Source organism: Balaenoptera physalus (assembly GCF_965194825.1).
Source record: "Balaenoptera physalus genome assembly, chromosome: 20".
Lineage (NCBI taxonomy): Eukaryota > Metazoa > Chordata > Mammalia > Artiodactyla > Balaenopteridae > Balaenoptera > Balaenoptera physalus.
The window spans coordinates 11983831-12194818 of NC_138901.1; the positions used below are offsets into that span (position 1 = coordinate 11983831).

Consider the following 210988-nt stretch of genomic DNA (forward strand, 5'->3'; position numbering starts at 1 on the left):
TGAAATGCTGAAGCAAGATAAGTGATGGCATTGGGTGAGTGAGATCAATAAAAGTGATGTTTTATCAGGTAGAAATGACAATCTGGCTGATCACAATTTGTTTTTAATACCGCAAACCAACTGGGGACAGGGGTTTAAATGTTCGTGCCCGGCTGGGGCGAGGTGGCTGGGGGCTGGGTGGGGAGCTCAGACCCAGGCCAGGGATGGGGGAGCTCGGCTCTGCAGCCTAGCCATTGAGAGGTCACCTGGGCACTCAGCCAGCCAAAGGCCGATGACCAGCCAGGCCCTTGGCGGCCTCCTGAGTCTGTGCAGAGGCCCTACCAGGTTAGGAGGGACCCACCTCTGGGGCCCCTGAGTGAGGAAGTGGACCAGGGCAGCACCAAATAGGGTGACCCTAAGGGCTCCCTGGCTCCCAGAGAGAAGCTGGGTTCCGGACCTCCAACCTCCATGCCCCCCGCCCTCTGCTGCCACCCACCCCATTCCCCAGGGCTCCCGGTGGCAAGCCAGCACCCCTCCCAAACCATTTCTGCTCTAAAAGTCAGGCCACCAGCTGAGATCCAGGACCGTGACAAGAGCAAGGCTGCTCAGAGCACAAGGTCCAGGCAGACAGACAGGCTAGGGATCACCAAGGTGAGGCCCCACTCAGTGCGCCCCCCGGGGCTAGAGTGCCACTGGCAGGGGCGAGAAGAGGCCCGAGTGACTCGGGCCTCTGGAGGGAAGGACGGGAGGAAGCGGGCTGTGCGAGGTGGCCGGTGGGAGCGCAGCCCGGGACCGCAGAGTCCTAGTCTGTGAACCGGGTCCCTGGCGCTTGCCCACTTATGGGAACGGGGTGAGGTTCATGGGAGGTAGCAAGGGATTTCTGGACCCACATGTGGGCAGAGCCCTTTCTATGGGCCACACGCCACTGCCCAGGTAGGACGAAAGTGACCGTCAGAGCCCTGGTCCGGGCGCCTCACAATGTCCGCCACGCCACCCCCTCTATGCCCTCCTGCCTGGCAGTGACAAGGCTCAGAGTGTGGGGACATGCGCAGGCCCCGGGCTGGACATAGTGGAGCTGGATTCCACCCCACTGTCTGCCTCAGGGGCCCGGCTCTCCCCCACTTGGGGATGCCTCAGCACCCAGGAAGCTGCCCCAGCAACTCCACCAAGGAGCCCCCTGGCCTCCCCAGGGACTTGGCCGGGGATTGATGGGGCTTCCCTCTGGGTGCACTGGGGGCACTGCCTACCCTCCCCAACAAATATTCACGGAGCCATCTAGATGTCACATATGCATCCACTTGCTGCCCCTATGTGAGAGGGGATGCCTGGCGGGTCCCCAAAGCCACACCTCCCTCCCTCCACGCTATCCTGGGACCCCAGGGCCCCCATGCAGCCCCCGGCCCAGCCCTGAAGATGGCAGGAGCGTGGAGGCTGCTGGGGACAGCGCTCTGGGACAAAGAGGACCCGAGGGAGAGAAACGGGGTGAGCAGAGGGACGGAGGGTGGGAGCGCTCTGAGCGGCAAACTGGGCTGGGGGCCAATGTTCCTCCTTCCTGCCTGCCCCCCTTCCGCCTACCGGCTGCCCCTTCGCCAGGCTCCAGCTCCCAGAACTCGGCCTGACAGGTGCGCTGCTCATTTGTCAAGCTCTGTGTCCTTCTGAGGCCAGCCCAGGCCCCAGGGACAGTCTCCACCAGACCTGCCAGGGACGAGCCCCCCGGGAGCTGTGGTGCTGGATGGGGTGGTGTGGGCCCCGACGGACAGCACTGGGGCCCCTTCCTTCACCCCCCTCTCCAGGAGCCCAGACCAGCTCTGGTGAGAACAAAAAGCAGGTCAGTTACTCAAGGCATGGCAGATTCGGTCACACCTAGATAGCCTGGCCAGCACAGCGCGAGGCCGCTGCAGGACATGGGAACCAAGGCCATAAACCGAACAGTCTGGGAGGGGCAGGCCCCCTGAGTTGTTCCGCTCCCTGACTCCACATTCTGCTGTCTTAACACCCCCTCCTCAGAGGTTCCTGTCCCCGCCCCACACCCTCACAAGACGTGGGAGGGCCCAGTTCAGGCAGAAAGAGGACAGGCTGGCCTCCAAACTACTCCTCTGTGTTTGGTGCCATATTGAAGGGATCGAGTCTGGAGCCAGAGCTCTCCGGGCATTTACATCAGTTCTGAAGTTCAGACACGTTTCAACTTCTCTTCAGCCTACTTGAATCTCGACGGCTGAGGAGAAGGCCCTCCCCAAGAGGAAGAAGCAGCGTCTAGAAGCAGCCATCTCGGAAGAGCAGCCAAAGAATTGTCCTGTTACTTTGCTGACCGAGAGTGAGCCGCTCAGAACCAAGAGAAGGGCTTGGAACAAGCTTGCCACACAGCTGTGGGCACCTAATGCCACTGCAGAGCTTGGCAAAGCTTTTATTTTCTTAGGTTCCAAGTTCCCCTGACCGCATCCTTTGCCCCCGTCCTCTCCTTAAACTGAGCTTTCAGACGCTCTCCATCGCAAGCCACCCCAGCCTCAGGGTCAGCAGGACCTACTCGAATGAGTGTTTCCCGCCTGACTGTGGGGCTCCGGAGGCAGACTGCATCCATCTTCACAAAGAAAAGGCAAGAGACTGACCCAGCACCCTACGCTTGCTGGGCCAATGCCTATTGTTCTGGGAAAAACTTCACCAGTCCTGTCTCCCTCGATGGAGAAGGACAGGGGCCCCTGGTGATACCCAGGGCTAGCGGGAAAGCAGCCAACGCCTCCCGCCCTTTCCAAACATCCTAGAATCAGCCATCCTGCCCATCAGAGAAGGACATGGCCTACATCTTTTCTCAACTCCCGCAGATGTGATCTGTTCCTGGCAAGAGCACAACTTGTTTCCATCTGTCTACTCATCCATCCATCCGTCTATTATTTCAACAAGTATGTGCTGAAGACCTACTGTGTGCTGGGCCCTGTGCCAGGCACCAGAATGAAGCGTCGAGGGCATTACCCAAAGTCCCCACCCTCCAAGAGCTTGAGCTCAACAGGGAAGAAGGCTGGCACAGAAATCATGGCATCCAGTGAACCCAGAAGCTGTGCAGGGCCCTCCTTAGCACAGAGCAGCTGCAGGCCGAGAAATCCAGGTCAAGGACCCGGTGTGGGGGAGGGGAGCTCCTCTCCCAGGAAACTCAGCCCCTGACAGAAGCACTTCTAGGGGCATCCACAGCTGCTTCCTTTAACCGGTTTAATCTGAAGAAAAAAATTACAGCTGAAGCAGCTTTCAGAGGACGGCAGGACTAGGGGTTTGCTGGATAGGAACCGTCTTCCACTGGCATCACCTCAGAAAACAGTGACACGGAGAAAAACTCTAGGCCTGAGTTCTCAGCTCTGGGGCAGGCTGGCCCTGAGGCCAGCAGGAACTCTGCTCTCCCTGAGCCTGGGAGTGGAGACTGGGGCTCCACTGAGAAAAAGCGCTCCAGATGGCAGTGGGGTGGGCTAAACCCGAGGCCTCCCACAGCCCCTCTGCCCCAAGGTTCCCAGCAGTCAGCAGCCTCAGGCTCCCCCAATCCTACCCGCAGTGATGGAATGGTCCAGAGGCCTCCCCACAATTTGGTTTGCTAAGAGGGGAAAGTTAAAACCACCCTTTTTTTTTTTAAATGGGCAGAGTACTTTTTATTTATTTATTTTATTATTTTTTTTTTTTTGGCTGCGTTGGGTCTTCGTTGTTGAGTGTGGGCTTTCTCTAGTTGTGGCGAGCGGGGGCTACTCTTCGTTGCGGTGCGCGGGCTTCTCACTGCGGTGGCTTCTCTTGTTGCGGAGCACGGGCTCTAGGCGCGCAGGCTTCAGTAGTTGTGGTGCATGGGCTTAGTTGCTCCGCGGCATGTGGGATCTTCCTGGACCAGGCTCATACCCGTGTCCCCTGCATTGGCAGGCGGATTCTTAACCACTGCACCACCAGGGAAGCCCAAAACCGCCCTTTTTATTTGGGAGCTTTTTTTTTTTAATAAATTTACTTATTCATTTATTTATTTTTGGCTGTGCTGGGTCTTGCTTGCTGCGCACGGGCTTTCTCTAGTCGCAGGGTGAGTGGGGGCTACTCTTCGTTGCGGTGGGCAGGTTTCTCATTGTGGTGGCTTCTCTTGTTGCGGAGCTCGGGCTTTAGGCATGCGGGCTTCAGTAGTTGTGGCTCGTGGGCTCTAGGCGCGTGGGCTTCAGTAGTTGTGGCGCGTGGGCTTAGTTGCTCCGCAGCATGTGGGATCATCCTGGACCAGGGCTCGAACCCGTGTCCCCTGCATTGGCAGGCGGATTCTTAACCACTGAGCCACCAAGGAAGTCCGTATTTGGGAGCTTTTGAACAAGTTTAAGATCTTGCCCCTTGTCAGGAAATCTGTTTTCACTTATAAAAAACAGACTCGGGGGGCCGCCGGTGAGCAGGGGGAGTGTCAGGAGACTCCGCACTGACAGGGTAATTATATTTTTCTCCACCAGGTCCTTCAGCCGACCCCTCTGCTCCTGGGCAAAGCATCCCAGGCCTGGGGCTCCCCAAGGTTCCTGCAATGGCTCCCTTCTTGGGGTGCACATTGGACACAGGCTGGAAGTGGGTGTGGAGGGACCCAGTAAGAAGGGGACACTAGCCCACTGCCAAGGACAGGACGGCGCCGGAGCAGCCTCTGCTCAAGCCACCAAAAATTCCGTGGGATCAGCAGGGAAACCACGCCGCCCCAGCCCCACGGAACTCCCTCCTGAGGCCACCCATGCATGCGGAAAGCCAAAGCACTTGAAGGCTGCCCAAGGCCACTGTCCCAGTGGCCCAGAAGCCCCTGGCCCAGCAGGAACAGCCTCCTCTGCAGTCCACACCCAGATGACCAGGGAGAACTGCATCACACAGCACATATGAGGCCATGCGGGCAGCCAGGCCACACTCTAGTCATATAACCTCAGCCTAGCCAATCAGGGTGCCTCTGCCACTGTGGTTGGTTTTGAAGTGTGTATGTGACCCAAGCTGAGCCAATCAGGGTCTAATCCTGGGACTCTCAGGTGAGCTGGAGATGTAAGCACAGCCCTGCTTCGAAAGCCAGGTAGGGTGCATGAGCCCACGGTAACGCAGGTGAAGCCTCTATCTCCTGGCTTGGTACCGGCCTCCTGCAGAACCAACCCCTGACCCGATCAGGTCACTAGATAAGATACAGGACGCCCAGTTTAATTCAACTTTCAGATAAACAAATAACTTCTAGTAGAAGTATGGTCCATGCAGTAATAAGGATATACTTATATTAAAAATTATTCAGTGTTTGAGATTTAAATTTAACCCAACATCCTGGGACTTCCCTGGCGGTCCAGTGGTTAAGACTCCGTGCTTCCACTGCAGGGGGCACAAGTTGGATCCCCGGTCAGGGAACTAAGGTCCCGCATACCGCGTGTCACCATCAAAAAAAAAAAATTTTTTTTTAATAAATAAATAATAAATTTAACCCGACATCATATATTTATTTGCTACTGCGGGACAATGGGTTGAACTTGAAATCCAACTGTTCAATATAAACTGGGTGCTCCCCAGCCCACCTGGCCATAAGCAGGTGTACCCAGCAGCTGCCCCTCATGGGGCAGGAAGGGTGCACACAGAGGAGGCCGAGAAAGCCCTGAAGGAACAGGAGGCCACTGGAGCCTGCTTCTGCCTAAAACCCATGGCCTCCGTGGAGCCCTATGATCTGCTGACTAAGGAAGAAGCAGTCCAGTTCTGGCAGGGGGAGGACACTGCCCTCCAGCCCAAATGAGGGGCTAATGCCAGGGTTGGGGGGTGTGCTGGGACTAAGAGGGGTAGCTCCCAGGTCCTCCCCTCTCTGCCTGTGCTCCTCTCCAGCACCAAGGGCTCATCAGTCATCCAGAGCTTGGCCACCTGCCTCCAGTCCCTGCCTTGCCTCCTATGCTCTGGGAAGATGGGGGCAAGGGGTGTGGTTATGGCCACTCCTGTGTCCTGCTTAAAGAGTAGGGGGACATCCTTGGGCATCTCAGGGAAGGGAGTGATGGGAGCTTTATGGTCTTGAGGCCCCTTCACCAGATGGGTGGAAGTTTGCAAAGTTCTTAGCAGGGTCTGTTTCTCTTGGCCTGTGTCCCAGCTATGGGCCCTTGGACAAGCCACTTGCCTGCCTGAGACCTACTTTCTCTGTGAAAATGAGATGAAATGTGAGGCCAACAGGACAGCTCATTGGTGGAGACTCCTGCATGCTCTGTGTACCCCATGGTCTCTGAGCTGCTGGGCCTAAACAATGACACTATCTGCAGGGAAGGACAGAGGTACAGTCCACTGGTCATTTCTTGTCTTCGGCATCATCTCCTCATTTCAAGTTACCAGGAGAGGCAGAGACTGTGTTGCTCCAATATTTGTCTTCCCCTTTTTCCTCAGTAATAGAACCACAACTTGTAACTGGGCACCTGGCTGTCCAGAGTCAAGATCACATTTCCCAGCTTCCCTTGCAGCTATTCTGAGTTCTGGGCAATGAGGGTGAACAGCAACATCATATGCAATGGGATGTGTCCTTAACATAGGGGCTGTGCTCTTCTTTGTCCTTTCTCCTTTCCTGCTGGTTAGAATGTACATGTGATGGCTGGAGCTTGAGCAGCCATCTTGGATCATGAGGAGGAAGCCACATTTGAGAACAGTAGAGCAACAAGACAGAAGGAGAAGGACCCTGGGTTCCTGATGACTGTGGAGCCTCCAAAGCTGCCCTGGAGGCTTTATGTGAAAGAGAAAGAAATCTCTCTCTTGTTTAAGTCACTGTTATTTTGGAGTTTCTGTGGAAACGAAATCTAATCCTCACTCAGTGTTGGATCTGGTTCACTCCACCACCCATCTCTCAGGCTCTCCTTTTCTTGCTGCTTGTCTGTCGGCGCTGAGGACTTCCACTTCCACCTCCTGCCATTCCCTCCGAGACCCCCCACCCCCATTCTGCTGGGACACCTCTTTTAAGAGTCCCTGGGGCAATGTGATCTCTGATGTGGTTCATTCTCAGTCCTGATGTCACTACCAGGTCGGGCCCTCTCACAGCACAGAGCGCTCATCACAGCCTGTAATTATGTATTTATTGTGGATTTCCTTGACTGCCTGCTTCCCAGGACTGTCATTAATGTGAGGGCAGGGCCCCTGCCTGTGTGGATTCACCATTATGTCCCTGTGCCCAGCTCAGGACCTCGGCACAAGTGTGCACCAGGTGGGTGCTGGCCCTGATGACACCACTGTCCTCCCCACCCCCGCTCCTCAGCTCCCACAGCCCCTACTGCTTCCCACCCTCCTCCCTTGCCCTCCCTCCGCCAGTGCCCAGAGTTCCCTCCACAGCTCTCCTTGCTCTGCACCAGTCCTGATCTTGCACTGGATCTCCAAGCCCCAGGGCCTTCCAGCTATCCACATCAGCCACATTTCAGTTTCTGAGTTCTGGTTTCAGAGGTGAGGAAAGAATTGACACTGGAACTCCAGAAGCAGCTCCAGTGCTTACTGGCGGTGTGGCTTCACTTCTCAGGCCCTCCCCCTCTTCCTGTCCTATCAATGGGGATAATACCACCCCCATCTAGGTAAGCATCCTATTTACAGGGGCATTAGGAAGATCAGGAGGTGGAACATGTTCCCCCAACCCCCAATGGCTAACAGTAAAAGACAGACAATCTCAAGTGCTGACATAGGCATGGGGCCACCAGAAATCACCCACACCACTGGTAAGAGAGGCGGTCAGGACTGACATTTAGAGAACTGGTGACATCTACTAAAGCTAAATATTGCCTCCTCAGCAACCCCGCTGCCAGGCACAAACTCAGAAGACATGCACTAGAATGTTTATAGCAGCACTGTTTGTAAACTTTGGAGATTACTTGCATGTCCATTAACAGGAGACTGGGCGAATAAACTGGCATGCCCATACAACAGGATACAACCCGGCAATGCAAAAGAACACAGCACGGACACACACAGCATGGGAGAAATCACATAGCTCACGTTAAGGAACGAGGCCAGCCTCAGGACAGGCGGTGTGGCTCCATTAACAGGAATATAAAGATCAGGCAAAACTAATCTCTAGGGAGCACTTCTGGGGTTTGGGATGAGAGGGGGCACCAGGGAGCCTCTGGTGGGCAGTTATCTGGGTGGGATGGTGGTTGCATGGTGAACACAAATGGAAAGTCCATCCACCTGTAAATCTGAGATTGGTGTGTTGGGTCTTCGTCCCTGCTCGTGGGCTTTCTCTAGTTGTGGCGAGCTGGGGCTACTCTTCATTGTGGTGTGCTGGCTTCTCACTGCGGTGGCTTCTCTTGTTGCAGAGCATGGGCTCTAGGCGTGAGGGCTTCAGTAGTTGTGGCGTGTGGGCTCAGTAGTTGTGGCGCACGGGCTTAGTTGCTCCGCAGCATGTGGGATCCTCCCGGACCAGGGCTCGAACCTGTGTCCCCTGCATTGGCAGGAGGATTCTTAACCACTGCACCACCAGGGAAGTCCCTGATGGATTTTTTTTTTTTTTTTTTTTTTTTTTTTTGGCTGTGTTGGGTCTTCGTTTCTGTGCAAGGGCTTCCTCTAGTTGCGGCAAGTGGGGGCCAGTCTTCATCGCAGTGCGCGGGCCTCTCACTATCGCGGCCTCTCTTGTTGCGGAGCACAGGCTCCAGACACGCAGGCTCAGTAGTTGTGGCTCACGGGCTTAGTTGCTCCGCGGCATGTGGGACCTTCCCAGACCAGGGCTCGAACCCGTGTCCCCTGCATTGGCAGGCAGACTCTCAACCACTGCGCCACCAGGGAAGCCCCCCTGATTGAGTTTTAATTTTCTTTTTTTGGCCACACCACGCGGCATGCAGAAATTCCCAGACCAGGGATCGAACCCGTGCCCCTGCAGTGGAAGTGCGGAGTCTTAACCACTGGACCACCAGGGAAGTGCATAGATGAATTTTTAAAAAGAGGAGGCATGGTCTGGGGACACAGAACATGGGTCCACAGGACAGTCTTGCCACTGTAACCCCCCAGACCAGCCCTCATTCCTCCTCCTCTATCCCCTCTTCAGTTCAGGACTCGCTGGTCTCCCGCCCTGAGGCTCCGGGCTCTGCACAGCCCGCCAGCCAAACCCCACACTCCCAGCAGCCATGTGCTTCTGTGCTCTCATGCTCCTTCTGATCCGTTCTCTCTTTGACCTTGACAGTCACCACCACACTGGCCTCCCTGGCCTTGGGTCGGGGCTGTTCTGACAGCGCCAAGGGCACCTGCACATCCTGACCCTGTACGCCAGAAGGTGCTCGTGCTCTTAAGGACACGCCCTCCCCACTCCTGAGCAGCATGCCGTCCACCTGCCCTGGCTTCCTTCCACACAGCGGGAGAACTCAGGTCTGAAATTGGCACTCCTGATTCCAGGCCATCAAATCCCAACTTCTGATCTTGGCCAAGTCAGGGATGGCAAATTGGTCATCTTATGGGCCAGCTGCAATTGATTAGAGGGCTGCCTGGAGAATGTGCTGAGAAGGATTCTTGAGGCCACCTCTGGGCTCCTCAGAAAAGAGTGGCTGATGGATTAGTGACATCTGCCATATGTGATGGAGGAATGCAAGGCAACCTTACTGTCCCTGAGGCCCATCTTCACTCTAAAACTCCCACTGCCCCCATACAGGCTCCTCGAATCCCACCTAACCCACCACCTCCCTGACTACAACGAATGCTTATAATGACAGCTCACGTGTATTTATTGAGCCCATAATTACCAAGTACAAGACTGCTAAGCACATCACGTAGATTCTCTTTCAACCTGCCTGATAATCCTGTTATTATCACCACATGATGGGTGGGAAACCAAGGTGGGGTACCTGGTCCAGGTCCCCTGACTCCCACGTAGTGGGGTGTGCACACAGCCAGACTCCCCAGAGCCACATCCTTGGACCTCGAGGTTTCACCTCTGTGCCCTGTGCCTTTCTTCACCTTCTCCAGTGCTCCAACTCCTACCTGCCCTTCAAAGCCACCTCAAGTGCCACCTCCTTCCCTCATCTCCATTCTGCAAGGAGTCCCCTCCCTCCCGAACCTCCCAGGGGTCCTTGGCTCAGGGTGCCTCATCCTGAACTTGTTCTGGCTGTACTTGTTGGACCATGAACTTCACACCTGGAACACATCCTTTCCTCCTTGGAGCCTCCTGGGGCTGAGACATGGCCTGGCAGAGAAAGGCCCCCTGAAAAGATGTGTTGAGTGAATAAACGCTCCCTGCCTCAGAGGGAAGGCTGTCAGACCTCTCCAAGGCGAAACGCATGCTCCATCCATCTCCAGTGTGTGCTGAGCACCTGTGGATGGGTGCAGGCACCAGGAGGAGACAACAGTGAGCAAGACCAGTCCCTGCCCCTGGGACTTATGGTCCCAACAGTGCCCTGTGACAGCTGCTTATGAAAACGAAGCATCAGGGAGAGCTCCTGGAGGAGGAGGAGGCGCTTGAACTGCACGGCCCACGTGCGCTGACAGGCATGCTCCACATCCACTGCTCTGCCTCTGTGTTCAACTCACCACTTGCACGTTGTCTTCCCACTCCTGGAGAGGCTTGGAATGGTTCTGCACCAGGGAGGGAGGGGCTCAGCCCAACCCTGCCCCCATCATTTCTCAACTACCTCTGCACAGGATTGCACAGGGGTTTCACTTACATCCTATGTCACTGCCTACAAAACAGCAATGTTTCTAAGATGCTTTTATTCACACTTCAGAACAGGTGCTGGACACCTCCTCATTTCTCTGCCCCAGTTGCCCTACCTTGTGGCTTGAGGCTGACCTGTGGGCACAGTGTTAATAGGAATTCAGCCAAAAAGGAGCCTGCAGGTGAGAGGAGCAGGCAGGAGGAAAGTGAGGTCGGTATATGTATCACCAGGCTCCTCCCAACCAGGTTGCTGTGTCCCTCCTTCCGAGGTCAGAACTCATGCTGGATGGGCCCCTCCTATGGCTACAGCTGCCCTTCAGGTCAAAGTGGTAATAGCTCCCCTTTGTTGCTGGCCCTGGGCTACACCATCTCTCCTTTAATTCATTCATTTTCCATTTATTCAACTCTCCTCAAATACCCTGTCTGAGGGTGCCATAAAAATGTAAGACCACGTCAATTGCCCATAAAGAACACTTCTGTATGTTCCACTTGGAGTAGCTTGGAGGGGAGACTAATGGAAACTAGGGGGAGGTTAGCCTCCAAGCCTCCCCTGGGGCCACCGCTGTTTGTATCCCCAGGATAACAGTAGGAGGTGTCAATAACTGACTCAATGAATGAATGAATTGATTCCACCTGGCCCCTCCACCACCAACAGCAGATTGCCTCTTCCTTCCTTCCACCCGACCTGCTTCAGCCTCCACGGCCAAGCCCAGATGGAACGCCCCTTCCTTCCTCATCTCCTGAGGGCAGGGGGCAGGATACAGCGGTGGGTGAGTGTAGAGAAGCCCTGTGCCCAAGCCCCCAGGGAAGACGAGGGCCCGCGGCCGAGCAGCGGAATCGGGAACCGGGTCTCCAGGGGCCTTCACCCTAACAAGCTGGGTGGCTTTGAGGCTGTCACTTCACGTGTGCAAAGGGAGCAGCCACGACCCCGGCCCCGCACAGCAGATGACCCAGAAGATGGCACAGCTCTTTGCGCACAAAGGGCACTCGGGGACCCTCGGGGATGGCCGGGGGTCCTCGGGGCGGGGGGTCCCCAGCGCGGCGCGGCGCGGGGGGCGAGTCGCTCTCCTATCTCCCCGGCGCACCAAAGTGTACGCGCCCCTCCCATCTCGGTCAGAGAACCGCCGGGCGCGGCGCCCCACGTGGGGCCGTACGGGCTCGTGGCCCCGGCGCCCGATTGGCCGAGGCGCAGCCAATCAGAGGGCGTTGTCAGCAGCTGCCTCGCCAATTGGCTGAGGGGAGCCGGCCAGGGAGGGGTGGGGCTTCCTTTTGTTCTTTTCTCCGCGGCACCACGGGCCCCGCCTCGGGGTCCCCTGCCGCCTGGGCTGCACGCCGCGGGTGCCCCCACCCCAGAGCCGGGGTTGGGGCCGCCGGGAGCCGCTGCGGGGCTGCAGGCCGCAGCCGAGGCCCCTCCTAGGTGACCGCTCCGGGGGCCGGCCCCGCTTCAGCCCCCACCCCACCCCCAACTTGCTCATACACAGGAGAAAGAACCAGCCGCCTGAAACGCGCGGCCTGCCCAGGGGCTGACCTTGGACAAGCCCTTTCAGTTCTGTCCCTCGATTCCCTTACCCTTGCTTTCTGCCTGTCTCCTAGGACTTGTGGACAAGGAGAACCCATAAAAAATGATCTCAGGCTCTCGCTAAAATGTACCCAGCGAGTGATAGAAAGTCTCCGATTTTTTCTGAGGGGAAGATGGTCGAAGAGAGGAGACTAAGTGTCCGGATGTTGCTAACTTGAGACCGTATTCAGAGTGACAGTCCTTTCCTAATCAGAGGGGCTGGGTGGGGGATGGGGCAGAAGCCCCTGCCCCAGCCTGGCCAGCTGTGCAAACTCTCCCTAAATCATCCTCCCTCTTCCATCACTTCACAGTGGCCTCCCTCTGGGGTGGAAAGTGGTGGCCCCAGGAGCCAGGGGCCCTTGCAGGGAGAGAGGGCCCTGGGCTGGGCTAGGGGGTCAGGGGTTCAGGTCTGGTCCCTTTCACCCAGCCCACCACCTTCCCCCAGAAAGTGCCTGGAGGCAATTCCCAGTGAGATGGTGGCCACATACAAATCTCTGGAGGCAGCCAGGCTGCAATGCTGCCCAGGCTGTGGACACAGGGCCCCGATCTCTAGACTGGGGCCTGAGGGCCCCTCCTGCTCCGAGTCCCCCACCCACCCCTGGGAGCCCAGAGTCTCAGGCCCTTTCCTTCCATGAGGTGGTAACCAAGGAGACCACTGAGACGACAGGAGGAACAGGGCCCCTGCAAGGGAGGAGGTCAGGCCCCAGGGATTCCTCAGCACCCTTCCCAACCCCCATTGACCTGGAAAAGCCCCCAAACCAGTGTTGATGGAGAAGATGGAGCCCTGATGGTGGCTCAGGGACAGCAGCTTGACCAAAATGAGAGTCACCTCCAAGATCACCCCGGACCTAAGAGTCTGTAAAAATGTAATTCCCTGAGGAAGACAGATTCGAATCTGATCAGGGTCAGAATGCCTCTTCATGCCATCAATGGAGCAGTCCCTCAGCCATTGTGACTCCTCTTCTCTGGTGTGCTGGGCCACCCACTCCAGCTCCTAGCAAGCAGCGTGGGGGTCAGAGGCCTCCCCTGCAGCCTGGCTATAGTGGCCCCTGGAAGGACTCCCAGCCTCAGGGCCTTGGCAGGTGTCTGCTGGCTCCCTGGGGGTGGGGTGCTGGGAGCCTGACATCTGCGGACTGTTTTTTACTGTTGGACAAATTGAGTCAATTAAACAGGCCCCATAGGGGTGGCCGGGAGCCCAGTGAATGGGAAGGAGGGAGGAGCAGAGGCAAGGGGGCAACACGGCCTGTCTCAGGGGCATCTCGCCAGTGAGGGTTCAGGGTGAAGAGGCAAGTGGAACACACCCCCTTTCTGGCTGTTTGGGGGCAGGGACCCTCTATGCAGACCACAGGGAGGGAGGGTCATGGGGCAAAAGCAAAAGCCAGCCAGGGGTGCTGGGGCAAGTTACGGGGGGGTGACAGGGAGGAAACTCAGCAGGGACTGGCCCATTTCTCCATCCAGGATGCAGGCCCTCTGGGCTTCTCAGCCATCTGCCCTACAGATCCTTGGGGCACCAGAGCTCCCCAACACCATAGGCTCCTTTCAATGGCATTTTGTTGCTCTCACATGGAGGCCTCCGGAAGCTGGAGGCTCTACCCAAGAGAGAGGAGGCTGCCCAGGGAGGTTGGAGGAGCCAGCAGAGGGAAGAGGAAACAGACTTTGGAGGTGATAGCAAGGGCGGCTGGTCACCCACCTGGAGCGGAAGCCTCCCCTCGGGCAGGCCCAGAATGATTTAGGAGCCGGCTGCTCTGTGACCCAGCTGACCCAGGGCTGGCCACTGCTTGGGAGGCCAAGCAGCTGCTGGAGCGTCCCCCTGCCAGTGCTGCACCGTTCGCTGACTCTAGCAAGGGCAGCAGAGCCATCTCCTCAGATGCCCTTCCCCAGAGTCCTGGGGCGGGTGCTATCTCCTCTGGCTGCTGTTGCAGGGGCAGGGTTTCTGTGAGTTGGGACAGGACCCACCCACCCCCAGCTGCCACCCTGGCACAGGCACTCTCCAAAGTACGTTTGCCCTGCTCTTCAGATGCCACGGTGGTGATGATCTCACTGTCACTCTGGACAGCCAGACCACATCTGTCCCTTGATGTCAAATGACCATTACTGGGCCACCTGAGGCAGACGGTGTCTCATCAGCAAACTTCCACGGAGGACAGAGTGGTTGGTCATTGGGAGACCTTCACGGGGCAGAGGCTGAGAAAGGGCACTGACCAGTGTCTGGGCCGGGCACTGGCTGAGAGTCCCACTTCCATAAATTAGCCTGGGACCAGGGTTAATTCACTGGGAGATGAAGAGGAGACCCTTGCAGCTGCCACAGCCCCTAGCCAGGGCTGTCAGTGTGGATGCTGCCCTTTTGCGGTGAGGCCACAGGGACACAGCCTGAATCCTGGGCCCAAATGCTATAGCCAAGGGTCCTGCCAGGGGAGGAGAGGTGGGGAGAAGGTGGCATCGATTTCCTGGGTTTTGCTTGCATGTCACCTGCTGAGGACCCCCAAACTCAGACCCCCGTCACCTCCCCCATGGGTAGAGTTCTGAGGCATGGAGGTGTTGAGGATGGGCCACAGGGACCCGAGAGGGATATCAGATCTTGGCCATCTAGTGCCTTGTCTTAAGGGAAGTGAGTGTTCAGCCCTCCTGGCAGGCACCCCCTCAGGAGGGTGGGATTAGTGCAGGTTTGCTTGCAGAGGAGCAGTTAACAGGGAGGCACGGGGCCCTGGAAGGAAGGAACTGCGGTTGCTTACTCCACTGAGCCTTTTCTGCATTTTAGGCCCCGACCTCGCCAGCTGCGGTGCAGCCTCGGGGCGGGAAGTCGCAGCCCGCCCGCTCCCACCCTCGGTCTACCATCCTCGTGTGAACCAAGAGATCAATCTCCGGCGCCCCCAAGGGCTCTCCCCGGGGGAGCAGGCGGCCGGAAGGGGCGGTGCGGGGGCGCCCTCCAGCGGCTGCGGCCGGGACGGCGGCCGACCTAAGGACCCGAAGAGCGGGCGGCTCAGGGAGCGGTGCCGGTTGCGGGGGAAGCTGGCGGCCCTCGCGGATCCAGCCTGAGGAGCCCCTCCGCACCCCAGCGCCCCCGCCCCTCTCGGCGCCCAGTATTCTTGACTGGATCGCAGGTAACTTGGTAACCAAAAAGGGAGCTGCCCCATGAGGCACTCTGCCCTTCGCAGCTCACCAGGTGGAGTGGAGAAGAGTAGCACGCACACCTAGTAGAGCAGCGGGTCCTAGCCCAGCCAGGAGTAATCAACACCTCCGAACTCAAATCCTGCCACACCCAGGCCCAGAGCACTTTCGGAGCAAAGAGACGGTGAACACTGTTTCCAATATAACTCACACACCCCATACAATTCGCCCGTTTAAAGTGTACAGTTCCATGGTTTTGGTATATTACATTAATTTTTTAAATTGTGGTAAATGTGTATAACAAAATATGTCATTTAAAAACCATTATCGGGACTTCCCCTGGTGGCGCAGAGGTTAAGAATCCTCCTGCCAGTTCAGGGAACACGGGTTCGAGCCCTGGTCGGGGAAGATCCCACATGCCGTGGAGCAACTAAGCCCCTGCACCACAACTACTGAGCCTGCGCTCTAGAGTTCCTCGCATCACAACTACTGAAGCCCGCCCAGCTAGAGCCCGAGCTCAGCAGCAAGAGAAGCCACCACAATGAGAAGCCTGCGCACCCCAACGAAGAGTAGCCCCCACTCGCTGCCACTAAAGAAAGCCCGTGCGCAGCAACAAAGACCCAACACAGCCAAAAATAAATAATAAATTAATTTTTTAAAATAATAATTAAAAAAATAAAACCATTATCAAGTGTACAGGTCAGTGGCATTAAATACATTCAGTGTTCAGCAACCACCACCGCTATCCATTTCCAGAGCTTTCTCATCATCCCAAAGAGAAACTCTGTACCAATTAAGCAATAACTTCCCATTCCTCCCTCCCCCCGTACCTCATAACCTCTAATTTGTCTGTCTCTATGAATTTGCCTATTTTAGAGGTCATATAAGTGAAATGATACAATATTTGTGCTTTTATGTCTGGCTTATGTCACTCAGCATAATGTCTTCAAGGTCCATCCATGTTGCAGCGTATGTCAGAACTTCATTCCTTGTCATGGCTGAATAGTATTCCTTAGTCTGGATAGACCACATTTTGTTTATCCATTCATCTGTTTATGGACATTTTCCCCATTGTGAATAATGTTACAAGGAACACTGGCCTACAAGTATCTGTTCCAGCCCCTGCTCAGGAGTGTGTACTTAGGAGTGAAAGGAAATCTATCTTTAGTTCTTTGAGGGTGAGCAAATTGTTTTCCGTAAGGCTGCACCAGCATTGTATGAGGGTTCGAATTTCTCTACAATCTCACCAACACTTGTTACTTTCATCATTAAACAAATGAATTTTTTTTAAAAATAAATTTATTTATTTATGGCTGTGTTGGGTCTTCGTTTCTGTGCGAGGGCTTTCTCCAGTTGCGGCGAGCGGGGGCCACTCTTCATCGCGGTGCGCGGGCATCTCACTATCGCGGCCTCTCGTTGTGAGGCACAGGCTCCAGACGCGCAGGCTCAGTAGTTGTGGCTCACGGGCCCAGTTGCTCCGCGGCATGTGGCATCTTCCCAGACCGGGGCTCGAACCCGTGTCCCCTGCATTGGCAGGCAGATTCTCAACCACTGCGCCACCAGGGAAGTCCCTAAACAAATGAATTTTTAAAGTAATGTTTTCATTACAAAATATCTATTTGTTGAAAATAACTTATAAAATACAGAGAAGAAAAACACTTTGTATTCATCTCCAACCCCACCACCTAGAGAAGACCACGGCTAACTTTGGGTGATACTGTCGGTTTTTACAAGTGTAGGCTCGTTTGCTAATTTTCTAAGGCCGAGGGCAACCCGCGGCCAGCGTGGGATGGGACGGGGGCTTCACATCCGGCAGACTGCAGTTCTGTGCAAAGGTCCATTATTTGGGAGGCGACCAGGATCGAGAGCTCGCTCGCAGCCTCATTTCCCTTACTGAAGGGCGGCGGAGAAAGGTTAAGGAGAGACCCGAGAACCCGGGCAGGTGGCCCCTAGCTAAACCGCCAGCCCGACCCCGCCGCCATCTCTTCTGCGGCCGATTTCCGGGAGCCGCGCGCCCATTGGCGGAGAGTGCGGCCACCCGAGCCAATCACGGGGACGGCGGCCCGGCTCGCCCAGTGCGGGAGAGGCTGGCGGGCGGCAGCGGGCGCGTGCGCACTGGGCCCTGAGCGCGGCCCCGCCCCCGCCTCTCGGGGGTCGCCCCCTTAGGGTCCTCGCGCCGCGTGTTAACCAGTTCTTCCTCCCGGCTTTAGACCGGGGGGGGCGCGGGCAGGGAGTCTTGCAGATGCGCCGCCCCTCCCTGGCCGTATGGAGGCCCCCGCCCTGACCGAGAGTCGGTGCTCCCTTCCCCTTCCGGGGGCCCCGCATCCCACGCATCCCCCGGACCCTCTAACCAGGACCAGGAGGTGGAAGCCTCTTTTGCTGCAGAACTGTCGTTATTGTAAAAGAATAAACGCTTCAGTACAAAAGGGAGACGCAGAATTTATGAGATGGCCCCCTCAGAGCCCGTGGGCGACATCTGGCTGCGAGAGGTGTCCCTTTATCCAGAGACAAAGGAGCCCCCGGGCCCGCGAGGCCGCAGCGGCGGGGGTCCCCTGTCAGCCCTGCGGGTGGGCGCGGGGAGGCGGCACCTGGGGGCGGCGGGGGCTCTTGGTGGCGGATCGCGTCCCACCCCTCCCCCACCCCGACTTCAGGGCGGGCTTGCCCCCACCCCCGCGTTTTGCTTCCCCTCCTTCCTCCCCCCTTCCCCTCCCCCTCCCATTCCTTCCAGGTCCTTTCCGCCTCTCCCGCCCTTTCCCCCCTTCTCCCCTCCCTCTTTTCCTCCCCTCCCTCCGCTCGCCTCCCTTCCCTCCCCCAGCCCCGCAGCCGAGCGGTAAGGTTAAGAGAAAAAGCTTCAGGAGAATTTTCGTTAAGTCAGCTCTGATTCGGGGAATAACTAGTAGAATCAAGGGCGGCCGCGACCCCCCCGCCCCTTTTGTGAAGATAACTTATCAGGGGTTCTGAAGGGCCCTCGGGAAACAGGGCACTTCCTGGACAGGATCTTCTCCCTTCCCTTGGGAGCCTGGCCCCTCGCGGGCCCCCGCCCCCTCTCCACCCGTCCGGCTGGCTCGGTCTTGGGGCGGAGGGCACCACTGCTTCCGCCTCAGGCCAGCCCAGGTGGCCGGGGCGGGGCTCTGCACAAAGGCCGCTGGGACCGGCTGCCTCAGGCCCTCGCGTGTGACCTGGCCCCAGATGATTGAGAGTGAGGCCCCAGGGCAGCCCACAGGGGGCCCTCCAGGCCAGTGGCGCCTCCAGAAAGGAGAATGGGCTGAGTGAGAGGGCTGGCGAGCAGGTGCCCTCCCCCACTCCTTCCAGGGAGCTCAGCTTGGTTGGGGAGCCCTGTGGAGAAGGACATGGGTGGCAGGGCCGGCAGCCCCTCGCCCCTGTGCACAATGCCCCCTCCCCCAGCTGTAGGGACATGTGACTAGGGAAATCCATCACCCCCATCTCCCTACCCTTCCTGTCACCAGGCCTGGGCCTTTGCTCCCCAAGAGCTGCCTGGGTACGGATCAGAAACCCCAACTCCCAGAGAGGAGGAGGACAGAGCAGACCAGGAGGTCCTCAGAGGGGCCTGTGGACTCAGGGCTGGGCGGGGCTTTGCCTCTGTCTCTGTAAACCTCTGTAAGTCACTCTGCTCCCAGCCTCAGTGGCCTCACCCAAACTGGGAATCCTATTTTGCTGCCTGTAGTGCCCTGCTAGAGGATTGACAGCCTGCCCACCCACCAGAGAGAACCCACAGGCCCTGCCTAATCTGAACTCCCTGCTTTGTCCACCAGCATCTCATGACCCCAGACTCTTAGGCCTCCAGATGCACTGACCTCCCTGTAGTTCCTGGAATACACCCAGGCCTGCGCTTATCCCAGGGCATTTGCACTGTCCATCTCTCTGGAGACTGCTCTTTTGCCCCCCCCATCTCCTCCTTTGTTCAAATGCTGTCTTCTCAGAGGGGCCTCCTCTAACCCCCACTTAAAGTTTTCACCCCCTCCCCAGTCCCCCAGCTTTGCTTCCCTGCAGCTAGCATCCCCTCCAATGCACTGCAGTTTCCTTGTTTTAAGAGTCTGTTTCCCCCCCACCCCCACCCCACTAGGATGTGAGTTTTTTCTGCCGGTTGCGTTTCCGGCTGTATCCTGCCTGGCTCCCAGGAGGCCCTCTCTAAGTATTTGTTGACAATAAAGTAGTGAATATAAACCCAGAAAGTCTGCAGACCACCTTTCAGATCAAGGTCGACCCTCCTCCCAGCTACACACCAGAGCCAGTGCTGTGGCAATAGGCCAGGCCACTGTGTATAACATACACAGAGTAACATTAACATTCTCCACACAGCAGAGGGTCTTTATTAACCATCGAGGAACAACAGCAGTACTTCAATAGAAAATAGGCAACAGTTATGATAAGACATTCCACGACAGCCCCAAACAAATGAAAAGATGCTGTAGCCCTCCAAAAATCAGTCATGCACAAGGAGGTGTCATTTGTCACCTACCAGACTGGCAAACATTTTCTGGGTGGTTGTAGCTGGTGTTGGTGTGATGCGAGGTAAAGGTGCCCATGGTGGGAGAGAGGAGAAGGGAGGGCAGAAGCTCTCGAAGGGCCCTTGCAGGTTCACTGAGGACCCCAGAGAGCACGGCCAGCGGGGGCCCGCTCTGCTCCAGCTCCGACAGGCGCTCAGCTGTGCCAAGGCCCCCAAAGTGTAACCACACAGGAGAGCCTGGCCTGGCCCCAAGGTAGCTGGTGAGACCTTCCCCAGCCAGTATGGCTCCCCGCCTGCCCACCCCTTGCTCCTTCTCATCTCTTCCCCAATGCAGTTTGTATTCGATGTTCCCAGACACCAGCTGAGAGAACACACACCTCTCTGGCCTGGCCAGTGGGTGCCAAGACCAGGGGTTGGCTCTGTTCACAACTTCAGTGAAGGGGCCCTCGGGCACTGTGTGGTTGGTGGGAGGCTGCCAGAGCAGCCCCAGAAATGCTTATTAAAGGGCCGATAAATCACGCAGCTCCATCCACCTCCCTACCCTCTCCCTTCCATGTTGCTGCCTGACGTGTTTTATATTGATGCATTTAATTTATCTTTAAAAATGGGCAAGACTGCTTGTTTGATTTCCACAGGGGCCATGCGGGGCAGAAAGCTGACACATCATCTCCTGACCCTGGATGGATGATGTAATGGGTCCCCTGTGCTGAAGGCCCCGTCCCCTTCCCCTGGACGCTTCTCAGTTTGGCTCTGGGCCACTCCCCGTGCAGTGACATCAGAGCTGGTGCTGTCCTTGGCAACTGGCTCATTTCCGCATAGCTGTGGACACCCATAAAGTCCAGGAGACCCCTGTCAGGCGGCAGTCCTGGACCGGGCCTCTCCCATCCATGCCTCCCAGGGAGATAGGCGGTCTTGGGGCTGGGGTAGGGATGGGAGTGTGGACCCCTCCTTGGGCCTGACAAAGCTGCAGGGACAGTTTGGATTACTTCTTTGCCTAAATCACCAAGACAGGCAAGATCTGTGAGCATCACAAAAAGGGATTTATTTGCAGCAAATGAGTGTTTTCAGCAAAAAGAAACTGGAGAAGGAATCCAAGGTAATTCTTTGTCTACACTGGACAGGCTGAGGCCATCTGAGCCCATAGGACCTCCCAAGAAAGGATTCTGGAATAATGCCAGCAGGAGAGCATCAACCTGCTTCAGATGGACTTGAGGTGTCTTAAGAATAAAACTGGCGGGCTTCCCTGGTGGCGCAGTGGTTGAGAGTCTGCCTGCCAATGCGAGGGACACGGGATCGAGCCCTGGTCTGGGAAGGTCCCACATGCCGCAGAGCAACTAGGCCCGTGAGCCACAATTACTGAGCCTGCGTGTCTGGAGCCTGTGCTCCGCAACAAGAGAGCCTGCGATAATGAGAGGCCCGCGCACCACGATGAAGAGTGGCCCCCGCTTGCCGCAACTAGAGAAAGCCCTCGCACAGAAACGAAGACCCAACACAGCCATAACTAAATAAATAAGTAAATTAAAAAATTAAAAAAAAAAAAAAAAAAAGAATAAAACTGGCTAATTAGCTTTTAAAACAAACACATAGGGGATTCCCTGGCGGTCCAGTGGTTAGGACTCCCTGCTTCCACTGCCAGGGGGGCCTGGGTTCGATCCCTGGTCAGGGAACTAAGATCCCACAAGCCACGAGGTGCAGCCAAAAGAAAAAAAAAAAAAACCAAACACATAGATAGGCAGACACACAGACACGCAACAGCAGCCAACTGTGGTGACCGCCTCCAAGGTGGCCTAGTGGCCCTGCCTCCTGGTCCTCAAGCCCCCAAACCCTCCCACACTGGACCAGGGCAGGTCTGGTGGCCAGCAGAGGAGGGCGGAGCGATGGCACTTCTGAGAGCAGGTTGTGAGACCGCGGCTCTCTCCATCACCTCCTCCTCTGGGCGTGGAACACAGGTCTCCTGCCAATAGTCACGTGAGCCGGTCCCCGTTGAGTTTTCAGATACCATGGGCCCAGCCCACAGCCTGACCACAACCTTGTGGGAGACCCTGAGCCAGGACCACCCAGGGAGGCCGCTTCCTGACCCTCGGGTATGGTTGTTTTAAGACTCTGAGTTTTGGGGCAGTTGGTTACACAAAGAGAAGACCCACCCACCACCAAAAGCAGCAGACAGCATAGACAGAGCCCGGCATCCTCGATGAGCGGGTTATGAAAACGGAAGAGGACAGAAGGGAAGGGACCCCGTGGCTACATGGTTTTCTTTTCCTGACAAGGGACAGCGGGTGGAGCCTGGATTTGGGGTCAGAGCCCTGGGGTGGAGTCCTGGCCCAGGCCCTGCAGGTCCCCATTCCCTCGGGGCTGCTGGCCAACTCTGTGGTCAGCTATCCACCCTGGCATTCTTTTTTGGCCATGCCTCCAGGTTTGTGGGATCTTAGTTCCCTGACCAGGGATCGAACCCGTGCCCCCTACAGTGGAAGCGCAGAGCCCTAACCACTGGACCACCAGGGAATTCCCCATCCTGGCATTCTTGCACATAGAGTTCCTTCTGCCCAGAAAGTTCTCGGCCCTCCTGTGCACTGGAAGGCCCTCTCCTGCCCACCTTCCAGGGAGGTTCTGCCTGCACAGGCATTCCCTCCGCCATGAAGTCATCCCCCTGCCCCCCCACCCCGCCCACAGCAGGCATTACCCAAGTTCAAGGATCTGCTTGAACCGCACCTGGCATACAGTGGGTGCTTAATAAATGTTGCTGACTCGGGGCAGGCAGCATCAACTTGCAGTCTATTTTTCATCAGAAGGCGGAGGTGGTGAGGAGGATAATAGCACTTACACAGGTTCACGCGATAGTCCCTGCAACCCCCAGAAGGTAGGTGCTCCAATGTTACTACTGAGACTGAGGCTCAGAGAGGCCAAGGAACTCATCTAAGATCACACAGCTGTCACGTGGCAGAGCCAGGATTCAGGCCCTCAGGCTGGCTTTGAAGCCGTGCCCCTAACCCCTGCCTTCGCTGCTTCCTGCCTGTTGGGGTGGCTTCCCCCCATCCACGGCCCCCCCATTAGCCACTATGCGTTGGGGTTAGGGTTAGGCCCAGTGCTTTCACGCTAGGTAATCTCTCTCCAGGATGGTGGTAGGAACGGTGGGGAAGCGCTAACACTTGTGTCATCACAGCAGGGTGGATTAGAACCGCAAAGCCACCTTGTCCAATGAGGAGAGTAGGTGAATCCCGGCCCAGCCCTCCCTACAAAGAATATTTAATAATCTGGGTAGATGCTTGGCTTAAAATGGCAAATAAAAGGAGCAGGATGGGCCTGTGGTTGTCTTGGCAAAGTCTGATGAAGTATTATTTACTGAAAGCAAGAAACCAGTTGCACGGGCCTGCCTGATTTGAGCTTAGTCGGCAGAAAGATTTGGAAGAGTCTCCACATTTAAACAGAAATTTCCCCGTGAAAATTAGGAAAAGTCTTAAAAAGCAAATGCCCTTGAAGAAAGCTCAAGGTTGGTTGGCTGAGAGGTTTGCAAAGGTGAGCATTTCCAGACAAGTTCAGAAAGATGCATAAATAAGAAAGCCTGTCACTGTGTTATGTGAATTAGTAAGAAATTTAAAGCCACCTCAGTAACCATCAGTAGAGAGGTAGTTAACTGATGGTAAATTTCCACAGCAGAATACTACGTAGCTGTGAGGAAGGTACATTTAAATGTATTGACATGGAAAGATGTCACTAACATGTCAGGAAAAGAAAAATCAGGGAATTCCCTGGTGGTCCAGTGGTTAAGACTCCATGCTTCCACTGCAGGGGGCATGGGTTTGATCCCTGGTTGGGAACTAACATCCCACATGCCACACAGCATGGCCAAAAAAAAGAAAAGAAAAATCAGCTCATGGAAAAATATAACTCTATGCATAAAAGTATGTCAATATATACATTACAAAGTATAGGAGGGACTTCTACTTCTGTCCATCATGGGATAAATGGTATGGAATTAGCCCTCCTGACATTAACAACTAGAAAACTGGAAAGAAAAAACATGAGGCAACTGTTTTTAGACATTGGACAAGAGGCAGCCCAGGACTGTGATTCCTAAGAGAAGGGAAACATCAGACGTGAGCCCTACAATTACCTTGGCTTTCTGTCTGGAGGTAGTTTCTGGGCTGAGGTACAGAACACAGAGGTCTTGTGAGCTGAGACAGAGACTGGAGTTTAGAGCTGCTGAAACGGTTGGGATTTGCAAAGCAGGGTGCCTAAGGAGGTAGCTGTGCAGACAGTGGGCTCTGGAAATCTATATAGAGGTCTCCTTAATTATGAATGTTAAACTGTGCACATGTACAGGAAACCCCATGAGACTCAGCAAAGAACAACTCCTGGAGAGGTGTGAAGCTGAACAATTCCCAGAGCTCAGAGACATTTGGGTTCCCCACAGACCTCATTAAGCACCCAGGGCATTTCATGGAGATTCCATAAGAGTCATACTAGTAGCAGTGCTAAACCAGAATCAAAGGCTAATCTAGACTCAGTCTAACAAAGCTTTAAAATTGCCTCAAAAAGATCAAACTTCTCTGCAAGTAAGTTGACTTCCTGTGAGAACAAACTTCAACACTCTACAAAAAGGACAATAAAATTCAGAGACTCAACAATATAACACTTACAATGTCCAACATTTGATGAAAAACTACTGGACATGTAGAGGCAGGCAAATGTGACCCCTACCAGAGAAAAATCAGTCAATAGAAACAGGCCCAGATATGAGAGAGATGGTGGAATTAGCAGACAAGGATTTTAAAAGAGATATTACATATTTGTTCACAAATGTAAAACAAAACACAAACCTAATAAAGAGAAAGAGATGATCTAAAAGAAGCCAAATGGAACTTCTAAAGCTGAAAAATACAATACCTGAAATTAAGAATGAACCACATGGACTTAACAGCAGTTAGATAGACAAGCAAAACAAAATACCAAAGAGCTGGAGGACACAACAATAGAAACTATCCAAACTAAATCACAGAGAAGAAAAAACACAATATATCAACATTTGGGGGATGCAGCTAAAACAGTGATTAGAAGGTATACATAGTTTTAAATGTTTATATTAAAAAAAGAAGGCCCCAAATCAATGATCTATGCTTCTGTGGTTAAGACCTAGAAAAGAGAATATTAAACCCAAAGTAGAAGGAAGGACAAAGAAAATAGGAAAAACCAATGGAAATGATATAGAAAATGAATATGCAGGAGAGAAAAATCAATGAAAGCAAAAGCTAGTTCTTTGAGAACTTGAATAACTTTGAGAAAACTTTAGCTACACTGGGTGTTATGGGCTGAATTGTGTCCCCCCCAAAATTCGTGTGTTGAAGTCCTAACCCCCAGTACCTCAGAATGTGATTGTATTTGGAAATGGGGGTCTTTAAAGAGGTAATTAAGTTAAAATGAGGTCATGTGAATGGGCCCTAATCCCACATGACTGGTGTCCTTATGAGAAGAGATGAAGACACAGACACACACACAAAGGACACCCTTGTGAGGACCCAGGGAGGAAACGGCCTAGGAGAGAGGCCTCAGGAGAAACAACCCTGCCGGCACCTTGATCTCAGACTATTAGCCTCCAGAACTGTGAGAAAATAAATGTTTATTGGTTCAGCCCCCCTGGTCTGTGGTAATCTGCTATGGCAGCTCTAGCAAACTAATAAAACTGGTCAAAAAAAAAAAAAAAAAGAGAAAAATCACAAACCCTGACACCAAAAGTTGGCAAAGATACTACAAGAAAAGAATACTGTATACAAATGAATGTCACTCAAAAACACAGATTCAGAAACACTTAACATACTAGCAGACCAAATCAGCAATACATGAAAGAATCATGACAAACTGGGATTTAACCCAGGAATATAAGATTGGTTTAACACTCAACAATCAGGACCTGCCTGGTGGCACAGTGGTTAAGAATCTGCCTGCCAATGCAGGGGACACGGGTTCGAGCCCTGGCCCGGGAAGATCCCACTTGCCACAGAGCAACTAAGCCCGTGTGCCACAACTACTGAGCCTGTGAGCCACAACTACTGAGCCCACGTGCCACAACTACTGAAGGCCGTGCTCTGCAACAAGAGAAGCCTGCGCACCGCAACAAAGAGTAGCCCCTGCTCACCACAACTAGAGAAAGCCCGCGTGCATAAACGAAGACCCAACGCAGCCATAAATAAATAAATAAATTTATTTTAAAAAAAAATACTCAACAATCAATCGCTGTAATTCACCATGATAACAGAATAAAGGGGAAGAACACAAGGTCTTCTCAATGAGGCAGAAAAATTATTTGACAAAATTCAATACCCATTTATGATTTTTAAAAAAACTTCATATCAAAATAAAAATAGAAAGGAAATTCCTGAACCTGATAAAAAGTATCTATGAAAAACCCACAGCTGACCACATTGAATGATGAAAGACAGAGATAATGTACTGTTCTCATCACTCCTGTCCAGTCTGTTGAATTATCACACAGGAGATGCTAGCAAGTACAATAAGACAAAAATAATAATTAAATTAAAGGCAAATACATCTGAAAGAATAAAAGTAAAACATTCCTTATTCACAGGATCTGGTCATGCATGTAGAACACCTGCTTCTGGAATTAACAGGTGAATTAGCAAGATCGCAGGATGCCAGGGCAGATGCAAAAATCAGTTGTTACTATTTCTCGAACTAGCAATGAGCGACTGGAAAGTGAAAAGAACAAGACCATTTACCAGGATAGCCCCAAACATCAAATACCTAAGAATAAATTGAATAAAATCTATGTACCACCCCTCAACTGAAAACTCTAAAATCTCACTGAGAGAAGTGAAAGAACTAAATAGATGGAGGGATAGAAAATGTTCATAATTTGGAAGACAGTGTTGTTAAGATGTCAGTTCCTCTCAAATTGAACTGTAGATTTAATGCAGTCCTAATCAAAATCACAGGAGGCTTTTGTTTGTAGAAAATGACAACCTGATTCTAAAATGGATATGGAATGAAAAGGACTTAGACTGGCCAAATCAATTTTAAGAATAAAAGAACAAGGTGGAGGACGCACACCACTTGATTTCAAGACTTAATATAAAGCTGAAGTAATCAAGAGTGTGGTAAGAGCACGAGGACGTATATATAGGTCAGTGGGTCAGGAGAAAGAGGTCAGAAATAGACCCACACATATAGTCAGTTGATTTCTGACACAAGTTTCAAGACAATTCAATAAAGAAAGTCTTTTTGGGCTTCCCTGGTGGCGCAGTGGTTGAGAATCTGCCTGCCAATTCAGGCGGCACGGGTTCGAGCCCTGGTCTGGGAAGATCCCACATGCCGCGGAGCTACTAGGCCCGTGAGCCACAACTACTGAACCTGCGCATCTGGAGCCTGTGCTCTGAAAGAAGAGAGGCCGCGATAGTGAGAGGCCTGCGCACCGCGATGAAAAGTGGCCCCAGCTCACCGCAACTAGAGAAAGCCCTCGCACAGAAACGAAGACCCAACACAGCCAAAAAATTAATTAATTAATTAATTAATTAAAAAAAAAAAATCATGCTGACAAGCAGGCGCGGACCTTAAGAAAGTCTTTTCAACAAATGGTGCTGAAACAGCTGAGGGAAAAAATGAACTCTTACCTCACACCATTCACAAAAATCAGCTTTAAATTAATCATAGATCTGAATGTAAAAGTTAGAACCATAGAACTTCTGAAAAAAAACATAGGAGAAAATCTTGATGACCTTACAATAGGACGCAAAAAACACTAATGAGGGACATCCCTGGTGGCACAGTGGTTGAGAATCCGCCTGCCAATGCAGGGGACACGGGTCCGGGAAGATCCCACATGCCGCGGAGCAACTAAGCCCGTGCGCCACAACTGCTGAGCCCGTGTGCCACAACTACCGAAGCCCGCACGCCTAGAGCCGGTGCTCCGCAACAAGAGAAGCCACTGCAATCAGAAGCCCGCGCACCGCAATGAAGAGTAGCCCCCACTGGCCACAACTAGAGAAAGCCCATGCGCAGCAATGAAGACCCAACACAGCCAAAAATAAATTAATTAATTAATTTAAAAAAAATACACTAATGATAAACGGAAAAATGGGGGAATTCCCTGGCAGTCAAGTGGTTAAGACTCAGGGTTTCCACTGCAGGGGGCGCAGGTTAGATTCCCTGCTAGGGGAATTAAGATCCTGCATGCCATGCAGCACTGCCAAAAAAGAAAAAAGAAAAGAAAAGAAAAAGAAAAGGCAAGTTATAGAGTGAAAGTATTTGCAATATATGCATCTGATAAATTATTAGTATCCAGGATAAAGAACTCTTACCACCCAATAATAATAAAAAGACCAACTCAATAAAAATGGGCAAAAGATTAGAATATATGCTTCACAAAAGAAGATATAAAATAGGCCAATAAACACATAAAGAGATGCTCAACATCATTATTCATCAGGAAAATGCAAATTAAGACCACATTGAGAGACCACTAACATCTAACAAATGACTAAAATTTTAAAACACTGACAACACCAAATTCTGGCGAGGATGTGGAGCAACAGGAACTCTCTTTCATTGCTGGCAGGAATGCAGAACGGTACAGCCGCTTTGGAAAACAATTTGGCCGTTTCTTACAAAGATAAACACAATCTTACCATACAATCCAGCGGTTATGCTCCTAGGATTTTTGCCCGATGGATCTGAAACCTTTACGTTCACACAAAAATCTCCACAAAAATGTTTATAGCACCTTTATTCATAATTACCAAAATCTTGAAACAACCAAGATGTCCTTCAATAGGGGAATGGATAAACAAGCTGTGGAATATCCAGACGATTGACTACTATTCAGTGATAAAAAGGCAGGCGCTATTGATCCAGGACAAAAATATGGAAGAATCTTAGTGCATGTTTACCAAGAGAAAGAAGCCAGTGTGAAAAGCTCCATATATTTATACGACATTTTGGGAAAAGCAAAACTTTGGAAACAGTAAAAAAAAAATCCATGGTTGCCAGGGTTTGGGGTGGAGAAGAGGATATAACAGATGAGGGCACAGGGCATTTTTTGGGGTGGGGAGGCTATTCCTGATGGTCCTGTGATAGTAGATACCTGACATTGTGTAATGTCAAAACCCGTAGAACTTTACAGCAGAAAAAATGAGCCACGATGTATGCAAGCTATAAAAACAAAACCATTTAGAAGATCAAGGGATCCCAGGAAGGAATGCAGACTGTTACAAATGGATGAAACCGCCTCACTAAATGGGGTGGGGGAAAGGTGCTGACCTAAGTAACTTTAGGAATGAGTGGATCCCTAAGACTAAAGGCAAAAGAACAGTACACAGACCCTTACTGTAGTTGGTAAAATTGTTTCCCGCTGGTACTGGTTAATTCTGAAACCGCTGTACAGGCAGACCTCATTTTATTGCGCTTCACTTTATTGCGATTTTTACAAATCAAAGGTTTGTTGACAATTCTGCGTTGAGCAAGTCTGTCGGCCCCACTTTTCCAACAGCATTTGCTCACTCCGTGTCTCTGTGTCACATTTTGGTAATTCTCACAATATTTCAAACTTTTTCATTATTATCATATGTGTTACAGTGACCTGTGATCTTTGATGTTACCACTAGGACTCACTAAAGGCTCAGATGATGGTTAGCCTTTTTTAGCAATAAAGTATTTTTTAATTAAGGTACATACATTTCTTTTAGACGATGCTGCTGCACACTTAATAACTACAGTATAGTGTACACATAACTTTTTTTTTTTTTTTTTTTTTTTTTAAAAGGTGCAACCCATTCTTTTTTTTTAATTTTATTATTTATTTATTTATTTATTTTTGGCTGTGTTGAGTCTTCGTTTCTGTGCGAGGGCTTTCTTTAGTTGTGGCGAGTGGGGGCCACTCTTCATCGCAGTGCGTGGGCCTCTCACTATCTCGGCCTCTCTTGTTGCGGAGCACAGGCTCCAGACGCACAGGCTCAGTAATTGTGGCTCACGGACCTAGTTGCTCCGCGGCATGTGGGATCCTCCCAGACCAGGGCTCGAACCTGTGTCCCCTGCATTGGCAGGCAGATTCTCAACCACTGCGCCACCAGGGAAGCCCACACATAACTTTTATATGCACCAGAAACCAAAACATTCATGTGACTCGCTTTATTGCGATATTTGCTTTATTCTGGTGGTCTGGACCCAAACCTGCCACATCTCAGTTCTGCCTGTACATATACACTGGAACTGAAAGATTAAGTGAACGCATGGTGGATGCTGGGAGCTAGGTTTCTCACTGTCAGAGTGAGAGTTTACAGATAAACAAAGGGGAAAGTGTAGACTGATCTAATGGTAATGATTAGAGTTGGGGACATGAGTAGGAACTCAGGTTTAGCTTAATATAGATACAGATGGTTGTATATAGAAATATATATGTATGTGTGCACACCAAATCCAATGTCATGAAGCTTTTGTCCTGTTTTCTTCTAAGAGTTTTATAGTTTTAGGTTTTACATTTAGGTCCTTAATCCATTTTTTTAAATAAATTCATTTATTTATTATTTATTTATTTATTTATTTATTTTTGGCTGCACTGGGTCTTTGTTGCTGCACACGGGCTTTCTCTAGTTGCGGCGAGCAGGGGCTACTCTTTGTTGTGGTGCGTGGGATTCTCACTGCGGTGGCTTCTCTTGTTGCGGAGCACAGGCTCTAGGCGCCCGGGCTTCAGTAGTTGTGGCACACGGGCTTAGTTGCTCTGCGGCATGCGGGATCTTCCCGGACCAGGCTCGAACCTGTGTCCCCTGCATTGGCAGGCAGATTTTGATTTTTAACCACTGCACCACCAGAGAAGTCTCTTAATCCATTTTGAGTTAATTTTTGTATATGGTGTTAGGTAAGGGTCCAACTTCATTCTTTTGCGTGTGGAGATCCAGTTTTCCCAGCACCATTTGTTGGCAGGACTATCCTTTCTCCATTGAAAGGTTTTAGTTGGGAATTCCCTGGCAGTCCAGTTGATGGGACTCCACGTTCTCACTGCCAAGGGCCTGGGTTCAATCCCTGCTTGTGGAACTATGATCCCACAAGCCATGTGGCATGGCCAAAAAAAGTTAAAAAAAGAAAGGTCTTAGCAACCTTGTTGAAAATCATTTGACCATATATGGGTGTATTTCTGGGTTCTCTGTTCTTTTTTTTTTAATATATAAATTTATTTATTTATTTATTTATTTTTTGGCTGCATTGGGTCTTTGTTGCTGTGCGCGGGCTTTCTCTAGTTGCGGCGAGCGGGGGCTACTCTTTGTTGCAGTGTGTGGTCTTCTCATTGCGGTGGCTTCTCTTGTTGCAGAGCACGGGCTCTAGGAGTGCAGGCTTCAGTAGTTGTGGTGCATGGGCTCGGTAGTTGTGGCACATGGGCTTAGTTGTTCTGCAGCATGTGGGATCTTCCCGGACCAGGGATTGAACCCGTGTCCCCTGCATTGGCAGGCAGATTCTTAACCACTGCGCCACCACGGAAGTCCCAGGACCACACTGTTTTGATTACTTGTGCTTTGTAATAAGTTTTGAAATCAGGAACTGTTTGCCCTCCAGCATTGTGCTTTTTCCAAATTGTTTTGGCTATGCAGGGTGCCTGAGATTGTATATGAAATTTAGGATGGATTTTTCTATTTCTGCAAAAAAAAAAAAAAATATGTCATTGGAATGTTGATAGGAATTGCATTGAATCTGTAGATTGTTTCGGGTAATACTGACATTTTAACAATATTGTGTTCCAATCCATGAACATGGGATGTGTTTGTGGCTTCTTATTTCTTTTAGCAATGTTTTGTAGTTTTCATTGTACAAGTCTTTCATCTCCTTGGTGAAATTCATTCCTAAGTATTTTATTCTTTTTGATGCTATTGTAAAAAGGATAAATTTTATGTTATGTATATATTTACAATTAAAAAAAAAGAAAACTAAAAAAATTTACAGACCAGGGAGGGAGACAAATAACACAGGCATTGAAGTGGTGGGATAGGTGCACCAGGGAGCAAGGCTGGGCTGTGCAGGGATACCATGGACAGCTGCACAGGTGGTGCACTGCACAACTCTAGGGGTTGCCACTCATATATATGATGATGCTGTATCAAGCAGGTGAGGCTTGATTATGCTGCATAACAAGTGACTCTACAATCTCATCAACTTACAGCAGTAAGGATTTCTTTCTTGCTCAGGCTGTATGTCTGACCATGTTGGCTCTGATGGCGTCTCTCAGGCCTCCAGGCTGATGGAGAAGCCCTTCTCTGGAACACTGTGGTCCCAGAGCAGAGGGAAAAGAGAGCAGGCTGGCTCCCACACTGGCTCCTACAGCCCCTTCACTCCTATTTCATTGTCTACGTGAGACGCCTGAGAACCATGCACTGAGGCAGGCCCCCCTGGAGGGCACCCTCATGGCCCTAGCAGGGAGCTGAAAGGGGAGGGGGAGCTTCCTGCAGGAGAGAACATCTGGATGGCCACTGGTCATTGGGGGTTGACGGTGCAGGCCGGCACGGCTGTGGGGGACCATGTGGGGCTCTGTGTGCAGCACACAGGCCCAGCAGTGGCGGCTCATGTACTTCTCAGGGGGAACACCCCATGGGGAGCTCTCCAGGTCTGATGTTTGGGACCTCTAACCAGGAAAGGGTCCTGGGAAGCCACAATCTCTCGGTCACCAGAGACCAGCCTTTCTAATGTGAATCCTTGAACTCCCTCCTTGAAACGGTTTCTGGCCTCTACTCAAACACTGACCATTTGGGATGAAAGGGCCTTGAACCTGAAATTGCATCCAATAAACACAACGTCCACCTCTTGCCAGGGTATGGTAACTTCGAGTTGGAGTGGTTGCTGACCGTCCGCTGGACATGCGGACAGGCTCCTTGCACTGCAGGAAGGAGGCACCCACGAGCTTCCTGTTCCACTCAGAGGGCATCCTCCACTTGTCTCAGCATCAGGACACCTGGGGGCCCTGGGGAAGGGGGCCTCTCGAGGGTTCACATCATGGAGTCCCCCAGGATATGAGACATTTCTCTGAGGCAGCCCTTCCAGAAGCTTCCATTCATTAAGCTGATTAACATTAAGACAATCAGCCTTTGAGGTTTCATCTTCCCTAAGTGGCCCATTTGAATGCTTTTCTCTCATTTGCCTACACGTCCTCCCAACTTTTCCTTGCAGATCTCCAGTCCTTCCATGGTCTGGAGATTAACCCCGTTTTCCACTTTGAGGCTGTTACATCCCAAGTGCCTGTTGATGATGTCCTCCCATGAAGAGCTCCTTTCTCTTTCTGTAGAAGTAGGCAGAGCTGGCCACATCTTGCTTTGGTTTGAGTAGATTCCGTGTCGAAAGTCATGGTGGCTACAGTCAATCTTTTCCTCAAGCTCCCTCTCCTTTGCAAAGCCTAGCATTTTCGTGCATTCAGTACACAGAGCTACCCAGAGAAACGATGCTGACAAAAGGTGAGATTTTCCACAGGGGCCGGAGGAGGGGCCCGAGGGGAGAGGTCACCGTGAGGGCCTCCCTTTGGCAGTGAAGTGTCTTTTTTTTTTTTTTTGAAGTGTCTTTTGATGGATGGCAGCGTGCCAAGCTCTCCAATAGGCTCGACCAGGCAATGGCTGTCATCCAGTGGGTACACTGATTGGGTTTGACATCCGGTTACTGTCCCCAGAGCACCACAAAGAATGGCCAGTGTCTTCTGTGCTGCCGAAATTCTGCTATACCCCCCAGGAGCAGGAGGGTGGGCTGACATGCCCCTTCCACGCACAGGGAGGGTGTCCTGGCCTCCGTGTGGAGCAGGCACCGCCCTCCAGTTTGCAGAGGGGACGGAGGGGACGGAGGCCCGGAGTAGAGGGCCTTGCCCACCGGGCCCAATGCAAGAGTGGATGGAGCTGGGATCGTGGCCACCCAGGCAGCCACCTTTTTCCTCCCAGTTCCTAAAGGTGTTGTCCTCCCCGGCTCTCCTCAGTCCAGTCTATCCTGTTCCCTGAATCTGCTCATGCTTCAGATCAGATTTTCTAGTCCTGACTGAAAGCGGAATGCTGCCCAGGGCAAAATAGTAATTTCTGACCTGTCACTCTTGTGCATTCCACAGGTGGTCACAGGGAGGCTATGAGCAAGGGAACAGCAGCAAAGCAGATGGAGGTGTGAGATTGGCAGGGTCCACCTTCTGCCCCCAAAGGAGAGACTCCACATCTCCCTCAGTTGTATGTTCTTGGGGCCCCTTACTCCCAATCCAGCCCAGCCTAACATGGCCTCCCTCCCCTGGACCCTGAAGCCCTCTCCCCAACCATCTGGAGGTTAAGCTAGAAAGCACCACCAGCCCCCACTGGTGAAACCTGCTTCCCAACAGCAAAGGCATGAAATCTCCAGATTTCAAAAACATGCTCTTCCAAACCCTTAAGCTTTTTCAATCTAGCGAAGAAAGCTTACCTTTCTGACCCAAACTGCAAAGAATTGTTTGAAAATCTGAAATACCTGTGGAAGACTCTGCCTGCCATTACAGAAAGTTTTGGGGCAGAAGCCGTCAAGGAGCTCAGAGCCTGCGAGTCATGTTCATGTCACCAGGTGACACTTCTTTCATCAGATCGCAGGTTCCATGGCTCAACAGTCAGGCTCTATTTTATTAACCCCCCATTGTTCCACTTTGATATGCTGACCAAAGAACAAGTCCCACCCCACCACGACCTGTGTGTGGAGAAAGCTATGCCCTTCGTGGCCCCAAGTGCTTCTATGGCAGCACAGCCTTACGCCAAATTGAGGACACCAAGTATAAAAAGACCCCTCCTTCCACCAGCTTGGGGGCCAATCCCGGACAGGTTCTCCTTTCCCTAGAAGCCCACAAGGTGAGGCAGATTCCAGCTGTGAAGAGATGCTCATTAGGACCAATTGTTCACCTCTGGTTTGGGAGAAACCAAACTGTTGCCTAATCTGAGCCGAGGTTGTTCCACCCTCACCCAACCTTCCATTCCCCAAAACAGGAAACACTGATCAGTTTACTGCAGCACTTTTATTTCCTCACAATGACGCATTGCTGGGGCCTAATGTTCTCACATGACAGTAGAAAACCAAAATCTGTTGTCATCTCTTAGAGAATTGAGAATTGCGTACAAAAACCTTACATAAATTAAAAGAATGAATAAATTTACAGATGTGAATGCAAACTGTTTTCCAACTCAAGGTAAGTGACAACCCACGGTGTTCTGGCGGGAAAACTTCGGTAAGAAAGGAAAGCAAGTCCTAAGGCTCAGACCTTCCCAACCCCGTAAGACCGGCAAAACAGAAATGACAACTGGTTCAGGACTCCTGCCAGCCTCTAGAGAAATCCTGGAATAGGCAGCTCTGACACATTAATACCCTGCACAGATCGAGAGACTCGTGGTCTCCCAGATTCTCATCAAGCCATTGGATTTCTCTTCCATAAACGTGTTCTCACCTCAGCCACAAAGTGACGGAGCCGCGTGTAACTAGGGGTTTAAATCAAAGATATGCACAGGGTATTAAACATATACCAAGGGAAGAGTTAACTTGAATACAAGGTCAAAATCAGCAACAAGTTCTACAATCCAGTGCTGATATCAGATACAAGCTTCTAGGACAATTTTCAAAGGCTTATTCCAGTTTCATGAGGCTAGCATGAGGTGTATACATTTGCCAAGGCAAATTTATACTTCTGAATTAACTCATGCAGCAAATGCTACGCATCTGCTCGCAGTCCGTTTAGAAGCATTTGCGGTGGACGATGGAGGGGCCCGACTCGTCGTACTCCTGCTTGCTGATCCACATCTGCTGGAAGGTGGACAGCGAGGCCAGGATGGAGCCCCCGATCCACACCGAGTACTTGCGCTCAGGAGGAGCGATAATCTGGAAAAACAAGAACGTGGTTTTAGTCAGCGGCACTGTCTTCCCAGCAAGGCCTCCAGGCCCAAGCCCACAACCACCTCTGACTCACCTTGATCTTCATTGTGCTGGGGGCCAGAGCCGTGATCTCCTTCTGCATCCTGTCAGCAATGCCGGGATACATGGTGGTCCCACCAGACAGCACTGTGTTGGCATAGAGGTCCTTCCGGATGTCGACATCACACTTCATGATAGAGTTGAAGGTAGTCTCGTGGATGCCACAGGACTCCATACCTAAGAGACAAAGCTCACTCTCAGCGGTCACGTTCAAGGTGAAAGGCACCTCGGCTCTCAACAGCCTCAGACGGAGGTCATGCTGCCTGCCTGACACCTACCCAAGAAGGAGGGCTGGAAGAGCGCCTCTGGACACCGGAACCGCTCGTTGCCGATGGTGATCACCTGACCATCAGGCAGCTCATAGCTCTTCTCCAAGGAGGAGGAGGACGCGGCGGTGGCCATCTCCTGCTCGAAGTCCAGGGCAACGTAGCAGAGCTTCTCCTTGATATCACGCACGATTTCCCGCTCGGCTGTGGTGGTGAAGCTGTAACCACGCTCCGTGAGGATCTTCATGAGGTAGTCTGTCAGGTCCCGGCCAGCCAGGTCCAGACGCAAGATGGCGTGGGGGAGGGCATACCCCTCGTAGATGGGCACCGTGTGGGTGACCCCATCCCCAGAGTCCATGACTATACCAGTGGTGCGGCCAGAAGCGTACAGGGACAGCACAGCCTGGATGGCCACGTACATGGCCGGAGTGTTGAAAGTCTCGAACATGATCTGCAAGAGGCAACACCTTCTTAGTCAAAGGAAGGGGCCCAGGGCCACCCCATGCTCACACACCATGCCAGCATGCCACAAATGTGATGTGTGAAGAAAAGAAAAAGAAACAAGCAGAAACACAAACAAGAAACCTTGAGACTTCAGGGAGGAAATGCCAGGAGAAGAACAGAACCCTGAAAATAGTGAAAGAAAAACTTGAATTTCAAAAAACAAAACTGAGCATGAAATGACTCGTGAAACAAATGGAACAGCCCAATCGACCCAGCCGCGCTTACCTGGGTCATCTTCTCACGGTTGGCCTTGGGGTTCAGGGGGGCCTCCGTCAGCAGCACAGGGTGCTCCTCGGGGGCCACACGCAGCTCGTTATAGAAAGTGTGGTGCCAGATCTTCTCCATGTCGTCCCAATTGGTGACGATGCCATGCTCAATGGGATACTTGAGAGTCAGGATGCCACGCTTGCTCTGGGCCTCGTCGCCCACGTAGCTGTCCTTCTGCCCCATGCCCACCATGACGCCCTGGTGTCGGGGACGCCCAACGATGGACGGGAAGACGGCCCGGGGAGCGTCATCCCCAGCAAAGCCCGCTTTGCACATGCCAGAGCCATTGTCGATGACGAGCGCGGCGATTTCTTCTTCCATTGCGATCTACTCAAAAATGCAACCAACTCAGACGCGCCCTGGAGCCCAGGAACGGCCCCTGCACAAAGGCCCTCGCCGCGAGACGTTCCGCCTCCCCCCCGACCCGCCGCCCCGGCAGCAGAGTAACCGTCTACAACCGGGTCCGCCTTTTATGTAACGTCCCCAGCAGCGTCGTTCCGCGGAGACACGGCCGGGGGCTCTCAGTACTGCGGCCCGGGCCCGGCCCCGCCCTGCCCCCTCCGCCGGCAGCACCCCCACTGAACCCTCCATGGACCCGCCGGGGCGCGTCCCAGCTCACCCACCCCACCCCGCCCGGCCACCCTTTGTTCCCGGCGTCGGCGCGGCCGGGCCTCTGGAGCCAGGAGCGAGAAGCGGGCCTGCGGAAGGGCGCGGGGTCCCGGATACCGGGCCAGGCCACGCAGGCCTGGTCACTTACCGGCGGAGGAAGCGGCCGTAGGACGCGGATGAACGAGCAGACGAGCGACGAGAAGACACGGAGCGCGAGCCGGCTGCAGCGAGTGAGATCGACCACGGCCTCCCCCGCCCGTATTTAAGCGGAGCTGGGCGCGCGCGCGGGCCGGCGGCGCGCGCGGCCCCAGAACATGTCCATATATGGCGATCTTTCCGAACGCCGGGCGCCCATTGGCCCGCCCGGCAGGGGCACGTGGGGCCCCGCGCCCGGTCCCGCCCCCCACCCGCACCGCCCCCAACCGCCCCGCCCGCGCCGCCCCCGCGCGCCCGAGAACCAGCGAGCGAGACTATGAGCGGGCCGGCGCGGGGGCGGGGTGGGTGGGCGTCCCCGGGGATCGCAGGGCGGGGTGCAGAGGATGCCGCGGAGCTGACCCGCCGGCCCCGCCCCGGGACTGCTGCGCGCTGTTGGGGAGGGCCCGGCTGCACCCCGAAACTGCCTGGCCCGGGGCTGGGAGGCATTCGGAGCTGGGTGTGCGCCCGCGGCCGGCCCCGCAGGGGGCTTTGCTCCCCGGGCGCCCCCTTCGAGCTTTCTCCCCGAGGATCTGCAGGCCGCGAAGGCGGGTTCCCGGCGCCGGGCTGGGGGAGGGGAGGGTGGTGGTCCCCGCCGGCTGCCCATGCGGCAGTGCGGGCCCCATGGTCCGGGGGAGTCCCGGGGAGCCGTGACCTCGCCCCTGTCACGATGGAAAGGAGCCGCCCGTCCCCTAGCGCAGCCATGACCGCGTAGTCCCCTCCGCCGGAGTTGGGGCGCTCGGGGTCCCTGACGGTGCAGAGACTGGCCCCGTTATACCACACCCAACACATCCTGCCCCTCAAACCGCAAGCCCGATTGTCCCCAGGCGGGGGCTCCACTCCGGGTTTGGGGCCACCCCCTCCCTGTCCGTTGGGGAGAGGGTGGAGCTTTGTTTCACTTTAATCATCTTTGGGCATCGTAGGGAAACTGAGGCAGGGAAGAGTAGTTTTGACTGCCTGAACGGTCAACTCACCCCTAAACTTGAGGAGGGGAACCCTCTCTTCTGTTTATGACACTAGGAGTAAACCCAATGGACCCCGGCAGCCCTGGGGCTGTGGTTTTCCTGGGTCCAGGGCGCGCCCTTTTCCCCAGGAGCCTGCTCTTGAAGACCTGTCATCTCTGGCAGGGTCCTGGTCACACCTGCTGCTTCCAGTGCTTTCGTTATGCCCGGAGGGAACCAGGTACTACGGTTTCCTTGGACTTACTTGTAAGCTTTCGGGATTGCTCAGTACAGAATTAAACATCAGAGGAGGCATGTGTAAGAGCACACTGGCCATGAGGGGTGGCAGTGGTGCCGGACCGAGTGAGTCTGGGGACTCGTCCAAGGTCCGGGTGCGCTGGGCTCTACCCGGGCTGGTGTCTGATGGGGGGCGAGGCCGGGCGCCCCAAGAGCCCTGAAAGGTCAGCTGGTGTCCACATCTACCTTGGGCTAGGCAGGTAAAGCAGCCGCCCAGCCCACCTGCGGACTGCAGTCACCCAGATGCCAAGGCCATGCCTATGGCCACCCATGCCACCAGGCCTAGCTGGGTCCCAGACTCGCCAGACTTTCCAAGAGTGTAGGGCAAGGCTGCTGTCCATCAGGTGTGTGCTCCACCCATGGAAGAACCTGGGGCTGGGCCTCCGGAAAACCCACCCTTACAGGCGCTCCTGGGCACAACCACCGGCCTTCAACCCCCAGGTGGGGGCGTCAGTGTGCGAAGAAGACTGCAACACTTGGGGGTCCCAAGATGTCACACACGGGAAGTGGGAAGTATCCAGTATCCAAGGAGTCGCGTCCTGTGTCTGCCCACCCCGCATTCCACTCAGGCTACCTCTACTGCGGGGGCCTCCCCTCCTCGGGCTCCAGTTCCCTCTGGCACTCCTTTGTCTGGTGTGCCCAGGCTGCTTCGTGGGACAGATGGGGAGGGGGCAGAGGCCGTTGGACCTCTGTCCCCGTCCCCCCTTCCTTCTTTCCCACCTTGCAGCCCGCAGGGCGCTGGGGGCACGGCCGAAGTGTTGTGGGGGGAAGTGAGGCGGGGCCTGGGAGCCCCGAGATTTCCAGGGCTTGCCCCCTCAGGGCCGGGCTGCGGGGGAGGGGAAGGGGCGCTCTCAGCCGGCCTGGCGCGGGCTGGGGTGGGGGAGCAGCTTCCAGTTCCGCGGCTGTGTCAACCGGCGCGGTGGGGCGGGGGTCAAGGTGCGGCCGCAGGTGTCCGGGTGCGGGGCGGTGGCGCGCGGCGCGGCCATATTTGGCCATTTCGGCGCCGACGGAGCCCCGCCCGCCGCCCGGGAAGCCGCAGCCTGGGCAGCCCCGTCCCCGCCCGCCGCCGGCCCTGAGTCACCAGCCGGGCGGGGGGCGGAAGTAATGGACTGGGGGCGCCGGGCGCGCTCCTAGCCTTATTTAGTCAAGGAGGCCGCGGATTGGCCGGCCGAACAAAGGGGCGGTGGCGGGGGGGCGGGGCGGCCCCGGCGCCTTCGAGGAGGCGGGGCGGGGAGGGGACCGGCAGCCGCTCCCACCCTCACCGCGGGCCTCCGCGGGTCCGGGAGACCCCGCTGCATCGCGTGACGCCCGGTCGCGAGAGTGCAGGGTGGGGATGCGCGCGGGCCCACAGGTCATGTGGCCCGGGCGGGGGGACGCGGAGCTGGAGGCTTGGCGGTGGCGGGGCGGGCAGGGGGCGACGACCCTCCTGGGAAGCACCATCTGGAACCAGGAGTAAGTGGACGCCGTGGGTCCAGGGAACGGGCCCCAGATAGAGCAAGACCTCCAAGCCCCGCACAGGGGGTTGGGGAACGCCGCATTCTGCGCTGAGATTTTTCTGTTTTGCAACCGGGCAGTGCGAAGCCTTGCCCAAGGTCATTTCAGGGCTGTGCTCATGGAAGCGCACGGCCGCCCCCACCCCTCCTGAAGCTGGAGAGGCCCTGGAGCCCCTTGGGAGGGGACCACACGGATGTGGCAGCCCCTGGCTTGGGTGAGCAGGGAGGCCCTGGGAGGAGGGAGAGAGTCAGCAGCTGCACTTCTGCCCAAAAGTGGGTGTGTCCTTCCCATCTTGAGGATGGAGACTTGGGGCTCAGAGAAATTACGTGAGTTTTTTAGCCCAGTGCTGGTTTGGTGCATTTATTGTGACTTTGCTGCATCTCGTTTCATCTTCCATCCATTTAAGGGCTGAGAAGACAGTGGTGCAGGGAGGTGGCATCACCTTGCAAGGAAGTCTGGCGTAGCTGAGACTTAGCCCCAGGCCTCCCCAGCCCTGGACACTGCCAGGCAACCCCAGCTCAGGGTCCTTCCCTTGTCCCTCCCTCTGACACCCACACCAGCCTGTCGTCTCCTTGCTCCAGCCTCCGGGGATGCTTCCCGGGATCCAGGTCACCTCTGCACCTGGTAGCCTGACCCCCAGCCCATCACCCCACCCCTGCCTCCTGCCTCTCTCCACCTCCCAACTAGCCAGTTACTTGCCAGGCAGACAGGGTAGGGAACTTGGTAAATGAGTACCCCTTCGGGCCTTTGCCTCTGCCAGGAATGTCTTTCCTTCCCCTCCCTCCAAATACAACGTGGGATCCTGGGTTGGATCCTGGAACACAAAAGAAGACAGTAGTGGAAGAACTGGTGAAATCCGAATAAAGTCTGGAGTTTAATTAATTAAGTACCAAAGTCAATCTCTCAGTACAATTGTACCATGACTGTGTAAGATGTTAACATTAGGGGAAACCGGGTAGAGAGTCTGCAGAAATGCTAATACTGTCTTTGCGACATTTGTGTAAATCTAAAATTATCTCCTAATAAAAACTTCATTTTTTAAATGCCAAGGAGGACTTCCCTGGTGGTGCAGTGGTTAAGACTCCGCGCTTCCACTGCTGGGGGTGTGGGTTCAATCCCTGGTCAGGGAAGTTCCACGTGCCGAGCGGTGCAGCCAAAAAAAAAAAAAGCCAAGGAAAACCAAAGTTTCCCTACCCTCAGCTCACTGTCCTATTCTCTCAGGCTTGTGGATCAAATGCAAGATGAGTGTTCTGCCACCTAAAGCCTTCTCCAGGGCACTGGGCAGGCTCCCACTGGGGCAGGGGCAGCCTCTGGAGTGGCTCTGTCTGCTTGGAACAAGGGTCCCCAGGCTGCCCTGGTAGGCAAGGTCAGCTTACTGCTGGCTTGGCCAGCCTGCCTCTGAGTTTCAGGTCAATGAACAGAGTCAGGGCCACACATTTCTGTCTCTGGTCTAAGTGTCCAGTGGGGCTTGTTCTCCTGCCAGCACTTTACAGACAGTCATGGAAGGTCCATATATCCCAAGGCACCCTGGAGGCCAGGGCTCCAGCCCCACGCCCTGCGGAGCCTCCCTGGCGGCCAGCTGCTCGGGCACTTAGGCATTGGTGAGTTTTCAGGTGCTCTGTGCTCAACCCTGCCATTTGTTCTGTGCCAGGATGCACTGGGCCAGGCCTCTTCGTGTGTCATCCAGTCCTCACTGCATAAGGCAGGGAAACTGAGGCTCGCAGTGTGCACCCCCCACATGAAGTTGGGGTGTCAGGTACACAGAGACACCCAGGCCAAGGCTTCACTGCTCCGGCAGTGGAGGGCTCTAGGCATTTTGAAGACAAGCCCCACTGGAGTTTATTGGAGGTTCCCATCTCCCCACTGTGGTGCAGCAGGAACCAAGGAGGCCTTTGGAAGAACACTGGGTTGGGAGTCAGGACCTGAGTTCTGAGCCTCAACTTCTGTAAAGAAGATGGGCCAATGATGTGAGGGGTGTGTGGCCCACCAGAGGCTCTGAGGCTGGTGCCCCTCCTGCACTGGATGATAGGTCTGGGGACAGGAGACCATTGGGTGGCCCAGTGAACTTTCCCCACGCCTCACCACTGAGGTTTTCCAGACCTCTGGCCTCAACGTCCCCAGGCATTCAGGTTTCGATGATGATTAAGCTGTACTCACTCAGCGCCTCTGTGTGTCAGACCTGAGATTACCAGGAGCAGCAGCCTCCTTACTCTGCTTCCATGGGCACACCCCCAGGCCTTGTTCCACTGGGCCTTGGGGGACAGTGACAGCGCTGCCTACACCACGGAGCAGGCTGCCGGACCTGGCACAGTGGTCCAGAAATGGGCACAGTCTGCTCTTCATCTTTGCTGCACACGCTGCCAAGAGCACACATTGCCCACCTGTGTGGGCCCTGCCCCCGGAGGTCACCACTTTTCACCTCTCTCTGCATAGTTCTTACTCTTGGTGAGCTGTGTCCACAGATTGCAAAGGGAAACTAAGGATTAAACCCAGGAGTCCAGGCCTCCAGCTGCTTCATGACAGTTCTACCTCAGCATGTGGCTAAAGCCAGAAACCAGGGACTCCCCTGGCGGCCCAGTGGTTAAGGCTTCATACTCCCAATGCAAGGGGCATGGGTTTCATCCCTGGTTGGGGAACTAAGATCCCGCATGGCCCACGGTGTGGCCAAAAAAAAAAAGTCAGAAACCAGGGTGCCCACCAGACCATGGCACACTCTGCACATCCCTGACCTGTGTCCAGTCCAGCTGCCAGCCTCCTGCTTCCCCACAATTAATATTACAAATCACATCACCCTGCTCCCCATGCCACCCACTGCCTCAAGATAGAACCTGAGCCCCTTACTCTGTTGCTGGAGGCTTTCATGGCAAGCTCTGCCTGACCCTCCACCCTTTCACCTACTATACCTCTCACTCACTGCCCTCCAGCCCAGGACCAGCACCTGCCCAGAAAGTTTTTCCCGTTGGCCACCTCCTCCCTGCAGGCCTCCAGATCATCCCCTGGCCTTGGGGCAAGTCCCCACCTCCCACCTGAATGTTGGTTATTCAGTTTGTCCCTGCCCTCTGCCCCAGAGTGTAGGTTCTCTGGACACAAGGTGAAGCTGGTGTCCCCTGGTACCTATACAGGGGAAGGAAGCAAGAATGTAGGCAGAAGGAATGGAGAGAGTAGGGCTCCAGCCCTGAAAGAGGGAAGGGCCTTCCCTGAGAGTCAGAAGGGGGACAGGGGAGCTGCTGAGCTGTTCCCCCAACCCTGACTCCAATATTCAAAGAGAGGATATGGCTCTAGAGCTGAGAGGGAAGGGAGCAGAGGCCTGACTGCCCTCAGGGACCCTCTCCCAGCCCCCAAGCTGGTAGGCTCACGGGGGCTGCAGGGGACAAGGGTGGGGCACCCCTCCTGCACTTCCCGCTCTGGCACGGTGCTGCGGGGAGCTCGCCCGACCAGCCAAACTCTCTTGAGCTGGACAAGGTCAGGGCTGCCACGACAGGTGTCCCCACCCCCGGGACACCTGGCGCCACACGGAAAACCGGGAGGTGGATCAGGGTAAGACACGGACAGGAAGCCGCCGCTCTGGGTGCTCTGTCCTCCCTGCCACTGCTCCAAAGGCTGCAGCTGGAGTGGGCAGAGTGGAAGGAGGTGAGGTCAGGGCTGAGGTCAAGCCCCGGCTCCGCACCGGTCACCCAGGCCTTCCCGGCGCTCTCCTTCCGGGTTTCGGACTTCCCAGGGAAGCGGCGCCCAGGGGGCGGGCCCTGCTGCTCTCAGCCCCGCCCACTCCAGCCGGTTTGGGACGCACAGCCCTAGCGGGCTGGGGGTAGGACTTCGGGTACTCACACCCGGCCTGGGCCCAGGGCCGCATGTCCTAATTTGGTCCCGGGGCGGTTCCCGGGCCACGAGTCCTAGCGTGCACCTTCCCGCGCCCCGGCCCGCCTCCACCTCCGGGAGCCTGACCCCAGCACCAGCTTTCTCTGAGCCCTTTGGTGTCAGCGCGGGAGTCCCAGGGAGACTAGGTCCAGCGGGCGGCCGAGGGAGTGCGGAACAGGCTGCCACCGAAGCAGTGCCAACCAGGGCCGGAGGCCTGGGGCGCCCTGCCACCCGCGGCCATTCTGCGCCCCCTCTGTTAGCTGGTTTCAGACCTGGGGTCAGAGCCCCCTCCCCTGCACCGCACAAGCCGCATCTCCTCTGCCCCGGGGGTTTGCCGGCAGCGCACGGCACCCGGGGCCCTGCGACGCGGGGAGAGCTCGGCGGCCTGGGCCAGGAGATGGCGCTCTGGCCGGCCGCGGCGGCCCCGAGCGCCCAGCTCTGAAGCAGGCTGCTGTCATTCCCAGGTGGGCCGCCAGGTGGGTCCCGCTATCGCGGCTAAGCGCCCCGGGCCGGGAGAGGAGTCGGGGCCGCACCTGCCGCCCCATCCCAACTACCCCGGTCCTCCCCAGCGCCCGGACGACCCCCGCAGCCATTGACTCGGGCTGGGGAAGATGCTGCCAGTGGCCCCTGAGTCACTGCCGCCCGAGGGTGACAGGGAGCGGCTTGGGAGTGGCCGGTGACCTCAGCCGGTGCTGACACAGGGTGACAAGGTGGGATTGGGGTCAGCCAGCACCCAGGGCAACGGAAGAGGGGAGGGCCAGGGCCTCCACTCAGCCAGGGAGGGCCAGCCCACACCTATGTCCCTGTACCTTCCGTTCAGGGAGCAGACAGCACCCACAGAGGGACCCCAAAGCTAGGGCAGACCCTGGACCTGACTGTGTCTGTTGAATACACAGCTGGTTCCCTGGGAGTGTTTAGATGCCAGCTGCCATGCTGTCTGCTCATTGGACACACTGGGTTATTTCAGCAGCTAGACCACCTGGGCAGATGGCCATAGATAACCAATTCAGAGAGGAGAGGGAGGCTCAGAGAGGCTGAGGTTCGTTCCAGGTCACACAGCAGGATTGGAGGGGGTGGGACTGTGAGCCCCCTCCCCCAACTATACACACCCTGCTGGCTGTGGGGAGGCGGAGGTTGGGGGACAAAGGGGTGTGAGTTCATTCCACTTCTCCAGGGGCTGCCCAAGGGCTGTGAGCTGTGGGGCTAGGTCATTTGGGACTGGGCTAGCCCCAGGAAGGTGGGAGAGGGGGCCGGCAGGGATGCAGCCTCCAGGGGACCTGGATTGCCACACCAGGGCAGCAGAGAGACACGGAACACCCTGAAGGTGGATGGGTGGGGGGCAGAGAGAGCCAGGTTGGGGTTAGGTCATTCTTGGGGAAGGACAGAGGATGCCCATGGGCTGGTGGCCAGAGCTGTACCTCTACCTCCCTGGGTGACAGGTGGGTCGGCCCTACCTGTGTGTCTACCAGGGCCTGTGTGAGTGAATTGTCTCAGGGAACCAGCCCCCAGGAGCAGCCCTGACCCACAGGAGCCAGCCAAGGTCAGCAGTGCTGAGCAGACTCACAGACCCACTCCTGCTCACAACACTCTCTTCCCCAGTTTGCCCGGGCACAGACTAAGCATGGGAGGTGGGGCGGGGAGCCACCCAGCTGGGAAGGGACAGGCCTGGGGCCTGTAAGTAGGAGTTGAGTTTGCATATCTGCAGGTGCCTGTGTTTTACCTACCTGGGAACAAGGGGGGGAGTTTAGAGATGATAATATTCCCTCAGATTTTTTTGTGTGTGTGGCCGCACCGTGCAGCATGCAGGATCTTAGTTCCCTGACCGGGGAACAAACCTGTGCCCCCCTGCAGTGGAAACAATGAGTCTTAACCACAGGACCACCAGGGAAGTCCCATGTTCCCTCAGACTTTGAAGGCTTGACTCCCTGACTCTTCCTACAGTTGCTCTTGGGAAATGGTTGTCATTTAAGTCCCGATCCAGCGTCCATGGATTTTTTGTGATTCTCCACAAGCGTTTGGGCTTTTCCCTTTTTTCCAGCCTATCTGAGATTTCTGGGGTACCCTGCTGAAGACCTCATTCTTGTCTTGGTCACTTCTAGGCCCTAGGCCCTCAATGTCCTTCAGTTCTTGGGAATTTTCTTGTGTTATTTTTTTCATAATTTCCCTCTTTCCTGTTTTATTTTTTTTCTGTTCTTTTGTTTGGGGATTTCTATTAATTGGCTGGTCATATCTCCTAGTTGAATCCTTTAATAGTCTTATTTTTCTTCTCTTTATCTTTTTTAACTTACTGGACTATCTGACTTCTTCTGACCCTGCAGTGGGATTTTAAATTCTAGTTATTATGGTTTTTAAATTTTTTTGAGAACTTAATAAAAACTTAATAAATTTTTACCATTTGTCACACTTGCCTTATTTTCTTTTTATCTTTCCCTTTTCATTTCTAAACCATTTGGGAGTCAGTCTCAGACGTCCTGCCCTTTACTCCTTGATATTTCAGTGTCTTTTTCCTAAGAACAGGGACATTGTCTTATATAACCACAGTACAGCAACCAAAATCAGGCAATTTCACATCAATATGGCACAGTTCATCTAATCTGCAATCTAAATTTCAGTGATGACAGTTGTCCCAATAATGTCCTACATAGCATTTTTCCCTGACCTAATCCAGGATCTGTATTGCATTTAGTTGTCCTAACCTATGACATACTTAATCCCCAGGGCCCCTCTCCTGTTCTCTGCACCATTTATAGCATCACCTATAGGTGAGAAGATTTTTATTAGAAGCAGACCATCACTAATGCCTCGAGCTAAGTGGCATGACACTGTCCCCATGGGAGCCATTTGACAAAGGAAGGTGACCATGTGCAGAGCCTGTTTGACTGTAGAAGGCAATGGTCCATTTCTGTTTTGGCCCAGAAGTCAGAGATGGAGTTTATTCCTTTTTGGATCCCCAGCAAGATTTCTGGCACACAGTAGGTACTTAATAAGTGCCTGTGATGATTTGACATGAGGAATCTGGTTCTTTCACGATGAGCTGAGCCTCTGCAGATAGATTTGGCATTGTGCATGGGTGTCTCTGTGTGTGTGTCTGTGTGCCTGCATGTCTGGGCATGTGTGTGAAGGTGCACATAGACAGGGGCTGGGCAGAGGCTGCCATGGTCACCTGCGGAGTTGTGAGCTCCTGATTGTCCATGCCAGGTATTGACACATCTTGGGCACCTGTGTGTCTGCAAGCCCAGGTGGGCGGTAAATATCCATATTTTGATGAAGTTGACCTGGTCCTCACTCAGCCCCATGCAGCCGGGGTTCACTCTCAGATATTGCAAGTGGTCCTCTCTTGTCCCAGGAATGTGCAAAGGTCCTAAGGTTTGGGTGCTGGAAGATTGCCCAGTGGTCATGGGACATCTGAGCTTGCTGAGATGCCCTCAATCCTGTCCTTGTGGTCCCTTCGGGAACTTTCGGCCTTGCTGGGTTCCAGAGGCTTCTGGTCTCTCCCTCCCCTCTCCTGCCAGATATAGCCCTCATCTCCCCCTTCTCCCGGCTCCCTGACCTTATGGTTTTACATGAGACAGAAGTCAGGAGACTGCACCAGCTTTGTACCCTGAAAGCCCTAAGTGGGGGCCTCCCCAGCCCAGCCAGCAGCTCTCTGCTTGAAGCGGGAGGGGGACCAGGCAGGAGAGGTTTTCAAGGAGCTGCTTTGCCAAGACAGTGTGTATCTGGGTGCGTGTGTGTGAAGACGAGGGTCTTGAGAGGGGTATAGGGTAGGGGAAGGGAGGGGTCTTGAGAGATGGTGGTGGGTGTGGATTTTCACATGGAGCAAGTGGGAGGCACAGGCTGGGCACCCCCAGTGTTTGCACACACAGTGCAGTCTGAGATGTGCGAGCCCCCTCCCTTCTGCCCTGCTGAGGGGAACTGTCACCCTAAACCGCCTGCAGGCCTCTAGTAAACCAACCTAGGCCCCCGCCCGCCCATGTAAGTGGAACTGTGGGGCAGCGGAGAGCTCTGCCATGAAAAAATCATGAGGACACCAAGCTGTGGGCCCGTTTCAGGCACAATGCAGGAGGCTGGGCCCTGGGTGCCTGCCAAGCTGGACCCCAGGAGAAGGTGATGGGCCCAGGAGTGAAGAAATCAGGGCCTCAGGCTGTGCCCAGCAGCACCTGGACCAGCAGAGTGGCCCTCACCTCCTTGCGGGGCCAAGAAGTCCGGGGGCAGAGGGCCAAAGGGGGATGGCAGAGGCCTGGCCATGGGAGGGGCAGAGTACCCGGGATGGGGTGGGACAGGAACGCCAACCAGAGCAGCAGCTGGTCAGGGCCTGGGGCTGAGGCGCAGGCTCTGGAAAGTGGGGTGGGGCGCCGGGGTTTTCCTCTGTGAGGAGTAATTCCCAGAGACTCACTGCCCTGCGGGAAGGGTCTGTCTGGCATTGCTCAGCACAGGGGGCCAAGACTTCAGTCTGGGAAAGGTGTGACTGTGGAGGTCCCTCAGCCGGTAGGGCTGTCCTGGCCTCCATCCTGGGCCATTTCCCAGTTTCCAGGCTCCAGGCCAGCTGAGGCGGGGAGGGCCCCTTCACCCAGCCTGCACACACACAGCACCTGTGCCAGCTCACACCACCAGCATCAGTGTTGCCCGGGCACTGAGCCTGGTGCACGCGCTGGTCACCATGGCAGCAGGTAGTGTGCTGGCAGGAGCCCAGGCTGGGCTCTAGCATCTAGGGCTGGCTGTCTAGACATGCGGAGGTGGGCGTGCTTTCCCTGGTAGCGCCAGAGGGGCCTGGCTGGGTGGAGTGGGAGGTGGACCCTCCAAATGGCCAAGCCTGCCCATCCCCCAGCACCCCAGGAAAGGAACAGTTTCCTGAGAGCTCCAGGGTGGATGCCAGGGGCCTGGGGGGCTTTAAGGCCCTCTCTGCTCTTGGCCCTAGCTGGACACTAAGAGGGCAAGAGGCTGAGGATCGGCCCCAGCCTTTTCTGCTGGAGCCTCTGACAGCTGAGGCCACCCCTGCCTTCTGGGCCCAGCTGTGGCCACAAGGGTCCATCTGGCTGTGTCCATCTGCAGACGACCACTCCCTGAAGTAGGGAGCCGGAGGCGCTGCTCACCTTAGGAAAAGGCGCCCTCCTCAAGTCAAACATATTAAAGTTGGTGTGTCAGGTGGCCTGAGGTCTATGCCCAGGCCTGGTCCAGGTTGCAGATGCCAGCCCAGGGTGGTGGGGACACACTGGGTTTGTGCCCCCACCCCTGGGAAGGGACTGTGTCAGGTTCAGAAGTGAGCAGGGGCAGGTGAATGGGGGTCCCAGAGTGGCAGGGACTTTGGATGCCCCAGAGCGTAGGCTGGACAGGGCAGTGGTGGGCACGTTTGTGTGCCCCAAGTGGGTGGCTGTGTGGACAAGTTCTGGCAGGGGACTTGCCTGAGGACGCTGCCACGGGGCTGCAACACCCAGCCCACCACAGGATCTCATAAGGAGTGTACATCTGGGGTGTGAGGGGCGCCCCTGAAACAGATTCCCTTATGCTGTGCACAGCCTGGTCGCCCTGCTGGCCAGACACGAGTGGGCTCTGAGGCTGGGATCCAGAGCACCATCTCCAGACTGGGGCTGACTCAGCAGGTGGCCATGGCTCACTCTGCCCAGTTCCTGTCTGTGTGTACTTAAACACACACACACACGCGTGTGCGCGCACACACACACGGGGCCCAGACTCCCATGCACACCGCCCCATCTATCAGCAGAGGCTCAGCCCATCACATAAGAACCCCACATCAAACATTCACAGGCACTTATTAAGTACCTACTGTATGCCAGAATCTTTCGGGGGAGCCAGAAAGGAGCCATGACCCTAGCAGGCAGCTGGATGAGGGCCTGAGATCCTGAGGGGGAAGGAGGGAGGGGGGACCATCTGTGCAAACTACCTCCCTCCAAGGAAGCCTGGGCTGGAAGGCCCGCCTCTCAGAGTCCCCCTGGGGCCTGAAAGGCCACCCCATGGCTCACGCCCCTGGGTTAGTGCCAGGGAGCCCCACCCCACCCCCACCTGGGGCTGTGGGGCCCTAGAATTGAGAGGCCACAGGCACTTCTTTCTGGCTCTGCTGCTGAGAAGCTGCCTGGAGCCAGGCCCACTTAGCGCCTGGCGGCTGGGCTTCCTCCCGTGGGGCATGTGATGCCCAGGAGCGCCCTGCCAGCACCAGTCAGCGCTAATGAGGCCGTCATGCTAATCGGAACAGGCCAGCTCCTTTGCAGCCTGACTGGGAGTTGGGGGTGCAGAGGAGAGACCAGTGCCCATGCCTGGAGGTGGCCATGGGCACAGCTGCCCCTCAGCCCACCCCCGCCCCTGTACACATGTGACCTGAAGTGTGGACAGCATCATGGCTTGTACCTCCAAACCAGGACATTTCCCTGGCATCAAGGCCTGGGCAACCCAGTCCCATAGGAACTTGGGGGGATTTTTTGTGGGCATCATCTCTGGGGAGGGGGGGGTGCAACCCCAGATTGCATCTCCCTACCATGGGGTACCTGGTACGCAGCCTAGCCAGGCACGCAGTCAATGCCCCATAAACATGTGTGGGTCACAGAGGTGGACAACGCTAGCCCCCAGGGAGAGCCAAGACCAACCCCTCGCTCAGCTGACCTGTGGCGTGCACTATGCTGTCATGGGGATTTGTGTGCAGGCCTATCTCCCTTAACCCCAATCTGAACCCCCGAAGCAAGGGGTCGGGTCTCCTGGTCTCCTCCTCAGTGTCTGCACGTACCTGGGGAGGTCATTGCCCAGGACCTGGAAAATGGAGGAACGACTCCTGACCCATGTGCCCATCTGCCCCACCCACTCCCTGGGGCCTATGCATGCCCGGCCCAGGGCCCCTTCATTCTGTTGGACCCCCATATGGCCTCGAAAGGGATGGAGGGGTGATGCCTAGAACATCAAGGGCAAGACTCTGGGGGCCGTGGCTGGAAGGGCCCTGTGGCTCCCAGTCCTGGTCCCCAGAGAAGGGAGGCCTGAGGGTCACACGCTGTGATGAGGAAGAGGACACCAAGGCTGGCCCGGGCCCAGGACAGGCAGCTCTGGTTTCACTACTTGGCTCCTGGCCCCTGAGGCAGGTGCAAGAGACAGACAGGCAGGGCAAAGCTGAGCAGGCCCGCTGCAGCTCCCAAAGACAAACCCCTCAGGCTTAGCATCGGGGGTGCGGGGAGGTGCAATGGGGCGGCCCCAGAGGCTGGGCTGGGAGATGCCGGGTCAGAGGTAGCCAGCTCTGGCTTCTCCTAGCCTGCTGGCCTCAGCCCTCTGCTGGGAAAGCTTCGCCCTATGTGATCCCCGGACCCAGCCCATAAAGACCCTGCAGTCAGGCCAGTCGCTCTGGCAATGTGAACAGCAGTTCAGGGTTCTCCAAGGCCACCCATCAAGGCTGGCTTCACCAGAGCTTGCCCGTAGAAGACAGAGCAACCTTATGGGCCTGAGAGTTGATCAGGGTACAGGGGTCAGGTCAGAGCCTGGCCCCGTGACCCCGAGTCTGACAGCCTGCCGCCTCCTTGTGCTGCCTGGAGTAATGTCTGCTCTACGTTCATGCTCCCATGTCACCCTCTCGCTGTGCAACCTGCAAGGTGGGTGTAACTCTCCATCACACAGCTGCCACCTCAGCCCAAACCAAGGGCCCTTTTCCCGGGGCCCAACACAACCAGGCTCCCTGGCCAGTGTGAATTCGGCCAAGCCACTGCCTCTCCACGCCTGGTTTGGATCTGGGTGCCATGGCTGCCAGGATGGGGGGGGGGCGCCTGGCCCCACTCACTGGCACCAACAGCCCTGCCTGCCACTTTCCCAGCCACAGGCCACCGTCGGGAAGCATCAGACTCAGGGCTGCAGGCTGTGACCCAGGGGCCACTGAGGGGGATGGCACGCGACTCGGCTGCAGCCGCCCGGGTTGGGGGCCTTGCCGCACTCCTGGCAGCAGGAATCAGAGAAGCAGTAACTGGATCTGGTGGCTGAGGGTGGAGGGCTGCGATCGGGTTGCGGCCACATGCAAGTTTTCCACCAGGCGGCTTTCTCTACCTCGGGAAACAGCTGGACTGGGCTGGGGAGTCTGTGCAGTGGGTCTGGGGGCCCGGAGGTGGGGGGCAAGGAGAGAGGCCAAGACGTGCAGGGGCCAGAGAGCGGGGCACAGGGCCCGAGTTGGGGCCCGGGCAGCTGCCAGCGAGGACAAGGAGGTGGTCGGCCCTGCGGCGGGTGGCGCTCTCCAGCCCTGCCGGCCCTGGGCTCTGGCCCCTGGGCAGTCCGGGAGTGGCTGAAATCCAAGCTGGGGTAACGAAAGGCTGCTGCTGTTCCTAAGCCGGCACAGCTCTGATCCGCCCTCCCACCCGCCCTCTGCTGCCCGCTGGCCATGTAAGAGCTGCCTGGGCCCGTGACCACTGGTCAGAGGCAGCATCCGATCGGGCAGCAGGTCCATGACGCCGGCTGGGCCTGGGGGCCACGGGCCGACCCCGTCGAGCCAGGCCTCTGGGGGACCTCGGGGGCCGTGAGCACACAGAGAGAGCTTCCCAGGCCCCTCTTGGGGACCTCAGCCAGGCCCGAAGATGCCCACCAATGGCCTGCATCAGGTGCTGAAGATCCAGTTTGGCCTCGTCAATGATACTGACCGTTACCTGACGGCTGAGAGCTTTGGCTTCAAGGTCAACGCCTCGGCACCCAGCCTCAAGAGGAAGCAGATGTGGGTGCTGGAGCCAGACCCGGGCCAGGGCACAGCTGTGCTGTTTCGCAGCAGCCACCTGGGCCGCTACCTGTCAGCCGAGGAGGACGGGCGCGTGGCCTGCGAAGCGGAGCGGCCGGGCCGCGACTGCCGCTTCCTGGTCCTGCCACAGCCTGACGGGCGCTGGGTGCTGCAGTCGGAGCCGCACGGCCGCTTCTTCGGCGGCACTGAGGACCAGCTGTCCTGCTTCGCCACAGCCATCACCCCGGCTGAGCTGTGGACCGTGCACCTGGCCATCCACCCGCAGGCCCACCTGCTGAGTGTGAGCCGGCGGCGCTACGCGCACCTGTGCCCGCAGGAGGACGAGATCGCGGCGGACAGCAACACACCGTGGGGCGTGGACGCGCTCGTCACGCTCATCTTCCAGAACCGGCAGTACTGCCTCAAGTCCTGCGACAGCCGCTACCTGCGCAGCGATGGCCGCCTTGTCTGGGAGCCCGAGGCTCGCGCCCGCTACACACTTGAGTTCAAGGTGGGCAAGCTGGCCTTCAAGGACTGTGACGGCCGCTACCTGGCGCCCGTGGGACCCGCAGGCACGCTCAGGGCTGGCCGCAACACACGGCCCGGCAAGGACGAGCTCTTCGACCTGGAGGAGAGTCACCCGCAGGTGGTGCTGGTGGCCGCCAACCACCGCTACGTGTCCGTGCGGCAAGGTAATGAGGGTGCGGGACCGGCCGTGCTCTCAGTGTGGGGTTCATGTGTCTGATGGGTGGGGACGTGTGTGTGGCAGCACACAGCGTAGGTGGGCGGGCCGTGGGCCACGTATGGGGTCCCTGCTGAGCCTTGGGCCCGCTGGACAGCTGCTGGATGCAGGCTGGGCAGCGCCCAGCGGGAGGTGGTGGAGGCCCAGGCCAGCTGCTATGAGGTGTAGGAGGGCAGGCCCCGCCCACACTGGGCTGGCCCCCTGCCCGCCCCTCCCCTTCCCTTCCATCACCCCACTTCTGAAATTTAAAGGGTTTGGGAGGCGACTAAGGGCAGGGCAAGGAGACAGCAGGAGTGGAGTGGGGAGGGGCCTTGGGGTTCCTCCAGGCCAGGGGGATGCAAGCGGCCCCTCCAGGGCCTGGACTCCTTGGTGGGGAGACACTGTCTCTACCCAACAGGTGTGGCGTGGCTCCCCCCAAGTCCTGGATCATCGGTCACCTGCTTCATGTGACCGGTGGGCCCTTCCACATGTGATCACATGCCTGTGGGGTGAACGTGGGCAGTTCCTACTTCCCCTCGAAGAAGGTGAGGTCCCAGAGTGGCCCCAAGCTGCTTGGGTTCCTGGCTCTGTGCACCCAGGAGTGGCTGGGCACACCCTGACCCAGCTCACTGTTACCACCTGGTCCAGAAGGCAGAGCCCCGGCCCTGAGCACCTGGAGGGGTGGCCCAGCTGTGGCTCTAGGGGCCCCTGCCTGTAGTCCGGGTCTTCAAGGCCAGTGCAGAGCAGGGACCGGCATTCAGCAAACACCCCCAAGCACTTGCGGCATGTGGTCGGGTCCTGGGGCGTGAGGGAAGACAGACAGCCCTGGTCCTTCCCATGTCAGGTCCTACTGTCTGGCCACACCACTTTCTGGCCTGGGCCAAGGCCCATATGCTTGGCTTGTCAGTAAAAGGTGGGCAGCAGTGTGAAAAAGCTTTCTCTGTGAGTCAAAGGAGATGCTGGATACAAAGTATTTGTCCCTGTTCAGCTTGTGAGTGAGTCTTGTGGTGGTGGTAGTGGGGATGGTAGCTGGTGGTGATGGAGGTGATGGTAAGACCGGCTGTGGTAATAGAGACGGTGCTAGTATTCTGCTAGTGATGGTGGTGGTGTTGATAGTGATGGAGATGGTGATGATGGTGGTGATGATGGTGGTGGTGAGGGATGGTAGCTGTATTAAACCATTTTTCATTCTCTGGACTACCCTGCATCTGACCCCATCCCTTTAATGGGGGATGTCGCCCACAAAGGACCAGATTTGCCTCCCACTATAGAGGCCAGAGGTACCGCACATTCGCCTCCCTGCTTTCCTTACAATAAGCCTGAGGGCACAGGACCTGGCCCCGAGATATTCAGATGTTGACTTAGCTACCAGTCATTCGAGGAAGTGGAGTGTGGCATCTCAGTGCTGCGGGAGGGGAGCGGTGCCACTAGATTCCAAGGTAGCTGTAGTGGTGGCTTCTGTGGAGTGGTGGTGCCTCGGTCTCTGTCATTTTGCTGGTCAGGCAGCCCCCAAACCCGTCTCCTTCCCCCTGGAGTGTTTGTAAGCACCCTGGCTTCTCCTGCCAATATTTTTCTTTTGCGGCCTCTATCAGCCAGGCTCTGCTTGTTTCTGCTGTGCCCGCTGCCGGCCCTCACTGATGTGGCATTGCTGCAGGGCCGCCCAGCAGGCAGTGTTCGTTGCTGCAAGTAACAATGGCCGTAAATTGGCTTAAGCCACAAGGACACTGATTATCTCACCTAAATGAAGTCTGGAGGCACGGGGGTGCTGGGATCCCCGGCAGGCACCATTGCCAGCTCAGTGGCATCACCAAAGTCCTCCACTCTTTCCTCTTTGAGGAACCTCTCTCCCAGGACAGCTCTGACCTCAGGCTGGTGCCCTTGTGGTCACAAGACGGCTGCTGCTGTTCCAGGCTCACATCCAGACAGGACAAAGTCCAAAGGAAAGAGGGGCACTGGCTCTTCTGTGTCTTCGCAGGAGTAAGGAAAGTTCTCCTGTAAATGCTCTCAGACACCCCTTCTTGCTCAGACACCCACCACTTGACCAATCCCTCCTGGAACAGTGGGGTCCACACTCTTTGCAGGCAACCAGGACTCCGTGGAGCCTCTCATGCCTCAAGGTCGGGGCCCCAGGAGCAGCCGGCTGTGTGAGATGGAGCCCCTAGGCTGCATCCTGTCTGGAAGGGGTGTGTGGGGGGCAATGCTGGGGACACCAATGGCTTGGCCTCAGAGATGGGGGTGGAGGTGCAGCCACAGCCTTAGACCCCTGGCCTCGCTCCCCCCTTAGTCCCTGCACGGATGGCTCCCTCACCTCCTCAGGTCTGCTTCAGTGAGACTGTCCCTGGCCAAAACCCACAGCATTCATGGGCACTGGATGTACCACCATTCTTGTTGTCCGCCGCTCCCCATGGACCAGTGCTAGAAGGGCAAGGGCCGCCGTCTGTTTTGTTACTGCTGATCGCGGGCCCAGGGGCAGCTGGCGCTCACTTTGTTCAGTATTGCTGATGGGACGGTGGGATTGGCATTGAGAATGCTGGGCCACCTTCTTTGGCTCTGAGCAATGATCTGTGTAAGAAGGGAGACAGACCCCAGCCTGGGGGGCTTTGGAGGGCACAGCCATGAAGGGTGACAGGTCCTGACCTCCACAGTCTGGGCTCTACCTACTCGGGGCAGGGCAGGACAGGATGTGGCCCTGACCCTCAGGCTCTGATGGGGGTCTGCCACACTCCCTCCTGCTCCCTCAGCTGGAGCCGCTGGACCCCAGCCTCAGGGGACCTCTGTGATCTGCCATATCTCTTGGAGTGGCCAGTTGCGATGGAACAGGGGTGTGGTTTAAGGGAAGATACTGGGGAGGCTCCACCGCCTGCCTGCTGCACCCCACCCTGGTCATGGATGACCCCTTCGTCTCCCTCCCAGGAATCCCAGGCAGAGCCCCAAGTAGCCTTGCCCTCCCTCAGGGCTCTTGGGAGACCACGCACATGTGAGTGAGGGGCTGGGGGGTCCAATCCCTGCTCAGCGCCCAGGAGCAAACCCCAGGCCCCTGCTGTGTCCTGAGCCACAGCTGGGGAAGGACAGGGACCCCACTGTGTCCATCCAGTGGCTTAGGGGAGAGTTATAAATAGAGGCTGGTGTAAGTCCTGGGTCGAGAGAGCAGGAGCAAGCAGATTACCTGATGATTAGCAGAGGCAGGGGATTTGCTGGCACGGAAGGGCCTGGTTCCTGGAGCTGTGGTGGGAGCTGGGCAAGTACCTTTAGGGAGCAGTGTGTATGGGTCCATGACGTGCCCACACGGCCCTGGGGCAGAGCTCCAAATCTTCTAGAGTCCAGAGGGCTCTAGATGAGACCCCCGCTGACTTCAGGGTTGCCCCAAGAGCATGCCTCCCCATCCCTCTGCTCCCCACCCCACCCAGGGTGAGGCGTGAGGGGCTTCCCATCTCCTCCCTCCAGGGGTCAATGTCTCAGCCAACCAAGACGAAGAACTGGATCATGAGACTTTCCTGATGCAAATTGACCGGGAGACAAAGAAGTGCACCTTCTATTCCAGCACTGGGGGCTACTGGACCCTGGTCACCCACGGGGGGATCCAGGCCACAGCCACACAAGTGTGAGTGCACCATCCCCACCTCTATGACCATCTTCACCTCCACCTCCACCATCACCATCACCACCTCCACCATCACCATCTCTACCATCACCATCACCACCTCCACCATCACCATCACCACCACCTCCAGAATCACCACCATCACCACCACCTCCTCCACCAGCACCAGCACCAGCACCACCATCATCTCTTTTACCACTACCACCTGCATCACCACCTCCACCTCAACCACGGGGACCACACAGCAGCCCAGCCAGGGAAGAATGCCCACTGGGGTGAGGGACAGCTCTTAATGGTGGTGGGGGTATCAATGGAAGGCAGGTGCCTGTCCCAACCCCTGAGGGGGTGGTATTGGACTTGAGGGGGATGGGGAGGCCTGACCCTGAGCCCCCACATCCTGCTCCTCTGAGGGGACCTTGACCTGTCCCTTCCAGTTCTGCGAACACCATGTTTGAGATGGAGTGGCGGGGCCGGCGGGTGGCCCTCAAGGCCAGCAATGGGCGCTATGTGTGCATGAAGAAGAATGGGCAGCTGGCGGCCATCAGCGATTTTGTGGGTGAGCACTTCCCTCATTCCCTGGGGAGACTGGGGCGGGGCCCTCTGCCTGGGAACACGGCCAGTTTGGAGACCCTGTCTCCACAAGGGCTGGCCCCTCTCCCTCCCTGTGAAGCTGCTGCTGTCCACGACAGTAGTCATACTTGCTGGTCCAGATCATTGCTCTTGACGTGGGGGAGCAGATCCAGAACACCCTGATCACTGCCGCACATTTGGGGAACCGGGGGCTCAACGGCCGCAGGCCCCTGGCTAAGGCCACATAAGGCAATGGCAGTGGCAGATCGAGGCACACAAGCTGAGCAGTGAGTCCAGGCCTGGAGCTCTTCCAGGGGAGCCCCGTTAAGGCCCCTCAACCCCTTTCTCGCCACCAGGTGAGGACGAGGAGTTTATCCTCAAGCTCATCAACCGGCCCATCCTTGTGCTGCGGGGCCTGGACGGCTTCGTCTGCCACCGCCGAGGCTCCAACCAGCTGGACACCAACCGCTCCGTCTACGACGTGTTCCACCTGAGCTTCAGCGACGGCGCCTACCAGATCCGAGGTGCGGGCGTGCGGGATGGCGGGGTGGAGCGCGAGGAGCTGGGGCCCAGAGAGAGTGGGGGGCGCCTGGGGGATGGGGGGAGCGCGGGGCCAGGAGCGAGCCGCCTGCCGACCCCGCTCCTCTTAATCCCCAGGCCGCGGCGGCGGGTTCTGGCACACAGGCAGCCACGGCAGCGTGTGCAGCGACGGCGAGCGCGCCGAGGACTTCCTGTTTGAGTTCCGTGAGTGCGGCCGCCTGGCCATCCGCGCCCGGAGCGGAAAGTACCTGCGCGGCGGCGCCTCGGGGCTGCTGCGCGCAGACGCAGACGCGCCGGCCGGGGTTGCGCTCTGGGAGTACTGAGTGCCGCCCTCCTGCCCCCCATTAAACCGTGTCTGTGACCAGCGGCTCGCGGGTCAGTGGCGCCGCTCGGGGTGGGGAAGGGTGTGCGCGGAAGGTCTGCAGGCTCGCTGGTCTCAGAGTGCTGCGCAAGAGCGGTCCCTGGCCCCTCCGCCCTGGGGCTCCTGCGATGGCCGCTGGACAACTACTCCCCTCCCCCTCAAATCCCTCATGCCCAGAAAATCCAAGGTCGGGGCTTGTCCAGGAGGGTCCAGCCGATTGAACGTCCCACAGCCCCATCCTGGCCAGCCAGTCCCGGGCCTCCTCTTGTCGGCCCCCCCCACACCCGGGATTGTCTCTTCTTGGTGCACGTCTCCTCCCTAAGCCCGGGAGAGGGGACCCCCCACTCCACTCAGCAGGACCGGGGTGGGGGTGGGGGAGCTGGAAGGAGCCTGATCCCAGGCCCCAGCAGGTCAGGTAGGTCAGAGGGTCTTCGGAGTCTCCATAGCGCACATCACTGCTCCCTTCCCCAAGGGCAGGGTCTTAGGGAATCCTGGAAGCACCTGACGGAGAAGTGACACCCACCCGTCCCAAACAGGGCTGTGTGTGGTCAGCCATGGGGGAGAGGGCCCTTCTCAGCCTCTGCACCAGCCTGCTGCCACCCAGCCCCGCCTAGCCTAGGAAGGGTGGATGACCGGGACAAGGCCCGTGGTTCACCCATGTGCCTCCCCAAACCAGCTGGCACCCAAAACCCCTGGGTCCCCAAGGACCCCCACCCAGGGCAGTGTCTCTTATGGGCTGGGTAACCTTGGACCATTGGAGGTGGGAGTGGGGTGGGAGGCATGCCCCCTGGGATTGGCCTGGACCTTGGGGACTGGGGTGATGGAGGGCTGGGGGTACAGTCTAGAGCCTGGAGTAGGGGGAGACCACAGACACAGGTGACCTCACTGACCCTTCCCCTCAACCCACACCCCTCTCCCCACCCTTGCCTGGGGCCTGAAGCCCCACCTCCAGTGAGTCTGGCCAGTGTGAGGCACTTTGGGAAAGGAGGGCAGCAAGGAAGGGGTGCAGAGCTGGTTCCAGAGGAGAGTGGACACATACGGCCAGGGAGGACAGGAAGGGGTGAGGCATCCTGGGGCTGGGGAAGACCAGCAAGGACCCCTCCCCAGTCTCTCCCCAGGGCCCCCCTTGGCTGGCTCCCCGCCTCGCTGGGCTCCCCTCACCTTAGGGATGAAGAAGGGCTGGAAGCCAAATGGGCCAACACACTTCAAGGTGGGCTCCAACTGACCCTGCAAGTACCAGACGCAGGAGCCTGGCCCCGGAAGGAATGAGTGATTGTCCTGAGCTGTGGTCTGCACTGCCCCCTGGTGGCATATGGGACAGGAGGGTTGGGGGCCCATCTGCGGGGCACTCTTGACCTGAAAGAAGCTGGCACCAGTGTTCAGGTGCTCCACAGGGTGCCAAGGAGGGGTCTCCTATTTGCTGACCTTGGCCAGTGTACTTGGCTTGAGACAATCGCTGAGTGGAGCCCGCACAGCCTGGGGCAGCAGCTGGAGAGGGCAGGCAGGGAAGAGTGCTTGGGGGTCCCTTTGGGCTGGACTGGCCACTCCATCCTCCCCCGTGGCACTCAGGGAGGTGACAGAAAGACGACCCTCAGAAACAGCCGGGGAGAGGACTAAGGGGGTGCAGGCCCTTCGCTGGCTGGGCCACAGCTCCCCTCCAGGCTGCGTTAGGACCAGCAGAAGCTGGAGGTGGACTGCTTGCTCATCCTTGGAGAAGGCAGCTGTCACACTGCTCCCAGCAAACTCAGGGACAGAAGGAACAGGACAGTACTGAGTGGGCTGGCCCCCCCCCATCCTCCCTCCCACCCTGAAGAACCCTTCAGTGCTGGGTCCATGTGGCGATCAGCCACTCTCCCAGACCCCAACTCGGAGCACCCCACCAGCCCTCTCCCTCCATGGAGGGCGACGAGGAGGTGGCCTTGGTCCTCCTGGGCAGGGACCCTCATGGCCTGAACGGCCCTGCAGAGACCACTTCACCCCAGCGTTGAAGCTTCCTGCTGGCCTGAGGGCCCCCTAGAGGTCAGTTCAAGGCTCATCTGGGCCGTGCAGTGGCCACCAGACTTGTTGGGGGCTTGGAGCTGGGGGTGTGTCCAGGAATCCAGGTCAAAGCTGCCACCAGACTGAAGGGGGAGGGCTAAAAAACAGCCAAGGCCAAGGCAGAGCACCAGAAAGGGTCACTTTTTGAGGCAGGGTGCCTCGCAGGCCCTGCACGCACAGCAGGAAAGCACCGTGTGAAGTCTGGGGGAGAGACACCCTCCCCAAAAGCACCGGAGCCACGCCGGGGCTGCTGTCTGCCCCCAGGGACCCTTGGAAACAATGCACAGTGCTGGGCGCTGGGTGTGGCCCCGGCCGGAGGCACCAAGTTGTTGTTTTGGCCACAGGGCACCTGCAGGAATGCCCCCTCCCCCACAGTCGTTGTGCTTTGGCCACAGGGAGCATCCTCCCACCCGGTAACCCCAGCGGCTGCAGAGAAGCGGGGCCGAGGCACCCAGAGCGAGGCAGTTGGACAGGTGTGGACAGTGCTGGACAACAGGTCTGTGGGTGGGCGGGTGGTGCTGCCAAGAGGGGCAGCCCTGGGCTCTGGGCACCACGGTGGGAATGTGACAACCACCAAAACACACCCGCCCGAGGCTCAACCCAGAAGCCCTGTCTCTGCGGCCTCTGCAGGCCGCTAGGGCAACGGTGCTCCTGCTCTGGAGTCTGGACCCCATGGCCGGGGCCCAGCTTCTGAGTGGAGGGATGTCCGTGATCCAGCCCCGACGTTCTGGGTGGGAGGCGGCCCAGCGGTGTCGAGGTTGAGCGCGGAGGCCGTGGCAGCTGCTGGAGGAAAGGAAGCAGTGATGCAGGAGGACGAGCAGGCCCCTGCCCAGCGGGGTCACGGACCGCCTCGCTACCCTGACACACCTGCTAAACGAGCTGCCTCTTCTGAGCACACCCACCCGGGGGGCGCCAGGTGGCCATCTGGGGGGCCGGCTGCACTCACCCCAGACCTTCCCCAGCTGTAACCAGGCCCACAGTGCCGCCCAGGTCAGGAGACAGGTTTTCTCCATAAAACCACGAAGGTACTGTGAGTTGTTAGAGGGGCCGGAAGCAGGGACAGAGCCGGGGCGGGGTGGGGCCTACCTGGCATCACAGCAGGAGGAGGCTGGGGCTGCGGAGCTGCCTGTACACCTGCAGGAGCCTCTGGGCGGTGGTGCAGGAGCTGGCTTCGTCCTCCGTGCACAGCCGGTCCCGCAGGGTCTGCACCTCCCGCAGCAGCGTCTACAGGAAGGAATGGGCGGCAGCAGCTAGGGCCCCACCTTCCCACTGGGCATGTCAGCGGGTCCCTCTGGCGGACACCCCCCACGTGCAGATCCTACTCGGACTGTAGTAGGTGGCCCAGGAAAAACACTCATCTGTGGCCTTAACGTGATGACCCCTCGGGACAGGAGGCGTGGCTGGGCTGAGGGAAGACCATGTCCCCAGGGGACAGGCGTGTCCTAGCCAATGTGGGACAGGTTGGAGGAGTGGCCGTGCCCACTCTGTCCCCACCTCACCCCTGCAACAGGAGCCCAGACCCGACTCGGCTGTGAGGACTGGGAGGCCCTGCCAAGCTGGGCAATACCCCAGTGCCTGTGTGTGTCCCCAGAGGAGCCCAGGCTGGTGGAAGGTTCAGGGCACGGATCCCTGAAGGACCTCACCTCATGGTTGGCCTGGATCTGGTGGAGATACTGCAGGCGGAGGTCAGGCGGGCTGGAGCCCCGGGCAGCCTGCTCCATGACCAGCCTCTGGGGGGACACAAGGGGCACACGGCTGGAGAGGGTGCTTCTCCCGTGTGTCCCAAGGTAGCGCCCAGGGCTCCTGGCACCTGTCCTCCAGCCCGCAGAGCCAGGTGGCCCTTCCCCCTCCCCGAACCATCCATCAGGCCTCCCTGCCTCGCCCCCAGTTAACCTTCACCTCAGGCGGCAGGGCACACGAACCCCAGCCTGACGATCATTTACTTGGAAGTAACTTTCTTCTCGGCCCTTTCCCCTTACTACCCACCTCCTACCGCCACCCCTTCCCCATCCGTGGCCTCAGGCCTTGGCACCGCTGTTCCTATCTTGGCCCACGAGAGGGCTGCTTCATGTCCTGCTTTCTGGAGGCAGCCTGGCCAGCTCTCAGGGCTGGACCCAAGCTTGCAGACGGATCCAGGAAGCAAGGCTCCCGCTGGCCTCTGCGGCAGAGCACTGAGAAGAGACCCCGACACCCCAAGGGGCAGCTCCCAGTGGCAGAAGCTGCACACCTGACAAGGCCGCTCAGATTCCAAGCGGCCAGGTGAATGAACGCCGGTTGTCATGAGAACACTCCCGTTACACAGCATAGTGTCAGCAGACGGAGGACAGAGGTCTGCAGCCCACAAGAAGATTCCCATCAAGGGCGTGTCCCCAGCGTTCCATTGGGGGCTGAATCATGCCTCCCAAATTCACACTTGGAAGCCCCAGCTCCCAGCACCCCCGATGATTGTGTTTGGAGAGAGGGTCTTCACAGATAATCAAGTTAAAATGAGGTCACATGGGTTGGCTTTAATCCCACAGGACTGGTGTCCTTCTAAGAAGAGATCAGGACACGGATATGCAGAGGGATGACCATGTGAGGACATAGGGAGGAGTCGGCCATCCATGCGCCCAGAAGAGAGGCCTCAGAAGGAACCACCCTGTGGACACCTGGATCCCTGTCTCCGAAGTGAACGCAGTGTGTCCCGTCTGCGGCACTTTGTTCCGGCAGCCCCAGGACACTAACTCCCCTTCTTGCTGGAAGTCTGGTCGGTACGCTCCTCCCCCAGCTTCTCACTATGTCCACCTCTCAACTCCCATGCTCAGCAGGTCTGGAGACAGCCCTGCTTGTTTCAGGCCCGGCAAGAGCAACACGGGGCGCCCTCTGAGGGAGAGAAATGCAGGGGTGGGAGCTCTGCTCTGGGGACGGGGGACTCCTGAGCCCGGGCGTGAAGCCATGGATGTGCCACAGCGGGGCCGTCACAGCAGTGCCTGAGGGGGACCTCTGGTCATGGCTTGGCTGCCAGGCTCGCCTGGGTGCACTGGTAGGTCTAGAACAGCAGCCTTGGATCCCTGGCGGAGCTTGGACTGCAGGTTCTCCGACTCTTGGGGTCTGGGGTGGGGCCTAGGGACGTGCACCAAGTTCCCAGGTGAGGCTGACGCAGAGTCCACGTTTAAGGAAAAGCGTGGGAATCAGTTGACAGGTGCCACCTCGGACCCCTCTGCGCAGCCGAGGCTGCACACACTCAGAACAGGCAGGAGATGGGCCACCTGACCCTGCACCCAGCCTGCCAAGGGCACCAGCTGACAGGCTTCCCTCCGGAACACAAAGACCTCCCCTCAGGTCCTGGGGTTGCAGCCCCAGTAGCCACACACGGCAGTGAAGCAGCAGGAAGGGCCCCTGGGGCTGTGTGTATAGGAGGGGCTGACTACCAACTCCCGCTTTCTTGGCAAAGACGTGGAGGCCCAGACTAGCAGACACCTGGTCCCGGGGCCCGAGCCTGGCTTTTCCATGCAAGTGTAGAAGAAATCTCACGCTGGTCGCCAGTGGACTGTCTCCCTTTAACCACGTGTGCTCACAGGCCACTGGGAGCTACTGCCAAGAGGGTGAGCAGCAAGTCCCCAACCCACCTCCCAACCGCCCACAGCTTACCTGCAACCCCGGGCAGTAAGCCACAGACCACCAGGGTCCTGTGTCCCCACCACCCCACAGAGACTTCCCAAGCAAGCCCATGATGACCGACAGACCTGCAAACGCCCGACGATGGCGTGGTGTGCCCTGCACATGTTGGCCAGAGAGGAGCTCTCCACCTGGATCTCCATGGCCTGGATGGGCCCTGCTGGGCACAGGTCGGTCACGGCCACCTGCAACACACAAGGAGCCTCACTGGCCATCCACAGCCCTGCCCTGCCCGAGGGCAGCGTGGCCAGCAGGAGTGTCCAAGCTGGCAGGGGCATGTGAAGCCTGGGCTGCCCCTCTACATCCCACTGTGGGCAAAGCTCAGGGGGCTCCCGGGGCTGGATCTCCACACTCAACATGAGTTTTCACCTGAAGAACCAGCTAGTCAAGCAAAAGCAAAGCTGCTCCTTTGGAATATCTGTCCAGGAAGACCCCTCTTCCCTCAGCATCCAGATCTGTGGCACTCACTCCAGAAAAAGTGCCTGCTGTGGCTGCACCACCACGGACAGCCCACACCCAGACCCGCCCATGGCCCACACTGTGCATCTTGAGGCACTGGACAGCAGGGTCAGGGTTGCAGGTGTGAAAACAGGGAGGGGGCTGGGCAAGTGAGGTCAGCCCAGTGCCCTCCGGCCAAAGATGAAATCTGGCAAAGATGGGCGAGAGCCAGGACACAAGGCAAGACCCCAGGGGCCTAGAGACCTTAGGAAGGACACTGTCCCTGGCAGCTCTTCCTTCTGGAATCGTGGGATGCACTGGGGCACCCACCCCTCTCTGCCACCTGCAGAACCACCACCAGGCCCCAGGGACACCCGACCTTGACACTGACTAGTCGTGGCCTGACCTGAAAGGGCTGTCCAGTGGGCAGCCTCCACCCACCACCCTCAGCAAGGTGTGCCCGGCCACACGGGATGCTCCGCCAGAGCCTCCAATGCTGTAGCACGAGGGTCTGCTGGACATGACCCCGAGGCTGCCAGGAGAGTCTCGGGAAGGAAGGTTTGTGCGAGGAACGGGGCTAGAGGACTGAGCTCCACCTTGGTGTCTCAGCGGCCCCTGCACATGGGGCGCCTGTGATGGGGCCTGGCACCCTGGTGGTCTAGGGGTTTAGTGGCCTGGAGCCTGGAGTCGCTCGTGCTGCCCCTGGGAGTACAAGTGAGCGACCCACTCGGGCTGGCTGTGAACTCCAGCAGTACACAGGGCAGGGGCCACGCGTTGAGAGCGCTGGACAGGGTGGTACTCATGGAGACCTGGCTGGGAGCCGACGCTGCCCCCGGCCCCACGAAGGCCACCCCATCACAGCCCGCCTCTCGAACTCGGATGCGTCGGAATCCTCTGGAGGGTGGGCCCCAGAATCTGATTCCTCTTGAGCAACCCAGGGACCCTACTCAGAACTGCTGCTGTCGAGGCCGATTTCCCCACAGGCAGGACAGCTGACCCCTGCTTGCCTCGCGGATGATGAGGTGGACATCAGTGCCATCTGGGGCCACTCCCTGGACAGAGGACAGTGCTTGGGCCCTCACGATGTCTGCGGCGGCATTCTCGGCAAGGAGCCACTGCAGGGTGGCACAACACAGGGACACGCCTGGAGGAGAGAGGTGCGGCTGTGAGGCTGAGCAGATCCTGGGAGAGAGAGGAAGGGCTCCAGGCCTCAGCGAAGCCAGCTGGTGCCACCAACCTGCGTGACTGTCCCCTAAGGTGGCCCTGAGCAGCTCTGCCGACACCTTGATGGTGGCCACTGACGGGGGCAGGTACTTGGCCCGCAGGGACGCTGGTCCTGCCGGCTGGCTGACTGGCCCGCAGCAAGTTCCCAGGAAGGTGTGGACGGGGTCTCTGGCAGGGCTGAGTGGGCCCAGGGCCTGCGTGTGCGGTGCAGCCAGGCCGGGGAAGCGCAGGCCCTGCAGCATGTCCACTGTGTGCTCACTCAGGGGCAGGCACACGCCCTCCTGCTCAGGCAGGACGTCAGGGGTGCATTCATTCGAAGGGGGGTCCTTGAAAGGGTCCGTGAGGGCAAGGGCCCCACCCACGACCTCCCTGAGGCTGTAGAAGAGCGCGCAGGACACGGTTACGGGCAGGTCAAGTGCACCGTCCTCTCCCGGGCCCAGAGGCAGCGTCACCTCACGCTGACCGCCAGGGCCGAGCTGGTCCACGGGGATGGTGTAGGTGATGGCCGAGACAGCCGAGTCCAGGTCTAAGGCCCGGGAGCTGCGGAGCACCTGGATGCACAGGGCCCAGCCCCGGTCCAGGCTGAAGCCACTGCTGTTCTCCAGCAGGCACGTAGCTGTCAGCATGTCCTGCAGCTGCAGGCGGCTCCAGGAGGTGCTGATGGTGCAGGAGATGGGCCTAGGACCCTCCCGGCTCGACAGCAGGGCGCAGCTCACGTTCATGGCTTCGTTGAGGCAGGTCAAGGCCTTGTCCCGCTGGTCAACCGCCTTCTTCAGAGAAGACACTCTGGAAACAGACATGGCTGCTGAGGGAGGGCCCAGACCTCGTTCTTCCTCCAGCATCAGGTGAAGAGCCCCCACCTCAGGGGCTCCTGTCCTGCCCATGCAATCATCTGACCCAACCTCCTTCTCCAGCAGCAGAGGATGGAGCTGGGGCAGCCTGTACTTGGCAGCCTGGCCTCGCCCACCGGGCTCACGGAGACTTCACCCCCTTCAGGGCCACTGAGCCAGGGGTGCCCACGGTGGCGCTGGCCACCCCCAACGTGCTCCCCAACGTGTTCCAGGTCGGCTCCTTTGCTCCTCTGTGGTGCCACCGTGACATCCCAGAGGATGGCAGGCACGCTAGAAATGACCCTAAACCACAGGGGCTTGGCGCCCACAGCTGGCATTTAGTGCCATCTTTGGCCAGGCAACACAACGTCTGGGGCTATCGCGGGGGCCAGAGGCAAAGTAACAGGCCTGTCCCGGACCAGCGCCACCACCCAGGACACCGCCTTCCGTGGACACCGTGCCAGCCTCTGCCCGAGCCTCAGCCCACTGGTCACCTCTCAGAGACAGTGCCAATTCCAGACAGCAACTCCTTAATTTTGTGGCCAGCATTCGCCGAGGTCACTCTGGTGGGGTGAGGCGTCTCAGAGTGCGGGTCCAGGCTGCAGGTCATCAGCCGGCCTTTGGCAGACAGGGCCAGGAGCTCAGCACCCCCTGCAGGTGGACACACGTGGGGCCTGCTCAACAGGCAGGGAGGGGCATGCTGCTGGGAACATGCAGCAGTTCCCGGGACTCAGATAACTGTTGGCAAAACACCTGTGCCCAGGTGAGGAAAAGAGCGTTCTGGAGACATCCCCGAAGAGCCTGGGGCGTGTCCTGGGCTGGACACATGCTGTGAAGGACCCTCCCTGGGACAGGGTGTCAGCACAGCAGAGGCGTCACCATATACATGGACAGGACTAAAAGGGACCAGACAAGGGCCATCAAATCAGCTGGGTGCATCCCCCCCTCAACAGCCCCCCAACCCCCAGCAAAGCTGCTCTGAGATTTCCTAAGAGAAGCAGGTGCTACACAGGTCCCAGGCCTCCTCCACTGGCCAGTCGGCTCTCACTGGGGCCTTTCTGGAAGCCTGCCGCCTCTCCTCGACATCTTTCTGTCTCCTTTCCCACTCCTGGCCTACCAGGGAGCTCCCCGGGAAACAGGCTCCATCTCCTGTGACCTGCTGGTTCTCCAAGTCCAGTACCACTAGGCCCTGAGACCCGCCCAGAGGTGTGGCTCCCCCATTCCCTGCCACATGTGTCTCTCTTTCCCTGTGGGAGAGACAGCAGTCTTTTCACTTCAAAAGCATTTCTTTCATATCGAGTATGGTCCACGGTAGGCCTTACAGTGCATTCTTGGGCTATCTTAAGGGGAATATGCGCTAGGGGGAGGGGGGCTCTTATCCCTCTCCCCTAACATTGGGCAAACACGGCTGAAACTCCCTCCGGTTCTGTCTGGGGAGAACACAAACATCAGAGCTTGGCGATGCCCCCTGCCTTTGGTGCAGGGTGGACTCGTTGGAGGCCACATGGTAAGTAAGTTTCCAAAAAAACATAAAGGTTTGACCTGAACTGATTTGAATTTCCATTGCACTACTGGCCATGGGAAGATGCTCTTGCCCGGGGTCACTCAGGTGCAGACCCTACCCAGGCAGAGTGGCACAGCCCCGCCCCTAAACCCACCCAGGACCCCAAGACAAGGAGCATCAACCACGAGGCTATGCCAGAGGAGGGTGGGCCTGCCCGGGCAGTTTTACGGAGAACAGGAATGAGGCAGGGAGAGGAGGATGGCCAGTTCACAGGGAGGAGACATCAGAGCGGAGACTCCACCCACCCCATGGCTTTGGTTTTTAGCTTTCAGCCGTGGTTCGTACCTTCAGGCGCCCTAGATGACACAGAGAGGGTGACGACGCTGCAGGCACTCAAGCTGGCTGGACACAGCAAAGAGGGCAGGCCTCCTGGGGCCCTGTCACGCTGCGTGAGGTCCCAGGGGGAGCTCTCCTGAGCCAGGTCCACTACACAGAGGTCCGAGGGGGTGCTGTGGTACACATGGCCGCCCCTGCCGCGGGCCGCACAGAGCACAGGCCCTGGGAGGCTGTACTCCCGCAGCTCTGGCACCAGATGCCCTGCCTCGTCCCAGCTGGCCTTGATGGCCAGTGTCCGGCCATGGTGACCGAGTGCCACCAGGCAGTCACAGTACGCGTCCTCCACGTCCTCGGACGGCAGCTCTGTCCTCAAGGCTCCAATGAAGATGACAGGCTCCTCCAGGTGATGGAGGATCTTGACAAGGGCCTTCGGATCACCAGGGGCAGACCTGGAGGTGACCAGGGTCTTGAGGACCACACAGCAGAGCTGGCCATCGGGGAGACCGCAAAGGATCACGGGCGACTCCAGGAGGGAGGCATCGGATCCAAAGAGTAGCCCAAAGAGGGGCCCCTCCAGCGTGACGCCCCCAGAGCCCCACGGGTGGCCATGTGGGGCCCTGGAGCCTGGTGGTGACGCACAGCACAGCACTGGGAGGAAGCGGGGGGCTGTGGGCTCCCCCAGGCTCCCAGCTGGGGGGGTGCAGGTGGACAACTCCACCTCTCCAATCTGGCCTCCGGGCCTAGGGTCCTCCCCTGGACATGGACGCTCAAACACCTGCACCTTCCACTGGGTGGGGCCCTGTGCCAGGGTGATGAGCACATCATCGAGCACGGTGAAGGCATGCAGTGTGGCACTGGGGAGCACACAGGTGTCTGGGTGCACGGGGATCACAGGGGCAGGGAGCTCATCGACCTGCCCATCCTCACTGTCCTGGTCGTCCCTGTCATCCTCGTCATCCCGGCTCACAGACCTTTGAGAACACAGGCAAATGTCAGTTACAATGCTCACAAGCTCCCTTCATGATAGCCTGCCACTGACATGATAGGCCTGGGGTCTGTACAAGGAGCGATCTCAGTGACTGTTATAGCCACCAGGGAGCAGCTGACATGCCACAGTGCCTCACACCTGCTCCACGGACTGCTTTGCTCCCCACCAATCACCCAGGGACACGTGCATAATAGGATCTACCAAGCCTTCCAGAAATGGGGTTTGGACAGAAAATTCTCATCAGTGCAGAACTGTCAGACCCCCAAGGCCTCGGCTGTGAATCACACCTGCTATCTTTTTATCTTCTAAACCAGTAGTGAATAGGTGCCCGAGTCTAGGCTCTAGGCTCTGCACTGGTTAGGCTCTGCACTGGTACTGGGGGGCGGCGGGGGAGGGATGGTGAAACTCCTTTAACCACTGACTCAGGGTTCACAGAGACCCACCTCATAGGTGTGTCATGCCTGACCCACCAAGGCCCATCAAAGCCAAAGGGGCAGCATCCTGCTCCCGGCTGCAGACTCAGCCGCTTGAACCCCGTTTACTAAGAATTCTCTGTGAGCAGGAGCCTGTTAGAGAAGGCAGGTGCTGAGGACAGGGGCCCCCAAGACTTCAGAGCTGGCCCTGAGCCCACCATCCCCACCCTGGAGGCCTGGTGAGTGCTCATTCTGAACCCAGTCCAGGGGTAAGCGGACCGTATAGGTCACAGGGGCAGTGTTTGAGGAGGGCAGGGAAGTACCTACCAGTCAGGGACAGCGAGAAGCCCATCTGAGGCCATGTCCGCCTCAACCCCGGAGAGGCAAGTGTGGACCCGCCCAAAGCAGTGCCGTCCAGCGACCATGCCTCACCTGCTCGCCTGGTCCAAAGACAAGCAATAGATGCCGCTCCGAGCGCACAGGACGTAGAGCGCCCTGCGAAGGGCCAGGAGCTCCAGGTGCCACACCTGACCGGGAAACTTGTACACGGCCTGGACGTCCGGGGAGAAGGCAGAGTGAGACCGGGCGCGTGGGGCCCAGGAGAGGTGGAGTACAAACTCCTCAAATACGCCGGGCCTTCGGTGGATTCCCGCCCGGCCCCGCCCCCTCCAGGGCCCAGGACCCCCGCTCCGCCCTCTCCCCCGGTCCCTGGCCCCTCCCCGGCCTGCCGGGTGCTCACGATCAGCAGCCGCCCCTCCCGGTCGTAGACATAGACCAGCTCGCTCCCGGTGGACAGGAAGACCTCCGCCCCGTGGCACAGCACGCGAGGCTTGCCCGCCGCCAGGCCCCCGAGCGGGCAGCAGAAGCCCGCCAGGTATTCGACCCGCGGCGCGAGGCCAGCCATCGTGCGGTCGCCAGGGAGCCCAGCCACCGGAGGGGTCTCGGCCTCGCAGCGCCGGTGCCGGGGGCGGGGCGGGGCGCGGCGCTTTACGGCCGCCCAGGTCGCAGCGCGGTCTCCGCCGTACAGCGGCGTGGCGGGGGCGGGGGCGGGGCTGGAGCCGGGGGTGGGGCGGGGCCGGAGCCGGGGGTGGGGCGGCTGCGCGTCAGGTCTTAGAGGCTCCGCGGGAGCCCGGGCCCCTGGGCTGAAGGGGACGCCATTGAGGTAAAGCTAGTGGACATAGAACGGTTTGGCAAAGGGCCAACGTGTTTAAAGCCAAACACGGGAAGCCCAAGGGCCTTGGTCTCTCCACTCGTCCGTCCTCCCCCGGAGCTCCATTGGACCCGCCCGAAGTCGCGCTTCCCTCGTGCGCCCGAGGGCCGGGCCGGCTCCCGGACCCGGGCCAGTACACTGGCTTCCCCAGGGTGGCGGCCCGTCAGAACGCGTCTCCTCCGAGCGGACGGTGCACTCCTAAGTCGACCTTCTAGCGTTTTGCGGGGCGGTTGGATCTGTGAATTCCAGGAGGGGGCGGGCAGCGTCAGGTCTTGCCACTTCCACAGGCGGGGGGTGGGGGTGGGTGGGGGTGGGTGGGGGGGGTGGGGCTCTCGGTCTAGGGATGAGTCTCCTACCTCTGAGCTGCGGAGCCACACCCACGCCTACCCCGTCCCCGGGACACTGCCGCGTCTGAGCTTAACATGGACAGAAGTGTCCCTTCTTTCATGCCTGAACGAACTGTCTGTGGGTGTGTTGGTCTGAACGGACAGTGGGGAAAAAGGGTAAGCCAGAGGAATTCTGGGTTGAGGGCAGAAAACCATGAAGAAAATGACTGGCTGGGCCTTGGTAAGGGGGCCAGCTCACCAGCAATCAGCCTGGAGGGTCAGGGTGAAGACAGGGCAAGACACCTCTCCTTCCCAACACTGTCCTCCAAGGCTTTGGGGAGAGGGGCCAAGAGTTCTCCGAATGAGACTGAGACCCAGAGCGACCCTGAAAGGTGCCTGCAGACAGGTCAATCACACCCCTCTCCTTTAAGAAGCCAGTGGGAGAGTCTCCAAGGTCAGACACCCATGAATGAAAGAGGCATCTGGAGGGGTGTGGCCAGACAGGGCAAGTTGAAGGAGCCCAGCTGCCAAGTGTTTTCTGGGCTTGAGTTAAGCTGACCTCACCAAGGCTGGTGTACCTGCCAAAACAAAGAACCAGTAGCAAAAGTTCTAATTCCCCTTGTTGAGGTTGGTGCTCAACCCCCAGGGCAGTGGACAGCTACTGTTCCAGTGTTTCTGGGTTGGACCCAGCATCAGTATGGCATTTGCAGTCTGTCCTTTGCCCTCTCTTTTTTTTTTTTTTTAGAGAATTTTTTAAATTACACGTTTATTATGGGGCTTAGCCTTTTTTTTTTTTTTTTTTTTTTTTTTAGCTGTGTTGGGTCTTCGTTTCTGTGTGAGGGCTTTCTCTAGTTGCGGCAAGTGGGGGCCACTCTTCATCGCGGTGCGCGGGCCTCTCACTATCACGGCCTCTCGTTGCGGAGCACAGGCTCCAGACACGCAGACTCAGCAGTTGTGGCACATGGGCTTAGTTGCTCTGCAGCATGTGGGATCTTCCCAGACCAGGGCTCGAACCCGTGTCCCCTGCATTGGCAGGCAGACTCTCAACCACTGCGCCACCAGGGAAGCCCTGCCCTCTCTTGAGACCAGCTCCCATGTGGCCTTTGGAACTAGAAGTGAGGACATGCTCCTTTCAAGAGACACACCACTCTGAATCCCACCTCCACCCCCCACCCCCCCAACCTGAGTGCACAAATGTTCTTGGCTGGTCTTCTGACCACCAATCCTTGTGGGCCACATGCTCACACCAATTCCCAACCTGGCCCTCTCAGACTATTTTCCAACACCAAGGGAACTACACTGGGATTGTCCTAGAGAAAATGACCGCATGGGGAAGTGCACCTGGGAGGTGGGCTAAGCTGGCCAGGCCTCACCTCCCAGGTTCAGCCCTGACTGGCCAGGCACTGTAAAGTTGGTCCCTCTTCTGTCCCACTCCCTTCTGCTCAGGGAGGCTAGCAGGCTCCTGGCCCCAAGTCCAGGCAAGACCCACACTCTGTGATACAAGGATTTATGACCATCAACAGTCTATCTAAACAGCGAGGGGGCCCTGAACGCTGATCCCCCTGGAGGTTACAGAGCAAAGGGCTTAGCCAGCTCAGGGGTGATGTGGAGTGAGGGGCCCCTCATGTGGGTGTACATGGAAGGCCTGTGGCAGGAGGCCTGTGAGACAGCAGAGCCTGCTGTGGACAGTCAGTGGTCTCTATGCCACACGTGGGGGCTACATCTTCCCAAGGACAAACTACCACCAGACAGCATTAGGGGTGGGGAGGGACAGGACACAGCACGTGCAGGGAAGCTGCAGGCTGTGCCAGGCACTTATAGCAGCACAGCCTGCCAGCATGTTGAACATGCCAAGAAAGGGGGTGGCAGGACCCCGAGTTATTTCCAAGCAGTACACTCCACTTGCTTGATTTCAGGGGCAGGGATGACGTTCCAGAACCTCATCACTTCACAGAACCAACAAGGTCAGCAGCCTGAGCCACAGAGAGGGCAGGACACTGCTGGTAAAAGTAGGCAAGCTCAGAGACAGGACTGGAGCCAGGTGCTGAGGGCCCACCCGCCCCAGTCTAGAAGCTAGGCTGGGCCTGCCTCTCCCCAGGGCCCCTTGGATATCAGTGGGCGGTGTTTCTTATATACTTGTTCAGAAAGCGATAAGCCAGTGGCCAAAGGACAGAGTGGGTTGTAAGGTGCGTGTGAAGGCTGGTAACTGAACATCAGGGGGAGCACCCCCTGGCTGTCACTCGACAAGTGTCCCCTCCAGGCCTTGCTCCCCTTGCATCTGTGCAAGTCTAGGGGCTTCTGGGCATTATCCTTCACCTGCTGCCTGGTGCAGTGCACCTCACCCCCCACGCAGAGGCCAGGAGCAGCCACATGGCTGACGGAAAAGGTGCAGAAAAGGCATGGAGGGAGGCCAGGCTCTGCTCCTCCAGTGGACGTTACACTGGGAGCACACGGCCGAGGAGCCTGGGCAGGAGGAGTGGGTCTCTACCCTTCAATACCCTAAACATGTCAGCAGAGAACAGTGATGTGTGGAGGGGAAAGTCATCAAGTCACCTGACAAGGTAGGCAAGTCAAGGCTCAGGGCAGGGAGAGGCCTTGGGGCCCAGGAAGGACAAACAGGGCGCTGGCGGTCGCTTCAGGTGCTTTTATTGGTTCAACTGCAGGGCTGGAGTCCAGGCAACGCTACTGCAAACCCAACCGACACACACCTGCAAGCCCCAAGTGGGAGCACTGGGAGCAGACTGGTTGGTGGAGGCCGGGCACCTAGTCCCCCTTCGCTGAGCTACGGTGCCTGGTGCCTGGTGCCGTGAGAGGGTGTGTCCACACAAGGGCAGGTAGGGTGAAGGTGGAGACAGGGGCCTCTCCCCTATGCAAGAGGAGATGGCTAAGCTGCCTGGGCCCGAGCCTGCTGGCAGGGTACCCCCACTCCTTATGTTGACCCCCGACTCTCTTTGGACAAAATAAAGTGCATTACTGAACAAAGAGTGACTCAAAACCAGAAGCAGAGAAATCACAACACTTTTTCTTTAGCTAAAAGACAAAAGGAAACGAACTATGCAGATGCCAGAACTTCAGGGTGAGTAGGACACTGGTCAAAGAGAAAAGGAAATTAGCTCGGTAGATAAAGACCAGAGCAAGTACAGGAGGAACGGCGGGGGCCGCGAGGTCTGAGGTCAGCACCCTCCTGCTCCCCCTGCAGACTCACATCTGATCAAAGGAGCAGATGACTTGGGCCAGATGGTCCTCCCAGCTTGCTGGCAGGTGGCCACAGATGAACTGGGGAAACAGGGCGCTCTGCACCTCCTGCCCCCCAGAACAGATCCGCTGTAGCCAGACCCAACCCCACTGGCCACTTGGTGTCCCACGCCAGGTGGACCTGGAGTGCCAGGCACAGCCCTTGCCACAGGTGAACACATGCCCAAGTGCTCTCTGTTCACAGGCCAAAGGCGAGGGAGGGTCACACAGGCTTGCCTCCTGCCCTAGGACAGAGACATGAAGTCCCCAAGCAGCCTGTGTCTGGGTCAGCCTCTCCCATGGGTGGGTGCAGTGCAGCTCAGAGATACGGCTCTTGTTAAGGCAAAGAGGCATCAGGATGTCCATGGCTCCCGGAGAAAGGCCAGACCGGAGCCCAGCCACAGAGGAAACGCAGGGACCCCAGAGCACATGCAAAGTCTGACCACAACCTTTGTCCTGGGATAGCCTGGACCCATACCTCAGCACAGTACGTACTTTCCAACGTCCCCGCAGCAGCCCCACAGCTGCTGTACTGTGGCCTGGCCTGTACCGGGGCCACATCACCGTGCCAGAGGCCAGGGCCCGGGCAGGGCAACAGGAAGGAATGGTGTGTGGGGTGAAGGGGACCAGAGCTTCCAGCCCTGCCTGGGCCATCCAGCTCACCCCATGCAGGCCTGGTCAGCAGTGCTGGCCCCCCAGAGAGGCTGCCTGCTCAGTGGGAGCCAGCACTAGGTTCCTGCTTGGACTACCTGGGTCTGCACCTGTCCCAGCCGTGTGGCTTGGCAGGAAAGTCTCAGGCACTGAGGTTCATTTGTGAGAAGACCTGACTGTGGGTCCCCCGTCCACCCATCCAGCCTGCACACACCTCCAGGGACTCATTAAAGGAGGGACGAAGGTGGAAACTAGTCTCTCACTCTCCTTTTATGAAGTTTTTATCTTAAAAAAAATAAATAAAAGTCTTCTTTGCAGGAATTACTGATAACTGTTATTACAACCAAAGCAGACTTTAAAATCCCCCCCTGGACGCTGGGTGAGAGCAGGAAAGGGCGGGCAGCAGATTCACCTGCAGACCAAGCGGACAGGAGACCAGCGAGCCCGTGGCCACGCATTTCCACCGCACGATGGCTACTGGAAGGGGAAGAGGTGGCCCTCACAGGCAGGGTCTGCCCCAGAGCAACGGGGTACAGAGGTCACCAAGAGCTCCCAACCAAAAACATGGGAGGGGCAGGAACCAAAGCATCCAAAAGGAAGGAAAAAAGAAAGCTGGATGGTGCCAGCAAGCCCTCCCACCCCCTCAATTCCAGGTGATGATTTAGAGGCACCTAGTCCTTCTACCACAGTGGGAGCTGCTGCAGGGCATCCGGATGGGGCCATATGGTGCCTCCAGCAAGAGACTGGCTTCAGCCCACAGAGCACCAGCCTGGCTCCCTCCCTCCAGGGAAGCCTGGTGCTGAGAAGCTTCATGGGTCAGAGACCCCCAGGGCAGCCGCCCCCGCCTCGCCTTCAGGGCTGCCTGCGGTGGGGCATGGCTGCAACAACCCTGGCTTCAGAGAGGGCTAGGGTGGGCCCAGTCTGGGCAGCAGGGCCCAGGAGCCCTAGGTCCTGGGGAGGCTGCACATCTCGCAGTGGCCGGTGCCTGGCTGGTTCATGAAGGTGCAGTGCTGACAGGCCCACATGGCGGCCGAGGTGGTGTGTGCAGAGCCCCCGACGGCTCCGTACTCGTGGAGGCCTGGAAGCTGCACACCGACTGTGCCTGTGGAGCAGGAAGAGAAGCCGTGTTCATCATTTCTGTACTAGGAAGCTGTCCCACCCCATCTGAGAGCTCTGCACAGCAGCTTATCAGGGTAGGAGTGGACTCTAAAAGCAATTGCTGCGGGCGTGGACAGATGCGGCTTGAGAGCCCTACTGTGGGTCCCCTGCTCAAACACAGAACCCCGACAAGTAAAGCTGCTGTCTGCAGAGCGGAAAGCTGTCAGCTGTGGCCACTCATGCACCTGCCCACCCTCCTTGCTTGCTGTGTCAGTAGTTCCTTCCTTCTCACTGCTGAGCAGTAGAGCTCGGTGTGAACACCATCCCTGGTTATCTATCCCCCTCCTGATGGACAGATGGGTCATTGCCAGGTTTGAGCCATTGTGAACAAAGCTGCCATGAATATTCTTAAACAAATCTTGGTGTGGATCTGTGTTTGCATGTCTTTTGGGTAGCAGTGGGCTTGCTGGGTCATCCTCACTGGGGCGTGCGAGAGCTCCAGCTGCTCTGGGAGCTCGTGAGCACGCGATGCGGCCGGTGTTTGCATCTCAGCCACCCTCAAGACGTGTAGTGGTACCTCGTTTAGTTTTCATTCTTCTGATGACTGATGGTGAGCATCACTGTAATTCTTTTTATGGAACATCTTCTGTGGAATATCTTCTCCCAGTCTGTTCCTTGCCTTTTCAAGTTTTTGACAGCATCTCTTGATGAGCCCAAGTGTTTCATTCTGATAAAGTCCAACTGACCAATCTTTTTTTTTTTTTTTTAATAAATTTATTTATTTATGGCTGCACTGGGTCTTTGTTGCTGCGCACAAGCTTTCTCTAGTTGCGGCGAGTGGGGGCTACTCTTCGTTGCGGTGTGTGGGCTTCTCACAGCAGCGGCTTCTCTTGTTGCAGAGCGTGGGCTCTAGGCCTGTGGGCTGCAGTAGTTGTGGCACTTGGGCTCAGTAGTTGTGGCTCGTGGGCTCTAGAGCGCAGGCTCAGTAGTTGTGGCGCATAGGCTTAGTTGCTCTGCAGCATGTGGGATCTTCCCGGACCAGGGCTCAAACCTGTGTCCCCTGCATTGGCAGGCGGATTCTTAACCACTGTACCACCAAGGAAGTCCTGAACAATTTTTGTTTGTTTGTTTTAATATTTATTATTTATTTGGTTGCACTGGGTCTTAGTTGAGGCTTGTGGGCTCCTTAGTTGCAGCACGTGGGCTCCTTAGTTGCGGCAAGTGGATTCCTTACTTGTGGCATGCAAACTCTTAGTTGCGTCATGCATGTGGGATCTAGTTCCCCAACCAGAGATCGAACCCAGGCCCCCTGCACTGGGAGCGCGGAGTCTTATCCACTGCACCACCAGGGAAGTCCCCAAATGACCAATCTTTTATGGTCAGTGTTTTTCTCTGTCCTACCTCAAGGTTCTGAATATATTCAACTTGTTTTTTTGTGTTTGTTTTTTTACAGAAATCTTGCTTTATAGTTGTAGCTCTTACCGTTACAGAGTCTACGACCCAGCCTGTAATGATTTTATATGTGGGGTGTACTGTAGAAGTCAAGGTTCATTATGCCCACACAGATATCCAGTTGTTTTGTCACGTTTTCCTGAAAAGGGCATCTCCTCATTTAATTGCTCAGGTGCCCTTGTTATCACCCAGTTCTCTCCGTCTGGACCATCAGTCTATTTATTCTCATGCCAACAGCATCCAGCCTTAAACACAGCAACCTTTTACTACTGAAAGCAGGCAGTGCACGTCCTCCAGCTTCATTCTTCTTTTTCCACGATTGTCTTCTAGGCCCTCTGCATCCCCAGATAAATTTTAAAACTTCTTCCCCATCCTCCCCCTGCTAGCTAGCTAGCTAGCTAGCCAGCCAGCTAAATAAACAAACAAACAAATAAATGAATGACTCTATGTATGTATGTATGTATATAAAACTGACATGTTAAAAATATCTTGTCTTCCAGTCCAGACAATGGGATTTCTTTCCCATTTGCTTAGCTCTTCTTCTGGCAAAGTGTTAAGTTTTCAGCAAAGAGCTCTTACGTAGCTTCCACTGACTATGTCCCGAGATCTCTCATGGTCTGTGACTCTGCATTTGTAAAGGGTACTCTATTGCTAATTTGTGTTACCAACCCTATGCAGTGACTGGAATTCCACGAGTAGTGTTATCTGTTGACAGCATTTGACAATCATGTAGCACTTTTTTAGCAAAGTGAGTGTCGGTGAACACCAGGTGCTCTCCCAACAGAGGCTGCAGGCAGAGCAGGTCCAGACAGTGTCACCCTGCTGCCGGAGGACTGACGCCTGACTCGGGCTTGGGTTTCCTCCCACCCTGTCTAAGTATGAGGCATGAAGCCAATGGGACCCAGCTCCTATGGGGTCGCTAGCTTTTCATTAGTGTCTAATGGGGATGGCAAAAGCAAGCCAAATGCTCAGACTGAAACCTTTCCTGATCTAGTTTTCCTTTCGCCCAACTGGGCCAATGTTTGTCCAGGATAACCTCTTAGCCAACCCGCCCCCTGTCCCGGCTTCCCTGTGTGCACTTTCTGGGCTGTGAGAGAGGGCTCCAAACTACTAAAGCTGCTGCAGTCAATGTTTGTGTGTGAAGCATCTGAAGAATAACACCAGGGGCTTGGAGAGCCCAGTACGTGGGAGAGTTGGACCAGGTGCTGAGATCCTGGCCGGCACCTCACCACTGTCCACCCAAGGACACAAGGCCGTGGGCTTCGCTGTAGGGAATTTGGTGGGAACAATGGGTCCTCTGTTTCAGAACGTGAGGGCAAGAAGAGTACGTGGCACATCCTGCCCTTTTACTGTTTGGTTGTCAGAATCGTATAAAAAGAAAACTTAAGAAGAAGAACGACACAATGAATACCAAAGCTCCTCAACCCCTGAGCTTCTAGGTACTTAGTGTCGAGAGAAAATAAGAACCCTGCTGGACTCCCTGTGGCTTGGGTTCCACTGAGGGTTTCCTGGCTAATTTTGGCTCAAGTATCAGCCCACTAGATTGAGAAAGTGTTTAAACACTTTTTTATATGTACTTTCATTGTTGTCTTCAGGGGGCGTTACAGTACTTCTCAAAGCCGCAGGGAAAAGGGCCGCCATGGTCACCCTCTCGAGCTCTCAGCTGGGGGGCTTGGTGGCCACGGCGCTGGCAGCGTGGGGGCAGCTCCCAAGGCTGATTGACAGAGGCACTCACCCGGGAGACACAAGATCCCCGAACTCTATTCTCTAACTCTTTTCCTCTTTATCCACCAAGAATGCTCTGAGAACTGATGGGAAAGGGGAAAAGAAAAGCCTGAGGAGTCCAGAAGGTCTCTGCACTCAGCACTTAGGTGAGTCTGAAGTTTCTGTTCATCTAAAACAATGACTTTCAAACTGCTCCTAAAATGCTTGAAGAATAGCATATCTGGTATGTACGTGTACAAAAATCCATGGAACTGTATACCCAAGATCTGTGGCCTTTACACGTATGTTATAGTGATGAAAACATCTGTGGGCCCCAGCAGAGGTCTGCTTGTTCCTTTGCCCACGACGCTGTCAGAAGGCATCTGGGGTCAGGTGTCCAGGGCCCGGGAAGAAGTACTGGAGCCCTGAAGGGCAGGAGTTTGGGCCCTGGCAATGGGGACCGCAGGAGGGTAAGACACTTACTGCAGAGCTGCTCGATGGTGGCCCACTGCTCAGACTTCTTCCACGTCTGGGCGAGCTCCTCATTTCTGGTCCTCACGGCCTCCAGCAGCAAGCTGATGCTGTCCTGCAAGAAGCCAAAAAAGAAGGTTCCAACTCGCTTCACTGACGGTAGATAGACTTGTTCACAAGTTTCTTTTTCCCCAACATCGAGACACACTTCAGAGGGAATTTCAAAAATCTCACAGGCTGTCACTATGAAATGCAAAACACCACACACTTAGGTTTATAAATACAAGTGCTAAATTCTTCCCAGAGATCCCCAGGTTGGCTGCTGTGCTACTCTGTGTCCCAGGCTGGCTGTGCTCCACCCCCCTAGGTAATCACAGCTCACAGCCCTTCTCCTGAGGGCCTGGGTGGATGGGCAGGAGCCTCATGGCCGTGAGGCCCACCCTCATCCCTCACACCCTCCTTGGCCCTCTGTTTTCTCCATCACGTCTGTATCTCAATACACTCTGCATCCTAGGCCTCCAGGGTCAAAGTGAAGAGAACTAAATAGTTTTTATAATGAGAGACTTCGAAAGCCTTCCAGGGGCTCTCAGGCAGTATCTACAGAAAATGCTTCCTAACAAGTGACTGCAAAACAGTACACGTTTTCCAGGGAGAAGGCCCTAAGCTTTCACCACCTCCCCAACCGGAGGGGCAGCAGCTGAGCCGGGGGCTGGAGGTGCAACTCTCTGTGCTTAACAGGGAAGGCAAAGCCTGTGAAAAGTTTTGGGGTGCCTGGTGTCAAGTATCACAAGTGGGTAGTTTGGACAAAACACAGACACAAGATATAAGAACAGCTACAGGCCACCTGACATAGAAAAGCAGTGGGAGGAAGGAGCCTCTCCTTTCTACTCTGTCACCACGCAGAAATGCATTTCCTTGGGTCCCAGGCAGGAAAAGGGCCAAAGTAAAAGGACAGCCACGACACAACCCATGCAAGGGGCTTCCCGGCTGGACCTGCTGGCCCTGTGCTGCTCAGAGAGCAGCCGCCATCTGTAACACTCGCCCTCATCTCCCCCAGCAGCATGTCTTAAAAACGCCAACTGTGCAGCTGTGTGCCTGGGGCCTGGACGCTGGCCAACCTTCTGGGCCAAGGTGATAAACTGGAGCTGATTCGGGAAGAGGGGAGAGAGATCGGGAAGAAGCAGAGGCTGGGATTCTCAAACTGTTCCAACAGGAATTTTTAAATTGTTGGATCCCTCATGTTCCCGCTAGAAGGACACAGAGCTAAGTGGCCTCTGCGTCCCACGTGTTTCTAACAAACGGAAGAACTGTCCTCCATCACAGAGGGCAGACACTTTTTAACAAGCTGTTCCAGTGCAAACGCTAAAAGTGAAAAATTCACCTTTCTATCAAGGCCTTTGTGCAAAGCTGCTGCCCACAGGACAGGTTAAGGGGGACTTAGCTGCTCTGGTGCTGCCCAGCGTGCTGTGGTCTGAGGAGTGGAAGCCCACTTGGCCCGTACCTGCAGAGGCATGACGTCATTGGTGACCAGGAATAGCAGGAGGTGGAAATCCGAGATAGTGTCCAGGAACACGGATGAGGTGTTCTGGGACAGGTAGGTGGCCAGGCTGTGGAAGTCCTGGAGCGCCAGGTATGGGGGGAGACAGACACGAGCACCCGTTAGTCCCAAGCCAGAGTTGCAGGAGAGCCACTGTCCTACAAAGATGGAACTGAACACGTTCGGCGCTGATAGATGGGCCTTCCTGTCTCCTTCCAGAACCACATACTGGGAGCCATGGACAGAGGAATGCACAGTTGCAGAATAAGCTGTGGCCTCATCTCCCAGGAGAACACTCTCAGTACATTTGACTTATGGAAGAGTGTAAGCAACATGTCTGCGAAGCTGACCCAGCTGTGAGACATGTTCAAACTCACCTCTGGGGGCCAGTGGGAGTGGGAAGGGCCACTGCGGGGCTGGGAGAAGCCCCGTCTGTCTAGGTACATTGTTGATCCAGGGCAGCACGGTAGTGAGGAGTAGGAATTGGGGGGCGGTGGAGAGGATTACGTGACACTAACACTTTCAACAGGAGTGAAAGCGGGAGACTCATGAGTGCCACCCCAGTCAGTGGCTCTGCACCTCCACAAGCATCTGGGCAGATGGGCAGTGAGGAAACCAAAGCATCAGAGAGGCCTTGTACACTAATCACAGCTTCAGAAGACAATCTCACTGTACACATTCTTTAACCAGGCCCCTTTCTGTAGTGCCTGTTATCAACCTGGGATGTGTGTTCACAGACCATTGATGTGGCAGGACAAGGCAGTCACAGCAGTTCTGATCGGGCCTGATGTGCAGGTGAGAGCCAAGGTGGCCAGGCCACATGAGGCCCCACGGCTTGGATGGTGCCTGAGAAACATGGCAGGGTGATGAGGTAGGGGGCAGAGCACACAGCAAAGTGAGACACTGTCACAAAAGACAACGCTTACCAACAATCAATAACGTTGCTGGGAGAGGACAAAAACTGACCAATAAAACAGGCCCCCTGAGAATGGTCCTTCCGGCAAATCCATAGGCCTGAGGACTTACAGGGATTTGCCTCTGTGCTCATCCACTGCCCCTGCCCTGGAGAGGGCTCATGTGATCAGCACTGTCTTAGAAAAAGGCCTAGCCAGGTTTTGTCACAAAAACAAATCAGGAGAGTCAGAAAGCTTGGTACTTTCGAGAAAAACAATAGTGACACTAGATAAACAAACAGTAGTGACTCTAAATTATGTTTCTAAAGACAAAGAGCTTACCTGTGTCTCACCCAATACATCCCGGTTTTCAATAGGAAATGGATTTTGTGAAATAGAAAAAGTATAAACTGGATCCTTGGGGAAAGTTGTTGTGATCTAATGAACGAAAACACAAATCTGTGATAAATTAATTGTGCTATAAAGAAGGGTGTGGGCCCTGAGCACACCCCTCCCTGGAGCCCTGAGCTGCTCACAGCAGCAAGAGTCCTAACTGTTCTACACTGAAGGGAATGCTTAACTATTAGGACAGCCCCTAAATGAAAACTCTGAAACTGTGACTCTGGAAGGCAAACGGAAGAATCATTTTTCATGACTGGTAAGATCATGGTGCCTGTGGGCAGGTTCCTAACTCCAGCCCCACTAGGACGGCCTCTCACACAGCTGCTCTCCTGCTGCCGCGGGTGAACTAGACAGTGGGCCACGGGAAAGAGCACAGGTGTGAGCACCATCTCAGGAGCTGACTCTGTTCCTGTCATCGGGTCTGGAGGGCATGTGCAGAACCAGCCCCTGATGGTTTTGAGAGCCACAGTGCCCTCCAGCAAGCTGGCTGAAGCCTTCTGAATTCCCAGGCACCACTCCATGGAGCCAGGGCATATCCAGGCAGGAAGAGAAGCAAGGCTGCTGAGATGCAGGCATGGCTCTCGCCTGAAGATGGCTGGAGTCAGAAGCTTGTGTCCAAAGGGGAGCCTAAGCCCTTCATTTGGCTCAGACATGCTTTAGTAACGACAGAGGGGATTTTAAATCCAACAATCAATAGAAGCTACAGGGACAGTGGCAAATGTGCAAGAATCAATACAAATACAGTTTCTCATTCCTCCTGGCAGATGCCCCTCCCCAAAAACGCACCCAAGTGTAAGCCATCATCAACCATCTTTTGGCTGACACAGCTTTTCCTCTGCAATATGACACTAGCAGCAGCAGATTATACCTCGTCCAGATTTAGCGTAGCTATTCTGGTTCCTTCGGGACTATTTCTAAAGAATGAAAATGTTGCTCTGGCCTGTTTTCTGCATCAGTGAAGGCAGCGAGCTGTTCCAGGCCTGCTGGCCCAGGACCTGCTGTGACCGTGCCAGCGCTGTGAACAGTAAGCTGAGCCATCAGCATCTCCCTAAATCGAGCCCCGCTGGCCTTTTATGGACGAGACCCTGTGGCCTCAGGGCACAAGGTGTGGCCTCGAGCACAGTGCCAGGTCCTACTGTGAGGCCTCGCTCTGTTCATCAGAGAGATGCGGACGACCAGAGAGCCCATACCTCCTAAGGCCACCGTGAGGATCAAATGCACCCAGAACGTGGAGCCCGCAGAATGGGTGGCACATGTGGGGCTCAGTCTCAGCTGTTGTCATGATTCTAGAGATGGCAGAGGGGCCACTCTGCTGCAGAGGCAAGGCCTGTGGCCTGCTCTCGCCCCTCCCTTTGGAAAGCAGATAAAAGGAGTGGACCAGCAACAATAGTAGACCCACTAGTTAAGTAAATGTGGAATTAAGGGAAGTATCTGTTAGACCTGTAATTGCAACAGACCTTGGAGAGCAACAGAACCAAGGTTCACACGGCAGTCTGTGCACATCCCAGATGCCGGGGGAGAGGATGCAGGGTGGTGAGCACTTTGTTTTGTGCTCAAACCCTCTCCCTACCCAGCCTGCCTCGTCACCTAGCTGACGCCTGGCCACCTGCAGAGCACCTCTGCAGAAGCCTGGAAGAGCCGCCTGGTCATGAGGTTTAGTCATCAGATGCCCTGGTCAGGTGGGGGTCTGGGGCCGGGCGAGGAGCTGAGCACACCTGTCTGGGCACCTGCTCCAACCTCCTTCCACAGTAAGAGAGCGCTTGGGTATCACAGGGTGGAATGCTCTCCCATCAACCAAACACTACGGTGACAACCACTAAGGCAAGAACTTAGCTCCTTCGTGAAAGGAAAGGGATGGGGAGGCCACTGGGAGAGAAGACCTCAGGAAGCTGGCTTTAAATCACGCAGACTCCTCCTAAGTGTATGCTCCATCAATCTGTTTTCATCTTAATTACACCCTAGGTAGTCTAAAAAGCAGACGCCTTTATGGCCTAGGTAATAAATATGTTCTCGGGAGCTGTCAGCTGGAATGGAGCGTTGGCGGGCTCAGCTCACAGGGACCCACTGCTCCAAATGCAATGATACTTTATAGCGTGAATCATATGCCCATCCTAGTCCAAATGCAGCCCGAATTCATCCTGGCAGGCAGCAATTAGGAGATGAGCCGCCTCCCGTACCCTTTGGACAGAGCGCTGACTACTGCAAATGCATCAGGCTCTAGTCCTGCAGCACGCACTCCCCTCTGCACTGTGGCCACATCTCCGTGAGCAGAGCACACCCCCAGAAAGGAGCCGAGACTTGGGGAAGGCGTGTCGGTACCAGGTACCTTCTTGGCTCCTGGAGTGCCCCCCAGGAGACCATGCTGCCCCCACGAGTGGGCCTCGGAGCTGTGGCAGCTGAGCTGTGGCCAGGGCAGCACCTGTGCACAGAGCCAGGGAGAGGCTCGCTGACCTCCAGAGGCTGCTTGGCCTTGTTGGTGGTCCTTTGCTACACTTTAGGTTGGGAGAAGTTAACCCTTTAAATTGTTTTTAAGGAAATAAAAAACTAAAAGCCCTTAAGGTTTCTAGCTTTTCAGGGATGCCAGGAGCTCAGTGACTCAAAACACCTCTGGATGCCTGTCCTGTGCAGGCAGAGGAGCAGGTATTCAAGCCGCCGCCCTTGCGAGGCCACCCCCCGCCGTCCTGACCTCCAGTGGGGAGATGACACACACTTACGTCTATGATCAGATACTCCACGGGCAGGGGGCGAGCCAGCTGGGTAATCTCGTTGCCAAACTTGTCTATGTCCTGAAACACAAGACAAAGGTCCAGGGCATGAGTGCAGGTGTGCCGACCTGTGACAGGTTTTCCATTCACATGCTTGTCTCACCCCTTAAATTACTACAATTCTTGTTGAAGTGTATGAAAAGCAGAGAGGAAAATGTGCACATTTTTGCAGTGAGTCCACCTTCCATCACTTCGTGGAGCTCTCGATGACGGCCACGACTCAAGAAAGAAGCCTTGGGGGCTTCCCTGGTGGCGCAGTGGTTAAGAATCTGCCTGCCAATGCAGGGTACACGGGTTTGAGGCCTGGTCCGGGAAGATCCCATATGCTGCGGAGCAACTAAGCCCATGAGCCACAACTACTAAGCCTGTGCTCTAGAGTCCGTGAGCCGAAACTACTAAGCCCACGCACCACAACTACTGAAGCCCGTGCGCCTAGAGCCCATGCTCCGCAGCAAGAGAAGCCACTGCAATGAGAGTCCCGCGCACTGCAATGAAGACCCAACGTAGCAACAAACAAACAAGCAAATACATATATATATATATATATATATATATATATATATATATATACATACACACACACACACACACACATATATATATATATACACACACACACACATATATGTGTATATATATATATATATATATAAAAAAGCAGCCTTGCTCTTGACCATGGGGGTCTCCACCCACCAGCCTGGTGCTAAAGCAGTGGAGACACAGACCCTGGGCTCCCACCCTGTCAGGCCACATCTGTGCCCCTCCTCCTCCATAAGCTCTCCTAGTCTCACACCTGAATGCTAACTCTTAACAACCTTACACACACCTCTGAAAACCCAACTTCATGGAAACTTAATCCTTATACATTAATAAAATAAACACACACACAAATCAGTACACATACACATAAATACGCAGACATGGAAAACCTCCACCACCAATCTGTCAGAGTCTAAACTTGTTTTTGCTTTATCAGATGCATGGAACATAAAGTTTAATTATGGGGAAAAATGGCCAGCATATGTTCATTAATCATAAAATGACAATTAGATCTGATTTATGTCAAACTTGCTGAGTTCAAACACAGCTCTAGAAATAAATTCATAAGAACCAACACTTTTCATTAAAGATTCTGCAAGAGGGGGTCATATTTTCTATCTAAATCATCACTTAACATTATATAAATCATTCATTGAGTCATATATAAATTATACATCCATAATTTCCAATTATGGGGCCTTACATAAAAGTTTATGTTTATTAAAGCTCTCAGACCCTAATGGATGTCAAGCAGATCTCCCTGAGGCGTGCAGGTGACACAAAGCCACCCCTAGCACATCACACTTTCCGGGGATGTCAGAGGCCCATGCCATCCTTTGAGACAACCTTCTCAGGCTGTCCTACATTAAACCGAGTCCATTATCCTAACAGGAATTCCAGAGGCTCCATGTGGCCCTGCTCCTTTTTTTTTCCCCCCAGAAATTAAACTCTCTGGTCCGCAGCACATCTCAGATTATCCACACCTTCCCTACCTTTTCTCTGTTCACAACCCAGAGAGCTGCTAGCAAGAACCTGCCCCTCTGCCCTTCCAGAAAACGGTCCAAATACATCTAACCAAACACATCTAAGCCAGCTACATAGGGAGCAGGAGCACCATCAAAGGACAGGTTCCTAGAAACAATGTCCGTTCTGTCTGTCTGCCTTCCTTTGAGGTTGGAATACTGTCCCTTCCACCTGGGCAAGAGTCCCTGGTCCTTCCGCATGCTCGTTGCTGCAGCAGGTAGGCTGGGCCTGGCTTTCCGTGGCTCTACCAGCTTTGACAGTGGCAGCCCAAGGTATGAGGCCTGCTGAGTGGGTCCTGGGGCCCCAGAAGCGGTAGTTTCTCACTGGAAGAAATACGGTAGGAGGCAGGAATCAAACCCAATCAAACTAAATCACCATTTCCAAAAATAAACGCTTGCCCCTACAAGAAACAACCTGCAACAATTCACACATAATTAGCCCGTCTGGAATTCATCTTCAAATCTAATTAAGCTCTAATATGCAGAGACATTTTCCCAGCACCTGTTCGCTTTAATCTTCCCCTCTAGGGATGATTCTTGTTAAATGCCCCCCTCTCTTTTCTGTGTGTCATGCTATTCTCTTTCAAATTTAACTACCCCACTGCATCCTTCTGCTCCCCAAGAAAATAAAGGTGCTGCATCCCCTTCTCTTTCCTGGAGGAAAAGCAGGTACCTTCTATCTCTCCCCCATGCCTTCACTCAAATGTTTTTGCCAACCAAGCCCTAGCCCCATACACCATTTTAAAAGGCAATTACTTTTTATGGGCGTTAGCAAATGTCAGGCAGAATACACTAGAAGGAAGACATCTTAATTCTTAGTTTGGCAGCCGCCAAAGTGTCAGCAGTTTTATCTCCACCTGGAGCAAGACATTGGGAGAGTCAGAAATTGAGGTCCCTGGTGCCTCGCTACCTGCTATTGGCCATGTCTGGAAACATCAACAAGAAATCCAGGGATCTCTGTCTTTGTTAGCTCAAAGGCAGGCAGGCTTTGTGCCAGGACAACAGCAAACTCCACTTACTGGGTGGCACCATCTTACTTTGGAAAAGGAAAATGAAATCCTTAATGTATTGCTTTTCTTCTTACAAAACTGGCAAGAAGGTAACAAGTGAAACTAGCAGTTTGAGACTTCACAGAATAAAGCAAGAAAAAAAGTTCTCAGGACAAAGTCTCCTAAAGAATCCCATTTAGGACTCCCCTGGTGGCGCAGTGGTTAAGAAGCCACCTGCCAATGCTGGGGACACGGGTTCGAGCCCTGGTCCGAGAACATCCCACATGCCACGGAGTAACTAAGCCCACAACTACGGAGCCTGCGCTCTAGAGCCTGCATGCTGCAACTACTGAGCCCGCGTGCTGCAACTACTGAAGCCCACGTGCCTAGAGCCCGTGCTCCGCAACAAGAGAAGCCACCGCAATGAGGAGCCCGCGCACCGCAACAAAGACCCAATGCAGCCAAATAAAAAAAAAATAAAAAATTTAAAAATTAAAAAAAATAAAAGCACTAAAAGAAAATGTAGGTAAATATACAGCTTTGAGGTAAAGAATTACTTCCTAAGTATGATGACAAAGGCAGGAATTACAATGAAAAAGGATTAAGGTACCTTTGAAATCACAAAATGTTACACCTTACTTTGTATGAAAAGTATAAAGAAAATGATATCCTGGCATGTGTCTGCAACATATGACAAAGGGTTAATGTATAAAACTTCACAAACGAATGCGAAAGTGATGAACCACCTTACAAATACCTCAGGGCACACAGAGGCGATTCATAAAGAAAACACCCACACACACAGGAGACTTGGGACAGAGTGAGTGCAGAGCGTGGGGTCCTGAGAGCAGGGCTCAGGCAGGCGAGCAGACAAGCGCAGGGCTGGCCTGCGGCACAGTCTGAGCATATAACTGCAGCCTTCTCGGAGGAACTTTGGGAGACCACACGAAACCCTTGAAATATATGCTATCCTTTGACAAAACAACGCTTGGAATGGTTTGCTTGGAATGTCTCAAGTAACTCAGCACACACATGGAGTGAGCTTCTGGATGAGCCACAAAGCACTTCTGGTAAGTGCCAGATGCCGGGACAAACCCGTGTCGGGCTGAGGACAGGTCAGTAAATGATGGCTAGGACAGAGAAGACTCCACAGTCCCCCCCAGAGAGCGCCAGTCCCCTCCACAGCCGCGACGCCGCAGCTGCCTGCACGCTCTCTCCTCCCCGCTGCAGCCATCTGTCAACTCTTCCAGCTCCTCAGCACTGAGCCCACAACCACCCTTCATGCCAGGAACCACCCTGCTGCCCCTCCGCCTGGGCAGCTGCCTAAGAGCAGTGTTCCCTGGGGGTCTCCAAGACCCTCTTTGTCCACTGAACAGTCTCGGCTTCTCTCCTCTACTTCCAAGGCTTTAATTTGGGGTTTCTGGGCAGATAACTGTGAAAAGGCACCCTCGGTCCGTACCTCTTGACCTCCTTCCAGTCCCACCGCATCAAACTTCAAACACGGGCGCCTGAACTCACCCCACCCACCCCCTGCTCTCACCACTACTCATCTAGGTTTACAACTCCAGCACCCACCACTCACCCAAACCAGAGACCCAGTTCCATCCTGGCCTCGCTGGGACCGTGCAAGGCCCATGGGGCTCTTGGCTCCAGGACACCCTCTCCATCCCCAAACTCCATGGGGAGCAGACACATGTCACCTGGACTGTGGCACCAGCCTTCTCACTGGCCACCAGACTCTGTACCCAGAAAGAATCTTCCACACCGGGGAGCTCCCTCCCCACAGCCTGGCCTTCAGCTCCTCCAGCCACACCTCACACTGGACGGTAGGCCCACCGCACATCTCTCTCCTGCTGCCCCTCCTGGATCGGCCCTGGCATTTGATACTCACGTTGCTGCAAAAGCTTCCTGCCTCCAGACCCCTCTTCACGCCACATCCAGCAAGATCGTTCCAGAATCACCTTCCATCTTTCTTTCTTTGGCTTCTCACTGCCCACCACCCCCATCACATGCACACTCCAGCTAGACTGAGCCTGGGCCCCCTAGATGCACCATGCCCTCTGGACGTGTGGCCCCCAGATGGGCTTCCTCCCCACCTGGCTAACTTCCACGCCGCACTGGACACCTCAACAGCCACCAACAGACCACCTGGGAAGAGAGGACGACTGTGACTTGCTCATCACTGTAGCCCCGGGGTCTGGCGAGGGACCCGGCACCGTATCCACAGCTGGACTGAGTGCAGAGGCTGCGGTCCCAGGGGCAAGGCCTTGTCAACGTCCACGTGTCCATGCATGCACGCGGGGTGCTAGAAGGACAGGTGAAGGCGGGTGTTGGGGTGTCTCTATTTGCTTATTAACCTGTAATGCAGGATTTCCCATAATAAATATACATTTGATTTCACATTAATAAAATGTTCTGAGTTAATATTTAGAAGGCTTGCACTCCTAATGCACACGGAACCATCCACCTCACTGTCCTGCTGCCCACCCCCAAGCATCCCCCCGCCGGCTGCCTAGATCCTCGCTCCAAAACCCTCCTCTGTGTGCACCTCTCCCCACCTTTACAGGAGATGCTCCCCGACCATTCTTTCACTGGCTGCACGGAACTTCCCAGGACAGACAGATCAGAGCTGTAGACAAGGGTGGACCCTCAAGCTTTCCACCCCCCTCTCCTATGTGAACGCACATACAAACGTGTATACGTACAGGCATCAACATCTACAGGTGTGCCTTTAAAAAACAAAAAGTTAATTGGGATTTTACTGTATATAGATACATTTACAATTTTACATCATGAGTTTTATCCCATATCTTCAAGTAATTTTCAAACACACACCTTTAGTGATCACAGAATATCCCACCGTATAGATGTATTATAATTTAATGCCCCTGTTACTAGACATTTAGATTGCTTTAAGTTTTTGTTACCACAGATAACACCATGATGAACAGCCTTAGACAAATATGGGTACGTGTCCTGTTTACAAGGTATATTTTAAATCCAACCCCAAAGCCCACAGGAGGACTAAAAGGATTACTTAAATGTTTGCTTTCATAGGTCTCTTTGCTCAAACTGATATTTTCCTGAAACGTATGAGAAATGAGTGTCTCAAATCCTACAGGGCTATAAACAATCCTGGGAAGCCCTTCTAGCCTGCTCTCACTAACGGGCAAGTGAGCAATCTAAGAAAACAGCAGCATGATTAAGGAAATGACGTGTTCCATGACAAAAGGGAGCTCTCTTCTTAAGGGCAAGAAGCTTACAAGACATGGAAATAAAAAGCAAATTTCCAACCTGATAAAGGCTACTACAAAAAAACCCACAGCAAACTCACAGTTTATGATGAAATCCCGAAAGCACCTCCTTTACAATTAAAAACGAGACAAAAGTGCTGATCACTGGACATTGTTCCAGAAGCCCTAGCCAGCATGAGGAGTGAAAATGAAGGGAAGGGAGAAAAAGAACTGTCACTCCTGGATAATACACTCATCTGTGTAGAGAGCCCAGAACACACATACAAATTAGAGGAACAAGTAACAGACAGCTGAGCTGCCAAATGGCAGTTTTTATAATACGTAGAAACTATAAAGTACCTAGAAACAATCTAACAAACGATGGACAAGACTTTCAAGGAGAAAAATCCTAACATTCTGAGAGACGTCAAAGAACAAGAAACAAAGGGCAGCATCACACACATTTCGGGGAGTGGGGTGGGGTGGGGTGGGCGATGACCTCTGGGCGTGACCTATTTGTTTTGTGCAACCTTCAGGCAAGTCTCCATGAAGGAGTGGAGGGTCAGGAACAGTCAGAGCTCGGGAAGAAAAGCAGGGAAGGGCTGTGATGGATCAGGGACTAAGAGTAAAGTTACAGTGACTCGGACAGTGCAGTGCGACGTTGGTGCTGGCTGAGGAACACCGGCCAGTGGACAGAAGGGAGGACAGAGACACAGCCACGATCACAGAGACGACTGGTAATGGAAAGGCACCTCAGATCAACAGAGAAAGAAGAGGGTTTTTCCCAATAAATGGTGTTCAGACAGTATATGACTAAAAAAAAATTAAGAAGGAAACTCGGGGGCTTCCCTGGTGGCGCAGTGGTTGAGAATCTGCCTGCTAATGCAGGGGAGACAGGTTCGAGCTCTGGTCTGGGAGGATCCCACGTGCCGCGGAGCAGCTGGGCCCGTGAGCCGCAGCTGCTGAGCCTGCGCGTCTGGAGCCTGTGCTCCGCGACAGGAGAGGCCGCAGCGGTGAAAGGCCCACGCACTGCGATGAAGAGTGGCCCCCGCTTGCCGCAACTAGAGAAAGCCCTCGCACAGAAACGAAGGCCCAACACAGCCAAATAAATAAATAAATAAATAATAATTAAAGGTGCTAATAATTAAAAAAAAAAAAAAAAAAGAAGGAAACTGGGCCCCTATCTCACACCACACATCTGAAATAATCCCAGGTGGAAGAAGAACCCAAAACCATCAACCTTAGAGAAGACAAGATAACAGACTTTCTTTGTCATTCAAAATGCCAACCATAAAGACAAGATTCAGAAAGCTGACCACATGGAAACCTTCTGCCTCAATGACACCACAGGGAGTGGAGAGGCAGAGGTGTCACACCCCTGACTGACAGGGTTAGAGGCAGGGAGAAAAAGACTGAACCACCCAGGGAAGAAGAGGAAACAGACACAACAAGCAAGTCACAGGAGACAGGACGAGCCAACAAACGAAGAAAAAGGAGCCTGGCCTCACTTATGATCAGGACGGCACAGTTACAGCTCAAGGAAATGTCCCATGGGTGTCTGAGAGGGGAGTGGGACTCGGGCCCAAGGCTGCGGAGCGTGGTGGTTCGCACAGCATTCTGCTCGCAGTGGGCACATGCCAAGGTGACATGATGGCCACATGCAGGCAGGTCTAAGGCCACACCAGGATAAGTGAACATGGCCCATCTCCAAGGACAGAAGAACACAGTTTTGGGTCTACAGTGTGCAGCAACATATAAAACTCACAACACCTGGTTTAGGAAAACACACAAAGGAGGTAAAACTAGAAGAAAAGCAAGCAAGTCATAGTGCACCCCCGAAGGTAGTGCTCCCTCTGGAGGGGGGAGAAAAGGAGACAGAAGCAGAGAGAAGGATCCAGCAGCTTCAGAGGCCACAGGAACGTTCTGGTCCTTAACTCTGGGGTAGAGACTCGGAATTGGTATTTCTGCTTTTTTTATTCCTTAAACATGTTTTATAAATAATCTTTCATATCTACTCAATATTTAATTTTTTAAAATTAATTTATTTATTTATTTTTGGCTGTGTTGGGTCTTCGTTGCTGTGTGTGGGCTTTCTCTAGTTGCGGCGAGCAGCGGCTACTGTTTGTCGTGGTGTGCAGGCTTCTCACTGCAGTGGCTTCTTATTGCGGAGCACGGACTCTAGGCGCACAGGCTTCAGTAGTTGTGGCACGCGGGCTCAGTAGTTGTGGCTCGCAGGCTCTAGAGAGCAGGCTCAGTAGTTGTGGCGCATGGGCTTAGCTGCTCTGCAGCATGTGGGATCTTCCTGGACCAGGGCTCGAATCCTGGTCCCCTGCATTGGCAGGCGGATTCTTAACCACTGTGCCACTAGGGAAGTCCCTATGTTTAACTTTTAAAACTCTGAAAAGAGAAAGAAATGGCAGCCTGATGACCCTGGAGCAATGTATTCATGCACACTGAGCGTACCGGGACTGCACAGACCTCTGTGGCTAAAGGGGAGGGGCTCTCCACAAGGACAACAGGCCCCGTTACAGCCCCCAGACCAGTGAGCTGTGCCAAAAGGCTCAGGACGGCAGCCAGCAGGACCACCAGGTCTCAGGGTCTAAAAATGAGTCAAAACGTAGATTCTGCATTCCAAAACAGTGCCATACAAATGCATCTTATAAAATAGAAGCTTTTGCGGGAAAGACTGAACCCTCACATTGGTTCCCAGCGTGGTGTGACTTGATGTGTGAATGTTTAATAATGGTTTAAAACTAATGATTCTTCAAAGTACCTGATGCCTACACAGGATTTGTGTAAGGGTGAGATCTGTGTTATCAAGCCAGGTAATTGCTATTAAACACCACAGGAGGGAAGAGACAATGGGAGTTCCTAAACAAGGCTCTTTGGAAATATTTTCTTTCAAGAATGATATGGAGAACACTTTCCCAGGGCTCCTTACTGTCCCCAAATCTGAGGGGTCATCTAAGCAAGTTGTCACAGGCTGGCCTCACTTTGTCCCTCCACTGCCACCACCTGAAAGGAGCAGATACAACAGTGAGGCCTGCCTGCTGCAGAGGAAAGACAGACTGCTCACTACCTTCTGGCCCGGCCTTCCTGGCTCAGTGACGGTCCCCGCCCCCACAGCCCTCGGACCACGCAGCAGCGCTAATTCAGAAGCAGAATGAAGACCTTCATTCCAAAGAGCTGAGGAGGAGACCAGGAGCAGGGACAAGACTCTCAGGCCCTTGTGCCCTTCCTTTGCACATCACCCGCTGCCACAGACACCCACAGCACGGACGAGCCGGCTCCAGACGGGGTCTCGACCCCACTTCTGATCCCTGAAGAGGTGAAGTCTTTGTCACAATCAGGTAGTCTCCGGTCTCCAAATCACCACCAGGAGGAGGCCCCGGAGCCCCTCAGCTTCTAGGCGCTCTCCCGGGTGTTTGATGCATCCCGCAGGTAGTAAGCTGCGCCCGTACCACCGAACGCTATTCGGCAATGAAAAGAATGAAGTACTGCAGGCTGCAGGCATGGAAGAACCTTGAGACATTACGGTAAGTGGTGAAAAGTCAGTCACAGAAGACCACACACTGTAGGATCCCGTCAGGGAAACCTCAGAGAAAGCAGATCAGTGGTTGCCAGGAGTTGGGAGGATTGGGGCGTAACTGCTAAAGGATGTAGGGCTTCTTTTTGGGGGACAAAAATGTTCTAAAATTAGATTGTGGTGATGGCTACACAACCCTGCAAACATCCTAAGAGCCCCTGAGCCGGGCACATTAAATGAGTGAATTGTGTGGTATGTGAATTGCATCTCAATAAAGCTATTTAAAAATGCAGACTTAGGGACTTCCCTGGTCCAGTGGCTAAGACTCCGTGCTCCCAATGAAGGGGGCCTGGGTTTGATCCCTGGTCAGGGAACTAGATCCCACATGCTGCAACTAAAAGATCCCACATGCCGCAACGAAAATCCTGCATGTGGCAACGAAGATCCTGCATGTGGCAACTAAGACCTGGTGCAGCCAAATAAATAAATATTTTTTAGAGAGAATTTTTAAAAATTAAACTAAATAAAATTTTAAAAAATAAATAAGTAAAAATGCAGACTTGCTGGAACAATAAAAACAACAAAACAATGACTAGACATGCACACACTGATATAAAAAAATTGCTGAAAGATATCAAATCATTTTAAAGAAATTAGATCATCACTCTTTCTGGGTTTGCATTGCTTGCCTATTTTATTTCCAGGCCCCTTCTGCCAGCAGGTCTTTGTGGCCTAAGTGCAGTGAGATTGTGAGCAGACCTGTCAACCTAGAACTCCTTACACAGTGAAAATATCCTTCAGAAATGGAGAACAACATACTTCTCAGACACACAAAAGCAGCCCTGGACTACAAGAAATATTAAAGGGGTCCTCCAGACAGAGCGGTGCCAGATGGAAACCAAAGTCTGCCCAGGATGCGGAACAGGCAAGGTGCCTGCCTGTGACCAGAGCAACTCCCATGAGGAGGATGGGAGCCGTGTTGCTAATCCCCAGGGAAGCACCCAACTCCAACTTGTTCAAACCGGATCACAGTTTTCAAAAAAGTCGTTTTTATAGCTTTCACAGGAAACAAAGGTTTAGAAATGGACAACTGCTCGTCTAAGCGGTTAACCTAAACTTGGGTCCCGTCAGGAGAGCCTAACTTCTGCCAAGCAGCTCCAACCTTCACTCCTGCTGAGGCCCTGTTAGTCACCAATTCTCCTTTTCAGAAACTGAAACGGTCTGTGTTGCAGTGGTTTCACTTCTATTATGTACCCCTAAACCCAGTGCGTGTCACCCCCACTTCTGCTTATAAGCCCTAACACTACAGAAGCCTGCCTGAGTAGCTAACAAAAGCCCTGGAAATGCCACAGAGTCCCTTATCCACAAGCTAGGCTCTAGACGACCATGGCTGACCAACAGCTCCCATGGCCAGAATGCACCAAAATTAGCAGCGTCCAGGACAGGCCAGCGTCCATGCTGCTCTCCATCCACTTCTCTCTTTCGGTACCATTGCATTTTTACCTTATAAAACACATCAGGCACGTACTGCTCGCTGCTGGACTCCTTGGCGTAGCCGAGCTCAGGGGCGTCCTTGCAGGGCAGCAGGCACTCATCTCGGACCAGCGCCATGCACTGATTGGACACCTGGTACCCTTCAAAGTGCACCTGGTTGTCGGGGCCACCTGCAAGAGAGAGACCTTCAGCGAGAATCCTCCAAAGGACGTTCAAAACAAGTGTCATCCTTTACCTTGGACCTGCAGAACCAACTTTCATGAGTGTGTCTTGGATAAGAATCAAAAATGTTTGACAGCAGTTTTACGACAGCCTTGGGCACAAGGCCTTGAACACAGGGTGTGCAGATGCCACTGCATCTCCTCAAACAGGCCCCACCAGCGACACGCTCTCTCAGAATCGGGAAGCAAGACTGTTAAACCTTCTCCAACACCCACCCAAAAGCATACTTGGGCTCCTGGTTTTTAGTTTCACAGAGATGTGAACAACAGACAGAGCCCTATGTTCCAGCAAATTCTGTTCTTGAGTGAATGCAGGGAGACGAGCGGGAGTGGATGGGAGAAAACAGAAACCTTTCCCAGCATAGTGTCAGTACCTGCATAGCATGGAGAGCAGCCCTGACCTCAGACACCTGTGCAGCAGGCACATCAAGGAGGCGTGGACCCCACCACAGTGCCTAGGAGGTTGCTCTCCCTGCACCGAGCCCTGCCCTCCACGCCTTCCACTCTAACCTCTCTCAGGCCCTGCTCCAAAGAAACCCACAGTAGGGCTTACAGTTTGGGACAAGGGTAAAACCCATCCCAAACGGGTCAGGAGGTCAGGCAGTACCGAGCATGCAGCCGTCTTCCTCTCCTGCAGAATCAGGGTTACACTCTTACAACTATAACAGCCATCATTTTTATGGCTTTGGAGAATTTAAAAAAACCTTCAATATCTCTTAGTTTCTTTGACAAAAACAGAATAAGTTACTGATCAGGGAACAGAAATTTTATCTGTCTGGCTCTCAAACATTTACCAGAAAGCAGATCTGATGGCCAAGCAATCAAAAATGTGAAGGACAGGGCAGAGCCAGCCTCCAAGGGACAAACAGGGGCCTGTGTCTGCTCGACTCTGCACACCAGAGGCCAACAGCAGCTGGCTTCCAAATGCTGCATCACGCTGGACTCCAAAGGCCCGGTGGACAGTCAAGCCTAGCATCTTCTCTCTGGCCCTCAACTCACACACTCGGGGGAGGTGGCCAGGCCTGGACAATGACCGCTAAGGTCAAGGCAGCAAACACAGGGCATGTGACCCTCTGGTGCAATCTGGGGAATGAACGTCATAGCACAATGAGTGTGCAGTTCACAAGGAGCAGAGAAGGTCAGGAAGGAACATGGAGGAGCCGCCCTTGGTGTGTGTCCTGTAAACCTGTGCTGGTTTTGAGACAGATCTGGCCTGTGAGAACCAGGGAGAAATGGAAAGCAGTATTTGTAAAACGGAAGGTTCTTAAAAAAAGCAAACTCAGTCCATATGCATAGTCTCCAAAGGCAGAGTCACTGACAGGAACCGCAAGCTCCCCTTTCCATGTGGAAAAGCAAGAAACCAGGTCCTGAGGGGTTCTCTGAACCTTGCTGGAAATCTGGTACTGTCCCAGAGACGAAGCAGGCCAGGCCAGTTAACTCTCATTCCCTTCCCAAATCAGTCCATCAGGCAGTCCACCATGTGATGGAAAGGGGCGGTGATAAAGAACAGCTGCTACTGACTCTGAGACGCAGCCCAGAAAGTAACACACACAGCTGAGAAATGGGTGTGAGTGTGCCAGGTGACCGAGACACAGAAACCAGCATCATGGCAGGGAGTTTAAACTTGGGCTCTGTGATGATTCTCCTTCCACAAGCTCCGTCATGTGCGCATGAGCAACCCCACATGTAATCATCACTCTTTTCCCCTAAAGGTTTCAAGCTAGAGAAGTTCTTAGAAGGGATCCGCAGACACAAGGCCAAATGGTAAGGCCCCCACACCCGCGCCAGCACCTGGGCCTGCAGCATCAGCAGCAGCTGTGGGGAGCTGACAGCAGCGTGACCGTGGAAGCACCATGAACCCCGGGACACACCAGCTAGTCTCCCGGGAGACGGCCACAAACACACAGGACTGCTCCTTCCTGTCCCATCAGGGTCTTAAGAATGGGACTTCGGCAAAGGCGTTTCAAACAGCTCCCCAGGGTACCAACACGTCCCTGGTCAAGAACCACTGATGCGGAGGAAGAGAACAATCTGTCTGGAGTCAGAAGATCTCTGACACTTTGGATAACCACCTTCCATCGCTGCCCCCTGGGAAAGGGAGAGGAATTACGAGTCTGAGCATCTCACAGCATTACCAAGAGGGACAAATCAGCACAGATGTGAAAGGACTCTAACTGCAGATCTTATTATAAGTTAAGTGATTTTCTGCCTTATAGTTCTAAAATGCTAGTAAAGTGCCAATTTCGGAGACAAAAATTCCAAGGACAATCTATAATTTCCAAATTCCCAACAAGAGGTATGAGTCAATAACTGAAAGTACAGGCAGCCCCCAAGTTGGAAACTATTTATAATTCTAAACATGTACCAGTTCTTTGGGCCCACTGAATAATTCCCCACAGAAACAGTAATTAAAGGGGTGAGGTTACCATGGGAGCCCACGGAAGCCTAAAACAGCAGTTCTCACAAGGAGCAGTTCTGGAAATCTGTGGAGGTGATTTTTGGTTGTCTCAACAAAGTGGGGCAGTGGGGGGAAGGGGCTGCCGGTTTTAGCAGGCTAGAGTCAAAGGTACCAGACATCCTGCTGTGTTCAGGGCAGTCCCACACAATAAAGAACTGTTCCACATCCCACATGGCCTTGAAATGTCCCCCGAACACTCCTGTAGGCAAAACCCCTATTTGTGATGATCTAGGATTAGAATCAATTGTATTTTATACACAGCCACAGAAACAAACATGCCCAGCTTTAACACACAGCGAATCCTCTAGAAGCATGATACCACATAAGCTGAGGAAGGGCCCTGCTTGGCTCAGAGCTCCGTGGAGAGCTGCTGAGTGTCTAGGAACCACGTCGCTGATGCCTGTGCAGGCCCCGCCCCACAAGGCTGGCAGCTCCGGTTCCTCCACTGTGCTATCCTCAGCAGGTACCAGTCCCCAAGCACTGGCACGCAGAATGTACTGTCTTATTACATGCTCCTTCACTATTATTTCTCCTTAATGTTTTAGTCAGCCTACCACTCTGCTTTCTTTTTTAGAATCAGCTGTGTGGGCAGGTATATTATCTATGAATTTTACTTTCTGGATAGTAAAGAGGTGCCACAAATGTTCTAAAGAGCAGGTGTCCAGTCTGATAGGCTTGAGAACCACCAGCCTAAATGCCTGGACCCAGAATCTCAGCCTAAATGAAGGGGGCAGGGGTTTATGTGATGCAGGGAGTAGGAAGAGAATACTTTCCTCCCCTTCATCAAACAGAAAGCTGGCTTGGCAAAATTCTGATCATGTAAAACGTGTCTCTGCTCTCCTCCCTGGCTCCTGCTATCCTGAGTGCTCTCATCACGACAGGCCCCCTGCCCCATCTGCCCCCGTGGAACGACTCTATGCTACAGAATTACTGCTTCTGCAAATCCCAGTCCAAACTCCCATCCACTTCCTTAAGCATCTGACCCCATTAATTTATGCTAACATGTGAACAATGCAGCCATGGCCTCTCATGCCCCCAAAGTACATTCATTTCAAAAAGGTGCTGGTCACTCTAAATGGATCTCAAATCAAATGGATCTTAAAAATTCAGACAGTATGAAAGATGTTTCCCTTCCCATGGCAGTGGTAACAGGCTCAGCTGGGATTAATAAGGCATCTAGTTACTTACATGCTTGAGCTGTTTGTAAACTGGTATTTTGAACTAGAGGAAGCATGGTTACCATGAACAAACTGGATTATCATCTCTGTGATGGTAGAACCCAAGTCTTCACAGGATAGAGGTTAGTGTTTACTTTAAAAAACTGACCAAAGAGATTGTTTTTATTAGTTGGTTCTCCAAGTTTCAAATTCCTACTTCTTTTAAATCATATGGTCTTATGCCTGGCTTTTCTCTAGGACAGCATCTCAAGTATGTTATAAAAGATTTGGTGGCACTTTTTTACAGGCCACAGTCTTTTATTATTATATATTCATGCTGTACATAACATGTAGTATGATGTGCACAACACCTCACACACACACACTCATCACTCCCAAAAAAAGCTTTATGGAAATGGTTTCTTAAAATGACACTCCCACTCATAAATAAAAAAGTAACAGGAACAGTAAATCACTCTTCTCCTGGACAGCTAGACAGAGTCATCCTTGGTTACTGGAAAGGGGCAAAGATAGCCCAGAACTCAGATCCAGAACCAAGTGAACTTGGACTGAGGCCAAGAGAATGGACTAGAGGAGGGCTACACTGAGGCCGCAATTCTAGTAGTTTTGTGTGATGCTGAGTAGTTCAAGATTTTTGCCGCAAACCAAAAAAGAAGAATCTTACGTCTCACAGGCCCATTAAGAAAATCTATTGTAGGGACTTCCCTGGCGGTCCAGTGGTTAAGACTCCACACTTCCACTGCAGGAGGCATGGGTTCGATCCCTGGTCAGGGAACTAAGATCCCACATGCCGCGCGGTGCAGCCAAAAAAAAAAAAAGAAGGAAAGAAAGAAAATCTATTGTAACTAAGTTAAGAATGCAAAGCTACTCAAAGAGGAACAAAATATATTAACAAGGTAGTAATATTTACAATATAAATGCCCCCATTTATACCTGTAGCCACTGCAGTAACAAACTTGGATCCAAAATGTCCATCTGGAGAGAGTCGACATATGTTGGGATGCTTATTTTGAAAGTCTCCTGCAGTGATACATTCTTCTGAACTCAGGAAATAGGTGTCCTAAGAAAAGAGAACCAGCATACCAAGTTTTATAGCATCATGTCAAAATATGCTTCTATTTCTTCTTTAGAAAATATTAAGAACTAAACTATGACACGTCACAAACTACGGTGAAGCAAGTACCTATAATTCCTGACTGTTACCAACTCCTCACAGAAAAACACGTGTAACCAGTAACGCCAGAAGCACAGGCAATCCACCTCATGGGCTGACCTCCAAAAAGCAGTGGTTTATAAAGGTAAAGTCTCTCTGATCTCCGAGACAGAATGAACAGACCCAGCCTTAATTTATCAAGAACACTGTGTTGAAAATAACGTGGTCTAAAAGCCAGGGTGAGCTGTGCAGAGACACTGGAGAGTGCAGCCCAGAGCTGGTCCATAACAAGCTCTGGCCAAGCGAGCATCCCTGCCCCATCTCACCTTATTTCGACTATATCGAACTGTACCCTTTCGGGTATCTTCCGAGACAAGGTCTGTAAATATCCAGCCAACCTGCATAAAAGAGAAGAATACCTTCTGAGTCTCTCCCTGAAACAGGTGATGAATGTCTTCTAGCTTCTGCCCAGAGAGGAGACTCCTGGAAGCCAGTTCTTTCTTTCTAGGTGAGTCAGCTCCTCAGCTAAGCCACTGTCCACACCAGGGCTCTCAAACTCTACTCGGCTGACACTGGCCGTCCTCCCCCTGGTGCTGCCGGGTGGAGATGAGGGCAAACGAGCACATCTCATTTATTTGTTAGAAAAAGTCTTCTCAGCACCACCTCTGTGCCCTGCACTATGCTAGGTGCAGGGGACCTCTGGGTGGATAAGATTAACAGAACGTCAGTGAAAAGGGAATTTACACTCCAGAGAGGAAGACAGGTAACGAGCAAGCAAATAAAGACAATGCCACTTCAGATGCTAGGGCTTTCTCTGTAAGACAGGAAAACATACTCCCCAGAGAATGCACGTAACATAAAAAAGAATGATAGAACAGAGACTTCGCACAGCTGCTCCTCTGAGCTCCGGTGTGGCGCTAAGGGAAGCATCTGAGGGTACAGGGATCTGAAACGCCAGTCCCAGGGCTTGGGGCAGGGTCGGCCTCCCTGGCACGTCCTGCTACAGCAACAGTGCCTGTCTGTGTGCTCTGTGATCCCTGGCCTTCCTGTGCCCACGAACCTCACAGCTGATTACCATTCCTGAACCAGAACCTGGCTGGGAGGTCTAAGAGCGGGGCTGGAATCCAGGCACACACCTACTGTCCTTCGGAGAAGTGATCTGCTGCTTGTGACCCTCTCTAGCACAACCCTGACATGAAACTCTTCAATTCCATCTCCTGCAGACACGACCAGGCAAATCTGGAGACTTTCATTTTCTTTAAAAATGCCCAAAACTCCCCGAGGAGGATGGCAATGGAGAAAATGAGACTTAAAAGGATAAATGTAACTCAGCAATAAATAAAGCAGAACCAAAATCAAGCTAAATTAGGGCTAAGGAACCAGTGTTTGGAGAAAGGCATTTAAATAACTTCAAGATCTTCTAATTATGACTATCATGACCAAACGTTTATAACAAACATAGGTAAAAAAAATTACACTGATTTTTCTTTTGAACAAGAGAAACTTCCAGAATTTAAACCAAAATATGCCCCTAAATCATGATGCTGACTCCTTGTTAGAAACAACAAGACTTTTTTGTTCTTAAAACGATACAGTGACTTTGTTCCATAGCATTCCTGGGTTATAAGGCACATTTCCAGTCTTCCCTGTTTATCTGTAGGGAGTTTATTTCTCATTGTCTAAATTGATTAGGAAATAAAGGATAAAACTTACATAGCTATTAAGAGTGAATTCCTAAGATGTGTTCAAATTCACAGTTCAAAATTATCTATAAAACGCCATCTTTATAGTTCCTGGGAACTTAAGCAAAGATGTGAGATAAACCAGATAATCAGACTCAAAAAGAAAATTCTCCTCTGTCTTCTAACTGCCCAGGAAAACTAAGAAGGCTTACACGCTCAGATGCCTCAATTATAAACAGGAGGTTCAATGAGGATTGAAGAGGGACCACCAGAAGCTCCAAGTGTGGGGGACAGAAAACGATGAGCGCAAACAGACGCGCGAAGGGAGAGCTCACACCTAGGAGGATGTGCCTTAAGAGCCTGGCGTCAAGGTCCCCTCCGGCAGGAAGTAGGGGTCTTGCTCCTGCTGCTTCTTTCCTCCCCCACTTTGAGGCAATCCTTAAGAAGTATGTCTGGCGGATTTAAATATAACAGTCCCTGCACTGCGATCCTTTTTTGGGTGCCCAATAAACACAAGCGAGGTTTCAAAATGTGCCAGGCCTGCACCTGACCTTGTGCAGTTGGGAGTTCGGTCCCAGACCAGGCCTGGCCATACCACCCACCTAGACATCCCCAACACAGAGCCGGGGCCCCCCCCTCGAGGCCAACAGAATACTTCAGTACCTTCCTCAGGCCAAGTTTGGCAGCAATTTCATCAACCACCTCAGCCTTTGGGTCGTCAAGAAGCTCCAAGCTATTCTGTGTACCAATCTGTGGGGGTATTAAAGAGAGAAGATGGATTTAGAGGAGGGGTTCAGAAAAGCAGCACAGCAGCTCTGTTCCATTTCTGGCTCAGGTGTCACAAAGGAGCACCGGTCTCCCCCTTGCCAAAAAGGAGAGTTAAGGCAGCAGGAAAAGCTCAACCAGATAACACAGGCAAAGCCCTCCAGGCTCTTCCCTTCTAGGGCTGTGCTTTGCTTTTAATCAAGATTCAGAGAACATGAAGAGGCGATATTCAGGCTGGTTCAAGTTAGCAGCTCCGCATGAAACATGTGGTTGTTTAGGACTAGGGAAGGCTCTCTGCACCTTAAGGTTCCTTCGTTGGGGATAGAAGTTAGTTTCAAAACTCTCTTGGATAAATAGTTTTCACTCCAAATAGGCTTGGCTAGATTAGGTAAGATTAGAGCTGTAAGGTAACGTTCGTTCCCAGAAAACAGCCTTGGAAAATTCGTATGCAGCTCCTGCAGGGACAGTGCTTGGCTTCACAGGCAAGGCAGAGTGAGAGAGGACAACAGATACACACACCCTAAGCCAAGGATAGGGCACCTGAAATAGGTAACCTGTTGACCGGTGGGCAGAGGCCTCAGCTTGGGGCAGTGGCGGGGGGCTTGGGCTGGCTCACATGCAACCTACACCGGCCACAGGATCCCACTTCCTGCAGTGGACAAAGCTTGCTGAAATCTTTAATCTGCACTGAAATGCAGCTCATAACGCTAAGCATCGTACCGAGCAGAAGACCTGGCTATAGAATATGAAAGTGAAGGTAATTCCAAATTGAGCTATACTAATTGGGTATATCCTTGTAAATTAGTCAAATCCTGGCAAAACAACAAAAGAACTTTATGTTCCTGGGTATGACCCATATGGAGATCATTAATACCTCCAGAGCACAGGTCAAAGCACAAACTCAGAACAAACCTAAGGATTTTGTTTCATGACATGTGGCAGCATGAGCTTCAACTTCTAATGAGCTGGAGGTTATTAGAGGTCAAGTGTTTCAACCTCCAAGATCCCCAATTTGGGAGCTCTGATGATGTTGTTAGTAGTCTGGACACCAGAGGCTTCTGTTCCAATTTTTGTTCAATCATACTCTTAACAGAACTGTTGAAATGCTTCATGAAAGGACCCTCCTCAAAACTGAATTGGAACGTCTTGTGCTTCCAAAAGCAGCTCCCGCTGACAGAGCACACTCAGTGCCCAAAGGGTCAGACAAGCAGAGTCTCTGGGTGAGCATCTACTGCCATCTCATGTCTCCCTGGAAGTGAACCATCACAAAAGGCCTGGTCAAACATTTCATCTGTAGCTCTCAGTAAATAATGAGAATATCCAAGGGAGTAGACAACACACAATCTGTATAAACACAGCCAGGGAAGAAACGGCATCTGTGCAGGAGCCACACACCTGCACAACAACCAGTGGCCACAAGGCCTGCAGTTTCAGACCCTGGTTTATTTAAAAAGTAGACCAGTCACGGTGTGATCTCCAGAACACGGCACAGGTGACACACTTGTGTATGGCGTGGTGCCCACCCAGAGACAAAGGAGGGGATACTGTGAAATATCTGTGTATCTGCTTATACTAAAAAAATCAAACTTTAGAGATCTAAGCCAAAAACTGCTTAAAGTGGGGGCTACCTGTAGGAGAGGGAGGAAATTAGATGAAGGGGAAGACGTTGTTTGTGGATCTCACTTTGCAAATGTGCAAATTTTTTTTACTTTTCCAACATTTTTTTAAATAAAAAATTTCAGACATACAGCAAAGGTTAAAGAATTTACAGTGAACAATGATATCCCACCACCTAATTCAGCCACTAACATTTACTATGTTCCATTCACCCCTCTGGCCATGCCTCAGTGCACCACGTTTTTGTGTTTATACATCACACGGTCACCTGCAGGCACAAGACCCTCCCCCAACTACCTCAGCACATCATGAACCAGGATGCAATACGGTTCCAATCTTCACTTTTGTAGTAAACTTATATACAATAAAACAAAATAAGTATTTTATATAATATATACTATACAACCATATAAACATTTTACACAATTGTACAAATTAAAAAATATATACGGGCTTCCCTGGTGGCACAGTGGTTAAGAATCCACCTGCCAATGCAGGGGACACAGGTTCGAGCCCTGGTCCAGGAAGATCCCACATGCCACGGAGCAACTAAGCCTGTGTGCCACAACTACTTAGCCTGCGCTCTAGAGCCCACGAGCCACAACTACTGAGCCCACACGCCACAACTACTGAAGCCCGCACACCTAGAGCCCATGCTCCGCAACAAGAGAGGCCACCGCAGTGAGAAGCCCACGCATCGCAACAAAGGGCAGCTCCCGCTCACTGCAACTAGAGAAAGCCAGCGGGCAGCAACGAAGACCCAACGCAGCCAAAAATAAATAAATAAATAAATAAATCTATTTTTAAAATAAATAAATAATATATATATACATAAAACCAATCCCTAAATACTGAAAATAAAACAAATGAACATAAATGTGTAACTCATTGGTGACGTAATCATACAGGGAAGATCTTCCAAGTGACTTTAAAACACAGTAACCAACTGCTGGTCCCTAGTGGGATATACCCTAGGGGCCCTCCCCTCCCACCAAAACAATCTTCAACTGTTTTCAGTCCTACACTGGTGGTAATTTTGATATTGTTATTAAGACAGTTACATGTGTGGCATAAGATAAAGAACTTGAGTAATTTTGTGACTCTAATTCCATAAATCCTGGGACAGCTGATTGTAGGCAGGGACAGAGGAGATACAGAAGCAGAAGAGAGAGGGCAACTGTATGACACTTTTGGGGGAACTGACAAAAGTTGAATAAGACGGCAGATTAGATAAAAATATTGTATCGAAGTTCAATTTACTTAAGTTGCTCAATGTACTTGTTATATGAGAACGTGTCCTTATTCTTTGGAAATATACACTGAAATATTTAGGGGCCATGATCTTACTCTCCAATAATTCAGAAAATAAATACTGTGTGTGTGTGTGTATAGAGAAAGAGATAGACCGGGCAAATGATACAGTAAGAGAAGCAGCATGCAACCTGAAAAGGGCTCCCATACAGCCTTCAAAACAAAGCAATACAGAGACCCGTAGACTGCAAATCCTGTTCACATCTACCTGAGGAGGTTCATAAATCGCAGCCACTTCAGCCCTGATACCAAGAGGAATGTCTTTGTGCTCTGTGTACCGTCCATACAAGTACCCGAAGTGCTGGTTCCCTGTCTTCCTCCAGAAGTCAAGGAAGCGGTCAGCAACTGTATGATTCTCAAACATGATGTTGTCCACATGTCTGTATTTCTGTAGAGTTAACAACAATGGGCTAAATTAAAACACTCCATCAAAAATAAATAAGTTACTATTTTATCACAAACCGTTCACAAGTATCTTTTACCTAGCTTTTTAAAACACACACACACAGACACACACACACAGACACACACACACACACACACACACACACTTTAAGAATGTACTCTCGGGGCTTCCCTGATGGCACAGTGGTTAAGATTCCGCCTGCCAATGAAGGGGACATGGCTTCGAGCCCTGGTCAGGGAAGGTCCCACATGCCACGGACCAACTTAAGCCCGTGCACCACAACTACTGAAGCCCACGTGCCTAGAGCCCGTGCTCCACAACAAGAGAAGCCACCGCAACGAGAAGCCCGCGCACCTCAATGAAGAGTAGCCCCCACTCTCTGCAATGAGAGAAAGCCTGCGCACAGCAACGAAGACCCGACACAGCCAATCAATCAATCAATCAATCAATCCATCAATAGATAGATAGATAAATAAATAAATAAATAGAATGTACTCTCGGGACTTCCTTGGCGGTCCAGTGGTTAAGACTCTGCGCTCCCAATGCAATGGGCACAGGTTCGATCCCTGGTTGGAGAACTAAGATCCTGCATGCCACACGGGGCAGCCAAAATGAGAAAAAAAGAATGTGCTATGCCCTTAAGACCACTTCAGGTTCTAGTGGGTGGGAGGGGTAGGGGTGGGACTCTCATTAAATTAATTCAAATTAATCTTACTGGGATTTTGCCTAAAATGCAGGTTTTCACAATCTCTAGGTCAAAAAAACAGTTTTCAAAAAGAAATTAAGGCTTCCCTGGTGGCGCCCTGGTTGAGAGTCTGCCTGCTTAATGCAAGGGACACGGGTTTGAGCCCTGGTCTGGGAAGATCCCACATGCCGCGGAGCAACTGGGCCCGTGAGCCACAATTACTGAGCCTGCGCGTCTGGAGCCTGTGCTCCGCAACAAGAGAGGCCGCGATAGTGAGAGGCCCGCGCACCGCGATGAAGAGTGGCCCCCACTTGCCACAACTAGAGAAAGCCCTCGCACAGAAACGAAGACCCAACACAGCCAAAAATAAATAAACAAATAAATAAAAAATTAAAAAAAAAAAAAAAAAAGAAAAATGAATCATTAAAAAAAAAAAAAAAAAAAAAGAAATTAAGACAGAAAGAAAGAGAGAAGGGGAATTCCCTGGCGGTCCAGCGGTTAAGACTCCGCGCTTCCACTGCAGGGAGCGAGGGTTCGATCCTAGTTGGGGAACTGAGATCCTGCATGCCGCACAGCGCGGCCAAAAAAAATAAAAACAAAATTTTTTTTAAAATGGAGGGGAGTTCCCTGATGGTGCAGTGGTTAAGAATCCACCTGCCAATGCAGGGGACAGGGGTTCAATCTCTGGTCCGGGAAGATCCCACATGCCACGGAGCAACTAAGCCCGTGCGCCACAACTACTGAGCCCGCGCAGCCTAGAGCCCAAGGACCACAACTACTGAAGCCCACGTGCTGCAACTACTGAAGCCCGCGTGCTGCAACTACTGAAGCCCGCATGCCTAGAGCCCGTGCTCCGCAACAAGAGAAGCCACCGCAATGAGAAGCCCACATACGGCAACGAAGAGTAGCCCCCACTTGCCGCAACTAGAGAAAGCCCGTGCACAGCAACGAAGACCCAATGCAGACAAAATAAACAGGAAGGAAGGAAGGAAGGAAGGGAGGGAGGGAGGAAGGGAGGGAGGGAGGAAGGAAGGAAGGAGGAAGGAAGGAAGGAAGGAAGGAAGGAAGGAAGAGAATGAGAGGGAGGGAGGGATGGAGGGAAGGAGAGAAAGAAAGGGAAGAAAGGTTCTCAAACAGTTAAGGAGGCGTGGAATTCTAAGGAGCTAAGAAACACGGGCTGGCAGCGGCAGGGGAAAGATGAGGAGGGCTCTTCTTGGAGGGCTGGACAATAAGAGTGGAAAAAGCCAGAATAACTGCACACAGTTTTCCCTGATTCTTTTTTCACTCCTTCCTGAGCCCAGCTCCCTTCTTAACCTGGCCTGGACAGATGCCCTGAGCTGGTCCCAGGGCAGTTCTGTTCAACTACCAACTTCCAGAGCCACAGTTTCTTAAAAGGTAAAGTCACAACCACTGAGCATTTTAAACAGTCACCAAGAAAATTCTGCCTCCACACAAGCCAACAAAACAGAAAACTGAAGGCTCCCCTCTATGCTTGAAAGAGCTAGATATCTTACAAATAATGTCCTCAGTGTATGATTTCCATAAAAGGGTCAATCAATCAGCCCCAAAATACCCAAGACTCTGCCCCATGTAACTCACACTGCTACCGGCAGCTCCTTTCCAAGGAGGGGCTTTTCCAGACATTTTCACTCCTCAGTCATGAACACAAATCTACTGCTTTCTGCGTCTAGATGGATACAGCGAACATCTCACCTGTCTATTCAGCGTGATGGCACTTGGCTGGCACTTAGTACAGATGCCATTAGGCCACGGAAGGTGTCCCTCACACCCTGATTTAATCTTGCAACTGATGTTCTCCAGGGCAACAAATTTCCCCCTGAAAAAGAAAAGGCAACTTAATTAATTAAACATTACAATGGTGAAAAGTGTAGCAGGAAGCTGGAAATAAAATGTCAGGTATCTCACACTTCCTGAAGGGAGTTCTCAGGAGCTAAGCACGTGGTATCCACAGCAGGGAAAATGTGCTAAAACTTATTCTAATGGAGTTGTAGCTTCTGTCCTGTACACCAGACTGTACAGGAATACAGAAATATTTTCCGATAAAAACAGTTTTAATTTTCACTATCACTAACATCTATTTTTTTTTACTTTTTTTTTTTTAATTGGAGTATAGTTGCTTTACAATGTTGTGTTAGTTTCTGCTGTACAATGAAGTCAATGTGTGTATATATATATATGTATACATATATATACCACACATATATGTATATGTATACCTATATCCCCTCCCTCTTGGACCTCCCTCCCACACCCCCATTCCACCCATCTAGGTCATCACAGAGAACTGAGCTGAGCTCCCTGTGCTATACGGCAGGTTCCCACTAGCTATCTATTTTACACGTGGTAGTGTATTTATGTCAAAACTAATCTCCCAATTTGTCCCACACTCCCCGTCCCCCCGTGTCCACATGTCTGTTCTCTACGTCTACGTCTCTATTCCTGCCCTGCAAATAGGTTCATCTGTACCATTTTTCTAGATTCCACATAAATGCGTTAATATATGATATTTGTTTTTCTCTTTCTGGCTTACTTCACTCTGTATGACACTCTAAGGTCCATCCACATCTCTACAAATGACCCAATTCCGTTCCTTTCTATGGCTGAGTAATATTCCATTGTATATATGTACCACATAAGATTTTCAAGAGTACTGCTAAATATCTAGATCTAACCTATGCCACTGACAGAAAATGAAGTTCTTTTTAAGTTCCATCAATTTATCAGAAACATTTATAAGTCTAGTACTTAGACTTCTGTATAAAATTCTTATTCATAGAAAAAACCTGATTAGGATACATAACAAAGATATCTTCACTCTGCTTTTGGTCAGTGAGGATGTCCTGGGCCCCACTGTGGACTTTGGGTGAGTCTGCACAAGTGACTTCACCCTCTGCCACTTTCCCATTCACAAATGGTCCAGTGATCAGTCCTGTCCTCACAAGCCAGCAGCATGCTGGAACGATGGCACCTGGGAAGCAATGATTGCCACCTAGGCTGCATGTTAACAACAGCAACAAGTGAGCCCTTGACCTAGACTGACAAAAGGCAGACAGGTCCCAGCACACTCATGCTCTGGACAAGACAGCTCCAGAGCTTACCCCACAGATGGGCAAAAATGGGCTTCTGGTGGGATTTTTTTTTTCCTGGTCTAACTTGTTTTAAAAGTCATTTTAGGATGTCAGTGGGTTGTCAGAGAAAAACTACGAGCAGGCCAACATGACATTCTTCACAAAACGTTGCTGACTCGGGTTCAGCCACCGTCTCCTCTCCCTGCACGGATAGGAATCATAAAATCACAGTAAGAAGTCTGTTACTTTCTGGTGAGGTGAGCGTATCAACAGAAGGGGGTTGCACAGGCAAGTACCTGACATAGTTTAAAAGAAATCAAACTGCTCTCCGCTTGCCACTGTCACAGCGTGCTCTCTAAGAGCCAAGGGACAGCTGCCCCCATTGCCCAACCCCACCCACGCTGCCCGTCTGGCCAAGCCTGCAGACAGCAATGCTGAGGCACCAGAGGCCAAGCCATGGACAGCGCCACTGCCTCAGCCCCACTACAGCTGTGAAATTGAGCTGATAAAGAGGCAGCCTCCAGGGCAAAGGGCAGACTCCACAGACACAGGACTGGCCACCATCACGCCTTATCTCATCCAGGTTCAGAAACAACTAAGTTGCCAGGGTACTGCATACCCGAGGGAAGGTCAGCAGGGTGCCCCCAGACCTCCACAGCCTGGCCTCTGCCCGCTTGGCCTCTGCCCATGCTCTGGGCACTGTGGATTACAGCAGGCCCCAGAGTCTCCCCCCACTTGTTTCTCTTTTAGAATCAGGACAAGATTCACGAATACAAACACTTCATGCCCAGACTTTGATCTTTACTTTTCTCACTCATATGCCCAGGGGCTTTAAGCAACACGTGCCAGAGACAGAAAATGAACTCTGCGCACCAAAGCCACATGGGTGCCGCCCCCTGCATTCAGGCTGCTTACTTGTCGGCCCCTCCGGTCAGCTTCCGGATGTAGGCGTGGAAGGACATGTGCTTCACGGGAGGCTCCAGGTGATTTAGGTAGTCCTCGTCGAAAGGCTGCCAAAACACACAGTCAACACAGTCATGCACTCGCCGCTGGGGTCTCGGTCTCGGTCGCAGCCTCCACCCACCAAGCCCCGAGGCGGGTGGGCAGGCAGTGAGGGAGAACTGGCGATGGGTCCTCACTATCGTTCTAAGTCAAAACCAAGTTCTTCTCTGTGTACCAGTTATCTTTTCAAGATTGAAATGAATCTCTATTAAACACAAAATGCTCTAAGTCAAATAAATATCAGGTAAATTTTGCACACACACACACAAAAAAGCCACACGATGAAGCAAGAGGAGCCTCATGAAGAAAACCAGGTTGGCCTTCCTGCCGTAAATTCAGTGTTAACCAGTCACCAGTCGGCACTATCGTGGTAACTCTCAATCTCACCACGACAAATCAGTAGAGGAGATGTGAGATTCAGGGTAGAGTAAATCAAAACGATGAGCACGAAAACCGCCAGGCCCGGCTTTGTGTCAGGTTTTAAAAGGACTGTCCAGGGAGCCCAGTGTAAACGCTGCCCCTTTATCACAGCAATACCCATGCCCCAGCCGTTCATAATCCACCCAGAAGGTCACTCCCATAAATAAAGGCTCGTCCTCTCAGTGTAGCCTGCACTAGTGGGAATATGAGGCCCAGGGCAATAAATAGGTTAAGTTCCTTGAACCACTCCGACCCAGCCCAGGGACTTAGGGGAAGTGTCAAGACGGCTCTGGGAACTCACTCTACTCGGACTCTCACCTCCAGAGGAACGCAGTGCACGCACTTCCCCAGAGGCCCATGTCGGCACCTAGAGCACAGGGAAGAGAAACGCACGGCGTCAGCATGCTGCTCTTCTGCTGCTGCCTCCCTGCATGTTGATACTTAAAAGGCACATCATACCTAATAAAGTACTTCCCCATCCACATAAAATTATCTGAAATGGTATGTGGTGAACAATTTTTTTTTTTTTAAAGGGAACGCTATTTATTTATTTTGGCTGTGTTGGGTCTTCATTTCTGTGCAAGGGCTTCCTCTAGTTGCGGCGAGTAGGGGCCACTCTTCATCGCGGTGCAGTGCGCGGTCCTCTCACTGTCGCGGCCTCTCTTGTTGCAGAGCACAGGCTCCAGACGCGCAGGCTCAGTAGTTGTGGCTCATGGGTCTAGTTGCTCCGCGGCATGTGGGATCTTCCCAGACCAGGGCTCGAACCCGTGTCCCCTGCATTGGCAGGCAGATTCTCAACCACTGTGCCACCAGGGAAGCCCCAAGTGAACAGTTTTTAATGGTTTAATATTTTGGTGTGTATTAGAAAATACCGACCAGCGCACCAAACCTGTGATTTCATGGCTATTAACTGATTTCATGGATATTAACACAAACTAAAAGCAAAAGTGAATGGATTTAAAGTCAATTTAAATAAAAATGTTTGGTAAAGACTAAGAAAGTTGGTACATGGACATGGCAAAAACCCTGAGAATGGTACATAAATAGCTAAAGTGTGGAAAACACCCACTTCATGCATATTTTAGAAAAAAGCAGGAAAAGAACGCTTGGCTCTGTGGGTTTCAGTCTGCACACAGTAGGACGGTGGAGATGCGTTCGGGCGCCAACAGGCTCAGTCACAGCACTGTCCACATGGGGTCGGAACTCCTAGGTGCATCGCATTCTATATCTCAGAGCAGAAAGGGCCTGAGTCTCCCAACAGGCAGACTCTTGCAGGTGATGCATGCACAGGCACATGCACACTCAAAAAGATTCCTAATGAGGCCTCACAAACACGGATCGGGGTAGGAGCGGCACTGGGTCCCTGGGAGGAACACAAATGGGGGCAGAGAGCCAGTTGATGGCCACGGCCACAGAGTGGCTCCACGCCAACTGCAGCTCAGCACCATCTGGGGCCCTCTGATCTGAGACATACAAGTCACTAATGCAGCATGTGGAATCCCAATATCTCAATGTCTTGCTTACAGGGTGATGCAGTTACAAAGACTCCACTGAAGAGAGACAATCTTCGCTCAGACAATTTTACATCATTGAGTGTGAACTCAGATGTTTCTAAATAGTCTCCTTAAAAAGAACTGCAAAAAATCTAAAATAAACAAATGTACACAAGCATAAGCATTTTATACAATCCTTGGTGAAAAGTGAATATTCAAAGAAGGAGCAGCACCTTCAGCAAATGAAGTGTTCCCTAGAAGAACGGAAAGAGTGTACTGAATATGGAAGGTTGAGATTCCTCCACTAAAATTAAATGAGACAACGTGAACAAGGACCTACACCAGCAGGTGCCCAGGTACCACCCCCTCCACCCTGTCACACTTGCTAAAGCCCACTCTGCACATGCATTCAGGTGTCTCAGGGGCACACCACGGTGAGGACTTCTTAGAACTCTTAGTTCTCAACACTTAGAAAATTTTAAACTACATGTGGGGCTTCCCTGGTGGCGCAGTGGTTAAGAACCCGCCTGCCAGTGCAAGGGACACAGGTTCGAGCCCTGGTCCGGGATGCCACGAAGCAACTAAGCCCTGACGCCACAACTACTGAACCTGTGCTCTAGAGCCCGCGAGCCACAACTACTGAGCCCGCGTGCCACAATTACTGAAGCCCGTGCACCTAGAGCCTGTGCTCCGCAACAAGAGAGGCCACTGCAGTGAGAAGCCTGCACACGGCAACAAAGAGGAGCCCCCGCTCGTCACAACTAGAGAAAGCCCACATGCAGCAACGAAGACCCAACGCAGCCAAAAGTAAAAATTGATTAATTAATTTAAAAAAAAGACAATCACAGTGTATTTTAAAAAATAATAATAATAAAGTACACGTGGAGCATACTTTGAGATTCAAACAATGAGAAAAAGCTCACAGAGTAACTTGAAGTGAGATGTAATCTGAAAATAGATGGTCTAACTCAAAATTTACATTTCTTTATCAGGACACGTTACAGACATTTCACTTCACTGACACTGTGGCCCCACAGGCACTTACAGCTGTGGGTCACGGCTCCTGTAGATCTTCCCATCCTGCCTGCTGAGGTACTGGTCGATCTCATCTTCCACCACGCTGGGAGCACCAGAGGCCTTTAACCCCAGTGGAGCCGATGTCTCCATCTCAGACGACGGTCCAGCAAGGCTCGAGGGAAACAGGAACAACAAATCTCCATGCCTGTTCAAATGACATATGTTAAGTAGAGGTCGCCTTCCTTTCTTCACAGCCTGCGCTGCACAGAAGATCAACTCAGGTGTGAGAACCTCTGACACCTGCAAACAGCAACATCAACCACCCTGCAGGCCTAAACAATGAGGCTTCCAATTTTAAGAGACCAGAGTTCTCTTTTCCCACCTCCCCTATGCCTCTTCCCCTTATGAAGGTCAGCAGCAGGCTCTCTGGACTGTAACATAACTTCCTTACAACCACACTGCGCAATCTATGCTGCACATGCATACACGCACCTGATTCCACAAAGAAGACACAAAATCACAGCTGACACTGGAGCTGCATGGCCCCCTCCCTCCTCCTTCTCTGCTTAGCTCCCACTTTCCCTCATTCGTTCCTTGGCCTTCTCTTCAGCTGCCCCCCATTTACTTGCTTGGGACATATCCTTCCACTGCTTTCTCTACATTCACAAATACACGTGTACATAACACACGTCACTGATATACAAACCTGAGATGATAAGAGACACACTTTCTGCATTTGCTGTTCTCTCATAATCCCTCCAAACATGGTCTACGTCTGATCAACGTTCCGCAGTGAAGTTGCCTCACAATACGCTTTGCTGCTCCCTGCATGACAGACATGGCTCCCTGTGGGACCTGCCACCAAGGGCCCCACTGCGGAAACGCCCAGAGACAGGCAGCCGCACGGTCTCCCAGCCATAGGGCGGATTTCCGGGAGAGGGCCCGTTAGACTTCAGGAGTTTTGTTTGTTCCTAAAGCCGCTGACGTACTGCTTTCCACAAAGGCTGCCATGATTCACAGTGCAAAGGACAATATTTGGTTTTCGATCATTTTCAACGTGAACGGCGTCCTTCCACCGTCAGACCCGCCGCTGACTTCGCCAGAGCCTGACTGCCACCCCGCAGGTATGGGTGAACAAGTCCCCACCCGGGAGCGCTGCGGGTCCCGAGACACTCTGCGTGTTCAACACCAGTCCAGGAGGAAAAGCTGTAGCACCACCACCAGGCAAGTATTTCACTGCTCTCAACAAGATGCACACACAGGAAGAAAGACTGAAAGAACTGCCTGCAGTCCCCAACCAACAAACGGAGAGAATAGGAGCAGGCGCCACAGCTGGGACGGCAGGAGGCTGGGCTGCAGCTCTTCAACGGGTCTGCTCGCCCCTCTTTTCCCTCCCATAATTTAGGGTGATAAAATCACCAACTTGTAATTGAAGATTTGTTTCTAACAGCAAATGAGATATTCCTAAACACCCTCCAGCTTCAGGATACATGGCTCAAATGCTACTCAGTTTTAACAAATATCCTCTAAAATGCGCTGTGGAGCTCTAAAGAAAGGAGTTTCCCCAAGGGTCCAAAAACCCACAGCAGCTCAAATAAGAATAGTGAAGGAACCTCCGGCCAGCCCATTATGGGAACCCTGAGCTTGGCTTATAGCCATTGTCTGGGCCACGAGAGACGAGGCCTTGAGCCTGCCTGCCCAAAGAGAGCTGCTGAACCTGAAACGCCACACAAAGCCAGATGTCTAAAGGATGTCTTGACCGCTGGGAAAAACCCACCAGCTGAAAACAGGAACCAAGGAGGAATCCTGTCTGCCTCCATCCACTATGCTGTAGGGGAAAAAGTCACTGCTGAGAAGTCTGTAACCAAAGGCCTGCTCTGCCATGTGTCCGGGGTAGAATCAGGGATGCTTCTTGGTTCAGGAAACCAAAGACAGAAATTAACTCAAGTGCTGGGCCCATGACGCCCCCTTGTGCCAACAGAAGCAAATGGCTTCTCCGTAGAAAAGCCACCAACCCCAGATCTTTCAGGGCCCCCTAAGACCAAGATTGGCCAAATATAAGCTCTCAAAAAAAGGTCACCAAATATACAAGAGAAACAAGCCACCACGAGCAAGAGAGGGCAGACAACAATCAACAGATTTAGACAGCCAAGGACTTCAGGTGTGGAATTCAAGACAAAGAATATAAACTTACGTATAGAATGTTAGCTGGAAACGGAACAAAAAGAGTACAAGCAACAAGAGACTATCCGCAATGACCAGGGGCTCAGAGAGTGGGCGGAGGGGCTGCAGACTCAGCAGCTCTTCCCAAATCCCCCGCTTAGGGACAGGCTAGACAACAGCAACAGTGTGACAGGATCCTCACAAACCCTGAATTCACTCGGGGGAGATAGACCCCAGACACCTCAAGACCCGAGAGGGAAGCATCAGGTGTGTGACAGGCCAAGGCAGAGCCACCAGGGAACCCAGCAGTCTTCACTGGAAGCCTGGGGGTCAGTGTGAGAGCACAGCAGGAGCTGGGAAGGAGCCCCTGCGAGCACATGACCTAACAGCCAGGGCTGAAAGGAATCAAACAGAATTAAATAGAAAAAAGTAAAAAATGTAATCACCGAAATAATAGAGAGAATGGGGGAGAGGTAATATTTAGATATAATGTGGACTTTCCTGGTGGTCCAGTGGTTAAGAATCCACCTCCCAATACAGGGGACGCAGGTTCGATCCGTGGTTGGGGAACTAAGATCCCACATGCTGCGGGGCAACTAATAAGCCGATGTGCTCTAGAGCCCGCACGCCGCAACTACTGAGCTTGCGTGCCACAACTAGAGAGAGAAGCCTGTGTGCTGCAATGAAGATCCTCTGTGTCGCAGCTAAGACCTGACACAGCCAAATAAATAAATAAACAAAATATAAAAATAAATAAAATAAAATATCTTTTAAAAAATAAAGAGATAATGGCCAAGAATTTTCTAGACCTAACCTGCAGATACAGGAAACACATTTTACATCAGGTAGCATTAAACCAACCAACCAACCAACTAGGAATCCACACCTGGACAGGTCAAACAGAAACCGCAGGACCCCAAGACAAACAGAAGATCTTAAAAGCAGCCAGAGGGGAAAAAAAGAACCTACAAATGAACAAGAGAATTATAACAGCCAGCTGAACTGCGACAATGGAAGCAGAGGCAGTGGAGTGAAACCCACAAGGAGCTCAGGGTGACCACACTCTTACAGACATGGTCAGATAACTCTCGAGTGGTGACAGGACGAGGTTCTCAAGTTTGGGCTTGTGTTGCTCAACAAGCATCATAACTATCACTGGAAAGACATGCTCTAGGATAATCCAGAAAGACATGCCATCCAGCTGTGACCACACCTCAGGTAGACAGGGTGTTTCACTCTGCAGCCCCCGTTTCTGGCATCCAGTCATCAGAATAGCTTAGACACACAGCTGCCACCCCTGCAGTGCTCGTCACATGTAGGCACCAGACAACCATGTGGAAGAGGCATCGCCACCCCCTTGCAGACAAGGGTGGTGGGGCCCAGTGAGGTTAGGTGACTTCCCAGGCACACAGCCAGTGAGTGTTGGGTGTGAGTCCAAACCCGAGTAACGCCCATAGGAAGTGATTCTCAAGATGCGAAAACCCTTTGCAAGCTGGGAGGAAAGATGACCCTCACCCACTGGAAACGAACGTAAACAGGGAAAGGCTTTACATCATCACAGCAGCAGGCAAAGAGCAGGTGCCGAGCGAGTATTTTTTTTTTTTTTGTAAATATTTATTTATTTATTTGGTTGTGCCGGGTCTTAGTTGCTGCATGTGGGCTCCTTAGTTGTGGCATGTGAACTCTTAGTTGCAGCATGCATGTGGGATCTAGTTCCCTGGCCAGGGATCGAACCCCGGCCCCCTGCATTGGGAGCACGGAGTCTTAGCCACTGCGCCACCAGGGAAGTCCCCAAGAGAGTATTTTTTGAAGAACAAATAAATTAATGCTAAAATTGTATTTCTGCCCCCTAGATATACTAGTTGTGAATCTAAAAATGACCACACAAACTGCCAAAATAGCCTATTATTCTGACTGGTAAAAGGCACACAGCCAAGTGCCAGCAAAGCCCAGCCCAACCCTCAGCCAGTGGCTACAGCAGCCAGGCTGCCTGTAGCCCCGATGCGAGAATTCCTTGCCCTCTGTCTGAGGATAAAGATGACTTGAAGGGTTCTGCTCACTGATACGTGAGGTGTGCCCAGGCAGTTCAGATAGGAGTCAGCAAACCTCTTCTGTAAACGGCCAAACAGTAAACATTTTCGACTTTGCAGACCATACAGTCTCTGTCACAATCACTCAGCCCTGCCCTTGTAGCGTGAAAACACATAAACGAATGAATGTGGCTGTGCTCCCATAAAACTAGAAAAACAGGCAGTGGGCTGCAGGAAGAGGTCTCTGCACCCTAGAAACTCCTTCTGACATTACCCATCAATTCTAAGGCACTCCAGGGTGTCCTGCCAGCAAGAAATACAGCGTGGGCAACAGGCCACTGTACTGCCAGCCCCCCCAACCTACCAAGCAGGTCCCGAGGCAGAACGACGCACAGAGCTACATTCAAGGTCCTTCTCCGCAGTGAAGCAGCTGAGTGTGCAGGTGCACACACAACCCAGGACCATAACTCCTTCTCTGTGACATACATCCCCGAATTCCGCAAGTCAATCAAACCGGCTCAACAGTAACTGCAGATTCAGTGTGGCTGCCAAACACCTGGCAAGAAGCACAGTCACCTGCACTTTGGTCTGCGTTCGGGACCGTAATCACAGTAGCATGAGAAGGAAAAAGGAGAGAACTGAGCGGCCTCAGGCGGGTAACTGGTGCCAGCATGCCCTCCCCACTCCCCACCTTCTCCCCTCGGGCACTCACTTGATCTTCAGCAGGTTGAGGGATTTGTTAGATGACGCTGTTATTTCTCCAGTCTTGTTTCTATTGATGTAAACTGAGAAGCCGTTATTTTGGAAGCCAAACTCCTTTGCGACCTAAAACAAGACCCAAACAACAGAGATTTAATAAAATATTGAAGTCTCACTACTCTGACCACATATACATCAGACATTACTAGTGAGTTTAGAAACTGCTCCTCATTAACCAAATTTCTCTTGTTATTTTGCTCTCTCGTGAGGAAATTTGAGTCTGGGGCCAAGAGAGGGGTCAGATCTGGAGCTTGACTTTTAGGGTCATCAGAGTAGAGTTAAACAAAGAAGAGACAGGGAATCCTGGCAGAGAAACAGAAATGATAAAATAGAATCAAACAAAAATTCTACAACTGAAAAACACAATAACTGAAATAGAAAATTCACTGGGTGGGCTTATCATCAGAAGGGGGATGACAAAAACAAAGTCAATTAAAGATGGGTTAACAGAAACCAGACAATCTGAAGACAGAGATTTGAAAGAAAAATGAACAGAGTCTTAGGAACCCCTGGAACAATATCAAATGATCCTCAGGAGAAGAGAATAAGGCTAGGACTGAAAAACATTTGAAGAAAGAATGGCCAAAACCCTCAAATTTGATGAAAAACATAAAAGTAACAAATCCAGGAAGTTCAGCAAAACCAAAGTAGGATAAATAAAGAGAAAACTATGCCTGGGCACGTCATCATCATACTGCTAAAATCCAAAGATCAATGGAGACCAGAAGACAATGGAACAACATCTTTAAAGTGCTGAGGCAGGAATAAACATCTGTCAACTCAGAATTCTCCATCTGGAGAAAATACCCTTCAAATACAAGGGCAAAATGAAAACGTTCTCAGGTCGACAAGACCCAAGGGCACCTGTTGCCTGTAGCCTCCACCACAATAAATGCCAGAGGATATCCTTCAGGCTGAACAACACCAGACAGAAACTCCGACGCAGAGGACACACGAAGATAAGAACTCCAAATCACACAGTAGGAAACCATCACAGAATTGCCAGGAGAATCCTGACAGAGCAACAACCACAGGTCAGGAACAGGACCAGGGAGGAGCCGCATGTCCCTGAGTCACCCAAAGGCTCACCCCCTCCCCCCATTTTATACCTTGTTCTACCTGCTGCTTTTTACCTATGATTGATTTGCCCTTTAACATGGAATTATTGATAAAACCTAGAATTTATTTACTGTAAGGAAAACAAGAGTTTAAAGATTAACTTTATGTACTAACAGTATTTTCTGCTGACTAAAAAAAATGATTGAAAGTAACTCTAGGGCCTTTCCTGGTGGCGCAGTGGTTAAGAATCCACCTGCCAATGCAGGGGACACGGGTTCGAGCTCTGGTCCGGGAAGATCCCACATGCTGCGGAACAACTAAGCCTGTGTGCCACAACTACTGGGCCTGCACTCTAGAGCCTGCGAGCCACAACTACTAAAGCCCGCGCGCCTAGAGCCCGTGCTCCGCAACAGGAGAAGCCACCACAGTGAGAAGCCCACGCACCACAACAAAGAGTAGCCCCTGCTCGCTGCAACAAGAGAAATCCCGTGTGCAGCAATGAAGACCCAACGCAGCCAAAAATAAATTAATTAATTAATTAATTTTTAAAACGGTAACTCTGAATCACCTTGTCGTTCTGAAATTCTGAAAATGATAACAAGAAATGGCCTTTAAGACTAAGTTAAGACTTTGTATCAAATGTATTACAAGTATTTGATACCATGTGATTTTTTCTCTCCAAGGTAAAACTGGCATTAATAAATAAAGCACCAGGAAATTAAGACCATGAAATTTGTATCCCCAAGAGCAAAAAAGGTAAAAATAAAGACTAAAAATAATGACTCTTTTTTCTGAAACAGATATAAACTGAAATTAACAAATTGTGGCACTTTATCTATTCTGCAAAACCATTCTGTTTTTCTGTAGACAAAGCACTGCAATTATTGCCAAGAATGAGAAAGAACTCTTGTACCAGGAATGTCGGCTGTGTGAGTTAGCACAGCACTCTTGGGATGTAAGGCAATCTCCAGAGTGGAGCAGGGTGCTACGTGGGCAGTCCTATGGGCAGAGGGAACTTCCCTGTGACCACATGACTGAGCTCTGTACTTTATACCAGGACTGAGATTCAGCTGCATTTTCAAATACGATACGAACAACATTACTTCACATATGTTGAATCCCACTTTTGGGAGATGAAGAAATACATGTATTAGGTTTTATATGATGCTCCTGTGAAAATAACTGCTTCTCTGAACTCTGTGAATTCTCTATCTAAAGATAAAGAAATCTAACATAAGGTACCGGGCATTAAAAAAAATCTTAGCAGAGTCTTGTAAGAGCACGATTAAAATCTTAAAAACTTTATTTCACACCTGAGGTAATCTTGATGTGTAACTACTGTAATAAAACCAGAAACATGATATGGAGTAAAATTAATACAAATGTTTATAATTGAAGGTAACAGAAAAGAATACATGGCATGATTCCAGTTATCTTAAGTTCAAAATAGGCAAAACTAAAATTTAGGGTTTAGGAATGCATACTGTGTGGTAAAACACAGAAAAGGGGGGGAGCAACCCCCGTCAAGTCAGGAGAGGGGTGACAGGGTGAGGGAGTAGGAAGGCTGACCTATGGTTGCTGGAGACTGGCACTGCCCCCCACCCGGACCTGGGTATTTGCTTCATCATCAATCATTTTGGCTGTTCATATTTTTCAAGCATTTCTTAGCAATATTTTATTTCACAGTTAAAAAAAAAATTTAAGTATTATAAGGGAAAACGTCACTTGCTGCTGAGAGGTCAGTTAAGATAGGACTGAGGGGAATTCCCTGGAGGTCCAGTGGTTAGGACTCAGCACTTTCACTGCCGAGGGCACAGGTTCAATCCCTGGTTGGGGAACTAAGATCCCACAAGCCACACAGTGTGGCCAAAAGAAAAAAAAAAAGATAGAGGTAGGATCTGGGGTGACTCAGTAAGGGCCAATTCAGGGGAGGGACAGCAGCAGAAGCAAACTCTTGGGTCGTGGAGGTGAGGGAAGACGCCGGCGAGCGAGATAGCCAGAAGAACTTGTCCTGGAGGGGTTTATGGTCTGGTGATTCACAGAGAGGGAATTCTTGAGTGAGAAGCATTAGATGGTCTCAAAGGAACCAGTAACTCAAGATTCTATGAGAGATTTTCAATGCAAGCCACCTCATCACACTTGCAAAACCAATTTCCTTAGAGGGCATAATGCCACATATTAAATCAGGATTAAGGCTGTCAAGTATGGGGACAGCAAGCTGGAGCCAACAATGTTCACAGTGGTCAACATACACTTCTCAGGCAAGTCTGTGAGGGCACAGGAAGGCCATTTCAAAGCCCACTTGTAGAGCACAAATGCACAAATTATTAATTATTAAAAATCAAGGGGGGCTTCCCTGGTGGTGCAGTGGCGAAGAATCCACCTGCCAATGCAGGAGACATGGGTTCGAGCCCTGGTCCAGGAAGATCCCACATACCGCGGAGTAACTAAGCCCGTGCACCACAACTACTGAGCCTGCGCTCTAGAGCCTGCGAGCCACAACTACTGAGCCCCTGTGCCACAACTACTGAAGCTCGCCCGCCTAGAGCTCGTGCTCCGCAACAAGAGAAGCCACTGCAATAAGAAGCCTGTGCACCGCAACGAAGAGTAGCCCCTGCTCCCGCAACTAGAGAAAGCCCGTGCACAGCAACAAAGACCCAATGCAGCCAAAAATCAATAAAGAAAAAAAAAATTTTTTTTTTTTAAATAAAAAAAAAAAAATCAAGGGACTTCCCCAGCAGTCCAGTGGTTAGGACTTTGCTTTCCAATGCAGGGGGTGCGGGTTTGATCCCTGGTCGGGGGGCTAAGATTCTGCATGCCTCTCAGCCAAAAAACCAAAACATAACACAGAAGCAGTATTGTAACAAATTCAATAAAGACTTTAAGAAAATGGTCCACATCAAAAAAATCTTAAAAAAAAAAATCAGTATGAGTCCACTTATGTGAGATACCTGGAGTCAGATTCATAGAGACAGAAAGTAGAGTGATTACCAAGGGCTGGGGGAGGGGGAGAGGGAGTTAGTGTTTAATGGGGACATAGTTTCAGTTTGGGAAGATGAAAAAGTTCTGGAGATGGACAGTGGTGACGGCTGCACAGCACTGTGAATGTACTTAACGCTACTGAACTGTACACTTAAACATGGTTTACACAGCAAATTTTATGTTATTTTTCTTACCACAGAAAAAAAAAGACGTAAAACCACACTTATTGACATAGAATTATGTCCATAACCTATTGTCAAGTGAAAAAAAGCAGGATACAAATGATCACAAGGTGAGATTTGAACTTCGCTAGAATGGGTGCATCTTACAGCAAGAGGCCTACAACTCTTGCCTGCAGGGCAGCAGGGCTGACATACGGGTCACTGCCTGGGCTCATGCAAACCTGTCACCCAGTTAGCTAAACAACTGTCACCCCTCAACATTTCTATCAAACAATCCATTTAATGATCAATCAAGGAAGGAACAGGGATCTCAGTTTTTGAGCCCTGCTCGTAAGCACTCTAGCACCAGCACCTGCAGAACAGCTGTCGGCAGCTGGCACACCGACCCTCCTGAGAGGGCAGACAGTGACCCCTTCAGCAAGCATGACATTGACAGCTGAGTCAAAAAAAAGGTTCAGGAGGGCTGGACTCTGAATATGAGTTCATAGGGAGAGCCTACCCAATTAATTTCAATTGGATTTTCCTCCTTACAAATACATAATACATGATTAAAATACATTATTTTCCAAACCAGTCTAAAAAAGCACTTTACATATAAAATAAAATGCTACAAGTAGGTGTGACAGCATTTTTTTCTTTCTTAGTGATACATAAATGTTTCTCCTTGGGCTTCCCTGGTGGGCAGTGGTTTAAAATCCTCCTGCCAATGCAGGTGACACGGGTTTGAGCCCTGGTCCGGGAAGATCCCACATGCCGCGGAGCAACTAAGCCTGTGCGCCACAACTACTGGGCCTGCGCTCTAGAGCCCGCGAGCCACGACTACTGAAGCCCGCGCACCTAGAGCCCGTGCTCCGCAACAAAAGAAGCCACAGCAATGAGAAGACCGTGCACCGCAACGAAGAGTAGCCCCTGCTCGCCGCAACTAGAGAAAGCCCGCGTGCAGCAACGAAGACCCAACAGAGACAAAAATAAATTAATTAATTAATTATTAATTAATTAATTAATTAATTTTTTAAAAAAATAAATAAGTAAATGTTTCTCCTTAAACTCAGTCTTAGATTTGATGAAAATACAGCAGTAGTATAGTACAATCCCATTTTGGTGAAAGTATGTGTACATGCACATGCAGAGAGGTGTGTGTGTGTGTGTCTGTGTGTCTGCACATGTGTACACATAAAGACGTTACATTAACAGTTATTTCTGGCTAATAAAATCTTGAGTTATTCTTACTTTATACTTTCCTGTATTGTTTTTGAGCCTTTTATAATTAACCCATATTATTTGTATAATCAGAGAAAACGATTTTCACTTGAGGGGAAACAGTACTTCAGAGTAATAAATGTGTTTATTTTTGAGTATTCCCAAGAAAATTTCTCCTAAACAATGACTACCGTGTTGATGATGGCTTCAGCGATTAATCAGTCAACACTAAACTGTACCTCCCTGACTCCACCCACATCCAATGACAGCTATTGTGTCTATATTCCCTATGCAAGACAACAATTAACTACCAGAGGAAACACCAGGATTTTAGGAATACTTCTGAGGCAAATAAAAGTCAGAACTACAATCCTGAATTTTTAGGTTTCTCTGAAATCATCTGAATTTAACCTGTCCAACAACTCTACATTTGATGCCAAGCACAAAAGTCTCAAGTTAGGGGGCTTCCCTGGTGGTGCAGTGGTTGAGAATCTGCCTGCCAATGCAGGGGACACGGGTTCGAGCCCTGGTCTGGGAAGATCCCACATGCCGCGGAGCGGCTAGGCCCGTGAGCCACAACTACTGAGCCTGCGCGTCTGGAGCCTGTGCTCCGCAACAAGAGAGGCCGTGACGGTGAGAGGCCCGCGCACCGCGATGAAGAGTGGACCCCACTCGCCGCAACTGGAGAAAGCCCTCGCACAGAAACGAAGACCCAACACAGCCAAAAATAAATAAATAAATAAATAAATAAATTAAAAAAAAAAAAAAAAAAAGTCTCAAGTTAAAAACAAAATCATATCTCTACATGAATACTAGATTTTTTTTTTTTTTTTTTTAGGTTTTTTTTTTTGGGCACACTGCGCAGCATGAGGGATCTCAGTTCCCCAACCAGGGATCAAACCTGTAACCCCTGCAGTGGAAGCACGGAGTCTTCATCACTGGACCACCAGGGAAGTCCCCTGGTTACTACAGATTTAAGTTTAAGAAATTTCCGTATCACAAAGACTCAGAAAAGTAAAGAACAACTGTATGCAGTCCTCTTACATCTCATGTTTATCCCCACAACTGTCCAAGCAATAGTTACTTAATACTTAATCTTTGTCTCAGACAATCTCTCAACAACTCGAGCATTTAGTGTATCTCAGCACCATCTCCAGGAGCGAGCTGACAATGGTCAGCTGTTACTAAAAAAGCAAAGAGTAAGATATTAAAAAGTCCTTAAAGACATAGAGATTCTCTTCTCTGTGTCTATTGCACCTGATTCTTTTTCCCTTTATTCTTGTAAATATGGTCACTTAAGCAGCACTGTTGGAATCAGGATAGCAACTACCTTTCAGAAGCCAAACTTCCCAGTAAGTGCTGTGGCTTCCCTAACAGAACACAGTGTGATCCTCAGCAAATCTCTTTATTCCCTGGACTTCAGTTTCCACCTTTGTGAAAATAAAAAGATCAGACTACATGACACCTAAGATTCCCTCTGGCTCTAACAGTCTGTGACCTGACAATTTATTTTGCTTATGAACAGTGAAAAATGATATTTTTATTACAAAGGTAATAGCTGCCTGCAACAAATTCAAACAGTAAAGAATGTATAAAGTAGAGGCTGGCAAACTTTTTCTGTAAAGGGCCATACAGTCTGTCACAACTACTCAGCTCTGCTGCTGGAGCTCAAAAGCAGCCAAACAGTGCATAAACCAATGAGTGTGGCTGTGTCCCAATGAAAACAGGCAGCCAGCCACGAGCCATGCTTTGCCTACCTCTGGTACGAAGTATAAAGCAAAAGCCACTCTCCTTACTTTAGCCTCCCCTTCTGGGGTTGCCCCTTTTAGGTCTGGCTTATGCTTTTTCTAACCATATTCTCACACAACAATTTATGTATGTGGCTTTAACTTTTTAAGAACAAAGTGGGATCATTCTATACATGTTAGTAATTCCCCTTTGATGGACAATTCAAGTTTCTCATTCTCTGATTTTTTCACTCATAAATATTCCTCTCGTGAAATCCTTTTACACTGACCTTTGGGCCCTTGGTCCTGCAATGGTTAGCAGTGCTCAGCTGTGACACGTCTGATCCTGTATCAGTCCCACCAATCATGACAGAGAAAAGCAATACAAGAGACTGAACTTGGGAGGGGGCGGACTCAGGAAATGAGGAAAAGAGAAAAGGTACACAACAGGAAGGGAATAACAGTAGAGGATGAAGAAAGGTCAATACCCAAGCCACAAGTACCTTTTTCAAAAATGTTGCAGCTGTTTCTCTCTTTGTTGCTGTGATCCGCTTCACCCCATCTGGGGACTGAACACGAATTATCTGTGGTAAATGAAACAAGTTGGTTACTGCACAGACTAGGAAGGTCCTGACCTATTACTGAAACTAACCTCTGCAGTCTTTCAGCATCTGGGTCACCGAAACTTAGAGCCAAACCTCACCCTTCCCCTTGCCAACACCCAACCCAATGTTTCTAGAAAATGAAGCAGAGGTCTGAGAGACATCAGCACATGGGAGGACATCCTAAGAGGACTGCCCTAATTCTCAACTCTTATCGTTTCACTCAGAAAAATACGACTTCAATTTTTAACCATTATTTATAAAGAATATATCTGAAACACTAACATTTTCCTCTTCCGATTTACAAAAAAAAATTTTTTTTTAAATCAGCAGGAAAAAACCCACCATGAATCATGAATAACTGAGTTCTTTAAAAAATATCTCACTTTGTTCCAGGATCCATACACAGACTAGACTAACTTAAAAGGATCACAGGGAATTCCCTGGTGGTCCAGTGGTTAGGACTCTGCAGTGAAAGCCGAGGGCACACGGGTTAGATACCTGGTCGGGATCCCGCAAGCCACGCGGCCAAAACAAACAGACAAACAAAAAACAATTAAAAACATAAAAAGGACCACAGGAAATCTTCTAATCTGTTATTTACTTTCAATAAAAAGACTAAAAGAAAAGAAAAAAGGTGTTTAATACCACAGTAAAACTTGGCAGGGTTTTAAAAAAATATATTTTCATGGCAAGCCTGAAATGGTTGCTAGGCCTGGAAGACAACTGGACGGAACATCACTTTCTAGACTTGATTTTCATGCTGATCGAAGCCCAGTGAAAGTGTGCTATTATGCCCGGGCCAACCATCCAAGGTCCTGCCTCAGTGGGTAGCATGAACCGGCATGCCCTGCCGCCAGAAAGACAGAGGATGTTCCAACCACCTGAGGGATGGGAGGAACAATGAACAGAATGTGCCAGAAAGTACTCATGTTGTAGTTACTCCTCTCAGCAACTACTGCACTGTGCATTGTATTCAAAACAACACTATACAGACAAGAAATGTCACAAGCAGTTGTTTTTAAAAAGACTTCCACTGATACAGGACAAAATGCCACAATGGCTTTCGATGAGCATTTGTGGACAGGACAAAATTTGTCCACCTTTACCAAACAAGTTAAGAATAATCTAGATTTTGCTGAAATAGCGTGACTATGTCTTTCTCACTTTCTAATAACTTTTGCTTAACTGAAAAGCCTTTGTCCCCATATTGTTCTCAGTTTTTAAGATTTTGTTTTGAACAATCCTTATGAAATTCCAATTGTTAAGAGCATAAAATATTTTCTTTTTGCTTCCCAACAACATCTGTTAAACTTTCTCAACTCATCTGTGTGCACTCAAATTATTTTGACTTTTGATTTCTAGTATGCTTTACTCTGGATTCAACAACTAGAAAAATGTTTTCTTAATACACAGCATGGGGCTTCCCTGGTGGTGCAGTGGTTGAGAATCTGCCTGCCAATGCAGGGGACACAGGTTCGAGCCCTGGTCTAGGAAGATCCCACATGTCGCGGAGCAACTAGGCCCGTGAGCCACAATTGCTGAGCCTGCGCGTCTGGAGCCTGTGCTCTGCAAAAAGAGAGGCCGCAATAGTGAGAGGCCCGCACACCGCGATGAAGAGTGGCCCCCGCTTGCCGCAAATAGAGAAAGCCCTCGCACAGAAACGAAGACCGAACACAGCCAAAAATAAATAAATAAATAAAATAAAATTACAAAAAAAAAAAAAATACACAGCCTGGGCATTAGGTAAACTCCCATTTATTTCTTTCTGAAATCTGTCTCCAACACTGAGGCAGGTTAAAAAGAGCTCTGCTTCTCTTTGAGGGATTGTGACTGTTGCTTTGACTGTTCACTTAGGACCAAGAGCATGACACTCCACACCTTGAGAAGCTAAAGGTCAGGATTACACGTTTCTGGAGAGTTCTAAAGCTTAAGAACTTATTCTGCTTAAGAACTTACTCTACTTGTTCATTTACAACAGGGCATGGCAGTCCAGGTTTCCAAGCTAAGCTCAGTACTTAACTCCAAGAGACAAAGATAATTCATACTGAGGGAAGGTATGACTTGGCCTTTGACACATGGTATAAAGTAAAATACACAAGAGACAGACCAGGCAACATGGACACATAGCTTCTTGGTAACTAAGTTTCCCTATTTATAAGAAAATGAGCCCAAAATATTTCTTGGGGGAGTCAAAGAATTGGTGAGATAAAAATTACTTATCCCATAGAAATTTTTAGAAGACCTCTTTCTAAGTAAATAAATAAAAACTTTTGAAATAAATTTCAGAAGAATCATCTGTTTTAATTCCTCACAATCTGAGAAATTCGACAAGAGATCCATGCTATCAATGAGACCCTAGCCTTATATACACTAGAAGAAAAGTGGCCTTCTCTGAAACAACTCACATGTCCATGGTTACTTCAATTTGGTTAAAAATATTACAGTAAAAAGAAAGTCTGGAAGCAGATTTGAGTGCTAATTCTTAACCTATTTCTAGAATGAGTCACCAAAGACTAGTAAATCTTATTTTAAAAGGAATCAGTTGCTCGTTTCTCTTGGGGCATTCATGCCCTCTGCTCATCTCCAGGCTGGGAAACACAGAGCAGACGCCAGGGCCCCTGAATGGAGAGCTGCATTAGGAGGAGTCACTGGATGAAAGCCTGAAAGTCCAGAGCTGGAGGTTCCTGCAGCCCAGAGCATCCAGAGAGGAGGATGAATGCCATTCCCGACACCTGACAAAACTGCAGAGGCCCTCCCATGGCCAAACTCTGAACATGACTTGCCACCCCATACTGCTTCTGCTTCCTCCAGGAAATTCCAAGTGGTCCTTAACGTTAACCAAAAATTTTTCTGTCCAGCTGGTCTGTTGGGTTTTTTCCGGCCATACTGACTTCTGAGAGGAAACGTTCCACAAGTTAAGGGATGGCCAGTTTTTTCTGATTTTCACTTTTTTTTTTTTTTTAACTTTAAGCGGGGAAAAGGAGTGTCAATCCCTGACTTCGGGTACAAAATGACATCAACCTTTATAACATCCCTTTACAGACAGGTAGCTGTCAAGGTCTCCTTGCCATCCACCAGGCCACCGTCTCCCTTCTTAGCAGCTTCCTCTCGTGGGAGGGGGTCCCCGTTTGTAGAAAGTGCTCTCCTTTTAAGGGACCCATGACAAGGCACTCACTGGGGCGACGGAAGGAGGCAAGACAGAAGGACAGGAGGCGAGAAGGGATCGTAGCCCTGGCCCCGAGGAACTGCAGCCCCTCCAAGCGCGACCCCCGCGACCAGGAATGGAACGGCCGACACAACCCACGCCCCGCGGACGGCCCGGCCTCCCCCGTCGGCCGGGGACGGGAGGAGCTGAAGAGAGGAGGTCGGGAGCCCAGCCACCCGTCCGGCCCATGAAGAGGAGGGCGGGCCGTTGGGCCTCTCCGCAGGCCGCGCCGGCAAATCTGCTGCCTCATCCCGGCGCCCTCCCGCCCGGCCGCCCCACTCACGATGCTCTCGGCCATGGTGGCCGCTCCCGTATCCGGGCTTGAGGCCCGGGCCGCCGCCGCCTGCCGCCCCGCGGGCCTTGCAGCCCCGACCCCCGCCTCAGCCCCAGCCCCGGCCTCCGGCCGCCGCCGCCACCGCCGCTCCAGCTTCACCGCCCGGCCGCCACCAACGCGACGTCCGGTGCCTCGCCCGACGCGCTCCCCCGGCCGCGCGACCGCGCAACCGGGTTCCGGCCGCGCAATCGGGTTCCGGCCGCGCAACCAGGTTCCGGCCCTACCAACGGCCTGCGCTTGCGCAGGGCGGCCCCGCGCCGGGCTCCCCGCGGAGAGGCATCCCACCACCCCCCCACCCCCACCCCCACGCTGGCCACGCGGTGGAGGGACGCTGCGGAGAAGCCGGGAGGGAAGCGCAAACGCGCGTGTCGCCCAGGACAGCGAGACAGCGGTCAGCGGTCTGTGGGATCGGATTGGACATTCCCAGCGCCTCGCTGGTCCCACGGAAATGGAGAAATAGCTTCGGGAAGGTGACATCATACCTTCATGATATGTATTTTTTAAGAAGGCATTTTCCCTGAATCTAACATAAGAGAAACGAATGAATTTCGACCACATTTTAGATAAATGCTTCTTTGCCACAGAGATACAGTATCCTAAAATTGCCCCCAGGGCCAGCTTCATGCGCACCCACGTGTGTGGCTCCGAATGGCCTCACACTTGATTCAATGCTCTGCCGTCACCGTCTTGCAATATTTAATAGTTTTCAGCAAGGAGCTCCACATTTTTGTTTTGCACTGGGCCCTGCACATTTGGTAGCTGACCTTGCCTATGGTTATGAAAAAAAAGTTACGAAAACCTCTAAGAGGCTAAACTATGTTTTTTAATCCCATGATTCAATTTCAGATTGTGTTTATTTGTCTCCTGTGCTGAAAACAGTTAGGAGGTTGTTACTCTCATTTCCTCTCCCTGCAGGAAGTCTGAGATCAGAGGGACAGCCGGTTTGGTTTCTTCTGAGGCCTCTCTCCTTGGCTTGCAGACAGCTGCCTTCCTCCTGTGTCTTTCCTCTGTACAGGTGCATCCCTGGTGTCTCTCTGAGTCCCATTTTCCTTTTCTTATAAGGTCATTGGAGGATGGCCCACCCTAATGGCCTGATTTTAAGTTGATTACCTCTTTAAAGGCCCTACTTCTAAGTCTCATTCTGAGGTGCTGGGGTTGGAACTTCAATATATAAATTTGGGGGGACGCAGTTCGGCCCATAACAGTAGTGGTAACTATGATTTCATCCGAAGGCTACTCTATATCAGAACAAGGCTGAGATGGGGCCTGAAAGGTGATGACCGTCTCTCAGCCTGGCTTTGGAGCCTGATTGCGGTAACTGATGAGGCTGGGAGTGTCCCCTTTGAGGAAGAGACAGTTTGGCTGCACAAGGCCTGACCTCCAGCTCCCATCCTTGCCCTGACCTTCTGCCTGCAGCACAGCAGCCTGAGTGGTCCTTTTAAAGCATGAGTCAGGTTGGGATGCACATTACTCAACACCTGTCATCTCCCCATCTCACTTGGAGCAAAATTCGAACAGCCATCCTTCTTCAAACTTTCCAGGCTTGCTCCCACCTAAGGTACTTTACAGGGCCTGAAACGCTCTTCCTGCACACATCAGCCTAGTGTTGAAACAGAACAGGACCCTATGGTCTATGCCCCCCATGTCTTCCGCCTGCCTTTTGTGTGTGGAAAAACTTTAGCCGAAAAATAAGTTTAATCAGAGAAATGAGAAAATACAAAAACAAAGGAAAATAGTCAAAGGGGACAAAACAATAATAGTTTAAGCAAAGTCAAGGACCTTTAGTTCCTCCTCAAGGGCTATAGATAGTATTCTGAGCCGTGTCCTGTGAGCTGTTTTATAGATACTGAAACCCCCACCAGGTGGAAGAAGTTAACTACATGATGTCCAGACTGTAGCCATGACAGAAGCTGCCACAATTCTGAGAATTGGCCTCATGGAAATGGGAACAAACTGACCCTGGAACTGAAGATTAACTGTACTTAAAACAATCGAGATGATGCTGGTCAGACCACCGATGACCAATTTCAAGATGACCATCAGAGCTGACTGTGCTGTCTCTGCATGTAGCCCCCTCTCTCCGTCTATAAAAGCTCTTGCCCACTGGTTGTCAGTGGAGGGGAGTCGGCCTTTGGACAGGAGTCTGCCCTTCCCCTTCCCTAGACCCCACAATTGCCAGCCTCAGAAATAAAGCAAACTTTCCTTTCCACCAGCCTTGCCTCTTTATTGGCTTTTGAGCAGCGAGCAGCTGGACCCCACATTCAGTTACAGTGTGTGCCAAGTGCACTGCCCTCAGACTGAAGTTGCTGGCAGCACTGGCTGAGCTCCCCTTCGGGGACTGTGCTCACCCCAGATCACGGTCCCTTCCCCAGGCAGCTCATGCCCAATAACAGTGGATGGCTATCAAGGCCCAGCCCCATGTCTCAATCTGGGACAACTCTGCAGGCCATCCGAGCTGCGGGGATCACCGAGGACTTTGTTGAGATTGCCTGACAGCTCGCCTTCTCCCTCCACCAGCACAATGCTGCTTCCTTCCCGGGTCTGGATCCTGAGACACTCCGCAGTGACCAGGGTTGGCCTCGCAGGGACCTTGACCTGAGAAAATCCACGAGGTTCGTTCCCTCTTTTCTTTTTTTTTTTCTTCTTGGCCACGCCATGTGGCACGTGGGATCGTAGTTCCTTGACTGGGGATTGAACCTGCGCCGCTTGCATTGGAAGTGAGGAGTCTTAACCACTGGGCCACCAGGGAAGTCCCTCGTTCCCTCTTTTCCTTCGGCTTCTTCTCAGCCCTCTTCTTTTCTTTTTTTAAATTGATACGAAATTCACAGAACATACAGTTAACCATTTTAAAGGGAAAAACTCAGTATCATGTAGTACATTCCCAGTGTCGTACAACCACCTCCTCTACCTCGTCCTAAAGTATTTTCATCACTCCCGGAAGGAAACCCTACACTCCTTCAGCAGTAGCCGCCATTTCCCCCTCCCCCAGCCACTGGCAACCACTAATCTACCTTCTGTCTCTATGGCTTCACCTATTCTGAATATTTTATATAAGTGGAATCGTACTGTATGTGGACTTTTGTGTCTGGCTTCTTTCACTGAGCACCGTGTTTTCAAGGTTCATCCATGTTGTAGCCTGTGTTAGAACTTCTTTCCATTTTATGGCTGAATAATCCACGGTATGGATGGAGCACATTTTGTTTATCCATTCTTCATTGATGGACACCTGGATTGTTTCCACCTTTTGGCTGCTGTGAACGTGTATATCCATGTATTTGTGTGAGTCTCTGTTTTCAGTCCTTTTGGGTGTATACCTAGGAACCAAACATTTTCCTACAGTGAGGCCTCTCTGATCACCTGATATAAGACAACACCCTCCCCCAGCCATTTCCTTTCCTTGCTTCATAACACTCATGACCTTATAAAATAGGATATATTTAGTTGTTTCTTTGCTTACTCTGTGATTTCCCCTGTACTCAAATGTAAGCGCCTGAGGACGGGGGATTGTCAGGTTTCCTCACTGTTGTACTGCAGGGCTCAGAACAGTCCCTGACAGAGAATAAACCCTGTGTCAGTCATCTGTGCTCACAATAATGCTGTATTAACGAACTCTCCTCATTCAGTGGCTTAAAACTCAGCTGGCCCTCTGCCGGAGTGTAGGCTGGGCCCCGTGGGGTGGTCGTTCTGGGAGAAGCTAGTGGCGGACCCAAAGCAAGAACACAGACAAATGAAGCAAATAAAAATGAAAAGTGCTCCCTCGGCCGTACTACTCTGGAACTGAACACCAGGAGGAGATTTCAGGGGATGGCATAGGTCAGGGCACACGAGTGCCAGGCGTTTCAGGCCCAGCAAGCAGCCCGTGTGGCTGGACTGTAAAGTGGTGAGTAAATGGAGGAAAAGAGGCTGGGCTTAAACATCAAACGGAAGAAGCTGAGAAAGGGAGTGGGGAGGATGGTGGAGACGGGACGGGGCACATACCCTGGAGGCCACCCTATTTCCTGCCACGCACACGTGTTTGCAGAGGGGCCCCTGGCAGCCTCTGCCCCCACCACGGCCTCCGGCCCCAGCAGCCAACAGCAGCGTCGACGCACGTCATAGCCTCACGCGCTCCACAGGCAGGACTCAGGAGGCGTGGGGGTGCGTACCCAAGGTCTTCCAGAGTTGGTGGTGGGTAGGGGTTTGCTCTGAGCCAGTCTTTCCACCGCATCCAAGCCGGGGTGAGAGGGCCGACAATGCAGGGTCAGGGAGCCTGGAGCACATCTCTGCCTGCAGAGGTGGCAGGTGCACGGCTGGGGTCCCTCCAAGCACTAGGGCACAATAGTTACCGTGACAAAGTCCTACTCCTGAGAAGCTCAGAGGGTGGGGGATCCCAGCCACCTCAAAACCAGGAAGGATGTGATCTAGCCAGTGATTTAAAAATAAATAAATAAATAAAGAGGGACTTCCCTGGGGGGTCCAGTGGTAAAGAATCCGCCTTACGATGCAGGGGACGCGGGTTCGATCCCTGGTCGGCGAACTAAGATCCCACATGCTGTGGGGCAACTAAGCCCACGCCACGGCTACTGAGCTCGTGCACCTCAGCTAGAGAGCCCACACACCCTGGAGCCTGCGGGCCACAACTAAGACCCGATGCAACCAAAAATAAAATAAATAATAAATCTTTAAAAAGATAAAAAATAAAGGCACTTCAAATATACACATATAGGGACTTCCCTGGTGGCGCAGTAGTTAAGAATCCGCCTGCCAATGCAGGGAACACAGGTTCGATCCCTGGTCCGGGAAGATCCCACATGCTGCGGATCAACTAAGCCCGTGTGCAGTAACTACTGAGCCTGCTCTCTAGAGCCTGTGAGCGACAACTGCTGAAGCCCGCACGCCTAGAGCCCATGCTCCACAACAAGAGAAGCCACTGAAATGACAAGCCTGCGCACCGCAACGAGCAGTAGCCCCTGCTCGCCACAACTAGAGAAAGCCTGCGCGCAACAACGAAGACCCAATGCAGCCAAAAATAAAATTAAAATAAATAAATAAATAAAAAATTCAAAATATATATACGCACATATATATACATACGTATATATGTATGTATATGCATATATATACATAAAACTTCTTTCTTGCAGTGAATAAATCGGGATAAACTAGCATTTAGCTGTGGGCAGGTCTCCCGGGCTGTCACTGGGAGCCAGGGTCTGATCTTCGGGCTGAGCTGAGGGGCAGCGCTGAACCCGCCAGGCTGAGGCCCGCACTGGGGCCCTGTGGTGATGACCATGAGGCCTGCCCCCTGACAGCCCCACCCACGTCATGCCTGCACAGAGCGAGGCCAAGAACCTGGGCTCAAGAAGAAGGATCCTTTGCATCTCAACAAGCAGAGGCTGTCTTAAGCCCTGAACTGTGACTCCTCACATGATCCGATCGTGACTGCGAAGTCCCGGTGGGGCTCACAGCTCACAGAGCAGCCGGGGGCACAGGCAGCACCAGCCCTGGTGTCCCAGCCAGAGAGGCCGGCGGGGGACCAGCACACCTGTCCTGGTGGAGGATGGAGGAGGGGGAAAGGAGCCCCCTGCTGTCCCAGGTAAGCAGTGCCCGGAGGCCTGCCGGGGTTGGAGGTGTCCCCGGCTGGGTTCCCCCCCCTGGCCCACCAGAGCCATGTTGTGAGCTAGCCAGGAGGTGGGTACTCAGGAGGAGCTGCTAAGATTGGGGTGGGGCTTTATTAGTCAGGTGCCTTAACCTCCCCCAGCGCCCTGTTCAGACTCTGAAAGGTGGCCCGCCCTTGCCCTTGTGTTTGACACGGCATGGGGTGCGTCCACACCCCAAGGAAAGCACACACCCAGGGGATGGTGCCCACCAGGGCCATCAGGCCACCCTCACATTTTCCCTGTCCCCCACCCACCTGTGACCTGCCCTGCCTTCTCACCTCCCTGTTGCCCCCTCCTCAAGGCTGCCATCCGCTCAGCCCGGTATGGCCCCTGCCCAAGAGATCTGGCAGGTCTCCCCGTGGATCTGGCGGGTCGGGGGGTGGGCTCTGGCTCAGGGTGCAGAAGGGGCTGAAGGCCAATGCCGGCAGCCTGTCCTTTTGCTCTTACTGACTTGTTGAGTTCTGGGGGGGCTGATCAATAACCCTCCTTTCCTCTGCTCTGATGCAGTCAGACAGGTGGGGAGTGAAGGGCCAGCTTCTTCCTGGTAAACTGGGAGCCCTGCCCAGGCCTGGGGCCTTAGCTTCCTCATTCTTCCCCCACAACCAAACTCAAGGGCCTGCTGCCCCTCCCCCTGCAGAGAGGGGGCAGAAGCCCTCCCATACCTGCCTGCCAGTGGAGGGGCTGCGGAGGCAGGCATATCTGAAGTGGAGACTGTCCATCAAGGGGCCAAATGGAACTGGCTTTGCAGCTTCTCCCAACCTCATGATCAGTGAGCCAGTCCTCTGCTGGGGAACCAAGAGGAGGGTGGGGGGAACCGAGAGAGGGGGTGGGCCCCCGCAACCATCAGCACCCTGTTAATTTACTCCGTGGTAAGGCCAGGGCCCCCGAGCTTGGCTGAGCGTCCTGCTGGAGGGCAAGGTGGGGTCCTTGGGAGGCCCTGCAACCCACAGAGCCCCAGTCTCCTGGCCTCTCCTCTCCCTGCCCCCAGAGCCCCTCACCGTCCCCTCTGCTGCTTGGCCGAGCAGGACAAGCCTTAAGGCTCCCACGTCCCTGGCCTTCTAGGGTCTTTGAGCACCCCCTTCGGCCTTCACCGTCCAGCTTCCTCCCCGCTGCAGGCTCTGACCCTGCTCCCAGCTGAGTGTCACAGGGTCTGAGTGAAGAGGGTTGCCCTGGTGAGACCTCCCTCTTCTTCCTCCCTCTGCAGGATGCTGGGGGTCAGGAACCACCCCTCGCCGGGAGCAGCCCCCTCACTTCACGTCACCCAGGGCCAGCACCCTGGGAGGACCAGGCCCGGAGGGCAGGCCTTGGGGGGGTCCTGGCCTGCTGCTTCCCCTGGGGAAGCAGCTGCCTCAAGTGCCTGATCTTCCTGTCCAACTTCGTCTTCTCTCTGCTCAGCCTGCTGGCCCTGGCCATCGGGCTCTGGGGCCTGGCCGTCAAGGGGTCTCTGGGGAGTAGTTGGGGGGGCCCCCTGCCCGCAGACCCCATGCTGGGGCTGGTGCTGGGCGGGCTGGCGTTCAGTGCGGTGAGCCTGGCAGGCTGCCTGGGCGCCCTCTGCGAGAACGCCTTTCTGCTGCGCTGCTTCTCTGGGGGCATCCTCGCCTTTCTGGTGCTAGAGGCCGTGGCAGGGGCCCTGGTGGTGGCCTTCTGGGGCCAGTTACAGGATGACCTGGAGCACGTCCTACACATGGCCATCACACACTACCAAGACGACCCAGACTTGTGCTTCCTCATTGACCAAGTTCAGCTCGGGCTGCAGTGCTGCGGGGTGGCCTCCTACCAGGACTGGCAGTGGAACCTGTGAGTCCTAGAGCCTGCAAGGGCAGAGGGCAGCCCTGTGGTGGCCGGCAGGGTCCCTGGGGCTGGAGAGGAGGCGGGCCACACACACACTCACATGCACAGACTCACCCATACACAAAGTCACCTGTACAGGCTCCTCACCCGTACGCATATGTGCACACACGCGCATGTGGGCACACTTGCGCATGTACACACTCAGGCCCAGCCAGGGCCACATGGTCATGCAGGGATGTTAATAGAGAAGCTCAGCCAGTAGACCTAGAAAGTCACTTTTGGGGGTTGTTTTTTTTTTTCTTTTTCAGTAAGGACATCGTACATCTCAATGTCAATTGAAAATAACTTTTAGTTTAATTCAGGACATCATTTTGGACTATGACTCCATAGTTCTCCGTCCACTGCGTGTGTGTGTGTGTGTGTGTGTGTGTGTGTGTGTTTGTGTGTGTGTACATGTGTGTGTTTAGAGCCATATGGAGACTCTTGAAAACCAGCCATTTGTACCTAACAGTCCCTGAGACATGCTGGGCCCTTCTTTCTGGGCACCTTAGAAGCACCCATCTGGATTGTTCTCATTTGGTGGCTGAGTGTGACTTTGGGTCCGTGGCAGCCCTTTCTGGTGTTGTGATGCCACCCAGCCTGCCGACCTCCAAGCCCCTGCCTTAGTGAAGCCCGTTCTTCAAGGAGATGAGACTGCCTGTGAAGGAGGGCGAGGGAGCCTGCTGGTCACAGGGCCCTGGCCGCCAGTCAAAGGCCAAGGGCACCTGAGGGCTGCCTGAAGTGGGTGACAGGGGCAATAGTCTCTCGAGGCCCTGCGAGCTCCTCCCAAGACTCCTGTCCCTTGTTGCTGCCCAGTGTGGCCCCTCATGCCCCCACCACAACCCAGTGACCACTACAGAAGCCTCTACCAGTCCTCAACCCACCTTCTCCCACTCCAGCTCTGCTGCTCAGACCAACTCAGCAGCATCTGTGGAGCGAGGCCATCTTACTTCCAGCCCCCATAAAGCCCTTGCCTCCCTTCAACTGTCTTACGCAGTGTGTGCCTTCTAACCAAGAAGCATGTGCAGAGGGCTACCCAGTGCTGGGATGAATTATAGAGAGCTGGGTATTGTGTGTGTGTGTCTGTGTGTACACAAGTGTGTGTGAGTGTGCATGTGTGTGTACATGCCTGCCGGTGTGGATTCCTGCTGTGTGCATGTGTGTGTGCATTCATGCCTATGTGCTTGCATGCATGCACATGTGCATGCCTGCATGCCTATGTGTGTGTGTGGCCATGGAAGTTTGAAGGTGGGTAGGAGACATTCCACACAGCGCTGGGGTCCTGGACCAGGGGCCCTGCCCTCCAGACTGATGCTTCCTTATGCCCTTGCAGGTACTTTAACTGCAGCTCCCCTGGGGTCCAGGCCTGCAGCCTTCCTGCCTCCTGCTGTATCGACCCCTGGGAAGATGGAGCCTCAGTCAATGACCAGTGTGGCTTCGGGGCCCTGGGCCTGGATGAGGACGCGGCCCAGAGGGTGGTGCACTTGGAGGGCTGCGGGCCCCCACTCCTCCAGTGGCTGCACAGCAACATCTGGGCTGCAGGTGGCTACGCCATCGTGGTCGTGGTGGTCCAGGGGGCAGAGCTCCTGCTGGCCACCCAGCTGGTGAGGGCCCTGGATGTCCACAAGAGGGCAGCAGAGAGTGAGGGCTTGTCCACAGGACCCCCAGACTCAGTGCCCTCCCCTCTGCCAAACTGGTCCCGGGCTGACTGGCAGGTGAGACGAAAGACCAGGGCACCGGGATGGGGTCTGGGGCTGCAGGCCTACCCTCCCCTCCCAGGGAAGGTGTCAGAATAACCCGCCTTGGTGCTTGTGGACACACACCTTGGGCCCCCAGGCCTCCTCCACCTGCTGGCCTCTGGCTCCCCAGGGTCCCCTTTCCCCCACACTGCCCACTTGCTTGCAAACGCTGCCATGGTCCGAGTGTAAGCTGACCCCAACGACTGCCTGGCCAGCGTCTGCCTCCCACAGAGGGTGCTTGCAAAGCCTGGCTGGCAGGGAGAGTGGGGGGTGAGCAAGACTGGATGAAATCCTGCCACCGAGCCCCAACTCGGACCCTCACCCCAACCCTCACTTCCGATCTCCACATCTGACCACTTTTGACCCTCACCACTGACCCTCCACTTCCAACACCTCCAAGCCCAGTCTATGAGTCCCCATGTCCTCACTATAGCCTGGCCCCTGCTCTCCTCTGGGGCCACCTCCCCCTTTCCTGTCCATTGCGGTGGTTGAGGATGAAGCCCAGGCCTCTCTCTCCAGAGTGCTTTTTTATTGGAGGGGGTTAGTTTTATTGAGATGTATCACTTATACAGTAAATTGCACCAACCTTAAGTGGGCAGCCTGAGGGTTCTTACTTATCCACACACCTGTGGACCCACTACCAGGTCTAGATCCAGCCCCAGCAGGGCCCTTCGTCTCCTCCTCGAGGTCACCCCTGTTGGAACTTTGTCGCCTTTGGTTAGCATGGCTTTTTCTGGCCTTCACATAAACGCGGTCACAGGGGCCCCCTTCCTGAAAGTCACTCTCTGGTCACTGCTGTGTGAACAGACCCCCCGACGTCCTTGTGGCACTTGGGCAGCTTCCCGAAGATGACTGCCACTGGGGGCAGTTTCCCGCAGGTTTGTGTGTGGCAGCGTGCCCTGCTTCCCCTGGGTGTGGTGTCAGGAGTGGAATTGCAGGGTTACTGGTGGGCGTCTGTCCAGCTTTAGTGGACAGTAAGGATGGGCTGGCTGGGCCCAATCTCCCTGCACCTGTCTCCTCACCTGTGAGGAGCAGATAGGCGTTCCCTCCCCCTGACCTGAGCTCTGGCCCCTGGAGTACGTGGGGCTGCCTGCCTTGCCCCAATCCAGCCATGAAGAGCCTGGCTCAGTGCCCGATGTGCTTCCTTCCCTCAGCCTGGCCAGGCCCCTGCCATCCCTGCCACCTGTGCCCACATCCATCCACTCTTGCTGAAGAGACTCCACCCTTGGGCCCTGCCCCCACTGACAACACATCCCAGACAAGTGGTGGAGGACACACTAATTTTATTTGAAACAGGACAGCAAGCATGGGCCGTGTTGGAAAGGACAAGCATCCTGCTGGTGTGACAGGTCCAGAGGGGTCTTGCTCTCTCACTGACGCCCGCAGGACTCCTGCCACCCACTCCGCCAGTGCAAGGGCCTCAGCTGGGAAGGGCTAGTGGGGGGAGCTTGTCCTCACCCCCAGACAGGCAGGACAGGGGACACTCCTGGGAGGCCTGCCCTAGCTTTCCAGCCATGGGAGGAGAGGGTCTGTGGACCAGTGTCTCCAGAAGTTAAGCCGGGCCTGGCCGGCCGGAGAGGATATCCTACAGGGAGTTGGTGGGCTCCTGGCAACTAGCTTCCATAGGCCTGAGGTCGCCGCCCTGCGGGGATCTCCAGACACAATCTCTGGACACTCTGGAACCCCCCGGCGGGGGGAGCGGCCCTGCTCACAGGAATCCTGAGCAGGGGTCAGAGAGGGCAGCAGCATGGAGGGGCCAAGGGCCGGGGTCCAGTGCTAGATGATGCCGTACTGGGCCAGCTCATGCAGCTCCAGGTGGTTGAAAGCCTCCCATGGGCAGATGACAGTGATGTCTGCAGGACAAGGGGGCCAGTGGGTCCAGGAGGGTCCCAAGGCCCCAGGAGCCACCATCCCCTCTGGGCCCTGTTGTCCACACCCCAATGGTGAGAGTATAAGTCCAGGGTGTAGAGCCCTCCTTTCAGGACATACCACCTTTGGGGTGTGTCGAATGGGCGCCCTGCCCAGGAAGAGAGTGGGTGCAGCAGGCCCAGGGAGGGGGCCAGAGGAAGGTGGGCCTTGCTGCTGGGGGGAGGGGACAGCAAGAGCTTTGTTCTTTTCCAGCCCCTCCAAGCACTCGGTGGACCCGCTGAGTAGGAACAACCCCACTCGGGTGGTGTCTGAAGCTTGAAGTTGGGAAAAAAAAAGGAAGGACAGCTGGGGGTGGTGCCCTAAGTGAGCCTCTGCCTGAGGAAGCAGGGGCAGGGGTGATGGGGCCCCAGGCACACTGAGGGGTGGGCAAGTGGGGGGGACCTGGGTGGACGCTAGTCGCTGTCATACCTGTTCCCAGGCCTTCCATTCCGGGGATGTCGTCACCAAACCTACAAGAACAGAGCGGTCAGGGCCAGGAAGAGCGGAGAGGGGGCGTGCATACACTTGAGTGCAGGTTCCTGGAAACGTGGTGTGTCTGAGTGTGTCCTGGGTGTGTACACGTGGGGCTCTTTGGGTGCAGGGAGACATATCAGTTGGTGGGGCTGTGGCTGAGTGTCTGGGTGGCCGCGGGTGGGTGTGCTTTCCAGACAAGAACAGCTAGAGAGGGTGACGGGAACCCCTGCCCTCCCAGACCCCTCCACCCCCCGCCCCCCGTGCCAGGGAATGGGGCACCCTGAGACAGGCCGGCTCAGGCCCTCAAGACTCGCACCACCTGCTTAAGAGGATGGGACCACCTTCCACTAGCAAAGGGTGGCTGAGGCCCCACCCAGCCCCCCAACCTGAAGTGCAGCCCCATCTCCCTCTTGTGCAGCAGGTGGGCCCTCCACCCCGCTCAGGGCCAGCCTTCCCACAGCTCTGCTTACCCTTGGACGCCTTTCTTGGGGGGCTTGCTCTTGAACTGCCTGGTTTGCCGCTGCTTAAATTTGGGGGGCCCTTTCCTGGGAGTGACGGGCCCCCCAATCACCCTGGTGGCCGACCGGATCTCGGCCTTGGGCGGCTCCAGGTTCATGGCCAGGCTGGCAGAGACCCCGCGGCGACCTTCGGCTTCTGGACTCCCTCACGCTGTGGGCCCTCCTGCTTCCGACCTGCCTCTCAGGTCTCAACCCACCAGAGCAGAGGAAACCCTGAAACGTGAGACCCACCGGTCCCCAGTAGGACCCAAACAGCAGCCCCCTGTCCCAGGGAGCCCCAGGCAGGGGGTGAGAGTGCTGGGTGCCCCCCCGGTGTGCCCCTCCTCACTGCCTCCCCCTTCTCCTGCATTCCCCATCCCAGTCCCTGGGGTGGAACACTTGGTCTCATTCATGGTGGCATGTTAGGCACCTAGCGGTGCCAATAATGGTAACCCGAGAAATGGGAGGGCAGGGGAGGGGCCTGTGTCACAATGAAACGCCCAGGCGAGCTGTGTAGCCCTGGCCCCAGCAGCATCTTCCCTCTGCTGGTAAATACCCTGCCTCCCCCCGCCCCCGCCCCCCGCCCCAGCCACTCACTGGGCACCAGAATCACCTGCTGGTGTCCTTGAACCCACTGCACAGGGTGACCTCCCCTCCTCCTCTCCCCCGGAGTCTCCCCCTGGATGCCCTAAGCTCTGGTGACCTAGGCCAGGGGCAGCTCACCTTCCTCTAAGCCTATTAGCACCAGAGGGAGACCCTAATTCCTCAGGGTCCACTATAAGCCCAGAAAGTTCTGGGGCTAAGTACATGATGCAGAGAGGAGCCGCTGCCCTGGCACTGGATGCCTCAGGCACCACCTCTTGGGTCCCGTTTCTTGCCCCCACCCCCACTTGTGGGCTGCAATGCCTGACTCCAGCCTGCGGCCACCGCTGGCTGCCTGCTAGAGTATTAGGGCTGAGATCAACCGGGGGGCAAGAACAGGTGGTTCGGGGCTTCCCTGGTGGCGCAGTGGTTGAGAATCTGCCTGCCAATGCGGGGGACACGGGTTCGAGCCCTGGTCTGGGAAAATCCCACATGCCGCGGAGCAACTGGGCCCGTGAGCCACAATTACTGAGCCTGCGCGTCTGGAGCCTGTGCCCCGCAACGAGAGAGGCCGCGATAGTGAGAAGCCCGCGCACCGCGATGAAGGGTGGCCCCCGCTTGCCACAGCTGGAGAAAGCCCTGGCACAGAAACGAAGACCCAACACAGCCATAAATAAAATAAATAAATAAAATTAAAAAAAAAAAAAAAAAGAACAGGTGGTTCTACCAGCCTGGTTGTAGGTGCCGGGGCACCTGGGATTGGGTGGACCCCACTGTGGACCTTCCTTCCCTAAGGTTCGGTCTCTGTGCCGGAACCAGCAGCAGCCTGAGAGGAACCAGGGGACAGGAGCTGGATCTACACGGGGTCCAAGTTGGACAGCAGCAGTTCTGGTGGCCCCGGCTGCTCAAACCCCACGACACCCACTCCTCACAGCCTAGGTAGTGTAGGCCCAGCTGGACCCCTTCTGTAGTCCCAGGCCATTGGCCTGGCGTGGGCAGCTCTGAGCCCTGATAGAGCGCCAACTATCAGATGCTGTCCCCATGGAAACCGCTGCCCAAGTTGCCCTGGCCCTAGCCCGGCCTGTGGCTGGTGCCCACTCAGGTTGGCTGACTGTGTGTGGCCTGAGGCTCCGAGACCATTGCTAGCCTGTGGGACAGCCTGCACCACTATTTGGCATGAGGAACAGAGGAGGTGATGGGCTGGGTGTCCTCTGTGAACAGGGCAGTAGGTGGCCTCCCCCAGACCCACACCTCAGGATGGTGGTGAAAATCCCGCCCACTCCCCACCCTCTGGGCAGATACCCACTAACGCCCTTGGGTAAGTGGCCACCAGGAAAAGCAACCTGGGAAGGTCATTACTCACCAAGTACTGGGGCAGGTCTCAGGGGACCATGGGTGTGAGTAGCAGGCCTCCCTTAGGCAGGGTGCCGGCTGGGCATTTATCCTGCAGCTGGCTAATCTGATTAGGACTGTGCCTTGACACCACACTAATGAGATTGTGGGGTGGGTAGCAGCACCGAGGATTCCCCGAGATGGGGGAAGGGGCTCAGGTGCGGTCAAGGGCCTGAAGGAAGGATGAGCCGGGGACAGGGTCAAGGCAGGAACGGGACGTGTGACCATGAACAGCCAGACTCTCCTGAAGCTGCTCATTTTTGAAGCAAGGATGAGAAGGCACTGGCTGCTGTCTTAGGCCTCCCCACCCTTACTGTCCTGACTGCTGAGGAACCCGCCTTTGTGGCCCCCAAAGCCCTGTATAGCCTGTCCCGATCCACTTTTTTGGCCTCACCTCTCATCCCTTCCTCTTGCTCTCTGTGCTCCAAGGAGCCTCTTCCACCCCAGGGCCTTTGCACCTGCTGCTCACGCCATGTGGTGCATTTTCTATTGTACATCTCTGCCCTTCCCCTCGTTCCCTCCTCCTGGGACTTCAAAGATCTGCCCCAGTATCATATACACATACAAAATCTTTCACAAATATGTGTTTTTGAGAAAAATACAGTAAACCTCTTCCAACATCTCTGAGATAAACCACCTCCATGTTGTAGACCCCTTCAGGGGCCCCAAGCCCACCAGGCTCTGCTGTGCTTTTGTCTCTAGGGAAATCTTTCTCTTCCTGGGCCATTTTCAAATCTGTAGGACAGGGTTGGAGTAGATGCTCTCTGTCAAAGTGTAACAAACATGTATTGCTATAATCATGTTTCTCTGAACCAACCAAAACTGCTTCTGGATGACATCACTAGCTGGCCAAGACAGCCCACACTACCGGGTGTATCCCCAGGCATTAGCACGGCAGCACATTTTGTGGCTGTGTGGTTTCATTCTCTGGTCCACAGATCTGTCTCTGCGGGAAACTCTGGTTTTACATTGAAGGCCCCTACCTGGGAATGCCTGCTTATCAGCTCAAATTCTTTGTGAAGCCTTATAACAACCCAAGCTTTTCCCTTAAATGAGAGAAGATAAAACAGGCATAAATTCATTTAACCCTGTCCGTCCAGGCCACTGGTATCAGAGCTTGAAAGCCTGCAGCTGGATGAATGGGGCACATTCCAGGCCACCTGCGGGCATGTGTGCCTGCCAGAGCTTTGCTAACAGCAACCTCTCAGGACCGAATGGTCCTCCCTCTGCCGCACCACTGAGAGTAACCAGAGCTGACCTTTGGGACTTCTGGGATGCTGGGACATAGAAGGGGGCCCCTGGGGTCATTGTCACTTGAATAGTCAAGGAAACAGGTTTAGCCAACCTCACAGGTTGGTGAAGCCTGTAGGTGCCCAGTGGACATACAATGACATCTGCACGTGCTTTCCTTGAGGTGATACACGCCTATGGATGACAACACAAAAGCCTCCTGTCTAACCACCACACAGAGCTTATTTATTCTCAGGCAAAGTCAATAGACAACTCTTCCTGTTCCCGTCGACACCAGCTGCACAAAGGGGCCGTGGATAAAGGAGGCTGCGCTGCATCCCGACGAGGAGTCTGTCGGGGTGAGGCTGTCCGGCCAGGCGGCTCAGCTCCCACTCCTCACACGGAGCCGGATCTCCATCCGGAGGAAGGCCTTGAGGTTCTCATCAGCCACGTGTTCCTCCAGGGCGGCCAGGGCCCGCTCCCCGCCGTCCTGGTAGTGCTGCAGCAGTGCGTCTGCGTATTCCACCCACACGCAGTTGGGGCAGCCGCTCATGCAGCAGTTGGTGGGGGGCTGGAGCTCAGGGGGTGGTGGGTACAGGGGCTCTGAGGGGTCCCCACCAGGCAGGGAGGACTCGGGCTGCCCAGTGCCCGCTGCACCTGCTTGGGAGCCCACCTCCACATGGTCCTTCCTGAACTCTCTGTGGCCTTCACGGACTCGGATCCTGTGAAGAATGCTGCCAACTTCAGGAAGCCTTTGGCCCCAGTCCCAGCTGGATAGTGGCCCCTAAGGATTCAGATAAGCACATGAATCTCCAGGAAGCTGGTATGTCTCCGCCTGCCTCCAGCTCTGGGGAAATTTCGGCCTCCTGTCACTGGCAGGGGGCTCCATGTCTTTCTCAGCTTCCTCACTTCCTGCGTAACCTTAAACAAGTTACTTCACCCATAGACTCAGTTTCCCATTTGTAAAATGGATGTAACGCTTGGTACGAGGATGAGCCACAGGTTCATGAGAAATGCTGGGTTCAAGGCCTCGCACTAGGCGTGCCCTCCAGCATGTGGTGGGGGTTGAGACTGCACCTCCAGCTAAGATGGCTCTGCCTGGTGGACAGGAGTACGGCGGGGGCAGAAGCCTGTGAGCTCCAGCCCACACAGCCACCTCTCCCTCTCAACCAGTACTGCCACGTCCCTCCCCCGTGAGCATCCTGACTAATCGCATCACCCCTTCATCCCGGTTTCTCTCTGTCACATGAGAAGACCAAGTCATTCCCAAAGGCCAGTGGGCAGCCCTCTCCCCACCTCCAGCCCCCACCCCGGCCCCCGGGTCCCCTTCCCTGCTCTGTCTCCAGGGCACTGAACACAGGCGCAAACTTTACTTATTTCTCTAACTCCTCTTGCGAGGAGCACCAACTCCTTGTTCACTGAGGTTTCCCCAAAGGCTTCGCATACAGCCGGTGTTCAACAGGTACTAGACGAGGGAACGAGCTCAGAACCCGCCGGCACTACCCTGGGCTCTGCCCGGATGCCGGGAAAGCGGGGCTTCTCGGCCCCTGCGGGGCCCGGCCTCCCGAACTCATCCCGTCCCCGTCCCCGCCGGTACTTGCCAGGCCGCGGGCACCGACTGACACCGCCAGACCTCCCCGGGCCACACTCCACAGCAGCATCGCCCACGGCCTGGCCCACGGCGCAGGCGCCCCCCAGTCGGCCCCGCCCAAGATGTGAATGGCGGCCCCTCTGGCCAATCCCGGCCCGTCAGGGAGCTGCACAGCTCCAGTGAGCGCAGGAAGCGGAAATGGCGGGCATGCGGCCGGACCGTGCGGGAGTGCGGAAGTGGCTTCTCCTTTGAGTGCAGGGCGTGCAGATGGCGGGGGCCCGGCCCCGAGCTGCGGCGCCTCGGCGCCGAGCTGCGGCGCCAGCGGGGACGGCGGGGACGGCGGGGCTAGGGAGCCCAGGGCGACCGCAGGGCCGGAGGCAGCAGGAGCCGGGGAAGCAGCATTGGGCGCCACGGCCGGGGCCGCGCAGGTGGGTGCCGGTCTTATCGTCCTGAAGACTCCCCGGCACCCTTCCCCGCGCCGGGCCCAGCGCGCTGCGGGGTCCGTGCGGTGGGCGGCCCGGAGGGTCAGCCGGGTGGGCGGAGGCGTGAGGGAGTCTCCGGTGTGGCACTTGTCACCTTCTGGGGCGCCGTCTTTGCTATCCTGGACGAGGTCAGGGAGCGACGGGCCTCCCTGGGGCTCTCGGAGCGCCCCCCACCCAGCGTCCTGTGAGAAACCGGTCCAGGGACAGCCTCCGGGCGGGCGAGGACGAGGCCGTGTTCCCTTGACCGGCACGCACTATAGCGGCCAGGGTGGCCTGCGAAGTTTCTTTTTCCAGGCTCAGCTTCGGTTTCTCTGATTCTGCTTATGCTCGATTGGAGACGTGTCTCACCCCCGTGTTCTCCTTCCCAGCAAAGAAAAGAAGAAAGTGAATTGCAAGCCTAAGAACCAGGATGAACAGGAAATCCCTTTTCGGCTCCGAGAGATCATGAGGAGCCGCCAGGAGATGAAAAACCCCATCAGTAACAAGAAGAGGAAGAAAGAGGGTAACTGCAGGCCCATGCTGGGTGGCCATAAAGCCTTGAGTGTTTGAATCTACTTAATTGCACAAGTATTCAGTGGCGTTTCAGGCAGAAGAAATCTGCCAGACCCCAGCAGTCAGACGGTGCAGGAGCATGTGGAGGACTGACTGGTGTCACCAGGGCCAGAGCGGTGGCTAACAGCAGGTGGCAGTGTGGTTTCAGGTGAGGCTCCAAAAGGAGCCCCTGGGGCCTCATGGGCCAAGGTAGAAGTGTTGATTTTCCCTTCCCAGGAGTAGTGGAGATCCATCAGAGGGGACGGTCAGTTCAGATTTACTTGAAGGAAAGGTCACTGTGTAACAATCAAGGGGGCGAGAGGACCCTGCAGGCCAGCGAGGCTCTTGAAAGTAAGAAATGATGATGGTTCCTTGGACCTGAGTGCAGAAATCATGGTGGAGAGAAGTGGATGGTTTCTAGAGGTTACGGAGGGAATTGATCAGACCCCCTGAGAAACTCATCCCTCCCACCCTTCCCCCAAGGCCAGGTAGGGTGCCCACCTGTCAGCCTCTGCCAGAGATAACACTCCAGATGCGGGGGAATGGGATCCAGGGTGTTTGTGTCTTGTGTACACATACAGGTATTTGTTTTCCCAAACATGGGACTGATTTTGCAGCAATGCTGTTTTGTAATTTCTTTGTAAACCTTAGGCTTTTCCTTGGAGGTTAGATGGCTACCAAAGTGATAGTGAAATAAAGAGTTGAGGAAGGGGAGGGGTAGAGGAGGGCACTGGCCCAGATGGAAGATGGCACATTCTGAACCATGCTCTATTGAATCAGCTCTTTTTGGGGTTTAAGTTATTTAAAAGACATAAACTTACACATGTGGTGAAATCAAACAGTACTGAAAGGTATGAGGTGAAGGGTAGCCTCCTTCCCTGTCTTTGAATCCTGCTCCCTCCCCCTAAAAGAAACCACTGTTGTCTTGTTTACCTTCCCAGGGGAAATATGCATATTTTCTCATATTTATGAGGTGAAAGCTATACGTTCATTCTCTATATTGTTTGGTGTCCTGGGTTTTCGCTACCAGTGGATTTTGTAGGTCTTTCCACGTCCTTACCGTAGTTCTACCGAGCTCTCAGCAGCTGTGCAGTGACGTCTCTGGATGAACATAGGGGGATTCATTCAGCCAGTCAGCTAGTGACAGATACTTAGGTCGTTTCCTGTTTCCTTTTTCAGCCGAGCTGCAGAGGACATCTTTGGCATGTACCAGTGGGCTGTGGGGGTCCCACCCCAGGTTACCCCCAGCTGGCATCTTAGATCCTCTTTAGCTCCCACGTGAGCCTGGTCTTCCCTTCCTGTGGCCTGGGGAGGGGAGATGAACATGGGCGGCCAGCCCAGCACCACCTGCTCCCTCCTGCCTTCACTTCACGACTTTCCCCTCTGAGGTCTCCCTTTGTCCTCAGCCCAGGTGGCCTTCAGTAAGACATTGGAGAAGGAAGCAAAGGGAGTGGAGCCAGACATTGCTGTACCCAAGTTCAAGCAGAAGAAGTGGGAGTGCGACAGGGCCTATGTCCAGCGCATGGAGCAGGAGGCGCAGCATGTGCTGTTCCTCAGCAAGAACCAGGCCAGCCGGCAGCCTGAGGTGCAGGCGGCGCCCAAGAAGGAGAAGTCGGAGAGGAAGAAAGCGTGAGTGGGGGCTGCAGGGGCTGGGAGGCAGGGCTGTGGGGTCCCACAGATTTCTTCTGCATTGACAGCTTCTTGTCGCCAGGGGGCACCCCACCTACCCCGTGATTCAGGCCAAGCAGGACCTGGAGTCAGTGGGTGTTTTTCTCTGTACCGCAGCCACTTAACCTCAGCGCTTCTGGGAGGCTCTGGACCCATAGAACTCTGAAGGACTAGCTCTGTCTGTGCTTCTCTCTGGAAAGCATCAAGGCGTCCAAGAGCCAAGTGAGGTTGAGGGCCAGCTGTCCACCCCGGGCCAGTTGTTATAGGGAAGGAGAAAAACAGTGAGGCTCAGTGTCCTCCCAGGAGGGCCTGCAGGCCGTCAGGGGACTATGCCTGCCCCACGGAAACTGGTTTCCAGGGTTCACCTTTCCAGCCCAAAAGAGATTTGAGAGCGTCTAGCTATGTCATTTGTACAAGTTCTGTGACCTCTCAGACTCAGCTTCCTGGTGGGTAAAGTGGTGAAATTGGCACCAGGAGGAAGCCCACCGCCAGCTGCGGCTCCCCTGCCCATCCCTACCCTCAGCTCTGGAGAAGTCTGGGATGCAAGCTGCGTGCCACCTCCCTGAGCCTGTGGGTGGGAGCTGGGGCAGTGGTTTCAGCAAACAAATGCTTTTTGAGATGTGTTTCTGCCTTTACTGCAACTTTTGTCATGAATCAAGCCAGGCTTTCATCAGAAATTTCTCTAAAAGTGGGCACTTTCTTGATGGTCCAGTGGCTAAGACTCCAAGTTTCTGCTTCATGGGGCGCAGATTCGATCCCTGGTTGGGGAACTAAGATCCCGCATGCCATGCGGTGTGGCCCAAATTAAAATAAAAAAAAAGAAATTTTTTTAAAAGCTGTGAAAGTTAGATTGTTTTCAGCTTTGTAGAGTTTCCCTACGTCCAGATTCTTATCATACATGTACTTACGTTAGCCAGTGAAAATTGCATCACACAAAACATATCCCAGATACCACCTAAAGCCACAGTGATCTCCAAAACTGTCATTGAACGTTGATTCCAGTAACAATAAGGGACCATGTCACACGTGCTGTGCGGGGCCGTTTACACACAGCAGCACAGTTGACACTTGGGACAGATGATTGTCTGGGCTGGGGGCCATTCCTTGTACTGTAGGGCATTGAGCAGCATTCCTGGCCTCCACCCATGAGGTGCCAGGAGCACCCCCTCCCCCCAACGTTGTGACAACACAGAACATCTCCAGACATTGTCCAGTGGGCTGTAGAGGTACAGCCGCAGCCGCTGAGGACCCCTGACTTGGAACTTTGGAGGGGCCTCCTAGGTTCGGAGCGCTGTCTGTGGGTCCTGGGGTTCAGAGGCAGCCACCTGGGGTCTTTCATGACGCATCCCTCATGGGCAGGGGTGACCTCTGCCTCTTCCTGAGTCCAGTGAAATGAGAGTTTAGGAAAATGAACCGCACTGTGCTCTCTTCCCAGGTTCCAGAAGCGACGGCTGGATAAGGTCCAGCAGAGGAGGAAGGAAAAGGCAGCAGAAAGGCTGGAGCAGGAGCTGCTCCGAGGTAGCTCTTCACAAAGCAGTTGTGTCATCCCTGGTTCTGGGGCAGCTTTGTCTCTCCAGGGTTGGTGGGTGGGTGGACAGTGGCTCCGGGTGCCAGGGCTGCAGTGGTTGTGTGGGCAGCAGGCCTCAGTTGTTCTTCTCTGCCCCTCCAGACATGGTGAAGTTTGGTGAGGTGGCCCTGCAGCCCCCAGAGCTGACTGCCAAGCCCAGGATGAGCACAAGTAGGGACCAGGTAAGCAGGGGTCGGGGAGTTACCCTTCTTGCCCCTTGGGCTGCCTGGTTCAGGGCACACAGGTGGAGAGCACCATGTTCTCACTGGGCTTAAGCTATTGGACTGACCTAGGCTCTTTGTTACCTCCCCTCCTTCCTGAATCCGTGCCTCAACCTCCCTCTCTCTCTTCCTCAGCCTGGCAAGAAATCGCTGATGCTGAAGATGCTTTTAAGCCCTGGCGGTGTGTCCCAGCCTCTGACCACCTCTCTGGCCAGACAGCGGATCGTGGCGGAGGAGAGAGAGCGCGCTGTGAACGCCTATAGGGCGCTAAAGAAACTGCAGCAGCAGCGGCAGGGGACTCAGTCACCACAGCCACCCCACCTCCCTTCTGGGAAGAAGCCAAAGACACAGCTGTGATGGTGAGGCACCAGAGATGCTGCACCTGGGTTGGGGCTAGATGGGCAGATGGCCTGCAGTCAAGAGTCCTCTCCCTGGCACACATCCTGAGACTCAAGTCGGGGAGAGGGCTCCTGTTTTTTCTCCCTAAAGACTGCTGTTTCGTGAGTGACCACCCGCCAGCCCCACATCTCACACAGGGCGTCGTCTGTCTCCTGAGCCCCCGTAGATGGGGCCAGCGCCTGGGTGAGATGCAGCCAGCATCATTCCATTGAGCCTAGCGTCACATACAGCTTTGTTCTGAAACAGAGGTCCAGGCTGAGACACAACCCAGGGCCACTTTACAGAGGGCCAATCCCATAGTCCTGTCCCTAAATACCAGTTAGTTGTAGACACTGCTGATTTAGGTTAACTAAATCAATAAGCAAGGCTCTGCTGCATTCGACAGAGCAGTACAGCTAGAGCGAGAGGCAGGCAGCAGGCCAGTGTGGGGAAAGGGCGGGGGTCAGCATCTAGGCCACCTAGACCAGCTCACGGCACTGCTGTCACAGTCCTCGCAGGGCAGGTGGAGCCACCCCAGCTCATGTTTGGGTGTGGAGACTGAGCCACCCACATCGAGGTTTGGGGAGGCTGGGTCCTTATGTCATCAAGGTCCCTGGGGAGGACAGGGCAGGGCTCTGAGCAGGTCTAGAGTGGCTTGACAGCAAGGACAGGAGCCCAGCCCAGGACTTTCTTGTGGTCAGAGGGACCATGTGAGTTCCTGCCAAGGGCAGGGCCCGGCAAGGTTTGACTCTCCCACAGGTGCCAAAGGAGGAGGCACCTGGGTTTATCATCCTGCTCAGGTGTGGGATACAAGTGAGAGAATGGGGATGGGGCTTACAGACTTAGCAATTGAACATGGAGGGACAGGGGCAGGCCACTCATAGCCCCGTTGGAGAAGGACAGCTGCCGGGCTCCCTCACTCTCTCCAGCTTGGGCTTCTCTAGCCAGCAAAGACGGCCTGGACAGCTCAGTCAGCACCAGGCCTCAGCACTGGCAATCCTAGAGAATGAGTATGGAGTTTTGTGGGATCTGTTTTGCTCTTCCCCAAGTTTGCATTTTATGTAATGAAGTTTATTTTTGAATTAAAAAATTTAAGTTGTGGAAGCTCTACCTGGAATCAGGGCTGTCACTCTTTCAGGGGTGTGTTTCTGCATGGCAGGTGGCCCCGGCCCCTGCATGGGGTGACCAGGCGCTGGTTGCCATGCAGTAGCCAGGACTTGCCCCCATCACATGGCAGTCGGGGCAGGCAGCACATCTCTCATTCAGTGTTGGCATCCTTCTGACAATAGGGTCCCGAGACAGGCAGGGCAGCAAGAGCAAGGGGTGAGGTGGGGTCGCTGAGAAACACCGGTGTTTCTTGGATACGGTGCAAGTACAGTATGAATGTGGCAATGAGAAAACAGGTCGTGGTGAGGGAAGTTTGCCTTTGGTCACATGAAATGTGGAAATTACATTCCCTCAGGCCCTTGTCAGAGTGCCCCTAAAACTGGTCAACTTAGCTCAGGCTGGCTTTACCATCAGGGATGTCACCAGGCCCAATCTCACCCATCAGAGATGGTGACTAGGCCAGAGGTCACCCCTCAGAGATGGACCCACAAGCTGGGTATCACTCCTCAGAAATGGAGCCCACACTCGGGTCATCCCTAGAGACAGAACCCAGGTAAGATCAGCCATCAAGACACTCAGGCCGGGTTAACGGTGTTGACCTTAAGAATGGCATAAGGTCTTTAGCCAAAATGAGTTTATTTGGAATCAGAAGAATTTCAGTTCAGGACAAGCAAACTGGCAAGTTGGAGGAGACAAAGGGAAGGTCAGCTTTTATTAGGTTTTAGGAGGAAATTAGGACCCTGGTGGTTTTCCATTGGCTGCAATCAGTGGGTAGCTTGTCGCTGGGCCAGAAGGAGACCTTCCTTACTGCTGGGTCTGTGAGCTGTGGTGAGGGATGCATGCTTGAGAGCCCTCCCGTCATAGCTTCTCTACCCCATTCTGATTGAGCTTTCCTTTGCTCATTTCCACATTCCCCCCTTTAGATGAAGATCTTTCCTTGAGAGTATCACTGATCAGTTTTAGTGGAATTGTGTTTTGTCCCTCAGCACCAGGACCTTTCCTGGACATCATGTCTCACATCAGAGGAAAAGTGCATAGTGATTGAAACCAAGTGAGCCCACATTAGAGTAACAAAGAAAGGAAAAGGAGGAACTCTCAGCCATTTTCACTCTTAAAATCGTGTCTTATGAAGGTACAGGCATCGGCAGTCATCTCAAGGCATTGAGCCAACATCATTCTATTCATTGTGTCATTTCTACAGGGGGTTGACAGGCAACATGTACAAAGTTTAAAAATGGGGAATTCCCTGGCGGTCCAATGGTTAGGGCTCTGTGCTTTCACTGACAAAGGCCCAGGTTCAATCCCTGGTTGGGGAACTGAGACCCCACAAGCCACGAGGTGTGTCCAAAACAAAAACAAAAACAAAACAAAACCATAAAAAATATGCAAAGCAGAATGAAAAATAATACGACATTTAGTTTGTATGACGGTTCTAAACCATGACCCTAGACCTGAAGGTAGCCAGCTGAACAAATCAAAGGACCAGAGAGAGTCAGGTGAAATTTGGGCTTGTGTCCTCATTTTGTGTAATTGAGTTTCTACTTCTCCAAAAGTGTTTATCCAGGTAGTATTTGCGATCGTACAAATGCCTCCTTGTTCAGCAAGTAGGAAATCGAAGGCTATGTGGTTGTCTAAAAGTATTTTAGCCAGTGAGTCGAGTGATAATTGTTGGGCTGCAGAATCAGCCAGCTCTCCTGATATTAGGGGGAGATTTCCGATCACGTTCTCATTGGCGTTTACTCCGACCCAAGGGGGTTTTGATGAGAACTGGCCAAATGGCACAGACTCGTAGCACTTGACCAATAAAGTGGGTTCCCCAATCACTATGAAGTTCAAGAAGCCTTCCTCTCCAATGGGATCTTAGCCACAGAGGAGGCAGTGGCTTGTCTACATGGAAAAGCTTCAGTCCACTGAGGAAACATGCAAATCGTTACCAGGAATTATTTATACCCATGAGATGGTGGGCAGCTCTGTGAAACCCACGCGAAACCTCGAATGGTCCATCAGGCAATTTGGAGCACTTGGGAGGGAGCAGTGTGGACAGTTTTTCTGGATTGTATTTTGGGAATGTAACACCAACCCTGGATCCAACAGCTTCCCACAAAATGCTGCATAATATTTGATATCATCGGGCTTCCCTGGTGGCGCAGTGGTTAAGAATCCGCCTGCCAATGCAGGGGACACGGGTTTGAGCCCTGGTCCAGGAAGATCCCACATGCCGCGGAGCAACTAAGCCCGTGCGCCACAACTACTGAGCCTGCACTCTAGAGCCCACGAGCCACAACTACTGAGCCTGCGTGCTGCAACTACTGAAGCCCGCAAGCCTAGAGCCTGTGCTCTGCAACAAGAGAAGCCACCGCAGTGAGAAGCCCACGCACCACAACGAAGCGTAGCCCCCGCTCGCCGCAACCAGAGAAAGCCCGCGCGCAGCAACGAAGACCCAATGCGGCCAAAAATAAAACAAAAAATTAAAAAAAAATTGATATCGTCTGCTGAGAATTCATTACTTGGAAAAGCAACATTGAAGCCTGCACACTGGTATTAAAATTTACAATATGCAACACTTTAAACAGCAATGTCAACCAGCCCCCTCACTTTATTACCACCAGTCTGGTGTAAGGGCATGATATGTTCACTCCTGTTGGAAGAGCACTAAGTGCTGTGGATTCATGTCTTTTTTCATGACTTGCTGAGGTTTATTGGAGACCTCCACTATTGGAATTGTGCTCCGAGGCACGGGCTGTTCAGTAGTAATGGGGTTGAGCACTGAGAGTGTAGCTCCAGTATAGAAATTCATTCCCAGTCTGGAGAGTTGTTTCTCTGAGCTGATTAAGAGGGAGGCTTGGAAAAGCTCCAGATTCCTTGGAGTCTCATCACTGGGAAGTGGGAGGACATTGGAAAGATGAGTTGACTGAAGATGCCTGGAGCGTTTTGGTTTCTAGAAGTCTTTCTTCCAATGTCCTGGCTTCTTACAGTAATGATGGAGGCTGGGAGGACTTTGCTTAGGGAACTCCATCTGTTGAAGTTGGATATTAAGGATTTTAATGGGTTTTTTCTTAGTAGAATCATCTAGGGTGCAGGTTTGCCAAATAAAGTCTGGAGAGGACATAGTTTCCCATTCTATTCTAGTTCTCTTAACCAAGAAAGTCCTGGTTTAGCCCATTAATGAACACAAGAGTTGAAGGCTACTCCAGTGGATTTGACATCCATAGGGAGATGAGAATTCTGAAAAATAATTTGGAATCAATGTGTGATAGCGTGCTTTATGTATAAATGTATATGTGGTCTTCATCCCCATTTCTGGCACAGAGCTCTTAAAACCCTTGGAATTTTCTTATTAGAGCAACAAAGGTGTCTCTTGTGAGGTGAATGAATTGGCTTTTGGAGCTCACCTAAGGATGGGAGCTGGCTGCCAGGAGAAACAACCTTGTGATTAGAGGGTTAGAACCTTTCAGTTCCAATTACCCCCTACTACCCAACCTCCGCGGAGGGGAGAGGGCCTAGAAGTTGAATTAATGATTCAATCAATTATAAAACCCAAAGGACAGGGTTTAGAGAGCTTCCAGGTTGGTGAGCATATGGAGATATGGGGAGAGTGGTGCACTGGAGAGGACATGAGAGCTCTGCCCTTTCCCCATACCTTGCGCTATGCATCTTCCATCTGGCTGAGTTATTTTCTTTTATAACAAACCGGTGATCTAGTAAGTAAACTGTGTCTCTGAGTTCTGTGAGCCGCTCTAGCAAATTAAGGAGGAGGAGGGGGTCCTGGGAACCTCTGATTTATAGCTGGTCGGTCAAAAACAGAGGTAACAACTCAGGCTTGTGATTGGCCTCTGAAGGGGTGGGGGGCAGTTTTACAGTTTTGTAAGACTGCGCTGTTAACCTGTGGAATCTGTATCTCGGGGTGGATTGTGTCAGAATTGAGTTGAGGCTCCAGAAGGACCACCCTGCAGGGTTGCGACCCCATCGGGCACTTGGCTGAACAAGTCTCCCTAGTGTGGAAAACTGTCCTCAACTTCTCACGCGTTTGACATCATGACACGCTGTCAGCGTCTACCCAGCGGAGGGAGGCGTGGTGCTGCCACGGACAACACAGCCAACCGCACAGTGGGAAGAGGACCCCAGACCACCAGGAGAATCGTGTCCTGTGGGAGTCCTGAAAGTGCAAAAACTTGCCTGAGAAAAATGGGATTGGTAAAACTAGTCAACAGAAAAACTGATCACGCTACCAAGTTCTAGCTCATTACTGCTCGCCACATGATAGGCCAATAAATTGAGAGACGAGGTGTTGGGACAAGGAATAACAACTTTTTCCAGAAAGCCAGCAGACTGAGAAGGTGGTGGACTAGCGTCCCAAAGAACCATCTTCCCAAGTTAGAATTCAGGCTGCTTTTATACTGAAGGGAAAGGGGGTAAAAGTCCTGGTTCCAGCCAGACACTGGAGGGGAGTGTTGCTTTCTTCCTGCACCCATTCACAGGTGCAGCTGTGAAGAACTTTAAAATTCTAAAAAAGAATTTTAGCTTCATGCTCATTACCTGGGAGGCAGGGTTCCCAGAGATGGGCCATTATGTGTAATTTAAGCTAACAGGCAACATCCCTTTAGTGATTAACTTGTCATAGAATACAAGGTTCTTCCCTATTACAGTCAGAACAGTAAAATTCATTCCTGACTTTAAAAAATGAAGACTCAAAGAAGAAATCAAATGTTCTTAAAGTTTTTTAAGCCTGTGAAATTTGGCCCAGGAAGACTGATTTTAATGGAGGAAGAATGGCCGCAGAAGAATTTTCAGTAAGTAGAAACGAAATATGAATATATGGTTATATCTCTTATCTAAACATATTACTCCCCCTGTAAATGCCGCGTGGAACACCCCAGATGAAGCCACTGATATGCTTTGCATGCAAGCCAGTGGGACTGGCTTTATGATGACCGGGATATTCAGCTGCTGAATATGCCTGTTACCCAGGTCACTGTAAATGCTGTGATTAAGGGGGCCCCTTTCACTTGGGCACCCTCATACTGCAAAATCGAAAAACAATTTGGGAAGCCTTAGGGAATTTGCTATCTCAGCTTGCCCTGAAGGGTCTTGCAGATGCTAATAAGAACAATATGTTAGCTAACAAGAGAATGAAGGGGAGAGTGAAGGGACTCTTCCCAACAAGGTGGAAATTTTTAAAGGCTTATGAGAAGATGAATAGAGCAAATACTGAAAGAGACAGAAAAAAGGAATCAGGAGGGATGAGCAGGATAGCAGTCTTTAGATGGTTATTTATTTATTTTTATTGAAGTATAGTTGATTTACAATGTTGTGTTAATTTCTGCTGTATAGCAAAGTGATTGTTATACATATATACACACACATTCTTTTTCATATTTTCCATTATAGTTTATCACAGGATATTGAATATAGTTCCCTGTGTTTATACAGTAGAACCTTGTTTATCCATCCTATATATAATAGTTTGCATCTGCTAACCCCAAACTTCCCCCTTCCCCCACCCCCTTTTAGATGGTTATTAAGAAATGGGATGGGGAATTCCCTGGTGGTCCAGTGGTTAGGACTCTGAGCTGCCACTGAAGAGGGCACAGGTTTGATCCCTGGTCAGAGAACTAAGATCTTGCAAGCCACGCGGTGCGGCCAAAAAAAAAAAAAAAGAAATAGGATGAATAAAACAGACATTGATGGGGTTAAAACAAAGGTTTTAATACAGTGCTACCTAGGTTGGGCAGACCAAAGGGACCCTCTGCTGGGCCCCAACATTAAAGGGCCCCAAACAAGTCTGCTCTGTTTACCCCAGTTTGGAGACATTTAACAGCCGGAAGGCAGAGATTACACTGAGAATCCCAACCAGCAATCACTTGGGTCAACAGTTTGGTCAATTAACCAAGATAAAGATTGACTGAAGGCCTGGGCCTCTTGGCTCAACCCCTCGCTGGGGACTTCTGCACAAGAGTGGGTAAAATAGGGGGTGGAGATGAGAAGTTTCCAGGACTCCTTGACCCAGGAGCCCAAAGACTGTGGTACCAAAAGCCTGGGAGAAGCCCTGACTTGGATGCAGTCAGGCTGAGAGGATGTGACAGTGTCACGGTTGGTGGGGTTATGAGAGTTGGAATGTTTAGGCAAGTGTTATGTACAGAAGTTGTCTCTCCCAACCTGAATTTACAGGGATTTTACAGGGATGGCTGGGGACACTTCCCCTACCCAATGTTGTAAAACTGAAACACCGGAGGCCACAGTTAGGCATGTAAGAGTTGATGGAAGTAAGGGAAAGGTGTGTAGAATTGGCATGTGTGAACAGGCATTGAGTGAAGTGGTTGCATCTGTTTTACCTGATTGTATTATGGGGACGGACATTGTACCTGCCTGGGGGACATTCCCCCCACCTAGTCTTATAAAACAGAAGGCATGTAACTGCCTTTCAGGACATGCTAAATGGGAACCGGTAAGGTTGGCTGAGCCCACACAGTGCGGGGGTAGAAGCTGGGGTGCTAGTCAGGGACAGATTCTCTGTGCGGTGGCCCTGTGTGGAGGGTGAGAGCCTGTAAGCACCCCCCAGCGATGGCTGCTGGGACTTTGGACAGGAGAACTTCCACTTGAGGGGGGTTTACCCCCCTCAAGGTTTACTACCTTGCCACCTGACATTAACTGGAGCTACCCCAATGACTGAAGGACATAAGATGATCTTAAGCTCTGACAAAGCTATGATGTCTAGGACGACGTCAGAGAAACACTTTAATGAGGATGGCAGTCCCCAGAAGGGTTCCATATAAATATGAAAGTGGAAATGGTTTATACCAGACCAAGCTGCCTGGGGAAAGCAAGGAGGTGTAAGAGGCAGGAAGCCTCTTTTGCCCCCAGCACTGACTCTGGAACTGCATGAGGAAGTGCTGGATTCTACCTTCACTTGGACAGTGCCCTATCAACAGCTCTCGACTGACCAACAAAGAGCTGTTTGGTTTGTGGACGGCAGTTCCAAGGTGAATGGACAACATCTCGTTTGGAAAGCTGCTACATAAAGACCAGAGAATGGAGACTAACTGAAGAAGGTAAAAATGGACCAGCTCGTTTGGTTGGGCTGAATTGCATGCAGTTTTTCTAACAATGATGGAAGAACTGAGCAGTGGTAAAAGCCCATATGCTTGAGTTATTACTGACTCATGGGTAGTGGCCAGTGGCCTGGCTATATGGTCAGGCAGGAGGGCAGTGGAAACCTGGCTTATTAAAGGATGCCCATTTGGGGCACAGCCCTGTGGAAATCACTGTGGGAATTTGAGGGGCACATTAGAGTAGGACATATTAGTGTCCATCAGAAGAACCCCTTTCCAGGTTTGGAAGGTGACTGGAACTGACAAGCTATCCCCACGTGCTTCCGTGAGATGGCCACCTGGGCCCATGAAATCTGTGGACATGGGGCACTGCAGCAACGCAGAGATGGGCTGAATCTAGACATACAGGCAGACCTCATTTTATTACGCTTTGTAGATAATGTGTTTTTTACAAATTGAAGGTTTGTTATAACCCTGTGTCAAGCAAGTTTATGGATGCCATTTTTCCAACAGCATTTGCTCACTTCCATGTCTCTGTGTCAAATTTTGGTAATTCTCACAATATTTCAAACTTATGCACTGGGGAACCAAAATACTTGTGTGGCTCGCTTTATTATGATATTCGCTTTATTGCGGTGGTCTGGACAGGAACCCACAGTATCTCTGAGGTGCCTGTAGTCCTCTTGGCCCTCTGAGGCCCAAAATGTCAGTAACAACTGTCCCGTCTGCCAACGTGAGACACCGAGACCACAGATGGCTGCACAGCAGGTGCCCTAGTGGGCAGGCCCTGAGCATAGGGGGCAAGTCAGACTGATGCCAGAAGCCTGGGGCTACAGGGGGTCCTGACATGAAGAGGCGCCAACTCTGGACTGTGCTTTGCTGCCCTGGTGAGATGCAAATGCTCAGAATACTACGAAAGAATCACAACAGAAGATATTGCACCAATTTGGACAGCAGACCATCACTTCTTCAGACCAAGGAACTCACTTTCATGTCCACCATGGGACAGACATTATTCTAGATGTTTCTGTGAAGGTGTTTTTTAGATGAGATTAACATTTACATCAGTAGACCTTATGAGTAGGGCAGATTACCCTCCATAATACAGGTGGGTGGGCTTCATCCTATCAGTTGAAGAGCTTAATAGAAAAGACTGACCTCCCCCTCAAAGCAAGAAGGAATCTGCCCTAGACGGCCTTCACACTGGAAATATACCACTAACCCAGGTCACCAACCTGCTGCCCATCCTGCAGATTTTGGACTTGCCAGCCTCCAAAATCACATGAGCTAGTTCCTTTTTAAAAATTTTTTCTTATTTTTTAAATTTTTTTCAACTTATTTTTTATTTATTTATTTTTGGTTGCATTGGGTCTTCATTGCTGTGCGTAGGCCTTCTCTAGTTGTGTCAAGCAGGGGCTACTCTTCTTTGCAGTGCATGGGCTTCTCCTTGTGGTGGCTTCTCTTGTTGCAGAGCACAGGCTCTAGAGCGTGTGGGCTTCAGTAGTTGTGGCACGCGGGCTTCAGTAGTTGTGGCTCGCAGGCTCTAGAGCACAGGCTCAGTAATTGTGGCACATGGGCTTAGTTGCTCCGCGGAATGTGGGATCTTCCCGGACCAGGGCTCGAACCTGTGTCCCCTGCATTGGCAGGCGGATTCCGAACCACTGCACCACCAGGGAAGTCCCGAGGTAGTTCCTTAAAATGAATTTCATTCTTTCTCCCTCTCTCTATATTTATAGATACATATAGATGCTGGAGCACAGCCCCTACCCTGCAGCTGTACCATCCAAAATATTTCCAGACTGTCCACTGGTGGCCAAACTGCCCCAGTTAAGAACCACTGTGTATATAAATCTTTTCTGTTCCTTGCTGCTAGTTTGTGGTTTCCTTCATATGTGTCCTTTACATTTCTTGACAGTTTACTCCTAAATATTAAAAAACTATCACTTTGTGAATGAAATTCAAAATTCATTAAATTATCTAATTTTACTGATTTATTTTTTTTGGCCATGCCACGTGTCTTGCAGGATCTTAGTTTCCCGGACCAGGGATTGAACCTGGACCCTCTGCAGTGAAAGCACGGAGTCCTAACCACTGGACCGCCAGGGAATTCCCCTAATTTTACTGATATTTTAAAACTATTTTCTTTTACCCATTTTTAACAGGTGAGCAAGTGAATTATCTTAAACATATTGTTTTATATTTATATTTTATACAAATATAATGTATATAAATTTCATATAAATATATAATTATTTTTAAGTTTTTTTTATTTTTTATTTTTTTATTTTTGGCTGCATTGGGTCTTTGTTGCTGCACGTGGGCTTTCTCTAGTTGTGGTGAGCAGGGGCTACTCTTCAATGCGGTGCACGGGCTTCTCATTGCAGTGGCTTCTCTTGTTGCGGAGCACAGGCCCTAGAGTGTGCGGACTTCAATAGTTGCGACGCATGGGCTTTAGAGCATGTTGGGCTTCAGTAGTTGTGGCTCGTGGGCTCTAGAGCTCAGGCTCAGTAGTTGTGGTGCATGGGCTTAGTTGCTCTGTGGCATGTGGGAACTTTCCGGACCAGGGATCGAACCCGTGTCCACTGCATTGGCAGGCGGATTCTTTTTTTTTTTTTTTTTTTTTTTTAATTTTTATTTATTTATTTATTTTTAATTTATGGCTATGTTGGGTCTTCGTTTCTGTGCGAGGGCTTTCACTAGTTGTGGCAAGTGGGGGTCACTCTTCATCGCTGTGCGCGGGCCTCTCACTATCGCGGCCTCTCTTGTTGCGGAGCACAGGCTCCAGACACGCAGGCTCAGTAATTGTGGCTCACGGGCCCAGCCACTCCGCGGCATGTGGGATCCTCCCAGACCAGGGCTCGAACCCGTGTTCCCTGCATTAGCAGGCAGATTCTCAACCACTGCGCCACCAGGGAAGCCCTGGCAGGCGGATTCTTAACCACTGCGCCACCAGGGAAGTCCCATAATAATTTTGCATAATAATAAGAATCTATTTTTATACATAATGCATGTTTCTGTTTCATATATAAATTCCATATGTTTTTAAACATCTGGGCATCTTTAAGCATAATTGTATCCAGTGGCATTGAAGGCCTCAGGCCACAGAGAAGGGCAAGCCAGCCGGCACTTGCACGTGACAGCACTAGTGCTCCAGGCCTGCTCTGGGCCTGGGGCCAGCAGGAGGCGGTCTTTGCTTTGGTCCTGGCTGATACCTGGGGGACTCTTGCACCCCCCAAGCCAGTCTGGGAACACAGACACCAGGTGGCGGCATCCGCACTTTTGAGACGTCAGTACTGAGTTCAGAGGGCCCTGTGGCATCCACATGGAATTTGGGGGTCCACGGTGGGCTGTGCAGGAAAGTACCACGGCTGCTGCTTTCCCTCCCACTGGATGGAGTACTTGCCCCAGCTTCGGGGTGTGTGTGTGTGGGAACAGAGCTCCTCCCTCTTAGGGCCACTTAGCTCTGCTGCTCCTTCTTTTAGATCTGGCACTCACTAGGCCCAGACCAAGAAGAGCAGAGGAACCCAACAGCAGGGGCAGGTGTGTCCGCTCCACCAGACACACCAGTTTATAAGGTGCACTAACAGGGAGCCTGCTGGTTTGCAAGTGAGGCTGTCATTCAGGGTGGCCTGTTCTGCATGTCAGCTTAGGAGCCATAGAGCAAGGCAGTCTCCTCCCCTAGTTGAAACACCCTTTTTTCTTGGTAATAAAACCCAGCAGATCTGAGCAGCACATTATTCCCAGGTGTCACTCACTCCGCGGCTTGAGTCCATACTTGGAAACTCGGAGATGCAGGCTCAATGGCTTTTCCAAGCGCCAGTGGGCATTTCCATCACTGGATGGGGCCGTTCAGAACTGTCTCTCCTGAAATTTGTGGCCTTTGCTCGTAGCAGGGACCTGGAAATCCCAGGTTCGTCTCTCCCCCGACCTGTGTCTCTTCCTGAGCCGTTTTGGTTTTTTCCTGCTCTCTGGCACAATCCCCAAGACCCTCAGTGGAGGACATGGAAGGTGGAATTTACGTGTCATTTCTGGCACGTTAGCAGTGTGAAGCAAGGCTTGGTGGGAACCGAAGCCCTGGCTGGCCTGGAGCTCTCTACCCGCAGCTGACCAGAGTGGGGGTGGGGGAAAACCTGATGGAAACACTGAGCAGGGGCTTGTGGGGACGGGAGGGCACGGAAGGGGAGGAGAGGAGGCCCTGTGGGAGGCTTGGCAGAAGGAAAGGAGGGCTGGGGGCAGCCAGAGCATGGCCGAGTCCAGGAGCCACCAGGGCGGGTGGCAAGGCCCCAGCAGCACCTAGGCCACGTCAGCAGCTCTGGGGCTGTCCAGCCACCATGTTGCCAAGCTCTGTAGGCAATTCTGAGAACGGGGACACTGAGGATGGATGGGCCCCTCCAATAGCCACCTTGGGGGTGGTGTTGGGGGGCCTCGCAGGACCCCAGCAGTCAGAAGCTCACCCTGTAACCTGGGCGAATGGGGAGTGTGTGCAGGTGGCACGTTCTCCAGGGAGAGTGCCCCACCCCTCACCAGATTCTCAGGTCCCAGACAGCCTCTGCTCAGAACCTCGCTTCATTCCAGAAGGGAAAAGACAGGTTCCAGGTGGCCAGCACCCCCTCCAGGGTCACAGTCACAGAGCGGTCCCCACTGGGGCTCCAAACCACCGCTGCACCCGTGTTCAGCTGTTATGGGCACCGCAGAGCACCGTTCCATGGCCTCAGACTGAGCCGTCCAGCCAGTCACCCCCTCCAAAAACCGGCTGCTCTGTCCTGCAGGTCTTGGGAAAACTGTTTTCAGGGCTCTTCAGGATCACCTGCCCAGCTCCAGGATCTCTTCACGGAGGACATTTACTCCAACCGAGAGCCGCTTCTCAGAGCACTTAGGGAAATAGGAGCGGGTCGAGGACACAGGGCAACGGGAGCCCAGACCCCTCAGGCCAATCTCCTGGAGTACAGATGTGGCACTGCCTGTCCCCTCTGGGCCTGGATGTCTGGCCCTGGGGTCAGAGTGGCTGGGGAAAAGGCACAACCACAGGGGTGGCCGACGCAGGCTGGTGTGAACTGTTCCTGCCCTAGAGAGACCCAGGGGTGCTGCGGCCCTGGGTCCCCATGAGACCAATGGGGGCCATGCCGGCCTTCCAAAAGCCCTCGGAGGGCATCAACAGTGCCACCTGTACCAGCCTCATTTGGAAAATACTAAAATGCTTTGTTATAACACACCTGCATCAAGCCAAAAGGTGAACTAGGCACGTGGCCCATGAATGGTTGACACTTCAAGGTCTGGCGACGCTCTCCTCGGTACCCTGAGATTGGGGGACATCTGCCAGCCAGTCACTGTGGGTCCTGTGAAATCTCCACAGGCCCACCACGGAGGGGGACCACTGGCATCTACGTGGTCTGCCTAAGAAGGTGGCACTGGCCCTGTACATCCAAGAGCCAATTGAGAACCTTCCCAGGGAGTGGCAGCACTGAACTGGGAGGCCTATTGTTTCAGCAGGGAAAGGAAGACTTGAGACCGCACTGCCCTGCAGGCCATACAGAGCTTTCTCGGGGCGCCATTTACAGCCTCTGTAGAACAGAGCTCCCCTCACCCCTGCAGAGTGACCAACTGGAAACCGCGAGGAGGCTGAGGGCCTGGGCCGATGGCCCAATGAGCTAGACCACCAGCTGAGACAGAGGAAGCTGTTGTAGGAAATTCACAACCACACGCAGAAGCAGAGGGTTTCTTACCAGACTGCAGTAGGTTTAATAGTGGCCCCAAAAGATACGTCCAAGTTGTAACCCCCGGAACGTGCAAAGGTGACCTTTGGAAAAAGAATCTTTGCACATGTAACTGTGGATCTTGAGATGAAATCACCTTGGATTTAGGGTGGGCCCTACATCCTCCTTATAAAAAGAGGAGAGAACACCACGTGAAGACAGAGGCAGAGATTCAAGTTCTGCGAGACACAAGCCAACAACACCAAGCGGCACCAGCAGCCACTAGAAGCAGGGAACGGATTCTCCCTCAGAGCCTCCACACTTCTGGCTTCCAGCACCGTGAACGTAAGTTTATGCTGCTGCAAGCCATTTGTGGCGATTTGTTACAGAGGCCCTAGGAAACAAATGCACCAAGCAATAGGTGTTTTCCCACAAGCTTCCTTATATTGTCAAGGTATCAGAAACTCAACAGGTTGGAGCTTGTGTCAGAGTTGAGAGAGCAGCTCTCCTCGGGGGAGGGGAACAAATCCCCTAGAACCATCTCAGGATGGCGTAGGACACAAGCCACCTGGCAGGCCTGTCCTCTCCCAGTGCTGGAGCCAGAGGGCAGATGTCAGGAATTCTATAACCTGGGTGCCTCAGTTTACCCATCACTGCAACTCAGCACAGAACCCCATCTTCTAGGGCTTATCCTGCCCTTATAAAAGCAGCAGATGGCCAGAGGCCAAGCAGTGCTGCTTCTGCCTTCTTGCCACAGAGCGGGCCAGCCATGCTTCTCCGCCCTGCAGTCAACCATTCGTTCTGTGGGTGTCCTCGAGCCAGCGCAGCACTTCTGACAAGCCAGTGCCTTTCCAGGCACTGATTTCTACCGTGGTGATGTTCTGCTTGGCACAAGCAATGAGGTCCGGGAGCCTGATTAACGACTTTATCTCTTCTATGGTCATGTAACAGGGCAGGTCACTGGAGTGAAAGCAATACCTGTCAGACTGGGCTGCCATTGCTGCACCGCCCCCCACCCCCACCCCAACGAGCCACCCTCCTGGCTACACTCCACAGGAGCTCCGCCCTGGGGCACCCCCACGTTCCCTCTCAGCTCACGGACACGTACATTTTATTGAAGAGAATCAGAACCGATGCTTCTGCAAGTTGTTCTGCCGAAAGGAGATCCAGGAGCTGCACACAGGATGCAGAGAGCTGGGTGGGGTTAGAGGCATCCACCATGAACTAGAAAGAAGTAAATGGAAATTAGGACCCCCCTGCGATGGAACACCATCCCTGCCAAACCTCCTCTCCTCGCATCACGCGCCTGGCTCAGGAAGAGCAAGAAAGTTTTCCGGAAAGGCAGGAGCAGAGGGGAGCGAGCTGTGCAAGAAGGACCGGTGTTATCTGTTTCCACCTACGCAGAAGTCTCTACTTGTGTGGCCATTACTTTTCCAAGGACGGGTCCTAGAATTTGGGGCACAGGCCTTGCCAGGATGGGACGAACCAGGGGATATAGAATTCAAACATAAAACGTAAAAACACACCCAGGGCAATAAGGCAGTGAGTGGATGGCACAGTTACCTGCAGAAAAGGAACACTGCCCTCAGCAAGCCTTCTGTGAGTTTTCACATTAGCCTGGGCTCAGGAGCCCTAGGGATCAGGCTGGGGTCCCAGAAGGAAGCAACTCTAGTCTGGACCCTGTTTCCTTGACCCACACCGTTGCCCAGGAAACCAAACTCTATCCCACACAAAGTGAAACTGGGGACTAGACAACGCTGGAATAGGGACATACTTCCCCAAAGGAAGTTCAAAAGACTACGACCTACCAGGAGAGAATGACAGTTTCCATAGTAACTGGACCAGATGGGGCCCATGCACCCCCCCAGCTCCCGGATGGTGATCCTTCTCTGAGCCACGATGTCCGTTAGGGTGGTACCCACCTGTGGAAAAAACCAGGATGCACAGAGACCACAAGTGCTTTCCCACACGTAACTCCTGGATAGCAACGTGCCCAGCCCTTTACACTGCAACCTAATCCCCAGTATAGGTCTTCTCAAGTGTTTAGGCCCAAAGGCGGAACCCGTAAGGGAGAAGGCCTGAAGATGCTCCCAGGCGTCCAGAACCCTCAGGGCTGGCTGTGGCCAGGGCACCAATGCCCACCAGGGGGATTCGCCCTGTGCAGAGAGCAGCAAATGCAGTCCGACCAGTGGTGAGGGGCGGGAGGCTCCGGATCCCCTGGGACTCTGTCCGGGGGCTCCCCACGGCGACACCACCTTCTGAAGTCTGTACTGAACACACTGACCCGCCAGACCCCAGCTTCCATTTAAAGGAACCCAGGGACTTCCCTGGGGGCACAGTGGTGAAGACTCCAGGCTCCCAATGCAGGAGGCCTGGGTTCGATCCCTGGTCAGGGAACTAGATCCCACATGCATGCCACGACTAAGGAGCCCGCCTGCCGCAACCAAATAAATAAATATTACCCAAAAAAAAAAAAAAAAAAAAAAAAGGAACCCAAATTGCTCTGCTAACCACAAGGAGACCCGCCTCTCCTAAACCTGCAAGAGGCCGGACGCCTACCGTGGGCCGCGTAGGGGGAAGATCGCCCAGGTCGCCCTTCCCATCCCGGGAGCTCAGCTGTGCGAGGTAGTCAAGGTCTCCGAGCGGGGCCGAGGAGGGAGCGCAGGCCAGACCCCGCCCCGGGCACCCCGCCCCCCGCCCGGGCGCCCCCTACCCCGCTCACCACCAGCACCCCCCGGACCCCCAGGCCCCTCCGGACCCCCATCCCCTCCACCCGGCGCGGAAGGATAGTCTGCAAGCGTTTCACCAACAGCGTCTTCCCCACACCCGTGGCCCCGAGCAGGAGACACATCCCACTCCCCGCTCCACTCTACACCCGTGGCTCGGCGCCCTGGCGACGCCAGGCCTCACCCCCGGGCTGCTCATTGGTTCTCGGCGCTTACCGTCTCAGTGGGCGCGGCCCAATCTGCGCCCAGCGTCTGGGGCGAGCGGAAAGGCCCGCCTCCCCGCGGCTCGCGGGCAGGTCAGCGAACGTGCGCGTGCGCGCACCCGAGGCGGCAGGCGGAAGCGGAAGTCGGGGGCGCGCCGGCTCGCAGTGGAGAGAGCCGCGGCGTCAGGTCGGGTTCCTGGGTCGCCATGGGGCGCGGCAGCGGCACCTTCGAGCGTCTCCTAGGTAACGCGGCCCCCGCCCCCCGGAGCGAAAGCCCCCCGGCCCCAGCGCTCCGGGGCGACCGCCGCACCACCCGGCCCCTGGGCGGGCGCGCAGGCGACGCAGGGCCGGCGGTCCGGGGCGCGGGCCCGGAGCCGGCCGAGTGAATGAGGGTCCGCGCAGGAGACGGGCCAGGAGCCTTGGGGAAACGACCACCAGCGTCTGGCCGAGCAGGCCTGACGTCCTGAGTCACGAAAACGGGTGACTCAGTGAAATAGTAAAATCTCAGTAGACTCTCCCCACCAAAACCTAGGTTGCGTGGGATTTGGGAGTTTTGACCCATACATGGGCCCCAGAGGGTGGAGCTAGCAATGTTCTCTGTAGGACCTGCCAAGCTCTTTGGAGCGCTGCTTCCCCAGGGACCCAGACCTGCGCCCTGTGTCCCCACTGGGCTCCCGGAAGCGCCCAGGGGTAGGAAGGCGTTTCCTCTGTTTTCTGGGGTGGATAGCTGATCCTTCTGAGCCTCCTGGAGGTCACAGGTTTTAGAAAGGAAAATCGATTTTTATGGGCGAGCCCCCACCCCTCCATGAAACCATGTGTGCTCTGTGTTTGGGATCGGTGCTCTGGGTACTGGGATGGTCAGCCGGAGCCTGCCCTCCTTATTCCTTGAATATGGTTTCGGAGGGACCTCAGATGAGGTGCCTTCCTTGCTCATTGAACATACAGGCCGAGGAACTCAGCTTATGAGGTTGTTCAGCCCTTCAGTGGTCAGTCCGGAAGTTACTCCCAGATCCATGTTGACCATTTGTACAACTCCAAGGAAGATGGTGCTGGCTGGGCTGGAGAGCAACCCCTGAGCAGCACATCTGTCTGAGGCCACAGCAATATAGACTAGAGGTGGTAGTTGGAGAATCCTTGGCGGGTGAATCCTGTCTGCGCCCCACAAAACACTTGAAACAGAGGACTGGGGTCTCTGCTGCATGTCTCTCCAGCCATGCCTCAGCTGAGAGCTAATCAAATAGGTTAAGCTTCTGAAAAACTAGGGACTCTGAGGGATGAGGCAGCAGATTTCTCCTTGTTGAGAAGCAGCTGAGCATAGTGTTGAATTCTGGCTCTGCGCCAACAAGCTGTGTGACTTCAGGCAGTGATCTCACCTCTCTGTTTCAGTTTCTCTGTCTGCAGAGGGGGTGGAAATACCGCCTAACTCTTAAGGTTGTGTGAGAATTGAGTGAGTTCACGTAAAGTGTTTGGAACAGCACTTGGCATGTAAAAAGCTTACAACAGCGTTCTCCATTGTTATTTTCCGAGCTGTTTGTCTGTCTTTCAGGAAGGACAGTGCTTTCATGGTTATTGTCAGGTGTCAGGAGCATTTTCAGTAGTTATCTGTTTGGTCCAAATGTCTAAAATGGGAAGGGGGCAGTCCCTCCTGCCTGTTGCTGATCTGGGGGGCCACCTGGGGAATCACAGAGCAGGATGAGCCCCTGCGTTTCTGCCTTAGACAAAGCGACCAGCCAGCTTCTTCTGGAGACCGACTGGGAGTCCATCCTCCAGATCTGTGACCTGATCCGCCAGGGGGACACACAGTAAGTGCTCCCTCAGAAGCAATGGGGTGGCCACCCAGTGGACTAGGGTTGCTTGGTGCCCGCTCATCTTCCAAGATCCTGCCCGGTTGGAAGCTGGCCATGTTAGGCCCTGGTGAAGGACTGTGTGGTCTGTGTGCTGGGGTTTTTGAGATCTTGGAACGATTAAAGGACTTTCTGTGTACAGCTTTGGAGGGCACAGTTACCTGGACATTTGCCTGGGGGGTATCTCAGGGACCAGATGGTGGCTGGGCTTTTCTCAGTTTTAGAGGCTGTTTTCTTTCTCATCTTCTCTTTCTGCTTTTATCAATGCCTTTTTCTGTTAGAGCAAAATATGCAGTGAGCTCCATCAAGAAGAAAGTCAACGACAAGAATCCCCACGTGGCCTTGTATGCCCTAGAGGTAATCAGACCCTGTACTCCAGGTGGCACTGGTGGGGATGGCAGGGATGGGCATACCGCCAGAAGTGGAGGCACTGGGGCCGTGGGGCAGGGCTGGGAGCAATGCCTCAGCTGTTCCACCTGAGGCTGACACGTGTGGGCCCTGAGGTTGACTCCAGTATCTGTCCTTGGTGATAAAACACAGAGTTAGAAGAAGCAGCTGGAGCCCTGGCTGCTTCCTGCCTCAGAGGCTGTAACGCGGGCTTTCTTGTCCGGCTAGGTGGCCTGAGGGCCCTGTTGAGGCCCGCCTTCTTATGGGGAGGTGGGCCCATCCAGGACGGGGAGTTTCTGAGACTTAAGTCTACCCCTCCTTGGGGTCTGCAGGTCATGGAGTCCGTGGTGAAGAACTGTGGCCAGACAGTTCATGATGAGGTGGCGAACAAGCAGACCATGGAGGAGCTGAAGGAGCTGCTGAAGGTGGGTACTCTGCGGGGAGCAGAGAGGCCCAGACTGGGGTGCGCCACCCCACGGGCTTCTTGGGGCTTTGCTGGTGGGAACAGTGCCAGGTGCTGGAGGGCTGGAAGGCGAGTGTTCGTGGTCCCTGCCTGGTGAGGTCAGGCCTTCCCATAAGTCAGCGGGGCTGCGTCTGGGGGTGTGGAGGAGACCCCACTCCTCCTGCAAAGTTGGGAAGGCTTCCTGGGGGGCAGGAGCTGAGTCTTGAAGGGCAGGGGATGCTCACAGAGCAGTGGAGAAGGTGGGGAGGGAGCTGTGTGCCATGGGCAGAGGATGTAAGTGGAGGCCTGGGGTCCCCAAAGGGCTTGGGTAGAATTCTGAGCAGGGAGGCACGTGAGTGTGGCGGGAGAGTTGGGGAACAGCAACAGCAGAGCAGGGACGCCAGGGCCATGGGTTTTATGGCCCCCGGCCCCCCCATGGGTGAGGGGCATCCCACGGAGCTGAGGCTGCCCTGGGTGGCAACCAAGGAGTGAAGCCCCAGCACCAACTCCGCCGCCACTGTGGCCTGGGCCCTTTGGGCGCCTGTGGGCCTCACAGCCAGGAGCCCGTCTGGGGCTGAGCTGACGGTGGGGCTTCTCCAAAGCCCTGACTGGTGACTTGTCCAGCCCCTGCTCTGGCCTGGGTGGCGGCAGAGGAGTTAGAACCCGCCCTCCTTGTCCTGGCACAATCGTGTCCTGGTCACACTGCACGTGGTCTGAGTCCTCACAGGGGCAGGGCTACTTGGAAAGGGGTCCACTGACTGGACCCCCATTACAGGGAAGAGCGGGAACCCTGGCACGTGAGCTGTGCTTGGTGTCTTGAAGCAGCTTTCTTGACCCACCGTCCTGAACATTGTGTGTGGATAGGATCCTGAGAGAGCTCTAGAAATGTGATTGTCTGTGCTTTAGCTTGGTGGTGGTGGTGGCTCTGTATGTGGGGAACTTTCTGGAGCCACTCCCCTGCCTGCCCGCGCTGCCTATGACTGGAAGGAGGGGGCCAGCCGACCGTGCATCTACTTCCTCAGCCCAGGCCTGATTGGCTTTGCCTGTTAGAGGCTGGCCTTAGCCGGCACCAGAGTGGGTTACAGGCTGAGGAGCTCGCTAGGCGGTCAGGGTCCTGTAGGGCACGGGGATGGGGTGGGGAGAGACAGGTAGTTATGGGGCAGTAGGGGTTGGAGAGCCTCCACCTGAGGGATGCACAGCTTCACCTAGGCGGTTAAAGATAAGTCCAGGTCCTGAGTGGGCAGACAGGTGCAATGGATTTGTGCTTGGGGGTAGCGCTCCCTAAAGGAGGCCTGGGTCACTACATGGCCCTTGTGCCCCACTTGGGGGACCCGCCCCACCTCTGCCAGTCCCAGTTGCTCGGAGTGTTGGGGTCTTGCCAGCTGCTTTTTCATGCTGAGATGTCTCTTTGACAGCTGCCTCTTCCAAGGTTCTTATCTTCTTTCCTCCCTTCTCCACAGAGGCAGGTGGAAGTAAACGTCCGAAACAAGATCCTGTACCTGATTCAGGCCTGGGCACATGCGTTCCGGAACGAGCCCAAATACAAGGTCGTTCAGGACACGTACCAGATCATGAAGGTGGAAGGTGAGTCAGGGTAGTGGGGAGCAGGAGGGTCCAGTGCCAGGCTTGGGACATGCCACCAGGAGTTGAGGGGCTGCCCTGCACAAGGGGGGCCCAAGGGCGGCTGTGCCCGCCCCTTGCGCGGTGGGGGTAGCACTGTGCTCTGGGCACAGTGGAAACCCCTGGAGAGTTGTAAGTGAGGGTCTGGCAGCCGAGGTGTGCTTCTTAAGGCCCACTGTGCATTCCTCCTGGCTGTTGCGGTGCCAGTGGAGAGGTGGTGGGCTTTGGCAAGGAGGGCGGTGGATTCAGGCCTTGTTTGGAGGATTTGCTGGTGCTCTCGCCAGGCATGGAATGAGAGGGCTGGGCTGGGGCCTCTCTCACCTGTGCTGCGGGGGAGGAGGGCAGGTCCTCTGGCCCTGAAGATGAGGCATGGAGTGGGAGCAGAGGCAGTGCCTGCTGGCCGCGGGGTGGGCAGGACCGTGCACACACTGTGATGAGGTTGGTGAGCTGGCCTCAAGCTCTCAATCCCTGGACGTTATACACGGGAGAGAACATCCAAAGCTTTACGGGGGGGAATTCCCTGCCGATTCAGTGGTTAAGATTCCAGGCTTTCACTGCTGGGGGCCTGAGTAGATCCCTGGTTGGGGAACTAAGATCCTCATAAGCCACACGGCATGGCCAAAAACAAAAAAACAAAGCTTTTATGGGATTCCCAAGGGGTCCATGTCTCAAAAAACAGCTTAGGAACTCCAACTTTAAGAGCTCTGGGAAGCATGCTTGGCTGGGGTGCAGGACCAGGAGCCAGATGGACTGGGGAGTGTCTGTGAGGCCTTGATGAGGTGGGAGCAACGCCTGGCTCTGTGTGTGGTCCCCAGGACAGAGCGGCCTGTGGGGAGCCACCCCAGCTGGGGGGCGGGCCGGCTGAGCTGTGCCCCAAGGCGCCCTTGCCCAGTGTGGGGTCACCATGCCTGCTGCCCGGGGGCTCTGGGCCTCTTCTGTCTGTTTGGGGAGGCAGATGCCAAGAGCTAGGATGTGGCTCTGGAGGCCTCAGGGCAGATGGGTTCGGGCAGGTGAGGCTGTGGGCCTTGCCCACTAGGGCAGCACTTGGCAGTAACAGCGGCCTTCTTTCTCCAGGACACGTCTTCCCAGAGTTCAAGGAGAGCGATGCCATGTTTGCGGCGGAGAGAGTGAGTTCACGGGGTGCTGGAGGTCTAGGAGTTAGGCTGCTTTGAGAAGGCAGCAGGGAAGCCCTGGGATCTGGGCTTGTTGGCAGCAGGTGAGCTGCTGATCTGTCTGGAAAACGAGAAAGCTTGACTTTTTTCAGTAGAATATGCAGCTGTGTCTGCAGGTTGAGACAGGAACCCAGTTCAAGGTGCCTTAGGGCTGTGGTTCCCACAGCCATGAAGACAAATACTTATATATCCCCAAAGCTGTGGGAAGTCTTGCTGTCAGGTCTTTAGAAAGAAAGAAAGACTGTTTTGGAGGGGGATCCTTCCTTGAGTCATGTCTGCAGGGAGTTGGCCCCAGTCCCTTGCGCACACCTGTGGGAAGCGGGGATCGGCAGGGAGGGCAGGGACTATGTGACCCGACTCTGCCTGTCCCCAGGCCCCTGACTGGGTGGATGCTGAGGAGTGCCACCGGTGCCGGGTGCAGTTCGGGGTCATGACCCGCAAGGTGAGTGCGCCCGCCTTGGGGAGGGACCTGGCTCCATGCCTGGCCGGGGCAGACCCCAGGCCACCTGCTGTCATCACAAGGCCACTGCACCCACGCACGGGCCTTTCTCTCTTGGCTGGGACCTGGCGGTGTGGGGAGTGTGGTCACCTAGGGTTGGTGTCTGATGGTCAGTGCTGTCAGGTGAAGTTCGGGCGAGGCTGCACCCCTCTGGGAACAGGAGTATACCCCACGCCCGGGGCTGGGGTTTTGGGTCTGCATTGCCTCGGCCAATAGCCCCTTGGCCGAGTCTCTTCAGCTGACTTGGCCTGTGCAGCTTGGACCCTCCCTCTTCCCACCGAAGCCCAGGCTGGCCGTGGCAAAGGCTGGGGCCTGGGGCATCTGAGCAGACTCACCGGACTCACCGTCCAGCAAAACTCGTTTATCAGGACAATTCATGCATGTTTTTTGTGAACTTTTCTTCTTAATTTGACTTCTTTTCCTCAAAGTGGAGGCTACAGTTGAGAGCTTGCAAGTGCACCCTGTTCCCCCAGGGCCTTTGTGGCCTCCTGGGCTCGCCTTCTGCCCACCCTGGCCTGGGAGACCCGGTCTGGCGCGTCCTGCAGTGGGCGGTGCTGGGCGGGGGGTGGGCGTGAGGGGTGGCCGGCCAGGCTGCCCTGACCTGTCCCGTGTCGCAGCACCACTGCCGGGCATGCGGCCAGATCTTCTGCGGCAAATGCTCCTCCAAGTATTCCACCATCCCCAAGTTTGGCATCGAGAAGGAGGTGCGTGTGTGCGAGCCCTGCTACGAGCAGCTCAACAAGTAAGTCCCCTCGGACACTGAGCAGAGCCAGCTTCTACCTTGGTAATCAGGGGGCGGGGGGGTGGTGGGGGAGCGGCAGACTTGGACAGAGCCCGGCAGGGCCCCCGGCTCTGAGACCTGCTGGCCAATTGCTCAGGTTTGTTTTTGTAACGTCTTAGTTTGGGAGTGACACTTAGAGAAGAGATGCAGGAACGGTCTGGAGACCACACACCCTGCCCCTCCCACAGCCTGGGTCCTTCGGCCCCATTGACTCCATCACACCTGCCCTCCCCGCATCTGCCTGCGTGTCCACACGCATGCACGTTGTGTCCTGGACCAGTTGAGAGCGAGCTGCAGGCACCCTGTCCTCCTCGCCTCGACCTCCTACGTGCGCTTCCCGGGAGGAACTTGCCCCATGTGACTGCTGCCGGCTGTCGAGTTGGGGCATTTGGCATCGGTGTGGTTCTGACACCTACTCCCCAGTCCCTGTCCAGGGTTCCCGTGTCCCAGTAACGTCCTGTGGCGGTTTTGTCCTGTCAGGACCCGGCCACCCCATCAGCTCCCTAACCCGGCATGTTTCAGCTGCTTCATTTTTTGTGACGAGGACGTCGCTAGGGGGTCTAGGCTGTTGTGGCACGTCTCTGGGTTTGGGTCCAAGGTTTCCTCGTGGTTAGAGACAGGTTCTGTGCGGCTGGCCTGGGAGCCTGTGCTGTCCATCTGTCCCAGCATCAGTGACGGAATCTGATCCCTTGGTGAAGTGGTGTCTGCATGCAGGCTGCTCCACCGGGAGGTCCTTTTCTGTGGAAAGCCGCAGGCTGGTGGGTGTTTGAGCCCCATTTGCAGGAGGGGGAGCTGTAGCTTGGGCCGGTGACTTGCCCAGGGCTCCATAGCCCAGAGGTGACAGCTGGTTTGAGGGTCCAGCTTTTCTCTGGAACATGGTCTGTGGAACCCCCGTCTTCCTTCTGTGGGGATGTCGGAGGGAAGCCCCAGGCTGTGTCCTGAGAACTTGTGGGGGGCCAGGGGCACAGTGCCCGATGACGTACAGCATCCTGTCTCCTCCAGGAAAGCGGAGGGAAAGGCTGCCTCGACGACGGAGCTGCCCCCGGAGTACCTGACCAGCCCCCTGTCGCAGCAGTCCCAGGTACTGCCCGGGCCTGCGGGGGCGCCTTGCCCGTGGGCCCGGCTCACCCTGCCCTGTCATCCTCAGCTGCCCCCCAAGAGGGATGAGACGGCCCTGCAGGAGGAGGAGGAGCTGCAGCTGGCCCTGGCCCTGTCACAGTCCGAGGCCGAGGAGAAGGAGAGGATGGTGAGCCAGGGGTGGCCTCGCTGAGTCTGGGGGTGCCAGGGGAGTCCAGGGGCACCCTCGCAACACTCTCCTCCTGGTTCTCCTGCAGAGACAGAAGTCGGCCTATGCCGCGTACCCCAAAGCGGAGCCCACACCTGTGGCCTCGTCAGCGCCCCCCGCCAGCAGCCTGTACTCTTCGCCCGTGGTGAGCCCGCCCTCCGGCTTGGCCCCACTGGCTTAGACCCCCTTCCCATGGTGGGGTGGGGAGGCAGGGGGGTGGTGCCCCAACCCGGAGGCACATGTCTCATGGGCAGGGGCAGGGTGTGGCCTGGCACCCGCGGGTCTCAGCTCCCTGGTCGGAACCCCTGTGGGATAGAGGGCACTGTAAAGGCTGGAGTTCTCACTGTCTAGACCCTGGTCTCTTCCATGCCCCCCAGAGCAGGAGGAGGTGAGAACCCCTGGGATCAAAGGTGCTCTGCATTTTTCTAGCTTTCAGTGGGGCCGTCACAGGTCTGCTTTTTGGGGATGGACCCAGCCTCTCTTTGGCCTCAGTTCTCTTTGTAAAAAGAGGGTGGGTGGCAGGTGGGAGAAAAGGTTTAGAAAGTCACTTGCAAACTCCGCAGGGCTCTGTGGGTGGGGCTGAGAGCAGCCATGCCACCTGCCCACCTGTTCCTGTGGTTCGTGGGAGGGCTGGTGGGGCACCACGCTGCACCCTGTCTACGGTTTTGGAGCCCCTTGGGGCTTGGACTGGCTTTGGCCAGCCTTTAGGGTCCACTGTCATGGCTGCGTCATCCAGGCCTCCTGAGCGATGGCTAGGGTTGATGCTGCTCCGGCCCATGACGCCTCACACCCCCCACGTCTCCCCAGAACTCATCGGCGCCTCTGGCTGAAGACATCGACCCCGAGGTGAGGACACCCTGTGCGTGGCGCTTTCCCCTTGCTGCCTCCTGGCCCTCGGGAGTGACCGCCTCTTGCCTGTGCAGCTCGCCCGGTACCTCAACCGGAACTACTGGGAGAAGAAGCAGGAGGAGGCTCGGAAGAGCCCCACGCCATCTGCACCGGTGCCTCTGACGGAGCCCGCCGCCCAGCCCGGGGAGGGACACACAGTCCCTGCCAGTGTGGAGGTAAGGGGGCTGCTCTCAGGCTCCTGGCCATGGTCCCTTGGGAGGGGGCCGCCAGGACAGGCCAGGGGTGGAGTCCCAGTCACTCTCTGGTGTCTTCCAGACTTCCCTCCCGGAGACAGACCCTCAGCCTGTAAATCCGGCCGGAGGCCCGTTTAGTGAGGTAAGCCATGGCTCCCTCCTCAGGCTGGGGGCATACTTGGCCTCCCGGAGCGCAGTGTGCTAGGCCCCGCCCAGGCACCTGTCAGGAGGGCCGAGCTGTGCCCGCAGTGACTTCCTGGAGGCAGGCCATTGCGGCTCATGGCTCTCCGTTGAACCTCCCTGGGCTGGCTGTGGGCCAGAGCTCGGCTACCCGCTGGCTACTCGCGGCCTACCCTGAATGGATTGGAATATTCTGGGGCTCTGCACTTTGGTGCCCAGTGGAGTAAGAGGCTAGGGCCAGGACAGCCTGGTCTCGGCCACACTGCACCTCTGGGCAAAACCCAAGTCTCCCTGGGCCTTAGTTTCCTCACGTGTGAACCGGGTGCTGAGGGTGCCCCTTGCAGACCCACCGGGAGGACCAAGTCAGATGTGCAGCAGTCTCGGAGCTCAGCGGCCAGCATAGCCAGATGGTGGGTCCCTGCCCCTGCTCGGGGGCCTGGGGGCAAAGGAGGCACTCAGCCAGACCCCCTGTGCCCCGGCAGCAATACCAGAATGGGGAGTCGGAGGAGAGCCACACGCAGTTCCTGAAAGCCCTGCAGAATGCTGTCACCACCTTTGTCAACCGCATGAAGAGCAACCACGTGCGGGGCCGCAGCATCACCAACGACTCGGCCGTGCTGTCCCTTTTCCAGTCCATCAACAGCATGCACCCCCAGCTGCTCGAGCTGCTCAACCAGCTGGATGAGCGCAGGCGTAGGTGCCGCACACACCCTCCCGGGCGTCCCTCCGGGGCCACGGGGGCTCCCGTCAGGGGCTGGCCACATCCCCTCGGGGCAGTGGGTGCCCTCGGCCAGGCGTCATCAGGCCTGGGGTCGTGTGGGCAGGGCTGCCCTGAGGGACCTTGGGTTCTACAAGACATAGTCCCAGTGGCAGGAAACGTCCCACTGAGCGCCGGACAGTCAGGTGGAGGAAGTGTGTGCATGCGCGTGTGCGTGCGCGCCCTCCCACCCTGGAGCCCTTATGCCAGCTGCACCCTGTTGACAAGCGCTCAGCTGGGGAACCATTGCCAAGGCCCCCGCTCTGCCCCCTCCCCACAGTGTACTACGAGGGGCTGCAGGACAAGCTGGCGCAGATCCGTGACGCCCGGGGGGCACTCAGTGCCCTGCGGGAGGAGCACCGGGAGAAGCTGCGCCGTGCAGCCGAGGAGGCCGAGCGCCAGCGCCAGATCCAGCTGGCCCAGAAGCTGGAGATCATGCGGCAGAAGAAGCAGGTGCGGCAGCGGCGGCCCAGCCCTGCGGGTGTGGGGGGCAAAGCCAGCCCTGACGGCTGCCTCATGGCCCACAGGAGTACCTGGAGGTGCAGCGGCAGCTGGCCATCCAGCGCCTGCAGGAGCAGGAGAAGGAGCGGCAGATGCGCCTGGAGCAGCAGAAGCAGACCATCCAGATGCGGGCCCAGATGCCAGCCTTCTCCCTGCCCTACGCCCAGGCACGTGCCCACCACACGTCCCACTCCCTCCGGGCACCCTGGTGACCGAGAACTGCCCTGAAAGCCGTCTCTCTATCTCCAGCTCCAGGCCATGCCTGCAGCAGGGGGCGTGCTGTACCAGCCCTCTGGCCCGGCAAGCTTTGCGGGGACCTTCAGCCCGGCAGGCTCAGTGGAGGGCTCTCCCATGCACACCATGTACATGAGCCAACCGGCCCCAGCCACCAGCGGCCCCTACCCCAGCATGCCCGGGGCCGCAGCAGGTAACGGGGGGGCAGGGGGGCGGGTGGAGGGCCAACAGCCCGGATGAGCCCCGGACCTCTACCCCTTTCTTCTTTTATTTTAGTGTGATTTCAGAGTTACAAAACAGTTGGCAGAATGGTACAAAGAATTTTTCAGATGTCCAGACATTTCCTTGTCAGCACTTGCCCTCTCTCCACACTCTTCTGACCCGATTTAGGGTGCATGGCAGGCATGACGCCCTTTACTCCTAGAGGCCTCAGTGCATTTGCTAAACCAGGATGCTCCCCACGGCCTGGGTACAGATGCTGGACCAAGGGCTCTGAGGCCGTGTTGTGACTGTGTCCATAGCCGGCTCAGCTCCCACACGGTCCCAGTACCCCGTTTGTGCCAACAGGAAACCCATCACGTGTTTAGCTGTCCTGCTTCTCTCACCTCCTTTAATCTAGAATGTTCCTTGGTCTGCCCTGGCATTCTGTAACACTGACTTCCCAAAGAGCACTGGCCCGTCGTCTTGCAGAAAATCCCTCAGTTTGGGTGTGACTGGTCTTCGGAGAGCGTGACATTACGGGGGTCCTTTCCTATCTTTGTTGATTTCACTTACTATCGTTTTGTGAGAATGTGAAACACAAACTTGGCTCCAAAAGTCATAAAGAGAAGGAAAAGTCAGAGGAGGGCCCCCGCTGTCCTCCCCACATCGGGGTGGTGAGCTCTTTCCTCTTTTCCTCCAGATCCCAGCATGGTGAGCGCTTACATGTACCCAGCAGGGGCCGCTGGCACGCAGGCAGCCCCTCAGGGCCCTGCCGGGCCCACTACCAGCCCGGCCTATTCATCCTACCAGCCCACTCCCACGCAGGGCTATCAGGTAGGAGGGGAGGCCGCCCCCTCCCCCACAAGGCCGCTGGGGCACCTGGGCTCAGCCTTCTCCCATTGCCTCCTCCCCTCCACAGAACGTGGCTTCCCAGGCCCCACAGAGCCTCCCGGCCATCTCCCAGCCTCCGCAGTCCAGCACCATGGGCTACATGGGGAGCCAGTCAGTGTCCATGGGCTACCAGCCTTACGGCATGCAGGTGAGAGGCTGTGGGGGCATCGGATAGGAGGGGCGGGGGGGGCAGTGCTGGGCAGGCTCCACCCTCTGCTCACCGCCCCACGTCCCCTCCACTGCGCTCTCCTCGCTGGTTGGCGTTTATCTGGTTACAGAGCTCCTTTCTCAGTGTGGGGTTGTTTTATCCTCCACAGAATCTCATGCCCACCCTCCCCGGCCAAGACGCACCTCTGCCGCCCCCGCAGCAGCCCTACATCTCAGGGCAGCAGCCCGTGTACCCGCAGGTGAGCCTCTCCCGGGGCCACCACCGTGGGTCATGACGGGACAGGTTTTGCTCTGGACCCCCCTCGGCAGCGGGGCTGCCCTGGGAAGTGCAGCCAGTGCGGGGCAGGATGGCTGCTCTGTGGGCAGGACCAGGACAGACACTTAGCAACACCTACAGGTGCCAAACCACGCATTTACTTAAAAGCCCAAGGTCACGTCATCTCAGGTCCACAGACATGAATCGGGAACACCTGGGGTCTGGGCTCTGCTGGGGACAGGAAGAGGGCAGGGAGTCGGGAGGGTGGGCTCGAGGGGCCTGAGTACCAGGGCGAGGCTGGGATGTGGCGTGTTCTGGAGAGGAGCCGGTATAGGGTGGGGAGGCTGGGGCCTGGGGAGGGAGGACAGACCCATGGTCCATGTGTCCCCCCCCTACAGATGGCACCCTCTAGCGGCCCTCCCCAGCAGCAGCCCCCAGTGGCCCAGCAGCCGCCGCCACAGGGGCCGCCGCCACAGGGCAGTGAAACCCAGCTCATCTCGTTTGACTGACCCCGGCTGGGAGCTCCCCATCCAGAGTAACACTACGGTTCTCCAAAACCACCGCCTCCGTCTCTAACTAGCGTCATCCTCCTGCCTCGCTCTCTTCCCTCTGCGTGTAGTGTCCCTGCTCTGCGCGGGCGGGGTGGCCCTTCACCCTGGCCCTTCTCTGTCTTTGTCCTCGCCTGCTGGCTCCTCGTCCCCCCAGGCCCCATCCTTGTCCCTGTCTTCTTGAGTTGGTGTCTGACTCCTCTCCCCAGGGCTGGGCCTCGGGGGGGAGGGTGGAAGGGAAGGACTTCTCTGAGAGGAAGCCCCCAGCCCAGCACGTCGGGTCCCGAGAGGGCCAGGTGGAGTGGGGTCTCTGCCCCACACAGCTCATGCCTTCCCGTTCCCACCCAGGAGACCTGTGGGCCTGTGGCCTGTGGCCAGCGTGAGTGCTCCCCAGAGTCCTCCCCTGCAGGCTGTCAGCAGGGGTGCTCCTGGCCCTCACGGGAAGGGTGGGGCCTGTCTCCAGCTTCTTTGCTTCTGAGCCGTCATCTCATCCAGTGCCCTGAGTAGACAGAATGGAACAGTGATAATAAAATGTCTTTCAACAAGTATTCGGGTGTCTGCACAGAGAGAAGGTGCTGGGCAGCTGGTGCAGCTGTGGACAGGGGTGTATAAGGTGCCTCCCCACAGGCCAGCTGCCCCTCGCCCCAGGCCCAGCTCCACAGGAGTCTCAGCTGGTGGATGCTGCTCGGCCTTGAGATCTGCTGTCCTCCTCCCTGAGACTGAGCACTGAGGAGCTGTCCTCTCTCCACCCAGCCCTGTGCTGCCCTGACTCCAGTCTGAGTCTGGGATGCCAGTTAAGAGTCGTAGCCTAGAAGAAAACATTTAAGACAACGCAGACTCACAGCCTCTTGCATTCAGGATTCAGAACATTTCACAGACTTTGGGCAAACCTCTTGGGTGACCCCCATGTTAGCTTGTCTGTGAAGGAATGGACTAGTTTAATAGGCACAGAGCTCAGGTCCAAGGAATGGCCAGAATCACAGAGGTGCTGGGCAGAGGGCAGCCCTGCCTCCTTGCTCTGACCTAAAGTCAGGGCTGTTCTGCCTGGGTTCTTAGGAAATCATCTGTGGCGTCTGGGACAGCAGCGAGGGGGAATGCTCTCTGTTGCATCTAAAGAGCAAAGGCCTCAGGACCCGAAGGGCTGGGGATACCCCATGTGCCAGATGTTTAGGAGCTGGACTAAGGAGTGCAGAGGATTCTGGCAGGTGGAGACAGAGCCCAGGCTTACATATTCTCTTCTCCCAGGACCCCATCTTTGACCCCTTCCGGGCTCAATCACAACCCTTAGCAGACGCTGTAAGCCGAGTCCCGAGCTCCCTGCGGGTCTGGTCCAGGCGGAGGGCGGCGGCCTCGCTCCCAGGGCGGCCAGGACGGAAAGACAAAACGTGCTCCCGTGCTGGCCGGAAAGGCAGCCGTTTAGGTACAGGAGGAAACCGAGGAGAAGGCGGCCCAGAGGGCAGGGGCGCTCCTGCCGCCAGGTGACCACAGGCCACGAACGGCCGGGCCCCCGGGGCGGAGCTACCCAGAAAGGGAACTGGGGACCCTCGAGCCCGCCCTGCGGCAGCGCAAACTTCACGAGCCCGGGCTCGGGTGCAGGCATCACTGCGCGGTCCAACAGGGCTCGGTCCCGGCCGGTTGTCCCTAGTGGTACTGCCCGGGGGGTCCAGCCCGCCTCCCCGACTCGGACGGACCCCACGCCGGGGCTCAGTCTTCTCTGGGCTTCATTCGCCCCGCGGGGCGGAGAGCCCAAGCCAGCCGCTGTCCGGCCGCCGCCAACGAGGCTCTGCGCCTGTCCCGTCCGCCGCCTTCGGGGTAATCTGGGAGCGAGAGGAAGCAAGTCGAGGTGACAGCGTCCTCCTCCAACTCGTTTGCTCCGCGCCCCTGGCGGCTAGGGCGTCCTCCCCAGCTCCTGTGCCCGATGGCCCGGGCGGCTAGAGCGTCCTCCCCAAGCTCCTATGCCCGATGGCCCGGGCGGCTAGAGCGTCATCCCCCAGGTCCTAAGCCCAATGGCCCGGACGGCTAGAGCGTCCTCCCCCAACACCCAGCTCGTATGCTCGGCGGTCCTGGCGGCTAGAGCGCCCTCCCCACAGCGTATGCTCGACGGCCCTGGCGGCTAGAGCGTCCTCCCCCAGCGCGTATGCTCGGCGGTCCGGGCAGCTAGAGCGTCCCTCCTACTGGGAGCCGCGTGTGACCTTCTCGCTTACGGAGCGATGCTGCCGGCGGCCGCAAGCCTCCTATGGGGGCCGTGTCTTAGGATTCGAGCCGCCGCCCTCCGCCTCGCCAGGTACCGCAGGCCGCCGAGGGCCGGGCAGGCGGGCACTGAGGGTGCAGGTCGGGGCGGCGTCCGCGGGCGGGGGACCACCCCGGACTCGGTGGGTCCCTACGGGGGTGGTGGGCGCGGGGCCCCCTCCTGACGATCCTCTAACCGCGGGGGCCGCCGATAGTTCCGGGGTGGCCCTGGATGACCTTGGACCGGTCCCTGATTTTTTCCGAGCCTCAGTTTCCCCGGCAGCACAGTGACGTGGTAGGACTTCCATGAGTGGATCTGGCGTTCTACCGCCAGGGGCCCTAGGTTCTGAAAGGCTTTATGCCGCAAAATGCATTCAAGTAATTGCCTTACCTTTGTGGGTTGGTGTAGTTCATCCAAGCCGGAAACAACGTCGTGGGTAGCGTGTCTGCATACAGTTATGTGGGTTTCTAAGGCCCTTTGAAGGACATAAAGTAGCTGGGAAATCCCTTTGTTATCCACGTGGACCCTGGAGTCTGAGAACCTGAGTCAGGACTAAGGAGCTAGATCTTCTGAGCTCATGGCACCTACCTGCCTGGTCCGTGTCACCTGCTTGTGCCAGGCTGATGACTGTTTGAATGGGGGTTAGGCAACAGGTACCTCGTGTCTGCTCCGTGCGCCTGATGAGATGCAGCAGCCATCGAGGGGGGGAGGCCCTTGCTGGTGCCCCCTTGGATAACACCCCCAAGGAGTACCCCCCCAAGATCCAGCAGCTGGTCCAGGACATTGCCAGCCTCACGCTGCTGGAGATCTCAGACCTCAACGAGCTCCTGAAGGTATCATGGCTCAGGCCGGGTAGGGAGGTCTGGGGCCCTTTCCTGGGGTATTTGGGAGTTTGGTAAATTGTCCAAAGCGTGCTCCATGAATGCAAGGACCTTGCCAGGCGTGTCCCTGAGCGTGTCTGGGTGTGATGGCCAGCTCCTGAAACTGCCTTTCTCTGTTCCTGCAGAAAACGTTGAAGATCCAGGATGTGGGGTTCATGCCGATGGGTGGCATGGTGCCTGGTGCTGCCTCTGCCGCAGCAGCCCCCGAGGTGAGATCAGGCTGGTGTCCCATGCACAAAGAGGTGTTTCTCTGGTGTCCAGCTGCCATCTTGCCTCACCTCACGTAGCCAGGTTTCTCTCCTCGTCCCTAATCTGGCTCCTGTGTCAACCAAACACACCCTGCGGGTCTGTGTGCGCTTTCTGGCTGTGGGTGCCCCTGCAGCCTCCCTGGGACCTCCTCCTTGCCAAGGATGTGCAGGTCCCTGCCCACATGAAGACCATGTTCCTAGTAGAAGGGGAACAGCCAAAGGAGAGGAAACGAAAAAAAAAAGAAATTGTATCAAACAGAATGGGGAAAAGAAAAAGGAAGAAACTTAAGAGACGGGGAGGGTTACAGTTTCAAAGAAGGCTGCAATGAGGAGGTGACCCTGAGGGAAAACTTGAGGAGTTGAGGACGACAGTGAGGCAGAGGGATGGCAGGCACGTGGGCCATGGAGCATGTCGGTCTGGAGCAGAGAGTGGGGGAGGTGAGGGGCAGCCCCATCCTCTGGATAGCTGGGGCAAGTTTGGGTCTCTTTGTGGAAACCAGAAGACTTGAGTCCACAAACTAATTTTGGGTATGGTTTGGTTTGGGTTTTTTGTAATTTTTTTTTTTTTTTAAATGTCATGTAATGTCTGAAACATTTATATTAACATATTTCCATACAAATAACCCAATGAAAGTTTAGTATTAGTTGTTTTGTTTGTTTCTTTTTTTATATACTGCAGGTTCTTACTAGTCATCAATTTTATACACATCAGTGTATACATGTCAATCCCAATTGCCCAATTCAGCACACCACCATCCCCCCCCCTCACCGCAGTTTTCCCCCTTTGGTGTCCATATGCCTGTTATCTACATCTGTGTCTCAACTTCTGCCCTGCAAACTGGCTCATCTGTACCATTTTTCTAGGTTCCACATACATGCGTTAATATACGATATTTGTTTTTCTCTTTCTGACTTACTTCACTCTGTATGACAGTCTCTAGATCCATCCACGTCTCAACAAATGACTCAATTTCGTTCCTTTTTATGGCCGAGTAATATTCCATTGTATATATGTACCACAACTTCTTTATCCCTTCGTCTGTTGATGGGCATTTAGGTTGCTTCCATGACCTGGCTATTGTAAATAGTGCTGCAATGAACATTCGGGTGCATGTGTCTTTTTGAATTACGGTTTTCTCTGGGTATATGCCCAGTAGTGGGATTGCTGGGTCATATGATAATTCTATTTTTAGTTTTTTAAGGAACCTCCATATTGTTCTCCATAGTGGCTGTATCAATTTACATTCCCACCAACAGTGCAAGAGGGTTCCCTTTCCTCCACACCCTCTCCAGCATTTGTTGTTTGTAGATTTTCTGATGATGCCCATTCTAACTGGTGTGAAGTAATACCTCATTGTAGTTTTGATTTGCCTTTCTCTAATAATTAGTGATGTTGAGCATCTTTTCATGTGCTTCGTGGCCATCTGTATGTCTTCTTTGGAGAAATGTCTATTTAGGTCTTCTGCCCATTTTTGGATTGGGGTGTTTGTTTCTTTAATATTGAGCTGAATGAGCTGTTTATATATTTTGGAGATTAATCCTTTGTCCGTTGACTCGTTTGCAAATATTTTCTCCCATTCTGAGGGTTGTCTTTTCGTCTTGTTTATGGTTTCCTTTCCTGTGCAAAAGCTTTGAAGTTTCATTAGGTCCCATTTGTTTATTTTTGTTTTTATTTCCATTACTCTAGGAGGTGGATCAAATAAGATCTTGCTGTGATTTATGTCAAAGAGTGTTCTTCCTATGTTTTCCTCTAAGAGTTTTATAGTGTCCAGTCTTACATTTAGGTCTCTAATCCATTTTGAGTTTATTTTTGTGTATGGTGTTAGGGAGTATTCTAATTTCATTCTTTTACATGTAGCTGTCCAGTTTTCCCAGCACCACTTATTGAAGAGACTGTCTTTTCTCCATTGTATATCTTTGCCTCCTTTGTCATAGATTAGTTGGCCATAGATGCGTGGGTTTATCTCTGAGCTTTCTATCTTGTTCCATTGATCTATGTTTCTGTTTTTGTGCCAGTACCATATTGTCTTGATTACTGTAGCTTTGTAGTATAGTCTGAAGTCAGGGAGTCTGATTCCTCCAGCTCCGTTTTTTTCCCTCAAGATCGCTTTGGCTATTCGGGGTCTTTTGTGTCTCCATACAAATTTTAAGATGATTTGTTCTAGCTCCGTAAAAAATGCCATTGGTAATTTGATAGGGATTGCATTGAATCTGTAGATTGCTTTGGGTAGTATAGTCATTTTTACAATGTTGATTCTTCCAATCCAAGAACATGGTATATCTCTCCATCTGTTGGTATCATCTTTAATTTCTTTCATCAGTGTCTTATAGTTTTCTGCGTACAGGTCTTTTGTCTCCCTAGGCAGGTTTATTCCTAGGTATTTTATTCTTTTTGTTGCAATGGTAAATGGGAGTGTTTCCATAATTTCTCTTTCAGATTTTTTATCATTAGTGTATAGGAATGCAAGAGATTTCTGTGCATTAATTTTGTATCCTGCAACTTTACCATATTCATTAATTAGCTCTAGCAGTTTTCTGGTGGCAGTTTTAGGATTCTCTATGTATAGTATCATGTCATCTGCACACAGTGACAGTTTTACTTCTTCTTTTCCAATTTGTATTCCTTTTATTTCTTTTCCTTCTCTGATTGCCATGGCTAGGACTTCCAGAACTATGTTGAATAATAGTGGTGAGAGTGGACATCCTTGTCTCGTTCCTGATCTTAGAGGAAATGCTTTCAGTTTTTCACCATTGAGAATGATGTTTGCTGTGGGTTTGTCATATATGGCCTTTATTATGTTGAGGTAGGTTCCCTCTATGCCCACTTTCTGGAGAGTTTTTATCATAAATGGGTGTTGAATTTTGTCAAAAGCTTTTTCTGCATCTATTGAGATGATCATATGGTTTTTCTTTTTCAATTTGTTAATATGGTGTATCACATTGATTGATTTGCGTATATTGAAGAATCCTTGCATCCCTGGGATAAATCCCACTTGATCGTGGTGTATGATCCTTTTAATGTGTTGTTGGATTCTGTTTGCTAGTATTTTGTTGAGGATTTTTGCATCTATATTCATCAGTGATATTGGTCTGTAATTTTCTTTTTTTGTAGTATCTTTGTCTGGTTTTGGTATCAGGGTGATGGTGGCCTCATAGAATGAGTTTGGGAGTGTTCCTTCCTCTGCAATTTTTTGGAAGATTTTGAGAAGGATAGGTGTTAGCTCTTCTCTAAATGTTTGATAGAATTCACCTGTGAAGCCATCTGGTCCTGGACTTTTGTTTGTTGGAAGATTTTTAATCACAGTTTCAATTTCATTACTTGTGATTGGTCTGTTCATATTTTCTGTTTCTTCCTGGTTCAGTCTTGGAAGGTTATACCTTTCTAAGAATTTGTCCATTTCATCCAGGTTGTCCATTTTATTGGCATAAAGTTGCTTGTAGTAGTCTCTTAGGATGCTTTGTATTTCTGCAGTGTCTGTTGTAACTTCTCCTTTTTCATTTCTAAATTTATTGATTTGAGTCCTCTCCCTCTTTTTCTTGATGAGTCTGGCTAATGGCTTATCAATTTTGTTTATTTTCTCAAAGAACCAGCTTTTAGTTTTATTGATCTTTGCTATTGTTTTCTTTGTTTCTATTTCATTTATTTCCGCTCTGATCTTTATTATTTCTTTCCTTCTGCTAACTTTGGGTTTTGTTTGTTCTTCTTTCTCTAGTTTCTTTAGGTGTAAGTTTAGATTGTTTACTTGAGATTTTTCTTGTTTCTTTAGGTAGGCTTATATAGCTATAAACTTCCCTCTTAGAACTGCTTTTGCTGCATCCCATAGGTTTTGGGTCGTCGTGTTTCATTGTCATTTGTCTCTATGTATTTTTTGATTTCTTCAGTGATCTCTTGGTTATTTAGTAACATATTGTTTAGCCTCCATGTGTTTGTGTTTTTTACGTTTTTTCCCCTGTAATTCATTTCTAATCTCATAGCGTTGTGGTCCGAAAAGATGCTTGATATGATTTCAATTTTCTTAAATTTACTGAGGCTTGATTTGTGACCCAAGATGTGATCTATCCTGGAGAATGTTCCGTGCGCACTTGAGAAGAACGTGTAGTCTGCTGTTTTTGGATGGAATGTCCTATAAATATCAATTAAATCTATCTGGTCTATTGTGTCATTTAAAGCTTCTGTTTCCTTATTTATTTTCATTTTGGATGATCTCTCCATTAGTGTAAGTGAGGTGTTAAAGTCCCCCACTATTATTGTGTTACTGTCAATTTCCTCTTTTATAGCTGTTAGCAGTTGCCTTATGTATTGAGATGCTCCTATGTTGGGTGCATATATATAATTGTTATATCTTCTTGGATTGATCCCTTGATCATTATGTAGTGTCCTTCCTTGTCTCTTGTAACATTCTTTATTTTAAAGTCTATTTTATCTGATATGAGTATAGCTACTCCAGCTTTCTTTTGATTTCCATTTGCATGGAATATCTTTTTCCATCCCCTCACTTTCAGTCTGTATGTGTCCCTAGGTCTAAAGTGGGTCTCTTGTAGACAGCATATATATGGGTCTTGTTTTTGTATCCATTCAGCAAGCCTGTGTCTTTTGGTTGGAGCATTTAATCCATTCACGTTTAAGGTATTTATTGATATGTATGTTCCTATGACCATTTTCTTAATTGTTTTGGGTTTGTTTTTGTAGGTCCTTTTCTTCTCTTGTGTTTCCCACTTAGAGAAGTTCCTTTAGCATTTGTTGTAGAGCTGGTTTGGTGGTGCTGAATTCTCTTAGCTTTTGCTTGTTTTTTTGCTTGTTTTTTTGCTTGTTTTTTTGCTTGTTTTGTTACAAGTCTCGAACTTATATACGAAAGGAGGAATAATAATACAGTTACCCATATATCCATCTCCCAGCCTCAATAATCATAAAGGTTTTGCCATATTTGCTTCTCCCATCTCTTGAAGCTTGAGGCAGATTTCGGACCTGTTTTGCCTCGTGTGCTGCAGCATCCATTCTGACCAGCATCCATCGCTGAAAGCACAGGTGTTTCCTTACGTTGCCGTGAGCTTTTTTGCACAACAAATGCAATTAGCAGGGTTTTCTATCCCAGCCCTTTCAAGTTTTGCTCATAGTTCTAGACTTTCTTTAAAACAGTCGGTTTACTCAAATCCAAACAAGGTCTGTGTGTTGCATTTGGTTGTTGGGTTTCTCAAGCCTCTTAAATCTGGGTCGCTGCCCTCAACCCCCTCCCCCCAGCCATCACCTACTAAGGAAACCAGGTCAGGGGTCCTGTGGAGCGTCCCACGTCCCAGATGTGTCTGATGGTTCCACCAGCGTCGTCCACGCTCCTCCCCCCACCATGAACTGGAAGGTGGCTTTACAGTCTGAACCTTTGGAGCAAGGAGAGAGAATTACTGTGTAACTTGTCTAAACTGGAGCGCTTTTAAGAATAAAGGCGTGCTGTTAATAATTAGGCAGCAGACCCAAACCAGGACTGCCCCAGGCTGTTGGGTCATGTGATCCCTGCTCTAGGGGCGCTGCAGTCTTCACTCGTGACAGTAGGAGCTCTGTCACGCCCAGTCGTCCCATTGTTGGTCACTTGGTGGAGCTGAAGCTGGCTGTACATTTGTCATCAGTATGTAACCTTGGGCTTGGCTGACCACTGCACCAGCACTGCTTTTCTGTAGCGTTATTTTATGTGCAGAGCACTTTTGGTGTCACTCTTCCTTGTCTCGTATGTTACAATTTTTTTTTTTTTTTTTTTTTTTTTTTTTTATTTATTTTTGGCTGCGTTGGGTCTCCGTTTCTGTGCGAGGGCTTTCTATAGTTGCGGCAAGCGGGGGCCACTCTTCATCGCGGTGTGCGGGCCTCTCACTATCGTGGCCTCTCTTGTTGCGGAGCACAGGCTCCAGACGCACAGGCTCAGTAATTGTGGCTCACGGGCCTAGTTGCTCCGCGGCATGTGGGATCTTCCCAGACCAGGGCTCGAACCTGTGTCCCCTGCATTGGCAGGCAGATTCTCAACCACTGCACCACCAGGGAAGCCCGTAAGTTACAATTTTTAAAGGATAAGGAAACTAGAGAGCTGGGTGGTAGGGACAGAAGGCAGTTTTCGAACAGCCTCTGGAGGGATGGAGCGGAGTGGATGAGGGGGGAAGAGCACCCAGTTGGGCAGCCTGGGTCTCCCTGGCCTGCTGTGGCCTCCCACTGGAATCGTAGGCTTTTCTGGGCAGCCGGCCTGGGCCTTGCCTTTGGGGTTACAGAACAGGGTGGCCCGGGAGTGAATCTGCTTGCTTCACTCCATCCTTTCTCATCTTGCCACCCGCTTTCTCCCTCCCTCCCTCCCCCAGGCAGCAGAAGAAGACATCCCCAAACAAAAAGAACGGACGCATTTCACTGTCCGCCTGACAGAGGCAAAACCCGTGGACAAGGTGAAGCTGATCAAGGAAATCAAGAACTTCGTCCAGGGCATCAACCTCGTCCAGGTGAGGCTCCGTGCAATGCACAGCCCTCTTCCGCCGTCACTGACAGCTCTCGGGCCTGCCCAGGCCCAGGCCAGGTTCTGACTTTGCTCTCTGGCAGGCAAAGAAGCTGGTGGAATCCCTGCCTCAGGAAATCAAAGCCAACGTGGCCAAGGCCGAGGCCGAGAAGATCAAGGCAGCCCTAGAGGCAGTGGGCGGCACAGTGGTTCTGGAGTAGCCGCCCAGAGGACTGTGGACAGGGGTCCCAGGCCCCCAGTGGGGCTCTACCTGCTCCTCGCGAAGCACCCAGGCTCAGCGGACAGAGTGGCCTCGGAGCAGAACTGGGCACCCGCACCACATGGCCAGCTCCGTTCTGGGACAGATGTGGATGGACCTGCTGAGATGGGGAGGGAGGGGCAGCCACTGCCCATGCAGCCCCAGGGAGGACTCTAGAAACTACCAAAAGTGTACATGCCCCGCTGTGGCTGCTGGGAAAAATGCATTGTCCAGGCCCTGTGTGTGGAGTTGTTTGTCAGGTGGGCACTGTATGCAGGGGGCTGTCCTCTGAGATCCCACTGCAGACAGCAGCCCAGAGGCAGCACAGGGGGCTCTGGGCATTGCCTGTCCTGCTTGCAGGGGCAGCAGCTGCTGCGTGGCTGGTACCAGATCTTCACCTAGGAGCTGGTGTGGGGCGCCTGTGGAACTCCTTGCCCTTAAACTTTGGCGGTCTTCAACAGCACATTGCAGCCCCTGGCCTGGGCAGGTGGGAGTGAGGTGTGTACCGTAAGTGGGCATAGCAGCCCTGTGAGAGGCTGCCCAGCAGGCAGGAGGATGTGTTTTGCAACCTGCAGCAGTTGGGGGTGTCAGCTGCTCCCTTAGAGGGGGCTCAGGGAGCTGTGTCATGGAGCCAGGGGTGAGGTGAGAGAGGTGGCCTGGTGCCAGAGTGGTGTTTACAGATGGCAGTGGCCGCCCGAGCTTGCAGGCCCTGCCTAGTGCCCTCTTGCTCCAAGGACCCTTGTCTTCCTTCTCTTGGGGAAGCTCCATCTCAGCAGGGCCTGGGAGGGGGCGGTAGACTCCTTCCTCACTGGCCCATGGCAGGAGGCCCCTGGGGCTTTGGGCAGAGCGGGAGGGCGGGTGGCTGCAGGGCTTTTTGAGTGTCCACTCTGGGAAGGCACATAGTTCCTGTGACCCACGGGGGCCCACCCCTTCTGGCCTGGGTCTCCAGGTCCCACCTGGAGCCCCCTCCCTTGGCTCTGAGGGACCAGAAGGGGACACTAGGTCTGGGAATGCCACCCTCTGGGTGGGACGGCTCTGGACAGGCCTGGGAGCTGCCAGGCTCCCAGGTGGGTGTGCCTAGCATCCCCCACGCCACCTAGGTGTCCTCCCTGAGGACGTGCCCCCTGCTGGCCCTCATTGTAGGAAGGGTCCGAGGACAGGGTAGGCAGCCCCCTGACCAGAGAGCCCCACTGGCCAAGCCTGTGGCCCATGAGGTTACTGATTCGCCAGCAGCAGATCTCTGGGTGTGCCTTTGCTTAGCAGAGGGGACTGTTGGTCACCTGGGGCTGGGTGTGGCCTGCTGATCCTGCTGCCTTTTCCTAGGGGCAGGAAGTGGTTCCGGGCTCAGGGACACCCCCCAGCCCAGACGTGCGTGGTCACGGGTCCTCCCCCACCCCCCCGCCAGTGACCTGGAAAGGCCGCTTGTGCTCTGAGCTCCTCCATCTTTCCAGGGTAGCTGGTGTGACGACTGGGGCTCCCCTCACCCCCCCCCCAAGGATGGGGCCCTCTGTTCCATGCTGGGGGTGACTGCACTTCTGGGACCATCAGGCCCGACTCCTCCTGCCTTGCATACAACAGATGGGATGCTGCCATGGTGCTCCCACCTGACCTCGAAGCCCTACCTGAAGGCTCTGTGAAGATCCCGGGCCTTCCCTTCCCAGGCAGCTCCCTGGCCCAGGCCTCCTGTTGGGGGTCCTGGCCCTTCCACCTCCCCCTGATCTGCTCCAGCCTGTTGGTGGCCCTAAAGTGTCTCAGACCTGGAAATAGGTGGAGTGTGCCACTGGGGATCGCCCTGGGTCCCTGGAGCCCACTTGGCCCCTAGGCTTGGCGTTGGGAGGTGGGTCTGCTGGGTATCCTGAGTTGCCCTGCTGACACCCACGCAAGACCTTACAAGATTCCATTGGAGCCTGGTAGGATTTGGCCTTCGTCCAGGCTCATGAAATGGTCACAGAGGACACAGCAGTGGGAGATCCAGAGCTGACTCACGTGCTTCTCACCCCCATAGACACCCCCACCCCCCTCCCCGCCAATTCCAGGGACCCTGGCGTCTGCCAGGCCACCCACGTAGCTCCATCCTCCCTGCCCAGGCACCAAGAGGAAATGTGTAAATGCCGCAGCACAGACACCAGATCCCAAAGAGGCCTGGCCTGGCAGCCCTGTCCTTAAGCCCTTGCCTGACCTCCCCATCACTCTCTCAGACTTCTGCACAAGTCTTTAGGATCCATTTGAAAATTAGACTGGGATCTTTTTGAGTTCCTTGACCTATAGTTTGCACAATCCACCTTTTTCTAAAAAGGGTGCTCCAGTCTTGGGGCACTTCCCGTTTTCCAGGATTCCTCCCACATTTCCAACTGCCCTTTCAGCATAGCACTATCCCTTGCCCCACCCCGGGCTCCTTGGCATTTCTGGGCTGGAAATCTCCTGGAGCCAGCTGTTCATGTTCCCAACTGATGACAGGGGTCAGAGGCCTCCTGGGGTTCTGGAAGACACAGCTTCCTTAGTCTCCAGGTGGCTGCTTTAAGCAAATAGACAGCAGGGTTTGCTCAGGCACCTAATGCCTCTCACAGAGAATCCCTGGGTGCTCAGAGACCAGGCTGGACTTGTTATTCAGGGTGCTCGGTGGGCCCAGGGGGCCAGGAGTTGTTTCCCCGATGCCCGTCACCCTTCTCCCTTGGGGTGGGGGCTGCAGTGGCCAAGCTAGGACAGCAGGACATAGGTCCTTACTAGTGCAGGGGTCTCTGGCGCTGCCTCCCCCGAGATCCATGTGGCCCCACCCAAAAGCGGCCCTGGGGACTCAGATTTCTCTGCCTGACAGGTGCGCCTTTGGGCTAGCTGCACACCTGCACTTCCGGTTTGCTGGGAGGTGTGCATCTCCTGCTGGGGCCAGGCCGGAGCAGGCAGTTTGCTGATTGCCGCCTCCCAGGAGCCTGAGCCCCCATGCCCAGAACCCCTCTCCTGAGCCGCCTCAGGGTAGCTGCCTGGGGCCGTGTGGTCAGAGCAGGCCTAAGGCTGGACTCGGCTGGGCGTTCTGGGAGGGGTGGGTAGGCGGGGCGGCTAGTCTCTCCGAATTGCCTTTGTCCCTAGTTTTCCTGTAATCCGCAAGTTGGTCCTAAGGAGGTTTGCCGCAACCTCTAAGCAGCTCTACGCGTCCCGGAGCCTGCGCCGCGGGGTGGGACACTGGGTGCAAGTCCAGGGCCGCGGCAGGGGGCGGGCACTTGCGGGAAGCAGGCCTCTAGGAGGGGTGGAGGCTGGCAGAGCGCCCAGGCCACTCGGGCCGTGACCCTAGCAGACGTGCCCTAGGCTCCAGGGCGGCCCCGCGGGCTGGCCGGCGCAGGATGGGGGAGGACGCAGGTCCCTGGGGTGAGTGAGGGAGGTTCACCCGCTAGCTCCCTGCGGTTCGCGCGGCCCGCACCAGTGGGGGTCCCCTAAGCGGCTCGGTGGGGCCCACTAGGTTGACCTGCCGGGCCGCGGCCGCTTTAAGGCGCGGGACCCGCCCCCGGGCTCGGGGCGGGGTCTTACAGGCCACGCCCCTCAGGCCCCTCCCCCGGGCCGCGCGGGCGCATTGGCTGTGCGGGGCGCGGGTGGCCGGCGGCCCTTTGAACGGACGGCGGCGCGGACCGGGTCGGGTCGGGCCGGGTCGCGGCTGGGGCGGGGCTGGGGCGGGGCCTGTGTCCGGGCTTCAAGAACCGTGTCAGGGCCGGACACCTGCGCTCCTCGACGGCTGTGGCGGCGGCATCCGGGCCATGGCGGCCGAGGCGCGCGTGTCGCGCTGGTACTTCGGTGGGCTGGCGTCGTGCGGGGCCGCCTGCTGCACGCACCCGCTGGACCTGGTCAAGGTGAGTGCGGTGCTGGGAGGGCCCGCCGAGAAGCTCTGCGTGGAGCGGGCGGCGGAGGTGCCCCTCGCTCCCCACTCTGCTACCTGTGTGACCTTGGACTGGTCCCTTGGCCTCTCTGAGGCACTTTCCCCCGCACTTTTGAGGACACTCGTTCTCCCGGCTGACATGTTGAGGGAGTGGTTCTCTGAGCGCAGCTGGAGGCACCCCGGCAGGACCACGCGCTCCCTCTGCCTACTGGGTGCCAAGCACACACACAGAGAGACGGAGGAAGGATGTGGCCGGCAACCCTGCTTTGGGCTGCTTCTTCCTGGGAGGTGGGCACCTGGAAGCCATGATCCCAAGGCTGCATGCAGGTGCTGCCCAGTGAAGGTGATTGTTTCTCTCAGCGAGAAGCAATCACACTGTTTCTACGTTTTTTTGAAAAAATCCTTATGGGTCAGAACAAGACAGAGATTCTCTTGTCCCTGAGGCAGGCCAATTTTCTGCCCTTTTGTCACCACAAACAACAAAGAAGGGCCAGAGGCACAAAGCATATTTTGGCCCGTGGGCCCTGGGCCAGGGAACCTGGGCTGTGGTCTTGTGGGGCCTGTTGGCAAGGGCAGAGCCTCCTGGCCACCCCCTCCCTTCCTTATCCCCACCCAGAGCAGCCTGCACCCCACATTGGCCCCCTGGGAGGGATTGGCACCTGTGTCCTGGGCTGACCCAGCCATCCCTCAAGCCTGGCCACCAGGAAAGGCAGGATTAGCAGATGTTGGGGGTGGGGCTGAAGCTGGTAGCCCCTCTGGCATTTCAGAGACCTGGGAGAGGCCTGCATGGCTCCTGGTAGCCCCCAGGGCCCATGACGTGGCCTGGCAGAGCAGGGCCAGGTAGGAAGGTGCTTTTTGGTTTGTGGAGAGAGGAACCCCTTCTCATGCCTGTTTTGTTTTACTTTCTGGATGCCCGTACAGGTCCCTTTGCCCTCCTCCCTCCCCCATCGCAGGCTCGGGAGGATCAAGCTCACTGTCTCTGCCTGGATGTGGACACAGCCTCCAAGGGCTCTTGGAGCCCTCCCTGGCCCTGGGCCAGCCTAGAGTCACTTGTCCAAGGCTCCTTGGGGCATCACTGCCCCTTGCCCCCTCCCTTCCACCCAGGTGCTGTTTTGCTGCAGAGCGCTTGGGGCGGGGGTGGGAGTCTGGGAGGCCGGCAGACACAGGAATGTGGCTGCCCTCTGGCCCAGGGAGCACACGGTCCTGTGATGGGGTGAAGCGGGCAGTGCCGGCAGCCATGGAGGCCTCTGGCAGGGGAGGCCCTGCCAGGGTTTTTACTTCTCGGCATCGTCTTTGGAAAAAGTATCTTAAAGCTCCTTGATCTCTCTGTTTGCCCCACGTCTTGGCTGAACCCTCACAGTGGCTTCTCGCCTTCACGGAGGCTGCTGTGTGGCCACCCTGCCCCCAGGCCCAGGGCCCTCTGTTCCCGGCTCACAGCACACTGAGAGAAACTGAGGCAGAAGAATCAGTAACTTGCCTCAGCGGGTCCAGCCAGGACCTGACTTGGCTGGAGAGTGTGCTGCAGGGATGGACTCCGAGGCGCCCTTCCCCCTGTGCGCCCCCTGGATTCTCACCCACCTCTTCCGAGTCTCCCATGTTTCTTCAGGTCAACTCTGAGCCCCCCTAACTCTGTCTCTCTCGAGAGGCAGGCGAGGCTACAAAGTGGGCCCCTGGAGTTGCCCAGTGTCTTCATCTAAAGGGTGGAGCTGACGACTCCACCCCATGGCAGGTGGAATTGGGCTCACATGTTGGCTGGTATTTTCTCTTGTGAGATGATGGTGTGAAAAAGAGGTTGGCGCCAGACGTGGACACTGAGTTCCGGCTCCACTCCCCGGCTGGTGCCCTTAGGAGGCTTCAGTTTCCTGTCTCTTAAATGCAGCTGCTGGTAGCACTTGGCCCACAGGCTCAGCATGTAAAGGTGGAAGATTGTGGAAAAGGGCTTAGAGCAGAGCTGGCCCTGGTGGGCTCCAGATGGGCCACGGCTCTGAGCAGGTGCGACCCGCTTCCCCACAGGTGCATCTGCAGACGCAGCAGGAGGTGAAGCTGCGCATGACGGGTATGGCGCTGCAGGTGGTGCGCTCCGACGGCGTCCTGGCGCTCTACAATGGGCTGAGCGCCTCCCTCTGCAGACAGGTACCTCTGGGGGGCTCCCCACCTCCCGGGGTAGTGGGTGGGTGGGACTCTCGGCCAGGGGTCCCTTAGGTCTTGATTCCAGAGCCCACACTCAGCCCAAGGAGGCAGAGGGGTCGCTGGCCTCTCCCAGGCCAGTCGCGCCTCTTGCCCACCGTGGATGCCCTGTGGGCATGGAAGCTACTTTCTCCTTTTCAAGGCTGCTTATGAGGAAGGAACCGCAAGGCCTGGGGAGCCAGCAGCCCCCGGGTGGGTGCAGGGCGTGGCAGTGTGAGATATGCTTCTGCCTTGCACAGGGTTGGCCATGCTCTCACAGCCGGCCCGAGACCGCCGCCTACAGATGGGGATACTGACGCTGGCAGGGGCAAGGCGGGAGAAGAGGAGGGTGCGGGGCCTGGACTCAGCCAGCCCCGGGTTCGCGAATTGGCTCAGCTGCTTGCTGGCCGAGAGGTCCCTGGGTGTCCCTGTGGTCCACGTGGTGATGACCATGCCCTGGAGGGCCAGGGGTGTGGGGGGTGCCCAGCGCCGTCCCTCCACCAGCACCCTCTGAGCTGGGCCCCTTCTCCCCAGATGACCTACTCCCTGACTCGGTTTGCCATCTACGAGACCGTGCGGGACCACGTAACCAAGGGCAGTGAGGGCCCCCTGCCCTTCTACAAGAAGGTCCTGCTGGGCTCCATCAGTGGTGAGCAGCCGGGTGGGCAGCGGCGGGGCAGGTGGGGCGGGGGGCCTTGCCAATGGTCACATGTTGGCTGTTGTGACAGGTTGTATCGGCGGCTTCGTGGGGACCCCCGCGGACATGGTCAACGTCAGGTCAGTGCGGTCCCCGAGGCTGGGGTCTTGCTGTCCCCTGGTGGGGCTGGCCTCACTCGCTGGGGTCTCAGTGTGTTCTGCCTGGAACAAGCCACTCAGACCTCAGGGTCTGGGACGCTGGGGGATGGCGCTGAGCCTGTGGCGGGGCAGCCCTGGGCGGGGCCGGCTGCTCACTGCCAGAGGGAGCCCCTGCCGCCTGCTGGGGTCTGTGGGGCGTCTGGCCCTGCCGCCCCCCTGAACCCTCTGCTTGTTTCAGGATGCAGAACGACGTGAAGCTGCCCCAGAATCAGCGCCGAAAGTGAGTAGCATGGTGTGCCCTGGGGGTTTTGGGGATGGGGCTGAGAAGACCCCTGAGCAGCTGTGCCAGGACCCGGTGGGGACTCCAGCAGGGCACCACTCCTGTGGGGTCACGTGGAGCAGGTCGGGCGGCTGACGGCCTTTGGAAACATACATTGTGAGCGTCTGTTCTGGAATCCTGAGGGGACTTCCGGGACCTCTGGGTTCTTCTTCCCCTGTAGGAGGACCCCGGGGTTGGGGGCTGGACTGGGAGGTGGGCAGGGGTTGGTCACTCTCTACTCCCTCTTGCACCTGTGCACATTTGCATGAAGGGTGGTTTAGAAGTTTAAGTGAGTTTGGTCTTCAAAAGGGTTTGGGAGCTGGGTGGTTGTTTTACACCGTTTTGCGTGAAACCTAAGACACGGGGGATTCTGAGGCCCTGTTTATGGACCGATGCTGTAGTCAAACACTGGGCGTTGGTATCAGCCAGTTCAGGGAGAAGTGTGGCTCCAGGTGATCCCATTGGCCACTCACTGGCCAGAGTATAGGCTGTGGGGAAGGTGGACCAAGTGACGGGGTTGGGAAGGGGGCCCGGCAGGGCGTCCCATCCTCCTGCCCTTGGTAACGGCCTGCAGACAGGACTAGCTTCAGAGCTGGCAGCCCCCCCCCAGAGAGGGTGTTTTCCTGTGGAACTCGGGATCTTCAGGCCCTGGGGTCCACTGAGCAGGGAGACTGCTCTGAGCTGTCAGAAAAGGCCATTGTTCTCTGGCCCCTATGGCACTTTGAGTTCCTCCTGGCCTGTGATGGGGGCGTGGCCTGTGATGGGGAGGACCTTCCCAAGGGAGGCAGTGGTCAGGGAGAGCTTCACATGGGCCCACTCTCTGTCCCCCGGCAGCTACGCCCACGCCCTGGACGGCCTGTACCGCGTGGCCCGAGAAGGTGAGAGGGGAGGTCCTTTGCATGGTGGGGGCTGGGGCAGCCTCCAACTGGGACCCAGGAGCGGGCCTAGGGAGAGCGCTGTTAAGGACTTGGGGGGAGGCCGGAGGGGTTTGGGCCGGGCACCCAACCTCTTCCCTTTCCCCGACAGAGGGTCTGAAGAAGCTGTTCTCGGGCGCAACTATGGCGTCCAGTCGAGGGATGTTGGTCACCGTGGGCCAGGTAGGGCTTCCGCTTGGGGTGGGACTCGGGCAGCATCTGGGGGGCCTGGCCTCAGCCCTCTGAGAGGTCCCATAGGAAGGCAGTGGGCACGAACACACATGGGGCCAGGGAAGTGGGCTCAGGCCGGTCTGGGCCTCATCTGTCCACCCAGGTGTGGTGACGGTAGGTGACCCACAGAGCACGTACTTGGTCAGTCCAGCTGGTGTCACTGTGGGCCCCATCTGTCTTCCCCCGAGCTGTGGGCTGTCCCTTGGGCCCTGACCATCCCTGCTTCCCCGACAGCTGTCCTGCTATGACCAAGCCAAGCAGCTGGTTCTCAGCACAGGGTACTTGTCCGACAGCATCTTCACTCACTTTATCGCCAGCTTCATTGCGGTGAGTGGCGGAGGTGGGGCCCTGACCCGCCTTGGGAGCTGAGGGCGCCTGGGATGAGCAAGGGCTCAGAACGGCAGGAGGCTTTGGCAAGTCTGGTGGCTGCCCCTCTCAGGCTGCATTAGTAGGCGTCAGGGTCCTGGGGAGGAGTCCATGGATCCCCCAGAGCCCAGGCCGAGACTGTTCCTGTTGTCCCCCATGGCCCTGCGGACAACTCCTGGGGGTCCAGGATAGGCCTGTGTTGAGGCGGGTGAGGGGTGCCCACCCGCCCTGCCTGGCAGACCCATTGGTGACGACTTGCCTTCCAGGGTGGATGCGCCACATTCCTGTGCCAGCCCCTGGACGTGCTGAAGACCCGGCTGATGAACGCCAAGGGCGAGTATCAGGTGAGTGGGGGCCCCGCCCTGCTGCTGCTGCTGGGTGAGCCTGTGTCCTTGTGCCAGGGTGTGGACGAGGCTCTGCTCCTCCACCCACACCTGCATCCCTCCCAGTTGCCGTCAGGCCTGTAGCAGCCTGGGCCCTGTGTGTGTTTTTGGTTTTTTAAAATAAATTTATTTATTTATTTATTTATTTATGTTTGGCTGCGTTGGGTCTTCGTTGCTGAGCGCGGGCTTTCTCTAGTTGTGGCGAGCGGGGGCTACTCTTCGTTCCGGTGCATGGGCTTCTCATTGCCGTGGCTTCTCTTGTTGCAGAGCATGGGCTCTAGGTGTGCGGGCTTCAGTAGTTGTGGCACGTGGGCTCTAGAGCACAGGCTCAGTAGTTGTGGCGCACGGACTTAGTTGCTCCGCGGCATGTGGGATCTTCCCAGACCAGGGCTCGAACCCGTGTTCCCTACATTGGCAGGTGGATTCTTAACCACTGTGCCACCAGGGAAGCCACCCGTGTGTGTTTTTAAATCAGATTCTTTGACACGTTAACAGAGGCAGTTGGGTCACTGCAGTCAGTGAAACTCAGCACGGTGCAGGTCGGCAGGTCCAGCGCCTGGGGCCTAGCACCTGTCCGAGGCTCCCTCCATCACTCACGGTGTCTTCTGTGTCTTTATGGCAGCCGCTCAAGCACTGTAGGTGCCTGGCAGGTCAGCCTGGCGCTGGGTGTGCTTTCAGATTCTAGTTTTGTCTGGTTAGTGGGCAGGGCAGCCCTTGACCTTTGTGCCTGCCGACCCCACCTCCCATGTTTACCTTTGAACTTCCAGGCTGTTTTGCACACTCATGCCCGCCATCAGGTGCGGGGGTGGGGGTGGGCGTTTGTGCCTTTCGAGAAGCAGCTTTCCATCTTATTGCATTATCTTGCATTTTTTGCAGGGTGTTCTGCACTGTGCCATGGAGACAGCGAAGCTTGGCCCGCTGGCCTTTTACAAGGTTAAGCAGGGGCATGGCTGGGGCAGGGGGGTAGGGCAGGGGGGTTCCCTCCAGGGCTGTCTTCACGTCCCCCCTCCTCTCTCCCTCAGGGCCTCGTGCCTGCCGGCATCCGCCTCATGCCCCACACCGTGCTCACGTTTGTGTTTCTGGAGCAGCTTCGCAAACACTTTGGCATCAAAGTGCCGTCCTGATGTGGCCGTGGGAGCAGCTGGGTCATGCCCAGCCCCCTGCCTCAGTTTTTTCCAGAGTCCTGGAGGGTCAGCAGCTGAGCGCTGCCCTGAGCCCAGCACCTGCCTGCCGTGCTCCGGCCCCCTCCTCCCTGGCTCAGGACCCCCGCCCCAGCCTGCCTGGCCAGCCCAGTGACCGTCGTCCCCTCCTGAGCTGCTGCCCACACCTCCACCCCCGGCTGCCCACCCCAGGCTCTCCCCACCTGATGTCCAGCGGCCTCCTCTGCACACCAGTGACTCCCTCGGAGGGAGGTGCCTAGGCCCCAGGTTCAGTTTTCTCTCTCCCCAAGTAGGCAGTTAACCCTGGAGTTGGGAGGGGCAGGCTGTCCAGGCTTTCTGGGGTCTGGGGTCTCCAGCCCCTGAAGTCTCTTCCTTTCACTAAGCCCAGGGCCCCCAGCACTGTCTTCCAGCAGCTTCCACTGAGGACCTGGGTGATAGAGTGGGGGGGTGGACCCCCAGCATCACTCACCGAATGACACGTGCACCTGCACTTTCATCCCAGGAGAGGGACCATAGCTTTTATGATGTTCTCAAAGGTAGCTGCGCACCCACAGCTGCCAGGCCAGGGCAGAATGAGTACCCAGGAGGGAGGGTCTGGGTGTGACCCGCAGGTGCCCCACACCCCTGCTCCCCTGGTCCAGCCCATCCCCAGTTGCTTTAACAATCAGTTTCACCAAAACCTCTCAGTGCCAGCAGGCGGCTGCTGTCTTCATGGAGCGTGCAGTGTCCCCTCCTGGCTCCCTGGGCAGGAGTGGCATGTCCACAGGGGCTCCTGTCTACACAGCGGTCACTTGCAAGGTCCCCAGCAGCTGGTCAGCCAAAACGCCACCGCCCAGGTTCCGCTGCCACAGCAGCCTGCATATGGGCTGGGAGCTGCATCTGTCTGCCTCCCCCAGTCACCTGGCCACTGTGCCACACCCCCCGCCCCCCAGCAAGTGGCCAGCGCTTCCACGTCGCCCCACAGGGGTGTTAATAAAGGACAGTGAAGTGCTGGGTCTGGTTTCTGTGTCCAGGCCACTAACTAGTCTGCCTCGCTGTCGCGGGCTACAAGACCATCCTCTGCACCCTCCAAGGAGGGCTCTTGGGTTTACGGAGGAGTAGGGCCCAGAGCAGGGGAGAAGCTGCAGCCCTGCCTGGATACACTTGGATCGCCTGTGGACAGACGGCTGGGGGGAGAGCAGGGCCTGCACATTTAGGGGTGGTCAGCGTTGAGGTCCTAGATCCAGGTCACTGTGGATCCCACAGGGCTGCCCCTTCCCAGCAAGCACCTGGTGCTACAAGCCCCCTGGGGATGAGAGTTCCCAGTAGGACTGGCTGGTCTCCCTAGAGGTGCCCCCTTGAGTCAGAGCCCTGGGCTTTTGGACACTGGCCTGTTGTCCAGCAAACCCAGATGGGCCTGGGAGACCCTGGTTCTGTGGGCTGCAGACCCTCAGACAGGCTGGGGCAGGAGCTGGTGTGAGTACCATCCTGAGGCCTTTTGATGTCCCAGGACAGGTGGAAGCTGCCCCAGCCAGGGGACAGGACAGATGCCCTGGGCAGTTCGTTCAGACATCAACACCCCTGACACCCTAGCCGTGAAGCAAGGAGAATTGTGGAGCATTTCAAGCAGATAAAAAGAATTTTAGGTCGTGGTGGTAGTTGCATAGCTCTGTAACCTGATAACCACTATATCTCAACAAAGCCGTTATTTTAAAAAACAACAAACTACCCACATGCCCACCCCAGCCTCAGCGGTGAGCTCTCACCAGGCCCACATTGAGGTGTTCACACCCCACAGACCCTTCCCCACCCTGGATTATTTGGAAGCAAATCCCAGACGTCCTGTCATTTATAGATAAATACTTCACAAGTCTCTGAAAATGGTCTTTAAGAAAATCTAACGTAACTACAATAGTAACTAATAGGTAAGAAACAAAGTGTCCCATGTTACCATCATCAGATTTCCCGGTTGCCACATGCATAATGTTAAGAAGTTGGTTTTGTTTGAATCCAGTCCAGCTGAGGTCTCCTACTCACGTCTCTCTATTGCCGGCGTCCCCTCCCCGTCCTTTCTTCACGGGATAAGCCAGGTCCTTGATCCGGCTGCCTCTCCTGTCACATTTGGCTCCTTCCTCCATCTATGAATTTCCTAAAACTGGCAGATAGATCTGGATTAGGGTCACATTTCTGGGCGACTGTACAGGGTATGGAGTGCATGTCCCGCCTCAGCATTTGGGCGCGATGCAGCTACTGGCCTGGAAATGCATGGTCGGTGTGGGGGGCTGGGGTGTGGGCCAGACTTCCTGGGCCCTGGGCAGGTGGGTGGCCGGGGGGCCACAAGGAGCCTCACCCTGGGTCTGGCCTGATGCTGCCCCCGTGCTCAGGCTGGAGCCCCGCTGAAGCGGTTGGAACCCAGAGCCCACGCTGTAAAGCGGGAGGGGCGAGGGCACGTGACTGTTCGTGGGGCAGGCTGCTGCTTCTCTCGGACCCCTGGCAAGTTGAAAAGGCAGCATATTTCAGAAATGACCACACAGGGCCACATTCTCGGTCCTTAAAAGTTGCTTTGATTTGGAGCATTGGGATCCTCTTTCCTTGCCTGTGAAAGTGCCCGGGCAAGCCGGGAAGTTGGCATTTCACCAGCCTCCTTCCAGCCCAACCAGTTTACGTGGCACTCCCTGGACCAGTGTGTGGCGGGGGGGAGGAGCCCCGTCTGGTTTGGGGTGGGGCACTGCAGGGCGGGGTGCAGAGGGTAGTGAAGGGACGCTAGGTTTCCAGGTGGGCCGTTGGGGTGGGCTTCGGGCACAGTGCCTGCCCACCCGCCCTGCAGAGGCCCAGCTTCCTGGACAGGGGCACAGAGGGGGGAAAATGAGGCAGACCCGGGGCAGCAGGAAGGTTGGGGCAGGTCAGGGGCAAGGCCCTTCCCCGGGGAGTTCTCCACTTGTGTGGGCTGAGAACCAGCCTGAGAAGGTGAGCTAAGCAGTGGGCCGGCCCCACCTGCAGGTCACCTGACCCCAGGTAAGGAAGCGATGGATTTTACACTCTGGCAGGGAAGCAAGCTCAGCATTTCATGACTCAATGTCCACCTTTCTTCCTTAAAGAAAGACGATCGTTTACAAAAAGTTACACAATGAGTATCCGTTGTCAAGAAGTTTCAACAAGGGTGCCAAGACAAGGCAGCAGGGAAAGACGGTCTTTTCAACAAATGGTTTTGGACATCCACGTGGAGAATGAGCTTGGACCCTCCCACACACATGCACAAACCGCCTGGAAATGGATCACAGAGCTGAAACTGTAAAACTTATAGAAATGAACGAAGACCACGCAAATGAGAACAAGCGGGGCTGGGTACTCAGCTTGCTCTAGCAGGGAGACAGCCCCGTCACTTGCATGTTGGCAGAGACTCAAAGGCAGGCAGAGGAGGGGACAGCTTCATAGTGAAAGGGGGGCTCAGGTGCGCCCCGAGTGGGCTTGGGGAAGCTGTGGGCAGCCAACTGGAGGTGCTGCAACCTGTGTGGTTGCTTAGGGGAGCCTACTTGGCTTTCTCTGGTTGGTCCTGAGCTGGAAGTGGAGGCAGAAATTAGGGAAGCTGGCAGTTATTGGCCAAGTTTGGGCCGGTTGCTACAGGGGCTTAGAAACACACATCCACACAGAAACTTGCACAGGAATCTTCAGAACAGCATTACTCATAACACCGAAAAGGTGGAAACAACCCAAATGTCCATTCCCTGACAAATAGATAAGTAAAATGTGGTATATTTTGTACAATGCAATACTATTTGGCCATAAAAAGGAATGAAGCACTGACACACTACAGCATAGACAAACCTTGAAAACATTACGCTGAGTGGAAGAAGCCAGTCACTAAAGACCACATATTATTATGTGATTCCATTTGTATGAAGTGTCCAGATCAGTCAAATCCAGAGACAGGAAGTAGATTAGTGGTTGCCAGGAGCCAGGATGGGGTGTGAGGAAGTGGGGAGTGACTACTGAAGGAGACTGGTTTCATTCTGGAGTCATGAAAATATTCCAAATGTAGTTTAGTGATGGTTGCACAATTCTATGAATATACTAAAAATCACTGAATTGTGCACTTTATTTTTTTTAAATAAATTTATTTTATTTATTTATTTTTGGCTGCGTTGGGTCTTTGTTGCTGTGCGCGGGCTTTCTCTAGTTGCAGTGAGCAGGGGCTACTCTTCGTTGTGGTGCACGGGCTTCTCATTGCGGTGGCTTCTCTTGTTGCGGAGCACGGGCTCTGGGTACATGGGCTTCAGTAGTTGTGGCACGCAGGCTCAGTAGTTGTAGCTCACGGACTCAGTTGCTCCGCGGCATGTGGGATCTTCCCGGACCAGGGCTTGAACCCGTGCCCCCTGCATTGGCAGGAAGATTCTTAACCACTGCACCGCCAGGGAAGCCCAAATTGTGCACTTTGAATGGAGGGATTGTATGGTATGTGGTAACCAAGGTTTTTGCTCCTTGACCAAACTCTAGCCAGGTTCCTCTGAGCCTGCTTCTGCATCAGGCCTAGAAAGCCTTCGTTTCCGACAGCTCAAGCCACATCCCCGGGATGACTCCAGCCCCCCTTAACGTGCCCGCCTGAGAAGACTCCAGCTGCCACCTGAGGACGGGCATCTCGGGTCTCTGTGGGAAAACAGAGGCTTACCTTGGACAAGTGCTGTTAATGAACCAGATGGGGGTCTCATGGTCCAGGCCCCTGCATGCTTTAACTGTCTGCTGCCTGGCTTCACTAAGCTACCCCTCCCAATTCCCACATTCTCACTTTAAAACACCAGTCACTGCCACACAAATCGAAATTGAGTTCAATTCACGGTGGAATTGTCCCCACTGCGAGTATAGTGCTGATTAGAACCTGCCCTTTGCAGTTCCCATCCAGCTGTGTTTATCTCTGACATCGGACTGTGTCTCAGTGATGATGTCTGGTGCTCCCTCTGGCAGCACATATACGAAATTGGAATGATACAGAGATTAGCATGACCCTGTGTAAGGGCGACAAGCAGATTTGTGAAACGGTCCGTACTTTTTCAATTTAAAAAAAAATTCAAGCAGTACAGAATGGCGGAGAGAAAAGAGCAAAACAAATAAAAATAACCTTCCACGTCTATCCATGCCTCGTCAGCTGGTGTGGGTGTAGGTGACACAGAAAGAAAACTTCTTGTTAAGATGGGAATCATACCGGGACTTCCCTGGTGGCGCAGTGGTTAAGAATCTGCCTGCCAATGCAGAGGACACAGGTTTGAGCCCTTGTCTGGGAAGATCCCACATGCCGCGGAGCAACTAAGCCCATGCGCCACAAATACTGAGCCTGCACTCTAGAGCCTGCGAGCCACACTACTGCAGCCCACATGCCACAACTACTGCAGCCCGCATACCTAGACCCTGTGCTCTGCAACAAAGAGAAGCCACCGCAATGAGAAGCCCGCGCACCACAACAAAGAGTAGCCCCGCTCGCCACAACTGGAGAAAGCCCACACACAGCAATGAAGACCCAACACAGCCAATCAATCAATCAATTTATTTAAAAAAAGATGGGATCACACCATATGTCATCATTTATAATATTTCATAAAAATGTTAAATCTCGTATTCATTACATGTTTTGCTTAGAAGGGAGATGAGTATATTTAACTTGGAAAAAAGAATTGGGTTGATGCAAGGAACACATTAAATGAGGGATGCAGGTGCCGCGCCCACAGAGCCAGAGGTGGTCAGAGAGCCACACTGATGTGATGGACCCTGGGGACTTTGGGGACATGAGGGGACGTGAGGACATCTTTGTGATGTACACACTCCTCACAAGTGCCCATCCAGCTCAGGCCCACCCCCTTTTTTAAAAAATATTTATTTATTTATTTGGTTGCACCGGGTCTTAGTTACAGCTTGCAGGCTCCCTAGTTGCGGCATGCATGTGGGATCTGGTTCCCTGACCAGGGATAGAACCCAGGTCCCCTGCATTGGGAGCTCGGAGTCTTATCCACTGCGCCACCAGGAAAGTCCCTGCTCCAGCCCTTTGAACCAGCCCTTCATAGAATTTTGGATCCTGGAATGAGGCCGCTGGCATTTGGGACAGCTGGGGACGAGGTGTGAATCTTGAAATCAGCCCAAAGGAGCACAGAGGGCCAGATGGAGCAGGTAAGGGCGGGTAGCCTGGGAAGGGAGCTGGCCTCCACCAGCCGACCCAGGGACATGGCTGGGCCATCCAGGTCTTCCCTGCCTTGCTCCCTTGTTACTGCTAATGGTCAGTCTATGGTGTTTATAAATATTTGGTTCAAGTTGGTTCACCACAATACAAATTTGCACACACAGCAGGGTTTTCTGGGGCCCTGACCCCTCCCCAGAAGAACAACCAGGCCACCAGATATTTTCCCCACGTTGCTTAAATTTAACAGAAAAAAAGAAAAACAGAAGTGAGGTGGAAGAATCTCCAGTCATTGGAAAGTATTTATTTTTTACAAGAGATATTAGTTCCCAAAAGATGATGGAAACACCGGGAAAGAGGAGTCACTTGGTTTTGTTCCCCTCCCCTCCTTCTGACACCACCCTCTCCCCCACCTAACTGCTGACAAGCTGGAAGGACCAGAAGGCAGTGGAAGGGGCACCGAACACAGCACCCAGGGGCCCTGTACCACCTCTGGGAGGCTGCTCTGAGCTCGGCTCCCACAGCTGCCCTCCCCATCTCCGGGGGCTGGGCAGCGGCCTTCCCAGACCATCCAACTGCCTGGCAGTGGCAGGGGCTGGGGGGGTGTGCAGCTTGTCCTCATGGCCAAGTTGCTGTCCTGCTGGTGCTACAAGCTGGGGGCCTGTCCCTGGAGCTCAGATCCATGCTCGGTGGCCAGGAGGACCCCTTCTCAGGGCTGATGGGAGTGGGGATACTGCCCTCTCCTTGCCCACACCTGTGACCCTTAAGGACGCCCATCCCGTTGTGTCCGTCCTCACAGCCACACTGTAATAGGGAAGAACTTTTGTATTCTATTACAAGTTAATCACTAAAGGGATGTTGCCTATAAGCTTAAATTATACATAATGGCCCATCTCTGGGAATCCTGCCTCCCAGGTAATGAGCATTAAGCTAAAATACCTTTGTTTAGCTCATAAGAAACATCCTGACCAGGCCCACCTGTGAATGACTGCAGGGAGGAAGAAATTAACACATACCCTCCGGAGGCTGACCTGAACCAGGAAATGCTTGACTTTGACTCCCTCCCTTTTTAGTATAAAAGAAGCCTGAATTCTAACTCAGGTAAGGTAGTTCTTTGGAGCACAAGCCCACCATCTTCTCAGTTTCCGGGCTTTCCAAATAAAGCCGTTATTCCTTGCCCCAACAATTTGTCTCTCGATTACTGGCCTGTCATGCGGCAAGCAGTATGAGCTTAGACTTGGTAACACGCCATAGCTTTACATCATCGAAATCTAAACACTAAATGCTGTGTTTTGTGTATCTTTGTTGCACAGAAGTTTTGCCTCCGTCCCGTTTGTAAAAGCTGAGCTCTGGTCTTGATTCTGCTTGAGGACGCCCAAGTCCCCCCACCTCCGGCCTCCCTGGGGGCCTGGAGGGCCATCCAGTGTCCAGGACCGAGTGGGCCTGTCCCGGCCTCCTGGGAGGAGGCGGTTGGCGGTCCTGCCCCCACCCTGGCCTCTCCAGCAATCTTCTCGCCTGCCCGAGTTTCATTTGTGGGTGGTCTTTTCCAGAAAGGCTGGGCGGGGTCGGAGGTCTGGGGTCTGCCTGTCACCTTTGGGCCTGAACCACAGCTTGGCTTCTGCAAGCTTCCAGATTCCACCTCCCCTGTAAACACTGACCCGATTCCCCACCCTCTCAGGGTGACAGGCTTGTTCTGAGTTGAGGCCTAAATGACTCTCTAGCCCTTAATGTCAGTAACAACCAGGATCTATTTGTCTCGGGGTCGTCTTGGTAAAGCTCCCGGAGCCAGGGCTGCCCTTGGTCTGTACGTCAGCTCCTCCCCGTCCCTGCTTGGCCTCTGCTGTGTCTTCGAGAACATTTTCTGCCTGAGTTACAGGGTCACCTCTGACCACTTCTCTGCCCTCGACCTTCCTGAGTGTCTGTCCTGGCGTTTCTAGCCTGTGTCCTGCTGTCACATCCCACGCCCTCCAGCCCTTCGC

General features: G+C 54.0%; 12 protein-coding genes and 1 long non-coding RNA gene across 20 annotated transcripts; 7 read left to right on the top strand and 6 right to left on the bottom strand.

The window, feature by feature from the left end:
- Positions 1 to 34659: 34659 nt before the first annotated feature.
- Positions 34660 to 37565, bottom strand: ACTG1 (actin gamma 1). 2 transcript variants are annotated; one of them, XM_082440726.1, is made up of 5 exons: positions 37420 to 37565; positions 36621 to 36989; positions 35904 to 36342; positions 35621 to 35802; positions 34660 to 35532 (listed from the first exon to the last, which is right to left on the bottom strand). In XM_082440726.1, the coding sequence occupies exons 2-5, from the start codon at positions 36981 to 36983 to the stop codon at positions 35389 to 35391; spliced, it is 1128 nt and encodes a 375-aa protein (XP_082296852.1). In that variant the 5' UTR covers positions 36984 to 36989; positions 37420 to 37565; the 3' UTR covers positions 34660 to 35388. The 2 variants fall into 2 exon arrangements, with proteins under 2 accessions (XP_082296852.1, XP_082296853.1); XM_082440727.1 differs by lacking the exons at positions 36621 to 36989; positions 37420 to 37565 and adding an exon at positions 36477 to 36499.
- Positions 37566 to 52414: 14849 nt separating this feature from the next.
- Positions 52415 to 58589, top strand: FSCN2 (fascin actin-bundling protein 2, retinal). The gene is made up of 5 exons (XM_082440725.1): positions 52415 to 53422; positions 56896 to 57052; positions 57487 to 57608; positions 57979 to 58146; positions 58280 to 58589. The coding sequence occupies exons 1-5, from the start codon at positions 52597 to 52599 to the stop codon at positions 58483 to 58485; spliced, it is 1479 nt and encodes a 492-aa protein (XP_082296851.1). The 5' UTR covers positions 52415 to 52596; the 3' UTR covers positions 58486 to 58589.
- Positions 58590 to 60685: 2096 nt separating this feature from the next.
- Positions 60686 to 70962, bottom strand: FAAP100 (FA core complex associated protein 100). Of its 4 annotated transcripts, none has more exons than XM_082441132.1 (10): positions 70690 to 70962; positions 70383 to 70501; positions 68559 to 69520; positions 67204 to 67360; positions 65893 to 66665; positions 65663 to 65799; positions 64286 to 64402; positions 62204 to 62290; positions 61647 to 61784; positions 60686 to 61343 (listed from the first exon to the last, which is right to left on the bottom strand). In XM_082441132.1, exons 1-9 carry the CDS (start codon positions 70852 to 70854, stop codon positions 61653 to 61655), a joined length of 2649 nt encoding a protein of 882 aa, XP_082297258.1. In that variant the 5' UTR covers positions 70855 to 70962; the 3' UTR covers positions 60686 to 61343; positions 61647 to 61652. The 4 variants fall into 4 exon arrangements, with proteins under 4 accessions (XP_082297258.1, XP_082297257.1, XP_082297259.1 ...); XM_082441131.1 differs by having other exon boundaries at positions 60686 to 61340; positions 70690 to 70961; XM_082441133.1 differs by lacking the exon at positions 70690 to 70962 and having other exon boundaries at positions 60686 to 61340; positions 70278 to 70397.
- Positions 70963 to 74115: 3153 nt separating this feature from the next.
- NPLOC4 (NPL4 homolog, ubiquitin recognition factor) lies at positions 74116 to 131341 on the bottom strand. Of its 2 annotated transcripts, XM_082441571.1 has the most exons (17): positions 131190 to 131340; positions 127600 to 127680; positions 119900 to 120012; positions 115023 to 115199; positions 112803 to 112851; positions 111978 to 112072; positions 109687 to 109810; positions 107091 to 107270; positions 103853 to 103939; positions 101834 to 101905; positions 101288 to 101414; positions 96507 to 96667; positions 85643 to 85714; positions 82869 to 82964; positions 81598 to 81714; positions 80109 to 80211; positions 74116 to 76473 (listed from the first exon to the last, which is right to left on the bottom strand). In XM_082441571.1, the coding sequence occupies exons 1-17, from the start codon at positions 131202 to 131204 to the stop codon at positions 76316 to 76318; spliced, it is 1827 nt and encodes a 608-aa protein (XP_082297697.1). In that variant the 5' UTR covers positions 131205 to 131340; the 3' UTR covers positions 74116 to 76315. The 2 variants fall into 2 exon arrangements, with proteins under 2 accessions (XP_082297697.1, XP_082297698.1); XM_082441572.1 differs by lacking the exon at positions 81598 to 81714 and having other exon boundaries at positions 131190 to 131341.
- Positions 131342 to 131535: 194 nt separating this feature from the next.
- On the top strand, positions 131536 to 133452 carry LOC309650347. The gene is made up of 3 exons (XR_014257535.1): positions 131536 to 131710; positions 132156 to 132255; positions 133103 to 133452. It is a non-coding gene; the product is annotated as an uncharacterized lncRNA (long non-coding RNA).
- A 2372-nt stretch (positions 133453 to 135824) lies between these two features.
- Positions 135825 to 141196, top strand: TSPAN10 (tetraspanin 10). The gene is made up of 3 exons (XM_082441573.1): positions 135825 to 136815; positions 138084 to 138676; positions 140043 to 141196. The coding sequence occupies exons 1-3, from the start codon at positions 136780 to 136782 to the stop codon at positions 140503 to 140505; spliced, it is 1092 nt and encodes a 363-aa protein (XP_082297699.1). The 5' UTR covers positions 135825 to 136779; the 3' UTR covers positions 140506 to 141196.
- Positions 141197 to 141669: 473 nt separating this feature from the next.
- PDE6G (phosphodiesterase 6G) lies at positions 141670 to 143613 on the bottom strand. Its single transcript, XM_082441574.1, has 3 exons — positions 143301 to 143613; positions 142786 to 142826; positions 141670 to 142301 (listed from the first exon to the last, which is right to left on the bottom strand). The coding sequence occupies exons 1-3, from the start codon at positions 143444 to 143446 to the stop codon at positions 142225 to 142227; spliced, it is 264 nt and encodes an 87-aa protein (XP_082297700.1). The 5' UTR covers positions 143447 to 143613; the 3' UTR covers positions 141670 to 142224.
- A 3143-nt stretch (positions 143614 to 146756) lies between these two features.
- OXLD1 (oxidoreductase like domain containing 1) lies at positions 146757 to 148270 on the bottom strand. Its single transcript, XM_082442206.1, has 2 exons — positions 148133 to 148270; positions 146757 to 147315 (listed from the first exon to the last, which is right to left on the bottom strand). Exons 1-2 carry the CDS (start codon positions 148190 to 148192, stop codon positions 146914 to 146916), a joined length of 462 nt encoding a protein of 153 aa, XP_082298332.1. The 5' UTR covers positions 148193 to 148270; the 3' UTR covers positions 146757 to 146913.
- Positions 148271 to 148334: 64 nt separating this feature from the next.
- Positions 148335 to 154079, top strand: CCDC137 (coiled-coil domain containing 137). Its single transcript, XM_082442174.1, has 6 exons — positions 148335 to 148550; positions 148973 to 149106; positions 150542 to 150764; positions 152239 to 152321; positions 152473 to 152552; positions 152727 to 154079. The coding sequence occupies exons 1-6, from the start codon at positions 148390 to 148392 to the stop codon at positions 152946 to 152948; spliced, it is 903 nt and encodes a 300-aa protein (XP_082298300.1). The 5' UTR covers positions 148335 to 148389; the 3' UTR covers positions 152949 to 154079.
- Positions 154080 to 166840: 12761 nt separating this feature from the next.
- ARL16 (ARF like GTPase 16) lies at positions 166841 to 169669 on the bottom strand (the record flags this gene model as incomplete). Its single annotated transcript, XM_082442190.1, is given in 6 exon segments — positions 166841 to 167778; positions 167927 to 168042; positions 168627 to 168740; positions 169378 to 169527; positions 169530 to 169591; positions 169594 to 169669. Coding segments are annotated over 6 exon segments (690 nt in total). The 3' UTR covers positions 166841 to 167606.
- A 177-nt stretch (positions 169670 to 169846) lies between these two features.
- Positions 169847 to 183143, top strand: HGS (hepatocyte growth factor-regulated tyrosine kinase substrate). Of its 2 annotated transcripts, XM_082442041.1 has the most exons (22): positions 169848 to 169990; positions 171465 to 171549; positions 171873 to 171948; positions 172311 to 172403; positions 173881 to 174004; positions 175115 to 175167; positions 175586 to 175654; positions 176329 to 176453; positions 177495 to 177573; positions 177640 to 177738; positions 177827 to 177922; positions 178585 to 178623; positions 178701 to 178841; positions 178942 to 179001; positions 179522 to 179732; positions 180077 to 180249; positions 180324 to 180464; positions 180547 to 180724; positions 181433 to 181566; positions 181652 to 181771; positions 181941 to 182030; positions 182446 to 183143. In XM_082442041.1, exons 1-22 carry the CDS (start codon positions 169954 to 169956, stop codon positions 182554 to 182556), a joined length of 2334 nt encoding a protein of 777 aa, XP_082298167.1. In that variant the 5' UTR covers positions 169848 to 169953; the 3' UTR covers positions 182557 to 183143. The 2 variants fall into 2 exon arrangements, with proteins under 2 accessions (XP_082298168.1, XP_082298167.1); XM_082442042.1 differs by lacking the exon at positions 178942 to 179001 and having other exon boundaries at positions 169847 to 169990.
- Positions 183144 to 183273: 130 nt separating this feature from the next.
- On the top strand, positions 183274 to 192914 carry MRPL12 (mitochondrial ribosomal protein L12). The gene is made up of 5 exons (XM_082442194.1): positions 183274 to 184879; positions 185472 to 185658; positions 185832 to 185915; positions 192288 to 192422; positions 192520 to 192914. Exons 1-5 carry the CDS (start codon positions 184806 to 184808, stop codon positions 192634 to 192636), a joined length of 597 nt encoding a protein of 198 aa, XP_082298320.1. The 5' UTR covers positions 183274 to 184805; the 3' UTR covers positions 192637 to 192914.
- A 3398-nt stretch (positions 192915 to 196312) lies between these two features.
- SLC25A10 (solute carrier family 25 member 10) lies at positions 196313 to 202979 on the top strand. 2 transcript variants are annotated; one of them, XM_082442180.1, is made up of 11 exons: positions 196313 to 196510; positions 198550 to 198669; positions 199237 to 199351; positions 199431 to 199479; positions 199736 to 199777; positions 200651 to 200694; positions 200843 to 200913; positions 201196 to 201288; positions 201594 to 201671; positions 202587 to 202643; positions 202799 to 202979. In XM_082442180.1, the coding sequence occupies exons 1-11, from the start codon at positions 196418 to 196420 to the stop codon at positions 202832 to 202834; spliced, it is 798 nt and encodes a 265-aa protein (XP_082298306.1). In that variant the 5' UTR covers positions 196313 to 196417; the 3' UTR covers positions 202835 to 202979. The 2 variants fall into 2 exon arrangements, with proteins under 2 accessions (XP_082298306.1, XP_082298305.1); XM_082442179.1 differs by having other exon boundaries at positions 196315 to 196510; positions 202733 to 202979.
- The last annotated feature ends 8009 nt before the right edge of the window (positions 202980 to 210988 follow it).

Bases quoted from the DNA above. Each gene is read 5' to 3' on its own strand.
- ACTG1 (XM_082440726.1), bottom strand. From the start codon at position 36,983: ATGGAAGAAGAAATCGCCGCGCTCGTCATCGACAATGGCTCTGGCATG. The intron at 36,343-36,620 runs GTAAGCGCGGCT...TGCCTCTTGCAG, and splicing joins ACCGTGAGAAGATGACCCAG to ATCATGTTCGAGACTTTCAA. The intron at 35,533-35,620 runs GTGAGTCAGAGG...TTGTTTTTCCAG, and splicing joins CCAGCACAATGAAGATCAAG to ATTATCGCTCCTCCTGAGCG.
- FSCN2 (XM_082440725.1), top strand. From the start codon at position 52,597: ATGCCCACCAATGGCCTGCATCAGGTGCTGAAGATCCAGTTTGGCCTC. The intron at 57,053-57,486 runs GTGAGTGCACCA...TGTCCCTTCCAG, and splicing joins CAGGCCACAGCCACACAAGT to TTCTGCGAACACCATGTTTG. The intron at 58,147-58,279 runs GTGCGGGCGTGC...CTTAATCCCCAG, and splicing joins CGGCGCCTACCAGATCCGAG to GCCGCGGCGGCGGGTTCTGG.
- FAAP100 (XM_082441132.1), bottom strand. From the start codon at position 70,854: ATGGCTGGCCTCGCGCCGCGGGTCGAATACCTGGCGGGCTTCTGCTGC. The intron at 69,521-70,382 runs GTGAGGCATGGT...GTGTTCTCAAAG, and splicing joins TCTTTGGACCAGGCGAGCAG to GTCTGTGAGCCGGGATGACG. The intron at 67,361-68,558 runs GTACGAACCACG...GTCCACCTGCAG, and splicing joins GTCATCTAGGGCGCCTGAAG to GGGGTGCTGAGCTCCTGGCC.
- NPLOC4 (XM_082441571.1), bottom strand. The intron at 109,811-111,977 runs GTAAGCAGCCTG...TTTCTTTTTCAG, and splicing joins CTGACCGGAGGGGCCGACAA to GGGGAAATTTGTTGCCCTGG. The intron at 96,668-101,287 runs GTATAAATGGGG...TCTCTCTTGCAG, and splicing joins TGTTACTGCAGTGGCTACAG to GTGGCCCCGACAACCAGGTG.
- TSPAN10 (XM_082441573.1), top strand. From the start codon at position 136,780: ATGGAGGAGGGGGAAAGGAGCCCCCTGCTGTCCCAG. The intron at 136,816-138,083 runs GTAAGCAGTGCC...CTCCCTCTGCAG, and splicing joins GGAGCCCCCTGCTGTCCCAG to GATGCTGGGGGTCAGGAACC. The intron at 138,677-140,042 runs GTGAGTCCTAGA...ATGCCCTTGCAG, and splicing joins CAGGACTGGCAGTGGAACCT to GTACTTTAACTGCAGCTCCC.
- PDE6G (XM_082441574.1), bottom strand. From the start codon at position 143,446: ATGAACCTGGAGCCGCCCAAGGCCGAGATCCGGTCGGCCACCAGGGTG. The intron at 142,827-143,300 runs GTAAGCAGAGCT...CTGTTCTTGTAG, and splicing joins CCCAAGAAAGGCGTCCAAGG to GTTTGGTGACGACATCCCCG. The intron at 142,302-142,785 runs GTATGACAGCGA...CTTGTCCTGCAG, and splicing joins AATGGAAGGCCTGGGAACAG to ACATCACTGTCATCTGCCCA.
- OXLD1 (XM_082442206.1), bottom strand. From the start codon at position 148,192: ATGCTGCTGTGGAGTGTGGCCCGGGGAGGTCTGGCGGTGTCAGTCGGT. The intron at 147,316-148,132 runs GCAAGTACCGGC...CTGAATCCTTAG, and splicing joins CAGTCGGTGCCCGCGGCCTG to GGGCCACTATCCAGCTGGGA.
- CCDC137 (XM_082442174.1), top strand. From the start codon at position 148,390: ATGGCGGGGGCCCGGCCCCGAGCTGCGGCGCCTCGGCGCCGAGCTGCG. The intron at 148,551-148,972 runs GTGGGTGCCGGT...TCTCCTTCCCAG, and splicing joins CCACGGCCGGGGCCGCGCAG to CAAAGAAAAGAAGAAAGTGA. The intron at 152,322-152,472 runs GTAGCTCTTCAC...CTGCCCCTCCAG, and splicing joins GGAGCAGGAGCTGCTCCGAG to ACATGGTGAAGTTTGGTGAG.
- HGS (XM_082442041.1), top strand. From the start codon at position 169,954: ATGGGGCGCGGCAGCGGCACCTTCGAGCGTCTCCTAG. The intron at 172,404-173,880 runs GTGGGTACTCTG...CCTTCTCCACAG, and splicing joins AGCTGAAGGAGCTGCTGAAG to AGGCAGGTGGAAGTAAACGT. The intron at 177,574-177,639 runs GTACTGCCCGGG...TGTCATCCTCAG, and splicing joins CCCTGTCGCAGCAGTCCCAG to CTGCCCCCCAAGAGGGATGA.
- MRPL12 (XM_082442194.1), top strand. From the start codon at position 184,806: ATGCTGCCGGCGGCCGCAAGCCTCCTATGGGGGCCGTGTCTTAGGATT. The intron at 185,659-185,831 runs GTATCATGGCTC...CTGTTCCTGCAG, and splicing joins ACCTCAACGAGCTCCTGAAG to AAAACGTTGAAGATCCAGGA. The intron at 192,423-192,519 runs GTGAGGCTCCGT...GCTCTCTGGCAG, and splicing joins AGGGCATCAACCTCGTCCAG to GCAAAGAAGCTGGTGGAATC.
- SLC25A10 (XM_082442179.1), top strand. From the start codon at position 196,418: ATGGCGGCCGAGGCGCGCGTGTCGCGCTGGTACTTCGGTGGGCTGGCG. The intron at 198,670-199,236 runs GTACCTCTGGGG...CCTTCTCCCCAG, and splicing joins GCGCCTCCCTCTGCAGACAG to ATGACCTACTCCCTGACTCG. The intron at 200,914-201,195 runs GTAGGGCTTCCG...CTTCCCCGACAG, and splicing joins TGTTGGTCACCGTGGGCCAG to CTGTCCTGCTATGACCAAGC.